This window comes from Ammospiza nelsoni, chromosome 2 (assembly GCF_027579445.1).
Source record: "Ammospiza nelsoni isolate bAmmNel1 chromosome 2, bAmmNel1.pri, whole genome shotgun sequence".
Taxonomy (NCBI): Eukaryota; Metazoa; Chordata; class Aves; order Passeriformes; family Passerellidae; genus Ammospiza; species Ammospiza nelsoni.
The window spans coordinates 112,483,101-112,771,458 of NC_080634.1; the positions used below are offsets into that span (position 1 = coordinate 112,483,101).

Here is a 288,358-nt window from a genome sequence, read left to right on the forward strand (position 1 = left end):
GGTGAAAAATATATCAAAATAAAACTACAGGCAGCCTGGGAAAATGCCTTCCAGGTTCCTCATAAAGACTTCATACCAATTAGCAAAGCCAGTCCCAGAGAGCACATAACAGGCCTTTTACACTGGGCCTTGCACATACTGGGATGTTACTTTAATTTTTACAATATCAGTATTTACACCAGCTGTGGCTTTAGAGAAAGAAATGCAGGATTTTCTGTGAGAGCAAGGAACCGGTATCGTTTACAACTGAAGATAAACAAAATTGCTACTACCAGGAAAATGGGAAGTCAGAGCTGTGTGGGCTGAATTCTGTCCTTATTTGGCTTTGGGGAATTATGTGATTTTATTCTATGACTCAGAGTTGTTTTTACAGCATTTGCGTCACCCAGAGAAGTTGAATCTGCATAAGACCCAGCATGTTCCAGGAGAGAATATTTTGTTCTGTAATGTGAACTGGCTAGCAGGCACTGACAGGTCTCATGTTTAGCTTTATTATTATTGTTATTGTTGTCATTTAGGCATAAACTGCAAGATGTCTCAGAGCTATCAGTTTGTGTTACTGCAGCAAGTACGTGCAGTATCAGGGAAAATCCTAATACTTGGAGAATCGTTTTACAGATCAGCAGCAGTGAATTCCATTTGCTTTCAGTTTGCCTCCTTTGACCTCAGTTCACATGTGGAAAAACACAGCCTGTGTCTGACGTGGATAATGTAACTTCCCTGCTCTATTCCACCCGGATCTCAACGTATTATTTCACTTGCAGAGCCTCACCCATTATGGGTGCCACAAATCAGCCACTGCCCTGAAGTGCAAATGCTTGTGTTTTTCCATCCAGGAGGCTGGTTAGAGAATCTGGCACATAATGCTGCAATGAGTTGGCAGAACTGAAAGTAGGTGAGCTCAGACACTGCTCTGAAGAATGCAGCAAATCCAAATTTAGGGCTCTGGAGGCTGGATCACAAGAGCTGCAGCCCTGTGATACAAAGTGCTGATCTGATACTGGCTCCTTCTGCCTGTTCAGATGTGCTCGAGTGTTTCTGAGAAGTTATTTTTGTGCTGGCAGGCTTTGTGAGAGATCAGGTGGTGTCTGCCCATGAGGCTCTGTCTTTCTGCAAGGCTGGAGATCATTTCTCTTCCTGCAGCTGGCACGGAGCTGTCATTAAAAGTCTGACACTGCTCGGGCTAATTAGCCAGCAGTGAGGATGTGCTGCACCCAGCCTGGGGCATCCTGGCAGCTCTGGAGGAGCTCACCCCCATCCATTGCTCAGGACAGAGGAACAGCTTGGGCAAGGCTGAAATCCAAAGCAAAATGAGTTTGTTTTCTCATTCCCAAGGGTGGGACACTCATCTTTGACCCCTCCTCCTTTGTGGAGGGTGCTGGCATTGGACTTTGACTCCAGTTCCCTCTGCTGCTGCTTTGGCACCAGGTTTGGGCCCGAGGGTGCATTGAGGTCCTGAGGGCCATTCCTATAAAGCAAACTTCCTTCTCTCTCACCTACTAATTTTTTAAAAATTTTCTTGAACAGTGTTTGGCTAGTGGTCTGCTTTTGTCTTTTGGCTTTTGGCTTTTGCTTTCTGGTTGCTCAGGTTTTGCCAGGACAAAAGGGTGAGGCTCAGCAAGGTGCAAGCATCTCTGCAGCCTGGGAGAGGGAGCACTGCAGTAATTTCCTGCTCTCTGTCTCTCCCCTTGTGTCCAGAGGAGAAGAAAATGAAGCCTGACATGATTATCAGATAGTTCATTAACTGAATCCCGTCAGAAGTGGTCACTCTGCAAATTCTTGCTCATTTAATTCCCCCATTTAATTAATTCCTCCCCTAGAAATTATCAGCCTACATTAGAGACAAATTACCTGTTCATTTTCCATTTGATAATTAGTGCTCTTCTAGGCTTTAGTTAAGTTTTTTTGCCTTGTGTCAGATTTGATCAAAAGGAGACACCTGAGCCTTTGATTTGTGTTCCTGCTAATGTTAATTTAACATTTCCCCTTTTATGCATGGAGCTCAGGCTAAGGCAGGGTCTCACAATGCCCAGGCACCTCCTGCACAGAGGGCTCCCTCCCCACTTCTGCTGGGGGCACTTTGCATAGGCCTGGGAGAGACAAAAGACAAAATAACCCACCTGTGAAAAACGCCAATCACTTGTTTTTAAAATTTTAAAAGTTTAATAGTAATAAAATGGTTATAAAAATAGTAATACAATTAGAATAATAATAATTTGGACAAATTGAATTAAGACAGTATGAGACAATAGAGACAAAGAGTTACAGACAGTCCAGGTACCTTTTTCTGGGCAGCACGAGCCTGAAAAAGGACACATGTTAACAGAGGATTAACCCTTAAAAACAATAGTCTGCTGCATATTCATACACTTGATGCATGATGCATAAATTCCATTCAAATACAGGATTCTGTCTGGTCATCCTCAGTTTCTTCCTCCGAATCCTAAAAGCGCCTTCAAGGAGGGAAGAAGTTCAGTTCTTCTGATAAGAGGACAATAAATTCTCTTTCTCTGAAAGATTCAGGTGTCCTGTGGCTGCTGTCTCGCTGCAAGTCCTTTCTTAAAAAAAAAATATCCCACACAGCATAGTTTCTATTTTAACATTTTTTATAACCTAAAACCATATTTAACACACTACTTAATAGAACTAATACAGCATTAGTTTCTAACACAACACATATAATATTCATTTTAATATTTGCGAAAAGCCAATCATAAAATGCGCATTTTTCACACCACCCCAAAAATAATTCCAGTGCACCACTGTGACCTTTGCAGCTTCTGCCCTGCCGGTGCCCAAAGCCTCTGATTGTTGATTTTTATCTGCCAGGGCAGTGACCTGCAGAGGGGTGGCGGTGCAAGGGCTGCATGGAGAGCTGTGATGGTGGATGGGGAATTCCTTGGGCTCTGTCTCTGCCCCTGAGGCTGCTGCTGTGTTTTATCTCCAGATTTGCTCTGTGCAAAATGCAGAAGCTGCCCAGGAAACAGAAGGCGCTGCTTCCCCCACCATCCCCCCCGGAAATGTTTGCAAATCCCTTCTCCTCTTTGCTGTGTGAGGCTGCTGGCGTTATTTACTCATTTCACTGCACAGTGTCATGGTTTCAACAGGAGGGGGGGGATAGTCCCCTTTTGGTCCCTGCTGGCCCATGCCTTCTGTTGGTGGGACACTTCTCTGGGGAAGGTGTGGGGTGGGTTTGGCTCTCCTGGAGCTTGGGGCTCTGCTCCCCAGGCAAGCACTGAGAAAGCTGCTGGTTCTCCAGCCTGCGGCTGGTGTCGCTGATGGTGCTGATGCTGAGGGTTTGCTGTGCTGCACAGTTTGTCCTTGCACCCTCCCAGGGCAGGGGAGAAAGGCTCAGTTCAGGCTGGTGTGGGACAGAGCTCAGAGCACTGGATCAGAGCACAGGGCTGGGCCCCCTGCAGGAACTCAGGGCCCTGAGCAGGGTCCCAGCCACACCTGACAGAGCCTGCTTGGACTGGGCTGCTGGTCATGCACAGGCATGAGGGACAAAAGGCAAACACCCCACAGATTTTGTCATGGAAAAGTGATAGGCATGTTGTCATGGAAAAGTGATAGGCTTGGATAAATAAAATGTTTAGATCTCCTTCAGGTGCTGCCTGGGCCTCAGAAAACACTCGTGATCAAACATTCAGGCCCAGAACCTCGAGGGTGTTTCAGCATCCGCGCTGCTGGCATTCCCTGATGTACACCAAATCCTTTTTCGGTCTCTCAGGTGTGAGTAGAGCCACCCAAACACAGGTGCTGCTGCCTGGCACAGCTCCAGAGCTGCAGGTGTGGGTCTCAGGCAAGGTGTGTCCAGATCTGGGCTTTGCTAGCACAAGCCAACCTCTCTGTACTGTGTGTCAGTGCCCAGTTGTGTGTGCTCTTCTTCTCCCCACCCTGAGCTCAGGCTGGTGCTGCAGCCCTTAGCTGGACACTCTCAAGCACCTCACAGCCAGCTTGAGGCCCTGGTGGGGTCCCCCAGACTCGATGGGATGCTCTGTCAAGGCACCCACTGAGCATCTTCCCCAAATAATGGTCTGAGAGCATCCCAGCTTGGTGCTTTCATTCATTGCTTCCACAGTCTGCTCTTTATTTTGCAAATTTGAAACTGCACCCATTGCAGCCCCAAGCAGCAGGGTTTCCAAGAATTTCTGTGACACTGCTGAGTCCATTGCTCTGGTGAGAGAGAGACTGTAGAGGCTGTCACCTGGGTGGCTGCTGTGAATGCTCAGAGTGCCAAGGAGAGAGAGAGGGAGGATGTTTTGGATGCCCCAGAGGTGCTGCCCTATATGGCCCAGCAGCTCCTTCCCCCTCCCACACCCTTAGGTATCAAATGTGTCTCCCCTGTACAGCCCAGTGAGGCTCAGGGAAGTGTGCAAGTGCTGCTGAAATCAAAGGGAAACTATAATCATGGTGAGAAATTCTGGGTGGAACACAGGTTTTTTGAGGGCTGTTGTACCTTGCAGAGCCCTGGTGTGATTTATTTTTAATGCTGAATGCCTGGCCCTCCATTGCATTTCCCACCTGTGTTGTTTGCACCCTCATTTATTTGTTTCCCACCACACAAGGAGGGCAGACACTCTCTATCTCTGTTATAACTCAAACTGGGCACAACAGCTTGTTGCTGCACACTCATGGCTAAGAAGCTGTTGTGGCAGAGCTTCTCTGGCAGGAGCACAGAGGGTTTCCCCCACCTGCCTGCATGAGCCCAGCACAGCCTGCACCCCTGGATGCAGCCCAGAAATGGTAAGGGATGAGCAGGCTGTGGTGCTGCTGTTAAACTTGCAGGAGTGGAGCTTTCTCTTCCCTTGCCAGTTGCTGGGTTTGGGACTCAGCACTGATCCCATCCAGGAGTGTACTTGCCCTGCTGCAGAGGAGGTGCATGCTCTGCCACCATCAATTTGATGTCTCAGAAAAAGGTGCTGAGCTCCTTGTCCCTCAGGTAATGTCACAGACATGGTTTATGAAAAATCCTTTCCTTAGGAGTTTTCCTCCTGAGAAGCTGGGAGGCCTCAGGAACAAAATGTCAACAATGGTTATCTGCTGCTGTGGAATGCAACAGGTGCATCTGTGATTGGCCTCATGTGGTTGTTTGTAATTAATGGCCAATCACAGCCCAGCTGTCCAGACTGTCTTGGTCAGTCACAAGCCTTTGTTATCATTCTTTTTCTATTCTTAGCCAGCCTTCTGATGAAATCCTTTCTTCTATTCTTTTAGTATAGTTTTAATATAATATATATCATAAAATAATAAAGCAAGCCTTCTAAAACATGGAGTCAACATTCTCATCTCTTGTCTCATCCTCAGACCCCTGCGAACACCACCACAAGGTAACCAGGCCTTCTGCAGCTGGCAGGAATCAGAGTAGCATGAGCAGGAGTGCTATACTTCTGTGATCCATAAATACACCCCAGCATGGGGGATCTGCTGTCTTTGCCATGTCATGGCTGTGGGGGCTTTTTTTGGCAACAAAAAAAGGGTTGGTATGGAGGAGGAGGTGCCAAGCAGCCCATAAAAGCACAGGCAGGGAAGGAGTGGGAAGCAGAATGTGTGGGTGTAAATGTGAGCTTATCTCCTGCAGTGGCTGTTCCCCTCCCACCCCAAGTCCTGCTAGCTTTAATCATTTTAGACCCGTGCAAAAACTCTGCATGTGTCAGGTGCAGGATGCTTGAGCAGCTGCCTTGCTGAGCTGCAGGATCCAAACCCCTTGCACTTGGGCTTTGTGGAGGTGGCAGATGGGTCCCAATGGCCACAGCTCCTGTCCCCAGTGACTGCTCCATCCCCCTCTGGTGTGTCCTGGAGCAATGGTGTGTTTCACATGTGGGCTTGATATATTCAGAGAATGCATAGCCACTGCATATTCAGTAAGGCATGATAAGGTCATTAAACAAATCTTCCACATCATCTGTGAGTGTACACTGCTCTAACATCCTGTTTAATGTGCTGGTTATTGTGGTATTGAAGTTTATTCCTGATCTGATGCTTTCCTCCTTTCCTGCCTGCCAGCATCTTTGACAGACAACAGAATTCTGTTTAGATCTGTACCAGGTAATTGTGTTTGCTTGTTGCAGTGCTTCTTGTTACTTTGCATTCAGAAGTGTTTGTCAGGCAGGGGAAAGTGCCATGGCAGGTGGAGTAAAATCACATTTCAGCCCAGCTGTAGCCCCCAGGTCCTTTCCTCCAAGAGTCCCAGGGCCTGTGGTTCATTTTCCCAGGTATTTGACCTGGCTACAGAGCAGGATCCTGACTTAAATGCCTGAGTTTAGCAGAGACAGGAAAAGTGATGAACCTGACCCAAATATTGGCTCCATACAGGGGTGAGAAGGTGGCACAGATCCTGTCCTGGAGGTGGGAGAGATGAATTACCAGGAGGTAAATAAAGTGTCTGGTGAGTCCTGGGAGGGCTGTTGGCTTGGATAATGTATGGCCTGTTGTGCCTTTACTGCAGAAAGGCTTTTTCAAAAGGTGTTTGCAGAGCTGTGTTCAATTCATTGTGCACTGCCTGGATGTGGCTGTGGAGGAGTTTATCAGGATGAATGGACCCAGGAGCACTAAGGTGGAATTAAGCAGAACTCACTGCCATGTCCTTGCCTTCCTGTGTGCACTGTGCAGCTGCCCATGAGATCACAAGGAGCTGCAGGAGCCTGTGAGAAGTGTGGCACAAGGACTTCAGCAGGTCATGAGCAGCTCCCTGTCACTGTCCTGGCTGGGAGTGGGAGCTCCAGACAAAATTTACTGGAGAAACCCTGCCACTGAGTCATGAGGTGCAGAGAGCACTCCCTTGCTTTTTAAAGAGAGGAGCCTGAAGGTGGCTGGATCCAATCTTAGCCTCAGACTGTCAATAACTCATGTAACTTTGACCTGCAAAATTTAAAGATGGATTTAAAGATGGCAAATCAGATATATATTTATATAAAACAAATATATAAATAAATTATATAACAAATATATAAATAAATATATAAACAAATTATTTATTATGACAAATGATTAGACAAAAGATCTTAATCAGAATTACTAACTACACAGAATAAAAGCTGAAACTCCTAATAGTTATATAGTATAACATAGTGCACTAAATTAAACCAATTGTATTAAAGGTAGCAAAAAGAAACATTGATGTAATTCACCATACCAACACTGAGAGTGGACAGGTCTCTTTCTCTTAACATTGAGGAGCCACCTTGAGGGCCATCCCCACTCAAGGGAGAATCTCAACACACTGTGCGAGAAGGGGTACCTCAGAAGAACCTACTGTATGGAAAGTGGACTGGATTTTTAGAGTGTAGAGCGGCTGACTGTCAGTCATATGCCTGCAGGTCAGTTTAGCAGCTTATCTGCCAAAGCTTTGCCTTACTGTCAGCATGTTGATTTGGGCTTGGTGTGCCAGACTGAGTTTCAGCATAATTCAACACCAAAACAACACATAGGACCTCTTTCAATCCACCCTGATAGATTTGCAAATAGAACATTGTCCACTGAGTTCTTGACCACATTCCAGGTCAAAGCATGAGGGAGTGTGGGGGGAAATCATCCTGCTGCAATTCCACAGGATATAAATGACCCCCCAGATGGGCTGGAGCACAGCAGAGCAGCTCCCCACTGCTGGAAATTGCACCAGGAGCCCACACTCCCCCAGGGCTCCCTGGCTGTGACTGCCCACACCACTGCCCACCCTTCAGCAGGGAGGGCAGGCTGAAGGCCCAGGCGCTGCCAGTCTTGGACATCCCCATCTGCTGTGGGACATGGGAGCAGCAGCTGCTCCTTGGATGCACTCTGGACACTGGTGATGCCCTGCTGCACAGGAGGGCTGCTCAAAGGCAGGAGGGAGGGCAGGGCTCCCCTCACCCTACAGAGGAAGAGGATGCAGCCCTGTTCAGGCCTCAATGGCAGCAGTTTTTCCCTGAACAGAGAGCCCTGAGCACAGCTGGCCAGTTTAATCAAAGCCAAGAGTCACAGAGTGGATGTGGGAAACATGGATCCAAGTTTCTTTTCAGTTCTGATTAATACAGATCTGAGCCCAGCTTTCCTCCCCTTCCCTAGGACTGCTCTGGGTATTGAGGGGAGTTACCCAGCAGCCCAAATGGTGTTCCTTTTCATCGCTGCATCCTTACACATGTCCTGTAGTGGGAAGCAGGGACTTGCTTCCATGGCAAACACCCAGCCCCTCAGTGCAGAGTAGCCCTCACTGCTCCTTTCTTGCTGGAAATGTTTCTGTTTGATCGGCATGGGAGAGACATGAAACCACATCTGCAGGATGGGCTGGGAGAGACTTTGTGAGCTGATGTAAAATCCAGTGGCCTGGACAGACATGGAGAGGATCTCTGTCCTGCTCTTAGCAAGCAGTGGGAGGATTTGACCTTGGTGGAGCTGCCCACCATGCCCAGGGCTCCTTGTGCTCTTTGTGTGGGGTCTTACAGAGCTGCTGGCAGAGGTTTGGGCTGGCAGATGAGTGCACTGGCTGTGCTTTGCTGTGCACTGCCTCTGCTTCAGGCTGCCTACCCTAGAGTGTGCTGTTCCCTTTCAGAAATGCTCCTGCTGCAGCTGCTCCTGCAGCACGGCTTGGCCAGCAGGCACCACCTGGGCTGGGGCTGAGACCTGGTGCCCAGCTTGACTCTCTCTTCTTCCTGCTGCTTTATTGGCTTTAATTCATCACTTTCCACGTGGGTTAAGTTGCTTTTTGGTGGCTATTTCTTGCCAAGTGCTGCTGCTGCTAGCTGCCTTGTCTCATCCACAGACCAGGTGGTGAAGAATTCTCCTGCAGGATTGCTCCTGTGAGGCAGTTGCTGTGCCTTTGGGCTGGGTTTGGGCATTGTGAGATGCTCTCAGTCCACAGTCAGGTGTCCATCAGAAGCTGTCCCCACTCAGGCCACTCTGTGATGGCAGAGATGATGTGTGTGTCTGTGTGTGTGGTGGGGACATGGCTCAGGTGGGATGGTGCTGTGAGCTTGATGCCCTCCTTGCTGAGGATACACAGGGAGGACTTTGTGGGGGGAACCACAGCAGCTCTTCTGTCCAAGGGATGTCTTGAAGTGGTGTTGGTGTTCTGCAGGGGTGGGAGCTGGAGAAGGTAGCCTGGCAAGGACATGGCACAGCACCCTGAGGGGGCTGAGCCTGCTGTGAGGGAGCTCTGGAACTCAATGCCTGGGTATGGGAACCCAGGACATCCCTCTGGCTGTCCAGGACAGCCAAGACCCCTGCCAGGGGGCTCAGAAGCCCTGGCACAGAGCCCAAAACACCTGTGGGTTTGGTTATGACCTGTGGAGCAAATTACCAACCTTATATAGAGATCAGCAAGCCACAACAGTTTAGGTAGAATAATAGTGAAGTTATCATGAGGTGGAAAAGTAGATTTTGGGGTTTTTGGTATGGGGGTTCAGGAGGCAAGATGGAGGGATCTGGGTGTGCCCAGCCTTTCTCCTTCTTCTTCTTGGCCTCCATCTTCTGCTGTGATGCTGGCACTTTTGGATTGGTTTAGAGTAGAAGCTCACTGTCTAACATAGGTGATGGGTACTGGAAAGTAATTGTAAACATTGCACATGTAGTTTTTACTATAAAGACATAACACTGCCCCAGGGGCAGGGAGAGTGCCTGGAACTCCCCTGCTGGATGGACCTCGGCTGGACAGGAGACAGAATTTTGTAGATAAGAAACAATGAACAACCTTGAGACTGAGAAATGAAGGGTCCGGATTCCTCCTTCAAGCACCGGGCTGGGAAAAGAGACTTTTAACATTCTCAGGGTCACTCTGACCAGCTAGAGGACCAACACCTGGGCAAAGTTTGGTGGCCTCAGTCTACACACAAATAAAACTCCAGCTTGCAGACGGAAATCTGTCCTCTCTTCTGAGCAAGGGAAAGCTCTTCCACTCCTTGCTCTCAAAACCCTGCTTGGCTCCTCAGCTGCTTCTTCAATCTCCTGTGAGCAGCCACATCCCTCGTGTACCAAGTGCTATTTCTGGTGGCAGTGCAGGCTGTGCTGCAGCTGCAAACCCCAGCACAGCCACACTGGCCATCCTGTCTGCTCACAGCTCTGTGATCCTACCACAGGACACATCCTCCCTGCCCAAACTCACCCCAGCCAGGGCTCTGTGACCATCCTGTGTGCAGCCTGGTCGCACAGGCAGTGCTGACAGCAGGAGCTCTGCCAAGAAACGCTGAGGCAGCTCCTGCAAAGGTCACCCTGGTGATTATGAGCACAGCAGAGGCTCAGATGTGACACAGCTGTGGCTGGGAGATGAGGGGAAGCGTGCTCTGAGCTGTGCCTGCTCTTACAGGAGCTCAGGAAACCAAAGCCTGCGGAAGGCAGAAGGGGCTCAGGCGCTCACCCAGCACTGGTCCCATCAATGCAAGCAGCTGGTAGAGATAAAAACCAGGGCAGTGAAGATGTTCAGCCCCCAGAGTCAGGCAGCAGCTCTGCTCCTTCACTGCCCAGCACTTGGCTGGAAGTGTTGGGATGTGCAGTGCTTGGGTTCCAGCTCATCCAGCACTGGTGTCACCAAAGCTGCACGTCCTTGGCTGTCTTGCCATCCTGTCAGAGAAAGTGAGCCCTGCTGAGGGCCGTGGTGGTGCCCACAAATAAGTGGCCAAAGTGGGTGAGATGAGACCTGTCACCTCCAGTTAGGTAAAATGAGTCCCACCAGCTCTTCTTGGACAAACTTGGGAAATAACAGGAATATTTTAATATGCAACAAGCAGTCCCCAGTGATAATTGAAAATCATATCAATGTACATTACAGATAGGAGCTACCTACAGATCCTTAAGTCACCATCATGTTAAATACCCCTGGCCATGAAGACATGGGCTTTTAGAAGCAATCTTTGAACTGAGTCTACACAGGATTGCCCTGCAAGGCAGACTTGTCCTCACTGCCAGCTGCTGAAGCTGTGCCAAGGTTTGTGTCCCCACAGCACACACCTCTGTAGCAGAGAGGGTTCCTTCAATCAGGACCCAATTCTCCAAATTATTTTGGTGGAAGATCAGATATAAACATCTATTGATTTTTTTTCCAGTGGCAGCATATCTGTGCAGCTTTCTGCTCTTGCTCCACTGCTTTGTTGACCACTGGCTCCTCAGAGTTTCCAGAGATTAAAAAGAGCAGGATTGACCATGAGAAGGAACTCTTGGTGGCAAAAAAAAAAAAAAAATATAGCAGCACAGGGCTGCAGTAACACAGTCTGTAGCTTCTGACTCTGCTTCCAGCCTGGCAGCCACAGCTGCTTCCCAACACTGAGCATCTCTGGTGTGCTGAACCCTCAGCATCAACCAGCCATGAGCCATGCTCTAAATAATGCTGAGATGTGGTCCTGAGCCCAAGTTTGTTTCTTTGGAGAGCACATGCTGGTGTCCTTTATGTACACTCTGGTATTTAAGTTTTCCTACCTAAGATGACAAGAAACTTCTTCTTTCACGCCCCTTTCTCACATTGTCATGGCCTTTCGGGGCCAGGGGTTATCAGGAAACGAGTCAGGAGTCACCAGAAGTTCACAAGAGCACGAGGTGCCTGCTTGGTGCACCTGCAGTGCTCTGGTGAGGCCACTCACAGGGCAATGATCTCTGACTTTCCTGGAAATTGGGACCCCATTTGCCTCCCAATCCCAGCTCCCCAGCCTCCCCCAGCACATGCTGAGGTGTTCTCTGTGCCAGGGGCTGGAGGTGTGCAAGGCTGCTGCCCATGGATGGTGCAGAGCAGCACAGGGCTGTGAGCTGTGCAGCTGCTGCTGGGCAGGAGGAGCTCTGGCTGTGCCAGCACTGCTGAGGCTGGGGCTGGGAGGGCTCCTGGTGGGGCAGGACAGGGGCTCTTCAGCTGTTGGACCTCCAGCCACAGCAGGGGATGCAGAGTGGGGCTGGGCTGGCTGCAGTCACTGCGCTGGGGTGTGTGGGGTGGGTGCTGGTGGCACAGCTGCTGGCAGAGGCTCCTGCAGGAGCAGATGCTGTCTGTGCAGGGCTCTGTGAGGCTGCCTGCTGCAGCAGCTCTCTCAGAGGTGTTCCCTGCCTGCCTTCCTCCCTCCAGCTGCTGCGGCAGCATCACCTCCTCAGCACTGTGGCTGCTGATTCTGCAGCAGGCACCTACTGCCCCTGCCCCCTGCCCCCAAAAGGGGCTGCTGGGGTGCTCACAGTCCATCAAACCCACCAATCCCCACCCCACCAGCCCCCAGCCACCTGCTGTGCACAGCAGAGGGTCCCAGTGCCCTTCATTGGGAATTGTGTTGGTCCTGCAAGCTGCTCCTCTGAGGGAGGTGGTTCTGCTGATCATAGACACAATTCCCAGGGCTCAGTGGTCCTTCATGTGCCATCCCTCCAGCCCTTCTATGTGCACATGGAAAAAACAGTGAGGCACAGGGGAGCCCCAAAAGCTCACAGAAATGGGAGATTTTGTGCTGCAGACCAGCCCCTCCTTGTTCCCTGGGAGCAGGTTTAGTGCTGCTGTGCAAACCCAGCTGCAGGTCTAATCCCTGTGGAGTTGCCAGCTGCTCTGACACCAGTCTGTCCCCAAATCCCACACACCCTCCTCATCCTCTGCCTACCCCCTTGCCAACAGCATGTGTGCACCTGGGGAGGGACATTCCTGGTACCCCACGATTCCTGGTACCCCTGATAAGGCTCTTGCAGATACTGAGGAAGAAAGATGTGGGAACAGCACTTCCTCCTCCTCCTCCCCTCTCAGTTTCTTCATGGCTGAAAGGTCAGTCATCTCCCTTCTGTGATCACGTCTCTTGTGGCTTCCTGATATTCCCATGGGAACCAGGGCTTCCAGAGCAAACATCAGCTGCCCCAGCAGTGTGAGGACCCAGCTGGTGCTGTCACCACAAGGTCTCCAGCAGCCTCAGCTCTGTGCTGGAGGCTGCAATGTGCTTGCAATGTCTGTGGCTTTGCAAATCTCTTTCTTCCTCTGCAAAACAGCACTGTGCACTGAAGTGCAAAGCTGGAGGGTTTATTACAGCAGGTGGTGGGGAAAGGCTTAAAATCTTAAATTCAGCTGAAATCTGTGCTCTGTGGATCAACCCCTGCCCTCCAGCCTCACCCCAGCACAGCCTGCTTGCAGACTGTTCGGACAGACAGATTTCCTGAGGTGCCAGCCAGATGCCTTCAGACTGAGGAAAAGCCAAACCAAAATAAACCTGATGTAGCTGGGTGCTTTAATTTGCAGGAAGAGCTGCGCAGCAGCAGGCTGAATATTTCTTGTTGTATCAAGCATAAATTCATCAGGTATTCCATTTCCTGGGGAAAAAAAATAAAGCAGAATAATTCACTTGGAAATAAAGAGTGGAGCTATTTTTCCCTCTGACATGGTGAATGCAATTACCTAAGGCATGGGAGGCTGAGATAACTCACTGATTCAGCCCCCACTCTCCAAAGAAACCATCATCATTCTGTCAGGAAAGGCTTTAAACTCCAATTCACATCCTGAATGCTAAAACATCACCACATACAGAAGCTGTCCTTATGATTTCCATGCACCAACAGCTGCATCACAAGGAAAACACACTCAGAGGCAGGCCAGAATTTATTATTGTCGAGGTCATATACACAGTGCAAGCTCCTGTGTTTGCTGACCCTTTTCCCCATGCTTTTGGTGTCTCCTTGTCCATCAGGAGCAATTCCTAGTGAAGCAAATCTCACTGACACCCTGTTAGTAGTGTGTGAGCCCTGCTGGGACTGGGAAAATGTGCATGGGGGTTGAGAGTCTTGAGCTGTGTCTGTTTGTCACAGACATCTTTTATGAAAGATGTCTGCGACAGACACAGCTTGAGACTGTGTAATTTTATTTATTTAAAATGACTGTGTCATTTTATAAAATTCATCATTTTATGAAAAATCCTTTCCTTAGGATTTTTCCTCCTGAGAAGCTGGGAGGCCTCAGGAACAAAATGTAAACAATGATTATCTGCTGCTGTGGAATGCAACAGGTGCATCTGGGATTGGCCCATGTTGGATGTTTCTAATTAAGGCCAATCACAGTCAGCTGGCTTGGACAGAGAGTCTGAGACACAAACCTTTGTTATCATTCCTTCCTATTCTATTCTTAGCCAGCCTTCTGATGAAATCCTTTCTTCTATTCTTTTAGTATAGTTTTAATGTAATATATAATAAAATAATCAAGCCTTCTGAAACATGGAGTCAGATCCTCGTCTCTTCCCTCATCCTAAGACCCCTGTGAACACGGTCACATGTGTTTGGAGAGCTCAGTGCAGGCAAGCCATAAGCCTGTGATTGCCCCCAAATTTAATTCCATTTGGGCAGCACTCTCCCACCTCTTCTGCCATTACATAATGGGGAGCAGAGTAATGACTTTCAGCAATACTGTTTGAGTAGCAGCAGTCCAATTCTGGACTGTATTTTATTTTTTTAAAGGTGGGGGGAGAGCAGGTTGGCAGAGGGGAGGAAGCATCCGTTTGGTTGGTCTGCAATCCCTGTTTCGCTCTGGGAGCTTTAGAGGACAGACACATTCTTCCATCTCTGCTAATCCTCCTCTGATACAGAGGATTTTCCTGCCATTAAATGATAGCTTGTGAGAAAAAAATGCCAACTTTTCAGGGACTGACTGGTGTGGCTGAGGGCAGCCTCACGAGCAGGAGGGAGGACACAGCCACTGCCTGGCCAGGTAAGAACGCATCCTGGTGGGATTTCTGTTGGGAATTTTGGTTTCCACTAAGCTGGTTGCACTCCTCTGTACCAGCACCTATTTCCTGGGGATAAAGCCAGTCCCTCACTGTTGGTGATCCTTTCCCACCTCAGATGAGAGGAATTTGCCTTTGGCATGGCTTGTGGGAAGGACGCAGATGAGCTCCTGAAAAGCAGCGGCACAAAGCTGCAGGATTCCCTGAGAAGGTCAGTGGTGGAAGACAGATACTCACCAGGAAGGTGCTGGGGACTTCTTCAGTTTGAAAGTGTGTGAGAGAAGAGCGTTTTCCTTCATCTTCCTTACTAAATATAGATCTTTTTGTGGAAAAATGATGCAGGGAAATGACAGAGGATGAAACCCATCTCTATTCTTCCTGTGTGCTTTTAGATCCCTTAAGTTTGCTTGCCAGACCTGAAATGCCACTAGAGAATAATCAAGGTAATGTTTGCCATCGTTCTTCTAAATGGTGAGTATACTCTTATTCTGCATTATCCAGTAGTAGATTAGACAGATCATTTGGAAAGGTGGTGGTTAAATATTCAATTATTGCAATCATTGCCTCTTTACCTTTCTTAAGACTCTGCAACCTTTATTTTTTGTTTCTTTTCCTTTGGTCTCTCTTTTTTCCAAATACTGAGTTACTGTAGTATTTAAAAGAGTGAAAGATATCATCCATGGGAGAAGATTTTTTATTCTTTAATGTCACAAATGTTTTTGACCTTACTGCTCCATTTCACCCTTATGCTCAAACACACATCTCATTTGAGTGCTCAGATGTGTCACTGAGGGGCTGAAAGCTTCCAGCTGCTGCCCTTTTCTAGGGAAGGGAAAGGAGTGAGGTGGGAAAGATGGGAATGTTTCAGGCTGTGTTGATCAGAGGGGATCTCACAAACAGGGAAGAGCTGATCTCTTTTGCCCTGAGCAAAAGCTCTCCCAAGGATTTGGTGCAGTTCATGTGGAGGATTTTTTCCAACTTCCTTTTCAGGAGAAAGAGGGGAAATTGCCCACTAATGCTGCATTGCTGAGGGGTTTCTCAGAGCTCCTGTTGCTAGGGGGATATTTTCTCATTGGATGGTCCTCACACTCTTGCTGTCCATGTCCCACACATTGCAAAGATGCTCTTGTAAATAGAGATTTTAGAAGCCTGCTATGAAATGCCCCTAGCAGAAGACCCAGATTTGGCACTTGTGTATAAGGAAAGCAGGCTGGATATGGCTTGGGGGCAGATATTTCCTTTATTGAGTGATTAGAGGAGAAGCAGGGAAGGAAGGAGGAGATCTGGTTATCAGCAGGCCCATTCCTACACTGCCCACCATGGGCACAGCAGTGGGTGGAGGTCTGCTCTGAAGGCCAGGGATGTGCCTGAGCTTGGGGCAGCTGGAGCTAAACATGGAGCTTGCCCAGGACAGCCTCATCCATGGGACAGCCCAGGCACAAATGCCCCTCTGGATGTCACCCTGAACCCACACAAGGCTCCCTACCAGCAGCAACCCTTGCATCCCTCATTTTCCAGACAACCACCTGCAGTCAGACATTTGGGAACAGACAAATCCTTAATCTGTCTGGCCCTCAGTTTATGTAACAGCCTCACAAAAACAACATATGTCCCTGTTGGCAGGCAGAGGGGAGACTGGTGCAGAGGGGAGCAAACAGGGCAGCCCCTGGGCAGGCTGCACAAAGAAAGAGCAATCTGAGACCAGCTTATTGTTCCTCTTCTTGTCCTTAAACTCCAGCTGTTGTCAGGAGGATTGAAGGGGACTTTCCTTTGGCTGTGGCTGTTAGATAAGGGCATGGGAAAAAGGGGAAGAGCAGACAAACAAAATGACAACCTGTCTAAAATCCTTTCCACCTCCCAGTCCTTCACTATCATTTATCCTTGAAGTGATGTTGTTTTGCTAATTCTCCAGTCACAATAGTGTGCCCAGGCATGATGAGACCTGAATTTTGATGAAGAGGCCACAGCTCATCCTTTTGTGATGCTCTCTGTGTGTCTGAATACCTTTCCTACATGCAATAACCAGCATGGTTTGAACAGACCCAGGCTCCAGGGCAGCTCCTGGGTTGGTGCCCTTCAGCAGGGACTTGCCCAACAACTGGTTCTGCAAATCTCTTTTACACAGGCAGTGTAAACTCCTAAACACAGCCCCATGCATGTTGTCTTTAGAAAGGATGGAGGGAAGGCAGAGCAGTTGTAGCCCAGACTGTTGTTTGTCCTGTACATTAAAGCCTTAAGGACTGCAAAAATAAAACTTGATGCTTGCTGAAGATGATGCTTCTGGGCATGTCACCTCATACGTCTGTCCTGTTAACAGTGCCCATGGGAATGCAGCTGTAGGGGGCAGTCCCTGTGCTGCACACCACAGGGAGAGGCAGCCCAGCTGCTGGGAGCTTCCCCCTCTGGACACTCAGCAGGAGCATGGAGGAAACCCCCCTGATCCCAGCAGCACAGGAATAGATGTGGCCGTTGGTAAAGCTGTTGGTGTCTCATGTTTTGCTGAAAAAAAGAGAAAAGGGTTGTGTTTGTATGGGAGCTAATAAGCTGCAGCAGAGAACCAGTCAGCAGCAATAGCACCATTTTGTGCTTGTGACTACATGGAGATTGCTGGTGTGGCTGCTCATTTTGTGGAGGAGAAGGTAGGGGGTGTCTGGGAGAGCAATTAGGGAAACTGCCTTCAGTTCTTCCTCTCTAATGAGTTTATATTCATGAATCAGAGAAAGGAAGGGACCTAAAAGATCATCTCATTCCAGGCCCCTGCCACGAGCAGGGACACCTTCACTAGCCCAGGTTTCTCAGAGCTTTATTTAGCCTGGCCTAGAGCACTGTCAGGGCTGAGGCATCCACAGCTTCTCTGGGTACCCTGTGCCAGATCCTCACCACCCTCACAGTATATAATTTCTTCCATATCTCTAAATTTCCTCTCTTTCAGATGGGAAAAGCATTTTGAATTAAAAAAAAAATCACTTTTAAGATTATTTTTTTACTGGACTTTTTTTCCCTGCAAAACTCCTGTCTGTGGAGGCTGATGTCTCCCTGTACTTTTGCTCCTTTTTGTTCTTCTCTCATTTCTCCCAGGAGCCTTCTTCTCTTCCTTGTTGTTCACCCACCTGTGTGGGACTAACCTGGGAGGAAACCACAGCCTTGCACCTCCCATGTCAGGCTGATAAAGGACAAAGTGGCTGCTCCTATCAAACATGAGGCACTGTGGTGGCTCTTGAGAATTGGCAAAGCAGCAAAAACTGTGCTTGAGGTGCAGAGTTTCTCATCTATTATGAGATCATGAAGCCAGCAGTTAATATCTCTTAGTTTGTTTTCACTCATGCTGCCACAGCAGTACACAGTGGGAATGTGTTTTCAAACACATTGCATTGCATCTCCTTGAGAGCTGAGAGTTCCCCTTCCAGTGCTGCACCAGCTCATGGCTCTGGTGGAGAAACGGAAGGAAGGAAGGAAGGAAGGAAGGAAGGAAGGAAGGAAGGAAGGAAGGAAGGAAGGAAGGAAGGAAGGAAGGAAGGAAGGAAGGAAGGAAGGAAGGAAGGAAGGAAGGAAGGAAGGAAGGAAGGAAGGAAGGAAGGAAGGAAGGAAGGAAGGAAGGAAGGAAGGAAGGAAGGAAGGAAGGAAGGAAGGAAGGAAGGAAGGAAGGAAGGAAGGAAGGAAGGAAGGAAGGAAGGAAGGAAGGAAGGAAGGAAGGAAGTGGCGGAAGGAAGTGGCGGAAGGAAGTGGCGGAAGGAAGGAAGGAAGGAAGGAAGGAAGGAAGGAAGGAAGGAAGGAAGGAAGGAAGGAAGGAAGGAAGGAAGGAAGGAAGTGGCGGAAGGAAGTGGCGGAAGGAAGGAAGGAAGGAAGGAAGGAAGGAAGGAAGGAAGGAAGGAAGGAAGGAAGGAAGGAAGGAAGGAAGGAAGGAAGGAAGGAAGGAAGTGGCGGAAGGAAGGAAGGAAGTGGCGGAAGGAAGGAAGGAAGGAAGGAAGGAAGGAAGGAAGGAAGGAAGGAAGGAAGGAAGGAAGTGGCGGAAGGAAGGAAGGAAGTGGCGGAAGGAAGTGGCGGAAGGAAGTGGCGGAAGTGGCGGAAGTGGCGGAAGTGGCGGAAGTGGCGGAAGGAAGGAAGGAAGGAAGGAAGGAAGGAAGGAAGGAAGGAAGGAAGGAAGGAAGGAAGGAAGGATTTGACACACTTCAGGCAATTAATTTATCTCCCCTGCCCATTGCCAGACTCAGCATACACTGCCCTCCCCTTTTCCACACCCAGGAATTCTGTAACCCACCCACAGCTCCTGGCCTTCAATGCATTTCTGCCTGCTCCCTGGCCAAACCATGTCCCCATCAGGCAGAAGAGAAATACTGAATTCTAGGTGAGCCCCCTCTTGGGGAGAGGAATTAATCAGAGATTATATTCTACGTGACATATATTCTCAGCAGGTTTAGAAAGCCCAGAAGATTTTTAGGAATTTCACACAAGAGCTCCTCAGTCAGCACCGTGTACAGGTGGCAATTAGCTTGGCTAGAGGGGAGGAATAGACGGTGTAATTTCTTTTTGCTGCTGTAATTGATTTGCTAACGATGCATTCTTCTCTCTGTGGGGATGGCAGTGATCCTTTGGGTCCCCCAGGCGCACGGGGCGTGGGCCTGCGTGCGCTCCTGCCCTCCCAGCTGTGTGTGCACCCCGGAGCGGAGCTGCTCCGTGCGCTGCGACCGTGCCGGGCTGGGCCAGATCCCCAGTGAGTTCCCCTGCGAGGCCTCCTCCATCAACCTGGATAAAAACAGCATCAAGTTCCTGTCCGAGAGGGCCTTTGGGACGCTGCCTTCCCTCAAGTCCCTGTCACTGAACCACAACAACATCTCCTTCATCACGCCGGGTGCCTTCAAGGGGCTGCCCAGCCTGACGGAGCTGAGGATGGCCCACAACGAGTACATCCGCTACCTGCACACCCGCACCTTCACCGCGCTGCGCCGCCTCGTCAGGCTGGACCTGGCCGACTGCAACCTCTTCAACATCCCCGACAGGATCTTCATCGAGCTGCCCGCTCTGCAGGAGCTGTTCTGCTTCCAGAACAACTTCCGAAGGATCCCAGGCGCCATCAGGGGCATGGAGAACTTGACCCATGTGTACCTGGAGAGGAACAGGATCGAGGCAGTGGCCTACAACTCCCTGCAGGGCCTGACCAAGCTGAAATACCTGAATCTGCAGGACAACAAGATAAATGTCATCCACGAGCGAGCTTTTCAGGGCTGTCAGAGGATGGAGTACCTGTACCTGAATGACAACTTGATCAGTGAGCTTCCAGAAAACTCCTTTGATGGCCTGAGGCGTCTGAAGATGCTCAACCTGGGAGGGAATTTTCTCAGGAACATTTCCAACACGTGGTTCCGGGACTTGGGGGAGCTGGAGTTCCTCTACCTGGACCGCAACAGGATCAGCTACATCGAGGAAGGGGCTTTTGAGAACCTCACCAGCCTGGTGGCTCTGCACTTGAACAGCAACAACCTGACGACGCTGCCCTTCTCCGTGTTTGAGCCCGTGTACTTCCTGGGCCGCCTGTACCTCTTCCGCAACCCCTGGGAGTGCGACTGCCGCCTCGAGTGGCTCAAGGAGTGGATGGAGAACTACAGGCTGGTCAGGGACATCCCGTGTGCCTCCCCCTCCTCGGTGGCAGGCGTTGATCTGACGGACGTGCTCTTTGAGAGGTCTCCCGAAGGTTTCTGCCTGGACCCGGAGGAGCTGAATGTCACGTCCGAGCGGCCGACCCCCAGCGAGGAGCCTTGGTCCACCACAGAGAGCAAGTTCAACAGCCTTATCTCCAAACTCCTGCTCCAGATGGGCCTTCCCGAAGAGGTGGCAAACGCCACTGAAGTGTACAGTAACAGCACACAGCTGGACGGACAGACGGAAGGGGTTTCTTCTGGCATGAGGGAGGACAGAACCGAGGCTGGCTCCTGTTCCTTGTACCTCCCAGCACTTCTGGCAGTGATTGTTCTGCTGTGCAAATAGTCCAAGGGCTGGATGGAGCAGGGGCTCTGCTCAAGTGTTAGACCCTGCACCTACTTAGTCATCAGAGTGGGCCTCTGATATGTAAAGGGCTCCAAACTCTTCCAGGTTGGGTTTGCTGGATCTGGCTCCAGATTCCCCTGGGAGCTGGTGAGATCTGGGTCCCACTCTGGGTGACAAACCTGCCCTGTAGCAAATGGCTACTCACAGGGAGATGAGCAGCACTAAGGCTGAATTTTGCCTAGAGATGTGTGATGTTCTGCTGGGAAAGGAGGGATAAGGGGTCTGTCTGTGGGGTGTTTGTTCCATCGGGCCAGCTTCAGAGAGTAAGAGGCTCCATGGTGACTCAGCTTCATGAGAGAAAGATGAGGCTGCAGAACTGGGCCCCTCTTCGTGTCCTGACAGACGCCCACACTCATGGCAGATGCTGCAACAATGGGAAACAATTCCTGATTTCCGCCAGTGGGTGCAGGAGGGAGCAGGGCAGTCCTGGGCAACATCCTGGGATGCAGCACTAGGCCTCATGGAAACATCCAGGAGACATGTACAGGCCTCATGGAAACATCCAGGGAACATGTACAGGCCTCATGGCAACATCCAGGGAACATGTACAGGCCTCATGGAAACATCCAGGAGACATGTACAGGTCTCATGAAAACAAGGAAAGTGCCCAGGGGGGGCACCTGCTCCAGGCACATCTGGGGTGGGCACAGTATTTTGGCTGTGACCACAGACAGGAGTTTGATCCTTTCTCCTCCCTGTTATCCTGGTACTGGTGCAGGAGAATCAGATGGACCCATGTTTCTTCTCTGAGGCAAAGCTACTTAAACTTCACTTACTTATTCCCATAATCTCAGTGTGTTTAATTTTTCAGTGAATATATTATTTCAAGGAATACATTTTTTATTTGTAGATTGTTTCAGGGCATGGCTGCAGGGGCAGAGCACAGTGATGACAAATGCAACCAGGGCCTATGAAATATTTTGTATTTCCACCGCTAATATGTACCATGTAGTGTGTCATACTATGCCATACTGGTAATTTTCTTTTATACGATATCTTAAGTGTTTTATCTTTGAAATCTTCAATGAAAGCTGCTAATATGACCAGAAAAAAATATTTTATGTATCAAAGCAGATTAATAAAATAATTTGATATTTTACCCACAAAAATAAATTAACTGCTCAAACCTAAGTTTTGGGTTTTTTTGAGATCCTTGAACAACTCTGGTGATATTTTTTTGTAGGCTACTCAAATGGGTGCACATAAGTGTCCTTTCAGGCCTAGAGCAAATGGCAAGCTATTTATTGCAACATGAGTACTTTCACTTAGAACCTGACTGTGCTTATGTTTGTGTTAAGCAGCAGCACTTGAAAATATAAGAGACTATATAGAGATACTCTTCTGTCCAAAAAGATCTTCTGCTTTCTAATTAGTGCCAGAGATTTCCAGAGGAAAGCTGAGTACAGGGAAAACCAAGCCTGCCATGGCTTCTCAGTTATCTGACCACAGTTTCCCCAGGGAATCAGAATGCCAGATGGTTTGATAAATGCCTATTTGACCTGTTCCATGAACTAAATTCAATGAGTTTGGATTTCCAGCCTATTTATGAATCCATTAATCTTCTTAAGTGCTAAATTCATCTGAGTATTATAAGAGGCTGTTTTTCAAACCTAGTCCAGCCTGGTGCTGTAGAGGCATATTAGGTTAAGGATGCCTTTAGAGGAGCACTGTTTCATCCTGTCAGGGGAGGTTTAGCAATGGGCCTGGCACAGATGATAGGACACAAATAGTTGTATTTCACTTCCTGTAAGTACAGACGCCTCAGAGCGAATTGTTTTTATAACCCACAAATTAATTTTCTGTGCTGGGGCACATTAAAGCTGAAGATCACCTCACTGTGCAATTGCTGAGTGGCTTTCAAGTCAATCAGTGCTTCAAAGATGCTCCTGCTTTACCTGCAAGATGCAGATCTGAACGTGAAGCATCTTAAAGTGTTGTTTTTAGCAGAGGTTCTGCTGGCAGGTGATGGGCAGGAGGGCTGTGCATTGCACTCAGCTGTGTGACAGCAGGGAACTGACCTTGGGGTCCATGGTTTAAGTGTCTCTCGTGCTCAAACCCCTGCCTGGCCCAGAGAGGTTTCCCTGTGCAGCTCTGACACAGCCTGCAGAGGGTGGCTGATGCTGTGCTGGGTGTAATGTGTTCATCCTCCCTGCAGGAATGGGACAGACTGTGCTCTCCTGCTCTGAAATCCTGCTCTGGGCTGGGAGATCAGCAGTGTGTGCTTGCAGTGGCACAGAGCAGCTGGCATGTGGCACTCCAAGTGGGTTGGGAAGGTTTGTGAGTCTGTGGTTGCTTTTCTCCTCCACTCTGTGCTGCTCATTTCTTGAGGAGACTCTAGAACTGCTTGCTTCATTCTTTCTTGTTTCCCAACTCTTAGCAAATGGCTTGTTTCTCTGATTACTCAGGCAGGTGACAACTTATAATTACATTTTGTTGGATAAATAGTTTGGATTTTTTCTTTATTTTCTTAGATCAGACTCTCTCTGCAAAATTGTGCTTCAGCCGGTAACCTGAACCAGCTGCTGGTTACAAGTCCATGGCTCAGAGTCCCTTCACAAATCAATGCTGTTTTCAAAATCTCCCTCTGGACTGGGACACCTCCAAAGATGCCAAATCTTTGTCTGTTTGGAATAACTGCAAATATTTTTCAGCAAAGTGATGCTCCCAGCCCTGCCCTCAGCACGAGGTGCTGAGATTTTATTTGAAGCAGTGGGAAGGGATGGCTGTGAGCTGCCTGCAGTGAGGATACACCTTCTGACTGAAGTTTAATCAGAGAGCTGGTGTTCCCAGGCACCTGAGTTCTGGGAGAAGGCAATTTGTTTTAATGTGTGGTACCTGCTGACACTGCACTGCTCTGCACTGGTGCAAATGCTTTACAAGAGTTACTGTTGGAGCAGAGGGGAGAAATTGTCAGTGTAAATAGAGGAAAGAAACAATTTGGTTTTTGGATATAACCTCTGAGTCTCAGAATTCTGTTGCTATGTTGCTCCCCTAGGACCATACTCAGTGTTTTAACATGAACATCTTTATGTCCCCTCTATTTTCTTTAAATTTGCAGCTATTGCCTGTAACTCCCCTGTGAAATGAAGCCATTGGCTGTTTTGCTTCTCTTGTGGATTATCATAGAAACATGATGTGCAGGGCATGAGGAGCTGCTGTCCTTTGCTGGAGAGGCAGCAGCTGCTGTCTGAGACTGACAGCTGCTGGCCAGCCAGGACTCAGGAACTTCATGGCCAGTTTTCAAGGGTGCTGTATTTTGGCTAATTCTTGTCTTCACAACATCTGGCTGATAGCTTTTAAAAATTTGAATTTTAATTTGTTTTCCTTAAATAGTTTTTGTGCTCACAAATTCAAGAGGAACCAAATCAACTGATTTAAATTCCAGAAAATTCTTGTGCCTGCTGTGGAGGATATTAACCCTTGCAAGAAAATAGCCAGTCATGGTCACTCCTGCTCCAGTGTGAGCTTCAGAAGACAAGGATAGCTTGGGTGAGAAAACAGTGATTGCAAATGCCTGTTTTTACAGAATCAGGGAATGGGATTTTTACAGAAACACTAAAATACTGATCCTTCCTCTTCCCCCACCCAAATCTGATAGAGATCGGTGGAGTTTGAAGGATCTGCTGCAATAACCTTCAAAACAGTTTTAAAAGAAATTTAAAGAAAATGCTAACCATGGAATAAAGACCAGAAATTATAATTAAAAAAAAAAGATCTCACAAGTATTACTTCAAAGAAAATCATATAGCTAATATTTAAAACATCAACCTAAACATGTGCAAGATCAGCACCAAAGTTCCATTTCTCATGGGACAAGGCTGGTCATTTAAACTCCAACATAAAGATGAATACAGAAAATAGATATTTCTGGACAGAGAATTATCTATGCCTCTCACCCAAAGCTTGATTTTGTTGACCCTGTGGTTACTTGAACCAGTCTGATCTTGTACTCTGTGGTTAGGTTTAGCCTTGAATGGGAGAAGTTTATTTTTTCTGCAGTTATTCTCAACTTTTACCTTCACCACATCCTTTGATTTTTTTGTACTTCCTCCTTCACCTATCTTTAAAAGGACTGTTTTAAAGTTAATTTTCAACTTGCACATCATAAATTCTCAATGAAAAATACTGAGGCATTTCAAAAAAACATAAAACTACCATTTTTTTTTTCTGTACACACCTGGTGGTTTACTCTTCATGCATATTCTATGTATTTGCCATTTGGATTAGCAGCTGCTTTCACTTTGTGCTGGTTCAGTGGGTTTTGTCCTGTGTCAGGAGCTTCTTGGCATGGCTGGAGGTTTGCAATGAGGCTTGAGGCTTCCTTGTTCTGCCTCCCCTTGTATTCCACACCCTCCTTTCCACTCCTCCTCTCCTCACCTGCTTGTTTCTGCTCTGTGCCCTCACTGTGCTGCTCCAGCAGGACCAGCTGTCATTGAAACTGGATCAGTCAAAACCAACACTCAACCCTTCCCCCTTTTTTTTTTTTTTTTATGTCTAGATTCCCTATTATTTCCCCTATTATTTTGTAAGTCAGGTTGGGCCAGTTTAAGTGGTTTAAACTGGGGATAAGTGGAATAAAATATTATTGTTGTATTTGAAAGGGGGACAAGCTAAATGGGAAAAGATGGTGCTCAGTTTCTGCTCAGTTTGCTTAGGCTGAGGGCAGACCCACAGGCACAAGGATATGGGGAAGAGGCTTAGGGAGTTCTTGGGCTTTGTGGGGGCAGAGCAGGGGACAAACAAGTAAGCACTGAGCCCCTGGTGAGATGAGGATGTGCTGGACTCACAACAAACTGTGGCATGCAGCCAGATGTAAAAATATGTGTGAAAATATAAGTGGTTTTACTTCTGGGCTTTTGATGATGAGAACAAGGCTGAATGCACAGAGCCAGGGTGGGCAAATGTGATAAATCAGTACCAAAGGACAACCAGCTGTGCCCACAGAAATTGGGATGGAATTGGCAGCAGCAATTCCTCCCAATGCTGAATGATTGTGTGTCAATGTGCTGTGACAATAAGAAATACATCAGACTCTAAGAGGACAGGCACTTTCCTGATGTATGAGACTGGTAAAGAGCCAGAGGGCAATGCACAGAAATAAGTGATAAACTTGCAATCAGACAAAGCTGGTTCTACAAAGATCCCTTCGTCTCTGTTGAAAGCAAACCTGAATCCAGATATCCAAAGCTGCATGGATCATGGGCAGTGTGGGACACAAATGACCACAAATTCTAGGGATGGGTGAGACATCTCTGCTCTGTGCCACAGGGCACAATGACCTGCACCAGAGGAACTCCTGAGGATGTGAAGTTGGTTTTGATTCACAGAGCTTTTCTATTTTCCTAAGAATAGGGCTGGGTTTCTGTTTTCTTGGCTCAGACCTTGTCTGTCTGTGGTGGCTCCTCCAGTGATGCTGCCAACCTTAATGACCAAATCTCAGCTGTGGATCTGTGACATCTGAGGCACAGCTCAGGACACCCCTTGGCCTAAGGTTAACAGAGCACAGGAGGCATTTATGCCAACACAAACCAATAAAAATCACCATGGAGCTCTCAAGGATACAGAGCCTACACTTTTGAGAGGAAATTTTTTTCATTAAATCGCTAAAACAGGACAAATCACTGAAATCAGAATGGTTTGGGTTGGAAGGGATCTTAGAAATCACCTAGGTCAGGTTGCTCAAAGTCCCAGCCAATCTGGCCGTGAACATTTCCAGGGATGGGGCAGTCACAACTTCCTTGGGCAACCTGTGCCAGTGCCTCACCACCCTCACAGTAAAGAATTGCTTCCTTTAGCTAATCTAACCCTTCCCTCTTTCAGTTTAAAGCCATTTCCCGTTGTCCTATCACCTTATTCTCCTGTAAAATGTCCCTCCCCATCATTCCTGTAGGTCCCCTTTATGTACTGGAAGGCTATGGTGAGGTATCTCCTCAAAAAAAAAAAAAAAAAGTGTTTGTCAGAAGGAATTTGGAAAACAAGAGACAAACCAGACAGGAGGCAGATGCAGGTCAGCAGGAAAAGGAGAGTTGCAGCTGGTGTCACACTGGAGAACAGGGTTTAGAGAAACAATGTCCCAAAGCTGTGAACTGGAAATAAACAAAACAAAACAAAACAAAACAAAAAAAAAAACGTGACTTAAATCCATGCCACAGACTGCAAGGTTCTGGATTTTAAGGTCTGTGGGCAGCTTCCTCGGCTCAATGAAGTGTTCCTGGTGAGTATCTATGCTCCCATCTTCCAGCCCTGGGAATTTCTCATCTCTCAGTCTTTGGCCACCACAGAATCCCAGAATATTCTGAGTTGGAAGGGACCCCAGGGGAAGATCTTCCACAGGATGCTGCCTGTGCAGCAGTATGAAAAGTGCTAGTCAGTGTTTCAGTAAACCCACCTGTCTTTGGGGCATGGATGCATCTGTACCACCCACTGAAATCCAGATTTGAGCCCCAAAGTTACTGAGATGGGGTAAAATCTCTGATGAAACCCCAAGTTTCCCTCACATGGGCCCTGTCTGCAGTTACAGCTCAGGGGCTAGGGACAATCCTTACCTTTGGGATTGTTGTCACCCTGCAGCCTGACCCTGGCCTGACTCTGTCACACGTGGTGTCGTGTCCCTGATGCAGCCTGAGCAGGGGTGACACTGCAGGAAGAGGTGAAGGGACTCAGCCTGTCCTGCACAGCAGATGGCTCCTGCACAGCTCTCAGGTTTCACATCTGCTGCTCTTTTTCTCAGCCTTCGCCTTTTTATTTTCTGAGTAGAAGCACTTACCTTTCTACCAGTTCATTCAGTCCTACTGTTCCATTTCTACTGACAGGTACCTCAAAAATCCAAATTGGGTTGGGTATGAACTCCTGAAGTGGAGTGGATTACTCAAGTGAAGTTCAGGAATTTTCAAGTGACAAGAGATAAAAAACCTGGCAGCTGAACTATCAGCTTGGATTGAGCAGCAGTGTCACTCTTCCCTCAAGGTTCATTACTGCACACAGCTGGCACTGAGTCTGTGAGACCCAGGCAGGGAGGATTTCATCACTTTGTGGATCCTAAAAGGTCCTTTTTAATTGAGACTGGGCATGTGGACCCCAGCCAGCCCCAGAGCTACAGAACAACCCAGCTTGCAGCACAGCTGGGACAGGCAGAATGGAGAAGTAGAGAGTGGCACCCCGTGATCTCTCACTCTTTAGCTGTTTTAATGATCAAACCAGATAAACATGTCCAAAACATATTAATAAAAGTACATGTCAAGACAGAAAGTCACAGATTCTTGAATTATTTGGAGCCTTTGCCCTCAGAGGCTTAATATCACAAATTCTAGCCAAAGGGGTAACATTGAGCCCAGCAGCCCACAAAACATTTTACCTGAAATCTTGCTAAATTAATATCACAAATTGATGATGTTGGCAGAGTGGAACCCTCAGATGGCTGGCACTGAAATTCCTTGGAGGCTGCTCTGGGCAGGGGCAGCTGCTCAAATCAACAAGGAATTTTCCTGGAAGCAGGATCTCTCTCCTTTTCCTTTCCTAACACTTGGGAAATACCCTAAAACCTTTACTGAAATGCTTATTTTGATGAGTGCAGAAACAGAATATTTTACTTGAGGAGGGTTGTCATGATCAGTAACTTGTACATTTCAGAGAAAAATCTTTTTTATCCTTTATAAAGTTTACTTGCCTGCATTTTTCCTCCTTACAATAAAGGAAAATAAGTTTTGAAAGTTTTAATAATAAACAAAAAACAACCTAGTGGAATTTATCTTCTTTCATCTATGGCATAACCTCATAAATCTTTACTGATTTATGATCCAATAATCCTTACTGGGTTGTGGTTTTGACACAGATTTGTTGCTTTTGTTACATCCACCCTAGTAAACAAAAATGGCTGTAAGGCAGAGTAAGGAGATGTTTAGACATTGAAATTGTTGAATTTAGTGAAAAATGACTGAGTTTTAAAAACTTTATTTCTGCATAAGCCCGGGGTGGATTCTTCAGCATTCAGTAGTATGTGCTGGAACATTGCTGCAACCTATAATATTTATTGCTTATTAATGAAATACTCTACAAACAATTAATCCATGTCTCACACCACAGATAAGTTAGTTAAGAGATGAGAGCTTCTGTAATTTCATCCCCTTGCTCTGAACTCACCTCAGGGAACTGTTGTTGAGCAGAGGCAAAGCAGACAATTGTGCTGAAGCCATCTGAAAATTCATGCAGTGGATTAGCCCACTTCCACAAATGACTCTCATTCATCCTGGATAAAAAGGAGCAGTTTTTACTCACTTTTACATGAATTTTAATTCAAATTAAAATACTTCCAATTGATATCTCCAGTTTTGATTACAGAGTCATTTAGGTTGGAAATGAGCTCTTAAAATAATCTAGTACAACCCCCTTGGTTCAAGCAATGGGAGCTGCAGCAGGGTTTTCACAACTGTGGGCACTTGAATTAAATGTTTTCAGAACTTTTCTTTAAAGTGTTTTTTCAGGAATTTAGGAAAACCATCTAGAGCTTTTGTGCACATGCTGCAGACCCTTGATCTTTCCAGATAAGAATTTCCCTAACATGCTCATCGTGGGCTGCCTGCCTCCCAGTGGAAACTGTGCCATGTTTAGGTTGGTAGCTCTGAATTGCTCGGATGTGCAGCTGCTCTTTATCAAGGAAACACCTGGAGCTGTTGTCATGTCAGGTTCTGAAATCTGACCTACCTGCAAATAGGGTTAGTTAGAATTGCTTGGTACCTGCTCAGAATGTTCAGTTTTTCACAGTAAGATTAGGTATCTCTTGAAAACTACAAATATATTGGAAATCTACTGAAAAAATTAGCATATGTAACATATTTTACCATTGCCTGCTGCCTCACTTTTAACCACAGTTAATATGCCTGTTAATGCCAGGACCAAATTATTTTTCTTTATGGGAAAAGTGACTGGTTAATGCTGGGCATTCTACCTCCAAATACTTTTATATAATTCACTATCCTAACTTATTTTAAAGAGTTTTTTTTCATAGCAAATAAAACAAATACAGTGACTCTGGGATATTAAAAATAAAAGAGCAGGCCATAATATACACAACTTTTGAAAAAACCACCAACATACATGGCTTGGCCAGATCACAAGAGAGCAGCCAGCAGCAAAGCTGTTGTTAATGCTGTTTTTAAAAGGAGGTCAAGCTGCACCAAGGTTCAGGCAATTCCAGGAGCAATTTCTTCACTGAAGGGATGGTTAAGCACTGGGACTGGATGTGGCACTGACAGCAAAGGTTTATTTGATATAATGATGTCCAAGTTTGGACTCAATGTTCTCAGGGGTCTCTTCTAATTTTAATGATTCCCTGACTCTGTGTAATTTACAAAGTATCTGATTCTCTAATTATTTACTTGCATCAAAAATGCTTTGTTATACTTTGAGAATTTCCCTGTTCCTTTTTCTACCTGCAGCTATTTAAAAAAAGTGAATTTAATTTATGTTTTATTAGGTTGATTTCATTAATATGTTCACTGAAAATAGATCTTTATTTTCTCTCCCATTTGCCCAATTTTAATTTCTATTCCAAATTTAATATGAAGGCTTTAAATATTTTAAAATCGTTTTTGCAAAGGCAAACTTCTTGCTCCCCCCCCCCCTTCTTGTAGACCTTTCTTGCTAAGCTTTACTGTATTTGTGGATTGGTTTTGGATTTCTTATTTTTTACTGTAGTTAGTCAGTTTTGGTATAAGAAGTACAGTGCTGTGCATTTTTTAAAATTTTGGGGTGAAATTTTAATACCTGCTGAACAAATCTCTATTATGACTTGCGGTAGCATAATGACAGAATCTAAACATGAATAATAGAAGTTGCCTGCATATATTAAATATAAACAAATATGGGGACAAATTCCATTACCTGAAATCCACCATTCCAGTAACTGGATTTCCTCTGCTACAGTTGTTGGTAAAATAATACTGAAATTTTTTGACCACAACTAAAGATCTTTTTTTTGTATCTATGACGTTTTTTTGGCACATGAAGATTCACATGAACTGAAGATGGCTGAACTGAGTAATAGTTTTGATTTTTTCAGATTTTTTTAATAGTGTAACTCAGCTGGAAGAGATCTTTGGAGGTCTCAGGTTTGAAGTAGGGTCAGCTCTGGCATTGGGCTGGATTGCTCAGGACTTCATCCATGTGAGTTTTTTAAAACCTCCAGGAACAGAGCTTGCACAAATTCTCTGGGAAATTGACTCTGTTACATATGAACTCTTGCTTTCTGCTATGGGTCTCAAAATACTCTTTTATTGTTCAGAATTACCTAATGTATGAATTAAAAATTAAGTCTGGTAGACCCAATATCAGAAGAAAATCTGGAAAAGGAAAAATAAGGCAAGATGAGCTAGTTGATAACAGGCTTGGTTATCTGCAGTAAAATATTTAAAAATAATTAATCTAAATAAAAATAGCTAAATTAACTTTTTCCTTAAAAAGCCCCAAAAAAGGCTTTATAATGAAACCAAAAGAGATAACTTAATATTCTATTAGTTCAACTTTCTTCATAATTTATTTCCATATGTATGCTTTTCTTTAATCTAAGTTTTTTCTTTTCCTTAAGGCAATTTCCTGCTCCTGTTAAAGGCTAGTGGAGATTAAGTTCTTGATGTGAATAGAAACCTGATAGACCCATCAATTTTTAATTTTGTTTACATAAAAAGTTATTTCAATCCATTGCAGTAACTTCAAAATCTGTTATATGAAATGGATTTAAAATAAATTGCAACCCTGATTTCTCTAATATATTAGTGGTTAGAGTAAGACCTTTGAAACAAACTGTGTGATTGGGAAGAATTCCATGAAGTGTAGCTAACATAATAAAAGTTTTACTATAAGAAAACTGTACAATTGCTATGGAATTGACACAATGAATGACACTAATTATTGACAAGCAGCTTAGGTTTCCATTAGCTGGCTTGTGGCTTTTTGAAAGAGAGCAGTAATGCTTGTCATACTTTGGTTCTCAAAAAAAAAAAACAAACCCACAAAACCCTGTCCAAAATAACCACAAAATCAAACCAACTTTTTGCATGGTTTTAATTCACGTTGCTCTTCAATACCCAGTGATCACTGCATGGAGGCACCTCAAGGTGACCCTGGGGTCTGGGATCAGCCTCCACATCACTGAGAGAACAGGACAGACCATGAGACCTTTCTGCCCTCCATGTCCTACTGAAGAGCAAACCCAAGCTGCCCTTTTCTCCTGGTGCCCCATCATGTCCTCTGCTGAGAGGAGGAGGAAAAACACCATTCCATATTCCCTTGTGTCTGCAGCCTGCAGCATCCATTCCAACCAAGCACTTCTGGAAGCCATGATGGATGACTGGTTTTCAGGAGGAGGTTTGTGATACAAGGAGGAAATTGTATTTGGATAGTAAATAAAGGTGTCAGAATTCTTGATTTCTGTCTCCTTCTTTTTCAGTAAATTCCACTTTGGTTTTCAGAGCGGCACCTTCCCAGTTTGGTGCTCTTTGTGTCCTCCTTTCTCTTCTACCTTCCTTTACCTGTTCTGTCTCTTTCCTGTGTCTGTCTTTACCCATGGCAGCTTAGCCAGAGTCTCACCTCATCATTTTCCCCAGTTCATTTGCTGGAACTGCCCTGGGTTAAGTCATGAAGGCTGGCAGTGAGTTGTCATTGTAAAATCTTGCTCCACTTGGGTTTCAGCCCTTCAGAGCTTTGCCTTAGAGGGTAGGAACATCTTGTCCTGGAAACTGGAATTCCAGACCATTGCAATTGTGCCATGGATCACAGAAGGTTTCTTTGCTTGAGATGAACATGAACCTTCAGACACCTTTTAAATGAAGGATACCAAGAATACTGAGGGATAAACCACACTTCCTGACTGGTAGGAAAATGCACCTTAAAATCAAGTTTGTAAGAATGTAACTTTGAGGGGAAGCAGGTGGCAACACAGACAGATCCAAGTATGAGGCAATTCTGCTATTTTGCATCTATTTACATTTTGGGAAGAATGATGAGGGCTCCACCTGGATGGCCAACAATGGAGAAACACAGACTCATGTTCCAGCTTTGAGAGGGGCTACAATTAAAAATAAGCAAATTCCACCCTTCCTCATGGGTGCTTCCATTATGCAGACACTAAAACAAGCTATGGCTGCTGCTAAGGGAGAATTGCAGTATTACTTTGCTAATAATCACCATGAATTCTTTCAAGCATACAGCTACTAGTTCAGTTATCTTCCACACCACCAATGGAGGCTCAAGGTACATTTTAATAAGAACACAGAGATGTGGCGAGATTTAATGAACCTGATTGTCCCATGACAGCTGCTAAGAGATTCAGCAGGATGCATGGAAATGCATAAACACTCTCCCCTCCCACTATTTTTGCTTAGAAAGGTTAAGATTACATGAGAAAACATCAACCATCAAGGTCTGAGAAAGAGGCTTAATTCTGAGGCTAAAGTTTAAGGAGTCAAGAATGTTTGTATTTGCTTCAGTCCAGCTTTCACAGGATTAGAGCAGGAGATTGTTAAAAATCACTTAAGGGGAAGAAAGTAGAAATTACTATAGGTGCACTTACTGTATCAGCAAGCAAAAAACCCCAAAACACTGCAAACATTTACATGTGGGAAGTGTCTTTCTATTTTTGTTTTGCGTAGCATTAGTAAAAATAGTCTCTTCTATTCTAAGCTTGTGCACTTGTCCCCATGGTGTAGACATGAGGCACAATTATTCAGAATTTACTTCTGTTCTGCTGGTCAATGACATGCTTCCTGTTGTGCAGATATTTTGATTTATATGTGACTATTTGACATAATGTGCAGCAGTTTCCTTGCTAAGAGTTATGACTGTCTCTGAGCTCATTAAAGGTGGAGAAGAAATTAGTCTGAGACAAGTCTATTAAGGAAATGAATATGCTTTACATAAAAACTCAGACTTTTTATGGTGCCTGCTTTAGCTCATCCTCTGTCAATTTAGCTTATAAAAACAGATAACTTTACAATAATAGTCAGGAAATAGATAGATTTTTCTGTAGTTTTCAAAAATCCTTCTCTATGAAATATTTTAAAGCCTGAAATTGAGCTCTAACAACCTTAATTAAAATTGTTGAATACTATCTGCAGTGGAAGAGAATGGGGCCAGAACTGTTTGCATCTAGGATTTTAATGCAGATTTACAAAGCACCCCTGGAAACTCTGGCAGCATTTCCAATTATTTCTTTAGGTAACAGGACTCTGAAATAATTTCCTTATAGAAAAGAATAAAAATGGAACAAATACTGCTTAATCTGTGCTTTAACTTTTCCTAGTGGCTCTAGTACCCAGTTTTGGAGTATGCACCCCAGCCCAATGTTGCTCAGGTTGCAACACTTATTCTTCTTGGCTGTGTTTTCAAAGTCAACTGAGTAACCTTCTTCATGAAGTTTCTTAGGTAGGTAGTGATGTTTCCTTTTAGAGGTGAATGGCACAGCATTGTTCTTGACCAAACCACATACAAAGAAAACCACTGCTAGAACACATGGAAGAATTTGGGTTTAGTGATGACATTAAGAATGTCCACCCGGCAGTGGCCAGGAGTCTAAGCTAGGCTACCATTTCCATGCAATGATCTTACCACTCTGAGACACTGAGTAACCTAGTGTACTTTTATTAGGTAAATGGAAGCAGAGGTTAATGAACATTTATTGGACCAACTTAACACCTTGAAATCACAGGCATCAGTCAGACTGAGAGGCAGCATACTGATAAGATCAAGTTTTCTTTACAAATCTATGAGCCCCTGTACAAAAATAAAGTATAAAAGGGGCAAACAGAAACATTTGTTTCTTCCCAATCCCAGGGCTGCTTCCGAGGTCACATTCAGCATAAATTTAGAGAAGTCCATGTGGTGCTCCAAATTATGCAGTGATATTTACAGTACCAGGAGGACCCTTCTCCAATTGGAGACTGAAAAAAACAACAAACTGTAACACCAGCTTTGCACCTGCAGGAGCCTTCCCCATGCAGGTGAAGCTTCCAGCTCCATTTCTGCAGAATTTTGCCCTCTATGTACCACACAAACAACAGAGACATTCAGAAGGGTTTGAGCAGGGTGGGAGGACTGGACAGACTGAGGAGTCCTGGGCTTGCTCTGTCTGGGACTGTGCTGAAATCTGCCCATGGAGCTCACTGTGTGCTGTGGATCTGCTGAACTTAAAGCCTAGGCAGGGTTTCAAATTTAATCTTTTGCTACTGAAGGTTCCAAGGAAAACAGACTATGGTAAAGGAGGCAAGACAGGATGCTAAGTGTGTGCTTTACAGTTTTTGTCTCTTGATAAAAGGTTATACAGTAATAAAAGAAACAAAGCTCTCCAATCTTTCTACGGTGTAGCATTACTGAATGGTAGTTCCACTTAAGAGAAGAAAAGGTATTAGTTACATCAAACCACTACTTATTGTCATCTACATAAGGCAGAAGCACCCTCATGGGCCTTGTGAGATTTCTTTCCTTACGAGCTGGATACACAGAATTCCAAGAAATTCACATTAACAGAGTCAAAAGTGTAGTTAAAACATTTATGATGGACTATACTCAAATTATCAAAATTACTTTACCTGTTTAATGCCATAAACATTTGAGATGAAAAATGTGGCACTGAAGTCAGACACCAATGCTCACCAGAGACGTTTGTATTTCTAACATCAGAAACACTCCACTGCTTGATTTTCAGTAGGTCTTCCCATCTTTGTGCTTTGCTGGGAAAAGAGGTAGTTCTGAGAGTGAATTAACCCTTTCACTTCCATGAGCTCAGCCACTGTGGACTCACCACTGCAAGAGCTGCCTACAGGACACCAGCTACGCTTCACCAGGACTGAACAACACAACCACTTGAAAAATTACCTCTTACTGAACAGTTCACAGTTTGCACCATCCCCTCCTTGTGGGGCTAGACCCAGAACAGATGAGCACCTACAACTCCTCTGACAGCTCCCCTGTTTCCTTCCACGTGAGGCCCACGCTGACTCTCATCCATTACTTTACACAAAACCACAACCTCAAGGGACTCAGGTACAGCTCTTGTTTTGGGATGCACAGAACTGTGATTCCAGCTGTGGCACTAAGGACACTCAGCAGGTGGGGTAAAGTGATGGATGAATTTCCCTTCTGTGGGCTGCAAGCCAGGCTCTGGATGCTGCAGGAAATAAAACACCTTTGCCTGCCCTGGCTGGGTGGGAGGAGGCACAGCCAGACTGAGATTGCAGCTGTGGATTTTACAAGAATTGTAAACATATTTGGCCAACCAACCTGCAGAAGGAGTAGGCAGGAGAAAATCAGCCATAGGATTACTGTTGTGAGAAAGATTCAACCTTGAGAACCCTTTTCTGATTGCACATGCAATGGTCCCAAACAACTGGAACATCCCACAGACCAACTCCAGCTGCAAGTTCCACTGTGAGGAAAAAATCCTGTATCATTTAAACATAAACACTAAAATTCATCTTATACAACAGCACAGCCAACCAAACTTTGAGAATTCATTTTAAGGAACAGTGTGCTTCTGACACCTAAAAAGAGGTGGCAATGCCTGCTGCCTTTAACCATTTTCAGAGAAAATGCAGATCACGTGGGCCAGCGAGGGCACAAAGAAGGAAAATGAAGTGCCAGGCCATTCATGGTTACACCTTCTCAGTTGGCTCTGCCCTAATTCCAGCCTTGTGGAAGGAAGCCTGTGCTGACCCAGGAGGAGCAGAGCCCCTGGGACAGACTGCAGGCTGTGTCCCTACAAAGGCTTCCCTTGATGACACTTTTACTCACTGCACGAGTCACTGATTTGCTCTTGAAACTCGCTGTGATGAAATGAAGGACCCAAAAGCATTTAATTGTTGAACACATAAAAGGAAGTATATTTAAAATAAAAAAAAATTGGTCAGACTGTAGAGTCAATTACCATTTTTAAAGGAATTTACAGGGCTGTTGTAGATGAGTCTTTTGGAATAGTCAGTTTATCGCAATGTCTAAACTGGTTTCTTCATTGCACAGTATTTTCTTTTAAAATGTGTGCATCTTTAAACAATTACATACATATTAAAAATCAGCATTTCTTTGCTTCAACTTAATTAAAACGTTAATACTCTCAGACAACACAGATCTGAAATGGTGAAACCAGTAACTGCCCCCTCCCACCTTACAACAAATTAAATTGAGACAAAATTACAAACACATTTCACTACATGATTATTATTAATAAAAATCAGTTTTTCTTTTTTTTTTTCTTTTTTTTTAGAAAGTTGCCCAAAATGCAAGGGATGTGCATAGGTTTACAACTTAGTCAGAATAATATTTTGCTTTATTCCCTTGGGTACGTGTTCCCATGAACGGAATGTACTTTGCTGTAGATTACAGGTTTTATCAACACAGATACACCAACGGCATGAACGCTTGCGACTGTCCACATGCATTAAGAGTCAAGACCCAATTTCAAATTTCTAAAACTTTTACAGAGTTCTTCAAAGAGACAGTATCACATTATCTGGATGTTACACAAAAAAGTACTTAAAAATACTATCCTAGGAGAGAAAAAAAAAAGCATGAGAAAAAAAAGGCCTTTAAAATTTATGAATTTGTTTTGTAATCACTAGACTAATTACTTCAAATAAATAAAGGAAAGCAAAGTATTCCAATCCATAAAATCAGACTCTAAAAAGAATGTAGTGTTCCACCCCCAAGTTAAGGTAACAGAATCATATTATTATTACTATTAAAATAGATTATAGAAAGCAGCATCTATTTTGTGCAGTTTTTAGGGGCCCTTGAAATAAAAAGCTATGATTTCCAAAAATATAACATTCCAAAAGACTGAATAGTACATACATTTAAAGATACATTTTATTAAAGTTTAGGAGAAATGATTAAAAAAAAAGATACTGTCTCTTTAAATTAGTGTTTCATCTTTTTTTCCCCCTCCTCCTATCTATTCGGACATGACAATAATTATATTTTAGGTCACACTACATCTAGGTAGTCTCTAGGGGCCAAGACCTGTTGACACAAGGTCAATAACGAAGAGGTTTTCCATGTATGAGGTGGTTCCCAGTAATGACAGATTTTTTCTTTTCTCAATTCTCTCATTCCTGGTCTAGTAGACCCAGGAGACTGGGACCCACTGGGAGGCTGTACACACGAGCTCGATGGCTTCCTCCAGGTGCCTGATGGTTTCATCAATCTCATTGTTGATAATTGTTAGGTCAAAGTAGTGTGCATATGTTCTCTGTAAGATCTCCGACTCCTTCTGCAGGCGCTGAAGGGATTCATCCTGTGCGGCAGCCGAGAGAGAAACAGGAGAAAACAAAAGTTGGATTGTTTTGTGCTGTCCCACAACAGCTCCTCAGCTGAGAAGGAAATGGGCAAAAAGGCCTCAGGGAGTTGAGGTGCTTTAGCTCTCCCACCTACAGCTACGGGAATCACATGGGAGAAAGGGCACAGCTCCCTCTGGAAGCTGACACTCAAACAGCACTCGGTTATTGACGTTCTGGGAGACAAAACAAAACACAGCTCTAGAGTTAAAAAAGCAAGTTAGAGGATGGAAGTTTGGAAAAGCAGCAATGGAGACCACATGTGAATAAATCAGACCTGGTGCACAAATAAGAGCTATTGGGCCTAGGCCCCAGTGAGAATGTGAGAAATGGGAGGAGGGGGAGAGGCTGTCAGGAATCAGCTGTTCCCACTTTTGGTAATGTTTTCTGTTCCACACCAATCCTCTGGGTCTGCTTCCTTCAGTGACAATTTACTGATAAGGAAGTTCTCACTCCACATCACTGCTCTGTGGTTTCTGTCTCAGAGCAGGGCATTTCCAGCCCCTCACAGTAGGAGATCCTGGAGATGAACCAGGCAGCTTGGACATCAGACCTTTGTTAGTGAGGTCTGCCTGCCTGAGGCAGCTGCATGCAAAAGGCTTCTTCCCAGGGCTCTGCAGCAATTGTAAGTTTGAATTATCTTCCTGCAAATTTCCTTATGAATTAAAAAAAAAAACCCAACAAACCCATTTGCTGTTTTCAGGAACCTTGAAATAGCCACAGGAAAGCAATCAAGTCTTTCCTGTCCCACAGGTTTGAGGTGGATTTGGTGCAAAGTGACTCCTGCTGCTCTGCAGCATCCATAGGCTGACTCTACTTGATAAATCAGCTGGGATACACTTTGCTAAACAGACACAGTGCCCACAGCTTTGGCACTAGAAATTATTCTGGAAACTGATTTTTATCCAGCTGTTAAGATGACCTCCACCTTTATTTTTTTCTGTTTCAGTTTCCCAAGTATTTGTAATTACAGTGGCAAGTAGCTGTGGAACAGGAGCTTTCAGGTCCCCTCAAGGAAACAACCTGCTCTGAGACAGTTCTCCTTCCCTGCAGCAATGAAACCAGCCACTTCAGGAGGAGAAGTTCTCTGCCAGAGTTACAGTTCTGCTTCTCTCCTGAAGCTGCAGGCTCAAATGGGGAGGGGGCTGTGTGGTGTGGTTGTCTTCACTTGAAAATTATTACAAATTTCCTTCCAAGTCAGGCAAATACTCCTCACATGCATTTCTGTACAAGGGATGTTCCCTGGACAGGCCATTATGCACCACCTGCAACTCCTGGAACTTCTGTAGAAAATTCCAGTGTGTCCAAATGTAATTTATGCTATTAATAAAGAGAACAATGTGGGTCAACACTAGTATTAAATATTTTTGTGGATTATTTCATATGGCCCAGTGTTTTTAAGTCAAAACCCTAGTTAGGTGAACTTCCAAATTCTCAGAGATTACAAAAGAGACAGCAATTTGTATCGGCTGAGCATCAAATTTTTCCTGCTTAAATTAACCTATAAAGAAAGGTCAGTAACTTGTCATGCAGACTATTTTCAATGCTTTAAATGTATCTAGCTAAGATTAATTTTGTATTTATAGTCTGTCTTGTCCAAATCATAGTGCACCTTGAAAAGAGTTTTGATCTCATGACACAGGGCTAACAGTGCCTGAGAAGCCCCTGGAAGCCTCAGAACTGTTAAGTCCTTATGCAGATTTTGAATTATTATTCAGATTTCCCATCAATGTTACTTTTACCTACAGATTTGGACTTTTCTCACTACAGCATCTATCCTATTGTGACTGACAATGAAAATCTGAAAATCTCACAGCTATCTCATCTTAAAACAAAGTGAACTGGTAAAGTTTACCTTGCACACACAGGTTCCATAAAACTAAGTCTTTCAAAAATTCATTAAATTTCAGGATTTTTCTGACTTGGCTTCTCCCAGATCCAACTTTACTGGGATCAAAGTGGTCTTTATTTTGGAATATCTAAATTTCCCAGCCTGCTGGAAATGTAATACATTACTTCTTTCATATACTTTAATGGGCAGTAATAAGTTTGGGATAAGCCATTGCAGTAAGTTTCAAATAGGTTCAAACTTTCCTAAGCTCAGCAAAAGGAAAAGAGACAAAGCTCTTGATTTTTGTTTCATTTTGGGACTAAATTTCACCTGTGTTTGTGATAGAGTATCTATTTGCACATGTCAGACTTGGCTGTTTTCTCTGAGTCTGCAAGACTTAAATACCAAAATTCATCTTTGAAGCTAGCTGTAATCAAAGTATTTGCTGTAGTAAGTTCCTCTCATCTTCTCTAAAATGTCTTAATTAAATTTTGCATACCGAACATCTCAGCTTATGTTCCAAGAAGGAAATTCTTCAGCAGTTGTGCTCTCAATAGTGTCAAGGAAGAAGATATTTATCAAAATGTTCAGTGAGCTGCAGACAAATGAATGGCCACAACTTCAGAAATTAACATTTGGGAGCACAACATCTGCATTTCCTTCTTCCCTCAGCTCTTGTGCAATAGGAATTTTATGTGGGTCTAGTTGCTGTGTGTCCATTACTGGATCAGACTTTTTCTTCCTAATTCATAATCTCTCATTTTCTTCCTAATTTCATAATCTCTCCTTTTCCACCACAGCTGAAAGGAGTTAAACATGGCTTTATCCATGAAATACCCATGTACATAAAGGCCACCAGTGGCACCTTCACTCTCTGAGGGCTGGGTTTTTTAGCCTGAAAGTACATAGAACAACAGCTGCCACTTGTGGCAATCAAAGCCCAGCCCAAAAAATTACTAATATTCCCTTCTAAGGCTGTGGACAATGTGGAAACACCATCAGGCCTTTGCCAGTTTTGCTTCAACAGAAAGAAATTCACAATTTAAACAGTTGGTGGGCTCCACATTTTTAAAGAAAAATCCTTTTATTCTTTGGCTGTAGGAAGTACAACTAAAAGTCTGAAGAATTTGGCTCCATAAGGTTTACATCAAATAAATGGAGCCTGTGATCTCTTTGCTGCTGTCTGGGCAAAGGAGGTAGGAACAGCTGGAGGAAAGAGGAACCACCCCAAGGTTTTCTGATGCACTCTCTCCTCTGTTTTAGCACAACAACCATCAGATTTAAACTTCCTCTGTGATTAGACAGGTGGGGGCACTCTGGGAGATTCCCTATACGATTTACATTGGGCTGGTGCTTTGCAGTTCTGCTCAGGGTGCATTGCTAGATCCTCTGGAACGGATAATATTTTGTCTCCTGACTCTTGCTGTGTGGGCCTCAATTACTGAGACATTTTGTGTGGTCTTTGACAGTATCATCAAGTGTCTCAAGAGAAGCACTGTTAGGATCAGGCCTCTGCACTGGTTTCACCACAGAGTTCAGATATATATCTGTAAGAATATATTTTTTACTCCATAGCCTCTCTTTTGCTAGCAGACAATTTTAGTGCAGATATCAAAAGTCATTATTATATTAAATTTTGACTCCAATGGTAAAAGTAATGTTGCATGGGAACAAGCAGGTCTACATTCTAGAACTACTGCAATAACCAGGACTACCTTGTGAGCCCCTAGCTGGTACTTACAGGCAGTTTTCTGCACCATTTTGGCAGCTATGTACAATTAGTACGAATGCAGGAAAATGAAAAGAAAAGCAAAGATGAATTTTAAGAAAACATGGGGAGGGGAAAAAAGGACAGTTGTTACAGAAATGTTCTCAAAAAGTGCAAGTAAAATAAAACAAGGCAGGGCAAGAGGATCAACAGAAAGGGACACTCATTACGCAAATGAACCTTTCAAAAAGGAAGCATGAATGGGAAATAGGAAACATACACTCCTCATCCTTGTTTGCTGCCCTGCAGGCTGCTACACACAGACACACTTTGCTTATCTGCCCAGAAAACCTTGGAAAACAGGATTCTGTGTGTGGGTAAGGGCTGTTGCTATTACCATTGCCTGCCCCTCCCTTTCCTTTGCTTTAATTGATTGATTAAATTAGCACATTTTGTAAGTGTGGCCTTGGCTCAGCAATTCATGTGCCTGGGTGAAACCCTGCAGGCACAGAGACTTTTGTCACAGGAGCTTAAAACAGGTTTTACAGCACCAACACAATATTTTACTTCTACTAATTCTTTGGCACGAAGTACTTCCCCACCACTACTGTAAAAGGCACATTTCTGTTCTCTTCCCAGTGTATGAGGGAAAATGTTTTCTCCCTCACATGAACTGTCCCAAGTATCTCTGTATTACATCCTAACTGGAAGATTAAAATTTAAGTACCACTGGCAAATGAGTGAGGCCAAGGAAAGACTATTTGGGAGCTGAGCAGGTATGAAGGCAAAAAGCCTGAGCATTTGTGAATTTTACAGGGTACTTGATGCAATGCTATTTGTTTACACAAAGGAAAATTTAGTGTGGATGACAAAATTCTAGTATTTTATCCAGATTGTACTGATTCACAGCATCACACCAGCAGCTACATGAAGTGTCACTTCACTAACATGGCAAGCTGGGCTGTGCTGAGAGATCTTTGTTTTTACACTCTTGGGTTGTACCATTAGGGTGTGGGTCCCTAAGACACAGTGAAATGATATAATGCTGTGAAAGTGAACAGAGCCATCTTCTCCCTCCTGTCCCTCTTTCACTGCTTGTTCTAGCACTGGTGCTTAAAAATTAACAAAACTCCAATTTAGAGCTGAAGTAGCTCACTAAAGTATCTTAGTGAACAAGCAGAATGCCTCAGCTGTCAGTAAAATTCCAGCTTGAGGCCAAAATTCTTCACTTTCCACTTTTGGTTTCAATTATCATGCAGGTTATTTGCATTTAAATGTGTAAGTCTGGCTCCTTCCTTTCCTGCAGGCCTCTGCAGTGATGTCACAGCTCCATGCTTATGATAGTGTAGTTACATTTCTATAGAAACCTGCTCTAGTGACATGGCTTCTGACTTTGTGTTTTGATGATCAAGGAGACATCTAGGATATTTGGAACAGATTCATGATCAAATCCAACAGATTAAATATTTTAATATCATGGTTTTAGGAAGGTGTTTGTGAAAATGGAGTTTGTGTTAGTGTCAGCAGAATTGCTTGGTATCCTTGAAATCAACAGCAAGAGCAGATACCCTATAAAAACTAGGTAGGAATTGGATGATGTGCACCTCCATGAATACTTAGCATGAATTCCACAAGCAATTACCCCTGGGGTCAAAGATCCCAGTTCTTAGAGGACAGCTGTCAAAATGAACAAGCCTATTTCTGATATTTATTTGCTGTACAGGGAAAATGCTCAAGGTAAAGGTGGGATCAGTGCTGGCATGTCAACTCACAATTGAGTAATTTGTGCCAATGATTTGGAAATGGATCTTTGAGCTGGAGCAGGGAATGAAATGTAAGAATATGTACTTATAAGAATATGTACTTTTAGCATACAGCACATGGATCCTTCCTCTTGAAGCCCACATTTTGAATTATAGGTTCATAAACAATAAATGTATGTCAATCAACTTAATAAGGCTGTGATTAAATTATTTTTCTGCCTCTTCATTTACAAACAAGGAAACAATTGAAGAGTCTGATTTGCACATTTGAACGCCATCCTTAATTCTGTCCCTGCCAGGACATCAGATTGCAATGTGCCATACCTCATTAATGCCTGGGGTGATCGTAGGTGCAGCAATAAAAACAACAAAAGGAGCAAACTCTGCAGTTCTCAGGACCTTCAATGCCTAGGGGAAAAAAAAAATCAGATACTTTAGAGGAAATCTCCAACAATCAATGTGAAGTAAGTTTAGTCACACAAGCAAAAGACACAAATTCATGATCTACCAATGCTGGATTTGTTTTAACTGGAGTCAAGATCTTAGTAATACAGACACCTAGCTTTTTCTATTATTTTAAATTTTTGGTGGTCAAAACATGTATTTATCCTTAATTAAAGGGAGTTTATGAGACAGTAAAAGCTTTAGCATTTTCAGAGTGCCTCTCCCCATACAGTCTCAAAGAGTGTGGAATTCTGTTTACATTTAAACTGACTGATGAAATGCCATGTAAAAAAAATCAGGTATACCATAAATAAGGAAAAGAGCCAACTGTGTTTTAGAATATTGATTAGAGTATAAATTTTATTATTATAAAATTATTATTTAAAAAAAATGAAATGCGATGTGAGAAATTTGAAGTGTTTAAAAATTGAGCACAGCACTGAATGCAATAAATACAGCTCCAGGCTCCTGAACCAAATCTGTGCAAAAGAGAAGAGCTCTCATTAAAGAGTTCCCTTACTGAACTGAGTGACCCAGAGCTGCCATGTGTGACACTGTCACAGACCTGGCCTGAAGCGCAGGACATTGGGTTAAACACCTCAGCTGAACTCAAAGGGATGGACAAGATAAAGTCAGACTGCTAAAGGTTGCTCTGGCTTTGCTCTTTTGATTACTGTCTTCTCCAAAGCTTTTTCTTTTTAAGAAACCAACAAAAAAAAACCCCATAATCCACCCTCTCCTTCAGCTAAAAGGTTTTCATCTCTGCTGCCACCAGGAATCACCTCTGTCAGCCTGTTCCAAACAAGAGACAAAGCCCATAACTGAAATGCAAGAAAATCCATAAGAGTGGCCAAGGGAGAACAGGCAAGAGGTGTAAGAGAACCAGGAATAAATCCACAAACAGGCTGGCCTCAATGAGCTGAGATGGATGAATGAGGAAGCTGGATAGCAAAGTGGCTTGCTGGACGTGAGCTGGAGGAAATGTGGCAAAGGCAGCTGTTACCAAATGTAAATATATTCCAACAAAGATTAAAATCTCTTCTGAGAATTGTACAGCTCTTGAATTATGCATATTGAAAAAGTTTATCAAGAGAGTTTGCTGTTAACAGCTGCTTCATTTGAACTCATTAAAAATGCTGCTCTCCCTGAATGCTGTTAAATGTGGGATTTTATTTCTAAGAACATCACAACACCATCATACTCTGAACTCCCTTAAATAGTTTAGTCAGGTATCTCATTTCTGTTGTGAAATTCTTAGAAAAATCTGAACTTCCTGAATCCATTTACAAAGAAACAAGTCAGCAAATTTAAGCAGATAACCTGGGTCACAATTTTGTCCTTCCTCCCATTTCCTTCCATCTGCTAGAATAATATGAACATCACAATTGTCTATATTCATGTTGTTTCATTTAACAAAACATATAAACAGATCCCTGTGAATTGAAAGTAATGGCTGCACAGATGTTTCAAAGGAAATGTATCAGAATTTTCCACAGATTTTATACAATGAATAAATAAACTATTAGTGTTTCTTCAGAGCCTTGTTTTTCTTCTCTGTGTTCTTCTAACCATATGATTACCAGAATTCCACAGATTGATATCCTGGTGGTTCAAGGACTTTTGTTTCACATCACTTTATGCAGCACTTACCTAGTGTGCAATCAATAAAAAATTTCAATGAAACAATGTTGAAGGATTTGTGATGAGTCCTATTTTTATACACTTCTAATTAGTTACCTGAGGTTCTACATCAAGTATTGCAATTAGTCCCTGCTCATGGATCTTTCGTATTGTTTCCAGTTTTGTCCCATACATTGCATCCTCATGGCTGCCATATTCCAAATATTCATTGTTTGATATATCCTGCATCATTTGGTCATGTGATACAAAGTAGTAATTTTTGCCATTTTCTTCATCTTTCTTTGGAGGTCTGGTTGTGTCTGAAAATATAAAATATTTTAGTACAGAAGCAATATTAAGGTTATATGTGGTTTCTTTTTTCTGTTTTTTTATCAATACTTACTCACGGAACTGAACCTGTCAGATCACACACACAGAGCAATGAAGGATGAGGGAGTCAGAATGACAGGCACTGGGAAAAGCAGGAGTTTGAGGGATATGTGTTGGAAAAAGCAGCAGTGGAGTCCCTAGGGTCTACTGAACTTAAGATACTCATATTTCTCCTAAATCCCCTTCTGTCCCAAAAACATTTCTGCTTTTTCCTTTTTTAAAAAAATTTATGAGGTTCTTTTGAGAGCGAAAAGGATAAGCCTAAAAAACTGTTTAAAAACCTGATTACCTGTGGTCAAGAGAAGTAAAGGCTACTTAGGAATAATATACTTTTTGAATATTGCTTCTACAGACTTATGTGGTAAGAGAAGTATGGCCTACTAATCTTTACAATTAACTGCCATTGTGCCTGACCTGGTATTTTTGATCTGGTTTTCAGTATGCAGGTAATTTCTTCATAAAACATTCTTCCAAACACTTCACCTAATTGAAGGCCCATCTCAAAAGCTACCTACTACACCATGGTTTTGTAAAGGGATGCAGAAAATGCATCTTTTTAGTCTTATTAAATCAGTGAAACAATTTCAGTGCAGGAATCACAGAGCAGGAACCTAATGCAGGCAACCTAAGGCATGCTCACCATGGTATATGTGAGTCCATTTTAAAAGCATCTGCAGATAAAATCACTACTTTCTGTGAAGAAAATTACATGAGTGTCACTTGTGAGCCAGGTATGGCATTTCTGAGGTCAGTCTGAAATAGAGTGAACAGGTAGGGGCTGGATGCTCTTATTTTTGGTGTGCTCAGCTTGAGGAAAAAGGATGCATCTCCAGGAGACCATGAAATGGGATCTGCAGTTCCTGCAGGGTATTCATAGAGGTTGTCATGAAGGGAAAACACCTCTGTGCTTTTCAAAACAACTCACTGGCAAGCAGTGAAATTAAGTGTGTTTTCTTTTACTTAGTGTCATCTCTGGAAACTTAAACTATTTTAGTGCAATACCAGTCCTTAAGACTTGGCAGTGTGAAGTAATTAAGACACTACAGGTTCCCTCTAAATCCAGGTCATATTTCTGCTCACAGGAATGATACACAGTTAAAAATGAGAAGTCTTTTATCCTTCATTTTAAATTAACAAACATCTGGGTAGAGAGATGTATCTCTAACAAGAAGTTTTGTGAATAGTAAGGAATATTTTATGCAAAAGTGGTGTAACTTTCTACCCTGCCCTTTGAAAAAGCAAAAGAACCAGATCCAGTCCCACACAGCTCCCACCTTCAAGGCAGGATTTGTCTCAGCTGAGCTGAACACAGGCAGTAGAAGCAGGAGGGTCTTGTCAAGGAGGACACAAACAATTCTGCAGCACACTGAGCCCTGCTACTTACGAGGAATGGGGTAAGCAAATCTGTCCGGGTGTTTTGTGATGAGCGTATTTTTTATGTGTCTTCTTCCCACACCGTGGGCACCTGAGCCACAACACAAAAAAATCATTTAGAAATATTCCACCAGAAAGGCTTCAAAGCTATGATGCTATGTTCAGAAAAGTAACTGAAAATTACCTAGTAGGACTAGTGTTTTCCTTTTGAATGCTGGCAGCTTTACTACTTCTTCATATGTGACGAGATCTAATTGATCAAACACTAAAACACAAAAGAAAGCCCCAAAGGATAAGAAAAAAAAGGCATATGAAGGGTGACAACTAATTCTGCTAGAAATTATAGTTCTATCAAGATGTAGATTTATAATACAAAGTACCATGTTATGGAAAATAAAACCATTCATTCCTTATGCAATTTTAACAAGAGTGTTCATTTAAGAAATTGTTAAGAGCAGTAACAAAGCTACTGAGATGCTCAGCAAAGTTTGCATGTCCTTTCATGCAGTGTTCAGCAGACCACAAAAATCAGCTAGAACAGCATGCCATTCACGTTTGCATTCCTGAGAAATAGCAATACTAAAGAAAAATTTGTGGACAGTGACCGACATGAATGCAATATGAGAACATCTATTTACACTGAAGATAGGGATACTTTCATAATAATGTTTCAACAAGATCTATGAGAAATGCACAGTGTTAATACTTTGTGGTATTTATTCTTTCAAACCACACAACTTACTTGTAATTAGAGTTCTCTTTAAACACACGTGCTAATTAAACTGACATGCTTTTTAAAACTTGTGACAGAATGAAGAATTCTAATGAAAAGTGATGGCATTACAGAAAAGAACCTCCACCATATTTAGGGAAAAATTGTAAAAGTATTATTTCAGATATCATTTCAACTGCAGTTGAAATTGGATGAATTCCAGCATGCCTATCAATCTGTTGTCAATTGCCAGGGAATATAGTGATTGACAAATCAAGTTTTGTTCATTAATAACAGCTTATTCCTCCTGTGCCCACCAACACATCATTTCTGGTAACTCCTGCTGAATTCTAATGACAGAAGCAGGCAGGAGGCAGTTATTTATATTTGTAAAGATTGCAGCAACCAGCAATTGTGGAGCAGAATAACGAACAAGAGTTTTCAGTTCTGTATTTCTGCACGCTATGAAAAGGAGGCAGGAGAGACTCCATCCAAACTGTGGAATCTCTCTCTGAGTGTTTCCAAGGTTTAAGTGGTGTATCCATCTCAGCTATATCCAATCCATCTTTTAGGATGAATGTGGGTATCTCTCAGTTTTTCAATTTGATGGCAGTCTTTTCACCTGAGAGAGTCCAATGGCTTCAGTTTGGTGAAGCTACAAATCAGCCAATTGACACACACAACTCTTTAAAGCCTTGAAAAGATACAGATATGAAAACTTCCTAGTCCATTTGAAGCATTTTGAATTTCATCCTAAAGAAGAATCTCTTTCAACCTTTCCCCAAATACTACAAGCAAGAATTCAGTCATATCTTTCTTTCATTCCACGATGGAATTATTACTCTTGTCCTTTTTGCAACTTAACATTATTTAAACAAATCAATAATTCATTTCATAATAATGATATACAACACACTAAACAGCTTTACCATGCTAACCACCTAAGCCTGCAAGTGTCTTTTTCCATTGAAAAATAATAATGAAAAAAGAAATCAATCCTTTATTTTCTTCTTAAACAAAGCCATGTTATGTTAGATACAAACAACAGGAACAAACACCAGAAATGACACATATTAATGTCTTCATCACAAAGTAGTAGCATGGAGAAAATGTGTCTCAGTCTACATGGATTTAACTAATGATTGTGGGGTTCTCAAATGCAAAAGAAAAACGATTCATTTCTTAATATACAAAGATAGGAGGAATACAGGGCACACTTAAAGACTGAACTTCAATGCTTCTGTGTTACTAGCTGATAAAAGAAAAGGAGTTCTTGAAAGGAAACAGTAAGAAGCAAATAAAGAGGCATTGTCACTTGACAGGTTACTTACATGCACAGAGGCCATTGGGAGTAAGACAGCATGAAAAATGTACAGGGGTCATTGAGATATGGCTTGTAATATATTAGTAAAATAAAAAGTATATGCACAAAATAAACTTTACCATGCAATAGTCTAAACACAAGGCAAATAAATCACATTAAGAAATGATAAACATATTTTATAAAAGCTTGGCAATTTTCTACATTATGCATAATATGGAGCATAGTTCTGGTATGTTCTCCTCTTTTCTGAATCCCTGCAATAACTTTTCAGCAAAATAAATGAAAAATGTATCTGGATATCACTGCAGCATATCTCTAGAGCATTTATAAAAATGTCAGTGTATCTAATAATGGAAGAGATATTTCATTTTTTCTGCGGGCTTTGGTTTAAAACTGACTTTGTGCTGATAAAACATATGATCATGAAATTGCCTGATACTCTAATATGAAGCATGGAGGAAAGAACAACAGGATTACATTTTTCTTGCAAAGGAAAATGTATTTGCTTCTAATTCTAAAAAGTAACTGAAATAATCTCCTGTTTACTTCATAAACTATGTCTGATTTGCAGAATAATCTCATTTCTACTTCCAGTAATATCCCAACATGCCACATCAGCTCTCAAATCATCACAAATCTGAGTTGACTATGAATTATTTTACTGGGTCATTTCTCAGCACCCCAGAGCAGTCTCACCCCTAAGAGAAAAATAACACACAAGTCCAAATAAATAACACACTGCTGATCAATTTATTTAATTTTATACTTGGATAAAAGAGAAATAAATTCTACTTTCCTGTAAGAGCAACATTTTGACAATGATTATACTTGTTTTGGATCCAGCAGAAGAAAAGATCTGGTTTTTATTCTGAAACAGAAGCACTGAAAGGCTGCAAGGGCCAGTGCTGCCACATTTCTGACCAACAATCCTGGATGTGACAGAGCACTTCAGAGAATGTGAACTCAGTGCCACCTCAGTTAAACCTGAACTCACATGAGCACCAAAGCAATCCATAATATTCATATATTGAATATTCTATATTTGGGGTCATTCCCTGGAATATTACTGGCATTACCTTCAGTACCTCAGGGACACTAAGATCAATAACACTTCTACAAGAAATCTTGATTTCAATCTGTGCTTGCATTAACTTTTTGACTTAGGGGAAAGAGGAAGCTGAATTCTAAAGGGAAATGTTTCTTTTATGGTCATTATCATAATTTTTAACGTTGGTATTTCTAATTCTTGGCAAACACCTGCTCTGATATAAAACAAATAAAGATGTAACACTGCTGGGGAAGGCAGGTGAACTGTGTGAATCAAAGTGCCATTAACCTACTCTGAAATGTTCCCCTATGCCAAGATGCGAAGTCCACATTCCTTTCAGGAATTTTACTGCTAGAAAATCTCTGAGCTAGGTCTGCTCCTACAGTGCTGCTTGCTCCTCCTCCTCCCTGGCTGTCCTTCCCTTAGCTCACTCCCTTGCAGCAGGCCCTGCTTACTCACAAGACATTTTCAGTTCTGTATTGAGAGATGCATTAAGAAATGGACCTGCCCTAAAGAAAAAATATCCATGTTTTTTTGGGTTGTTAGTGATCCAGTTCATAGCATGGCCACAAGAGAAGGGAGCAAGGCTGTGGGAATGTGTGCTGGGAGCAGATGATATCAGTACTGTGGAAAGGCCTTGGCTCATAAAATCCAGTTTACTCTCAACAGCTTTTGTTGTAATTATTAAAATGTGGTTGAGTGTTACTGCAGTGAGGGGGAAACATCAGAACAAGCAGGGTGTTACAGCAGCAAAAGGAAGGAACCTACTTAAAGCTTTCAATCTCTGCTTGTGAGAGCTTTCAGGGTAACAAATAGCTTTATATTCACCTGTGAACATCCTAAATGCAACACTGAATTTAAAGAGTATAAACAACAATTACTGTCTTAGAATTTAGGCTTAGAATTTACTGCCAAATTACTTTAAAGGAAACACATATTCTGTAATAGTGACACATTATGAGCTCTGATCCTGCACACCTTGTGCAGGGAAAGAGAAATACCTGAAAATACGGATTTATATTGTTTAATCAGTGTGCTCAGGAATGCAACTGAAAAAAAACCCCTAGAAATGAATGTAATACAGAATACTTTCATTACACTGCTTGGACAGGTATCTGTTCTGATTCTAATAAAAATCTCTGCAAGTCTCTCAGGAGACCACAACAACATAAGCATCACAAAATGCGCTGCCAAAGCAGGAGCAACAGAAAAGTGTTGAAAAGCAGTTTCAGCACATTAAGTATTTTATATTACAAGAAGAAAAGAAGCAAATTCAGCTCACAAATGACAGGGTCTGTTCTTCTTTACTACTAAAACTAATGAATTTTACTTGACAAGGATCTCTTACTCTACACTTCTAAAATTTTTTAAAACAATTCATTTTTTCAGCACTCTAAACAGAAGCCCAAACTCAGGATTCAGGCAGAAATCACTGCAAAGAGGATAAACCTCCACAGCTGGTTCTGTTTGGTAGCTGTAAATAACACACTGACAATGCAATGGCTCTTATTCCACTTCCAGCTGTGCCACTTCAACAAAAATGCTCTTTCATGATGTTTTCACATATGTAATCTGTAACTATAAATACATATTAACAAGGATGCTACAGAACAGTCTGTTGTAGAGCACAGTACAGTTATATAGGTTACAAAAATCATATCCTGTTTGTTTCTAATGCTGCTTTACACATAAATCCCAAACAATCTAAGCCTCCATCAGGATATACTATGATGCACTGTTTTTGTGGCAGCTTGCCCCTCACTGACTAAGCTCCATGCTTAAATAGCAAAGACCAAGCAGAGTAATGTTGGCATAATTAGAATATTCCTTATATTTTCCTAAGTAACTCATTAGGTTTATATAATACTGCCAGCTGAACAATTAATGGCAAGGCTTAAACTGCAAAAAATGTAACCTGTTACAGATACCTGCATTTTCTGTTCATACCTGCATTGTGCTTTGCCAAATATTTGTCTTTGTACTGCTTTTTTTTCTTTCCAAACCAAGTACAGCTGGCCTGCTGCTCCTGTTTGGTCTTCTCCATGGCAATACAAGCAACTCGCCTGACATAAGGAGGAGAAAAAACATTTTCTGTTGTAATCAAGGATCTTTAATGAGCTGCACAGAATGAATTAGAAAAGCAAGACATTTTTATAGAACAGGGGTACAGTAAAATTTTTAAGACAGGAATTTATTTTTTAATGTAATCACACATTAAATTGCAGGTAACCCTTACTGCTATGCATACATGAGAAAAAAATTAATAGCACACAAATTGAGTCAATATATAGACTTACAGAAAAAAAAGGAAGAAAAAGAGAAAATAATTCAAAGGCTGGCTATACAACAATGAAAAGTATGAAAGACAGAAATAAAATCAAAACAAAATTCATTTTTATAGAAAACTTAAGTCATACCATTCCTGAAGTTCAGGAGAAGGAATAAGACCTGCAGTACCATTTTTGGAGTTCTCAAGTTTACCCTGCCACCAGTTATGATCATCTTTGCTAATGATTTGGATAATATCACCAACTCGGAATCTGATGCCAGCTTCTTTGCAAGGAATGAGGTCATCCTTTGCTGGATCATATTCAAATTGTGCTCTTACATAGATCTAGAAAAAAAAGAGTTTATAAAAGACACTGCAGTATCATCACTGCCATGGTATTCAGAGTAACAGGTGAAAATCTGATCTGTGAATGCAGCTACACACATTGGTTGCAACAAGCAAAGAAAGAAATAAAAAAGGAAGGTGCCAAAGCATAAGTGATAGTTGAAAATGAAAATGCCCACTCCAGCAAATGATGGAGACATATGATGTTATTTCAAAAGCTCATGTTTTCTACATTCTATAAAACCTGAACAGCAAAAATGTAATAAACTCATGGAGTCCCTCAAACAGTTATTAACTATCACAAATCATTCCAGAACACAAGCCAGCACCTTACAACTCAATCTGTAATGTATCTTCCAACTGAAGTCCCATGGTATGTTTTAAAACTTTCTGTGAGAGGAAGTTTTACTGGATGCTATAAAGGACTTTGGCTTTATTAGTGATCTTTAGAATGAGAAGTTTTAAGATTTAAGACATTTAAAAATATATTTTTCAGGAAGTCTTGCATTGTACCTATCACAGAGTTACTCAGGAGGAATGTGGGAATTCTCTGTATGGGTTTTTCAGTAAAAATCTGCTCCTATGCAAATAAAACTCATGATTTGAGCAAGCTATTCTCTAAAGAACATGAACAGAAAGAAACCAGACTCTAACTTCACAATTTCAAGGATGATACCAATCCTTTCCTTGTGTGTTTCTGAGCTCTCAACTCTAGAAAATGAAAATAAAAGTGATACCCAGTTTGGTTGCTAATTTGAGCCCTTGTGCACCCAGGGAACTCAAAATCAAAATTAAGTGTCATGCCCTAGATGGATAATTTCTACAATTCATGAACTTCCAACATCACCCTGCAGCATCTCAGCCAGCCTTGTATACACTTACTGCTGATTTTCTAACTAAAAATGGACTAGATTTAAAAATCCCCAACAATTACAAACTAAAATCTTTCTTAGAAAATGGAACAATCACTTTTCAACTCTGCTGAAACTCTGCTCCTGTAATAGCTGTAACTGTGCAGTGTTAGCACTATTCATGGCACTTAAAAAAGTAATCCAATCTGCACCTCAACAGGTGAATAAATTAACTTAAAATGGCTAATCACTTTTCTCTTGTATCTGATGTATTTTTATTGGTTTGCAGTGAGAGCATCAGATGACAAGACCAATACAGAACTCAACTTTTAATATATTATATCTGACCCTTGCTCTGTTATGCATTGAGTTTAAAAAAGCAACCCAACTTATTTTAATTACTTGAGAAATAGGATATTTTGAAACCAATTATGTTTACTTAGTAGTTTGTTTTTTATGAAGTAATCAATAGAAATAACCCCTTATTTTGCCTGAAGCTTATTCATACAAGTCTAAAAACACCAGCAGTATTTTTACTATCTAGACACTTCCCTGCTTTTCAAGTGCCTGCTCCAGTTTGAGCCATTATCCACCATATACTGGCAGCTCATGGAACATTACAGACTTCCTGACACATAAGAATATATCCATTAGCCAAGCCCTCACTGGTTTCAAGGATGACAAGAAAAATATGCTGGTTCAATGGGAAAAATCAGGTAAAAATTGAAAAAATAATGTAATTATAAATGCTGTGAGTAAGAGAAACACCATTATTTTGATATTGCCTAGAAAAAAGTCTCTTCTTTTGGGGAAAAAAACCCTATGAGCAAATGAAAATCTAATATAAATGTCTGGAAGGTGTTTCATGGAGCCTCTCCAGGTTTACATTCAGGCAGCTCCAGAAGAAAATGGAAAGCTAAAGAACCATAGAGAGCTTTAAAAATGGGAAGTGAAGTAAGAGCAAACCATTCTTGTGATAGAAGTTCAAGCCAACTCAACCAGACAGCAATATAAAAAGATTCTCAAAGACAAGAGTTAATGTAGCTGATTGACTTCTTGAATGGAATTGCAAGAGCTATTATAAAAATTCCTGGCAGAGAAGGAGGCTGAGTACACAGTAAAAAATTCAGAGGTAGATTCTGGAAAGACTATAAATAGCTGGAGCAGTTACTGGAGATCAATCACAAATCACTTGATGGTATCTGCTCATTTGGAGGCTGCAGAAAAAGAACAAAATTTCTTAAAATTGCAAAAAGAGAGAGAGGGAATCCTCTGATGAGCCCCACATGCTTCCTTGGAATTTTATGAGAGGGAAGATATTTCTGTGGTCTGTGCTGAGTTGCACAACCACCAGATCAAGGTAACAAAGTTTATGGAGGTCATTGAAAATGGGACTAAGGACTGAAATTTCAAGAGAGCATCTTCAGATTTATCAAGCCTTAACAGACACTATCCTTAATGTTTTTCTTTGAAAAACATTGTTAATGTTAATAATTAGTTTCAGATAAACTCAAGCTTTACAATCTTTGTCAGCACAATATTTTAGAGTTTTAGACACCTGCCCTACTTGTCTCCATTCCAGCTAAAATAGAAAATTCATCTTTCCTCTAATATTAAAACCTGAACAGGTCACTGCACAACAGGAAGTCTATTAATGCATTCTGAACTAAATCAACATCTCCAGTTAAATTCTCAGTGAATTTGCAACTCTCACACATGTGGACACATGAAAAAAAAAAAAGTATTTTAAATTAGCTACAAACAAATGAGTTAAAAGAAAAATGAAAAAAATGAAACACATTTTTCAAGCGTAAATGTTTTAGTCCAGCACATACAGAATATGAGTGGGGAGAAAAGGTAAGCAGGGATGTTTGCTAGCAGCTAAGTGTACAAAAATTCCCATGGAGGATATCTATTCACCTGTCGTCCTTTTGGTTGTGTTGTCGATGGCAAGTCCTGCAGAATAAAGTCAACCCAGGAGAAGAAATTTTCATTTTACTTTTTAAGGGTACATAACACTGTTTGTTAGTGATTCATTCTAGATTATAGTAAAATGTTAAGTTAGACAAAAGTATAAAGCATTGACCCATGTTTAGAAATAACTTTTTTCTTAAAGAAAAATCAAACCCAGGCTGTTTAGCAGCAAGCTGAAGAAAGCAGGTAAAAAGTTTAAGCAGATAGAGAATGTGCTTTTTAATAAATAATTCAGCATCTTCAACACAAAAGCACCACCACGTGAAAGAGGCTCTTTATGTGAATGCCTTTTCCATTTAAGTATCAAGTTTTGCTTTCAAAAGAGAGAGGCTAATATAAATGTTAACAAACCTATGATTAAAAATGTATAATGTGATCAGTTGTGCTGAGAATTAAGATTATAACTACTTACTTTCATGTTATAAATTTAATTTAATTCACAAAAATGTCCTAAATTTTTCATTCTACTAATTAATAAGCACTTTACCTCGTGGCAAATTATGTCTAAGTTGCAATTTTTATCAATAGTTAAAGAAATAGTTACTTGGTTTTGGGTTATTTTTTTTGGTTTGTTTTTAGCTGGTCCCATGAACTCATGATATTGACAGCACTCACTGAAGAAACTTGTGTGCAGTTACTACATTGGTCCAAACACAACAAATGAGAAACAAGACGAATTTTAACACCAATGTACTTTGGGAAGAACAGGAGATCGACAGCACCTTTCTACCTGAATACATACAAAACAGAAGTACTTTGTGTTAAAGATGTGATGGTAATAGCTTGGTTTGTAGTGCGGTTTAAAGCCACTTCCTTTTGCTTTCCATATCCAGGCAAGGCTCATGTTTCACACAGTATGTGCACGTACCACGACAGCAGAGAGCACACCAATTCCTTAACTCAGATAGCGGAAACCAGTACACGTTCCAGAGGGCTCTCAAACACAAAACTTAAAAAAAAAAAAAAGGATCTAAAATGTCTTGGGATACCAACTGCACAGTTACTCTCTTCCTTCAAACTCTGCTTCCAAAGTTGAGGATGGAAATAAAAGCTTCCACTTTAAACCTCTGCTCAGTTTTGAGGAAAGTGCTGACAATGATTTAAGGATGACTGAAGTGTCACAGTACAGTTATTAACATTTAATTCACTGTATGGCTTTTATGGCTTTTAATGAGAAGAACATGTTGGAAAAAGCCCTCTAAAAAAAAAAAAAAAAAAGAAAATGGGGAGTTACATATGCAATAACCTGGGTTCTCTCAGCAGGACAGAATTTTCCACTGACCACACGATAAGTATAACAGTAATGGCAGATGAGCACCAACAAAACTTTCACACTTTCTCTGTGTGGAACTGGAATCTTACCGAAACAGAATTGTTAGTGCTGCTATGACCATTAGCGGGGGACTGTCTGGATGTAGAGGGGGAATCTCTCTGAAATAAGACACAAGGTTCATTAACAACACAACACTATCACAGGAACACAGAAATATTTCAAAGAACAGTTACATCCACAGCCTTATAACCATTTGCTTAGCTGCTTCATTTGCGAAAGCTTCCACTCTACAAACTCTGTAAAGCTTTTCCACAGCTTAGGATTCAGGTTTGACATTTTGATTTATCTGAGGTAATAATTATTTCTATGTTGCCTTCAGCTTTTTAATAAATAACTGGGACTTCAGAGATCTCACATGGCTGACAACGCAACCAGCCCTCAGTCACACACCAGTCCTGGTTAAAGCACCTGGAAGTTATACCCTGAACAGTACCTGGAATAGAATGAGGCCCATATTCTGTTTTAAAGATGTTTCTGAATATTTTTTCAGCTTTGTGGTGGTTGTTAGTCTCTACTCAGCAAGATGCATCTCCCTGCAGTGCCTCACAGCCACTGAGGAGAAAGCTGGATTCTCTCTCCTCCCTTCTCATCCATTCTACAGCACAATGAGGGTTTTCCTCCAACATTCTTATGGGCTTGAAAGTATCAAACCTTGCCAAAATACAGCACTTGAAAAAAGCAATTCCCTTGACCCAGACTACCAGTGTGGCCCTACCCCTCAGTGCAGAGACAGCTGACACAGGGAGCACACTGGGAAATTCTACAGGAAGGATAACAGGAATTTCTGGTGGGTTTTTCAGAGCCATCTTTTTCACATGCCACTTTGACTGCACAGTGCTTAATTCCATGAGGTCAGATAATTGAGCCATCTCTTCTGAAAATAAAATAATCCACTCATATACTGTTAAAAAAAAATCCCTTTTACCCTCACAGGAATTCTGGAATATAATATTCCATGTCAAAAGTCAGCTTAGGAATGTCTGGTCATTTTGTGTAACAACAAGGACAGCAGAGCAAAAGGGCTAAAATAGTTTTCTAAGGAAACAAAGTTAACCCTGTCATATTTTATCAATACCATTATTTTGTGAATAATTAAAAACCTGGAGCTAAACTGTTCATGCAACAGTAATCAGGGATTAATGTCACATAAGTAAGAACAAAACTGGCCCCCCTCAATGTGTAAGGGACTGGGAGAAATCAGCCCTAATTCTAATTACAAAATCACTCCAGCACAAGTTTAAAATATTCAAATGAGAGCAAATAAACCATTCATTACTGAAAAAATATTTAAAAATGTAAAAAATGCAAAAAAAAAAAAAAAGAGAGAAGCCTAAAGGAATCAGTATTCCTTTTTTTCTTTTGTGTATGGATTATCAGCATCAACTTTATGAAATTGTAACCATAAGAACTTTTTCAAAAAGGCAGTAAGTCCCTTGCTTTATAAAGAGATTATATGCTTGCTCTGCAATTCTGTCTCTGCTATTTTCTCACTTTGAAGAGGTGAAAAATAAATTTTAACTTTTTTTAAAATATGGTTTGTTACGATCTGTTGTCAGTGATGGTTTAGCAAGAGAGCAAGGGAAAGCTTTGGAAACTGATGCAAGCACCCAGATCATGTGGAAAGAAACAAGTTTAGAGAATGCCACTATTTCTGGACTGTCTTGAAGGATTTTGCCTTTGAAGGAAATTTTCTTGGTTTGAGAATGTTTTGATTTGTATTCCTCCAACAATTCCCAACACAAGAGAGCATATTATTCAAAGCAAATGTTCATCATAACATACTGAGGAAAATATATATTCTCAGTGCTACTCATGATTTCATTACTGTCAGAAATAATCTAACAAGTTAGTCAAGAGACATTTCTTTATGTATGACTTTTACATAATTAGGCTGTTCTGTCAAAATTTCAAAAACATTTAGATTCTTAATTTTCTAGAGACAGGAGCTTTTTCAAAAAATACCAGACTCTAAAGTTAGGAGAAAAAACTGTATTATGGACAATCTAATGAGCCAAATCAAGGAGCACAGAGATCCTTGTAGAATAACAAGACTGCTTAGGACTGGCCTGGAAAAATTCAGTTTGGGTTGTGAGTTTGTTTCTCTATTAAATCAGCAGAAGCCTTTCTTATCCTGGGAACAGGGGCAGAAAAACACTTGGAGGATCCAATGTTTCTCAGAAATGTAGAAAGATTATTATAATATATTTTAGTAAACTCAACTGTCTGGACTTCCCAGCCTTCTCCAGCCCCAAGACAAAAAACACAGAAACCTTTGGGGTCCTCACTATTCAGCTGAAGAGCCACAGAGCCAGAGCCTTAGAGGAAACAACCAAAATTATTTCCAAATGATGGCAAACCCAGTTTCCCCTTGCTTCCCTATTTTGAGGTGTAGTTTTTGAATGATAAACTAAAGTATTTGAGATGCAAACCTATATGATGTCTATAAATATGACCTGATCAAATTAGATACTGACAAAAACAGGTGGAGCAATGACATTGTTGCCAGATTTAAAAAAAGAAACTCAAACAAGAAAACAAATAAAACCAAAACCTCCAATAAAAAGAGACAGAATTTCCAAAATTCTGGAAATACTTTTACATTTCTGTCTTGCTCAAGGAACACATCTGTCAGTATCTTTAATACAAATTTAAAAAAGGTTTAAGACAATAAAAACTCCTGATATTTGAGCACTAATGGAAATCATGGAAGATAAAAGAAAAAGTCCCTGGTGATTATCACCAGGCTTTTAAAAAACTCCCTGTATAAAGGCTTTTCTTCTTAATGAAACAATTTAAGAGTTTCACAAAGGGAATCTGAAACATAAAGAATGTTCATAAGGATTTTTTTAGTTTCAAGAAAAAAAAAAAAAGAGAAAAAAAGTACTTTTCTTACCATTCTGACATATCTGACACTATAAAAAGTCACTCTGGGTGTTGTGTCAGTGCAAAGTAAAAATGCAAATGTAGCCAGAACAAAATGCTAAATCATTGGGATAAAACTGAAACCCATAAATAGTGTACATAGCCATCAGCCTTAAGAAGGATGTGTTGCAATAGTTACTTCAGTTCATGTTTATGTAAATCTGCAATTTTCCTGGTATCTGATAAAGAAAACAACACCCTGGCCCCTTGTTATCTAAGTTTGTGTGTTAACTCAGGTCATTTGCCATGCCAGTGACTAAACAGGTCACCTCACACCACATCAGCTGATCCAATTTTCACACAAGGGAATTCAAAATTATTATGTCTTCAAGCAAGGTCTGCTCCATGAAATAAAAGATCTGGTAACTGAATGGAAGGCATGAGTACAGGAAAAGCCACAAATACCTAAAAAACCTGAAGTTATTCAGCTGAGATTTTTGCAAACTGCCTAGTGACCCTGACTTACATAGTGTAGGGAAAAGACTTCCCTATATATATGCAGAAATGGCTCAATATTTAGAAAATAACACTTATTTTAAATGACTATAAAAGAAGACAAATATGGCAAGTGAAATTCAAATCCCAGTTATTAAAAAACAAACACTCAATGCCCTCATACCTTTGTAAAGGCCTAAGACAGTAAACAAAAGCACATAATCTCTGATTCTACTAATATGTAGTTTTTTCTTATTCAAGATTAACAAGATGTTTTGCAGTCCAATTATGTGATCCTGGTAGGAGCCTCAAAGCCCCCAGTCCCCAGTTCTGTTTCATATTCCTCTTCTCATAAAACTACACTACATGAGCACCAGTCCATGACTGAAGGAGGGGGGAACCAAATATAGACTGAACTGTTGCCAAAAAATACCTTAACTAGGAAGATTATATTAGTGAAGACCCAATATCTCTCTATTTATCATGCTGGAGGACGAGAAGCAAGATTTCTGTGTTAGTAATGTCAGTCAACATTGAATTTTAGCTTTTTTCAATGGTTAAGGATTTGATTCATTTTCTGAATCACCTTCCTGAAAAATTCTGTGAAAGAAATTCTCTGTGTGCCAAAGGACTAGTGATGCTTTAACGGGATGATTTAAGAATACTGGGGTTTTTGTGTACACCTGTAACTGAATAAAATCAAGCTGAAGCCTTAGTGTGGCTGAGCAGGTGGAAAGGACTCATCCATCTCTGACTCAAAGAATGCTAAATGCTACAAAGTGGGATAATTAGACATGATTTCTTTTTCTCTTTGATCACACATTTCTAGTTTAGCCATTTTCTTCCAAAGAAAGGTAAGAGTATATTTTCCATTCTTCTGTGAAATAAATAGTCATGAAAAGCCTAAAGACACAAAACCAAAGAGATTATCTGCTATTACTAAAACGACAACTAATAGTATTAATTTAAAGCTGTATGCTGAGTCTTTCCAAATAATCATCTTCTCAGCAAGTCTGCAGTTTCACCAGTTTCTGTATTTCAATATTGGGAAGTAAGGTATCTTTTAGTATTAGTCCTCTTTGCAGCACAGAAGTCAATACATGAATTTGTCAGCACGCTGCAGTTTTTTTAAAAGACTTTGCAATTCACGAAAAACTTTTGGTTTCATGTTTATTTTAAGGAAATTGGCCTCAGAGGTGAAAATCTGTCAAACCTTCTACCTCTAAAACCTTTTAATTTTTGTTGAATTCTACTAGAAGAACCGAAGGCAACCAAAAAAGCAGTAATTTTTTTCCTTGCAAAACAGATTGTTCTGACAACCACAATAGCAGTTTCTGTGTATTCTAGCATCTGCTGAGCCATAAGAACAATTAGGGTGAAATCACAGCTCTAATTAAGATAAGGTGCTTGACTTCAGCAGGGGTTGTGACTTCACTTGGGGAGTTCTAATTCGGGAGCTGTGTGCGCAGCAAAGCGCGTGGCTGAGATTGGCACCATCCACACGCTGCAAATGCCATCTGTGTGCTCACACTGAACAGGGAGCTCAAGTAGCCATTTCATACAATTTAATCCCCTTCAGTTGCAATCTGGAATCTAACTTTGTGAGCAGAAGGGAATTAAACGTTGCTGTGCAAAAGCTGTAATACCAAGTTTCTAGTTCAGCAATAACTCAACAACTCGGCATCTGTTTTTCTTCTGTAGTGACACAGATAATTTTTTCATGGAAACATAATATTAAGCCACATGTAACTGTTACACACGACCATCACAAATTTACCTCAACAGGGTTATACAGAAACAGGTTTTTCAATTAACCCTTAACAGCCCAAAGCAGCAATATAATGTTTAAAGCCTAAAAAAGAGGAGGATCGCTCCTCAGCTCAGGAACTTTAATAGACTTACTGAAGCATGAGTTTAAATGGTCATATTTTAAAGGGGCTTCCTAAAATGCATAAGTTGAGGACCCCCTTTCCTAATTTTTTTTTCTTTAATAGGCTGTAAAGAGTTAGTTAAGGTGCTGATGAGATGAATATGAAGGCAGGGCTGAGTAGGTAGGTGGGACCTACTCGTGTTCCGTTATCTTTGTTGTAAAATTGGTGTGCGATCTAACAGGACAGGCAGAAACAATTTCCCAGAAAGCAGGAACATTCAGCCATCAGCAGGCAGTTAGTTACAGGACTGAGGAAGAAAGGGGATGGCTCATTAAATTCATTACCTCACAGGATGAAGACTGCGTGCGATAACTTGGCACAATCTTGAAGGTAATACTTCCACGCATTTCCCTCTGTGAAAAAAGAAGCACTTTGAGACTAACACCGAAGAGAAAATCTCCAAATTGTTAATGCTAGAAAGGAAAACATCATAGTCCAAGTATGAAAAGCTAAAATGCTATGGATGAGCTGTCATATCACCTATAAACAAACATTCATATTGTCCCCATTAATCTAAACGATGAACATGCATTACCAGTTTGTTCACCTGACCAGGTTTTGAATGCCTGGAATCCAGAATTGTATTTTTATGTGAGAGATTCAGAGATGTGTAGGTTTCTTCCACGTTAACCTTTTCTTTGCAGCTATATTCTTGTCATCTACAGTCTTTTCTACCAAAGTGGCATTTTCTTCCCTTTCATAATACATGTTAAACAGCAAAACTATGCAGTTTCTAGAAAGCTGCATTTTACTGAAGGTAGGAATTTCAAAAACAGTCTTTCATCAAAACAGGACATGGGGTCTGCCACTCTGCATTTACTATTGTCTAAGAATATTTATGACAAGTAGTAACTCCAGAATAGCAGCAGATTGTGACAATGCATTTTCTTAAATGGCAATCTGAATACTCATGAATACCACGTGGCTGACAACTGCAGGACTTGATCTGGACAGAAATCTGAGCAGATCACTTCAAGAGATCTCAGAGTTTCTCCCCTTTCTCTCTTTGGCTGGCTTACTGTGACCCCAAAAACATTCTATTTCCCTTGAAGCTTGTCTAGGATTAGTGATACCATCCAAGATGTCAAGGTTAGCGTTGCATGCAGAAAAATTAACAAGTGTTATGGAAATATCAAACAGACTCTACTAGCAAGGACAAAGGTGGAGTTTTACTGGAAAAAGACAGACTGTCTGAGCTCAAGGAAATGTTTTTTAAATTTTTAACTGTGAGCTCAACTGTAATAAACTGAAAGAACTTTTTGTTGCATGGACATGTAGCCTATCAAAAACACTAGAAAAAGGGGAAGTTAGAACACAATTACACAAAAGTTTTGACTAAATAAGAAGGTACTTTTATAGAGGATATGAAGAAGACTTCAGGCACTTACAAGCATTTTTTGTAGTTGCTCTACAGTTTGATTTGCCACACTGATTCCGTTTATTTCTCTGATTTCATCTCCTACATGTAGCGTACCTGCAGAGTTAACAAACACACAGTCACCTCAGTTTCTACAAACTGAAATAATTCTAACAGAGCACTGTTATTCATACAAAGGCATAAACAGAAAACAACATTAAAATATTTTTTTTGCTAGATTCAGAAAAGAACTTTGTATTAGCTACAAATCTGTGTTTCACAGTGCAGTGAATACAAAGCAAGAGATGCCCAGGCATCTCCTCAGTAAACAGGAAAAACATGTTTTTGTTATTAAAAAATAATATTGAATCAAAACCACCATATGGCCTGGAATATTATAAAGATTCTCTGATACTATTCAAAACATAAAACTGATGGAATTACATATTAGACTGAGAATCAGATTCAATAACATCCCTGTATCAAATAAAATCCCCTTTTCTGCATCATTTCCCATTTCTGTCACTCTGACAGAAGTGAATATTGTTATGTTCATGACTGTAAGGAGAAGTATACATAAAAACTGGGAATAAAGAATGGACATATGGCAGACATGTCAACAACAAACAGACAATTTTTAATGACTGAGACTGGTGTTTCATTTCTACTGAATTCTCTGGAAGGTGTGAGTAGATGGAGTCTTTAAAAGCTTTTCTTCCCATTTCAACTCTGCCACATTTGGAATAAGAACAATTTCAATCACTAGGACTAGGCAGAGCTGGCCTAGAGACAGAAGGCAACTTCACAGCAGCTACAATTTTGTGACTAGGAACTGCACAGTTTGTGTTTAATATTGCTGGACCTCAAATTATACAATTCCTGTAAGCCTCACAGCAGACCTATTATCCAGGCTCTGCTGATATTACCTGGCAGTTTTCCATACAGCAAAAAGAGACAGCAAAGAAAAAATGACCTAACACTCCCCAAAACAAATTCAAGACACAGGCCCTACCAACAGGATTCAAGATGGTGCTTGAGATCACTGTCATATTACACTTGTGTTGTTCTATTCAGTAAAAATATTTTAAATACAGGCTATGCTGAATGAAGCAGTGAATCTAAGAGGCATCTAGAGCACTAACAGAATTAGAAGCATTAAAAAAATAGATGACCATACTAAAGAAACACTGAAGTAAAGCTCAATTTCAAGTGCAGAAGCACTACCTTAGTTAGACGAAGCACATAGAGATTAAATTAAATTTCCCAAATCTTTAGAAATAAAAGATACTGTATAATTAAAAACAAGAGTTGTAATGGGCACAGTTGGATATTTTACCGAGTTTTAGCAGCTCTTAAAAGTTTTATTAGCCCCATTATGGAACACAGTCATGTGAAGCAATACTGTGCAGAGCATCACCACTACCTAAGCACAGCTGGAAGAAAACCTTGCTTCGGTGAATCTTAGAGCAATCTCCTTTTAAAACTCACTTTCAGAAGCAAAATAAATTTCATTTCAGAAGGTCCTCCAAAGACATAGAATTCTCTCTGAATTGCATCTTTGTTTGTATTAAAACTTTTCCCTTTCCTGCTTCCTGACAGATTTTACCATATCAGTGAGACAAAGTGAATATGTTTTGTCTTCCCAATTACCTGTTCCTAGCTCCCTTTGAAACAGAACAGTAGGCTAGAGAGAACTCTTCACTGAAAAATTAAGAAAATTTTTGTTTTCATCACAAGAAAAAGATGGCAGTCTGAAAAAACTGAAGTAACCCTTCCATGGCTGCAATCCAAACTCGCAGTCAACAACCTAGCAGGGAAGTTCATCTGTTTAAAGCAGGACAAAACCCAGTTACTTCTGGACATCTGATCTGAACACACAAAATGACAAAAAGGAGAAGACTGTGGATGAGAAAAAAAAGCATGTTTGTAGGATTTTTTTATGGTAGTGAAAACTGAAAATAAATTTTAGAATCTAGGCACAAGTAATATTTTTATTTCAAACTGAATTTTTGTGATTCTCAACACCAAAAATATAAAGATCCTCAAGAACTGTGTGGCTAAAGCTCTTTCATTTTGGCAAGAGAAAGTACTGCTACTTGTGTAAGGATTTTTTTTTTAAACAGAGGATTAAATAAGTACAGCTCCAAAATTATTGGTGTTCCCATCTCTTGCTAAGCTATACTCAGTAATAAGATGGTAATTATCCTAATTAAGACCTAAATGAAACACAGTGGGCCCTCACCTCAAAACAGTGGCAGACTTCTGCAACTGCAAGGTAACTAAAGCAGTTAGCAGGAGTCCATGCAGGCACAGAGAGACACTGCTATGGAATAGCAGCGATCAAAATCAGGAGAATGTACACAGTTTGTACAAAAGGATCTAAAATAACTGTGTTTGAAGACAAAGCTCTTCATGAGATGTGATTACCTTGCCGGTGAATCATTCCTCCGTGCATAATTCTTGCCACAATGCAGTGGTTCAGCTCATTCATTTTTAAAGTGATTCCCTGGAAAAAAAAAGGAATGTTTATACTTTTAAAATAAAATATTAAGCACTGTGATTCTTGAGTGGTTAAGAGTAGTCACATTTCCTGAAAGCCTGAAGGCAGGGTATAAATTTTAAGATTAAAATAAAATCTTTGTCACTCACTTCAAGATGAGCAATAAGACCAGATACTATTTATAAGTGAGGATGCAATACTTCAACATATGAGTATGTAAGGATCTGGTTTGTTAAAAATGTGATTTTATACTGAAGTGTAAAGGCTCCAGTTGGGTTTAAGGACTAATTTGCTGTAGCTTTTAAACAAACCCAGCCCTAGTGGCACAGCAGCAGTGTGAGCGCACACAAAGCGTTTCAAGGAGGATAAATATCTATTCCAGTTAATTGACAACCCCACCTCAAAGTGAGGAAATGACACTAAAATCATCACAACACTGGTCTTTACCAGCCCAGAGGGAAATAGTGAGGCTCCCCCCCTACCATGGGCTCGTCTGTGTTCTTCTGGAACTGCACCAGGCGGACGCGCGTGACGTTCTCCATGTCCATGTCGCCGTTGGCGCTCTCGGGGGAGTCCCCGTTCAGGTAGGGCGAGGTGGGAGGAGGCGTCACCCGCAGCGCTTCGTCACTGTAAACTTCATGTGCCACTACATCATGGGTTTGAAGTAAGGCCTGCAGGACAGCCCAGCAACAAAATGTCACGTTTCCATCATCTCCCATGTCCCTTGCTCATTTCTTTTAAGGGTTTTTTTTGAAGATTTTCAAGGAAATCCAAGATATTTGTGCCCCATTTCCTACTGAAGAACTTTTCCTTTAAAGGAGCAAGATAAACTTTCAGACTGCAAACACCTACACACACTGAGACTCTAAAGCCTGCCAGAGTTAATGTGATTTTTACTGTAGGGACTTCAATGAGAATGATGCTGCCTCCCTTCCCCTCATCCTCTCGACACCTGTAGGGTGAGAGTGAATCCATCTTCTTGTGCACAGACAGAGAATCAGGAATCTCCCTTTCCGTGCAAACCATTCTGTAATAATTACTCTAGTAAAATGGAAAGTTACTCAGATCCCATGATATCTCACTCTAATAAAGGCAGACTGTAGATCAATACCAACTGAATGAAGCAAATACTGTTTTTTTGTTGTTTCCTACCATAATTGCCTCCATACTCTCCCCTTCCCCTACAACTTGGTCCCAGCACAACCACTGAGTTCAAAATGCTTCACAAAAATTAAGAGTGCAAAGCAGCAATCTGCTAAAATACTGCTTCATTAGCTTTCATTAACTACTTCAGTACACTTCTAAAGTGTACTGTGTGATAAAAGGTAACTTCCTAAACACTGTATGTTCTCATTTCTCTAATCGATTTGAAACTATATTTGGGAAGTCAGCACTATAATGATGGAACAAAATTCTCTAAACTAACAATGCTTTGCCCATATTCCCTTCCATTTTCCCATTGCTTCAAGCCCACTTACATATATACTATCTTTAGTTAAATACTAACCTGTATCTGCATTTCCTACTTTTCATCTCATTTTGTCAATCACTAGGCTCAAACTCATCACAATTCCTCTGCATTAGTCTGCTCTACTGCAGCAACATTTTATATTAGAGATCTGGACCATGTAAGTGAAACTACTTAAACAGTATTTAATTAAAATTTGATTTATTTGTGTGTCCATTAATGTGTGGGTACTCCAATGTAGGTTAATGGTTGGACACAATGACCTTGGAGATGCTTCAGTGCCCCTGCTTGTGTCTGTTACACTCTCCACACTTTAATATTACATTTCTTATGTAATCCAGGGGCTTACATTTTATCACATAAAATATTTGCCCTGCTTTATATTATTTTTAGCAATAATATTCACCTTGTAGGAGGTTAAAATTTGGCACATCCAGTATTTTTTAAAGTCCATAATTATACTTAATGACTTCTGAATATGTTCACAAAAATGAACACTACTTCAGAAATACATTAAAGTACAGCAACCTCAATTTAATATTGAAAACATTTAATAAAAATATTCCTATTAGACCTTACTTACAGATGTCTGTTTTCAGGCATTTCTGCTAATTTTGATAATGTGTTTTTTTCTGTCTATTTTTACTTTGTAGAACATGATAATCCTGCTAAAACTTAGCTTAATGAGAAAACTGCTTTCTGCTGTACTGCAGGATCACTGCAGAGAACAGCACAGAAAGGCATGTGATGATAGATAAAACTTCAATATGTCATTAAGCAAAAGTCTCCTAGCAAATATTTCAACTGTTACAACATACTAAACTTAAATAATAGAATCTTTTACACATGAAATTGGCATATTTGAAAAACTACTAAAAATTGTGAAATGGAATAAAAGCTCTTTGAAATGTGTACATACATAGCAAATGAGGTACTTGACAATGCTTTCAGAATTCTTAAATTAATTATCTACTGAAAGGCCTTCATGCAAAATTTACAAACATTTCTTTAAATTAAAATGTTAAACATGCACAGAATAAATTGATAATTTATTTTTGCAGCCATAAGGCACATGAGGGCAAAAGAAAATTAGAACAGAACACCCTAAGATGTGTTACAAACACATTGGCTTTGGTTCTGTGAAGGCCTGCACACAGTTTAACCCACTTACACTGTGGTTAAGCAAACAAGACAGGTTATACTCTTTTTTCTTCTGATTAGGGATACACATTAGATTAAAAAAAATACTAAAATAGTCCATTACCATATAGGTGTTAATGCACACTCCTACTTATTACACCTAATTGATTACTGAATTGATGTGCTGTAATAACCAGAATATTGCTCTGTACAACATCTGGCAAACACATGGAGTATGGGTCAACAATATTGGTTTATATTATTATAATTATTCCTTTCTATTATAATTATTCCATTATAATTATTCCTAGATTATATACTTATAATTATTCCTTTTCCTAGTAGTTTCCTTATAAAGGTTTTTGCTCTGAAGGGAAGTTTAGCAGAATGCAACAAATGTAAAAATAATTTTATTAAAGTCTGCAACCCATAGAGGTGCATCTGGGAGCAGAAGTGGGAATGATGGAGAGGATGGAGTTGTCCCTTTGGCATCTGGAGACTCTGGGATCTGCAGGTGTGGATCCACACCAACTTATGCTGCCTTAATTGCTGCTTTACATTCCTCCCTAACACAAACTGTTCCTGTTCCCCTGCTCATTCTGGCTCTCCAGCATCCCTGTTATCCTAAATTCTTTTTGCTAAATGGTTAGTTGGGGATTTTTTTTTTTTTTTGGAGCAATTTTCTACTAGTTCAGCTGAGGGCAACATTAAAGTGCAGTTTTAGATGAAAGCCAGAACTACAAGGGAGAGGATGAAAGATGGGGAAAAGGGATAATGGGACTTCAGCAACTGGCAATTTAGCCTGGGATATCACAGATTCACTTGCTGAAATTACTCCTCATCAAAAGTACTTGTTAAGGAATTGCAGCTTATTCCTTATGAAAAAATACTTTTCATAGATTTGCAGCAAAAGAATTCTGACAAATGGTTTTAGATTTGTGAGCATATCAGGGAACAGAGATACCTAAAAAAAAGAGGATTTTCAACTCAATTTTCCTGTCACTTAATTTGATATATGAAATTTCTATATACCACAATCACTTTTGTTGATACCCACTCTGCAAATAATTTATACTTTAAAAATGCTCTTTCTCAACAGTGCTTCATGTTTTAGTAATACTGTGGGGTAATTACACACACAAAAAAGTAAATAAAATGAACCTGTCAGATTCCAAATGAAGCTGAGTAGGGAAAGTCAAATTCTTGATTTTAAGCTGACAATAGTGTATAGTAGATTTAAACAAACATGTTTATTTCTCAATTTATGAAATTCACCTATAGCATAAACAAAAGAAATCCTTCAAATTAGTGGACTGCAGCAACTTGAACCAAGTTACAAAGCAGTAACATCCCTGAATTTAGGACAATTTTTGCCCTCAAATCAGATTTGAGAAACAAACACAGTAAGTGCTGATATGTAACACAAATTCAACAGACTGTACAAACTACTGATTTGTTGTAAAATAATATCAAATAAACACTTTATTTTGCAATGAATTCACACATCTTTATCCTAAGAAGACCTTTGGCAAAAGAAAAAGGAGGATCCCAGCTCTATCTATGGACATTCAAAAGGATTCATTCTTCTTTCCATGTACAATACAGACCTCCAAAAACACAGTGAAACTGCCCCATAATTACACTACTCCAAACTGGTGACAGTTTTCAGCACAGTAATGAGGACCAATACTGATTCTTTTGCCAATTCTTTTGCCAGAGCAGCAGGTTAGAAATATTAACAGATGTATTGTATGCAGTTCCATCCCTTGCAGATTTTGAGAACTTACTGAAGTTTTCTAACATAAAAATATTAAAAAAATAGAAAAAAACCCCCAAACAAATAAGAGTAGGATCTACTTACCATGAAATGAGGTTGTGTTAAAATACGCTTTAGCTCCTTTGCATCATTGTTCTCTGGGTAACATGAAATTTCTTCCAATACCTGCAAAATAAGCAGCAGAAATGTCCCATAGTAACTTTCTTTTAAAGCTATTGAAGAAATTAAACCCCTCACTGCTCAGTCAGAATATCCCCAAATGATTATACACACCAACATTTCTGATACAGGGAAGGGTTTAAGAGAATGTGCCCCTACCCAGCTGCCCCAAGAGAATAAAATACCTTGTTCCAATGTTCTCTCTGAAAGAGATTAAAGCAGAAATTTGAAGGATTTTTATTTTTTAAACTGACAGCATTCCTCCAACAGCTAAATACATGGTGACAGGAATGGAGTGCAAACAGGTGACACACAGGACCTCCACCAGTTGTGCTTCCTTACATGGTCTCAATTTATTAAAGCAGAATTAAAAACACTCCAAAATCAATTGTTAATGACACCAAGTCTAGGTGGGCCATCTGCTACCCCACCTCCAAGCTCCAGATTTTATAAAATCTGAGTCACTTTATCACTAGGGAAGGAGGAGTAAAGAAGCTTTAACTCATTTGCCTGCAATCTGATTTTTCACATGCAGCTAGTTGGAAAATGAAAGCAGAGTATTTTGCTTCTGGAAGCACCCCCAGGATAAACTGACAGCAAATTTTGCAGAACAAGACTTGAGGGCACCTATCAGTGTGACTTTAGTTATTACATGGAGTTTTAAAGCCTTCCTCCTTTAATAGCACAAAAACCAGTTTTCCTATGATGTAACCCCTAACAACTGCACGAATTTTTACTGATAATACATAATACAATATGGGTCTGGGTTTTTTATTACCTGCCATAAATAAGCAAATAACATACTATTTGCAAGGTACAAGAATTAAGAACGTCTGTGTCTATCTTTGATCTTAGTGGGCCACCTTCTCTGCAATTTCCAAGTCTGCTCTTCTTAGACTTATCTATGATAAACTTGGGGTTTTTTCAATTTTAAAAGCTGACACTTCAAAACATTTCTTTTTGTGACTAAATTTTATAAACATCAGATTTCTGGTGCAGATAAATAACCTGAACATGAAAGATTCTGCAATTACCCAGCAGGAGTGTTCCTTTTAACATCACTACAGTTGAAGAAAAGGTTAAATGATTAAACTGAGTAATATTCACAATCCTTACACAGATAATGGAATTCTGCAAGTTTATGCAACTTGTTACATAACTTGGCTAAGCAATGGTAATATTCCAGAAATAATTCAGATAATGAGCCAGAATACACATCTTAATGAAGAAAAGTAAATTACAGCTTAAATACAATCAACCTTTCAAAGTAAAAAAACCCCATACTTTAAAGCCATTACCTCTTTGGCTCTCTGTACAGCATCACTTGGAGGATTCCTGATTTGTGGTGAAGATTTTGTGTTTATTTTGTCATAAAGCTGAAATAACAAGAAAACAAACTACTGAAATCATATGCTACTTTACATAAATTAATAAGTATTTACAATAGCCTGCTGATGTTACCAGGATTAGGATGATTGTTAAACTGCAAAAGCCCCAGATGTTCTGTATACGAAATCTAGCAGCCTAGGGTTTTGGCTTTTCATTTTTAAACATTTCCTGATTTGAACAGTGCCATAGATTCAGAGTTCATAGGATGACATGGGAAAGTTCAAGAGGTTAAGGGCTTCTGCAAACCTCCCATGCTTTTGCCACAGATTTACAGAAACTATATTCTTCTACTAGAAGTGACCCTATGAATCTTGAATAAATGCTATAAATCAAACATTCTGCTATAAAATCAAGTTAATCTGCATATCTCACTTTTCTCAATAAATCAAACACTCTGAGCAGTAATTTAAATAAACCTTGGAATATGGGAAAATGCCCTTGAAGACAGAACATTACAAAAGCCAAATACTCTGAGAACAGAAAAACAAACTTTCCAAGAATGAGCACTCATAAAAAAGGGTAACCTTATTTTACTAGGACTTTCTGTTAGACAGAAGAATGTCATTGTATTTAAACAGGCTACTGCAAACCTTCCACATTAATTATTTTTTTAAAAATACCCTTTTAAGAACCATTCAACTATGCAAAGCACAACAGAAGAAAGATCTTTCTTCAAGTTTCAAATTAGAGATAAGACATTACAGGCTCTTCCTCATACAAACCTAACACACTGTGCATGTTTTAAAAGAAAAAATGTATACTTAAGAATAAACAGGTACTGTGATAAGCAGTATTTTAAATTAAATCCTTTTGGCTTACAATTCAAGTGATATAAAGATGGTCATGTCTGTAAATATTTCCTAATTATGTTAGATTATTTTTTTGATATATAAGACAGAAAAAAAGCACAAATAACAGTTTTAGAGAATTAGAGAAATTTTTATCACAACAAGGGTGGTGAAACACTGCAACAAGTTGCCCAGGGAAGTTGGAGAATCTCTCAACTTTGGAAACACTCAAAATTCAACTGAAATTCAAAATAATGGACATAAAAAAGCATTCAAAATACAAAAGTGACTCTAAAACCTTCAGCAAACCCTGACACTGCCAAGGATGAGGTGATAAGATAAGAAATCACCATTCAGGCTGCTCAGCAAGGAGTGCTCAGGAGTTTCCTCTGGAAGCTCACAGCTCCACTGTTTGGCTCTGAATGGCCTTGGATGTTTGAAAAAGGGAATCCTGCCAGGACACAGAGCTGCCCTCTTCTCTTTCTCACACAACATGAAATACCACTCAGTTTTAGATAGATAAACTGCCATAAATGCAACCCAACCATCACCATCACTTCCCTGGGTTAACAACTTAACAAACATGTTGAACATTTCAAGCCCATACATAAATAAGCACAAAACCAGCAAACAGTGTCACTTCCAAAAAAACATTCCCTGCAGGACAGTTACACCACTCTCTTGGGGAAAGAAAAGTCAAGATAAATCAGTTTCTTCCAATGCAACAACTTCAGCTTGTGCTGCCAAAACACCACTAAACTCCACAGTTTAAGCAGCTTTGAAAGCTTTGTGATAAAACCCTTCTGCTAGTTTGTAGTTCAGGAGACATTTTATTTGTGCACACAATCATTTGTTTTACCTTTTCTTAAATAAATTAACAAAATCTACTCAAACCCCAGCACCTGCAAATTACCAAGTACCACCCTTCTATGCCTGTTAACAATCTGCACTGAGCACTGTGTCCTGACCAAAGCACAGCAGAAAATGCATGACACCCACCATGAATATTACTGATTTTTTTTTCCTTCTTAAGAGTAATGAAATTACAGAAAAGTTACCTTGAAAACATTTTTATTAGTTATTTCTAGCAATGGTGGAGAAGCTAAGTGTCTAAAGTTGCTGATTTCCCTTGTTACTGTGACCCAAAACAACCAGCAGTTTACAGAAACAATTTCTCCCCCACTAACATGGGAGAGTTATCTTCTGAGATTAGGAAGGAGGCAAAAAGAAAATTAGGGAGCAGAGCTCCACAAAGAATGTTTAGACAAAAAAATCAAGGCAAAGTTCAGACTAAACAAGAGTGCATTCATTTTTCCACAGTGCCTTCATGCTGAGGCATGGCACTTAAATTTCATCTTCCAGGATTTCTGTTTACTGAGGTTTGCTCTGAAGGCACCAAACTATCAGGAGGAACTCTGACAGCAATTAAAAGAAAAACCTTCATATCTGCATTAAGGTTTAAGGATGATATACTACCCAAGGCAAGGGATCTATTAATTGTGGATCTAGAAGATGGCCTCACCCAGAGAATGGATGTGAATTTGGTAGATTCACTTGCATGAGGAGATCTCTTCATTTTGAAATGGCATACTTTAATTTAAGTTAGTTCATGGATTTTTTTTTACAAGAGGCAAGAAGAGCAAAGCTTATAACGTGCATTAATGCACCAGAACTGGTGAAGCAGTTCCACCTCCCTTGCAATCTTTGAAAGAAGACTGGTTTTGCAATATTTTTCAATATTTTTACACTTAAATACTAGCTATAGCAAAAGCAATTTAGAATTACAGCTTGCATAATTAATATGTGAAAGCATTTTAATGTAAAGGTTTCATTCAGACATTAAAAAGAATATTTGCTCCCTTGGATGTAAGAAACTAACACACATTTACATGAGTGTTTTAAAAGTGTGTATAAGAAAACCTTGAATAATACCTGTTTGTACACATCAGAGATTAAAGTGAACATTAATTATATTCAGCCAGGCTCTGTATGCTCCCTGTGGTAGAGAACACATTACTTTGTGCAGTTAGCTACAACATTTTCATCACAGAAACCCATCCTGTTCACAATGCTGCCTCCTTTCAGCAACCCTAAAAATCTAAGTTCTACAGGGAGCACACCAAAGGTGGTTTCTTGTAGAGAAGAATGAACTGGCTCATTCTTCACTGTTCTCTGCAGAAAACTTTTCTATGCAATAACAACAGACTTACAGCAGGACAAAATGTGTGCCCTAAGCATGGCTTTCTTTTTGCTAAGAGTCTCTATTTTCCAGCAAATAACTCTGCCCCCTCAGCCCAGAAACTCAACTTCCAAGAATTCCACTCAGTAATAAGCATAAACATATAAATTAAAAATTTATAATAATTAAAAAAATAAGTAAAATGACACAGCATATGTAACTTTTGGCATTTTCAGACTTTTGAATACTTTGTAAGTCACTCTCACTCCTCAGCATCAATTATTCTGCACTTCGTAGAAAGAAAATTGAAATTGAGAGCTTGCTCTTGACAAGATAAACAATCCCAACTGATGTATTAATAAATTTGATATAACAAACACGTTATAGTTAATAAACAGTATAGTACTGCTTATCAAAACAACAAGTTTTGATTTAAATTTTGCATGCTAGAACACAAAAGCTCTGAAGAGAATACCCACAAGTTGAGTTCACCATCAGTTCATCAGCTTTTGCAGTGTCAAGACTTTTTGTGTTCTGCCTGTACAAAGGGAGCTCCTCTCTTCTGATATTTAAAGCAGACAGCCCAAAGCCTAATCCACAATCAGGCAGTTGAGACAAAACAACAAACTCTGCTCTTCTGACTACTTTTTCAGATGTGCAGAAATTCCTTTTTAACCATTTCCTGCAAGAGGAGTCAGAATACTGCTCCAATGCAACCCCCATTCAATGTCACACTGAAAAATTTAGATATTTCACAAGTAGCAGAAATGCAGCTTCACCACCTGGTCTGATCCTGAAGGTAATAAAGATCAGATCACAGTGAAATCAGTATTTTAGCTACCCAAACCTCAAAGTTCCCGTGAGGCAAGTGAGAAACTTCTTAAAACAAGAGCTACTGAACTGCTAGAGCATAAAGCCTCCTAATCATTCAATACAAACACACATTTTGTGGGCATCCAGTTGCAATTCAGATCAGGTAATTGGCTGCCAACCTCAAATATTAAACACTGAAACATCTAAAAATAATCATTACAGTATGTCCTTATATATTTCACTTTCTCAACAGATTAACCACAGGCAACACAGTGATATTAGAGGGTTGTTTTTCATCACTTTTAGGTTTTGGGGCCATCTAAAAACATCTTGTCTAGAGGTGCTGCCCCTTGCACAGCAGCATTTACTAACAAAGAGAGGTTTTGCTTTGTTACCTCCCACAGTTCCCTGTCCTGATTCTCCATCCACCCCAGAGGTTTTATGTGCTCTGAGACTGAAAGAAATTCATGACCCACTGAATAAATAATACTCACAAGTAGAAGTATCAAAGAATGGCTAAAATTAAAGGGCCAATTAGATTTATGCTAGATCACATAATTCCTTCTTTTGCCAGTTCTGTTTCACATCTCCTTTCCATGCAAAATATTATAATGTTCCCATGGGTGCCTCTTTTCCTGGGATTCTAAGCTCTCAAGGAAACACATCCCTCAAGCTAATAACTTACAGGAAAACAGAGTAGCAAGGTCACAGCAGAGGCTTTATCTTTGTTTAAAGAGTTTACTCTTTCCAACCCTCTGTTCTCCACTATTAAGGACTGTGCATGAAGTTAATTTTTACCATTTCAGCATCAGACCTAACATTTGCTTCCCAGCATAATTCTACAGAACAGGTTATAGTTCCATCCTGTATCAAAGTCCAAAGCATCTTTCAGACTCTAATTTGTGCCTCCTAGAGCATTTTGGCTACAGCTTCAAATATTTTTCTGTGATACTCACTGTAGAAGAGGAGCATAATCAACATCTGCATGCCAGGTCCTCACCCAGTGAAATGCTGAGCGATTCAAACAAAACCAATTCAACAAAAGGGTTCAGGAAGCAGTTTATCAGCTAAAATCAAGATTCTCTGACAGAGTGTTCACAGAAGACAGTCTGAAGCAGAACATGAATTCTGTCTGAACAAGTGTTTGTTTCTGTCATACCCCAGAACTGGCAGCTGCCAACACTGCAGCTTGAAGCACTGAGACTTTCAGTAACCCTGACAAGGGTTATGCAGATTTGAAATACTCAATTCCTCTGTGCATATTCACATTCAAGCAACACATGAATAATCTTTCCAGTAAAAAATGTTGTAGTAGCAATTGGACCCTGAATTTCAATTTTAAGTTTGATCATTCACATGACAGAACAGAAATACATACTCTTCTTCAAATTTTAAAAGAGGAACTTTTATCTGCAAAAAGCAGGCCAACTGTACCTTGTTTTAAGAAGTCACCTATATTCCTACATACTCATAATGTGTCTTTTAGAACAGAGTGACACTTGGTGATACCTGCATCAGAAATAAACATAAAATCAGATTTTCTTACACCTTTACCTACTACATGTAGGAGAAAATGATGGCAGCTAAACTCAGTCAGTCCTATGCAATTTCAGGAAGGTGCATTCTTTTTTTTTTTATAATTCCTTATCTGGGCTTCTTCACTTGTTTTGTTATAAAACAAAATGTAACTTTTTGAAGGCAAGAACAGAGGAGAGAAACTCAACTGGACAGAACCATTTTTCTCTGAGCATTAGTTCAGTTCCCACTGTGTGTGACTGGCAAACAAGTGTACTGTAAGGAGTGGGAATGACAAACTTCACTGCACAAACCCTGAAATCCTGGCACGTCACTGAAGCTAAATGCCAACTGGAGAATGTTTAATGTGTATTAACAGGTTGTTAATGACCACATTTCTGAGGCACAGAAGATAATACCTGCTTCTTAGGAGTCAGTGCCTTGCTACGGGAAAAGGAGATACATGAACTGATTTACTTCAAGAACTGATAGAATAAAATTCCTGACCCTTCAATGTGTTGTACGGACAAACTGCCTGTCAGACAGGAAGAGCTGACAGAACAACATCTTGGTAAAACACAAATTATGAAGGTTTATTTTACTGAGGATGAACACAAATGACAGGTGAGAGATACAGTTCCCTTTAGTCAAGGTGGAACCCTGAAATGATTTTAGCCTCCTTTGAGAAGGAAAACACATCCCCTAGCCACAGCCAAAGACTGGGCATATATTGCCTTTGTACTGATCCAAAGGGTAAAAAGGATCCCAGAAAAAATGCTCTTCACTGCCTTCCCAGGGTCTGACAGAGGCAATCTGGTGACATGAGAGCTGTAAGGAAAGCACACAGCCCTTCACCTGTGTCAGCAGCAGGGAGACATTAGACATTACCAGCCAATATTTTATCAAGGATATCTTCCACTGAAATATTTTGTATGCTTGGAGACATGAGGGGAACCAGAAGGTTCAGGGAAAGAACACTGAAAAGGTTTTTCATCCTGTTATGTAGCTAAGTGTTGGTACACTTGTTGTACATCTTTTGATCAAAACCTTAAGAAGTGAAAATGTATCCAAGTTTAAATTCTCTCAAAAGGTTATAATGCTGTAGCAAAACTGCAGGCAGTCATGAACTGTGGGGAAATCACACAAAGTTTAGTCTGAAACAAAGACTACACAAACCCCTGCAGCTCCACACACTGATACAGTGACAAACAGATTCAAGGACACATTTCTGCTTACGTTGGTTCAGACCCCACAGATATTCAGTAGTATCTGACTTGTATGTTCTATTTCTTTGCAAGGGTTGAAGTTTCTACCTTCAATGTAAATGAGCTATAAACAAATTTTAGCTCTGTTGTGGAACATATTTCTTTTTAGCAGAGATTATCAAGTGTTATCACTTACTCCGTGAAATCAAAGCCTTACCACTTCAGAGGCAAAAGAGCCAAGGAAAGCACTATATTTGTACAGAATAAAACTCCAGGTGTGTGCATTTCTTCCCCCACAATTGACTTTTTGAATTCTGCCTCTGGATTTGCTTCACAGTTACCAAGAGGATTAATATTTATTTATTTCAAGTTGTCTCACAGAAATACTGATATGGTATGCTACTGGTTATGGTTATGCTACTCCTCAAAACCACAGCAGACATTATTTTCTTCTATTTAATTTCAGGTGTCCCTAAACGCCTCATTCATGTATGATGAACCCAGACACTGGTGTCTGACAGCATTTTAATTCCTTACAAAGCAGGACTCTAACCTAGTAATTTGTCTCCTATTTTAAGGAAAACCCACGTTAATACTCATCATAAAAATGTTATTGACTGTAGAAGCTGCAGTTCTCCACCAGTGACAGCAGATGTTGAAGACATGCCAGACAGTACAAAGACATAACCAGTTATTCTGTTCACACTGCAAATGTTTTAACATCTTTTGCAAAGATGAAATATGCCAAACTAGCATGAGATAAAGGTACTGATTTGCACATGGCAGTACCAACAAAACCAGCACAGCAGCTGGAAAACCAAAATTCAAAGGTCCCATTTAAAAAAAGCAAAACTGTCACTCTGGAATGTACCAGTAGTAGTGTTGGGAAAAACTTAGGCTTAGAACAGTATTTCCCAAAGTACTCTGCCATATTAGTGACTTCAAAGACACAAAAATCCCATTATTTCAATAACAGAGTCACTTTTTTTTCTTCTTTTTTACTGCACTGGATATAATTGAAGCTGATCGTAAAAAAACCAAGGCAGAGCACTTTTTAGAGATGACACCATGCAGCTGATTAGATAAAAGTAAATGTAAAAGACATTGAAGTGCAGGAGGGAGTTTAAGATAAAGGGTCTGGAACAGAAGTATAAACAGAGGGAGCAGAGAACTTGGGGTGTTTAGTCTGGAGAAAAGGAGGCTCAGAGGAGACCTTATCACTCTCTATAACTCACTCAAAGGAGGAGCAGGCTGGGGGTTGATCTCCTCTACCAAGTAACAAGGGATAGGTCAAGAGCAGATAGCCTGAAGTTGTGCTAGGGAAGGTTTTAGATTAGATATTAGGGAAATTTTTCACCAAAAGGGTTACCAAGCACTGGAACAGGCTGCCTGGTAAAGGGGTGCACTTGGCAGTGTTGGGTTTACAGCTGGACTAGATGACCTTAAAGATTTTTTCCAACCTCAACGATTCAATAAGCACCAGGAAAAACAACTCCCTCAGTACAAAAGGGCTTTATAAAGAAATTTATTCCATGGAAAACACCTTGCTACACCCCACAGAATAACCTTTGCTCCTGTCTTTCCCCCACCTTTCAATAAGGACTTTAATAACCAAGAACAGGAACTAACAGAGTTGGGTTAGGTCTAAATTTGGGCTTCATTCCCAAACCTGTTGGCCAAAGTACCTTGACAGGGTTGGACCATCACCCTGAAGAGAAAATGCTAATGACCACAAACCTCACTCCAGGGGGATACAGAACCCATAAAACCAGTAAAATCCACAATAACCAACAAGAACACAGCTCCTCCCCTGCTTTGTGATGTGGAGCATACCTTGCACCAGGAGGTGCTAATGCTGGAATTCACAACTATTCTTGCTTCTCCCTATTCACATGAATTTTTCTGCAAGGAAAATTCTGTATCAATTTTCTGAGAATAAAAATACATAAAAATACACTGCAATGAGATCACCAGCACCTAGAACAGTCACCAGGCCCCAGCCAAGAACCTGAAGGACTGGAAGAAGGAGGCAGAGAGGACCGACTGAATTCAGAGACAGAGGCAGAGCTCACTGGGCTGTTTATACATTGCCTTTGGGTTTTTGAATGCAAACTAAGTGCAGACTGAAGTATCACTGCAAAGTTAAGCTCCCAACACTAAGAAGCTGAAGCATTATTCAAGATTTGCAGCCCAGGTGCTGCAGCATTTCCTTATTTATGTCATTTCTCAGAGCAGATCCCAAACTCTAGGAGAAACAATAAACCCAAGAATCTGAAGGTTTATAAGGAAAAAATCCCAAACACAACAGGTAGCCCTCATGGTTAAAAAGAAACTTGAACTGCACACAACACAAGAAGTGAAGAAAATGTATAAAGTTAAATATGAAACTGATCCTCTTTATCTCAAGACAATATCAATGAAGTTAATTAAATATTTCACAAGTGTCAGGAACACAATGCTATTGTTCTTTGATGTATCAGGGCCCAGTAACTTAAAACCAGACTGAAATAATGGGAATTTTTAGTTCCACATAAAAAAAGAATTTGTGGATTTTGGAGTAAGAGATGTTGGTGCACACAGACACAATGACACAGGGGAGATGACATCAGGCCAAGAAGAACGGGCTACATACTGAAATTCCTATTTAAAATACATTATCAAGCTGAATTTCACTTGAGAATTCACCACATCAGTATCAAGCTTATAAATATTCAAAATGACAGAATATTAGTGAAAAAGAAAACAGGTTAAGCATAACAAAGTATCTCTCACAGTATCACGAAAACTGAGCCAGAATTTTGCATTGTTGGAAAGTGGTGGATGCATAAATTTCTCAAAAATTACTCTCAATTAATAAAAAAGTAACTGTTGGCTCATATTTGTATTAGCCTTGGGTTTAAGAGATTCACTCACTTATCAGTATTACATATTATAAAAATGTGGAACAGTGCCTTCTGCTCTGAAGACTAAATATAAAATAAATTCCCCATTTCATTTGTAAGGCAGAGGAACAGGAAGAACAAGAAAACAATGAGAGGATGCTGAGTGGCAAAGTGATCCACCTATTCCAGCAGCAGAGAATATGAAATGCAAAGGTACAATGGAAGAGAAAATTGAAAGTATTTTAGAGAATGATTATGAAATAATGCAGAAGGAATTCCAGGACAGCTTCTGCTTTTTGTGTTCTTTCAGACAGAGCTTCCAGAGAAGTTACCTGTTGGAGAACAAATGCACTGCTCTGGTGGTGATGATCCTGCCCACCTGCTGAAGGAATCCTCCCCAGTTCTCCCTAAGGCTTGGCCATTGCTCTGTCTCAGTGCTGGGAAAGGAGCTCCCACTGCAGTGTGGGACCGTCCCTCCCACGCCTGGGCTGAGCACGCTGCCTTGCTCTGGGATAAAAGCCAGATTTGATTCCCCAAATAGCAAGGTGCCTTCCTGCCAACATACTTTCTTCTGGTATTTTTTTTAAACAAATATTTTCCATGTGTTTTTGTCTTACAATGATATGAAATAAAGGACAATTAAAAAGATGAAAACAATGTGTTTTAAAAATGATTAGGTAATATTTCACTTAAGCATAACATGCTCTGAGGGCTTTTAAGCAAGGCATCCATAACACACTTTGTGGTCTGTTTTTGCAAAAGAGAAGCATTCAAGTTTCACTAAAACATGTTCCTCCTATAAGTGCTAACAAAATCCGTATTCAAGAGGGTAAGGACCAATGAGCATCCAAAAAAACTCACACCACACTATGTGATTCACATATAAAATCATTCTATTCACATCAAAACACAGTAAAACTGGATGATCTAGGAAAATATTTAAGCTTTTTATACCTATCTGCTAGTTTTAATTTCTACATCATATGATAGATATTCCACCAGACTATTCACAATTTAAAATAAAAGAAAAAAGGAAATGAAAGCAACCTGAAGAGAAAAACCTAAAAGTTTTTTGTTCCCCCCCCTTTTTAAAATTATAAAGTATATATTAGAATTGTTAAAATAATACACTTTGCTCAAAAAAGAGCAGATCAGGAATAAATACATAGAGAGTTTAAAACATTGTCAAGCAGAGGACTATAGTATCAGCCCTGCCTGGACACTGCTGAATAACTGCAACTTTTACAAAGGACATTCAAATTTACTGTGCCAACATCCAGCCTGGGAGGATAAACAGAACAAACCAAAATAAACCCAGCAGAAAGCTTTAGCCAAACATCTAAGAAACTAAACTGAGGTTCCAACAACATTCATTTTAGCAAAAGAGAAAATATGTTTCCTTAAAAGTCTGGACTTCAGGACCAAATCTGTTTGGATGACAGAGTTCAAAAGAAATCCTAAGGAAACTCTCAAGTGTGCACAGATGCAGGTTCCTGTGAAACACAACCATGAGCAGCAAAGGATAGCAGACACAGAAGTGAGATTCTCTTGAGAAATCAGCATGCCTTAAATATATGCACTGTGAATATAAATTAAACTAAAAAAAGAAAAGTGGCTGCGCACATAGAGATGATACAAATGGCCAGTGCAAAATTTACTTATCCTCACTTAGTTAAAACCATACGTGTGTAATGTGTTAATCCAGCAAAAAGTAAAATAAACTTTCTTGAAAGCTTGTAACATTTCTATCACAGAAATAACAACACTTACCTCAATGATTCCCTCTATGAAAATTTGTAACAAACTTTTAAAATTCACTGCCAAAAGAGATCAGCCTAGAGAACTATCTCTGCCTTGGGACAGACAGATGCAGACAAAGCCAGCAGAGAGGCCCCAGCCACACAAAAGCTGATATTGTTCTCCTGCTGGGTGAAAATCTCACTTGTAAATTGAGGGACATGTGCATTCAGAGTCAGCCCAGCCAGGGCCCTGCAGAGGTGACCACAGCACAGGAGAATGATTTCTCTCATCTCCTTCAGGGCAGGCAGCTGCACCAAGCAGCAGCTCCTGGGTTTCCATCTGAGCAGAATCCCTTTGATGCACTGACAGAGATGAAACATCATGGATAAAACACCATGGATAAAACTCTACCCCCCTAAGCACAACCTTGAAGCCCACTAGACTTTAACAAATAATAATTGAAGTAAAAGACCTCCAAAATTAGTAACCTCTTTACAATTCTTTCCAGTTCTTTATCAGTCCTGCTGACACAGGACAGCAGTGTCTCCCAGGATGTCTTTCATGAAAGTCAATAAAAAAGAATTGAATTCAAGCATTTGATAAAGCTTCTAAAAATCTGTCCATGGTAATAAAAAACTGCTTTCACTACTTAAATTTAACTCTGTTCTTCCATAAAGTTATTTATATACTGTACTGCATTCTTTATCATCTAAATTGGATGCTGGAATGAAACAGTCTATAAAGCTTCATATAGTCATAAATCCAGACATTTCTAAGTGACACAGAGAAATGTCCTACAGCATTCACCAAAATTTTGATCATCAGAGATGAACAGAGCAGGAGAAAAGAAAAATCTGTCCAAACCAAAGTTACTCTTTTACTTAAACAAACAAACAAACAAAATCAGTCAATAAACAATAAATGTTTTCTAGGCAGTAAATATTTCTATATGGCTGTTTCTAGAAGGGCCTTTACTCTTTGCAGCAAACACAATTAAGTTTTTAAAAATGAAATGTGAAACTTCTGTGCAGGAAAAAACCCACTCAACACAAATAATAGGATTCTATAAAATGATGAAAAAAACACACAATGAAACTATTCAATAAACTCACATCAGGATATGCTTCTGTATTGCAGAATTTGGCTGAGAGTGATTAGCTACTTTCTAAGCAGTTGGCACATTTCTTCCCCTTGTTTTGAACACTTTTGGCCACCAAGTAAATTAGAAGAGAGCCTTAAGACAGTTACCTAAACAAATTAATCAATTAAAAAGAATCAATAGGATGATACCTTTTGGGGCCTTCAGAGGTGCCTGTCCTCATAACACCCAAGTTAATGAATTACTGAGAAAGAAGATTTCTATTTTGTAATCTGAAAAAAACCCAACAGATGGGTAACTTGCAGCCTTAACAAAATGATTGTTCTTTCCTTCCTGGCCTTCAGAAAAAGTTATTTCAGAGGCAAAATAAGATATTTCAGCAGCAGGCATGATCTACCATCATGTGCTTAATCTAAAAATAAGGATAACTCTTGAGAAAGAGTAGGAACACGAGAACAAATTTAACTGTGGAAAATGGCCACAGAAGAGAAACAGTATTTAATGCAAAGTGACAGCCACAACTTCACAACAGAATAGAAAATTCCTACTTAGTGGGATATGATTTATGGGTTACTTGGTCTGGAGGCTTCAGTAACCCCAAATTCTCTAAGAGGAATAAAAGTTTTCCCCGGCAGAACTTCATCCAAGTACAACTGGTGATTTTTCCTGGGAAAAAAAATTGGAATACTATTGATACAAAACCAGAAATCAATCTCCCACATGTAAGTTACTGACATGAAAAAGCTACCCTTCCAAATAACACTGAAACTTGCTTCAGGCTTTAAAAGACTTATTTCAGGACACTGCATTGTTTCACAATTTTAGTTTGTATTTTTCTAACCAAAGTATCCTTGGGAGGATTCTATCATTGCCCTTCCACATAGCATAATGAAAGAAAAATGCTTTTTGATGTCATTTTGTTCTCACAGATATCTTTATAAGGTGCAATTACCTGCATCCCTCTCTGTTTATGAGAATAACTGATGAAGAATGTGAAAATTCTACAACTTCACTGCTGGTTTTTCTTATTTGAAAAGCTAAAATATATCATTACAGCATTACCAGGTCATGAATGAAGTACCAGGAACCTGACTGGTACTGTCAAGAGCAGAAAAAAGCAAAAGCATTGCAGAAGCATGAGTTAATGTCTGGCAGACCTATTACCCTGAAAAATACTGAAACTAAGGCCATGTGGTTTATCAAAGCCCAAGAAGTTATAAGATAACACAATAATGGTTAATAAATATCTAAAACCTTTCTGCATGAGTAACACAAATATTTTGGTTCTTACTACACTCATTTTATTCTACTCCTCTCCAGATTTTTTATTTCTTGTTCATATTAACTGAGCACCTTTCTGTACTGCAGCATGCCATATACAAAGTAATTTAAGCATCTGGTACACAAGCTAGGTGAACTTAAATTGGGAAAAAAGATTCATATTTTAATGCAAATTACAAAGATGAGTTATTGGAGATGCAATCAGGAAGTCATGAGCTCCTAGTCCCTTCCTCCTGTGTGCCCCATATAATTTTATGCAATGCCTGTTGATGTAAAATGCACGAACACTTATCAGAGAACAAAGATGAGAACTGCACTGTTGTGCCAGGGCAATGCCACCATCACTGAGCAGCAAACCTCATCTCTGGATGCTCCAGTCCAAGGGGCAGCAGTGCTGTGGGGGAGGTCTGCCAGCAGCTGGGGCCACCTCCAGACTGGAATCCCTTAAGCTTCAAGAATGCACAGAATTCAAGTGACTGATCAAACAGTAACAAGTGTACAAATCATTCACTACATTCTAAAGAGTCTGCACACCACAGGACCTGTGGCACTTTTTATATTCAGCTTGTGCTCCTGCAAAGCTGCACAGAGGAACCAGAGCATTCAACAGTTTTGCAGAAACTCTCTCAAGTCTCTACAAACATCATCATCTACCTGCAGATCAGACAGCTAGAATGACTTCTACTCCTATGGCTCTTTCACTGGGTGAAAAACACACACATCTTGTTAGATTTGTGATACTCACTGAGCTGTGCAGTTTTAGACATTGTACAAAAAGGTCATCATCCATGTGATCACACAAACATTTTGGTTTGATCCAGGAGTGCATATTTTAAATTCATTTCATTATGCCCACCTACCATTTTTTTATTTTTCACTGTACACTGTTACCAGAGCATATTTACTCTCAAACAACATTAAAATAAAAGATGCTGTTCACCTACCAGTGGTTATTCAACCCACAGGACTGCAGCACAACTGGCATAAAGTAAAAGCAGTCAGAACACACAGAAGTGGCAGCCCTGGCTCCTCAGTGCCAGCTGCTCTGCAGATGTGTCACTGCTGTGTCACAGCACCTGCCAAGGTGCCCCTGTGCATTTGGTTCCATCTGGAGTTTTTTCTCAGTGCAAGCTGTAGATTGCTTTAGAAAAAGCTGGTCTTCCCTAAAAGCAAGTCCTCTGTCTTCAACATGAAGTATCCACATATCCCAGATAAAAACATCAGGGGAAGTACTTTTTCTGCTACTTTTTTGACTTTTACTTTAGACCTCTGTGCTGTGCACATACAAAGTCACTGACAGCATGGTGTGCTTTTGAATTTGTCATTCAGGGAGTGTTTTGGCACTCAGTAAGACACTGCTGCTTTATGGACTGGCAGCTCTCCAGAACCACAGAGAAATACAGGTTTTAGACGATTGAGCATATAACATACCACGTCCAAGTGTGAAAGAGAAATGAGCACACCTTGGTGGGTGCATCACACAAAAAATTTCAGATTTGTAAGAATATCCCCAGACCTGGCCTAAGATTAGTACATTTAATGATAATAATAATAATAGAACATGCACAGTTATAAAGTTGTAACTCATGTTTAAAAGAAAAACTAAAATCTAGCCCTTATTAAGGGAAAAAAATATTCTGATTAATTATTTTAAAGCAAACCTATTAACTACAACTCTTAATCACTTACACATCCTACAATACTTTATATTGCAGTCCTAAAAATGTATTTTTGCATAAAGTGCTGGAGGATTCTTACATTCTACAAATAAAGAAATTGATTTTGATATCAAACAAGAAAAGAGAATATGCTAAGGATAAAATAAAATGTTATCCAATGGACAACAGATCCAGGAACACATTCAAATTTTTATCACAGAAAACTTACATCTAGTAATGTGTGAAGATGCTGATCCTGGAAAACACTGTGAAGAAAATCTAAGTCTTTTTCACTGCAGTCTGTAAGTGCATGAATTTCTTCCAGGCTGTCCAGCACCTGTGAGACTGCTCCTATGGGGCAACAGACAGGGGAAAAAAAGAGGAAAAAAATCAATAAAGCAAAGGCTCATGGTAAACTGAACTTTGGAAAAGGAAACTTTCAATTCATCTGGTACAACTGGAATAGGATCTTAAAAAAGCTGGAGTTTTAACAGGAAAAATCACTGAATAAATTTTACATATATCAAAAGTGCTCACAGATAATGTAATTATACATAAGAAATGGCTTAATGGGAGAGAGATCAAAACCTGATTTTATTAAGCTCAGCTTTGTTCTATTTTAGCCTCGCTCCCAACAATGTCTCATGGAGCCACTTGCATTATTGGCCTGTCCTCACCATTCCCACCCCAACCTTCACTTCTCTTTTTGAACTGCCAGGCAACTTCAAATGCATACTGTACAATACTGAAACATCAGTAAGAATTATTTTGAAATCAAATCCCAAACATTGGTAAAATCAGGAAGAACCAATGCTTTCACAAATATTTTTAAAATCAGCATCGGGATAAAGGAGGGAAGAGGGAGAAACACCTGACCGCTGAATCCTGGGGGACAAAAAAGGCTGCAATGTGTCTTTGTTCTGTTTGTCCTGCTTGCCTGGTTATCTCCTACCCTGCTTTTTCAGCAGGGCATGGTTTTGGGTCAGAGGATGATGGGGATGATTTTTATATGGCACGGGGGTGAGAGAGAAGTGAGAGCTATGGAGACAAAAAGGAGAAATAGGAGGCAATATGGAAGGTGCAAGTCCATGAGGGAAAGCTGAACTCTCAGCAGGAGAGGACAAAGAAACACAACACAAACCCACAGTAAACCACCCCACAGTGGTTCTGTGTGAAACAACTTGTTTAAAAATCAGAGTATCAGTGGTGGCTGCCACCTGTGTGCTTTACTAGGATGCCAACTTTGGCTTATCTCAACACCCATGGATCATGTCTTCACTTTTCCCACTGTGGTAAAAGCATCTGGTAAGAGGCAGCATATCCAGTCAGTGTCTGCAGCACTGCTCTGGTGGTCTGGCAGTGAACAACTGAATGCTTTTTCATAAATAAATTCTTAATTCTGGATACTGAACTCTAGACATTCTCTATTTCACTAATTTCTCATCAATACGCTTATTCTGTTTACTTATACATTTGCCTGTGTCTTTTTGACAAGATAGATAACATCTAAAAAAATTGCTGCATTCCTTGAAATTCTATCTTCTATTGCATGAACAATTCTTATCAGCCCTCCTTAACTCAAAGGCTTTTGTACTGCATTTTCAGAATGTAATAAAAACAATATACCCAACTGCCTCTTAACTACACAAGGAAAAGTTAACTTATTTCTCTGAAAATCTTGAAAAAGTTGAATAAACATAACAAAATAGACAAAAACTACTATACAAGACTTGCAACCTCATGGTTGAGGAGAAATAAATTACAAATCTAGAAGCTCTTGCATCGCATTTAGTACAAACCTAAGCCTAAAATTCTCCTCACAGTTCTCTGTACAAGGTTTGAGAACCACAATATCCCCCTCACTCACAGCTCTTGTCTCAGGAACAATAAAACTTAATTCTCTCCCATCAAGTGTCTCTGACTACTTACACCTATTTGATGGACTAATTTATGTTCTTTCAAAAATCTGTGGCTGTCAGCAAATAAAACAAATGGTTTGACTTTTAGTAGTTGTTGTGCATGAGGTTGGGTGCACTGAAAAAAGAGAAAAATTTGCTTCCTCTTTGATAATGAATAAGAATGCTCATCTGAAAGGAACCATTCACATCCCTCTGCCAGAGGCACAGCAGGAAACCTGAGGAAATATAAGGACAGGGGATCTGCTGGTAAGAGGATGGAGAGATCACAGCTAAGCCTCAAAGGCAAGGAAAAAAACCCACCCAGGGACCCCAAAAGGACTGCACTGTTTCCTTTCCATGTTCAGCACATCAGTTAAAGATTGATGGAATTAGAGATCTCCAAGCCTGAAGAAAAGTGCTTGACTTTCAGCATCCAGTTGGCAGAAGAAAATTTGTTAAAATTCTCTTTTATTTCTGCTGTTTTCGTGCTCAGAGGTATTTTTATTTTATTTATTTTATTTTCTAGCAAAGCTTCTTTTTCTGGGCTCAAAGCCCTTTCTGTGTATTTGGGGTATTTAAGGAAAACTCAAGAGAAGATTCACTTCAGAGCCTGGGGATCTTAAGAGCCTCTAATACTGCTCAGTGTTGCCCATAATCCCCAAAACCTGAGCCAAATCTGGAACCAGTAAGAAGTGTGTTCAAAGTTGCCTGTAGTGCTGTGTTACTGTGAAACACCAAATGCTCTGGACCACCACATTCCTTATCTGACAGTTTTATTTCCTTTGCAAACTTTATTTTGTGGAATACTCTGAGGGCTTTGAAATAGAAATGAAAACTATGATTTTTCAATATTTGCATCTCAGCAACCTCTTGAATATTTGGGAATTCAAAAAAAATTAGGGTTTGATCATTAGGTCTTTTTTTTTCTCCTGTCCACTGGTCACATTGAATAGGAGGCTGTAAATAAAGTTTCCAAGAATGTCCTTAAGAAATTTGATGGGACTTTGTGACAGTGGCTTTGTTAATCTCACAAATGACAGTTTTTACCTTATGGTTTTATTTTTACCTATAATCTTATGCTTCACCTACTGCCATGCCCCTCACTCATTTACAAATAATGTGCACCTATATGAGAAAATCGCATAGCAGCAATATACTGACAGCATGTTAGTGCTTAAAAAGAGTAAGAGGACAATTTTACAGGAATTTTTGTGAACACTTAAACTCTCTTTGTTACAGACATCCGTTAAAATGTCTAAAAGTCCCTTTCAGAAGAGTTTTAAATTCGGGGAAGAGATATTACATAAAATGAAGTTAACCAACATTTACAGCACACGTGTTTCTAAAAAGATTAATATTCAAGCTGAATTTCTAACCTTTGGGGAAAGTGTAAAGCTGTTCAATATTTATAATTAAAACTTATATCCTCTTGAAATAGGATTTAAACTCTTTTCAATATTGCAAGTGCACCCACTTTAACTTTTATCACAGATGATAAAGGACTATTATTACAGTGAATTATTACAGTCATACAAACTAAAATCTCAGACTTCTCATGGTCTGTAGCAGTTACAGACAGAATCTAGAAATATGAAAATTAGAATGATGCATAAATATCAGTAAGGCAGGAAAAATCAGGAAGTTGACTAATTTGACTGGCAGTGTTCATTTGTTTTTTAAGACTCCAGAAATTAAACTCTGTTATAAAATCCTGCTCACTGTCCCAGAATTTTCAAGCAGCCCCAACTTTTGGGTGAGATGAATCTCACCCTGCACCTGAAGTTACTATAAAACCAGATCCAATTGCACAGGAAAGGGTGCAATTCCAGTGATATAAATAGAAGACTCTTCTCTGCAGAAACAGTAACAAAATCCACACCAAACATGGTTCTGTGAGAAGACTCTGGATCCTCCTGTAAATGCACAGAAATGACCTCAGTGTCAAAAGGAGCAGGGACACTCTGGGCCATGCAACACAACCTTGTCTTCCCTGTATTCCCATAAGAAAACCTAAGAAAGAATGGTTGCAGCTACTCAGAGTTTCCTGGGGACTGCCAACTGTGAGAAGTTGAAAACTATGAGCTGTCATACATAAAAAAGAGGAAAAACCACATTAGAATGCTTATGACAGTCTCCTGCAGTCACCACTAGTACATAAAATGCTTTTACAGTTAGTGGAATGACTTCTTAAGGATGATACCCAATTACTTCTGAGAAGACAGAGATGAATTGAGCAGTTTTCTGCCTACTGAGGCAGATCTGTTATTTATCAGAAACACATTTGCCTTGTGAGGCAGAAACTTGGGAATTTATCTTCACACTGTGTAGTCAAAGTTTCCACAGGTATTTTGTGCAAGGCTCTGCCACCACATTTTTGGAGATGGCCAGTGAAAAATAATTTTCTGTTACAGCTGAATTCTGTCTCTAGAGTCTGTAGTTGTCATACAGTGCACCTGAAGTTGCTATGGACACAGGTTCTTCAGGCTGGAAGTAGGCAAAGCCTTGGTAGTGTTGTTACTACAACATCCAGCTCTTCTGGTCTGCAACAGGTGGTTTGACTAGAGAAACTGAACTTTAAAGGTAGGGAGGAGTTGCTTACTTCTCAGAACAGAGTAAAATAGAATTTTAAATACTATTCCAAGATTTGCCTACATATTCTGCAGTAGCCAAGTGTCCCCCCAGTATACAAAGCAGCCCAAAAGTTTGCTTTTCTGAGGCTTCTCAGCACACCAGGGAGGTATAACTGGCTCCCCCTGTTATGTAACAGGCAGTAAACAGAATCAGGAACCTCTTTTCATGTGACATGATTTGCAACACTGTACAACTGAATAAAGGGTTTAGGTAAAGAGACTCAGCTATTGCTACAAAGCACAGACTACACCCTGAGCGCAAACACGTTCTGATAGAGAGCAAAAGAACTCCTCGGTTTATTTTTTAACACTGAATCTTACAAACCCTCATGTAAAGCATCATAAAAATCAGAAATTCACTTCTGAGTAATGAAAACCAAGAATTCAAGAAGCCTGACATTGTTTAAACACAAAACTATAAACACCTTTTTGCCATTCTCCTGCAATTACTATGCCAGAAAATAACTCTGCAGAAGAACTTATAATAATCATTATACTATTAGCAAATTTTTATGAAAGAGACATTGGCAAAGTCTAAATCTCTTAGATTTGTAGAACCACATGAAATGAAGTTCATAACACCATCCACTCCTTTGTATTGTGTTCATTCTTATAAACTATCTTTATTTGATTGGTTTTTCAACTATTCTTCATGTTGTGTAAACAGGTAAGTAACTGTGTCTTGAAGATTTCACAGTGGTATTTAAATGACTAAGAAAGGCTTTGCTGTCATTTGCAATTTCTCTATATGTCACAGTTCAGTCCTTAAGCCAGCCAATCTACAATAAACAGAAGCTGATTTCTCTCAGCCTCATCCCGTGGCTGCCTTCTCATGGGCAGCTGCTGGAAATGAAGTTAAAAGACCAATCCTGGCTCTTAAAGCACAGCCATTTGAGAAGGTAGGATTTACATTCTACTTTGTTTATGAAGAGGTCTGAGGGTAGTACATCCAGCAAGAAAAGACAAAAAAATCATCAGAAATTGTTAAATTTTACAGAGATCAAATATTAGAATGACAAAACGAAGTCACAGGATACAACCTCACAAAAAAACAAGCATGGGCATTATTATAAAGTGCAGACCCTTCCACTACTTTAACTGATGTAACTTCTCAGATTTAGAGAAAGCCAGCTGGGCACCAGCTGCTCTTCATCACTTGCTAAACATCTGCAAGAATCACTGGAGCTGAGATGCCTCTGATCTCACACAGTAATTTGCTGCTCTTTGCTGTTCACTGTATTCCAGAGCAACTGACTCTGCAGGCACAGATGACAGCCAAAGCAGGTGTACACATGTACATGACTGTAATAGTTTAAAATAAGGTGGCAGATACATGTTCTACATATACACAGCAGTGTAATTAACATGCAAGGCAAATAAAGGCTCTGTCCTGCTCAAATTTGAGCTATATGGCACTTCATGACTTCTTCCTCCTTGGACTGAAATCAAACAGTGAAGTTTAGAAACACTATAAATTTACAAATAAGCTCCTACATGCACACAGTTCTGTGAATGCTACTGGGAAGCAAATAAGTGATAAAAGAAATATATGTATATCCATACACTGCATGTATATAAAACAATCAGGAAGAGTGTAGTAAGAGAACTAGAAAGGTGGAGGTTTATGGAGATGACAGCAACAATTCAGAAAGAAGACTGCTGGTGCAAAGGAAGGGTATTGGGATTTACAACTACATTTAAAAAGGTAGGAACATCTAAGGAATACAAGAAAGGAGAGAAAGGCATGTGAAGTCAGAAAAGAAACTAAAGGAAATAGGTGCAGGAGAGAAAAACAGGGAGAAAGGGACTAAACAAAAGAAAAAAGAAAAAGGAAAGGAAAACAAGGGATTAAGTGTTTCCAAACAGCAGATGGAACATAGAGGAGAGTACTATGTATAGAAAACAACAAAGGATGGGAGGGAAGAGGAAGTGGTGGGGGAGAGGACAAAGAGGGCAGCAAGAAACTGATGCTTAATTTTGAAGAGGGCAGCAAGAAACTGATGCTTAATTTTGAAGAGAGACTTTCTACATCCTGCACACACAGGGGCACTGACAGTGGGCAAGACTCCACTTTCTCCTGTCTCCATACTTGGCACCTTCACACAGTTTGTCAACTCTTTGTCCCAGCTACCCCTCACTGAAAATCCAGCCACAGATATGACAGAAGCCAGCCTAGTGTGGTGGCAAAGAAACATGCAGAAGTGCTGTTTTACAAACCAGACCTCTAGCTTACATCTAAGTGCACTCACATGCAACTAAACAAATGAATATTTTAATAGATGAATGCCCTTCACTACCCCTTCCTTAGATCCTATCTTCCTCCTTACAAAAATGTCTAAAACCCCCCTTCTGACCAGCATGAAGGCAGCACACCCTTATAGTCAGTTTGTGGAAGAAAAGTCTCTATGCATGAACAAAAACCCAAAAATCATGGCACAAGCTCTGTATGAGGTTTTTTTTTCTCTTCCCCTACAACTGCTTAAAAATAATACTATCACAAAACTTTTTTACAAAAATCCATTGAACTTTCACTCTCATTTTACTGGACAGGCACTCTGAGTTGAGGAAGTAAGAGGAAAATGAACAACTTCCCCACAATCTGTAAAATCAAAAGAATGAACCAAACAACAACAACCACAAAATCCATGATTGATCAGAGATGGAGGCAGGGACACATGCCCTGCTGACATGTCCTGACCTAGGACAGAAGCAGAGCTGTTAATCTACAAGTCTCAAACTGCTGCAGGAAACCCCCACTTTCTATAGCTTGTTTTTGGGGAATTAGTTTTGCTGAATTAGTTGTTTTTGAAATGGTTGTGGTTTGTATCAAAGGGTCTAAAATTTCACCGCTTCTCTTCCACCTAGTATAGTCTGCAGGTTTTAGAAATACTTGTGGTCCCAGTTTCTCACAAAGTGTGCAGCTGCTTTGCAGCAGAACCTCTTCCCTGTGTGCCAACAAGATTCCTTCATCGAGGAGACACATTTTGGATAGTTATTGAAATCAGGTGTATGCATATCCACAGTGCATATGCATAGATCAGATAACACATATCAACACAGAAGGATCAAGAAAGTTCATGCAAGCTGAGAGAAGAATGTAATATTTGACTAATATTACAGTATATGTTTGGTAGTTGAAAGAAAAAAAAGCAAACATTAGTCCATGAAAACAATTTTGGAATGAAAATGCAAACCCAAAATATACTTTATCAATTCAATGAAAATTAAATTTTAGTTCAGTTGTGTTGCAAATATTAAATATTGGGAAAAAACCCCAAAACTGAGGTAATTTTAATACTGCCTCTAAATTAGAACCTTCAGAATTCCCTGGAAATCATCCTTCTGCTTTATTATACTGTTGATTATATATTACACTGTAAACAGATTTAGTCAATACCAAATAATTTTGTTTGAACAGGCAGTATTAAAACTGAAAAGAGCAGAGAGAAGCAAAAGAAAGCAGATTTTTAAACATGCAAAGACACACACCATAGCTGACTGATATGCCTTAAAGGAAAACAAAGGGATACCTACTTTCTGCTGCTAGAAGTCCTAGAAGGAAGGCAGCATTTGGACAAACAACAAACAGTATGAAGATTTCAGAACAAGCCATTTATAAAGCTGCAACCTAGCAGACTACTTTAGCCACAAAATAGTTTCAACCAAGTGACAAGGATCCCCCCAGTTTTTAATATGGATCTTCTATGTGTGAAGCAAATGGCACGGGCAGACTGGGATGGGAGGAAAACAAACACTTGGCATTGGGAAGGCAGCACATGGATACAGTGTTAGAGATCTATTAATACCAGACTTTTCCCAACATTGGTTAAACTATTTTAAAAAACTCATGGACAAAAAGGGATTTTTCAGTAAAAATATTGTAAGAATTGAAGTGATAAAATAATTCAACATACTGCAAATGATGCACAACATATTAATATACTTAAGCAAAATTTAGCAATGTTATATTGAAATCAAAAGTTTCAGTGAAAAATGTTATGTGAACCATTTAGAAATTCAACCACTTCTTTATTGCTTTTAATTAACAGTATCTTTATGCCCTTTTAAAAAGAAATTAAACATATCAGAGCAAAGATTCAATAGCTGAAAAATCATCAAGTTAATAATGGAATGTTGGAAATACACAAACTCATGATCTCAAAACTGACAGCTGCACTTGTAATACTAGCAAAGGAATTAGTAACAATTATAAGGTGAATATAGTTTTTTTTCCCCCAAGCATTCATATTTTAAAATGTTACACAACACCCTTTGCAAATATTTACAAAATCAATGTTAATTTTTGCATAACAAAGGTGGTTTTTTTTCTTACTTCTGCTGATGAAACTGATGGGTATTAAGATATGGGCTTGTATTGACAATATTTCATGAATTCTAAATCCCATGAAACAACTAATCATTTTAACTTGTGAGTTCAGCCACTTCCATGTATGTTGGAAACAGCGAGTTCACAACTTGTCTGTATCTGTGCTGTTTGACCTTGCTCTGAAGGACTAAGAGATTTAGCTTTATTCCCATTTTCATTATCAAATTTGAAAATCAAACTATCATGCTGTTAAAAACCTCTCATTTGACACAACATTACAGAGTCTGACAAAATAGAAAAGGATTAAAATTTCGATTTGCACACATCAACCCTGAGACAAAATACCAAAAAGCATTTGCAAAAATGCTGTGTGTGGAGAAAATGAGGCAGAAGCACTGAAGGAGCCTCAGTGTGGTTGCTCTGTGTGCAGTGCAAAACTCTGCTTCTGTTTATCTGCTTCCAGAGTGACCACAGAGGCCAGCACTGACATGAATGCAGAAAATACTGCAGCACTGCCACTGCTCAGCACAGATGCAGGAGCACATTTGGCCACTCAGGCTCTTCTCTTGCTCTGAGGTTACCCCGAAACACAGCTTGAGGATCCTTTGCAGGAATCCAGACCTGTCTGTGTCAAAAAGTTGCTCTGAAACCTCTTAGTCACAGTTCAGAAATGGGCAATTCCAGCAGACATCAGAGAGTAACAGCCTTTAACAAAAGGTAAGGGTTGCTTTAATTCAAAGTCAGTTATGCAGTTTTCCAAAGCCTATGGACTATCAATTAGCTTAACTCCAGCACTGACTGGGTTCTGAAAATGTGGCTACAAAAAGCTTATGGAAACATAAAGTTTACAAAAAACCTCTTCAACTTATCAGTTTTTCTAACTGCTGGCCTGAAAATGTAACCATTTTGAATCTACTTAACACCCCATATGAAACAGTTGTCCTCAACTCAGCTTCTCAAGCCAAACTCCAAGAAGCAAAAGAGGAAAAATTAAAAGCTTTACATTGGTGCTGTTCATTCCCAGCCTGAGGCACTGTTATGAAAACACTTGCAAACTGTATGTCAGTACATTCAGCTGGGGGACAAGTGGCCAGCATATGACAGAAGGAGAGGAAATCCTGTCTAGAGCTAATGTGCAATCAGGAGGGTCAGGCACTGGGCAGGGAAAGGGAGGGAGGCAGATGGGGAAGGGCAGCAGAGAGCAAATGCTGTGAATTTCTCTGGCACCTTATGGATTTCATGGTCCACTTCAAATACTTCCTACTGGACCAGTTTTCGTCCTGTGACAGATTTAGCCTTCAGGGCTGCTGACTGCTAACTTCTGATTTATGTTTGTTTCAGCATATTAAAAATATCCAAAACATTTGTTGCCTTGGGGAATACACAATTTAGAATGTCTTGAAGATAGGCAACCTGAAAGTCAAATGTTTCACATTCTAGAGAAGACCATTTGCAGCAGGCTTGTCAGCTGGGCTGCTTGGTGGCTTTACTGCAGAAGTTACTGAACACAGACTGTCAGCAATAAAGCAGCATTGTAGTTTAGAAGTATTTTAAAAGGTTTTGTCACACTCAAAATTCAGCAAGACTGGTTTCTGCCATGTTACCAACAGGATGGTAGCAGGATTAATTCAAGTTTTTCAGAGGATGGTTGCTGACAAAAGAGGAAACAGACCACCCAGTGGTCACCAAGTGGTTGGAACCAAGAGTTGTTAACACTGTACAAAGGAAAAGAAGATGTGTACAGAAAAAAAAAACCTGACTGACCTCAAACAAAATTTATCTCTGTTCATTCCCATCTAATTTAGCTATGCAATTTTCTGACTTTCACTTGAAGACTCTCTAACAAGAAGATCCTTTGTGATTCTGCATCTACAGAACTCATCTGACTGGCTGCATTTAGTGCCTTCCTATCCTGGGATAACCCTTTGGTAGCACAGGAAGATGCTCCAAGGTTCCAGCAACTCCAGGTTTCCATACTGAACTTTGAGAAAGAACACCTCTGGATTAACTGGGCAAAAAGAGAGAATTGAATTTTTCTGCTTCTGTGTTTGGAAAGCCTGGAAGACAGGAAATGTGATTTGCATAACCTAATAAGCATCTATATTTCTGTATATTTATCTCTGTAAGAATTCTGTATTTGTCTGCTTCTGACAACCATTTAATTACAGTGACAGGCTTCATGAAATTTTATAGGAGGAATAATTGGCAACCACATATAAAATATTAAATGGTCTTCATTAAGAGTTTATGATCTGGAATAACATTATGAGGTACTAGGAAGGAAACTTAAATAACCTTAGGATAATCAAGTTTCTACTGCAATTCTTGAGTTTTAATTTCTCAAAACTAGCTTGGTTTAGAATCATCACAAGACCCATCCTCCAAGCCAGAAGTATTTGAAAATATTATTAGTGTACTTCTGAAGAGGAAACAAAATAGATTTCGGTATCTAGGAATTCCAGCTCAAATGTTATAATCTCTGAAAGAGAAAGCTGAAAGAGTTGTAGAGTCTTTTCTTGCAAGGCTTAGTATTCAATATTAAATATTTTGTCAGCTGAAGTAGTGGGTCAGAGAAACATGATGAAAACTACCCACTTAGGATGGTCTCCTGATCACTGTGATCCCCCATCAGTTTGATCAACAATGTCAGGTTAGAGAATAACTTTGCTTTCCTGAGAATTCCAAGTTTTTGTTTCAGTTATTTCAGAGATGAACACAAGCTAACAAAGGATCCAACATAGATATTCTTACAATTTACATGTGCACTGGATTCAAGTATTCTGTGAGCAGAAAAAAATAGAACTTGGAACTTTCCTGTATAGTGCTATCTGAAATTACATCACTCTGAGGAAGACACATGTCCTGTTGTGTGAGACTGAAACTGGAAAGCAGAACTGCTGTTTCCAGATTAGGAAAGTTGCCACTGCCAGTCATGTTGGTGGCCATTCACCACTGAAATGGGGGAAGTAGATGGAAACAAAAATTAAGGCACTGCAAGTAGTTCTAGGTGAAGTAAAACTGACTTATTCTTTCTTTAAAAGAATACGTGGATCCTTCACTGCAAGTACAAGTATCCAAAAGCTGTGTGCCTGAACTTAAGCTATGAGGCTTTGATTACCCATTTGCAATAAAAGATCTGAGATTCTCATTCATTTCCATGGGAATTATGAATGGTGTTCATGTCTAAGGACAAAGAAATGTTTTAATTTTAGTACTTGAAGTTGGATTCCAAGAAGTGAAATTGGAGAATTTCAACCAAGAAAAGTTGCCCCCATTCTTATGGGGCATATCAATCCTATATTAATGACATTGAAATAATTTATAAAAAATTACTTGCTTAAATGAAATAATTAATTTATGCAGTCAATACATAATTTTCTCACCTATAAAAATATTGAGACAGAGAATTATCACACAGCAGGTCAACACACGCAATTAAGTTCCTGAAATGTCTTCCAGAGAAGTCAGTATATAGCTAAAATTTCCTGCCAGTACTCCTAAATTGTTTAGAAAAATTAAAGACAGCCCTTTTGGTCTTAGGTTTTTCTTTAAGGTTCATTTAAATTGATTCTAAATCCGAATTTTAGATCAGACAAACCAACCCAGACTTTTGCACTGCAAATATTTTGAGCAATGTTATGTCAAAATTAAGATACTAACTAAGGCAGGGCTGTGTTAGTTTAGGGACTGACAGGTGATTTAAATTTCTGAATATGGGCTATGGACAAAAGGATTGCTTGGTAATCTCACTGTCCTGTCCAAGGCCTAGAACACAGCACAAGTATTATCTTCCCCTCTGAGTACATGTATTGACTCTCCCTGAAGATTTGGAGTCAGAAATACTGTCCAGTGTGCTTTTAACAGGACACAATCATATTGTTCTCCAAAACAGGAGTCAGGAAACTTTGGTACATAATGGCTTCTTTTTCTAAATAACTATTAGTAAGGTATTAGAGCTTTGCTCCAGCCTAAGAATTCAAGACAAAATTTCAATAAGATTTTATAATCAAGTAATATAAAGAGAAATGTGAGATTATAACACTATTTGTAATTAAATGCGCATACACTAAAAAATAAAAAAATCAAACAGAATTTCTGTAGAAGCTTAAAACTCTGTCGAGTTTTACTCTCCATTTTTGCCAGCTGTGAATGCCATTGTGACTGAAAACTATTCATCCTTCACATGTAAATATTAACTTAATATTCAATTTTATGGAATCTCAAGAAATGAGTAAATACTTGGTACTCTGGCCAGTATGGACATGCTGACTGCAGTAAATACACTTTCTGTTAAAATACCTGAGGAGGTGGGGTCTTCAGAGAAGTCTGGCAGCTCTTCAGGGGGGTCACCATAGAAGGAGTTGAATTTGTGGCTTGACACAGCTGCTAGTACTGCCCCCTGAATAAAAATACCCACACAGTCTCAATTACACAAAGCAGGATAACAAAACATTTCCAGACCCCCTGGATCACTCAGTCTCCTGAGGTCTCTTGTTTGTTGACCTTTTCAGAAAAGATCAAATATATTTTCTAGTCTTCACCTCTGCTTCCCTTTTCACAGTGACCATATCTAACAGAAGAGCTGGGCATACACTAATAAACAGTAAAAATATTCTTTGCAAGGGGATTCATCAGAACAGTTCTTTATGTGAATGCATTTTGAAACAGTAACGGTGAAGCATAAATTCACATTGTAGTACAGTGTAAACAAAAGAACTAATCTCTTTATCTTTTCCTCCTACCTAGACTGAGTGGATTAGCAGGAATAAAAATTCACTTTTTAAAGCAAAACACTATGTTTTTATTTTACAAGTTGTCATAATTTGACTCTGACAGCACTAGAATACTTTGACACCCATAATGCATCAATATAAAAATAACACAGTTATACAGACAATTACTGAGCATTACAGGGGAATTTACAAACCCAGAAAATGGTCACCGCCTCTGACATATATTTACTTGTTCTAGTAAATTACATTTTAACCACTCAGGTTTAAATGCCTCACAGTTATGGAAGTATGGATGAATTTAATGAAACATACTGCAGAACAGTGTTTTGGATAAAATGGCATAAAAAATATAATGAAGGTACAAAAGCTCAGGAAACTAAATATAGTGGCCCCCTCTGGAAGAAATCCAGGAATATCTGAAATTGCACCTAGAACAGGAATCAGGTCATATTCTAAAATGTACTAGATAACATTTTAATGAAAGGATTACCTGGGCATACAAACCACCTAAGAGAAAGAGCTGTTCATGAACTGTGGCAGCTGTGCACCTTCACCATCAATCACATGAAACTTTTGCAAAGCAGCAGCTCAGTGTGAATACCTGATTCTGAGTTTTATTACAAGTTGTAAAACAGCCCATGAACTGTAATGCTCCATGTTTCTGTCAAAATTTTCTGAACCTTTCAGTGAATTCAGAAATGTTTCTGTTAAACATTCCATGACAGGAACAGAAGGAAAACCATGTTGCTTTGGGCTGAAATGTTAACATTCTTTTCAACGTGGCTAAGAAATAAGCTAGTATATAGTTAAACATAAATAGGATAAACTGAAGAGTATGTATTTACTCTTCTTCAACAAAGACATTAAAAATTTTATTCTAAATGTAACACAATAATAACAGAAGTGATTGCACAATTCTCTCTAGTAATTCATATTACACAGAATTACTGAATTATTGAAGATGAAGGCCTCATACACACCTTGGCTGATACCAGACAATTTGCACTGAAATTTGAAAATGATGCACTAAGAAAGAAAGGACAAACAGCCTTTCTAAGACATCATTTCAATAAACATCTGTCAAGGCCTGCTGCAACCTTTTATTTTATTGCTGACTTCAAAGCATGGATTTCTCTCAACACTTTTTAAATGAATCAAGTATCACACAAAATTAAAGATGCGTAATTATACTGTTTTAACACTACATTGAGTTTACCTTTAGTTTTCGTCTTGCATTGAATTTTCTCAACTGTTCTACTGTTTCTGGAAGATGAATCTTGTATGCATAGCGATCTCTCTCCTTGAAAAACCCCACAAAAAACAAACCAAAAGAACATTAAATACAAGCTTTTAATATTCTCTTGACACTAAGAAACCAGACAGCAGCAGCTCATAAATATCCTAAGGAGAATGAGGATTTGTTGCAACTTAAGGAAAACTTCCAGAAATTGAGAGGGATTAAAGTGCTTTGACAGAATTCTTAACTTGGGCCAAGGATATTTTCTTTTTGTAATTGTTTCCCACCTTGCACTAAGACCCCAGTGTTTTGTTTTACTGTTGTGCTGTCAGTCTGAGTCCAGCACTGAACTTCAAAGCAGAAAGCAGTTCTGCTGTTTGGAATTCACAAATCTCAGTGAAGGAACAAGCTCAAGCACTCCTTGACAGGGTGCTGGGTACTTCAGGTGAGGCTGGGAGGTGGGGTAAGTGTCCAACAGGGCAGGAAATGCCAACCCAATGCCAGCCAGGAAGAATTCTCCATTGTAGGTGCAAATGAAAAATGTGCCAATGAACAACTGCAGTGACAGAAGGGACAAAACTTGCAGCAGCCATCTACCTTTTCCCCCTGAAGCTACATAAAAACATTAATTTAATGTGTTTATCACATTGTTCTCCTGAATTAGAGTGAAACCAGAGCAGTCCCTCCACGGCACTAAAGATGTCTCTGTCTCATGCTGTATTTGCTCCTATCTATAAAAGGTTTAGAAAGCTCTGAGTCAGCAGAGAAGGCAGTTTATTGTAGGCAAAAATGAGAGGACTGACTGGTGGAATGCCTGGCAAACAAAGTTGTCATAAACTAAACCATGTGACTTCCAAGAAATAACAACATGGTCAAAAAGAGACCACAGAGACCAAAAGTGCAAAGCTGCAAAGGCAGAACTTGCACATGCACATTACAGAATTGTCTTTTAAACAAACCTAATTAGCTTAGTTGCTCAAATAACGAAAATTACAGGTTTTCTGCCAAAATGATCCTCAACCAAGCTCTAGCTTTGGCATCTCAATGTGGGTATGCTCTCAAAGTGAAGAAAAAGTCCAATTACAAGCAGGTAAAAACTCCAATTACAAGCAGGTAAAACCAGATCATCTGTGTTTGTATGATATTCTGGGATTCCAAAACATTGTGTTCATTTCCATACCCTTTGATATTTGACACACTATGTACATCCCAGACCAAAGACAGAACTTTGCCTCTTTTTGAGTAGAATGGTTTGAAACCTGCAGTTTCCCAAAACACAGAAGAGCTGCCTTTACCACTGTCATTTCTGAGAGATGAACACTCCCAACCTCCTCTGATAAGCTAGACCATTCTCCAGCTTGGAATAAAAGAGTCAGAGGCAGAAAGAGAGCAGAGAAATGAAGAGTGACTCCATTCACTGGTGGTTACACCGTTTACTTGGACGGAGAAGAGCATAGGATCCTGTTCTTCCCAGGTTCTGTCTTTGTGGCTTTCTCTTTGTGTCATGTAGGGCACAGAGAGGCCAGCAGCAGACACCAGATCAGCCCCCTTTCAAAATAAGTGCCCTGTTTAAGTTGATGATATTATGACTTTTCTACCCTGGACACCCACTATAGAAAACCAAAGCATAACTAAGGACATTGCCAATTCATCAGCTTCTGCCAAAGAAAATACAGTGCTCTGAACCAGCACTTTTCACCTTTTAATTCTGTAGCACAATCCATCATTCTCCAACCCCAATGTTTAGCACAGACTAGTGATGGACTGCTGAGAAGCTACAGGTGTATTTTCTCCTTCTCCAGTTGTAAACTTTTCAGTGTGCAGCAACTACTCTTCCACTGGCTTAAAGTGTGTTGTAAATTCTGCCATCACTGAAAAATTATTTGATTACCAGATGTCATATAATTGCATGCAGTCACAGTGGCCTTGGGGCAACACTCCACTACTTCCTTCCCTTTTGGTGGGATATTTTCAAGCATCTAATGTAAGGAAGCAGCACAGTTCAGCAGCATAACCTACAGCAGTAGAGTGCATGGCTACATGACTAACAGGCAAGAGGTTTAGATATGACTGAGCAAAAAGGAGATCAGAAATTATCTCTGGAGTTTGATAGCCACAGAAAGACACATTAACACCTTCTTTAAGCTTTATGTTATGCAGCCCTGCTCCCTGCACTGTGGTGCTGCTGAAGATGTCCAACTGAGTTTGCTCTTAAGCAAGAGTTTAAGCCTGGCAATTATCAAAATCTCAGGCTCTACTCCTAGAAAACATTTAAAGCATAATATCCCACATTTTGTACAGTTCATGTCTACTTTGAAAAGCTCAGAAAAACAAAGAAATCCATAGTTTTCTCCCTTAAATGAGAAAGTAGCATGTAAACAGCTGCTTTTACTACCTTTAACCAGGGGTGATTCAGTGCTTCATACACTGTTATCCTCTCTGCTGGATCCAGCATAAGCATGCGGCGCACCAGATCTTTGGCACTTTCAGAAATATGGCTCCATTGCCTAGGATTCATCTGATTAGGAGCAAGAAAAAAAATTAAATTAGTAATAAGAATGTACAAAAGAACTAGCGTTTATCTACAATAATTGCAGAGATTTAATAGTGGTTGGTGCTAGCAAACATTTCTGTGTAATGAACGTAAAAGGAAATTTCTAAGGGTCTTAATAACTTGTAAAAATGGAACACTAGTTACTACTGAAATGGCACAAAAATTGAAAACATAAACCCTGACATGTCCTTATTATGTTATAATCACAGTGTAATTTCTACCTACTCTACATTCTGCTCAGATAAAAGTCACCACTCACTAGATACAGCAAAACACAATTAAGCTCTGTTTAACTGTTAATGACGCATATGATAAATGCAGAAATTAAATCTACTCCTGAAATCAATATATGGCAAGAGAATTTATCTGTTTCAACCCACAGTTTCATGCCAGTGATTCTGGGAAAGAAAGGAATAAGGGAATGCCTGTTGTGAACCACGCTGATCCTGTCCTGAAGGTGCTATGGGACAATGCCTCTTCCCAATAAATCCCTTTCAACTTCACAACAGGTAAAGTTTTTCCACTAGGAAAATAAAAAAGTCCTTTTCCTTTCTTTCCATAGGAAAGCTTAAAAGGACAAGACAATACCAGCAATTGCAACACTTTCAGAGTAGAACTTTAGGAGATACAATATGAAGGATGATTTCAAATATATTTTCATTTTGTGCATATATGCAGGTTTGTGCCCAACCAGTCAAAATGATGGACACCTTATAAAACCATACCAAAGTAAGAAAATTCTTTATGTGATATAAAGGATAATATCCTTAAGGTATTTTTAGTATTTCTTTAAATTATGAAGAAGCTAAGTTTTATTTAAATGATAGACAGCTAACTTTACAAAGTATTGAATGCAAATTCAAAATGATGACCAGACTCTTTTCAATGTTACAATCTGATCATTATAAGAGGTCCATTTTATTTAAAATAAGTATTTACAAAAAATGGTCACTTTGAATGGGGGCCCTCAGCAATGTTATCTGGCTATGAAATGCACATTTATAGGTGTGAATAAATTTTTTTTCCAGCTCTAATGAAATGAAGGTAATTGCAAATTTCACAGGATTTTCACTGAATAGACAAATTACTGTGGAAACAGGAACAAAAAAGGAACTAAGAGGACACAATGTACTGGTTGTAGCTCTTTTTTTAAAAAAAAAAAAGAGAAGTTAACTTGTATCCTTCCAGAAGGTTTTAGCTGCTTAAGGGATTCCATAAAGAAATCTTCCATAAAGTGAAATATCTGTCAAACTGTGCAATCCCAAAACTAGTGCTATGGAGAAATGCTGCTGTTTCCAGGATTATAAAATGGAAAAAATGAAATATGTGCTCCTGACCAAGTACAGTAACACTGCTGTCACTTACATTGTAGCAGGCTGATAAGGTGAAATAATAAATCTGACTGACAGACATCTTTGGGAGTTTTCATTTGTAATTTGCTCATGCACAGCTCATGTATGACCTTGGTCCAAAAGCTGATCTTAGACAAACCCACAGTGAAGTTTCAGCTTTAAATTTGTCTCTACAATGGTGTGTGGGCTGAGGCTGTGACAGCTTCTATTGTGTGCACCCTGACCTGCTGTGGCTGCAAGTGGCTCCTGTTGAATCATCAGCTGCACTTTACTGTACCCTGCACTAAGAAGAAAAATGCTTGCCTGCATTTGTAAAATAACATGCATTTTGTTTTAAATCAAGGCAATAAGATGATGATGAATGTTTATGACAGCTGTTGTTATAAACAGATAACAGATCAAATTTTTGATCTGTTAGCTGATCAAAAATTTTAAATTGTTTATAAATCTGAGGTTACAGCATGTTCTAATTCACAGCTAAACCTCTTGTCTTCCTACAGGGCTCAATGTACAGTTAGGGGCTGATTGTAACACCCATTTATTATTTTATCTGAGCAAATATTTCGATATTCTAATTCCTAGCAATGACACAAAACACATCAGGTACAAGACAGACCAAGGAGGGAAAATAATCTCTTTTCCTGTGTGACAAATTTCCATAAACTTTACATTTAAATCAGGCTAAATACAAACATCAACTTTCAGAAATGTTACCAACAGAGCTCATCTCATTGGAAAAGGATTCATGTATGCTGTCATTTACCTTGTATTTGCCTTTAATAATGCCTTCAAATAATCTTTCCTTGGTTCCATAAAAAGGCAAACAACCACTTAGCAGGATAAACAGGATCACACCACAACCCCAAACATCTACAGGCTTCCCATATGGTTCTCTTTTTACCACTTCTGGAGCCATGAAGTGAGGTGTTCCTACACGTCCTGAATGGAAATAAAAAGAAAATTGAGTCAAAGTGATGTGTGTCAAACACGGAAATGAAGAATATCACTGCATCAAAAAAACCCAGTTTTAATACATTTTGTTCATGGTTTAAAGCTTTAAACACAATTTATATTTTTATATATATGTAGTGAGATAAATCAGCGTTTTCCCTTTTGTTTAATTTTTACTTTAATAAACTGAGGAATAGTCTACCCAAGCTGGCAGAATGTGAAACAAGACCTGTAAGAGCACTGGGACTCTTCAGTAAAACTTGCCATATAAAAGTAACCCATTAATTTGGACAATCTTTGAAACAGGAATTATTTAGAGAGCAAATACAAAGATGCTGTAAAGTTCTAGTCCACACTGATAATTTGAAAAAGCTGCAGCTAATTGGCAAGAGCAGAGTCTGATGCTCTGCCCATACCTTGGCTGGTCTACTAAAACTGCCAGCAAAAATGCAAAATGCCAGCAAATGTGGTATTCATTTATTTGAAGAGGGCAGTTTCTTATTGCAGATGAAAAGATAATGCTAATTTCACAGAGTGCTTTCATTGAGTGTAATTAATGCTTTCCTATGAAAGCAAAATGTATTAAGCACCAACTGATCTTCTGAGCAGATAAAACTGATTAGAATAATCTCATTCAATTTCTATGTAACACCAATAAAACAATGAACATTTTAACTCTCCTTATAAATGTTTCCCATTGTAAAGAGTTTTGTCTCCATTGCAAAAATTAAGCTTGGAATGCTCAGGTTATCACTGACACTTCAAACACTGCAGTCTTTGGACTACCCTGGTTCCACCAAATACCAACAGAAGAAAAAGAACATCAGTGTAGCAAACTTTCACCACTAGTACCTCCTTCATAAATTATTGTTGCTTATTACAGTGGATTTCAGGGGCTCCATTCCAGGCCTGCAGCACCTGCTGGTTAGGAAAGCCTAAAATGCACCCCAGAGGATCCAGGGTGTTTGAAGGGCATGTACTCAACTCAATTTTGTCTTTGTAAAGAGACTCTTGTTGATCAACCTGTCCTGCTCACCCTCAGCATGGGAGTCAGCCAAGTCACAGCACTGAGAACACCTGGGGGACTATTTGGACATGGCTTCCTCAGGAAAGACCATCCTTTGGTTATCCCACCTAATCCAGGAACTTTATCTGACCATGTTCTTTTAATTAGTCCTTTTTGCATTAAAGGATTAAAATATTGTCAGAAAGACAGCAGCTTTTCAACCATACTCTTAAGAAAAAAACACCACAATTGCCAAAATTCTTCATGTGGCTTTCTGTTAAACCTTTTCAATCCCAGTTTAGCAGGGAATTCCTCTGCCAAACAAATGTTAGGGATCTGTCTGTGACAAAGGGATGTTACCTCATCACCACCAGGCTAGGCTTAGGCTAGGCTAGGCTAAGCTGGCATCTTAACAAGTCCCTGCAGTCCAGGCTGACCTGACAGCAAGGGCCAGTTCCTTCCTGAGCTAAAAAAGATTAAACCACCAAGATGCTGCAAGTCCAGCTCATCCCTCATATCACAGGAGGAGGAGGAAGGATATTTAGTCTGGACAGAGAAAGAATCCACAGAGGGGAAGATGAGTCATTCTTCTTGTGGGCTGGACACACTTTGGAGGGGTATGGCATAATTTCAGCCTGAGAAACCTCAAAGGCCAAATCTTCAAAATCACATATATGAGGTACAGAATTATCTCCTTAGATGATTCTCTCTCTTTTAGATGCCTGGTGGCAGGGAAGACAAGGAAAATGGAAATCATATACACACACACATCCAGTATGCATAACTTGCTGTGATTTTTTCTGCCTTTTTTATGTGCTTAAAAACTTTTATCTGCAAAGTTTCCTCTTTTTTTCCCCCTCTGGATGCCATCACTGGTGACAGGAAAAGCATCAGCATTTCCAGCTCTGCATCAGGCCATGTCTGTGCATAAGCAGCAACACCTGCCTCTTCAAAGAGCATTTTTCTATCCCTCAGACTGCTTGTGTGATGTTTGTGGTGTACCTACCATAGACTGGAAACCTTTAACTCAGGAGATGATCACAGACCACAGAGCTTACCCAGGTCTTGTTTGCCTCAGTAGGAACTTCCTGAGGCTTGGGTGCAAAGGAACCCATGTGCAATGTTGGAGCAGGTGTAATCTTTCTTACATGTTGAAAAAAAATCTTTTGTGGTACTAAAGCACACTTAAATATTTTTCATAAATACAAATGGAAAATTGTATATTCTCTGAAAATTCTGCCTTCCCACCATGCTTTATAATTGCTGTTATAAAATCTGACAAGTGTGGAAAAGAGGGATTACTCTGAAGACAAAGAGGGGAAATCAGCAGAAGACAAAACATCACATGGGATAACAAGCTATTTAAAAGAGGCATTAAGGTTCAGTTGTCTGGAGAAAGTAGCTAATGAAACCATGAACCTTAGATATCAAATGATATCTAAGTTGATTTAATGTGTATTTTCAGCAATTATGTACCAGCCCTCTCAGGTCAGGAACTTTTTGTGGTTTCAAATAAGAAACTGCAGAGGTGAACATGGTGCAAAAATGACTGTGTGCTGTGAGAACAGCACTTAAAGGTTTGGGTTTTGGCTTTGGGGTTTTTTGTCAATGCACTTAAGTCTGCTGGGTATTTCAGTGAAGGGTAACCTCAAGAATATCCTGTGTCCTGGCAAACAGCTGCATTTTCTCCTGGTGTAAATAGCATATTTAGCAGCAACACATGCTATAAAAGCAATCCAATAGCATGATGGAGTGTAGGAATTTAGGTGTCAAGGTGCTGGCACTGGGACTGCAGGGGTGGTCTCTGTGAGGAGGGGCTGGAGCTGCCCCATGCCAGACACAGTTCCAATGGGATCACTGCAGGCACAGCTCAGCCCAGCAGTCAGGACAGTGGTGTGAGAAAGCAGGGAAAGTGTGTGTAAGAAAGGGAAAACCTGCCCAGTAAGTGAGGAGATTGGGAACTGCCATTTCCCATCCTCCCTGAACCACCTGGGGCTGGGGGGTGAGTCAGGAGTGAAGCTGAACCTGGGAAGGTGAGGAGAGGAGGTGGTTAAATTTCTGTCTTTGCTTCCCACTATCCAAACCTATTTGATAATTCAAAGCCCCTATTTTGCTTCATCTGGTGACCTCACATCAGAATGTGAGGCTGCACCTTCACTTGGTGCTCAAGTGCTCTTACAGACAAGTGACAGTCAAAACCCAGGCCCTCTTTGATTATCACACATCTTCTTTCTGGTTCCCTGAAGTTAGAAGGTGTTTCTTCCACCACAGGTAGAAGAATTTGATCTTTGTTGGCCTGGTCCAAACTCAGGACACAATAAAAATCCACTTTGATGAACTGCTTGTCATGGAGCAGAAGGAATAGAGTGGTTTAGTAAAAGGAAACACTACACAGCTGTTTAAGTCCCCACCAGGCTGCTGCCATAACCCAGATGAAAAATGGATGTTACTTAAAAGCAAACTGAAAAATTCAGTGTTACTAAACCCTAATACTCACTTTTAAATTTAAAATGAGAACTTCATAAATACAAATTAAATTAAAAATAAAACTAGGCTAGGTTAATGATATCCTGTCATTTACCACTGCTAGATTATAATTAGTGGAAACAGTTAAAGACAGATTTGGTTTTGTTAATGCCGATAACAGATCCCAATACTTTAGGTGAGAGGGATGAAGTGGGTACTTATGATGGTGGAAATCACAATTTTATGTCCATGAAAAAGCAAACCCAGAAGAAGCAGAAATGTAACTGGTTGAGACTGAACTGTCCAACAGTCAAACAGGATTTAAAAATGCATATATATATATATATATATATATATATATGTGAATATGTACTGGAATCTTAAAAAGGCTACAGAAGTTCAGAAGTTTCTGGGCCAGCTGTTGTCCTTGTGACCATTCCACTGGGTTCATCAAAGGAGCAAATGATGATTTTGAAGTTATTCTAAAAACTGACCTGAGCAAGAACTATTGAGCTGCACCTTTGAACTGAACTTAGCTCAGGAAAATGAACAAAGTGCACACATGAACTTACACAGATGGGGAATTTTCCTATGTTGAAACTACAAGAACTGTAAGGAGTATCAGTAACAGCATAAATACAGTTAATAGACAGCAAAGTTGTCTAAAACCATAGATATTCATGGCCCTTTAGCTCAAATATCACTTCTGCTGAAAATTATTTAGCAGAAAATCTGCCTTCTAAGCATGTCCAGTGTAAAATTTTAAAATTCTTCTCAACAGCTCACTTTTAAAATATTTTAGAGATTTTCAAATTTTTTTGGTATTTTGGGAGAAAGTCTGCACTTTTTGGAGGCAGTTTGAAAAAGAGCAGTAGTTAAAGGCACTTTTCTCTGAAACAGGTGACTTCTGCCTTCACAGGCTTTTTACTCTTCACAACATAAGCACACTCATGGATATATTCAAATGACTGTGCATGAAAAAACAACATTTTAACTGAATATAGATTACATGCATGCACACACAGAGGATTTTTAGCTGTATCCATACATGAGAAGAAATCATATAGAAGACTGGAATCAATTTTCTGTCTGTGTCCATTTAGATTCTTTGTTCTAGAGTGGCATTAACTGAAAATCATCACTGTACAAAGACTCAACAGTGGCATGTAGTCCATGTGATACCTGCCTCCATCCATTTCACTGCAAATGCCTACACCAAAGTGTTTGCTGAATTAGGAAGCACTCAGTGCCTGGACAGGGACATCCAGGTTACACTGGAAAGGATACCTTATTTCTAGAAGTAAACTTTCTTACCAGCCAGTTTTTAAGGCATGTTGGCTGCCTGTAAATTTATAAAGTTGCTAATTTTGCTGGTTTTTTCCTGTGGATTAACAGAAAGCTTCAGTCTTCAGGTGCTGTCAAACTGACATAATTTACAAGCACTAAAGATAAATTTTGACTTACCTTTGGTAATTTAGTTTCTATGACTCTTTCCATATTATTCCAGACAATAGGGCTATGCTTTCCACAAGAAGAAGAGTATATACAGAGACCCAATCAGATTTTGTCATCCCTAAGGCAGGGGATTGATGACCAAGATATCAGAAGGAGAGTCTTTCAACAGCAGTAGTATCTGAACGATGTATAAGGAAACAACTGGAACAAATAATTTTTAGGAAAAAAAATGTGAGGTACTAATAAACATCACCATCTGACCTCTCACAATAGTGTAATAAGAAATATGCTCACAAATTAAAGTGTTTCTAAAAGAGTGGGATGTCCAGAATAATGTGGAAGGAATCAAAGAATCACACACAACAGATCAGAGAGGGCAGTACTTTACTACTATTAATTCCTTTCCACATTACTCCAGACAATAGAGATGTTTAAAGCAGGTCTACAGAGGAGATGAGTAGATTAAAAAAAAAAAAAAAAAGGAAAAAAAGGGGGCAGAAAAAGGGGTAATTTAACTTCAGCACAGAAGACTGTCTGAAGAAAATGTGTTTAAAAGATGCATCAGCAGACAACTGGATCACTAGATATGAGTGTCCAGAAAACAAACAAAGCAAAGTTCACAGGTTAATGAGATTAATTATAATTCATTCAATAGCCTTTTCTGTCATAAAACTATGATGGAGGAAGTAAATCCTAATGATTTCTCAACACATTAACCTCCTGTAAGCACTCTCAAATCAGCCCAGATGTGAAGTGACATTTCTGTGAGAAAGTAAACCACAGCTGTATCTTTTAAATAAAACAAAGTCTCTTAAAGGCAAATCTGGGAAGTGAGTCACATTCTTTTATTTTTCAGGAAAAAAAAGAAGTGAAAACACTACCCTGTAAGAGAAAGAAGAATAGTAGTGTAGGATCTCAGCCTACAAAATTTTACTTCTCTTTGGAAAACAAATGAAAGCTTTGAAATACCAGACTCTGATGATGAAAAGGAAAAAGCGTCTGCGCAGTATAAAACCACTCCAACATTAAAAACAAACAAAAAAGAGTTTTCTAACCTGGGGTTTATAAAACCACCAAGCTCCAGTTTGATGAAGCACTGAAGATGCTGCCCAGAGTGCTGGCAGATGTTCCACCCCTGCAGACATTCAGGATCAGGTTGCTCTGAGCAGCCTCATCTGTTGGAAGGTGCTCTGCTCCTACCAGGGGGTTGGACTGGATGAGCTTTAAAGGTCCCTTTTCAACCCAAACCATTCTATGAGCATTTTTACATTGATGAGAAAAAAACCAAAAAATAAGGAACTCTAAAAAATTCTGCCCCCTTTCCCCCCATATCATAGTTTTAATTAGAGGGAAATTTATGGCAATGCCTTCTTTTGCTGTTTTTGTAGTAAGTCTAAAATACAGCTCACAAGGAACCAAGAGCACTTGGTATTTATGGGCTGTACTGACACTAAGAACATGTAAGATGTTTTCTAATAAGAGAATAATTTACATTAGAATACTACAGGATTTTGAGGCAGCCTAGGGCATCTAACTAATAATACATAAAAATTAATACTGGACTGGATTAGCATTATGGTATCTGTGACCTTTTGCTGCTGAAGGTAAAATGTGAAAGTTAACTATTGACAGTTAACTATCCCCAGATAAAGAACCTCATCCTACTTAGGTCTGTACAGTTATCTTGGCACTAATTGAAACCAGGCGTCATGGTTTGAGAGGAAGTAAGTTTTCTGAGATGCTGTGGTCACACTCATAGGTGTAATTAAGTAGATTAAGTGAAGGAAATATCAGTTGTGAACTTGATGATTTCTGTTCCTTCAGACTTTTATACCATATACTAGCTAAAAATCCCAAGATTTAGCATCTAAGATATTTGATATCAGATAAATCTGATGTCACATTTAAGAAAATACTATGACAATTCATACTATGCTCTGCAAGAAAACTCTTCAAGGAAGGAGACAGAGATCATAATGTGAGATTAGTCTATTAAATCACTGACTTCCCAGAGGTTCCACTACTCCAGCTGCATCATAACAATGCAACACAGACTGTTTATTGTCTTATGGAACTGTGCTGCTCCTTAAAGGAATTCACTTATAAATTATGTTGTTCACTAACTCCTGTGTATACTGCCAGAGGTCCTTTATAAAGTACTTCAAGGCTTCAAGTCACAATTTTCCACTACTGATCATAAGAAGTGAAGCAAGAAGAGACCTTCAGAGACTGGTAGCTCATGAAACCTATTACCTCAAACTCAGATGACAACACATGAATCTTAGCCATTTATTGCAGCTTAGGGGCAAATGGAGTGGAACAAAGAATATTTCCTTACATTTCCCCCTCTGGCCTTATGAAGAAATGAGTTATGGCTACATACTTTTTGGTTTTTGTACTTTATTTTACTTACATAAAGTAAATAATAACTAAAATGGAACTTTCTTAAAAATAATGTCAACTGAGTTGTTAGCTGATAAAATAGAGTCACTCCTAAAATCTCCTCCATACACATTTTCATCAATGACATATAGTATGATGTCACAGCTTGTTCTCATGAGCTCTCTTACACTTCTGTAAAACAGCCATCTACCTGCTTGAAAGAAAGAATCCTATAGTTACAATCCTTCTAAACTTCACAAGTCTGTCTCTGGACTTATATAAAAAGATTTTAATAACTGGGGTTTAATTTAACTCCAAAACAAAAATTCCTTCCCCAGCAAATTATGCACACTCTGATAAAGATGTCTTTGTCAAGTCAAAAAAATGTTATAGTCCCAAACAAAGCAAAAGCTGTAAGCTTGAAGGCTGGCTTCAAACACACTGAGGGAGAAAATTCCCTTTAGTTTGTTCTCCTGAGGCTACACACAATCTGGGATTGCCAGGCACAGGTGTGTCAAGGTGTACAGAAGTAGGAAAAACAGCACAAACAAAGCACAGGGGATTTCAGGTTAGCAAAATTATCTTAATGCCATGATAGATTTTATTTAATAGAGAATTTCTTTTGTTATGTACTAACCACCAAATGCAGGCATTGCCAAGCTAAAAGGGAAATAATGCTATGCTAAAAGGGAAATAATTGACTATGTCAAGAGGAATCAATGTTTTCCACTAAAAATTAGAAAAGCAATGTGAAAGTGAACAGGTTGGTTATGATGCTGTTCAGACTTCTCTATTTGGAGAATTTCTACTTTTTTTAATGAGACAATTGAGAAATAAGAAGTGCTTGTAAATTATTCTTAGTATTATGACAAAATTTTTCCATATGAATAACACCCTTAAACAAATGTGTAGACAAACACTGATTTATAAGGAACTTATAGTCCAGTTCAAACATCCAGTATTGACAGCTGTCAATATTTCATATAAAACATGTGTTATATTGTAAAACTGAATAAATAAGACCTTGCCAGCTCTGTGTAGGGAACTGTCTAGTAATTTGTCTTCAAGTAGGGTTCTGGCAGGGAAAAGAATTGTCAGAAAACAGAGGTAGTTTGTGCTTAAAAGACTGGAATGGAAGATGAGGAGAAAGAGAGGAGTCAGTTAAGGAGACTTTCCACAGTAAATAAATGGAATGGAATTATTCTGGGTATCCCTGAAAATGAGTGGAATTTGAAGCTGAAAGCCACAACTGCCAATGAAAAGGCTGCAAATTGGAGATGCCAAGTTGAGAAAAAAGGAAAAAAATAATTGTGTGAAGGCAGACCAACATGGCAGAAGTTGAGGTGGAAGAAGCAAAAGATACTGATAAATATCACAGTGATGAGGTTTGGGATCTTCTGTGAGAGCTGCCAACAGAACCCCCAGCAGTGATCACTGCTGCAGGTTGAGCACAGGAGCAGTGAGTGGGATCACAGCACTGGGAACAGCAACACAAAAGGAAGGCCATGGCAAACTTCAGGAAAAATGCAGTAATTTTTTTTTTTCAAAGTTGAACTTGAATGTTTCTTGCTAGACAATTGGTAATCTGAAATCACACTGCAACTGACTACCTCCAGAAGAGTGGCTGAAACAGACGGAGTGGATAAAGTTGCTCAGCAGAACACAAAGAAGAAAAATGAGATAATTAGAAACAAAAGTGTAGAAACTGCCACTAAAAAAAAAGCAGTGACTGAGGTACAGATAATTTGAGTAACACAAGAAAAGTAAAGAAAGCAATGACTTTTTTATTACAGCTTAACTGAATGGGTATTTTCTTGGAAAATATGTCTCTAGTTAATAAGATACTTGGATATTTCTAGGGTATCAGCAATATCTGGAAGGAAATGGAATCTGTTGATATGTTTATATTTGATTTTCTTTTTATTTAAAAAAATGTACAAAACTCAAATTGACACAGAATGTTAAGTGATTAAATTAGGAAATCTGAGATTTTGAAGATGCATGGTACTGAAGAAAGTTATTAATTCAGAAGAAAAAAATAGTAAAACTAAAAAAATGTTTTGTTGTGGTCTCCTACTCTGGCAATGAAAGCATCAGAAAATTGATTGGGTCTTCATCTGTGCAGGCTGATTAAAGCATAACCCTATTGTCTGGAACAATATGGAAGGCAGCTAGAGGAAATAAAATCCACAGAAAACAAAACACGGTCAAAAAATATACATACGTATCAAGATATTGATGTCTTATGCAATAATTACAATGAAATTTTAAAACACAGAAAAGAACCACATGTGAAAACCAGTAAGATTTTGCTATTAACCAGCACAGCATTCTGACAGGAACTGCCTATCCAACAGGGCAGCACTGAGGATGCTGCAGTAAGTCCTTACTCAAGTGCTTCAATGACTGCATTTTTATTTTCTTTGCTTTACCAAGCATGGCAGAATTAAGCCAAAGCTTGTATTAAAGTGGAAAATTCTTTGGGTATTATTAGTTTTATTTTTATCAAACCAGCATGAGCTCCTGTTGAGTAACATTTACAGGGATTTAATGTTTGAATGCACATTACATTCCACTACCAATTTAGCTTGGCTGTGTGCATTTACCATGTTAACTTAGTCTGTAGTGAAATATTATTTTTGAGCTCTTGTTTTGCAGGCCAGGCTGTGTCAGAAGAACAGAACTCTGCAGTACAACATGCACAATACTAAATAACTTAGAAGGAAAATTTCTTACCTCCAGCAACTAGCCCAGACTCTCCTAACTGAATTGCTACCCCAAAGCCACCAAGCTTTACTGGGGCTGAATTCTCTTTTGAGGCAAGCAGTACACAGTGTGGCTGAAAAGACAAAAATCCAGACAAATTATTACACTGTTTGAGAAAAACAATCTGCAATTTAGCACTTATTTTCATAAAGCTGAGAGCAGAGGTTAGATTTTGTTTTTTAAAAATAATGTCTCAATTTCCATAATCTTCTTTTCTGCATGGACTCCTCTTTCTACATTGGCTTCCCTTCTATTGCCCCAGGCACAGCAAAATCCTTTCAGAACTTATCAGAACTAGCAAGGAACACAAAGTGAAATCATGATTAAATGAAGATAAAAAATTCATGTGTATAATTTCTTACCTGGTATTACTTTTCATTTTTGTCTTCCATCCTATTAACCCTTACACTGTTTCAATTCCCCAGCTGAAATATCCTGCCTATGATATGTTTTGTGGGGTCTTATGTTTTCCACAGAGAACATAAAACTCTGTTTTGAGCCTTAATCACAGGATTCACTCAGCACTTCTTAAGTGCAGGAAAGAAAAGGAACACCCCTGGAATATTCCAGTGAGGGATATTCTTCAGGTGCCTAAAGTGGATTCCAGCCATAGCCATCTATATCTTTGATTTTCCACAAATAACAGTGAGGTGTAATATATAAAAATGAAATAACTGAATGAATTATAATTATATAATAAATATATAAGTGAAATAGAATTATACAACAATTCAGATGGGTACTGATTGCTGCAGGAGGAAGGAACGTACAGACAAAATCTATTAGAACACAATTTGGTATTAAACACACATACCCAAACAATTGCATTTAATGCAGAACTTCCTGCATTTACTCAAAGCCTCTCTTTTCAATACCATATTACTTAAAATGAAGAACCTCAAATTTGTATACTACTTCCTGAGAATACATTACTGCTTAAATTGCAAAACTAAGAACTCAAAAAAGTGCACAGGACCTACCAGAAGTTCCTTCTGACTACCTCTGAAGTCATCATCTCTAACTACCCACGTGTTTTTGTAAAAGTTTAAATTATATGAGAACAAAGACCTTCAAAACAATGTTCTTGAGATTTTAATTTAATTTAGGCCTAGTCATATTAGGTCTTCTAGAATCCACTCCTAAATTTCCAATTTATAAATGTAATTTTCAATTCCTGTGCACCACTTGGAAGAGTATTAGCAGGTGGTATTATTGCTGCATACTGTATTTCACTTCTGCCTTAGTGAAATGGTTCAGATGCACACTTTGGGCACTTTCACATCCTCTTGTCATTGTCATTTGGAGTGAGAAAGAATTCTAAAATTCTAATCCCATGCAAGGAGAAAGGTAGATGGGAGAACTATATAAACATTTACAAAATGTACCATTACCCTGTGGTGCTGACTTATCTTTACCCTATACTGGAAAAAAGTGACACTACTTCCACGAAGTATTAAAGAGATGACAGATAGTACCAACATCATCATCACCCAAAAACCCACTGGCACGGCTCACCAGAAACAAAACCTATGAGAAAAAAACTTCCGATCTCCAAATCAGAGCAAAACTGAGAAAAATTGATTACAGAACCTCTCTCAGCAGAACACAAATAAACTGGGTAGACCTAGATAAAAATGTCTTTAAAAAAACAAAGCAAACCAGTTGCAACACCAGTTAAAACTTCCCCCTGTTGCCAATTGTACGAGTCAGCTGGAGCTCGCCACTTTCACAGAGAAGCTGCTGCTGCAGCTTTCTAATAAAAGGACCTGCACGTTTCTCCTCCCCGTCTTCACCAGTGCTTTTGAGAACCAGCAGAACTTCTTAGCACATAAATGGTAAGTGAATTCTTTTATACTTAAGCTATAGTTCTCTTCATTGCAATTCTCTTAATATCTAGGTTTAAGCACGTCTGCTTGCTTAGAGGTGACACAACTTACGAGAGTGAAAAGTTTGTTCCCAATCCATTCGCAGCGTAACCCAAGTTTCTCCCTAATTGATCTAAACTTCCTTATACAAGTCCCCATATCAAACATTTTCACAGAAAAGCAATTTAAACATGAAGTCATTGCAGTAGATGGGTTTCAAGATATATTTGAAAACATTGCAGTTTGAAATCAATCTCTTGAAATTACTTGCCCTGACAATATCAAGTGGCAAGTATGAAAACAGCTGGTTTGGAAACTGCTAATGTACCCTACCAGTTTAATGTAATTGTAGAGTCAGACAACACAGGATGTTAAAATATTTTAGACTCTCCTCTCATGAATTCAGATTCTGTAAGTACATTAGGTCTTCTTAGAATTTTGCCCAAAGTGTTGCCATTTTCACTGCTGTGGCTGCACCACAGAATTAAATGTAAATTTGCATTTTTCAAGACCTAGCATGCAAATTGCATGGCCTAGACACAGAGCTAGCATAAAATTTATTTTAAAATTACATATACAGCAGTATGTATATGGTTTTTTGTTTTTTTTTTTTTTTTTTTTTTCTGTAACAGTTGCCAGAAAACTAAGTGCAGAGTGGTGCTAAAACCACTTCTGAAAATTTTGTGAGATTACAGGAAAAAACCTCTTTCCTCTGTAAAACTAAAATATTCTAAATAAACATTTGTATGGCATTTCTTGTTGCTATGACAAACAAGTCGAAGGCTGAAGTTTTATCATTATTTATCAGTAAACATCTCTCTAAACACCTTCATGTGATGGCTCTGCAAACCACACACTTCTGGTTTTCCTTTGTTGGTCAAGGCTGAGTTTTATCTTTCACATTGTACCTTCCTGGTCAGCAATAAGCTTAGTGAAATAAAAACTATCCAATGAAAGCAAAGAAAAACATGAAAACAAGAAAGGTTTGTAAACAACCTGTTACTGCATTCTTGTGATTTCCAGCTAATAGTAGTTTATTTGTGTAATACTGATTTGTGAATAGTAGAAAAAAGGAAAAAAACACTTACATTTATGTGAAGGTACAGATTATTAAAGACAAGCCACTGCAACAAACTGTCTTACAGGGTTACTTATAACACAGCACATAGCCAAATAAATATTATTAATTGATGAATGCTTTTTTAATTGAGAACCAGTGAGTTGCATATGAGAGATGTGAATTATTTAAAATTAACACAGATGAGTTTAGACTTCCTTTAATATACTTTGTGTCAACACTGAGAATACTTAGCTATGTTTACCTGTCCCTGCACCTTAGATAAAATTTTTTTGTGCTAGAAATCCTGGTCCCAAGAAGTGAATTTAAAAAACTTATTTACTCTTATAAAGAAAATGCTTAAGTCTGCAGGAAAATAGTTGTAATAGTTGCAGGAAAATTTTTGTAATAGTTGACTTTTAAAACAACACAAAACAGTAATAATACTGTAATTACAGAAATATTTATCTGTGAGTACTCTACATATCTGTTCTTTCTTGCCTGCAGATTACCTAGACATATTATTTTATGAAGAAACGCCTTCTATTCAGCTACACCAATACTTGGTGCATTTATTCCTTTTAGCTACTGCCTTTTATTTTTATATCACATTAGACTGTAGGCTATAAAGCAAACATACTTGAATGGAGATTTAATTCTTAAAATATCTCTTTGTCTTTTTGCAGAACAGCTAAAACCTGTTTTCAAATGATGGATGCAACTTCAGCTGCTTTACCAACCATTGGTCCACACAAGGAAGAATTCTGGAGTAACCAAACCAACCTGACCATAAATGTCTCCGAAAGTCACAATCATGCCAGCTGTTCCTTGGATGACAACAACTCACTGTCACTTGCTTTGACAGTTTTTTACTCCATTATTTTTGTTGTTGGATTGGTTGGAAATATTGTAGCCCTTTTTGCTTTCCTGGGCATTCATCAGAAGAGGAATTCTATCCAAGTTTACTTGCTAAACGTGGCTGTTGCAGACCTCCTGCTCATCTTCTGCCTTCCCTTCCGGATCCTCTATCACGCCACCAACCGCTGGATGTTCGGGAGGGCTTTTTGCAAGGTTGTGGGAACTCTGTTCTACATGAACATGTACATTAGCATAGTACTGCTGGGACTAATTAGTCTGGATCGTTATATAAAAATAACGAAGTCTGTGAGGCGTCCAAGGATGCTCACCACCACCCGGAGCGTGCAGATCTGCTGCACGGTGTGGGCCATTGCACTGGCAGGATTTATAGTGGTGGTTGCTCCATCTTTCTTTAAGACTGAGGACAGCAACTCTACCAAGTGCTTTCATTACCGAAGCAAACAGAATGCAGAGAAGACAGAAGCAATTTTAAATTATATCACTGTGCTCATTTTTTGGATTGTTTTTTTCCTTTTGATACTTTCGTATGTTAAAATTGCCAAGAACCTTCTGAAAATTTCGAGGAGAAGGGCAAATTTTCCCAATGCGGGAAAATACACCAAGACAGCAAGAAATTCCTTCATTGTTCTCATAATTTTCACCATCTGTTTTGTGCCTTATCACATGTTCAGGGTTGTCTACATCACATCACAGTTACAATCCCCATCCTGTTACTGGATGCAGATCATTCACACGTGCAATGAGGTGATGCTCATATTTTCATCATTTAACAGCTGCCTAGACCCAGTCATGTATTTCCTAATGTCCAGAAGTGTCCGTAAGACTGTATTCCAACTGATTTGCAGAAAACTTCATGGAGAGAAAAGCCTAAACCTGGAGAGCACTTCAGACATAAAACTTGGCCAATATGCTCAAGAGCGATTATCTAGCACCACTCCTCACTCCAGCTACTCAAGGAAGAAGTCTGTGATTTGAATGTTTAAATGGATCTCTGTCACTCCAGGTCACCGATTTCAGATCACAAAATCCTCTACTCTAGAGTTACTAATTCTGCCTCTTTCCTCCTGTTAAGAAAAATGAGAAGTCGTACTTCTGGCTTGTGAAAATGAGAAGTTACTTTTCAGAAGAATTTTTTCGCTCTTGTTTATCCAAGAAAACAAATTAGGAAGTTCTCAGACTTTTTTATGTTGGATTAAACTAGAACACTAACTCTTTAGGGACATTTCCACAAAGGGGTTTGAACCTGTAAAAGTAAACTTGTATATATACATTAATATTAGTAACTTGTGTGTGTAAATAATAGATGAATTTTGCAAAAAGTAAATTCTGTCCTATTTGAAAGATTTAGATACCATTACAGATTTTATGTATTTTATATTTTTTCTGTTTTAATAGGTTTCCAAGAGATCAGTATTTTTGCTACATTTATAAATGCATTTTAAAAGAAAATATTTGAGAATTTAGTAACATGTATCTTAAAAATGAGGTGAAGAATACAACATCAATTCAGTTTTAAGTACAGAAGACACTCTTAGTTTTATTAAGCAGCAAATTTAAAATATTCAATCCTACTAAGACACTTGCATTTCCAACATTTTAATGAGTGTCAAGGTCAAACACCTGAGGAAAAGCAAGCAACGCCTTCGGAAAATTCTAAATAAATGAAGGAGAGATGATGTGGGTATTTCCTAAGATTTCCTTCAATGCGACCAATTTGATGACTGCACAAAGTAGTTCAGCAAGGAACATCAACTCACAGAGTAGAGTAAAAATATCAGCCAGGCTCAGGCACTGGTCAACTCCTACATTTCCAAAGCCACACATTCCAGCTGCATGCTTCTTCCCTGGCAGGAGACTTTTCTTTCCATGTGATTAAAATAATTTTGATAATTGCTGATGCCATGTAAACAGCAATGTAATGACAACCTTTCATAGCTACAGCTACGTTTTTAGATACTAAACAGCTTTATGTATTTAGGCACAAACAAATTTCAAACTGTAACATTTCTCAAAAACCAGAGAGCTGAAGGTGGGGAATGTCTGGCACCAAGATGACTAAAGCAGCACAACCATGAATAAATTAAATGTCTGGGATAACAGACCAGAAAGGTGAAAGATATAGAGGCCAGACATCAAGCTCTGTTAAATAAGGATTTATTGTCTTTACACACACAAACAATACTGCTCAAATAAGTAGGTGTAAACAAGTTGGTTTTAATATGACTACCAGTAACTTTTTTAATGCATCATGTGACTGTTAATGCCAAATCTGTGCCAAAATGTGTGGGTTTTTACTAATTTCATAGAATATTCTGATTTTACAGAGGATACTCATAACACTCTGATTGAACAAAGTAAACATAAGGCTTCACCTCAGCTAGATATAAACTTGGTTTAATTTTGATGTAAATTCATATCATTCAGATTTGATGGAACTGGATATAAACATGTCAAAGAAATTACAATGACTAGCCAGTAATTGTTTTGTTTTGTTCTGCCCTTTTTTTTTTTTTTTAATAAAAAATTAGAGGGTTTCCTTATCTTCAAAAGAAAGATTCCTAAAAATGTGTAATTTCATAAAAATATGATGGTAACTGACTTTTTCTTAAATATTGCAGCATACAACAGAGGTGTTTGTACAGTAATTTCTGACTGATTCTCACAGAAATTGCATTTCAGGATCTTTTATCTATCATTTTGCCATCCTATTCTATTAAAGCTTCTCTTGTTTTGTATTTGTCCAATGCAATTTTATTATGCAATACTGTCGTTCTACATAATGACATCAATTCTGGTACATCTAGTGGAGTTTATAAACCATAATTTCACAAGATTTATATGTTATCTCATCCTTCTTTCTTTTCTATACTCATTCTGTGAGCAGTTGGTTGATGATACTGAACAGCAGGTTGGGGTGAGGGTGTGGGCTAGGGAATTCAGGAGAGGACAGACATGAACAACAGCAGCTTGAACAAAATGTGATTTCTAAAATTCTTTTGAATGAAGTGTTAGACCAGAATTTTCATTCACAAGGTTTGTAATTCACGGACACAGCAGTATTGCCAAAATAAACTCAGATCTCTTCAGAAGATCAAGTAGTAGTACAGGGTTTTGATACTGATAATCCAAACTCCATTACATTTTCAGAAGTGAAAATCTGAGAAGGAACAGGTCTATAAGAAAATCTAAGGGCAGACATGGCACAGAAGAGGGGAACAGGAACGACCACTTGATCTTGGCAAAGTGCAGCACTAAGGGAGCAGCAGTCACAACAAAGAGACAACTACAAAAAACAATCAGAAAATACTTTTGGATTTCTACAACTCTATAAATCAGTGCTTGAAGATGTAAGATGCCAGATGTATCAACTGGCTCAGAATGGGATCTGAAACTAGACAGCACTGTCATGTAGGAAGCAGTCACGACTGACCAAGAAACAAAAGTAGGTATATTTACTCTTTAAAGAAAAAAATTAATCCTTACATATTTTTTTCTGCAAACAGTTTTCCCAAATTTAAAGGGTAACACACCAGGCCTTACAAGAAAATATTACTGAATAACAAACAGTCCTGAAACATCTTGGGAAACCTGCTGAAAGCCACATTGTGACGTGTCAAATGACCACAGAATCAGTCACTCAAACAGTGTGTCTTACTTCTCCTCTTCCCAGTGCTTCCTGATTACCTGAGTCTCCAGAAGAATTTTAACATGAAGGTAATTCTATTTATTTTGCTTTCTGTATTTAAGGGCTAACTCAACACACATCCCTATATAACTGCATGAACCTCATTTTCCTCAGATCTATAAACACATGAATTTCAGCTGATGTACCAACATGTACCAGTGTAGTGCTGGTTTTGGCTGTGGTTTGAACTTGTGAACAGAAGTGTTGACAGCCAGGGATGCTTCAGCCATTGCTAAGCAGCCCTTGCACAACAAGCAGGACTTGACTGTCCCTAAGAACAGCTCAGCAGAGACAGGCTGGGGGTGCACAAGGACATGGAGGGGACACAGCAGGGACAGCTGGCCCCAGGGATATCCCAGAGCACATGGTGCCATGCCCAGCAATAGAAGCCAAGAAGGAAGCCTGGCTGTGTTGCTATTTTTAGGAACTCACTGGGCACTGGTCAGGTGGGGTTGCTTTCTATCACTTGGTTTTGTTTTTTTTTTTCTTTTCTTTAAGCTTACTAAACTCTTTCTCACAAACCATGAATTTCCACTTTTGCCCTACTGGTTCTGCCTTCCAGCCCACTGGAGAGGAAGTAAGTGAATGTGTGGGATTTAGGAGCTTTCTGGGATAAACCACAACCATCTACTTTGGTAGACACTGGCAGATTTGATCAGTGTTTCAGACGAAGTAGGAGGAAGACCAGAAGGGGGAGGGTCTGTTCTGCAGCACAGCAGCCATAAGAACAAGAGGGGGAAGAGGCAAAAATAATAAGCTAGGTTTTTACCCTTTTGATTCTTCCCGTCCCACTGAGGGGGACTGGGTGGGCAGCTGTGAGGGCTCACCCACCTACCAGCGTTAAACCACAACAACTTTCATTTTTGCACTGAAATTAAATGCAATTATGGTTTTTACTAGCAAACTGTTTCTGAGAAGAGACAAACATATTATAAAAGAGGAGTGCAACTTATACCACTGAAAAACAAGTGAGAATCCTATTATTCCCAGAACTGGGAGGTTCACACATGGAAGATTTAGTCTGATGCTCTGACAGCACACAAGGCTGTGAGAGACAGTGTCAAAGCCTTGCTCAAGTTGAGGAATTCCACCACTGGGAATTTCCTGGCTTTTGTATTTTTAGGGCCAGAAAACAAGCTGTCTGCATATGATGAAATGCAACATCTGCTGCCTATTGGCAATATAAAATCTAGAACATGTATACACTAAGAGTAATCACGGTTCAAGAATAGAGAAAATTTAAATCATTGAGGTGAGTAATACACATAAAAATAATTATGAAGAACTTAAGAGTGAATGGCATAAAAATGCATGTGTTCCATTTGAGTATCTTCAAACACATTTAGATAAAGCACACTATTTGTAAGTTAGGTGAAAGGAAATAGTCCACTAAAAGAATAAGGAAGGTGCTTGCTACAGCTTAGAACCAACTGCAACTGTATTCCTGGAATTTTAAAAAAACTTATAATACTTCATTACTTTGCTATTGCTCTCAATAATCCATTCCAAAATAAAGTCTGATAGACTCTAGTTCACTACAATAATCTATTATCATACAATAATTCAGAAAAAAAATGCAGCAGTTATGTCTTCTTACAGCATGAATTATTATCATTAAATTATAAATACTACAGGCAACAGTCAATAACCAACCAAATAATACTAGCAATTAAAAAAAAAACCTGCTAACTGGAATTGTTCACACCACTCTCAGCAACTTTTCAAAATATGCATTCTTGTATCTAAACCTCAGTGGAATGCCACAGCAACAAGTTCTTCTAATACCATTTAAGAAAGTATTAAGCATGTAATAAATAGAAGACTCTCTCTGTTAGAATGATTTTTAATATAATATACATTCAGAAGTGGAAAATTAGGTATAATTAAATCTAACAAGAATTAAAGCACATGCAAACTAATTACAGCTTTACAGCCTAATTACTAATACTCCACAGCAAATAAATGTAATTGTAAATGAGTTCAGCTATGAATTCAGAGTAAGAAGCCAGTCCATTATATTAGAAAAAAAAATAGTAATAATGAGACTGAACAATGATAACAGATCATGAGGCAAATTTATGCTTAAACATAAAGCCAAACTGGCAAAACAAGAACCCTACCAAACTTCTGTTCTCATAAAGGAACTTATGTAGAGGTTATCTTACACCACAGATGTATCAGAAAGCCCAAAAGTCTCAACTTCTGCAGAGGTGACCAGAGTTTGCCCTGTGATCATACCTATGCTGTGGAGGAAGAAACTGTCCTGTGTACACCTCTGGATGCTTTGTGTGAAACACTGCATTTCTTGGACAGTCCATTGAGTCCATTTTCCCTGCCAGAACCCTTGGATGTATCAGGTGTAAATTGTTTCCCCACAATCCACCACCTGACCAGACAGAAGAGATGTGTCCATGCGGTCACTCATGAGAGGACAGACGTGGACACTGCACACTGCACGTGGCCTTTGGGAACAGACAGCTTGTGGAGCTGAAAACCTGTTAAATATGACTGAAAGGACAAGTTTTCATGCATAAAAGAGCAGCGTGAAGGAAAAAAAAGGGCAGTCCTAAAGAGAACTCCTCCACCCCCAAAAGGGGAAAGCGCTACACAAAGGATTGTGAGGTGTTTTTTCTGTGCTGCACCTAAAGGACTGTCACAGCTGCTCTTCCAGGCTATCTCCAACTTTTTTTTTCCCCTAATGGAGCTGATCCTGACTTAATTTCAAAGCCTTTTTAGTACAGACATCATATTTTCTGAACTTTAAATGCCTACCTGCCTCCTGACATTGTAAAAGGAAAGCGTGCACTCTGAAAACCCAGTTATGTCAGAGAGAAATTTTTAACTGCACTCTCCAGGTTCCAGTGCCATCACTTTCACTGCAGTAGTGGAGAATAAACAGATACCAGACAGAAATATTTCCTCTCAGCAAAGAAGGTGCCTGCAACTTGTATAGGTAAGCTTAAAATTACTGCTTTGTTTTACCTCATGAAATTCGGTCAATTACAAAAATTTTCATTAGACTTCTAAAATAAGTAAATTCATTCATTCATTCAAAATTCATTAATTCATTCAAAATTTACTTATTTACTTCTAAATAAGCAAATTAACAATTACTCTGTGAATTCAACTCATTATAATAAAATAATTTAATACATTTTGGTTCAACAATACATATAGAACTTGGTGTACATTAAAATGCAAGAGCTATAAAAGTTAGTTTAATTTGCAAGTTTGTCAAACACTGCCAAAAGCATAGTTTTTCCACTTGGTGTCTGGGCTTTTTACAATTGCTACACCAAACCCTCTTTAGCATCTGAGTTCATTTGTTTACAGCTGTTTTAAAAAAAATATTATTAGTCTCTAAGTTCAAAATCTGTTTTTTTTTTAATATGATTTGATATGGGGAAAAAAACTAACTAGGATACACTCCACTACAATATGTATGTATATCTATGCATACAACAGTAAAAACTCTCCACTACAGGGTTGTAAGCTGAAATGTCATTTTTTACACACAGTCATTGCACTGAACTTTCATTTCTTATTTTCAGTTTGGAAATTGAGAAAAGACTGAAAAATGAACTTGGAAGAAATTAATGTACTGCAGTTTTCAATAATCACTGTATATATGAAAAAATATAGACTGAGTTGCTAAATGTACATCTAACATTAGAGCTGTGATAAAGTAACACCACATACAGAAATGAGCACAGAATAAATATATATAGTGAGATTCTTGCAGTATACAGATTAATTTATAGTTAAATGGAGGTACAGATACTCTTCTGCATTTCTGGAATTAAAGTAATTCTTTGCACTTAATTTGCTCATTTAATTTTAAATGGTCTGTAAGTGATTTCCAAATTAGGTTACAGACGTTCCAGAAGACTGAGAAATAAACCAAGATCATAGAAGTTATTGCCAGCTCCTAGCTTGAACCTTCAGCTTCCTAATTTATTTTATTAGATTCTATGCACATAAAAGTTTTGGGGTTTAATTTTTCTTCATGAAAACTTCAGTGGAAGAGAATGCCCAAACTGTAACCTCATGCAAACTTAAGGTAACAGCATGAAAAGTCAGGGAGACAGAAAGAGCTCAGATAAAGAGCAAAGAAGAGATGTTAGATGCACATTATAGAAATATTACTTTTTAAATTGTGTTTCAGCTCTGACCACTCAAGGAATCCTGCCATAAATGAACAACTCATCATGTCTTCAGCCATCGCCAGCTACCACCGTAGCTCTCCCCATCCTCTACTCCTGCCTGTTTCCCGCTGGAATCTTTGGGAACATTCTGAGTGCCTCGATATTTTTACGTAAAGTGCCCACCAGAAGGACTCAGTACATTTACCTGGCCAACCTGGTGGCTGCAAATCTGCTGGTTTGCAGCACCATGCCCTTCCTGGCCGCCTACTTTGCCGAGGGGCACCGCTGGCCCTACGAGTCGGTGGCGTGCAGGATCGCCCATCACCTGGGGACGCTGGTGATGCACGTCAGCATGTACGTGACCATCACCATCCTGTGCTCCACTGCCCTCAGCCAGTATGCCACCCTGAAGAAGAACTGTGGCCCACAACACTCCCCAGCTCTGCCAGGAACCCTCCACGGGCGCCTCCTGCACGAGTTCCGGCGGCCAAAGTTCGCTAAATATTTGTGTGCTGTTATCTGGCTGATTGTGCTGTGCATTACAGTCACAGCCATCACCTACAACGTCCTGGAGAGGGTTTCAGGAGAGTTCCCCACGTGCTACAACATCAAGGTAGAAGCTGGTGAACGTCCTGCAATGATTGCAGCTTATCTTGCCACTGTGTGTTTCTTTCTGGCTTTTATGACTGTTTTGTGGTCATACTATTCTCTTACCAGACATCTGAGCAGAATACAAAAAAACACCTGCATTGGAGAAAGACATCTCATTTACAGAACAGTGAAAAGAAACATTCTTGTCATCCAGATGATATTAACTGCCTGTTTTCTTCCATATCATATTTTCAGGCCAATTTTCTATGGATTTCTTACAGATAATGACTGTCCAAGATTAAATTATCTAGTAGAAATTAAAAATGTCCTTACTTGTCTTGCTGCTACTAAAAGCAGTTTAGATCCACTTATAACCCTTCTGTTAGATAAAACATTTAAGAAAAGTTTTTATGCCCTGTTTACAAAATCCACACCAGAGGATCAGAAACGTAATGATGACATTTTCACTGAAATGGGAAGGAATATGGAAAGATTCTAAAAGACTATAAATAATAATTAACTAATTTAAACCTTTAGGCAAGCTTTGATATAAAATGGCAAATATTTAAATAAAATGGTAACATACTGCATTTCCTTTTCAAATCATCTTGCTTGCTGCATCAACATTGGCCATAATAAATCCTATGTGTACATCCAAATGAATCCAAGTTTGTAGAATGAACAGTGTAATACCCATTAATCCATGTAATACAAAAGATGTTTTACATTTGACCTATGGACACTTCCTTTTACCTAAAAAGTCAAGGAAGAAGGCAAAAACTAGGCTGGAGTTGAGGACCCCACTCTCTTGTTATCAGCAAAAGTTTTGGACACAGGTTTCCTTTCCAAGAAGGTTGAACAAAGCACAGACACTTTCCTTGGGATGGGTGAATCACAACTGTGCTACACATCCAACAGCCAAGTAACCACAGCAAGGCAGAACTGAGCAGTCAAAGCTTTCCAGATGACAAAGTGCTGCTGGCAGGACTGGTTTTAGATCATCAGCTGCATTCTGGGTGAGCAGAGCTGTTCACTACCAAAGTGCTCTTCTGATCTGCACAAACCTAAACCCAAACCCCACCAATTCTGTCCTTCCTGAAGTACAATTTAGAGGGAATGTACCTGAATTATCTCAGCAAAATGCCTGCCTGGTCTTGTTTCTCTTAACACAGTTTTTGAGGGCAGCATAGGCTGCCTAAACTTTTCTAGCCACAACCACTTGTTCCCCAGTGCTTATCAAAAAGGCAAGAAAATTTTAGGAACTACTAATCGAATACAACTTTGTGACAGACTCTAAGCAAGATCTCATTCCAACACTTCTACATAGCACAAAAAATTATTTATATGCCTGATTATTTTCCTATGTAATCTGCCTGAGATGATGTCCTTTGAAGTTCTTAACTGCATCAAAGTTTTTCTTGTTTCAAATAGTGGAAAACCTTTTGTGCAGTATAGGCAATTTGAGAAACTAAAAATTGAGTCCTGCACTGATCTAGCATTTGACAGAAGACTTCATGGAGGAAAATCCCCCAAAACTTAAAGGCATGAAGGATGAGGAGAGTTAGAAAACACTACAGCAAAAAAGAGCTCATGTGGAAAATTTCTTTCATTGCTTGGACATGCTAGTGCCAAAACCAGAAGTTAGCAGGTGACATGTGAATTGTTTAATAAAAACAATAAAATAACTCATTTCTATTGCAGTGAACACAAAATCATAAGGCAAACAGGCACAGCACCTGGTTTGCAAAGCAGTTTAGAGACCACAAGAGCCTGTCAAATTTTTGGTTAAGTCACTCAAATGTGCTGCATGGGAAGCCAGCTCATCAATCAGAAGACACGAATTTTCTGAGTGTGTGAGCAAATGACTGAAACATATAAACTTATTGACCATGAAATTTTTAAATGTTCAACTCCAGGTAGGCCAAGCAGAATAAATACACTTTTCTCAGCCAAACTGCTTCTGAACATACTAACAGGTCAACAGGAAAAGGGCTGGACAAAACAAGCACAGAGACCTTGAGATAGGAAGTAGGGGCACAGGAGTGAAAATAAACAGGGGAAAAGAGCATTGCCTGAAGAAACACTGAGAAATGATACTGAAAGTTTTGTTTTTGGAGTCTCTTGTACATTGAATGAGGAAGTGTATCTCAGAAAAAAATGTGGCCACTCAATTGCACCTCTGAAAAAGGGGGTTTTGCAGCCTTAATCACTTTTTAACAACTTAATATGCAACAAAATCCTCACCAAGAAGTCGCTACTGGATCTCAAGGATCTAGTAAGCTCTAGAAAATACAGAAAAAACACCAATTATTACTGTATGTCCCCAGAAAGCATAAAAGAAGTTTCAAAGTGAAAAGACTGGAAGGAAAGTAACATGCAACAGATTTCTTGTTCTGGGTATTCAAACATGGAAAAAGATAAAGAAAAGATTCTATCCTGGTAATTTTTTAAATATCCAAATATACAGTTACATAAACACACACAAACATATATATACTACTTTTACTCATTTTTTAGAAATGCCTAAAAGCAGAAGTGTAGGAGTTGAACTCTACCAGCAAAATCTGAAATGCTAAGCTAGAAGCAGTTCAGGCAATGAAAGACAGAAGTGGTAACTGAGTGTGCTCTCAGAATTCATATCATGGGTTAAGTTCTGTGAAATGCAAAAATCAGCATGCAAATCTATCCACAGGTCAAGTCTCAGGTCACCTGCACCAGCTCAGATGTGTATGTGACACACAGTACAGAGCATAATATTTGGTCCTATTCCCTGGAAAAACTCCCTGGTTTTGACTCCCAGTCACAGAAATATTGAACTGAATCTTAATGACATAGAAGGTAGAATATGTGCATTTTTGCATTAGCAGGTTTTTCTATTTAGATGATCACATGTAGGAACAAGCAGTAATACCTATCCAGATAAAGCCATAATTAAAATTTTGGACGTCTGCATTTTGCTGACAGGCTTACCCTGACCCCCGTTGCACACTAATTTGCTAATCAGTAACATATACAGGTATGTGGAAATCATGGAACAAAGCTGGAGCACTTGGAATGAGGTAAGGATGAAACTTCAGCAACTAAAGCTCTTGATGTGATTAAATTACTCTTACACCTTATATACTCTCACTCTCATATCCCTCAGTTATACTAAAAGGTATTTTTATAGCAACAATTTTGCAACTATGGAAAATTCTACATAACAATAAAGGCTCAGAAAGGATTGCAAAACCTCTTGATGTTTTACTGATAAAAACCATTCTGTTAAAGTTATTGCAAAAAAAAGCCAGTAACAAATGGTACTCAAATTGCAGCAGGAGTTTTACAGGAAAACACAAGAATCTCACTTCAGAGCCATATCCCTCCCTTTCCTTTTTGCTGCTTTCTGACATAAAAGATTTCTCTGTACACAAGCTGCTCTGTAATAACATTTGGTAATGGAAAAGACTTCCTTTCAATGCTGCTATTTTCAACAGTCACCTTCTGGGTATTCCTGACACAGCAAGGTTATGACAGAAGAAAAGGATTTGCTGAGTCCTCTGTCAGTAGGGTGAAAGAACAGGAACAAATGCTGTGGTAAGGGAAAAAATTCTTGACATTCACATTTCTGATGCACAACTGTCTTGAGTTTTCTACCTTCCTGCACCTTCTGTTTTCCTTACCATGTGATCCAGCTTCCAAGCACTGCAGGATCACGTTCACTGAGGGTGAAGTAGATTTGTAATTGTCATTGATTATAAAGCCTTTAAGCAATGCTGAAGGGGCCCAAATGATATACACAGGCTCAAGAAATATCTGGTCTCACAGAGCAATTAGGACAACTGCAGGCCGTCCTGTGAAAGCTTTCACATTTTCATTCTGACATCAGAGGTGAATGTTGGGCACAGCGAGTTCGTCCCAGGCTGGGGTGACTTGGAAAAGTCAGGTGATGTTTCTGGCAGCAGACAACAGCAAATTTTATTTTGTATGCTATAAACTGTCTAACTTCCTAATCAGCCAGGAGCTAAGGGAGCACAAAAACAGCTGAAAGACACCTGAACCTTACGTGGACTAGAAGGCGCTGATCTTCCTGTGCAGCAAAAAATGACCAAGCATTTTACGTTTCAAAATAATATTCACAGAACATCTAAAAGGGAGAAAAATGTAGCCTATATCAGCCTTACAGATTTTATCAAAGCACTTTCACTTTCACCCATTCAGGTAATTTCTAAAGTGGTCATTTAGTCTATTTCCTTTCAAAACAACATCTACAGTGACATCTAGAGCCTGGATACTGCACTTTAATGTGTTCAACTCCCAAGCCCCACAGCTCTGCACTGCTTTTGCCAAAACAAAACACTGCTGGTTTAAACAGCTTTACACCGATACCTCAGACATTTTTTTCCTAACCCATGTAATTTGAACAGGTTAATTTCTAAGGATGGTATTTTAAAAAAACAATCCTGTGAGTCTGAGGTTCTAAGAGACAAGATAGGCACTAAAATAAATCCCAACTTTACCCTCAGCAAAAAGGCCTCCCTCAAAGGCCCTTGAAGCTAACACTTGTTTTTTTTTTTCAAGAAAAGCAAGTGGAGCTTTCACAAACACACAGCAACATAAAGATTAAGTTAATTCTGAAATTCATGAGGTACTAAAACCAAGCAATTAAAAGTACCTAGAACCCTCAACACACAACAGGATGAGACATTCTACCAGCAATTAAGAGCTGGCATTCAAAAATTCTGATTTTTAGACTCTGTCTTAAGAAATGACTATTAAAACAAAAAAACTTCAAAAGAAAGCCTCTTAATAATCTTCTTGATTTTAAGAGGAAAGGAGTAAGAGGTTGTGAATGGTCTGCAATGTCTGGGTACAGAAGACCAAATGACTTCTCATAAAAACCACCAGTTCAGTGTCTCTACTCCCTCCCCTCACAGGTCACCTGCAGGAGTTTGAGGCACAGTTTACCCTCCCTCCATCTTCTCTGTTCACTAAAATCCAAGAGTCACTTCTCAAACTTCACCATCAGAGCTTGCCAGTATTTTTCTTACTTCCTACAGTGCTTGACTCACTTTGGATGAAACCAAACTCTTGGAGAAGTGGGAATAACTACTTTAGGCAATGACATTAACAAAGAATATGCATATTCAAATTGAAGAGAGTCAAGCCCACTTGGGTTAAAACTCCCAGCTACTTACAATGAAGTACTTTAGGATAAACTACTTCCATAAATATCCATAGAAACAGCACAAAATTTACCAGATTAAAAGCAGTATGCACACACACTGGTCTTAAACACGGCATTTATCCTCCCAAATTTATTTTTATTAAAGAAGTTTTCATAATAATAAATGTTTATTGGACTGTCTCCAAGAAGCAGATAATATTACTAATATTGTAGCATTGAAGCCTGTGCATCTCTATGAAATCTCAGTGTGAATGAGGGCTGTCATTATGCTGTCAAATTGATGCCAATAAACTACCAATTCCAGTTGAATTTATGCAATTAATTTATATACACATTTTCCTAACAAGAAGAAAATGCAAGCAGATTCCCTATGCATATTCAAAAACTAGAAATTAAACTGACTTTCAAAGCATGTTGTAATCAAATGCATGTACAATTTGCGAATACAGACCTCCTAAATGTTCTATATTGATGGAATTAGGGTGGGCTTCAATCTTACATGACACAGTAAGAGTAAAAACACACTCAGCAAATAGAGATTCCTTTTCTACAGCTCCTCCCCCCTCTCTAAATTATAGAAATTGAAATTCAGCACTTTGCATTATGGTGGTGAAGGAAAAAAAAAAGTAATTAAGCCCCCTTACCTTCACATCTCTGTGAATTATATTATTATCATGACAGTAACGTAGAGCTTCCAGTATCTGTCTCATGTAATGACTGAAAAAACAAACACATTATGCATGACAAACCTGCAGGAAAAATTACTATACACATTTAACCATCTAAGTATTAAGAGTCTAACTGTATAAAACAAATCAACCAATTTAATCTCAAATACACAGAGATGAATGGAGAATGCAGTTTAGAACGGAGTTTAGGTTTATAGTAGTGAATAATACAATCAAAAGCTTGAGAATTATTCTGATTGAAGATGAGGTAAATTAGAAAAGAAAAATCTGTGTTTTCCAGGTTTTTTTAAAGGTTCCAAATGTTCAATAATTCTGCTTGATATGACAAGGAAGTCAGGGACCCTCCTTTTTTTTTTTTTTGTAACAAAACACAAAGGAGAAAAGAAAGAAAAAAGTGAGTATCAGTGCCTAATTTATCTGGAAAAGGACTGCACCAAGGTCTTGGCTTGCTTGGCGCAGACTGGAGAGGATCCCTGTTCTCCACTGTGTCCAAAGGATGCCCAAAGAGACCACAGCAGGGCCAACACGTGCAGCAGCACCCTGGGCTGCTTCAGAGCATCACTGTGGCTCAGGGAGCCAATCCTTGTTCTCTGGGGGCTCCAGCTGGTTAAGGGCAATGTTTTTGCCCACAGGAACATCACAATGCACTGGATCAAGCTGCTCAGGGAGGCTGTGGAATCTCCCTCCTTGGAGGGATTCTAGACCCCACTGGACAAAGCCTGAGCAGCACAATACAAATGCTGTGCTGAGCCTGAGCAGGAGCCTCAAACACAGACATTGATGTCTCCTCCAACCTGGCTCCTAGCATGCTAAAAAATCCACAGTGTTGAGAAAAGTAAACAAAGAATGCTGTGGGCTTTGAGCTCAACTATCAGGCCATCAGGACAGTGGATTTCATTACCCTTTTGAAATTTTATAGAGTCTTTCATCTTAGTTAATCTCATAAGTGAAAAGGTGAGGTGACTATAAATACAGTGATACATTAGAAAGAAAAAACCCAAATCAACTCCATCTAGAAAGAAAAAACCAAACCAACTCCACCAGTAAAATTCTCACCCTGTTAGGCAAGTCACTTAATGCCATCACATGAGAGATCCATAAAGGCAAACACAGCCAATTATATATCAGATGTGAAATAGAGTTTTACTCAGTTATCTCATCCAAATCTGTAACTAGTAAATGGCAAAATGCTCCAAAATTCTACTTTGATTGTGCTAATTATTGCAATAAACATCTAGAGTGTGGAAACAGGATTATTTATAGTACAATTTTCAAGTTTTAGCTAACAGATTGTACAACACAATATTCCATTCTTTTCTATTTATCCTGAGGGATTAATTAAAATTATAATAAATACCTGGCTACAGCTTCACTGTAGACAAATCCAGCATCTGCTCTCTTCACAATTTCAAAACACAGGTCTGCTCCATCCATACTGCAGGTAAAAAGAGGCAAAAATGCTTAAAACTGGTAACTACAATCAATTACATAAAAATGCTTTAAAAAATGTATTTATTTCCCTTACATAAATCTTATACTCTAGATACAAGTACAGTGCATTACTCATTAAAACAGCATTTAATGGGTAATCTAATAGAAAATGGCTTGCCACAGGTTAACCATTTTATGTCCCTCAAGTCATGTAACAGTTCTCTAAAAGCATTACCAATACCAAACATTTACTTAATTGTTTAAACTGCTCATTGAACAAGGTGTGCAAGAAAAGTCAATGCTCTGCAAAAAGGACACTGCAATTTAACAATTAGCTCCTGATATTAGGTTGTGTTCTTATAAGCATTCCAAGTGCAACTCTATACTAACAACTGTAGTAATAAAAAAATATTACTCAATTTGAATTTTAAATTAAGACTTTAAAAAATACTCTAGAAATACAGTAGAGTCTTGCCAGTTGGCATTCTCCTCTGGATAATTAAGCAGCCAAGATGAGATTTTACAGCTCACAAACACCTGAGAACACTGACAGCCCACATACTGTATCACCAGCTCTGAAAGTTGATACCTTTTTCCTCTTCTTCCTCATTTTTCTGATCACCAAACTTCCCACAATGAGCAGCACTACACTTTGGATGGAGACAAATTCACAGACCTTAGTCTGAAATTAGGCTGCCATTTCTCTAAAATGAAAGCAGCCTGGTGCTGCCCTTCTTTTCTCTCTCCTGAAAGGGACCTAAGATTTTTATCTAGAAATGTTCTCAGCCTGATGGGGCAAGAAGAGAGCCACGAGTTAACAGAACAATAAAAATCACATAACTCATGTTTAATAAGGCACTTGCAAAAATATTGAATGTAACATGACATCTTCAGCTTCACACCTTTTCTTTTTACTCTCCACAAAGAATAAAGGAGCCATGGGGCAGGGACCTGGAATTTACTGGCTCATTTGAAAAAATCCCTCATGTCAACCTCTCAACCCTCTCTCAAATGTAGAATATATAAAATGTATGATCAGTTACCAAAAATAAGGAGATGTCATTCTCATGAAGCAGCAGAACCCTTTAGAAGACGAATTATCTGTACTTTATAACAAGTCAGTGAAATTAAAGATCCAGAGGTAGTCAAGCTTTTTAGAGCATCAATAGTTTCTGAGACAGGGAGGGAGGAGTGTGATGTTTTTACATTAATTTTTCTATTACACAAGGTGTTTATTATCAGCATGGTCTTTAACATGTATTTCTACCTCCCACTTACAGATTCCAGCATTTTTAATTGAAATTTTGTACCAGTAAGTGCCAGTTTGAATTTCTTCTTGGCAAATATGTTTGAAAGTTATACTCCATTAAGATGAACTCTGTTGGCCTCCCAAGCACTAACAGGAGTCAGGTGTGCTTTAATCTCTCACTTCAATTGACTATTTTTTCAAGACAAAATCTTTTTTTTAAAGAGAAGATTGTGATTAATGTGTAAAGAGGGCTTTTATCACTCCATTTGATACAATATATTCAAAACATGACATTGAATTTTACTAAAAATCATGAGACTTTTGTCTAGCTGAGGCTGAAAAAAAGCCAGAGTCAACCTCAGTTATAAGAAATCCCAGCAAATTCAGTGACTAAAAACTCAGCAACAGCTCAATCACAAGATGAGTTTGCAGAAACTGAAAGCCTTGTATGATAAAAAAACAATAAAGTTTTGGAATACTGATGGAAGGAAAGTTCAGGAAGTCTCAAGGCTTTGTAACTATCAGCATAAGCATGTGAAAACCACAAAAAAAGAAAAAAAGATAAGTTAAGATCCACTGAAGTAAACACACAAATATATGCATATTGAAGACATAAGTGGATGATGAAAAAAAATTTGGGAAACATCAGAACAGTTATAACCTGAGAGAATTCCCTGCCACCAGCAGAGGGAGCTCATGGAAGGGACATGAACTGACTAGGACTGATGTATTTTACATAAATAAAAAAATACACAGAATAAGTAAATATATATATATATATAAAATCTGCTCTGACACCAGCAGTGACTGAAGAGCAGACAGCATACTGCATAAGAAATCTGTGCTTTCATATTGGGGTATGATAGCTTTGAATCTGCAGACCTAAAGGGATGTGGCTTACAATTTAATTTATAGATGAAGAATGAAAAAGCTTTAGAAGCACTGCTTCATTTAGGGAACTGAATTATTACTTAATGAAAGTAAGATAAAAAAATTCAGAGTTGACATACAGCTCTTACTGAGTTTACTGAGTTTTGTACCATGTATGTTCAAGGCTTGTGCACAATGGCATTTTCCCCCTCACCTGGCCAGTTATATATTTGCCATCTTCACTTACCTCAAATAGGCCAACTACAACCCTGTTAAATATTGCTTTTATGAATTTGAGATTTTAAACCTGAAGCATTTTTACATGCTAGCTACATGAAATGGCAATGCTATGTGTACACAACTATATTTATATATGCATCCTAACTGCTCAACCTTAACACATCAGTTCTTCTAATGTCCCAAGATATAAATCTCTCTTAGAATACACCAAGAAAAACAAATCCACCTATGTATAGTGGTGAGACAATATTGTGCAAATTACCAAATATCAAGGTATTTTGGAAAGCACTCACTGCTCCTGTATCTGAGCTCTTCAGCATGGAAGTACTCTCAGTCCACATATACTGAGGATAAACTGCAAATAATGTACCCATAAATCTAAAATCTAGTTTTCAGACCCTTCAAAGTGAATATTTGCTTTCTTTTAGAAATATTGCAAGTAGCTCTGAGCCTTCTCAAAGTATTCTCACTGATAAAAATCAATGATCATTAGGAAAAAATGTAACAAGCAATAGAATATTAAGTGACACTTGTATCCCACAGAGAAAACACTATTCTAAATTAAACCAGGAGACTGATGGGGACCTCATCAGTCTCTACAAATGCCTGAAAGAGGTTATAGCCAGGTCAGGGTTGGTTTGTTCTCCCAGGTAACAAAAGCAATCACAAAAGGCAAAATGGCCTTGATTTGTGCCAGGGGAGGTTTACATTGGATAGCAGTAAAAATTTCTTTACTGAGAGGGTTGTCAAGCATGAGAACAGTATGCCCAGGTTAATGGTGTAGTCACCATCCCCAGGGTTCTTTAAAAGATGTGTAGATGGGGAGTTTAGGGACCTGGTTTAGTGGTGGACTTGGCATTGCTGGGTTAATGGTTGGACTTGATCATCTTATGAGGTCTTTTCCAACCTAAATGACCTCATGATTCTATACAGCTGCCAGCAAATAACACCAAAAATGGGAAAGAAAATTGCAACTTTATAATAGAGAGTAGAATTGGCCTTTCCCAGATGAAAGGTGTCTCCAGAGCCTCCAAGGGATCATTTCCTTCAGAGTAAAAAGCCCCTCTGTGGGGGCAGCTGGGATGTGTGTGAGGGAAATCATTTTGCACAGGTAGATCCTCTCTCATTTGTAATGCAGTAACACCTAAATACTTTTAAAATAATATTTTCAGCTTAGCAATAAGGCCTTGTGGGATAGGGTCTGCTTCTTACTCTACACAGGCACTTCCTCTATTATGGCCATGTGCTTCACTGCAATTTATTACAGCAGCACCATGCAGCCTGCTGGTACTCTGAGATATAGGCCAGTCTAAAGAGTGCTTGGGGCTGTGCATGAATAAGGGGCTCAAAACAGAGCTCATTTTTTGGTGTTAAACCTCATTGCTACTGTGCATCTTCATCAGTGCCTCTATGAATTGCAGTTTGATTTTTTATATGTTTCTTTTCACAAAAGCTTTGAAAATTGGGAACAAATTGTACATTTTCCTGAGTGGTTCAATCAGCGGTTCCCAGGTACATGCTACATTTGCTTATTTCACTTGTATTTTTCCTGTATCATAGGTTTGGCAAGGTATTCAGGGTTCTCCTAGCAGCTGCCCCATGCAGCTCACAGCCCATGAACAGCAGTGAACCAATGCATCATTTATGTGCAAGTGATGGCACCAAGTTTTAGCTTTGGTTATTCCACACATTTTATGTGCTGGGCCTGCCGTAGTTTCCATGCAAAGCACCTGCCAGCCCACAAATCACTCATCACAGATGGGTTTATGTCTCCTCTGCAGATCTGTGTTATCTTCCCCTTTTCAGTCCCTTCAGAGTAGCTAGACCCTAATGAAATCTATTTTATTACTGTAGACAGAAATTTGCTGTAAATCAGTTGAGCTGGTTACAGTAACAGCATAATGAACAGAAAGCAAAATGGAGGAAAATGAATTACCTACATGTACAGAGATGCTTTTGTGCTAACTCCAAGTTTGTTTTTCTGGTCACAGCTACAGAGTGTGCCCCTAACTGATCAGACTCAGACAATGCAGTCTCACTCCACACAAACACCAGCCTGCTGTGGATCCCTGTACCAAAGCATCCCCCCAGCACAACACCACATCCTGCCTCAGCCCTTCCATTCCCTCCCACATCTCAAGCACAGGTGCTCCTACTTTCTCATTTTCTATCATTGCTACAAAAGACTGATGTTTTTTGTGTACAAAGGAAACAAGGACGTACATGTGATAAACAATCATCATCCCTCAAATAATTTAGCTTTGTAATTCCTTCTTTCATGTGGCCTGAAGTCAGGTGCAGTATTTGTGTAGTAATTCTAATTGTTCAGACTTGCTTTTTGAGTGTACAAACATAAATTAAAATTGGATTGTCATTAAAAAATAATTACTGCTTTTGTCTCATATTTCTGAGCTATCAGCATGTTAAAAATAGAAGCAACCCCTTTTTTTCATTTCAGAATCTTGTTAATTATCTGAGTATGACTACCCAAGGTGTACATAATTATTTCATAATAGGGTAATTAAAGTGTCTCGGTCAATGCTTTGGGATTTTCAAAATAAAATGCAAGTCAGTATTGAATCAAAATGTACAGAGAGGAAAGCATATAACAATTATTTCACAAAACTGTAGGTTTATAAACTCATTTAAAAAACGCAGAAGACTTGCAAACAACAATTTTCTGCTTTACCTAAGGTTTTTATTGTGGATTTTCTACTACCTCAGTGGTAAAACATGTGAGAATTATTTTTTATGTGGACATCTCAAATCAAATTCTTGGCTCTAGTGGGTAAGCCAGTTTTACCTAACAAACCTGTGTGATGTGGTTACTCCAACATCAGCAGCTCAAATCCACCAGAAAACACAATGGAGGAAGATCAGAGAAATTTAGGAGGTACAATTACACATGCCCAGACTGACTAGGAATGAATATATGGGGAGCATAAAAAGAAGAGCTGGTAGGCAGAGAGAAAGAAGATCAAATACAAAACATGCACAAAAGACGATTTCACATGTATGGTTGTATCCTTCCCATTTAGATAAAACCTAACTCAAGAAGAACTAATAATTTTCTCTCAAAGAAAGAATGTGGTAATTTCAGGGCTGCCCCCCTTCTTGGTTTCTTGATGTTGAATAAAAATACCTATCCATTGCTGAAAAGTCATATTTTGTTGCTTCTTATAACTAAATTCTTACATTCAAGCTTTCAAAACAAATCTTGTAGACAAAAGCCTCTTTTCATATATTGTGAACAGGTATATTGATTTACAAGAACACTTAAAAACACCAATAACTTTACTTTCTTATCTAATAATAGGAAAGCAGTGCTAAAGAAGCAACAGTGTGGAAAGAAAGAAATAAAATTTCACAACTGGAACAAAATACCCTCTGTTACCCAAAGATGATGTCTACCAGCAGATTTTCAACTTGTCCTTTTACCCTGTAGCCATCAAAAAAGATCATGCCTGTCTTTGGAAAGCCCTGGTATTCACCACTTAGACAGTGGAACACTTTTTTTTTTTTTTTTTTTCTTTTTTTTTTTTTTTGGGACAACCTGAACTTGCCAGAAATAAATATTTTCAAAGTACTCAAGCCATCTGAGCTACAAAACCTACAGGTATGAGCAGCCATACTTTTAGGATTTTATTTAGCAAATGACAACATGGAATGTAGAATCAAGGAGAGAAACTTACAACTCAAAGACCATATAAAGCATTCCATCTGAGCTGTATGTCTCCAACAGTTCAACAATGTGAGGATGCTTCAGCATGTGACAAATACTGGCTTCTCTCTTCAGATCTGTGGAAGATAAGAAGGTAGTTGCAGGTTAGCTATATATTCAAGCTGTTTAGAACACAATGTTTGGAAAGATGTACACATTTGAAATTTCTAAAAAACTCATTAATCTTTATAAAGAACTCTGACAAGTGGATATTTAATTATGTTTAATTCAAATACTCACATATAGCTCAAAATTTAACAGATTCTTGAATTCACATATTAATAGAAGATCTCTTTGGTCATAGACTGAAGAACTCTACAGAAGTTCCTTGAATGTACAGTTGCAGACTACACTGAGATTTTCATCCCAAGCATTTAACAACACTGCAGAATTCCCTCCAAATGCACAAGACAGACTTTCACCACACTACAGAATTATTAATAAGTGGAGGTCTCTAAATCCTCTGCTCAAAGCAAGGTGAACTGGAGCAGATTGTGCAGGGTCACACCCAGCTGAGCTCTGAACATGTCCAGGTATGGAAACTCAAAAACCTGCCCAGAATACCTACTCCAGTACCTGATCATCCTCAGAAAATAAAGAAGTGTTTTTCTTATGGTTAAATTTCTTGCAGTTTACTTCTTCAACAGTATTTATTTAAAATCACATTATATGAAATGACACTGGTATAAATTTTCATCAGCATACATTAGTTTGAATCTCTGCTCTAGAGGAGAGTGAATAAAGCAGGAAAAGTTGCAGCTAAAAGAAGAGCAGAAATCACTCTGAAATCTCTCAAAGCTTAAAAGATTTTGTTTTAAACAAGTCCTACTTTTTCTGATCACAAATCAATCCTTCTGCACAAAAAGAAATGCACAACACCAAACCACACTGCATTAATTTTCTTTCTTCTTTGTTGAAACAATTTGGTATTTTTGTTACTTAATCATCCTTAAACTTTTTTTCTTTTCACTTATCTACTCGTATTCTAGAAAAAATAGCAAAATCTTTAATGAATAGCTTTGATGATAATTTGATAAGTGAGGAAAACATCAGTCTGAATTCTGAAACAGACATTTTACTTTTCTATTCCCTTTCCATACAATTGGTCATTGTTCAAGAATGACCTACACATGCGCTTATGGAGATATAAAAATATCATTTCTTGGTTTGAGAATATTCTCCATATAATTGGGCTACACTAGAAAGAAATTTACAATGCACTATTTTCACATGTGCCCTCCTACATTCTTAACAGGAATCAATTATATTGAAAAATGCAAGCAGCAAGATGAAGATTTCTTTGTAAATGTGAAACATTTAACAGGTAACTCAGATTTATGCTAGACTCTGGATCTTTCAGCCATCTAGAAATTCAGATGAAAAGCTGAGAGTTTGGAAATGACTGAATTTCAATTAAAAAAAAATGTTCAGATCCACAAAGTGCAAATTTTGTTACCAGAACTTTCATATGACACCTGCAATTTGTGTCCCCTCCCTCACAACCTTGCAAATACAATCTAAAAGCAAAATGACAGAGCGATGCTTTAGAAACCACCATGTAATGGCACCTTAGGAGCTGCAAGCTGAACAGCAAACAGAAATATCAGTCAGTGATACAGGAGAAATTTTCATCAAGAAATTAATGTAAAATGTGGCCTTTATTTGTCCATCTATTTATTTACATGTAATTCTACAACCTAAGGAAACACCTGTGTGTCCTTCACTAAAATATTCACAATATCAGTTCTTACACCACCTCGATGCAGAATAACTACTAAAGCCCCACTGTAACCTTCCCTTCCATCACAAAAGGCAATGAGTTGACACTAAATGGTTCCCATCCCTGTCCTAGCAGGGAGGTTCACTCAAGTACACATCCAGTCCTTTCCAAACAGGATCAGGGATGAGCACTCTGAGGAGCAGGGTAAGGGAATGAAAATCTGTGATTCTGTGAATGACTATGATCTTCAGAAAATTGGCTGCTTGTATTTTGTCTCTCACTTTGTAACAACTTTAATGCCACCACACTTCACCGTGGATCTGATACCTATTTCAGATGGAAAGCCAAGTGGAAATAACCAACATGAAAGGGCAGGAAAGTTCTGCTTTATTTACAGGTGAAAATTGTGCTCAAAATTTTGGCTACTCCCTTAATATTTTGTGGGCTTTATTTGAAAGGAATTAGAACTGAAAGGAAGAAAGTATATGCTGCCATTTCCCTCATTCCTCTGTGTAATATTGCATGAGTGCAGCAATTGCTCAGACTGAGCACCAGCACATGAGGAAGGAGAAACAAAGTGGAAAATAAAATCTCCAAACAGGAAAACAAATGAATAGAAGTTACAGAACAAGGCTTTTTATGACTAAGGGGTCCTGGGGCTAAGAGCAGAACAAAGTCCTATTTTAAACACAGCAGGGACTTGTTCAACAGTAGGCCTATTAAGAAAAAGAAAATGAGGTATAAGGAGACAGACAAGCACGTACCACACTGATTCAACAAAGCCACAGGGCAGGAAAGAGATGATGGATTCTGAAGTACATTTGGACCATGACCCAAAGGTCAAAGTAAGCCATGTTTCAGACCAGTAAAAAGGAAAGGAGAGGAGGAGAAAAGGCAGAGATTACAAATATGTTTCATTGTTTGCACTTAAAAAAATGACATCAGCATCTACTCAATCCTTTAGCAAATGCTTGTTCTAGACTGAATTAAATTTTACCTCTGCAAGTCAAAGAGGTAAATAAAGTCCCAAGTACCCACATACACATTATGAATGCAACACAAACCCAAGCAGATGATATCCCTAGAAAAATCCCATTATTGTCTTGTGAGCCACAATATTATCTGTGGCATCATTCTGAATACCACATTGCATGAACTATTTGCTACCTCCTGCTAAGTTTTCTAAACTTCTGCTGAGTATTTGAGCCATGTTGTGTAGTAATAAAGGTCCCAGACACACATCCCATATTCAAATTAACCTTTCATACTCCAGACACCTACAAAAGATTCAAGACAACTCCAGAATCTGCCAATGGAGAAAGTTGGCTTTAAGCAGCAAGAGGTGATGTGTCATTTAGTAGTGGCCATGTGTCCCATATTTACAGCAGTCTCCTCCACTAGTAAACAACATTTAGCTGAAAGAACACACCCTGCAGGTCTTGGAATCTAAACCAAACTGTCATCTTTTACTGGCTGGACTATCTAACTTCATTTGAATCCTTTCTGAACCCTTCATCTATTCATTTTTCTCTTGTTCTTGATATGGCTGAAGAAATTACTTTCTGGTTCATTCTTTAAACCTTCCCTGCCAGCACTTTTTTCAAAATTAAACATAATTGACAACAGGGATAATAAATAGAACCGCAAGTTTTAAAAGCACAAGTTTTATAAGTTTCTTTGCCAGCTGCATGAAAGGTATTGTCACACAATCAGGAAGCGGGACAAAACCCTGGTGTTCCATTTATCTTGTTTAACACACAGGCTCATACTTTACATCACAATTTAAAAAGCATTTACAAGCTATCCTTTTACACAACTGTTACCAATAAATGTTCCAGAATTTCAGTCTGTTTACAAATCTTTGAGGGTTTTTTTAGCAACTGGAGACACGTTAAAGTTTCCATTTAAGACCTGGCTACTTATTTAGAGAGGCACTCAAGTTATTTAAAGGGCAAGAAAGTTCAGACTTTAGTAACAAAGAAGAAAAGTTCAAAGATGGAAAAGAGAATTCCCAACCATAATCAGCACACGGAGAAAATGCAGCCTCGTGTGGAGAGCGACACTGAAAGTGAATTGCTGGAAGCACTAAAAAAGATAACTGCTCTATATAATTGCACAGAAAGATGTATCAGTCTTTGATAAAAAACATAAAACATGAGTATCACTTAAAATTCCCACAGGAATTAACAACCCAATATCCTACACATCCCTGACAATTCTGGCAAACACCTAATTTCCTTTCAAAATCTGCTACCCAAGGTTTTAAAACACCTCAAATATACTGAACACGTTTTCAAAGTACGTTAATGGAAGAATTAGATGATCTCTAGCAGCCTACATAATAGCACCATTTCATAATTTTAAAAGTAACATGCACAGACTGTAGCAGCCCCATCTTTTTTTGGGACAGACAGTTTCAAGTTTCTTAGCGTGATGGAAGACCCATGTCCTTTTTCTGTGCACACAATTCATTTTTATACATACACTATTCTGATTTTCCAGGTTCAGTCCTTTAAAGGATTAGTTTTCCAGCCACAGCTTGGGTATGACAGTATTTTGAAAGGGAGTATCTTCAACAATAAGCTTCTTCCTTAAAATGCTTCTATATGTTTTTAAATATGATTATTTATAACTTAAATAGATTTGGTAGTACTAAGTTTTAAAGGGAAATCAATATGCTTTGTTCACTTGGTTATGTCATTCTCACCAACCATCCTTAGGTGAGAATCATGGAGAAGCTCCTTACCACCCAAATGGAATTTTTCCAGAAACAGCTAAACTGAACTGTGTGTCTTGAAATGTGCCTGAAGCATGGACAAGGGAGACACTGAAATCTCAGCCCCAGCTGTTTCACCCTACACACAATTGTCCTGTGGATTATTAACTTTTGCTAGATGTTAAACTCCCATTCAGCTGGGCAGGGGTAGAAAATAGAAGTAGCAAGAACAAAAAAACCTCATGGGCTGAGATAAATACAGGGAGATTGTTTATCAGCTATTTTCAGCCAAACAGTCTTGATGAAATTAACTTATTTTTTGCCAATTAAAAGAAGATAAACATGAAACCAAGAAATTTCCTCTCCCCTTTCATGGGCTTACCTCCACTGCTTCACTTCAGCCCCTCCAGCCCCAGCTGTGAGGGGTGCAGGGGTGAGGGCCATGCTCTCACTGCAGGCCCCTCTCTGCTACCCCAGCAAGGCTCCTCCATCCGCTCTGCCATGGCCAATCCCCTCCTTCCCTGCCCTTGCTGTGCCCTCTTTTTGTTCCACACTCCCTACACTCTGTCCCAGTGTTTCCCACCCCTCCTGCAATGTATCTGTACAAAGCACCACACACGAGGCCTATGGGTTCAGCTTGGGCCCACTGGGGCTGTCTGGGAACCCACAGGCCCGAGCCTCTTCCCACAAAGGCTGTCCCTGCACCCTCCTGTCATCAAAAACTTATATCTAATCCAAACCTAATTCCCTTTCTGCTGTAGACACCACACACCTGTGCCGCAGATCATCCTGCTAAAGCCCCATGCAACATCCTGCACAACACCAAATTCCAGCTGAACCATCACACCCTACCTGAGGTCACGCTTCCAGGGAAATACTGACTCAAAAAATTTCCTTGTCTCCTCTCTTTGCCCATTCTTGCTGCTCTGTGAAAATTACTTCTAGGCTCTATTCTTCTAATAATACATCAGGGAAGTCATAAAAGCTCTCAATGCAGCCAACACACCACAACAGGAACGAGGAGCTGGAGGTGGGAACATCCTGTATTGACACTGGCAGTGAACTCCTGTGCTGCAGAACCACAGCAATGTTTCAGCCCCAAAGTTTTGTTCTTTTTAAGTATTTTTTTTTTCCTTCCATGAGAGTATTCCCCTTTCCCTTAATTAAAACAGCACTTCCTGCCTTCCTGGGACACATGAGTGATTCCTCATGACACAGATACATCCGACCAGTTAATGACTCCTTGCCCCAACAAGCACTAAAAGCTTTTCCAGCCTCTCCTCCCACACACCTTGGGGTGGCTGAGGCTCTGGGGTAGCCAAGCTGATTTAACTGCTGGCTGTTCCCCCTTCATCCCACACACATTCCTGCCCTCTGTTCCAGCAGCCCGCAGCTTGTCACACCACACACCAAAACCAGTTCAGTGTTAACTCAGTTAAGGAAAATATAAATTTATTTTTGTCTCCACTGGCTCGCTGTTTTGCAGTTTTAGCACAGGAAATGGCTCATGAGCAACCTCAATTATGGAACTTGACTTAAAAGAAAGAGAAGGAATATGGAACAAGTAACACCTTTCCCTGAAAGTTTCTCCACTGTTACCAAATCCTGATTGCATAATCCATCTGTACCTTAGCAAACATGCTCGAAATATGCACTAAAAAGAAACAAATGCATGGAGGAAAAAAAAAAAAGAAATAAAGGGCTGGTGTGGCCCTTGATAAAAACACCATGGGAATCAACAAGCACAGTAGCAATGAGAGAGAATCCATCTCCCATCAGTATCTTCTGTTTTAATGCAACTGTAGTGTTTGCAAACAAAATGCTGGCATGAAGCAAGAACAACAAAATGCAGTTATAGCCAATATTTCCCTTTCTGTGATCTCCATGAAGAAATCCATGGAAATCTTCATTTTGTGGAATTAGACTTTGTAGATGTTTGCTAAATTCTGAGTAACTTTCACTTGCTACTCTACTCTTTCTCAGTGTTTGGACACATATAAACACCTTATTGGCTTTTTAGCTGGAGCTGGGTGTCTTAGGAGACTTAAAGGCAATTTTCCTTCCTCAATTTATACTCTGTCAGCTATGATGAACACAAAATTGGGTGTGAAAAAATCCTACTTCTCTCTCAACTTCTGATACAGCCACCAGACTTGTCCAGAATCAAGTATCTGACAGACAGTACAAGTTGTTTCCATGATTGTGTCCATGACAACAACCCTTTCCTTTTATTCACTTCCTCATTTTCACTGACATGCAAATAAGCAATACTTCATAAATAATATGGCATATTTTAGGAAATGAATCCAGTTGAACTAACAAAAATGTTTAAGAATGCCCAAAAGAGTATTTAACAGCTGCCTACTGCAGATAATCTAAGCCCATTTTTTAATTTAATTAAATGGTAATTCTTAGCAACTTTTTACAAAGCACCCACCATATTGAAAAAAAATCTAACATTTTTCAAGGAAGAACAAAGATTAGATATCTCTCATCTAAGACTTTCCACATTCTATGTCCTCTTGCTTAATACTCAACAGGTTCAGAGGTAGGGGGAAAAGGGAAAGAGGAAACTTAAGAATGTGAAAGCAACGCTTTCTGGATTATTATTGTTTTTGAATTAATTATATGCACAATCTGTCTTTTCTCTACAGCAAAGCAGCAGTTTCTGAAGTGCTTAACAAACTCAAGAAAGAATTTAAGCAGAAGCGGAGTTACAAACTCTATAAATTGATTTTAAAAGGAGTAAGAAGGGTTCTCTCTGTTGTGAGGTTGGCCTTCCAAATAGAAATGGAATTGTTGCTAAAGACATTTTACAACCTGTGCTGCAAAATCTGAAACACTTCTAATGTTACACTGTTTTCAATAATTAATGAAAGGAAATTGAAAATAGCCATTGACTCTCAAGCTGTGATCAATCAAGTTATGAAAGCAGGTTCACTACTGATATCCACATTTATTAAATCCCACGTTCCCACCTGTTTCCCAGCACTGTGTAACAGCCTGAAACCCAACACCTTCCCAACAGACCACAGGTTTTTACACTGCAGACCACAATTTTAAACACTTTGTGATACAATGAGTTCCTTAAAAGCATGAAGTGCAGCAGCAGATCTGTCAAGAGTATGCTGTGAAATTTCTTTTAAAAACAAACAAAAAAACCCCAGAGAAATAATTTGCCATAAGCTGTGTATTTGATAAAATCATTCTACATGCTGGCTGCAGCACTGAACCGGCAAAATTCTCACCTCCATGGTCACAGTGGACTGCACTGAAATAATTGCAAGGCTGTAATTTCATAAAGTTACACTGATTGTGCCTTCTTGTACTGAAAACTAACACTTTAAAGCAACAGCCCCATTAAATGCAGCAATTGCTCCCTCTTTTGCCAGCTCCTTCTCCCCTCCTGCAGCATCTTTCCGTTCATGCTGGTGCAATGCTTGTGCAACTGCAGCATTAACACAATCAAGGAGTGATCCACCTCAGCTGCAAACAATCCTTCTCCCACCTCAACTGCAAACAATCCTGTTCTCTCTGCCCTTGGTGGAGCCCTGGTTGAGCTGTTTTTCCACCAGACTGGTTCTGGCTAGTCCTGGGAACCTGCACAAACACCTCTGAGCACAACAACGTTTATAGCCTGGCAATAGAAACAAATGGCCAGAATACAGTAGCAAATCATATCTGACAATCTGACAAATCTCAACAGTTTGTACATTGCTGTCCTTCTAACAAGTAAAGAAGCCACAAAACCAGATTTCACAACATTATCAGGAAATGCTAACTTGCCTTAGTTTTATGTTTTCATATGTTTAACTACACCTCAAAATAAACTGAGACATGAACTTTAGGTCAGGTGATATTTCTTTTCCCCCTCTGTAGTGTCCAGTTTGTGCAGTTCCACGTGGAACCGTGTCCCTGCAGATTTCTCACTAGGTGGCAACGCAGCTCCAGCTTTGATCCATGTGCAGTCAGCAGCTGAACACACACAGAGCCTGCATGGATTCAGCTGCAAAGAGCTTTGTTTGGCCAGCTCTGCACCCTCGATCTCACTAATGACAAGTACAGCTCAGGCCTGAGAGCAGAGAAAAGATGCCACTCAAAAATATTTAAGGTACATCCAGTGCTAAGTGCCTTTTTATTCAGATTCTGTGCAAGACCAGTCTCTGCTCTGCTTTCAACCAGAGATGGCCACACACCAGTATCCTACTACAGTGCACACATTGAGAGGTGTATAATACAACTAGAATACATTTAGTTTGCTCTCATAAACCAGAAGTTCCTCAGTTAATCCACAAAATATAACACAGAGTGTGTTTATTGCTATTAAGTCTACCAAAAAGCTTTAGAAACTCAAAACCTACAAGAAGTTCATTTTAAATCACTGGAATTTCTCCTTTTTTAAAGGTTAGTCACCCAGAGTGGAGTTCTTAGTTTCATTTTTTGTACATTTGTTTGGTTTTGCTGCAGGTGTGGGTATATGTGTGTGTGTGTTCAGGGTTTCTCTCCAACCTTTGGCCATGGCAGCACAGGCAATGCATTATCTCAGAACGTGCTAAAAGCATTATTACCAATGTTATGCTTAGATTGGCACAACGTTTTTGTGCCAAACGCTGATATCTTCTGGCCAGAATTCACTTAGGCTGATCAGGTTAACTAAAGGTTATAGACATTGCAGTCCTTTAAGTGAGTTTTTAGTACTCATGTACTAAAATGTAATGACATTAAATCAAGTAAGTGCCCTCAGAGGCAATGGAACATTATCAAGAAAAGGATATTAGCTGATCCTGAAAAATTAAGTGATTTCTCTTGCTGATCATGCTAACATTTGAAGGTTTTGGCTTTTCTTTGTTTGAAATGTCTTTTCTTCTGTGACTTAGCCTTTACTTAAATGTAATGACAGGCAAATTTACTTTTTGATATTAAGAGAGAATTTCAGTTTTACAAGAAAACCTCTGGTATTTTAAAGATACAAAGCAAATCTCTTTATAACACATTCAGCTAGTCTAGACAAACTGTCTGTAACTCCTACTCGAGGAAGGGTTAAATAATCCATCACAGCTTCTGCTGCTGAACATCCACAGTCAGGAACAGCCCAAAGGCACCCACAAAGGGAAATGACTGCCTAAGATGCTTCTCATGCAGACAAATGTACTTGTTTGCTTTGATCAAAGTTCCTTTGGTCTTGAACTGCTGGGCTCTGCACAGCCAATACAAAACAAAGCCAGTTGCACACTAATGTTAAAAAGGAAATAATCTACTTTACCCAAGTCTAGACAAACCAAGCAGCAGCAGCATCTAAAATTTACTCCAACTCCACAGTGCCACAGAGCTCAGTGACTGACAGTGTTTTAATGGGCAAACAGCTCAGGTTAATTTAGTTTTTCTCAGGTAAAATAGTACAAGCTGCAGTAAATGCTGCTGTGAGGGACAGCTGAATTCTCAAAGTCCCTGCACAGCACAGGGAACTAAGCACAAACAGCACCTACAGTGCACTCTGAGTAATAGACAACTACCTAGCAAATGTAAGAATGATGCCAATTCTGTTCTACTTGGAAATCGTGTAGTGGAATGATGTCTGAATGCTGGAGAACAACTACCTTAGCAAAACTTGTTTTCTGGTTCAGTGACAGAACAATGTCAGGAACCAGAAAATTCTTCTCAGGCAGTAATAATCCAGGATATAAGAAAATTTAATTTTGGTTTGTTCCACTTCTGCACATGCTTCTCTCGGCAAATATTGCCAAAAGCCACAAGACTCTTTTTTTGTTTTCTTTGTTAACTGACATGTTATAAAGCAAGTTTTGTAAAACTGGTCTCAGTTCAGTCATTAAAAAAATTCACCACAGAATGAACTTTTAGCAGCAGTTTCAGGATTCCATACCAACAAACCAACAAAGTTTTAATTAGACTTGCTGCTACTTACCAAATACCCATAAAGTAATTCTGCATACCAAGTTTGTAATGCTTTTAAGAAGCACATTGTCCCTTTTGTGCTTGTGAAGTTGCAATACTCCTCCAAACCTCTGAAACCAATGCTCTTAAAACACACTCTCCTCCTTTCACTCCACAGAAATCAGATGTTAATGATGAAGGCAGTGCAACTGAGCTCAAGCCTCTTTCTAGCAACATTGAGGTCACAGCTCAAGGAATAAGGTTTTAACTTTCCTGATTTGTCTCTGATTTTACAAGAGGCTGAAAATACCACAAATCTTTACAGACTGTCACTTATGCTTTCCTTTCTAAAACAGATTAACCTGACAGAGGTAACATACCCCCATAAAGAACCAATCCAGTGACAATTCTGCCTATTAACTGAGTCCCAGCACAATTACAGGTCATCAAAGAAATATTTTCTTTCACAACATCCAGACACTTCTCATGTCATTTAAAGGACAATTTCTCTTCACCAATACAGACAGGAAGAGTTTTTCTTTTTTAATCTCAACCAACCATTAAGCAAACAGTATTTCATTTCCCTTCTTTATTATCTGGTGATAAGCAAAAATACACCTAAAATTCATACTTGGTAAAAGCTGAGTTAGAACTCAACTAGTTAGCTTGATCAGCTACAAAATCTGTGAATTTGGAAACTTCATCGAAGACATGGGACTTGCAAACAGTGCACCTGCATGGCTTTTTACCTAACTTTTGAGAGAGTTTCCCACTGCCTCTGTACTTTCTTGTGATGCCAACAGCAAAAATCACATTGTAATACACAATTTCCTTCACTGACACAGGGTATTTTGAGGGACTGACATGGATATATAAAGCTTTGTAGTAGCCAGCTGGGAATAATGGACTACTCCTCCTGCTAGACAGAGCAAAGATTGTTTAAGTACTTGCATATAAACCCTTTCAAACTGAATGAGCCTTTCTCAGGTGCTAAAAGGTTTGACTCAAATTTGTTGAAATTTCTTTCACAAGTGTCCAAATCTGAAATGATGATCCATTAGACTAAGAACAAACCTTTAAAAATTCTGCCAGTTTTTCTTGCTCTAAAGTGCAAGAGCAACAATAAGCTTGCATATATAAAAAATTATCAAAACATATATGCACAACTATATTTTAGAAGTCCACAGAAGTAAAATAACTGATGAAAATTTGTATCCTCTCTGCAAAATAGCTTTACAAGAGCACTGTAAGAAACTGTTAGCAGGGTTCTTTTGTTAAAATAAACCCACATTTCTGTTCCTCACAAGTTTAATGCCTGTCAAGGATAAAGAAAATCACTGACATGATAGGGTACATGGAAATGTAAAACGTGACACATCAATCATCTGAGTTAAGGAGGGCCCTGACCCATTCCACAAACTTTTCAGAGCACCTCTCCTGTCTGCACAACAAAAATTAAAACTCTCTTAACATGACAGGGCATGAGTCTCCGGCTGAATGCAGCCTTGTCTGGATTGTGAGAATAATCTGAAGCCCAAGGAGTTGCACAAGGTGCTCTCCCCACCCTTTCTTGAAGGAAGAAGCAAACAGTATTTCAGAGCCCAACCTCCCTTTCCTCGCAAACCTCTTTTGGTGAAGCAACCTGTCCAGTGTGTCTCAGGCTGCACAACCTGTTCTCATTCTCCAGAACAAGAAACTGAGGCAGGGAGGGGCAGAACACTTCACTCAGAAGGGAGATGAATTATGCACCTGCTACTTTGACATAAAAACTCAAATTTGCAAACCCATGAGCTGTTTATGCTGGTTGTATATGCATCTGCAACAGAATTAAAAGTCAGCTCAGGTCCTAGCAGAATTTATGAGCTTAAATGCAGTATATGCACAGCAGTTCTGCTGCTTCAGGGCACGATGATACAGAAGAGTCTCTGCCAGTCAAAACCTGGATTAATAAACCATGATGGACCTGAGTTAGCACCACACAGGGTCACCTCAAAGTCACAGGAACCCTGATTCTTGAGGATATATTAGCCCAGCTAAACACAAGCTGTGGAAATGCCAATGAACACCCCCTGAAATGGAGTGCCAGGAAAATGGGGGTGCCACTCCCCAAAGGGTCAGTTCTGGACTGGTGCTATGGTAGAGCTCACAAACCTTAGGAGATAATAAAAACACACTGTACATGTTTTGCATATCCAAATGCTTTCTAACAATAGCAGTATTATTGCATCTGTTTTTTTCTTATGAGCTACAGTACACCTCAGTCTCCATTTACATGGAGAATTAAGACTTGACTGCTTAAATCATCCTGCTCCCTAAATCTTCAGTCATGAACAACTAATTAAGGAAATAAAATGGCCTCAGAGCACAGAGAAATTAATACTATATATATGTGTGTGTGTGTACATATATATATATATTTATAAACTACATATTACAGTCAGTTTGGCTAGCCTATTCATAATTCCTAGGTAAGTAGGATTTAAAAACAGCCTAACTGCATCATAACATTGTTAAGCTGAAAGAGGAGTAATTAAAACTCAACACATTTTTTACAGCTTTGAACCATCAGCACTGAACCTGAGCCTAAAGCTTTGAACTTTTCTGCAATCTTGAAAATTTATTAAAGTGGCTTTCCTCTCCTTTTTGTTTCCCAAATGCCACAGAGAATCATGAAACTGGAATCCATTTAAGCCTGTTGTTACCAAAAGCAATATAATTCAAGTGATACTTGTGCCAACTTAAGAACAATCATAGACACAGAAGTGCTGCGTGCTGTCAGCAATGAATACTGGAATCAAAGCAAACAACACATCTGTCATAATCCATTTTATGTAGCAACCATTTCTTCTATAGAGTATTTTCTTTGGTTTGTTGTTTTATTACTGCAAATTTAACTTTAAAATACTGCTAAGGTTCACATGATAAAAATTAGACAAATCCAGTAGCCTGCTGGTAGTCATGAAATCTGATTCATCATCTCCAGTTTGGAAAAGGATTTTGAGATACAAATCTATTATTTACACATAGTATAATTAACAAGCACAAAGAACTCCCAACCTTGTAAGAAAATTTTAAAAAGCATTAATTTTTTAAATTTAAAAGTGAAATAATTTTCTTCTTTTCCTGGTATACAGATATTCCTCACTGCTCTAACACTTGTTCACTGTACTCACCTGATACTACAAGTTACAAAACCTTCAGCAATAACTGATCATTGAGTTGAAGTTTGATCACTCTTTGAATGGGTAAAATCTGATGGAGAATGGACTTGGACATTGAAATAACTCATCAGGATAGCATCAGATGAAAGGGAAAAAACCACTGACTTTCTATCATCTTTTCAGATCTAAGGAGCCATGGAGTTGCAACAGGACCCACCAGAGCCCTGCCCAGACAGGAGGCTCAGGCAAGGCCCAGAACAGAGCTGGCTTGTTTGAACAAGCCCTCCTGAGTCCTTCTTGGAAACAGGTCAGGTGGAGAGAATCCCACCAAAGCCAGTTAGCAGATCTCAGAACACTTTTCCTGTGTCTGACTTTGTGCAAAAGCCTCCAGACCAGATGAAAATGACACTTTACACCTCAGTAATTTAGGAACACAAACAAAACTGCTCCTCTGTCCCTCCCAGAGTGCTTCAGAGAACCAACAGCTGCCAGGATCTCCATTTACACAAACAAGTAACAACACATGCCACATAGCAAAGAAAATTAGTGTTACACCACTGTAGTCCTTAAAGTCTCTACATCTTGTCAGGAACTGGGCCCTTCTTCATTCAGTTCAACTTTTCCTGTATGCAAATGTCAAAGTGACATCAATTAACTTACTACCAACACAGCAAGACTGTCTGCTGCCAGACAGGCTCCATCCAACTATGGAAGGAACAAGAATCATTGAGCTCACAGTCTCAGACAGCTGCAGTGGAAAGTTCAATCTGTAGGGATACAAAGACAGAATCTGTTCACTTGGTGAGGTAAGGAACTCTTACCTTCTCCTCATTAATTACAAGAAGGGCAAAACAAAACCATGTACAAGTGCGTAACTATGCACCCAGTACCTACAAAACATAAATGGAGCAAGAATGGCGTGATGCAAAATTTAGAAGCTTTGTACCAACTGACACAGGAGGGCAGAATCTTCAAAGACATACTAAACAAATCCCGAAACTGGCCTTATCTCAGCAAAGCCAGTGTCCCCACATTTATCAGTTCCTACTCATTAAAAGCAACCTCAGAACCAGACCAATTGTAATTGATTCCTGTTTTGGGCCAGCAGACAAACCAGGACAATCACAAATACAGATTCAAACTGTGGCAACAAAGCATGTACAGGTTCTGAAAGTCTAAAGCTTGTTATTCAGTAGAGTTATTGCAAATCCAGCAAAACAAAGGACTGCAGAATCCTCTTCACCTGGTACAACACTCTTCAGAGGAGCTTCTTCCCTTGTGCAAATCCAGCCATCAGTTTGCAAGAGGCAAAGACAAAAGTGAAATGTAGTGCTGAGAGCAAGGGGGAATCAAGTTACTGCAGTGCCACACGAGAATACAGATTTGATTCAGGATATGAACCTGCCTTCCTATCAGCAAACAACTGTCACCACAGCATGACCAGCTCTAAAGCTCTGTTCTGCAACTTAACATGTCTAAATGCTGACACAGAAGAGACACAATTTTATAAAGAGACCGTCTCTCCCCATCTGGGTTTATAACAACAATCTTGTAGTAGTTATTACTACATGGAAGACAGAAAAAGACTTCAAAATGTAAATTATTTTTATAAAAATAATTATATTATTATAATATAATGCCCTCAGTCCTCAGACCAGCATTTGCAACGCAGATTAACCTGCCCTGAAGCTGTGAATAGCTTTGACTGTTACTGTACAGCCCATAATTCCTCAGTAGTTACTAAATAATACAACATGACCAAGGCAGAAGATTTGATTGTGTTCTAAAACACAGAAGGATAAGCAATGAACAAAGCAATGCCCTGCATCAGCAAATGCCCAAGTTTCCACATAGGAGTGAAAAAGCCAATGTGTGGCTGCTGGGATGGAGACCAGGGAGGGGGAGGGATGTTTTGCCTAAGCTTGAATGTGTTTGTTTAAATACCAGAATCAGTAATTAAAAGTTTGTTAACTGACAATTAATTAATTGATTGGAATTCCCTCCAAATTAGTGAACTCTTCATTTGGGTATGTGATAGGGGAAAGTGAGGATGATGACACAAAAGGTGCTGAATTACCATCAGTAATCCAGAGTAAGAGGAGTTAATCACACAGACAGACCACACCAACTGAACAGGATATGACAAAACAAGGAAATTGGTGGCAAAAAGGCTGGTAGCCCACACCATTTCTAGAATAAAGTGCATATTTTCAAATCATTAATTGGTATTTATTTGCTGACCAGTCCTACCAAGTAGACAAGAACACAGATAAGCTACGATTTATTGCAGTTCTGATAAGATTTGAGGCTTTGTCCTCTCCCTCCATTGTGTTACCTTGTGCATGCACTTTGTCCAGCTAGGGTGCTTGTAGTTTAAGGCAAAAAAAACCCCCAAGAACAGCCAGAACAATGCCTATGAGCTATTTAGGAAAGAAGTGAGGTATCAGCCATGGCTATTGACAATACATGCTCCTATAGTTCCTACTCCAAAAACCCAGCCTGCATTTCTGTCCTGAACAGAGTCACTGGTAGCCCTTGGAAGAAGAGAAAAATCTGTTTTCTGACCATCTCACACCAGTTTATCTCAGGTTCCAGAATAACACAGAGCACGCAGAATTATCTTCCCCTAAAGGAAATATCCAAAGTCTCAACTGAACAAACTCAAACTATGTTTGCTTGTGCTTTCCCCCTTAAGAGGATAATTCCTCTTCAAACCTAACAGGTTTCTAAATAAGGTGCATTTAAAAAAGGAAGCAAGCCAATCCACAAGACAGTAAAGACTAGGAGACTTAGGGTGCACGTCCTCTATTCACTTTTTCCCCCAACTTGAATTAAAATAAATCAGCCCAAAGGTAAAAAAAAGTACCAAGCAAATCCAAATGAAGCCAGAGGAGTGCAGAGTAAGGAAGGTGGAATGAAGAAACAGAGCTTTGCCTTCTCCTTCAGCAGCCAGGATCTGTTCAGTCCTCCTGAGGGGGAAGGGGAGGACGCAAAGCACTGAAACTCACCCACACACTGCAGACAGTGACAACTAACAAGTGTTACCATCCCACATTTCCAGGGCAGCCCAGCTCCTTCACTGCTTTTCCCCTCTATCAGATAAGCCATTCAGAGGTGGAGATGGTGGGTGCCCTATCAGCCTGCAGCACAAGATTGGCTCCTGTAGAGCTACAACACCAGAGATGAAAAGCTGCTCTGCAAACCTGTCAGCCCCACTTGTCCAGGCCGTGCTGGAAACACAGGCTCCAGCTTGGAACAGCTTTTCAAAGAGAATGGAGGACACAGGAGGATACAGCCATGATAACCTGTACAGACCTGAAAAGAGATGTGTAACATATACCTATTGTAACAAACATTTCTGTGGCAGCAACTTGGATTCAAATCCTAATTTGATTTGGCAAAGGAAAAAAAAAATCTACTTTGCTCAGGCAAAGTAGTATTTCATAAGTCATTTTCACTACTCCTAATGCTATAAACTAAGGCAGTATTTTCAATAAGACCTGCAAATGTAAATTGTCACTATATCACAGGCAATGTTAAAAGTGACAAGACATTAAGAAATCTGCAGTAACTGGTTCTGTCACAGTAGATAAAAATGTATTTTTAAAATTTAATTTTATTTAGTCTTCTAAAGGAAATCAAGAAGCTTGGGGTTTAGACTGCTGACTGTGCTAGGAGCTTTCAGTGGAACTTAGAATATATCTGTTAAGTAATTTTTTAGTTATTTAAAGTATTAAAATTAAGTTCTCATTTAACTGCCTTGACAAATGCTAAGAGACCCTGAAACAACAAAACATTACTTTTTAGCACTAGCCTCTTTTGCAATTGGGCTTGCTCTTTCTACAGCAACTTCAAAAAACAGAAAAAACCCCTGACCACTGAATATTGTAAGCAAAAGAAATACATAGAACAAACCCCCTCCCCCAACCAAGAAACACACCATAAATCTTACTCATATGAAGTGATCTAAAAAAAACCCCAACATCCCATGAAAATCTGTGTCATAGATTTTAAGTAAACCAACCATAGATCACAGTGATTTTACTTACATTGCCAATTTACTCACTGTCACTGTGTGTATTTGTTGGTTGGATTCATATTAGGAAATCAAATGCATACAATATATTCAGTGTGAGTAGCCTGTCCCTGGTAAATGTCATCATTAAAATAAATGGCTTGTAGCTGGAAAATGTCATGCCAGAAAGGGCTCAGCAACACAGAGCTGTAACACACAGAGCTGGTTAACACAGATCTCTCTCCCCAGCTTATGCTATTATATGTTTTAAAACACAGAACCAGAAAAAAAAAAATCAATGCAGTATTAAAGATAAAATTTAGTTAATATAAAACATCTTCATTCTATGTTTTATTAAGTGAATTTTTACCTAAAATGTAACTGTACAGACAATAATTTATTGCTGGTACCTAACTTCTTGCACTCCATTAAAACAAGGACTATACTGGAAGAAAAGTGATGGTAGGGATGGTAGAACTCGAACATCAGATAAAATGTACAAAGTCTTCAAGAAACAAGTTCATAGATGTCCTCAGGACTTTCAGATCTTAGACTTATTTAAATTTTCATGCTTCTCTTGACCGAGCAGCTAAAAAGCTTCAGTATTCTACTGTGTATGATAGCCAAGTGATACTTTTACAGGACAGTTTGCAAACACAAATATTTCCATCTGCCTACATATGAAGTAGACCTAATTGTTTCTCTTAATATTTGTCTTTTTTCAAATATTTTCTTTACTTAAAAAGATTACAAATCTATTCTTTTTTCCCCCTTTTGAAGCAACTCTTACCCTGGGAAAGAGCCATTGCTTGGCACTGTGTACAACTGACTAAACACTCTCCTACATAATGACATACTACGGAGAGCTCTCAGCTTCTACATATTTCAGGTATTGCTCATAAGTATTTGCTGATGCAGATGTTAGAACGAAAATTTCCGTGGAGATCAGCGTGCAGTTTCTACAACTGCAGTACAATTGTGGCACTCTGTCACTGGTCTTCAGCTTCACCATTTTTTCCTTGCTTCATTTTTCAGCTGGAAGAGCAGTTGGATCATATGAGGATTATGCTATGTGTGTTCAATTTATTTTGAATATACAGACATATATACAGTACAGATCAAAAATATGCCCCACATTTTAAACTCTATAATTCTCACTCCCAACTAATTATTTAGGGGGTTTATTAAGGTTTGCTAACACATCCTTACTTTTGCAAATTTCCATTGCCTATAGCTCAAAAACATGTTCATCTCAAATCTCATTAAAACACCAGTAAGTGCAGAAAAGCTCCAAGAGGAATGTTCGTAGCTGACTGATGGGAAAATTGCCCAAGATTGTGACATACCTACCAAACTTAGCAGAAAACTCTGGACACTACAAAAGAACAGGAATCTGTGCATCAGAAACCATGAATTCTGTTTTTATAAAATAAATAAATAAATATTTTAGGCAAGGTTTGCAAAGGATTGAAACTGTCCCAGCCAAAACTCACACAACCAAAAGACAGGGGAGGGGTTTTACCCACATCCTGCTGCTATGGCAGCACACAGGTTTGTCATTCTAACAGTGCTACTGCACAAGGATCATTATTTTTCATACCACAGTGACATATATTTTTAGATTCACAAAACAACAAATCCCAGCATTTAAGAGTCAAAAAAGGTTCTCTATGGATCAATGAATTAACAGAAACTGCAGCTCAGCTGCAATGAATTTTGAATTTTGTTGATTTCACAAAGCAGAACAGAATACACGCTAGCACATCCAAACAGAAAATATTTGAAAATACAGCTGATGCTTATTATCCTCCTCCCCTGTGTTTGTAACCAGCCTGAATTCCAGCAAGCACAGCTAGAGCCTATTTCTGGACTATTGGCAAGAACCAGGATTCGTTAGATGAGTACAGAGCGTGTAAAGAGACAGAAATGTTTTGAAAAACATTTTAATTTTTCAGAACAGGAGTTGGACATACCTCATGAATTCATGCAGAAATTAAAAACAACAATGTTTAAGAATGAAGTCTTGAGAATGTTTATAGAATAAATATTTTTAAAAGTGTACTTACAGATTTTTAAAAATAAATTTAATTAAGACTTTGATTTGCAAAGAGGGTGAAGAAACACACCTTTGTCACTTGGTTTATTGTTTTGGTAAAAGCTCCAAGCACTGTTTACTGCTCTAGGATAGCTGGAGCAGGAATATCCTTCCTTATCCCTCCAACATAAATTTCTTTTTCAAATACATTTGCTTTACTCAAATTCTGCCCCAAACACTGGAGGATGCTGTAATTTGGGTTTTAGAAAAGAAAAACAGGGTTTTAGAAAAGAAAAACATTATGCTATATGATAAAACCTCATCTGCACACCCACAAAGGAGCACAGAGGAACAATGGCACGCAGGGCAGGGAAGGGCCCAAACACTGCCCTGCTCAGCTGCTGCCAGGGGCTCACAGCAGAGCCACCAACCCACCAAAGCTGTGAAGTGGAATCCCAGAATGGCTGAAGGGACCCGTGGAGGTGATCTGGTCCAACTCAAGCAGGGCCACCAAGACCCCATGGCCCAGGAGTGTGTCCAGGCAGCTTTTGACTATCTCCAACAGCCCACAATCCCCCCAGACAGCCAGTGCTTGGTCACTCTCACTGTTTACAAAGTGTTTCCTGGTGCTGAGGCTGACCCTCCTGTGCTTGTTTGTGCCACTGCCTCTGCTCCTGTCCCTGGGCACCCCTGAGCTCTGTCCTCTTTGTACCCATCGACAAATCCCTCCTGAACCTTTCCTTCTCCTGGCTTAAAAGAGCTGACAATACTCTGCCCAAGGCAGCCCAGGATGCCACTGGCTCCTCTTTACCACAGGGGTAAAGCTCATGGCTGGCTCCTGCTCACCTTGGGGCCAGCACAGGAGAGACATCTGCTCTCCTCCACTCCTTGGGCACCTCTCCCTGTCTTCGTTCACTCCAAGATTATCCTGAATGTCCTCTCTGTGGCATCTCTAAGCTCTGTCAGCACTTCTGGGTGTCACAGACAAGATTTATGAAAAATCCTTTCCTTAGGACTTTTTCTCCTGAGAAGCTGGGAGGCCTCAGGAACAAAATGTAAACATTGATTATCTGCTGCTGTGGAATGCAACAGGTGCATCTGTAATGGGTCTCATGTGGTTGTTTTTAATTAAAGGCCAATCACAGCCCAGCTGTCCGGACTGTCTTGGTCAGTCACAAGTCTTTGTTATCATTCTTTTTCTATTCTTAGCCTGCCTTCTGATGAAATCCTTTCTTCTATTCCTTTAGTATAGTTTTAATGACATATAAAATAATAAATCAGCGTTCTGAAACATGGAGTCAGATCCTCATCTCTTCCCTCATCCTGAAACCTCTGTGAAAACCATCACATCTGGGTGCACATCTGTCTAAGTACATTTAACAATTCATTATTCTCAGGTACTTCAGGCCTGTTTCAGACTGGCACAACACTGAGTTCTCAGACATCTCCTTTGCTGCATACTTCACATATTTAATTACCAAATGCAAATACGTAAGTCATCACACTCTTAAACTGTCCTGTGCATCCAACTAATACTCAGTAAAGGGACAGACAAGGCTGAAATAGTATGAGATTTTAAAACATTTTTTGAATAGCAGTGAAGCAGTGCGCCTGTGATATTTTATTTTTGGGCAGAGCAAGGATTAGGCTCTTTAGAATCTTGCTCAGCTACAATCTTTCACACTGTGGTTTGGGAGATAAGATTTGCAGAGCAGAGTCACATTCAGAGTGCCTGACTGAGGGTGCACCTGTGGCTGACTGGGATGAGCATTTCAATGACAGGCTTACCACTGGCAAAGCCCCCACAGAACAAGCCTGGGACAGCCATCTCCACGACTTTTGTAAGCTATTCAGTACACCCACAGGCATCATCCTCTTTGGAATAACTGGTATTAACTGCAGCATACCTTTTCACTTCTGTGATTCATGCTGGATCACAAGCCCTATCTGAAAATGTTTCTGCCAAACCCACTAAGAATTTAAAGCATGTTAAAGCTTAATTTTCAGTGAAACCTGCATTCTAAATGGTTGTCAGCTCCTGGGAACAGATGGGATTCAAACAACAGGTTTCAAGGACCAGCCAGTTTTTGTCCAGGTGAGGTGATGTACAAACATAAATCTTCACTGAAGTTCTCCTGAATTAGCAAATACCCTGTAACACTTGAAATTACCAAAATGAGCATAAATTATGTTTATTTCCTTGAAAAATGGTTCAATATTATACACTGCTCAAATAGATTCACTAGTTATTTCAGTAAAGATTTTAATCAAATGGTCCCTAAGCCCTATATTATATGTATAAAGAGGAATTCACTTTTAATTGAAAAACCTTATTTCACTGAGTTAAATGACATGAAGTTTAAAGGAAATTTTCATAATAATATTTCTTGGCATTGGTCTTCTTTTCTTGTTTACAAATGTGAATATATTTTCTTATTTCACATATATGGAAGTGTGATACAAAATCACAGGACAGTATGGGTTGGAAAGGACCTTAAAGACCATGTAGCTCCAAACCCCCTCCCACTAGACCAGGTTGCCCAAAGCCCCATCAAACCTGGCCTTGAACACTTCTAGGGATGAGGCATCCAAAATTTCCCTGGGTAACCTGTTCTAGTGCATCTCATATAAAGTGAGAAAAAAGATTACAGAGATGTTACTGTAGGAACACTTTTTAATCAATTATGATTACTTAAAAATCCCCAAACTAGGCCAACTGAATACTCAGTTATGTAACAAAAATAACAGTTAAATTATCTATTATCTGCTGCATAAATTCTGTTTAGTGTTAATTACATAATCATTTCCATTATTATATGTGTTCTAAGAATTCCAAGATACAGCAATTTTTTAATTAGCGCCCTAATAAGTTATTCTTAGAATGAATATTTATTAAAATGCCAGTTAAATACACTTGATGTAATTGCATTTTGAAACCTGTAAAGTGTACCATTTTTATTTATAAAGCCGGCAAATGTTGCCTGCACTTGCTGCTCAGCTGCACAACACCTTTCTCAAAAGCAGCTTCATGAAAATGTCAGGCAAACATCTGGCAGCAAATCCACAGTGGTTTCAGCCACTGGGCAGAGCAGTCATTTCTCACACTGCTGGCACCACAGTGAAACCAAGAGCAGAAGAACAAAGCTGTCAGAGCCAGCACGCAGCCAAGCAGCAAAGATTAAAGGAGAGGGAGGAAGAGGAGCACCCCTACAGAGCCATTGTGTGTTCAGTGCTGTAGTAAACCCAGAAAATCAGACACATGTTAAAGGCAAGGGACTGAAGTCACACAGCAAACAAAGCTGTCCTTTTTCTGGAGATTAGAAGGAATAAAGAACCAATTGCTTGAGACACATAAAAAATTATTTTCCTTTTACTTAAGCAACAGTGCATAAAAAAATTAGGTAAATGTGCTTTTATGCTTTAAAGTGGGTGTAATAAATTCCCAAGCTTTCACTGCTGAAGATGGAAAAGAAAAATGTTTCATGAACACTGCTGTTAATATGCTTGAATCGGTATTTCCAGAAATTTTATGTTCTTGAAGTAAAGTAATTCCATGTAGTTGATCTCTATAACTCTTTGCTATGATCTGAATAATAGGCTATATTTCCCTACAGAACATCACATTTGCTTCCTGGGATGAATCAAATTTGCATGTGTGACTCCAAACAAGGTCAGAACAATGATGATTTGGTCAGTGACACTTAGTATCCCTCCCCTGGAAGCCTGTATCTGGGCACATGCCAGGAAATCCTAAAAAAAAAAGAAGACCCCTAATACAAAATGCTGTATTTCACACCTAAAAAAAAAAGTGAAATGTGGCCCCAAGACTGAATTCTGTATTTACAACCAGAAAAACATGGGCATCATTTCTGCAGTGAACTGACTTCCAGTAACAAGGATAAAACGAGCCCTTAGAAAGAAACCCTTGTTGAGTGTCCACACATTCCTGTGATCCTTTACATGGATCTGTTCTATGGTTAACATGCTGCCACACTTACAGAAGTGTCTGCTGCAGGAAAGGCCTGCTTCCATCTCTTATGTTACATTTCTGCACTGAAGAATTTAATTCTAATGACACTTTGTCTATGGAAGTCACAGCAGAGCTATTAAAGTTAGATATTTATGAAATTTGTACTCCTTATAGAAAGAACTGTATTTATAACCAAACCAGCTGACAGCTTCTCCAGAAAAACAAAGAAGAAACCCCAAATTCTTCATTAAGTTAAAAGAAGCAAACCCCTTAGAAAGGCTCAGGTAACATTTCCAGTACCAAAACAGGACCAGTTCCTGGTCCTATCCCTTTGTGGCAGAAGGAGAGCTGAGACAGGAACAATGCATTCCCCAGAAAGGCAGAGTCTTGAGATTACAAACATCAAAAGTGACTTCAAGTATTGATCTTCAGGTCCTCCTGAGAGGCATAAATTACTACAGGTCCCTTCCATCATAACCCAGATAGTCTTAAAAAAAATCCTAAAAAGCATTAATTTTTATATTTTATTTTATATTACCACAGGTACATGATTAAGTTAAATTCTCCCTACCTCTTTACCCTTGCTTTATTGTTTGTACAGCCCACACAGAAACTACAGTGGTATTTTAAGTACCAGCAACATAAACTCCATGACAGTCAGCTACCAAGATTTTAGAGTTTCTTTTCAAAATTCCACATTCGTGCATTTTCTTATGAACAGAGGTGTCACTAATACCATGTGATTTTTGTGGTCTATAAAAAGATGCCTCAAGCTCTTCACCACTGAGACACACACACACACTAGATGAATCTTTAAGAAAACTCGTGTGTAACAGTTATACCTGCAACACTACAGTCACTAAATACTTGGATTATGGCTTCCTGTGGGGTTAAAATGGTAATTCAAAGCAAAGTCAAGCTGGTACAGAGCTATTAATTCTCTGAAATATCCTCATATTTTCTGCCTTCAATGAAATGAAACCTATAATGGTGCCTTCCTCGTGCTTTCATTAGATCACAGAAAAGCTGGTAGGAGATGATCTCTGATGGACTCTGGGTCCAACCCCCACTCAGCATAAGATTACAGCACACACTGGGTCGGGATTGCTGTGATTTCATTGAGCAAACTCTTGAAAACCATGTCCAACCTGAACCTGAGCCTTCCAAGCAACAATTCCTGGCCATTTCCCTGTGTTCCAGCAGCTTCCACTCAAGCTCAGCTCTGACATTTTTGTAGTTGAAGACCACATTAAACACCCTGTCAGCCTCCTCTTCACCAGACCAACCAAACCCAGCTCTCTTTGCCATCGTGTCCTGCAGGCTCCTGATTATCCTGTCCTTCGCAGGGACCTTTCCAGCTCAAATGATGAAGCCCCAAACTGGGCACAATAGTTCAGGTGTGGGCCCAATAACGTCACACAGCAGGAAGGCACCTCCCCTTCTCTGTGAAATATGGTACAACACAGAACTGACAATGACCAGAAATTCCAGATTAGTTGGTATTTCCAAATCAAAGGCAATGAGTCACTCGTTCTTTCTTCAAATTCAGTCTATATATGGTACACTATCATGAAATATGATGACATACAGATTTGTAGTATTTTTTACTCAAAAGAGATGAGCTCAATGCTGACAGTACAGTTTTTTCTGAAACCTTGAAAACATGCAGAGAGGGAAGTGCAGAATCTTACAGATACTTTTGTGAAAAATAACTTATGATTCACTACAGCTTCCAAAAGCTAAAGATACTGTCATGCAATTCCACTATGAACTAAATAAAGCCTTTTGCAAACACTGCCCCCACAAAATTATTCTAAAAAATGGAAATCTAAATAGATTAAATAAATAAAAACAAGAAAACTGAAAAGGGTAAGATGTTTAATGAAATAAGCGGAACAAGAGTAAGGGCTCAACTTTAAGAAAATCCCTCACAAGCTGAAAGTTAGTCAGGGGTAAGATCTGTAGGCCCCTTTGTGGGGAAAAAAAACCCAGAAGACATCAACTGAAACATCACAAAACCCTCCCAGTTTTCATTCCAATGCCCCATCAAATAATTTTGGAATTTTTCTCCTAAAGTGGATGATGCACAGCAAGACCACTTTTGATTCAATTATCATGCCCCTCTCTGTGCTAGAAGTAATCCAAGAACTGTATTTAAAACATTGCTTTCTTGGTTACAATTTTGCCCTTTGTCACAGACAAAGGTATTTTGCAGACTGTTTTCACAGCCTGCTTCCAGAAGAACCAGTTTGGGTTCTGAAGGAAACTTCAATCTGCCCTTATCAGCTGATTCATTCAGCTTCCCATGGCCTGACTGCATACAAACCCGTGTATCAACCACACACACCACCCTAATAAATAAGGTGTAGAGTATTAGAAGGCTGGAGAAGAACTGGTAACCAGTTTCTGTGTGAGGACATTTCTATAGAAATGAATTACAGGTAAGAGAACCTTGTATATATTGAATGAAATTCTGAAAAACAACTTCAATGCAGTATAAGCACAAAACACTGCCCTTTAAATTGCTTTAAAAACACTCAGCATGTTACAAGAAAGCAATCTGGATTTAAGAAAAGGCAGATAAGTAATAGCATTGGCTTCTAAGTAGTAAGGACTGATCACCATTCTGTTCCTGAGAAATGGTGGCTGCACTTCAGAGATATTTGGTGTTAGAGAAGGTAACTAAAATCAGACATGCAAGCTGAGAAAAAAGACAAGAGAAAATGCATGGAATGTGAAGAGAGCTGCAGAGGAAATGGACAATCAAACCAAGATGTGAGCTGTAACAAACTCAGAAATAAGGAATATGCTTCTCACAGTTTTCTATACCAGAAGTTCTGAGTATAGCAACTAAGAGCTATACTTGAAAATAAGTTTATTTACACTGATATATTTTTTTAGACCTCAATGAGTCTGTTACTACTGGCTTCTGAGAGCATCAAGTGCTTTTCCACATGGATTCTTTCAACTGAACAGTAAAAAAGAGACTCTTATGTCTAAAAATATTCAACCTTCACATTTTCTAATTTTTGATTCTTTTGTATCTCTATGATGAGTGAACTGTAGTAGAATCTGTCAACATGTAAAATATCCAACATTAATCCAGCAGACCACGTGGCCACTTGAGCAGTGACAAGGTGTCAATATACTTCATTAATATGGCTGAATTACAACACTACAGAGATTGATGATACACAATATGCAAGACCATGAATACTAATACATAAATCCAATAGAATTTAGCCTAGATTAGATTTGCTAGCTGTCTGGCATCGTTACATGGCATTAATTTTCCCTGCCATTATCAAACCACTCCAGAGATGCAGCGAGACACAAAAATCACTTGAGATGTCTGTGTCTACACATGCTGTGAGTACTGAGCAGCCTTATGGAAAGAACACCATACCTGATAAAAGTTTGTCTTATGAGCTAGAGGCTTCTCCATCATATGCCACAAATGTTCACAATAACACCAACTGGTAACACATCAGCCTAGAGAAGCATTTCAGCTTGGTTTTGTTACCCTGGTAAGGAGATACCATTATTGTAAGACACCAGTATGTATTTTTCTAAATGAATTGTTTAGAAAACAGTCCCTTTAAAATCTATTCAGTGCTCAGCTGCCTCACAGGTTAAAGAAATCAAAACTAGTTTAAAAAATTGTATCAAAACTAATTTTAAATTATCTCCTTTTTAGCACAGTAATGCTATGCTTAAATTTTCTCCCCATGTAGAATTGCAACTATATTGGCCCACAGATTACACATTGCTACAAACACCACAGGATCATCTAAATTGGAAGGACCCGCTGGAGGTGACCTAGTCCAAACTCTTGCTCCAAGCAGGTCAAAATAGACCTGGCAGCTTGGAGCCTGGTGCAATCCACTTCTGAGCACCTCTGAGGATGTTCTCCACGAGCTCTCTACGGAATCAGGTGCAGATTTTTCTTTTCTTTGTCCCTAATTTGCATTTCTTCATGTTGCAATTTGTCCACATGGCCTTTTGTCATTCACTGTGTGCCCAAATCAAGAGATTGGCTCCCTCTTCTCTATGTCCTTTTATGAAGTAATTGAAGACAGCACCAAATCTCAACTCAGCCTCTCTTATTAAGGCTTGACCAACTCAGTCCATCTCTGCTGGACTCCTGCCAGCACATCACTGCTTTTCCAGTGCTGGAGAGACCAGGACTGCACACAGTGCTCCAGGTGAACAGAGGGAACAATCTCTTGCTTTGCCTCGCTGGCTGCACCTCTGCAATGCTCTGCTCTGCCTTTGCCACAAGAGTACACTGCTGACAAACACAAATGAACTTCTTACCCATAAACACACCATCCTACAGGGGTATTTATGTAAAAGCACTCAAGATTTAGTGCTTTTAGATTTAGATTTAACCTCAAAGTGTAGAGGCATATTGGGACCTTTAGCTCTAAGCACTCTAGATCTATGTGAATTAATGGAAGGAATTGTCATCAGCTCCCTCACATGCAGAATGTCCTGTTCTCCCACTCCTGTGCCTCAAAGAAAGACTGGAAGACTGGAGGTGGAGAGTTGTGCAAAAATAACCTTCAAGAGCAAATTGAACTTGCAGAGGTCAAAACTTCAAGGTAAAGAGTATCTCCAAGGGTTAATCTTATCACTTCATTACAGCTCACACTTAACACAGTTTACAAACACAGCTTCCTCACAGGTATATTTACTTTATACCAATACCACCATGGTGGCTGCCCACCAGTGTGCTTAAGGAATGCCACATTAGAAATAAACAAACAAACTAGAAAAAAAAATCTTTAAAACCCCCCTAGAACCTAGATAGAGCAGAGGTGCAAAAAACACCCAACTAAAAAACAAGCCAATGAAAAACAGGAAAAACAAAAAATACAGAAGATGGAAAGAGTCTGTGAAAAATTCACATTCTTATGTAGAGGTAAGAACTTGTTCCATGCTCAGACATTTATGTGTCTTTGTATCTTAATATGACAAATCTAAGGCATAACAATTCAAAACCTTTTAAAGAACCAACCCCAAAGCAACAAAAACAAAGAAACCCAAACAACAACCCAAAACCACAAAACAAAACAAAGCACCACTAAACCCAGAAAACGTTTGTGATCGTACCTCAATGATCTGCTACCTTGAATTAAAATGACAACAATACAACAAAAGTGGAATTGGAAAAACCCCAGACTTCTTAATAAAGTCCCAAGCCTATTCTTTAGACCCAGGCACAAATTGCAAACCATCCACATTTATCCTTTTTTCAGCTAGTCTATTTTTACTGTTGGCTTTTCTCTTCCTTCTGATGAGTCCCTTCTCTTTTGCCTATGACTTTTCCCTTTCAGAAATTCTTCAAGGCCTCAAAAGTTTGGATTTTACTGTCATGGAGCCAGGAGGGTAATATTCCACCAAAGGCAGAAATGTGTAATATCATCAGCAGTTCAAATGAGGCTTAGAAGAAAAAGAATTTGGGCACAATTTATTTAAAAGGTATCAAATAATTTTAATAAACATTCAATAGCTCAGAATGCCATGGTTTTGGTATAACTTGCCAAAACCATGATGGAGCTAATCAGAAGTTGAATATTGTGGAAAATGTGGCTTATATTTTGTTATAGGGCTAGAAAAAAGAAACAACAATGGCATGATTAAATGAAAATACCTGGTAAAATTTGAAGCAAGACCTGTGATTTATCTTGTAAATCAAGCTAATCATTAAGGCTCAAGATACTGTTTGTTATAAACACCAACAAAATCAATTGATCCTTTTTTGCTGAAGTAGGATTTACAAGGATTTTGATGGCATCACTGGAACCCCCATAAACAGTACTGTACAAAACAATATTATCTCCAGAAAAAAATATACAGGACATGCAGAATTCAGCAAGTATCACTCAGCTGGCAATGCTCTTCTCCTTGTAGGGTAAAAGAAGAACTTTATGCACACACAAGTTGAGTATTCAACATAGATTGTTTTACTCTAAAGCAGGAAATGTTAGAGAATTACAGCCTTGGGTTTACACTGTAGCAGTTCTGCATCAATGCCTGTGATCCTGACTACATAAAAATATATTTTTATATAATTTGCACTTTAATAGCAAGTCCTCACCCATTTATAGCAAATTACTTGCTAAAACTAGTATAACCAAATCTCATGTTCTTGCTTTACTTCCTGTGTATGCTTTTTTGACTCGGAACTACCTTTTTTCTTCACAAAATTCGCATTAAGACAAAAAAATCCAAACAAAAATAGAAATGGCTTAGACCTAACTATCTTTCTAGTATTTATGATCACCACTGAATACATGTAGAAACACTTATAATTAGAAATGCAAGCACTAGGCTAATTTTGAGATCTACAACCTTGCTTTAAAACTTCTAGAAAACATAAACCAGAAAGCATCATAAAGAGAGCAAACATAGAAAAGGCTGACAAATCAAAAAAAAATCTGTCTGCTGGGAGTTTGCTTAATTATTAATTCTTACCTTCTGTGCTTAATCCAGGACTTGAAGTGAATTTTGCTACATCGACGATCTTGACAGCGAACTGCTGTCCCGTCTCCCTGTTGATGCATCGCCGCACGACGCTGAAGGGACCCCTGCAACACAGAGACCAGCCATGAAAAACCATCCTCCTCCTCCTCACTGAGCCACAATCCCCTGCTTCCCCACAAGGTTTTGATTTGTGCACTCAGGTGTAGTATCTACACAGAATATACCTCTCATCCTTGCTGCCTGTTAAATGTAAAATTAATGGTTCCGACCATTGACTGGTGTGAAGAACATCATGAGTTCTGTATTTTCCTGTATTAAAGACATTTCTCTTGCCCTGCCCCTTCAGAAAGGCTATACTCTTAGAAACTTTATGTAATATGCAACTGACATCATCATTATTAAAATTTAAGTGGACCTTATTTAGAGGCAAAATCCAAATGGGGAGGTAACCAGAGGTGAGAAACCCATTTCTTCTTTCAGTCCTAATCCAAAAGGATAATGGACAACAACAAGACTAACAGAATTGTGAGCTGTTTCAGTTTGTCTGTTTTACACAAACTAGGTTTATTTCAAGTTTGGCATCACTAGATACAAACTTGTGATGCATCTCGTACATCACAATGTACTCCATTACAATATTCTGAAATTCCAAAAAACCTCATCTATGACACTTAGAGAACCCCACAAGTTAGAAATTAAAAGATTAAAATTATTTCAGGGAAATGTCACTATTGCACTCAAATAAAAAAGAGTGGTTATTTTTTGATATTGAAGTTACATTTGCCAAAACATCAGTTAGAACAATGACAACCTTTTAAAAACCATCAGCACAAATGTGTATTTTTGGAAGCACCTTTTAGTAGGTGATTTAAGTTTTTGTTGCCTTAACTTCTAGTATGGAATCTTCTGTCCAATGTTAATAACAACCAATACAATCAGATAAACAGGGTATGTCAAGCTTTCAAATGTGAAATATAAATGTGTTATGAAAACATCATAGGATTGTTTCAGGAGTGCACTAGCTGTGGCAAATCAATCCTCTTTTACTGCTACTTATGTAATGACAGACATGTGAGTTCTAAAGAAATCCATTCTGAAGTCTTCTCAAAAAGATATGAGGGAAAAATTGAGGATGGAAAGAGCCTTTGTTCAGAGTTTATTGAGTGAACATTCACCTGCTGAGTGAAATAAATGCTTTAATACAGCTTGAAAGAAAAATTCTTCCATTCAAACAACAAACTGGAAGTTAGCTGACATGTTTCTGAGCAATGGGATTGCAAAGCAACACCATTCTCAAAATAAAGGGTACCCTGTGGAGGCAGAAATGTTCCTCTGAGGGCACTTACAAGCCTTAATAACTGGCTTTTGGTATTCCTTTACACACCAGATGATCTGAAGTGTGTAATCCATCACACTACCAAACCTGTACTCACAGAGCTAAACTCCAGGTTTTGTACTCTTTCAATGTTCAACATACTTGCAATGATTTCTTGAAAAAGGATTTTTTCTGACAGAGAACATGAATACCAAAAGTAGTCAATGAATGCCAGTCTAAATATTCACAGTAAGGAAAATATTTATTAGCACAACTATGGACACGTGATGTACTCAAAGTTACTCAAGAAAATGCATGTTTGTTTTCTTTCTTCGTTCCTTGCTCCAAACACACGATGAAATCCCCCATACTGATGACTATTTTCTCTTCTGAATCCACACCCCACTATTATTCAGTACTTGGTCTTTTACCAAAAATGACCACAGATATTTTTAAAACTATGATCAATTAAGCCTCTGATGCATAGAAATCCACTTTCATCATTACATGGAAAAGATTCAACTGACTTCATTTGGCATTGGAAGGATACAGCTATTGGCTAAGAATCCCCCCTCCATGTTTCAAAAAAGTGATTTTCTATTAAAAAGTTCCACTTTATACAGATCAGTGTCACCTTCTTATTCCAAGTTCCTGCTTCCTCTTTTAGCATTCAAAGTAAAATTGCTTTAAAACAGTATCAATACATTTAGATTATGTTAACTTAAAATATTTAAAAACCTAAACCACAGCTTTGGAATAATGCTGGCAACACCTCCTTTCACTCCTAATTGTCATAAATCACTAGAAACTAAACATATGTCATTAAAATGATGCTTTTTCTTTTCATTGCCATTGTTTCTTCCACCCCACAAAGCCTTTCTGGATACATGAAATAATGCTTTTAACATTACTCTGATATAGAGAGTAGATCACTGGAGTGCAAACACCTCACAAGACCATATCCTTATGCAGGCATATACCCAAATTCTGTAAATTCACCCAAACTCTACAAATATTAGAAATTCTCACAGTTGCCTGAGCTACTTTTTTATCTCCTGGTTTTGCCAAGCCTGGGCAGGAGAGCTTGCCCAGCCACCACAGTGTGTGTAAGTGCTTTGAGCAGGCAAAGAGCTGGAGGAATCATAAATCAAAAAGGAGCCAATAAACTGCAGTTCTGAGAGGATCAGATCTGTGTGCAACCCACCTTTATCTTGTACCACCATGCCCTGATTTCTCCTTCCATTATCTATTAACATTTTAAAATCTTGACTTGAGCAATGTCCTTCCTGCATTTTAAATCTGGGACAAAAAATTTAGAGCATTTTATTCAGTTCTGTAACAGAAAAGGTACAGAGACACCCCTACAGTCTCAAAATTTATGGTCATATTGAAACTACACTATAATTATGACAGAAGCTTCTCTACTTGGATTGAGGAATGTCAAAGACTCTTAATGAAATGTGCTGTTATAGAATAGAATACAGAATACAAAAATTGGGGTTGGAACCAAATGATCTTTAAAGTCCCTTCCAAACCAATCCATTTTATGATTGTGTGAATTCAGTGACACCCACAATTAACTCATTCTATTGAAACAATACAGCAATTTCATATAGAAATAAAAGTACTTTAAAACACAACCTGAAAAAAGACTTACCTATTTACAAACCTCAGACTTGCAACTTTTTCAAAACTCTCTCTCTGACACTCAAGCTATACAGAGCCTCAAAATAGTGTTAAGACACTACATGAAATGAATGCATCCCATGACAATAGCATCACAACAAAAGCTTGTACAGTCCAATTTTAGGTAATTTTAAATCACTCACGAGACATGCCCTGATCAATTAAGCAGACACCATCACTTCCATGTGCCAAGTAACACAAAGGAACTTTTAAATAAATTATGGTTGCAGTTATTCCTCTCTAGCTGCAATGGCACACAGCAAGTTTACAAATGAAGTTCTAACAGCCCACGGTGATGCCGTATAACCTGAGTCAGGAAACCAGAATCCCTGTTTCCCAACACAAAAATCTTTCAGGCCATCCTGAGTCTCAGCACTGCAACCACGCAGTGAGGAAAGGAAGCACAATTCATCTCTCAGCTGAGATGAGGAGCTGCTCCTGCTCAACAGTTGTGCCTGCAGATGGGGAATGTGTATCACATCCTTGCTAAATGACAATTTCCAAAGCTCATTTTGCCAACCCTGCAGCTCAAATCTTACAGATCTGAAGTACAGAGGTGACATAGACTGGGGAAGGAACAACTGTAATCCCAGACACAGATCACCAAAGCTGTCAGAGATAGATAAGACTGTTTATTTATTAGGAGTAACTGAGTTGAGTTGTGTAAGACTTCATTTTCTAAGTCACACAAACTGTAATCCTGTCATGTGCTTTATATTTCATTTCTCTCTGTGCTACCTTTAACAGACACAACCTGAGCTTACAAAATCTTTCCCTGCAGACAGCTGGCACACCAGGGACTACAGCAGCTCCAATATGAGGATCCTTAAAACATGCAAGCAAGCACTAAAGACAGATGATTCCTTCACTGATATTTTATCAAGGTTGGCAGCAGCACACTCCAACACCTGGAACACCTGGAGTGCCATCTACACTGCAAGCCAAAATCCAAAATGTATGAGCTTAAACTGAAGCTGGGATGCATGATGGGTTTTTCTGTCTTATGCAGATGGAAAATCAAGAGTTACATTACTGAGGAGGTTAGTGAGTACATACAGGCCAGAAATGTGGATTGCAATGCTAAAGAGGCTGCTCAGCTCTTTTCATTAGTCCAAAATTTCAAATTAGCAAAGCAGGCCTGATGTAACCTTAACCCTACTGAAACTATCTTCTGATGGTAACTTTACAGAGCAGTTCATTTTCTATCAGGTAGACACAAACTTGAAGAAAATAAATTATTAATTACTCTTTCCTTCAGGAATACATCACCTGAATAAGAATAAAACCTTAAAACTTTGATAACATTAAAGCCTTTTTTATCATCTCCTTCACTTTAAATTTTTTTACTCTGTGTGTCATTGGGACTTCAAGGACAATGATCATAAACCAATATATTGCACACTATCTTTTAATACTAAAATTTTGTCAGTTTATCTGTCTGTTCTGCCTCCTGTCTCCTTTCCTTCAATCCCTGGTGCTCTGCAAGAAGGAGAACTGGTTGTGGTTGGAATATTCCACAGCCTGTTGCCTCCCCATGTCCCTCATGAGCCCACCTGTGGGAATGGAATTCCTCTAAAGACATTTCCTGAAGCCTTTTGCTTCAGAGCCTCAAAATTTGAGATTTTAGATCATTTCAGACCATCATGAACTTGCTCAACATCTCTTCCAAGTGATTTTTTGAGGAACTTAATATCGAACAAGGCGTTTTGGCTCTCTAATTATTTTTCATTAAGTTAAAAAAAAGGTAAGAAATATAAATTGAACATTTTGACAGAAAAAAAACCCCTGGCTCATTATATTGCCAAATAATGAGCAATATCTCCTCCCTTTAAAATGATGTTCCATTTAGAAGATCCCAAGAAAAAGGCCCAGGACTCCTTTATTTAACAAGATTTAATAGTTAAGAACTTGAAACATGCAACACAGGTCTTAAAGTCACCTTAATTCAATATTTTAGATCAAGTGTTTAGATCAAGATCAGTGTTTTCTAAAAAAGGTTTTGTCAGTTTGTTGGAATAAGATACCACTGCAGTATACACATAAAAAAAATTACATTTATACCAAGATTATTTTTTCTTTTTTATTTAAAGGCTGTACATTTGCTTACCTAAGCAGCAAACACTGCTTTGTATTAACGTGGTTAATACTTTCAAAACAATTGTATTCAAACTGATGAAAATTATTGGGAAGAAAACAATTTGCTACTACATTTAAAGAGACAAATCTTTTTCTTTCTTTACTCATCTACAAAATTTATAACATAGATTTGTTCTTTAAGTTTCCCTTTGCCTTCTATTGGACCTCTTTAGAAAATTTTTAGAAAATTAAGTATTTCCAGAATTAATTAAACCTCCAATTAGTCGCTGTATCAGCTCATTTACACATGGCACTGCAGCTTAAAATAGTGATTGAACCTTTCTGTGAAATAGCACTTCAGATTAGAAGGCATCCACATTTAGAAAGCCATCACTGGCAATGCTGGGTTGACACTTTTTGTTTTATTCTCAAAGGAAAATTTAAAAGAATGCATTAGGATGACTATGGCACAGAGGAACATTTGGGTTGGAGATGTGATACTTTGGAAAATTAGATATCCCAGTGCAAGCCACAAAACTGAGTTCCCAGACAGCAATATTTCTATCACATTCTATCTATTTCTACTTTTCAACTGCTCACATCTTTGAAACCAAGTCTATGTTTAAACTCAGCTTTAGGGTGAAGCCTATAAAGAACAAAGAACAAGACAGCAGTTCACTGGATCTCACCCCAATATGAATATTCATAGATACTTTAATGTTATTCCAAGAGAAAAAAAAAAAAAGATTATTTAACACCAAATCTTAACCATTGCTTTCCATCCACAAGAAACCCAAAGAAGGAGCAGCACTCCAGCGCTTGTGAAAGGGAAATACTCCCCCAGAAAACCTTAGGGTATGCTTGGAATTCATGCAGCAAACTGAAAAAATATTTACCTTCAATTTTAGAGATTTTCTGGAGTAGTTCAGAATTGTGTTTCCATGGTTTTGACAGTATAAAAGCAAAATACAGGCCAAAAGAGATTTTTTTCTGTTGTCCTGTCTTTCATATCTCCAAGCTAAAAGGGGAATAAGCTATCCTCAGATGAATGATCAGCCACCTCTACTAATAAAATGGGAAGTTTGTGGTCTGATTTTTCTTCTTATCAAGCAAAAAAATCACAACCATTTTATCAGTCACTCTATATATCTACTAAATCTCTTAGGCATCCATTAGGCATCCATTATAAACAGATGCTGGTATGTAAAAATATCTTTAACGTATCTATAGCTTGTAAACAACTCTTACACTGACTGGGATGTTGAAGGGATGGAAGAGGAAGAACATTGAGATAAGATGCTCACTAAATTTGCTATTCTATTATCATGAAATAAATATTTCAGCACCAGGCACCTGCAACATTCTTCATACACAAGGGATTCAAAAAGTATTTTTATGTTTACATATACTTCATTTTCTGAATTTCACAATTACCTGTTAACACCGACCTTACCCTTGTCAATTCTCCTATTTCATTCATGGAGTCACAAAAGGGTTTAAGCTGGAGGGTACTTCTGAAGTGATGTGCTTAATAAATTTTATCAGAACATGCACTTGTTGCTATCAAAAATGATACATCCATGGTTTGTTTTGTTTTTTTAAGAAAACAAACAATCTCCCTCTTCAAAAACAAGCATTTCCAAATAATGATTTACTCCAACACAGAGACAAGCAAAATCTGTTTTCAATAAATATTTTAGTAAGAGGTTTCAAGGTCTTAAAAGAATTGCAGCTGTGGCAGGTACAGAGACAGGAGATGCATTTTGTCAAGGCCTCGTGGAGGAAGGTCCAAGAGGAGCTGCTGGGTGTCTGCCCAGGGCCCCAAGGCACAGCCAGGCGGTGACAGCACAGCATCTCCAGGGCAGGGCTGGCACTGCACTCTGGGGACTGCCCCAAACACAAACAACAGCTCCACACACAGGAGAGCCCTTCAAGAGCCCAACCTCAAACCCTCCCTTGCTATTCTTCAACTCATTAAAGGTCATTTCCTAGCAAAGGTCAAGACCTCAAATTCAAGTAGCTACTAAGTAGAACTTCTTAAGGAGTTCAGGCTCTTGGCTCCACAGATTCTTTTTTCAGCTCATTTCCTCCTTGAGAGTAGTTTCCAATGATTCACTGCTAATTTACTTTTTTTTTTTTTTTCTGCAAGATTACACGCTGGACACTCTTTTCATTCTCCTAGAACAGCACATGGGTCCAAAACTATGATTCCAGAATTAATCTTCAAGGAAGTGATTGATTCCCATTACCAGGTGGATGAAAGAAGGAACAAAAATGATTTTTGGGCATGTATGTACTATAAGCATACACAGGTAAATGATGAGACATTTCCCTGAGGTATAAATAATTATCAGGATCTCAGAAAATGGAACTTAGCAATAAGGTTTTTTTGACTAGTTTTTTAACTCTTGGTATGAAAGAAGAATCAAAATTGGTTCATTATGCTGAAATGAAACATTCTGTCCCCTCAGCAATAAAGAACTCAAGAAACTGATGACAAATATAACTTTCTCTCCGGTTCACCTTGAGGTAGATGAGAATCTGTAGCTCACACAAGAAGTGATTTTGGGCCAGCGAAGAGTGATAACCAAAGCACAGATTCTAGTACTTAAACAGGAGAGGGGAGAAATAAGGAGAGCTTTGTCCACTGATATATTTCCACTGTGAATATTGAAATAAATGCATAGACTCAAAATCCTCAAAATTTTATTTTTACACTCAAGCATCCTGTAACACTTCACAAGATGCCAGCAGCTGAATCAAAAGCATCAGCTCAAGAGTGTTCAGAAAAGCTGATGCTGTTCTAACAGACTCCTTTAATACATGACCAAGTGTTTTTGCCTGTTTCTCCTCCTTGTGAAGAAAAAGAAGAACAGGAGGAAGTGAATGAAAACAGAGAAAAAAAAAAAGCAGAACTACTTTAGGTATTAAATCATTCAAAAGTGAGGAGAAAAGCAGCAAGAATGAACGAATGTGTCAGAAAAAGCACTTCAATTATAGGAACAAAAGGGAATATATTAAAAATAACAGCTTTGCCTTCAAAAGAAGAGATGTTGTAGAGCACCTTTAGACTCAGCTCATCAGCTGGAGATGATGATCACTATTTTTCTGTTTTTCCATTCAGAGAACTTTTTTACCCCATTCCTGTGTAGCACAGCCTTGTTCTATCCATCCCAGGCTGTGGCCTCACCAGGATTCCTTCAGCAGAGCACTGGCCAAACCAGCAGCCCCACCATCCCAGAACAGCCTGGGCACGGCTACACTCGGCCAAATCAAAGGAGAAACTAAAACTACTCAAAATACCCCAAACAAACCAGTTCTTCCTTTTTTTACTGTGTTGTTTTTCAGTCAGGGCAGATGCTTGGTTTGGCTTGAAGCACAGCTGTGCAAAGAGCCGTGTGCAGACAGTCAGACCCAGGAAGGAACAGGAGGTCAAACAAAGGCCTAACAAAGCAGCACTGCTGCTGCTAAAGCTGAGCCTTGTCTCAGACCCCAGTGATCCTGCAAGGGTCCCACAGCCCCCCGTGGTACCTGCACCCCTCCTTCACACCTGCACTCGTGCAGAGGAGCAAAGGAACTGATCTGGCAGCCTTGGGTAAATCCACACACAGCTGCCCCCACTGTGTTTGTTAGCTGTGCTGCAGCCACAACTGCCTTTGACTGCATGCAGCACACACAGCAAGATGAGTAATAAAAACAGGAATATGTCAGCCACCACTGTTGTCAAAAACTCCTTCATGAAATTACACCCTCAGGTGAATGCAGATGCATTAATCACTCCCTATATCATCTCTCCCCTTGCATTCTGGTTATATTTTAGACTTCTCCTTTATAACTTCTAATATCCACTTTAAATCTATCAGTCCTGCTAACAAAACTGAGCTTACATACTGTTTTCTCTACTCTCTCTCACAGATCAATGCAACCCCAACAAAACACTTTTTTTTTTTAATGTCAGGGTCTCTCATTTCAGAATCTCTTCCTAGTGCCTGCTGCACTACTAATTTTTCTTAACAAAAGTAACCATAACTGTGAGTAGAACTCCAGATGAGGTCTTAGCGAGAGTTTGCACAATGCCAACAATATTTCCCTCTCTGCTGAAATACTGTGCCTGGTACACAGTCCTGTGCTTGCCTTGTTGACACACAGATCACTGAGCCAGCTACTATAGCTGTGTTCTTCTGTGAGCTGCTGACACTCAAGCAGCCTCAGCCCACCCCACAGGCTGTCACCACTTTTTCCATTCTCAAGTGGTGAGTCCTCTTTTAGAAGTTCATCATTTCCACTACTAAAGTCCTTTCTGGATGGTGTCCAGGTCCTCCTCTGCATTGTCCTCAAATGTTGCCTTGCAAGAAGGATACTTAAACTGTAATAGCACAGTTCAATGTAGCACTTTTAAATTTTAAAATAACCTGACAGATAATCTAATAAAAACTGGATAATGAAAAACCTTCATTTTTACACTATTCCTTCTCTGAATGCCCTGTGTTAATTTCTTCTTTAATCCAATACAGACTACTTAGATTTATCATATTGCCATCCTCTGTTTGTTTTAAAAAATGCCAGCAGCTCAAAGTACAAGAGGGAAGTCAGAGAGAAGCACTGGAAGATCTGATTCATAAAAGTGGTTTTTTTATTGCTTGAAATACACCAGCACTAATTCAGCTGCCCAACTACTGCCTTAAAAAATCAGAAGCTTCTTACAGGTTCATTAAAAAGGACAAAACTACATCTAATTTGCAGAGGCCAACACAGAAGCAGAGAAGAAACTCAACATTTTTAATGGAAATAACCTAATTTAAATATTGCTATTATGCCTGTGATAACATATGACAGTTCCTCAAAACTGCAGATGTATAACCTTTATATTGTATTATATACAAAAAAATCAGCACTTTTTTAAGGGCCTCTCTGTTCCCAGTATTTGACTAATAACAAAACTGCCATTTAACCTGCTACCACAATATAGTAAAGTCTGAAACCTGAAAAACAGTAATGGTCAAACAAAATATTTTTATAACACACACATAGAGCTAAACAGAATTCACTCTGATAGTCAGTTTAATCAAAATTGCTTTCTGTGTAGCTCAGTATCAATTCTTATTTTAAAAATAAAAAGCCAACAAACGCAAACCAAACCCAACAACTCAGTTCAGTCTGGCTGTCACTAACAATCCCAGGCTCAGGGATATTTCCATGTGCATCCCAATTCACAAGACCCTTTAGAAGCAATAAAGAGAAATTACTGAGGCCAATTTTCTAAGTGAGGATGTTTTCCATTGCAGCACTGATCAGTAAAGCCAAATTATCTGAAACATCTTGATCCAGACTTTCCTGTACTTCTTACAGGAGTGTGGCCTCTGAAATGCCAAAGATATTCATGTGCTAGGAAAAGGAAAAGTATCCTGAAAAGAAAGTCTGGCTTGTAGGTTTCAAAACTATTAAATTTCATAAGTTGTCATCAAAATTGTGTATGAAGTGATGGAAAGCACAAATACTTGAGGTTTTCTTTAAAAAACGTTGGAAGACTTCCAGTATTTCAGAAATTGAATTTGCTACTCAAATCACCAGCCTTTAGGGTCATTCATAACATTTTAAATTATGGAAGGATTATGGGATTTAGTAAGAACATTCAGCTGAATATTGGGAAAAACCTTTCTGGTTTCACAGAAGGTTGCTGAATTCTCTTTGCAGGAGAGATATGAATGAATTGTGACCTCTTAAGGTCTGAACTTTTCAACAGTGTACTGAAATGAAAAACCTGTCACAGATGAGGAAAATTTATTTTCTCTGCCTGGATCTGTTGGGTTTCTGAACAGCAGTTTCTTGTACTTTTAAATATTTTATGCATTTAAACTTCTGTTTGAAGTCAAAGTATTTTTTTATAGTTTGGGGTGGTTTTTTTCTAATTTTTAAGTATAGATTATAAATTTAAGAATATATTATATTTCAACAGTCTAGGAATCTCTATGAGAAAAATATTAGTCTATACACCATCTGTATTCAGTTCAGCCTTTTCCTGCATCCAAAGAAGCTAATTTTAGTGGTTTAGTTAGAGTTGGACTCTATGATCCGTAGGGGTCCCTTCAAAATCAGAATATTTTGTGATTCTGGGAAATATTATCTCTCTTGCTAACTTCAAAAATTAAGCTAAAACTATTGCATGATTGTACAATTCTTGGGAAAAGCTAATGCAGCTACTAGAAAAAACTTTGAAACTGAAAATAACTATTTACCTAACTAAACATCTGGATGGTAACAAATACCTTCCCTAAGCATTTAAACATAAAATAACAGCTTCCTGTAAAACAAGCGTTCATGAATTTTAAATTCACGTCTTCTCTCCATGTGCCAAAGCAAAGTTTAAGGTCTGTCCTTAGCAAAATCTTGCCATCATGAAGAGAATCTGTAGAGAATCTGTCATATTAACTGCAGGACAATTACTCCTGTGTGAACTATAACCACCTACATGACAATCATTAGTACACATGCAGCACAATGCATTACATGAGCATTTCACAACTCCTTTATTAAAAAACCCACAATGTTTTCTAATGGCTAAACATTTAGCAGAACTGTTAACTGAAACTAATTTAGTTTAAGCGAAGCCTTTATTTAAAAGCCACATAAAATATTCCTCTCTTTTTTTGTCCATTACAAAAAGGGAAATCTGCCTGGATGAATTTCCCAGTGAGCTCTGAGCACAGCTGCACTCAGGTTTGTGCCAGCACCACTGTGAAGAAAGCACAGGGAGCCAGGAGAGGACAAGGCCTTTACTACTGCTTTTCAGAAAAGACCAAACAACAAATTACTCCTGGAAATACAAAAAGCAGGAATCAGAGCATTGACTCCATCAGCGCATGACCAAATAAAGTGCTCATGCTGAAACACCCCAGACTCCTGCAAGTGATTATTTGACCTTTGGGACACTGACAAAAATAGGAAACTGAATCCATGGTCCAGGTCAGGAACAGCATCAGCATTTCACCAGGTTCCAGCTGCCCTTTATTTATGTTCAAGGACTGAACAGTGAAACGAAGCAGCCAAGAAACACCTTGGGTCCCTGAGCAGATCTCAGTTTGTTTCCTTATGTTCTCGCACCAAAAAGCAGAAAGTCGAAGTATTCTTTCAGTAATGTCACTTCAAATTCAAATCAAACCAAAAGTGATTTCACCTGAAGTGATAAATGCTGTGGTTCCTCATTTGGGCCATAGAATCAAATTCCTTTCCTAAATTAGAATTTGGTTTGGTGTCTCAAAGCACCAAACCACCTGTGCACCGATGCTCTTAAAATAAAACAAAATTTAAAATATCCAGTGACACTGGTAGAAGTCCTGAAGAAGAATTAGGAGACTGATCAGTAAGAAACTTTCTGCAGCCTATTTGAGACATTCCCAAGCATTGCTGACTTGGCTGCCACAAGCAGCTGGTGCTGCTGTCACTGCAAAGGAGCCCAGCAGCAGAAATGCAGCTTCCAGCTTTGTTCCAGGCTACACACACATGAGAAATAAGCACATCTCCACACCAACCTCCCTGGCTGCAAAAAGGCAAAACCAGAGAATTCAACTGCTCCTCTGGTTTGAATGATGGTGTATTCTTGAAGCTATGAAGAAGCCCAAGTAACAAAAAAAATTGGGTTACAAATGTGAATAAAACCAGGATTTAGAAGTGCCAATTGCTTTTGGACTAATAGTATATACCTACACTATGGAGCCCTACCATAGCAGCCTGCTGTTTTACACTAGAAATTGCATTGAAAATTCAAGCCTAACCATATTTTTAGATGAATTGAAGGCTACACAAAACAGAACCAGAAGTTAACTGCTAAGAAAGGCAACATTTAGGAAAAGTGAATGAGGAGAAATGCGCTGGCAGTTGAAGACGGGGGAGAGGGAAATGGGACTAAGAAATCAAATTATCATACTATATTTTCTTTATTATGCTTCTCTAGTCAAAACAATTTGAAGAGGGGAAAAAAAAAAAAGACAAGTGCTATAGACTGCAGAGAATACACAGCATTACTCAACCACAGAACACAACTCCCTATTGGCATGCTTCTCAAATAACTACACAACACTGCTTGCAAAGATGTGAAAATATAAGTACCCAACACTCAGTACTTTGTGAGATGCACGTGAAAGTGAAAACCAAAACCCGACCACAGCCAACCTCCAAAACTTTCAAGAAAGCTTATGATGATTGTTAGTCCCTTCCAACACCCATCCAGCACTGCTTGAGTCAATAACTGGGCAGCTGTTTATGCAGGTGAAGTTGTCAGCAAAGCTTTATTTGGCTTTTAGGAGCACAAGATCAACTTTGACAGCTCAAGCTTGTTAGGAAGGGTCAGGTTCCACAAAACCAGGGCAAAGCAGCTGTGCCAACAGTATAATCACCCTGGAAAATGAGCACTCTACACTTTTGTGCTTTTATGGGCTGGGGAGAGTTAATTTTCTTCATAGCAGCTAATATGGGGCTGTGTTTTGGGACTGAGAGGGAAATAAGGACCAAAGCATAATGTCTCACCACCCTCACTGCAAACAATGTCCAAACTTATGTCCAACCTACTCTATTTCAGTTTAAAACTGCTGCACACATTTGTCACCATAAGCCAATAAAAAGTTTCTCTACATCTTGCAGTCCCCTCTGAAGCACTGAAAGGCCACAATAAGTTCGCTCTGGTGCCTTTTCCAGGATGAACACCCTCAAATCTCTTGGCAGCAGAGGTGACCCAGCCCTCTGGTTATCCTGGTGTCCCCTCGTCCATCAGCCCCAAATCCTCCCCACGCTGGGGACCTGGAGCTGGAAGCAGCACTGCAGGTGAGCTCTCCCCAAATAAACTCCTCCAACAAGTGATGGCTTCGCTGGAACCCCAGCAATCTCCTGAAGGGTGAAACTTTATTGGTTAATAGCACTAAAATAAGTTTCTAACAAAAATGAACACATTGCAAGATATTTAAAGCAGCAGTTCCTGCACACCATGAGAAATTCCTATACTAAATTCCCTGGTAAAACTGCTCTAATATTCAAAACTCATTCAAAACAACAGCAATTTCAAGGAGATTGAAAGATTTAGCCTTTCCAAGCCAGATTTAGCCTCGCCAAGAGTTGAATGAGTACATTTTTTGTAATGTATATTGGCATAAATACATGTGATGCATATATTCACACCCCAAACCTCCCCCCATATATGCACACATAATTAAAATGTGGTATAGCAAAGCAATTCAAATACATGTTCCTGTCAAATCTCTTGCAATCAATTTAAAATCTGCTTTTCTTCTCTGAAAATTAACTGCATCCGGGCCATCATTAAGTAGCTCAGATCATTCTTCTGTATTTTAATTTTACTGAAGTTCCTTTTCTTCAAAGACCAAGCATACAAGATACCGGACCAAGTTATTGCCTTCTGAACAAAAAAAAAAACAAACAAAAAAAAAACCACAAACAAAAAAGGCTGATATAAACATGTTTTCAGTTTCATTTACTCTTGCATAAAATGCACATCTGAGGTATCAATTTCCCCTACCTTAGATATTTTAATTATTATAGCACACCAGCACAAAAACATCTCACACAATGGGTCAACCATGAAAAAAACCTCAGTAATTTAAGTTATATTAAATGTGATAGTGTTTGAAAGCCTTTATCAACAATGCAGTGCTGATCAATCAGCAAATTGAGCCTTCCTGTAAAAATCAGAGTTGAGCAAAATTCAGCAGTGATAGACTTCAGCTGACTAAAAGACAGAGAAGTGCTCATGTCTGAAGCACATCAAGATTTAACTTCTCAGAACAGCAAAAACCCAATTCAGCAGGACTGACTTTGATATCTCTTGTCAGCTGCTAAAAGCTCTTTCATTGGCACTCTGTGTTCTCTTTGCCCATTAGCTAAAATCTGCACATTAGTGCAAACAGAAAAACAAGGACAGACTTTTGTTGTTTCTTCAGGAAAGTTAAAGAAGTCAAATCCCAATGAAAGTGTAAACTCAGTGCACTGCTGAAATCCACCATTCTTCCTAATAATTACTGACGTGTAATTTGCAGAAATCACTATTTAGCACATGGAAAGCTCCACTACTGCAAATTGCAAGCTAAAAAGCAACACAAGGAGCCCATGCCAATTTTGTGAAGTTTATATTCATGATTTATAATAAAGAGTTTCTTTAGTCCAGCACAGATCTGGATTTTTGGTTAGAATGCACAGTTATGTCCCATCTTCTCTGTCTGCCTATCAATCTTTCCCATCTATTGACAAAGGTTTAGCTTCAGATCACAATCTAACAACAGACAGCCCTACACAAACATTTTAATCAATATTTTTATGTTGTGCATCAGATCTTTATCTGGGAACAACAGGCCCTGAATCAAAAGAAAATTTCTCTACAGAAACAGAAGTGAAACAGAAGGATCCATTTAGAATACAGACTATTTGCAACAGTTAAGTTACTTAAATCCACAGGCATAATTTAACAACAACAAATTATCTGAGCACCACAAATTCTCATTTCCAAAGTTCTTAAAAAAAGTTGTGCCAAAGGCTTTGAAAACTGGTTATGTTTCCCCATTGATAAGCACAGATATTCACAGGAGCTCACTGCAGGTATGCAATGGTATCTGGTACTCACATCCCCTCTCCCTGGCTAAACCCCTGGTTCCAGCTACAGAAGGAAATTACAGGGGACATCTCTCCTTCACCTCTCAGCTCTTCAGGAGCTGTGAGTGAAATGCAGAGCCACAGGATCTTGCCATCCACCCAAATGACATAGGAGAGCCCTTCCCTACTTTTTAAAAATTTCTCGAAAAAAACTGCAAAGATCTTAAAAGCCACTTCACAGCCTGCCTAAATTAAAGTTTCCAACTGCTCTACTGAGGGCAGATAAGGCCAGTTTGGGAGAAGAAAAAAGCAGTTTATGAAGTTTTTCATTTGGAATTCAAGTCCTGTGATACCAACCAAGAAAAAGGTACCTCTGTGCATTCGTGTACACTAGAAGAAATACAGATATCACAAATTTACCAACAGAGAAAACACAAATGGATGGGACTCCTTTTTTCAGAGCATTTTAGTCTTCTGCTGTTTGCCAAAAGTCATATTGAAAGTTATGAAAACAACCAGAGCTGCCAACACAGCAACAGATGAGAACCTGCTCTCACTTCCTTCATATCAGAACTTTGTAGTAAGCTCCTAAAATTCTTCTCTCCTCCATGGTCATGAAGCTTAATTCGACAGTTCTTTGGTTGCCTCCCTGCAGCACTCAAAACTCCTATATTTTCTTGAAATCTTCAGAGATAAGCTCCTTCAGTAGTTGACTAAGGACATCTCACTAATGGAGGCACTTCCTATATGCAAGAGCTACAGTTTCAGTACATGTTTTTTTTCTGTTGTATTTGTAACACAATTAAAAAGTTATCCTTAAAAGCTAAACACTAAAAAAATCTGAATTAGTCACAGGTTATCAACTGCAGTTCGTGGAAATGCATTGTTTTCCATTTTAAGCTCTCTCTGCCTCGCACAGAGCATCTTTCTTTGCACCTTAAGATCAACACAGGCCACACCAAAGTGCCTGAATGTTACAGCTGTGGCTGAATGACAAAGTCAAATGCACAAAACAAAGCTACAAAACCTTTCACACTGCTTCTGAACAGAAGTCTTTCAAGGCTGGCTGCCTTCCTAGCAGCCTTCCTTCCCAGGAACACCCAGAGAGCAGGTTGAGCATTGGACAGACTGCAGGAGCAGCTGTCCTTAATGCATTAAAATAACAAACAGAACACACATTTACTAAAAAAAGAGAGTATAAACATTTTTGTACATGCCTTAGAGTAATTTAAATGCAATTTAGGCACTGTTTTGGGTCAAAACCAAATACCACCAATAAAAAACTCTATTACTGAACATGAATTTCCAGCACAAGCAGAGAGCTTTCCACTCTTATGTACCTACTTTACACGCAAGCAGATTATTTTGGCCAGACTTCAATGACTCTTTTGCTGTGCTCTGCTGCACCTCTGGACATTTTACAAAAGCTGAAAAGTTGGGGAAATGCCAAAAGTGACTCCAGCTGCCACCTGGACTACGGCTGGGTGGGTGCTTCAGGAAGAACTATTATATAGGTAATGGCAAATGAGGAATCCTGTCCTTCCCCTTCTGCCAGGCTCCTCCTGGGCAAAGGGGTGAGACAGGGGTGAGACAGGTAAGAAAGGGACCCAGTAAAAAACAAAACCATCACAAAGAACTGGGTATTTGTGGGTTGGTTTTCAGTTCTATTCTGGTCCCTGAAAAGGATCATCTCCTTCAGAAACATGTTACTGCCATCAGCTTGGAATAAGGAAAGGAGAGTGTAACTTGAGTGCTTGCCAGTGTTGAAGGACAAAAGATTGTTAGCAGAATCAGACAGGTCTCAAAAATATTTGAAAAATTTTATTTACAAAACAGGTTTGGCTTCTCTTTGATATTGATACTCTTCTATTTTACACTAATTCAAATTACACCAAAATTATTCCAGCCAGAAGCTTAATTATTAAAAAAAGCTAAGATCTTGCTCATATGAAAGCAAAATTCCCATCCCATGACGTTTCTATCAAAAGCTAATTCCCTTATGCCTAAAGTTTAGATTCAAATAGTTAACCTATCTTTCAAAACCACATCTCAATGAGGTGAGAATCACAGGATACAAAATGCTGAAACAAAACCATTTTGCTCTTCCTACAGCTATTAAAAATCCTGAAATTTTAATGATTTAGTATACAAATAGATGACCACTAAAAAGCAGCTCTCCAAAACACTTATTTCACTATCCATTAGATAACCCACACTGCACTTCTGTAATTATGCAAGTTCAGAAGTTATTTTAGGCATAACACCTGCCTGAAAAAATCTCCCAAGTCACAAGCCAAATAGAAAATAATTTTAAGTGAGCACTACTTGGCAGACTTTCCAATATGTACATATAAACAAATTCCTAAATTATGTGCACAAACCCCGTCTTTTAGAACAGAACCAACTATTTAAAGCAATCTAGTGCTATTTCCCACAGACTTTGGACCATCTGCATTTTCCACATTTGCTTCCATATTTGTTTTTTAACTGTAAAGTGCATTTCTCAGGTGGGAAAGAACCTCTGGCAGCCATTTGGTCCAAGCCTCTTCTCCAGCAGGGCCTCCTAGAGCCATGGTCCTGCCCAGGATCATGTCCAGGTGACTTCTGAGTATCTCCAACAATCCAGAATCTCCCTTGGCAGGATGTGCCAGGGCTTGGGAGCCCTCACAGTTGAAAAGTGTTTCCTGGTGCTCAAGCTTGTGCCTCTGGCTTTGCCCTGTTTGAACCCTCTGTTCAGATATTTGTACATCAGTGAGATCCTTCCTGAGCCTCCCCTTCTCCAGCTCTCCAGTAATGTCACAATATTTACACAAGAGAATGCACAGTGCACTAAACCACAATGTTTTGTTCTGCTAACAGGACACATTAAATTGTCTCTTCACATCTGTGTTGATGTCACTCCATCAGGTTTGTGTGAGTCTTGACACACACCACAACCAACATCTGCATTGTCACAAACCAAAAAACACATTAAGGTTGGATGGTCAAGAGAATTAATTCAAAAGAGCACTTGTGAACTGAGAAAAAAAGAAGAAACAGCAATGGAGACACACTGCAGGTCTACTGATTTTAAACAATATTTCTCTGTTAAAAAGAAATCTAAATCTTATATTGGCAACAGACAAAAATACATCACTTCAAAACAGCCTAAACTGCAAACACAAAGGGATTAACACTGTTACATCTTTTTTGCACATTTGTTCTTGGGGAAAGATAGGCTCATTTTCAAGAACTAGATGGGTAAACTTTGGAGTGTTTAAAGATGCTTTGAGAAAGGCCAGAAGTGTCACATAGTTTACACAGTTCTGTTAAAATCTCATGTTAATATCCATCCTCCTCTCAAACAGCATTAAGAAACTGTGATGTGACTTGGAAACATTAAGTCATACCACTCTTAGGCAGACATCTGGAAGAAACAGTAACTAAAAAGAAAAAATATCAGATAAATGCAAAATTATAACACCTATTAAAAATCTAATTGTTTCCCTTTGAAGAATTAATATTAAGAAGTGACTGAAGAGTTCAATTTGCTCTTTTTCAAATTTACATTGCATAATTAATCTCTTGCTTTTCCTTTTTTCTTTTCTGAATTCACAATCTGAATGCTAAATTAACTTCAACATTTCAATGCTTTGGCAGCAATCTTCTAAAAACACTCTATGGGGAGACACACCATGTAATCTATGGGCAGAAACAGTTACACTCCTTTTCACATTTCCAGTATTATCTGAACTTATTTCCAGGCTTTTTTTAGGATCACAGGTATATGTCCTAAATCATAATATCCAGCTGGAGCATCTGGAGGGCAAGATTCATGCAATTTGTATGAAATTTAGCCACATTCACTGCATGAGTATAAAATACAGATATATTAAGAAAATTACTTTCACTGGCTCATATTCTCAGTACTAGTTAATAATGGCACTATGTTGGTAACTGTTGTGGGTTTGATGCCTCAGGTTTTAGCTTTATGTTTTTCATATTCTGTGCTGTTTTAGTGTGTATTTCTGAGCTTCATATGAGGGGATGGTGAGCTCTCTGCACAGACCAGGGAGACAAAACAATTCCTTCTGTAGCTGGGGACCAAGGACAAATGATCCAAATCTCAGGCCCAAGAGCATAAACAACATGGACTGAAGAGAGAAAAACAAGAAGGATAGAACTTCATAATCTAAATCTGTAATTGGACTATGAACTCCAATATGCAAATGGACAACATTTTATATAAGTGTGAGACCCCGTGACTGGTTGTCCATTTTGTGACCATCTTGGGTGCAGCCCTGGCTGGGCTCTTGTGCTGCCCAAGGTGGATCCACTGAGGCCTTTTAATAAATCCCTGCTTTATTCTTTAGCTCCATCTAGTCTCTGTCCTAAGTCAGCCTTCACAGGGCATCAGGTTAACCCAGCAAGGAGCAAACACAGGCACTCACTCACTCCCCATCCCCAGCAGGATGGGGGAGAGGAAAAAGGAAAGTTGTGGGTTGAGACAAACACAGCTGAATAGGACAGAAGCAAAAGGGGAAATTAGTATTAATAATCATTATAATAATCATTATAATAATTATTTATTATTATTACAAGCCAAGCAAGTGATGCACAATGCAATTGCTCCCCACCTGCTGGCTGACATCAGCAGCCTGAGCAGCAGCCTCCTGCCATCTTCCTCCCTTTAGTTTGTACACTGAGCACTTTATATGGTCTGGGATATCCATGGGTCAGCTGTCCTGGCTGTGTCCCCTCCCAGCCCCTGTGCAGCCCCAGCCTCTCCCTGCTGGGATGGGCTGAGCACCAAAAAGGCCTTGGCTCCCTGGAAGGGCTGCTCAGCAACAGCACCAACATCCCAAACCCCAAACACTGCACTGTCCCAGGCACTAGGAGGAAAATTATCCCAGCTGAAAGCAGGACAGTGACCAATGCAGAAAGAAGTTTTCCAAAAATGACACTCTAGAAAGTGGGATTTGTTTAGCTGTACACTACAGAAGTTTGTAGAAGTTTGTAGAAGTTTTGGTCCCAGGCACGGCTGCTCAAGTCACAGACTTGATGTGCTTTTTCCCCCCTCAGTTAACATCAGGATGTAAGAATCAGCTAACAAGAGACGTTTCAGCTAGAAAGCAACTTCAGTATGTGCCACAAATTCAAAAAATGAGCACACAATTCATTCTGTTCTTCAGTTTGAAGAGTCAGTCAAAGCAAAGAGCAAGCTGCTGTAACCAGGGCTTGGAACAAAAGATATTGCACTAAATGCTTGATCAGCTTTGAGCTGCAGAGCTATGTACAGATAATACTAGAAACAGAATAACGTAGGATGTAAGAGATTTAAAACACAGACCTGTTTTGCTAGCAAAATCAGTAAGCAAGTTTGCTAGATATAACATTTCTCAATTTATTAGTACTGCCAGGGCACAACTTTTATTTAAAACAATGCAGCTCATTAAAAGGGTTTTTTATAATGAAAATGTCAACCCTAAGTTATATTCACACAACCTTGAGATAGATTATACTTACTTCTACGTATGTAAAAGAGACAATACAGAATTCTATTTGAGCAAGATGTAACTCAATTTACCCAAAGAATGTGAACTGCAGGTGTAAAGCAAGCCATAGTCCAGAAATGGTGAAATCTCTTAAATGTCTGCATACCTGAATTACCTGATTTACCTGAAATGTCTATATACCTGAATTATCTGAATTAGTCCTACTGCTTATCTGAATGCAGACTTAGTGTTACCAATATGAAAGAAATAAAGCAAATACTTCTACCAATACTGTAATATGCCCAAGCCATAATAACTATGGAAGAACAGTGCTTGTAGGAAGAAGTTATACAAGTTTTACTCATATAGGTTGAAAAATCATAAAGACAATACTTCCTTTAATGAGTTCTGACAGTAGAGTTTAATGTACCTCTAATCCCATAACAACATGCATTTTACTGATTGCACTCCAATTCTGCTTGAATATTTTATCATGAACATGCAGTAATTCTAACAATTCCCAAAACACACACAAAGTCCAAGGCCAAAATCCTTGTTAAAACTAATAAAAATGCCAGGAAACCAATAGTTTTGTCTCAGAAACAAGATTAAGTAGCTCTCACTCACGAAATTTCACATACAGGAATGATTACATTAAACCACACAAAGAGGGGCACTCTCTCCTCTGCTCCAGTTTGAACCATCTGTCAGTGCTAGAAAAGCCACACACAAAAGAGGAGTTTAGAGACCAGGAGTCTGCATATCTAACACAGAAAATAAGATGCTACCCTCAACAGCCACAACAAAATAAAGCCCCTTGCAGTGCTATGTATTTTAATTTAAGACACACTGAGAACTAAATACATAGAACTAAGTTCTCCACATATTCCTTATGGTCACCTAATGCATTTAATGTTATTTCATTACTTGAATGACTCCACAGCCTCTGTACACACATAATGTGGCTCTTCAACAAGAAATGCAGGGAGGGTTGGATGCTGTGTGTGCTTGTGGGGTTTTATTGTGTTGTGGGGGTGTTTTTGTTTGATTTTGTTGTGTTTTTGTTTTGTTGTTTGAAAATCCTTTTTCAGTTTGTGCACAGGATAAACTTTTTTGCTTTTAGAAAAAAAATCTGTAGTATTACTTTGAGATGTATTTTGGCCATTGAAGATGATGTATGGAGATAAGTTTATTTTACTAAACAGCAGTAGTACAGAAATTTCTACAGCATGCAATAAAATTACCTGGAAATTGTACAGGAATTCCACAGGCACTTCAATGATCATTAGCTCTTTGGTACATATTCACATCTAGTTTTATTCAGTATCACAAATTATTCTTCAGTTTTGAACAGACAGATTAACAGACCCATAAGGAATATAAGAAAAGCAGCTACAGGAAAAGTTATAAAGAAGAAAAACTCAGAGTTAAGGAAGTTGCTAAGAAAGTTGTAATTTTGTCTAACTTACACCATTGTGCTTGCAATCAAAACCAGTAGCACTCTTGGTTTATATTAAAGAAGCTCTACTCACTGGAGGCTGATTTGGAAAATATTTCATTTCTGTTTGCACTTAATTGAAAATGGTCTTGCCATTCATAAGCAGCATCTGCTCAGGCCACAACCTTGGGTTTAGAGAACCTTGAACACAAGAAATAAAACCACTAAAATTACTGCCCAAGGACTAAGCTCTAAGGCATTACCACACACAGGACAAACCCACTTAAACAGTGTCTATATTAATAAGTTGCACTATTTCCAAAACAACAGAATCTGATTAATTATAACACTCATTTGCCTCTGCTAGTGATGCTCCTTGTCAAAAATTTCTCAGAGGTACCAAGAGCTCCCAGGAAGAGCCATGCCAGAATGTGATGACAAATGTTAATTTTTCTCCATAATGTTATAAGATGAACCTTCTGAAAAAATTATGTATATTTTTCTAAGAGACAGATTAGACACCCTATAAATTCTGTTTATATGCATACACAGTACACATAACAAACACAGCTCTAGAATATTGTGCTTGGAGATACCAATGTGGACCTGGTGTCTTTTTTATTTCTCAATTATACTAGAAAAAAATTAAGAGTTCTAAATAAAATGCCCAAATAATACATTCTCCAATTACTAGTGAAATTATTTTCTTTACTTCCCTGTGTACTTGCCAAAGCAGGACTTGTAAGAATTGGCAGGGGGAATGTGCTCCTGAAATTGTCTTTATGTACTGATATTAAAAGCATTTGCCACAATTATGTTAAAAAACAGTTTTGTTACAGAATATCAATATTTTCTATATCATGGCCAGCATTTAAGGCTATAACCATCTACTTAACCCCAAACAAATTACATTTGGGGGAAATGCAAGCACACATTAATACTCACTGCACAAAGGAGCACAGATTTAAAAAACCCAGCTTCTCCCTAATTTTAATTTACTGCCATACTATTTTTCAGCTCATAAGCATAAAGAGATATTATTAGTTTTCCAGCTGTTAGTCTCAGTAGTTTTGTTTTAAAATTAATTTCTCTGCGACTGGGTTGCAAATCAGAAACGTGCCTTAATCTCCTACATGGTCAAGACTTCCAAGTAAGTGCCTACAATAACTAATTCCACTATTAACCAAACCAGCTTACAGAGAGCACATAACTGACAGGCCTCAGTGCTGCTAGCACCTAAACACAAATCTTGGCCCTGATAATGAAGGAACTGCTTTGCCCCCCATGGAATTCCTCCCTGTGTGTCACTGTACTGTACAGAAACCAAGACATGCTGCTTTGCATAAAACAATTACACTGCACAGCACATCATCACAAATATATTTTTTAAATGGATAAAGCATAATAGACAATAGCTCTGATGCACTTCTGCCACTTTGTATACATGTGTGTAACCACTTTCCGAAATTAATCTAAATAGTCCTTCTTTGAAGACCTAATTACTCATCAAGTGCCTACAAGGTCATTTAAATTAGAGAAATAGCATTATGCTTTCCTGAAAAGGATTTTTAAATTTTTTCTCTTGGCAAGCAAATTATTTCTACCTGACAACCCCCCTATCACCTTAACATTTCTGTAAAAATTTAAATTATATATATAAACAGTTCAGGTGATCTCTGGTCTCCCACTCTCGTGTAGCAAATTTTGAGGACATTTGTTCCAATTACCACACAAGTTCAAGTATAATTTAACTATGGAAAAGGTATTTTACATTTACTGTTCTGGAGCTGCAGGTTTGAAACATTTGTGCTCTTATACATATCAATTTATACTTACATCTTTTTTTAATCACCGAGGAAATTATAAATTATATCATTTGTGATGGGTGAAGCGTGGTATACTCAGAGAAGAGCTGAACACTCTCTGGATATTTGACAATGAATTTATCCAACTAATTACTGAGGCATGGTGCTAACTCCTGAAGATTTTAAGAGCTAAAATCACTAGATGGATTCATCTCCTTCTCTTCTCATAACTAAAATTTTTACTTCTTTTCTAATTTACTTTCACCACTGAAAAAAGGTCCATTGAAAAAGTGATTTAACTCACCAGGTGGGTCCCCCAGACACAGGTCAGGCTGTAAAGCCCCACAAGCCTGTTAAGGGGCCTGCTGCCAAGGACTGGCTTTACATCTATTTATAGCATAAACATGGGGAAGGCCAGATAAGTCTCATTAGCCTATTTAACAGCTATTTGAAGATTTGTTTATTTAAGCTGCAGTAGCTTAAAAATAGCTGCATAAGCTTCAGTTTCTTCAAAACATTTTAAAGCTTAAGCAACACCCTGTTAAGGTTGTTAGCAACACTACCCTTGGAAGCTTTTCACACCTTTAATAACTGCAGATATTGCTGCATTAAAGGACCTCCTGAACCCCAACAATCACAGCATACAAGCCTTTCATTACACCACCTTCAAGTCAAAGCCTATATGTGCACACTAAATCAGCAAGACAAATTCAAGAACTAATACCTTTTTGTAACTGGATTTAAATAAGCTAATTTTGGTCTTTGGCACTAGGTCTCAGTAGCAGGAAAGAATCTTAAACTCACAGACCCACGTGGCTAAACCAGAGGAGAGTAAACATTACTGCTGCACAGATGCCACTGGAGGCACAAGGATGCAACTTGGAAAAAGAAGAATGTGATGATCAGATTTTTTAAAAAAATGAAAAATAATCTGAACTGGTTTTATACAGTGGAGTGAAAAATAAGATACTTGAATTGTGTGCCAGAAAGGCAAATAAAGCCCTAATAATCATTCATGGACACATTACTGTAAATCAGTCAAAAGAAACAACTTCCTCTTAGGAAACAAAAATTCCTGAGTCACAATTAAGGCTGAAAAGAAAAAAAAGAAAGAAGAAAAGAACAAGCAGAACAAACCATGAACTGCAAGCAGCTGAGAACATTTTGCTACAGGAAATAAAACAATTAATGATGACCCTTTTTTTACACCTGACTTTCAAAGTGAGGTGTATCCCTGTATAATATCCCTCTGGTTTACATTTCAGTTTAAATTTCACTATCATTTGAAGGGGAGGAAAAGGGAAATCAACTCCATAATTATATAATGGTTTTAAGTTAAGCTCATTTTTTTCCACTCCTGTGCAGAAGACTATTTACTTCTAGTTTAGCAATGATGGTCCAGCAACCAAATGTCTACATTAATTGAGCAGAGATTTCAGTGGAAAAGCTACCTTGTACCCATGTGTTTTACCTGTGTTGTTATCTCCCCTCCTGAGAGAATTCCACATGGAAAACCAAGAGACAATGCATGTTCATTCATGTTTCTGTGATAGATGCAGTGAAACACAAGCTCTGAAAAACATTTGATTTTTTGCTTTTCTTTACAATGCAAAATTAGAGGAGGCTGAGAAGCCACTAAAACTTTTAAAATAATTAGGTTTACTATCACATAACTCCATGCAAACCTTGTCTAGTCTCACAGCTTCTACAAGAAATGTTAACTGGAATATGCTGTTCAAACGGAGGAACACAGGATCCTTGTTAGCTGCAGCTTTATTGTCTTGTACCCTTTTAAAGAATGATTTATTCCAGTTGTTACCAGCTTTACAGAGTTAAACACAATAGCACCACACTGTGGGAGAAAGCATTGCCATATACACACAGTGAATGAGGCAGCAATTAAGAATTGACACATCATCATAAGAAATGTTTCCAAATCTTTTGGAAGTTGTGCATTGCCCTCAGGTTTAGGATAATTAAGAATTGACACATCATAAGAAAAAGTTTCCAAATGTTTTCCAAGTTGTGTATGGCCCTCAGGTTTAGGATATGAGGTCTGAAGTACTGTCTAATAACTTTTAGTAATAAATGAAAGCTCCAACTTAAGATGACAAACTTGAAGGTTTATTACAGCCAGATTTTGAACGCATTTCTGATCTCAGCAAATCTGAGCATGCAGAATTGTGCATCCCATTCCCACTGGTTTTATAAACTGCAAGATACTGAATGAAGTACAGAGGCCATTCCACCTCAGAAACATCAAAACCAGCTGCCACATGCAAACCTTGGCTGCATCCAATTAAAAACTCAATGCTTCAGCCTCCTGCTGAGAAACTTGTCCCAGACCTTACAAAAACCTGGAGTGATGTTTCTCTAAATCATGTGCACAGAATAAGAGAATGGTTGAGGCTGGAGGGAAACTCTGGAGGTCATCTGGTCCACCCCTCATCATCAAGCAGGGCCACACACAGTGAGCTGCCAAGATCCATCTGCTCTGAGCCATCTCCAGGGATGGAGACTCAACAACCCCTCTGAGCAATCTGGGACAGTGCTCAGTCATCCTCACAGCAAAAACCCCAACTGTCTCGTGTTCCAGCCCATTGCTCCTCTCACCTCACTGAGCCTCCTGGTGACACTCCTCCTAAGGCAGCCCAGGATGCCACAGGATGTCCCTTTTGTATCACCAGGGATCATGGCTAGCTGGTGTTCACCTTGTTGGCCACCAGCCCAGATTGTCCTGCAGACACCCCCTGCAGCCCGTCTGGTTGCTGGGGTTGTTCCTCCCCACTTTCCACACTTATCCTGGTGGGATTGCACCAGGCTCCTGCCAGCCCATGGCCCCAGCCTGCCAGGGACTCCCTGGGTGGCACCACCACCCTCTGGGGCACCAGACCCTTGTCCCAGTTTGGTGGCACCAGCAGAGCTGCCGAGGGCAGACTGTGCCATCACCCAGACCACCCATGAGGGTGCTGAGCAGCACTGCACCCACTGCTGACCACGGGGTACAATGATGGTTTCTGGCCTCCAGCTGGACTTTGTGCCACCGATAAGCACCGTGTTCAATCCTCCTCACTGCGTGCTCAACCAGCCCCTATTCCTTTATTTTCTTCAAGAATCTTAAGGGACACATTTTCAAAGCCCCTTCTGAAATCTAGAGAGGCAACATCCTTTGCTTTCTCTTTATCTACCATGATTTCTTTTTCCACAGGGAAAAAAAGATGAGCCAGCTGTGAGTAGACCAAAGATCCCTGAAAACAACTGACAAATCAACTGTCCAATTAAATTTCAAACATTTGTTCCATGAGGGCAAGCTGAGGAAAATGAACTTGTGTAGCCTAGAGAAGAGGAAGTGTAAAGGACTAGCTGGCACTAATCTTTCAGCAGCTAAGAGGTTCTCAGGAATACACAGCCAAGCTCTTTGCTTTGGTCCAACAGCACACACATAGTGATCATGCATGGCGTAACTCATTCATTTCCAAAACTTCATTCACTTATCCGAGTCCTCAAGCTTTTTTTGTTTGCTTTGCCCAAGCAACAATGCAACACAAATCTTATTTATCCACTCTACTGCCTCTGGAATGATGGGTCACTATACAGGAGAGAAAACTGCAACTGCAAAAAAGGTTTAAAGGGATATTCTTTTTTTTCCCCCACCAATAAATCTTCAGACACTGAAAGAGGCCAGCAGCCAGAGAGTTTGCACTGCATTTTTTACTATACAATACATTAAGCATCTCTAGCCTTATTAGTCTGAGGCAGAGGTGACAATGCCCTGCTTCTTTCCAGCAGCATAAAAGACAGAAAAAATCTGTAGGGAGGAGGGACAGAGCACCATTTTCTATTGTTGACCGAATATAAATAACTGTCTGATTGACACAAAACCCCATATTCTGACTACATCCATACACTGGAATCTTCCTTTTCAGTGACAGATAAGAGCATCACACAATTCTATAGAGACATGGAAAGCTGAATGGCATCACAGTGTCTTGCACAATTCTAAGAAGGAAATGTAAAATTACAATGCCTGATTTCTGGTAAGCCACTATACAAAAATATTACATGAGCGAGGGCTATTTTTTATTAGGTCTATACAGAAGGTTCTTTTACAGAAAAGCAGTGCTTCAAAAGCTAATTTTCAGATTAATGTTTGTAAAATAAGTATTTCTACATGGCAACATCCTTCCAAGAACATTTAATCAACTCTTTCTTTGTAAGATGCCAAAAGCAGCTGAAGGTGAATTCTGTCTGTTGCTGACCTTGCACAATCCCACCCTTACTCAGGAACACTGTGAGGATACAGGAAATCAGGATACAAGGATTCAAATCAGCCTTATGCTGATTCCTGTGCCACTCATTCAATTCCAGACACTGGATTGAAAAAGCCAGTCTGGTTACAGTGTTCACACTGCACATCACAGGAAATGAAGAAAGTGTCATACTTGCTAATTTTAAAAGTCACACTTACTAAGTAGCCCTGGATAATTTTTCAGTTTGCAATGCTAGCAGGATTTTTTTTTTTAAACTGATGACTTACATGCGTCATATGGAAGTGTTAACGAAAACCAAAATACTAAGAATTTAAAAAAGTGGAGAAACTTACTCTTTTGGAACAAAGACAGAAGAAGTACTAGTAGGTAGATAGATTAAATCCACAGGACTCAGAATTTTGATGTTAATAGAGAATACACTGATCACTCAACTTCAGAAGACTAAAAAAAAACCAAACCATCACACAAACCCCTACCCCAAAGCACCAAAAAAACTCCACCAAAACTCAAGCAAACTAAACAAACAAAGGAAAGGTCTGCTCTGACAGCAAGATTTTTAGAAGAGTCTGTCAAGAGGTACAAAATTCTTCTGTATTTTCTACACTGTCTAAAAATAAGTCTGGCAACTGAGCATGAGTTGACAAATTTTGCCCAGTGAATGTCTTCAAGGTCAGCTGTGCCAATAATTTTTCATATGGTGTTAGCAAGTTTGTATTAATAAAAAAAGGCCCAAATGACTTTTGCTAAATTGAGAATTTCTATGTATTCACAAGACAGCTGCAGTAGAGTGCATGCAAACAGGATCAGGTAATCCATGCTCTCAAACAGAGCTACAACCAAGGGCTGTTTCCTGTACTGGAGATGAACACAATTCCATTCCTCACCTTGGGATTCCTGCAATTGTTCCCTAACCTGCTTTAGTCTGGTAAGCTAGGCTAACATCACAGAATTTGTGAAACATTTAAATTAACCTTTTTTATTTAAAATGAAGGGAGCTGTGCCACAAGCACTAGAGACAAGGGAAGAGCAAGAATGAAGATTTAGCAAGAGTAATCTAATCAGTTAAAATATAAGGATTAAGAAACAGGGGAAATATAACTTGAGATGGCTGACAACAATCAACTATTACCAAACACAATTATCCCATGATTCAGCTCAGTACAATTTTTTGAAGTCAACATTTTTGTTCATATCTTATTTTAACATACTAAGAATCTCTACTCTCTTTGCTCTTCTGGCAAAATGGCACACAAATAAAGAAATAAATCACTGCAATTAAATAACATTCAACTTCAAAGCCACTGAATGCTGAAGACTTGATGGCAATAACCTTGTCAAACATTCCATCCCTACTCATGAATCAGTCTTTGTGCCCTTCTGCATACTCTACTTTGCTAAAATGGTCTCTCTAATGTTTGATTATCACCTCACTAATCCTAATCCTGCCTTTCATGAATCTCATTTCCATTCCTCTTCCCCCTTCTCCAGCACCAGCTGTGTCTTTTCCACAATCTTTAGCTCATCTGGGATGTTTTCCCCCGACCTTTACAAATATCCTGTTATTAACCAGCAAATCAATTTCTACTTGCTGCTGCTTTTCTCTCCCTCAACCCACTTTGTCTATCCTTGCAGGCTGGCAATCACAAGATCTCCTCTGGTTGGTTGTTCAATTTCACTTTTCAAACTGTTCCTTATTCCTTCTTATAAACCTACTTTACTCATCTTTTTTCCTCTCTCTTCCTCCCACAGTCACCCTCAGCAGGAATCTTTCTCTCAGCAGCTTCCTAATCCAACTTCTGCTCCCCTTCTTTCTCATCCTGCAGCATCAGCAGAAGCTGGACCGTGCTCCAATTAAAAAACAAGCTTCCAAAAATCCACTTGGCCAGGATTTCAATGATTCCTGCTCCTTCCCCTTCAGGAATAACAGAAAAAAAGAGAAAAGGCAAAGCACTGAGACGTGATAAATTTTTTTAAACTAGGCTTTAGTTTTAAAATAAAATATGTAGATTTTTCACAAATTGTTAAAGAAGCCCTAAACCTTGAAGTCCTTCACTTACCAAACACACATAAACAATGAATCAGTCACTTATTTAAAAGCTGCTGCAGGAACTTTTAAAATTATTATTTTTCCAATGTATTGTCTGTACCAATGACTGCTTTTTATACCTTTCCATAAAACATTATAACACTGTAATTCTGAGTGAGAAAACAAAGGAATTTTTACTCTTGTATGCTCTAGAACATTTTTGCTTCTGCTTTCCTACAGTCTTCATTTTTTGTATTTATCCACCTTATAGAAGTTTTGTATGTTGGATCTAAAATGCAACTATAATCAATTCTAAAGAATTCTAGGTCAGTTTTCTTTAAATATTGGCATCTATTCTCCTTCTTTTTCTACCATTTTTTCTGGATTTGTTAAAGCTCTCTTTATGACTGTCAATGACATTCTTCAGTATTAACCTCTACTACTTTTGTTACTATATACCTTATATCTTTTTATACAAGCTAAACCAGTTATTACTGCACAAAAGACAGTTCACCTGGAAAAATTAATAAACCAAACAGACTCCTCAAAGCAAATAAAAATCCCAAACCACAAAACACCAAACCAAAACCCAGCATTCATGAGATGAACTCTACACAAACAGCCAGAAGGAGCACATCACACTTTAATGGACTGAAGTGCTCCTCCTTAGAGCAGCACAGAACAAGATGAATAAACAGAATTAGAAGCTCCAACCCGTAAACTGCAGCTTCCTTCACAGGCAAGAATATAACCTAAATCCCCCACTACCTGTAGAATTGTGTATTTTTGGGTACAGAATCACCCAGCTAGAACAGCAGGATTGTAGAGCTCCACACCTGACTGCTCCAGAATGTTACTATCAATTCTTTTCAACACAATGTGAAATTAAGGTACATAGAAAGCTTTAGAAAAGTACATAAAGACACCAGAACACTTACAAAGTGAACCACAGCCTACAGCCAAGGCTCTGCCAGGCTTCTCCAAGTAGAATTTGGGCAAAACCTTTGGTCTAAACACAGCCCTGAATCAATTCCATTTAATACACAGATGTAGATTCTTTGTCAAAAGCAGTGGCTGGAACTCACTAATTACTTTAGCAGGCACATTATAGGACTAAAGCTAATTCTGAGGGGAAAAAAGAATGAAATGACATTGTGGAAATATCAAGCTTTTTTTTTTTTTTTAATGTAGAACTTCATCCCTAGAAATTGCCTATTTACTGCTACCAGGCCAAAAAGCCCAATGACTAACTCAATGCCATTAAACCACAGATAAGTATCCTCTCAGCTTGTCACAATAAAAAAGCTCAAACTTTTAATTTGCTTTTATGTGTAATAACCCATAAGAGATGTGAATATGTTCCAAAAACATCTGCACTGGGGATATTTGGAAAAACATAATTGTTTTATTCATCTTAATTAGTACTTTGCCATTGCTGCTTTAAGATAAAACTTGGCAGCACAGTATGAGTGATAGGTCCAAAAAAAGCAAAAAATGACATCTTTAGCCTGGACAGAGCAGCATGAAAATATTTCAGCAGGTAGTTTTCTCTGAGTATATATTACTTTTTCTGATGTAAGGTATCTGATAGTGTTCAGCCATTGTTAAGACCTGAAGACAAGTCAAAGGAGGGGGGAAGTCCCAGAAATGGAATTAAAACAAATTCTCACAAGACATAACATCCAGCTACCTCTATAACAATAATAACAATAACAACAATAATAACAACAGTAGAAGGCAAAATAAAAGACGCTCGCAGATGCTACAGCAAATGCATCTACCTGCCTCAAATTTGGGTGCAGGCAAGGCTCAGTCTCGGCAATGAGAAAGTGGCAAAAGACAACTGAAATACACACTGGGACTGTGGTGAAAGACTTCTATAGACACGGCAGGAAATGATAAATCTGCCACAGCCTTCGGTGCAGATGCAGCTTCAGGACAGCAACAACAAGCAGAAAAAAGTTTCAAGGCTGTTCCACACGAACCTTCCCAGCTGGAGTAAGGCTGAATGCTGAAAGGAAGGATTTATGGCCAAGCAGTTTGTATGAAACTTAGTTTTTCTCCCCCAATATGCTGAAAATTATGCTATGCATGTGCTTTAAAAACAAGCAAAAGAACAAACTCGTTTTTGCCCCCACAGACATTATCAGCTTATTATAAAACTCTCTTGGGTAAGCTTATGCCATATTTCAGAATTGAATGTACTAATTAAAATAAGGATTTGCAGCAGCTCAGCAAGGTTTTCTTTCATCAGTTTGTTAAAGCATTTATTTCAATTCTATCCTACCTTGCAAAAAACTGAGTCTGATTTACTCCTACCTGAAGACCCAGCGACAGAACCGGGAAGGATGATGGTCACAGTAATCTGCTTTTCCTCTCCACATTCAAGTGAGAAGCAGCTGAGTAGGTCAAGAGCTGCCACCTCAACTACCCCTACTAATGGAGATCCCACTTCTGATTCTCAATGCAAACAGATACTACAGACTGAATACTCAAAGCCCCCTTCCCCAATTTTAAATTAAAGTTCAACTGAAAAGACTAAAGCAATACTGCACACACCTCTTGAGAGTCAGATCTTGCTTCTTCCCTCTGGGTGCAGACTTGGAATGCAAAATAAATACAAACTCCTGCATACCTTGGATCTGCTCTCTCCAAATACCAAGAGGGTGATTCCCACTCCCCAATTTATTATGGAAATCTTACTCAACACCAACTGCCATAGCCAAAACCAGAAAGAAAACAATCCATGAAAAGAGTGCTATAAGGAATCTAGAAATCATTTTAGATAGTTCACAGATGTCACAGTTCAATTGTGTGTCCAGGGTAGCAGCAACCTGGGGTTGAGCCACACTTACAAAATTGATTATTTCCAACTGTTTGCTCATTTCATCTCTTAAGGAGAAAGGACTCCCTTCATATGGCTAGAAAATTCCATCTTTACAGTCTTGTCCTTTCTGCAGGTATCTGCCTAAACAGAGCTTTAAAACAACTGCTTTATTCTCAAGAGTTTAGTCCAAATGTGACTTCAAATACAAGCTGGGGAATGCTATGCCAAATTAAAAGCACTTTCAAAAAATAAGTATATTCAAAACTGCTAATGACCTCCTGATCCTCCTCCACACTTTTTTTTTTTTCCTTTGGATCATTCAAGAAAGGTGCTGGTCTGGTTCTCAACAAATGAATTTCCACATGTGACACTCAAGGAATAGATAATTGTGTTAACTATGTGATACCCCTCTGTGACAAATTACATTCCAAGTACCACTGAGGAAGCATCACTGAAAGGCCCCTTCTCCCACTGATGTTTTCCAGCACATGACAACCACATGTAATCAATCCACTGAGAAGCAGAAAATATTTGTCTGGGACATTAAAAAAAAAAAAAATTATAATCTGTGCTCTCCTTCCAAAGACACAGACTTGTAATCTTCTTTCTGATAAACTGGTTTCCTGGTTTAACTGTTTTCATGGCTTCCAACTGTTCCCCAGTTCCTATCCATGTGAAGATTAAAGTTTTAAGAGTAATTGCACTGTAGTTGGAAAACTGGCCAAAGTCCCTGAAGAGAATGACTGAGTGGGAACCTTATGAAAGGGGTGAGAGGAGAAAGACATTTTTTAATCCTCATTTATTTTCATCAGTCTAGTTTAGCCACCCAAAAGAGCAAGAACATGAACAAAAATGAGAAAAAGGGGTGGGGGGACACATCTCAAGGAACACTGCTCGATAAGATTTTTTTGGGGGTTTTTTAAGAACTTCATTGGACACACTTTACTACATAAAAAGCCTTGAAAATGAACACTTGCACAGAAACTCCTTCCTGGACAAGACAAACTTGAGCTGTGATATTAATATTGTGAATATTTGTACTACTTGCAGTCAACTTCCTCACAAGGAGATAATTCCCATTTTACAGAATTTCCTATAGAAAGCTGTAGGATTTTCATACACTGCATAAATGTTACCAACTCTTTACATAAACTAACATGGACTACAATTTAAATAAACTGTTTTTATAAGAACTATCTGACTATAGTTAGAATCTCTACTACTAGACACTTTTTCTCAAGAACTTAAATCAAGAAGCCATTTTAATTGGTAAAAGAGTATATGCTAATCAATTTTAATTAGCAACTCACCTTCAACATAAAACTGAGCAGGCTGAACACAACCCTTTTTTCAGTCCACTCTGAATAGCACTAAACATTCATAAACACACTGAGAATTTTGGACACTGGATCACTCCAAACCACACTATCATATTTACCTTGTTGATTACTAGCGCACTAATACTGAACAATAGCCCTTCCCAACCTACCTGTTCAAAAGGAGTAACATAAAACATGCTCTACTGAGAAACAGGACTAGCTAGAGAGGACTGTGAAAACACCTGGAACTACTTGGGGAACAAAACAACAACCACAAAAATAGAGGATATTTTCACATCAGATCCACACTGTCCTCTTTCTCACTCCTGGCATGCAGTAATTATGCCAGGATCAACAATGTGCTCCTGATTCTGGCTGTAACAACTCAGCTCCCATCCATTAAAGCAGACAAAAATATAGGGGCTCTGCAAGTTTTGCAGGGTCTTGACTGGAAACAAGTGAAATTACTTAATTAGCACTCAGTCAAATGTGATTTTGGACTTGGCACACCTCTGTGCATTTGAGCTGCTTGAAGGAATGCTGATTAAAGACTTTTGCACATCACTAAAGAACAGAATATTTTCTGAAGCTTTATAAACAACCTATTTCCAAAGAGCATTTAAGCTGACAGGATACAAGGTAATATTTATGTTTGTTAGAAGTGAAGGAGAATGGGCAAAAAAATGAAGCATTTTACCAGCCCATTTACATGTGTATAAATTAAAAAAAACCCAACCCAACATACAGCGTTGGTATCAGCTCTGACATACTAACAGGGCAGGATCACACAGCTCTTCCAATGAGTTTACTGCTGTAATATTTTCCACAAAACACGAGCTCCTGCACAAGATATGCTTCAGACTTTGGAGATACAACTTTCTCCTTTCTCTTGGAGATTTGTATTTCTGAAGTCCTTTAACTTGAGCAGTAGGAATGTAAGTTTTCCTGAGATTTCAAGAGTTATCCTGTAAGACATTATGTTGTCTAAAGAAAGCAACAAGGAAAAAAAAAAAAAGCAGCATTTTTTAATGCAAAATCACAGTGATTAGAAAAAGTAGAAAATGTGAAAAATACAAAAAGCAGTTTCTTCTAATTAGAGTATACAGGAGCAGGTTCCACTCTTAAAACTTTATTATAGGTTTATACTTTTTAGGTATAAAACACTTGGTTTATAAGTGTTGTTGCTGAAAAACCCTTATTTTCCCAGAAACTGACTGGGTAGAGAAGAATGGTTGCTAAGACAAGCAGGCCAAGATCTTATTTCCCCCTGGTGAGAAGAGATCAGATAAACTTCCTCCTTCCACACATGCTCACAGGAACACAATTCCACTGCAGAGAACCACCTCTCTTCCTTGAACCCTAGGCAGAAGCAGTGAAGCCACACAATTTTAGTTTTTCCATGCTGCAGAGGCAAAGTCAACCTGTGAAAAGAACACACTTTCCTCTACAGCTTTTACAGGGAAAAAAACCCAACCAAATCAACAAAAAAATCACATTAAATATCACATTAAATACCTGAACTGTCATCAGGACTTTGAGACAGCAACAGAACAGGTTACCCTGTACCACCCCCTCCACAGAAAACAAACACAGGTCTCAACACCTCAACACTACAGTCTCAGGTGGCTGGAGATTGAAAGATAAAACTGTAAAATTATGACACTTTTTCAAAGGTCCTTGTAACTCTGAGAAACCTTTTGTTAGCGCAGGTTTCAGACACTGGAACTGCAGTTTGATTTTGCAGCAAGCCAGTTTCCATGGGAGCAAAATTGTGACTGACAGCCATCCCAGAGTCTGCTGGGAGCCCAGGGAGACTGAACAAAACTGAAGGAGATCTCAGCCAGAACACACCATGTGAAACTTTGTATAGAAGTTGTTAGGAAAAGTTGTCACTGATAGGAAAAGAAATATGAGGCAAAACAAGGGAAAAAAAATCCAGAATGAAGCATTGGCAGAGCTACCGAGGAGTGTCACATTACAAAGGAGATGCTAAAAGAATGAAAACTGGCAAAGAAACACTTAAAAACCATTCAGGTGTATTGACACTCAAACTGGAAGTAAAATGCTGGTACTGAAGAGACCAGCAAAACCCAAAACTGTTCTGTATTCAATAACCAACCAACAGAATTTACTGTCTTTATCACAGTAAATACAGTAACAGGATTATGACTTAAAAAATTTAACAGACAAAATGAGAGCAAAAATGCAGAAAGTTGGGTTATTAACTAAAGCTGTATCTGAAGGTGAAACAAAGAAGAATACAAGATATTAAGAATACAAGATATTTCTCCTTAGAAAAACTCCCTAATGTATTCTCAGGGGAAAAAACCACAGGGGACATCTATTTTCCTCACTGATACAAGCTTTACAAAACAAATTCTTCTAACAGCAGCCATGAAATCCAGCCAAAATCTGTCTTTTTAAGAATACAGATGAAAATGCAGAACTAAACAGCAGCTCAAGATAAATTTCATCAAGAAACTAGAGATGGCAGCAAAGTCTCAAGCTAGCATCTGAGTGTAAGAGGGAAAGTTAAATGAAAAGGAAAGTTCTGAGTAATTCTTACAGCTTTGCCCAAATGGTAAACATTTCAAGTTGCTTTTTCTTTTATCCTTTTTCAAACAGTGACAAAAAAAAGGAAACCTATCAGTAAGAACAGCTACAAACCACTGCAAAGCTCTATTTTTAAATGCAAAAACATCACAGATCAATTTTTAGCACATATGAGAAAAAGAATTTTAAAGCAGCTTTCAGCAAAGCACACGTTTAAATCCTAATATGCATCAATATTCTCACAAATCACTGATTTCTGAATGTTCCAGCCATATATATGAAACCACATTTCAGGAAGGTATTATTTTTACACTCTTCCTTGTCTTTGCAGCTTTAACAAATACTGGGAAGCTGGATACAGATGGGTTTTGAGAAGAGAATTTCCCAAATTAGTCTTCTGGAACACTTTAAATTTTTACAAAATACATAAGCAATATGAGAAACTAAGTCCCATTGTGAAATACAACTAACATTCAGGGAAAGAATCACAGAAGTTTCATCCCTTTCTGCTTAACTGCATCCCTGAGAATAATTGCAGATTATACTTCTGAGTTTGCTGTTTAACACAACACCTAAAGGATCCTGGATATTGAAAAGCACCATCTCAAGAGACACTGGAGCTCATGGAGAAGACCCAAACCAACATCCTGCTGTGGATTTTGCCTCTGCTACCTGGGACATGTTCTCAGAACTTGCCAGCCCATGCCACTGCATCATCTGTGCTTGGAGCAATCCTCCCAAAATCAGGACACTCAAATTAAAATCCTTCCCCAAAACACAGTGCCTGTGAAAGCACTCACCAGGCTAAAAAATATGGGAATCAAAACTCACAGCTGATGTTTTATGGAATTATTTAAATATCACCAGACCCACTAAGAAGGGAAACGAAGCACCCATGATGATAACATTCACAAAGCAAAAATCCAATTCCCAGTCCCTGTTCTGAGCAAATTTTAAGTATTTCAAACACACAACACTAAACAACTCCACAGTCAGCAATCTATTTGGAAACACCTCTTATCAACACAGCAAACAGACAACTTGAACTTTTGAAAACTTCAAACCAAGAATCCAAGTAAGAAGATTCATCTGCAAGAGCTGAGGAAGCATCCTCAAAGTGTATCTCAATGGCAGCTAGGAAGTTTTGAATACTTTACAATTACAAGTGCCTGCAGCTGATAAAAAAATTGACACACTTGAGATCTAAGATTAGGGAAAGAACTTCTGATATTTTAAGCACCCTGTTTACTTTATGCTTTTAAAGATAATTGAACCTTAAGGGCTGAACATCCGAGAATCTCAGCCAACAGATAACTGCTTTCTCCAGAAAGGAAAAAGTAAGAAAAATAATCTTAATCTAATAGCTCTAACAGAGCAATACAGTTCTGTCTGACCTTCTGTTTTGGAAGCTCCTTTTGTTCCTGTCATGTCTGTAATGCTGAAGGTCTGAAATTAAGATAGTTGCAGAAACACACTAAGAAAAAAGGTTACTCCTAGTTTAGGGGCTGTAGAAAGGTAAACAGTTTTCTGTAAATGGAAGTTGGTACTTTTCAATCTAAACTTGATCCAGATGCACTAACACAGAACTTTTACTAAAAAAAGGGGAAATAAAAACCCAAACAAAAACCCAAACAAAACAAATTGACAGATAGGCAGATATTTTTACTGAAACAAGTTCTTGATCAATACATTTTACATTTAAGTTTAGAGCAAAACAAAATCTAAAAATAGGTGGCTGAGGAAAACTTCGGTTTTGAATTTCTTCAACATTCCTAAATATGCTATCAGAGCTTTTGCACACAATCACACCAGAAGCAGAAGTAACAGATTTGGTTTCTATAAAGATTAGAAATACCCACAAACATCAAAGCACACTTGCTGTTCAGAGCACACTCAACTGTGAACTTTTTATGTTCTGAAGGACCCAACAAGGCACATGCACATTTGAAGAACATCTAATCATGTCAGAAGCTAATATACTTCAAAGAATTAATTCAAATATTCAACAAATAAAAATGCCAGAATCAGTTGCCTTCCTAATTTTAATTGGCTGTGTCACCAATTAAAATCCTAAATGAAGTGAGGTTCTGATGTAAAGTTATCGCTTGGTTTTAGTTACAGGGAATAGGAGTACGTGTATAGGAAAAAGAAAAAAACAAATTAGGACCATAAAAACAATTCTTTTTTTTTTTTTTTTTTGTGTGTGTGTTAATAATTGCATGTTAATTTGGAATGTTTCCTTTCCCCTCAAAAAAAGTAATCGGTTTCCCTTTTTTCTTGCCCTTTCCTTACCATTGTCTGGATTATTGCAGAAAAGGGTTTGGAAGCTAACTTCCTGATTATACAAAAAAACCCAAACATACTTTTAAGAAAAACCTGACAAAGCATTTTATGATATGGTCATAGTAATTCACTGCTGCCACAGGTGAGAAGAGGGGAGAGGTGCCTGCACACTTTATCTCTCTCCATCCCTGAGCCTTCCACCTTGAGCAAGCCCTGACTGCACTGTAGGTCTGGTGAAGCCAGTGAAAATAGCAGAAAAACCACAGTTTCTGTGGTGCACCTGGCTCATACAGACAGGTGAATGTGGGAGTGTACACAGGGGAAGGGTGGATCACTCAGGGCACATAAAGAGAGCAAGATCTCCGAGAGCAACACCTCCTCCTTCCAGCAGCAGCAAACTGAATTCAGCTCCTGTCACCAAGATGCCCTCACGCACTGCTCACACAGGGCACAAGGAGGAGAAAGGGTACCACTGCCATGTTCACACAAACAACCTCCACACAGCTACAGCTTGTCACAGCTCTCCTTCCTGAACTATGATACACTTGCTGAGGCTGCAGGATCACAGAGGTGCAGGATTTCACCTCAATTCCCACCCTGGTTCCTGCTCTGCATGCAGCCAGACCAGTGCTGAGCAGACAGGTCTCTTCTAAACACATCCAACACAACCTATCTGCTGCTGCTGCATTCAAGTTCAACCCTGGCAAACATAAAGAGCTGCACAAAGCTCTTTTCTAGGAAAAATTACTAGCTTGGATCACTACTGATGTAGAAAAGATCATATCACTTAATACATAATTCGCTAAACTGTTTGTCATCCTCACGGGCCACCCTCACTCCCACCTCCTCTATCATCTCCTAAGCAGAAGGAGGGGGGTGGAGGAGTGGTTTGAAGAAGGGAGATAAGATTACCTCACTTGCTTCCTCACTATCCCTTCCATTTACAGGTGTATTGATCCCTCTAATTGAGTGTAAATGAGTGCTTTCCCACGGTTCAGAACTGCTCCCCTCCGTTCAGTATCGGAGCAACATCTGGAGCCAAAATACAAAGGAGAAAGTGGGCAGCTGACAACTCCATTTGGATGATCAGGGTTTCCCTGGAGCAGTGTGGAAGTAAAGCAGTTACACAGCCAAAGGTTCCAGTTGTAAACCCTGTCCCCAAAATGAAAGTGGGAGAAAAAAGGAGGCAGAGGAATATGGCTAAGTTCTGAGATGGTCAGGACAAGCTGAACTTTCTTTTAGGAGAAGTTCTTTAGATTTTTCTGGGGTTTTTTTGTTTGTTTGTCTGTTTTTTTCCTTTTGATGGTGTTATGTCTACTTCACAAGCCCAAATAACAAGACATCTAGAAAAAGATTTCAAGATTTCATCAAGTTCTGAATATCTTACAGACTGTACCTGAGAAGCCTCAACCTTTCAACAACTAAGACTTCCTTCCTTACTCCTAGTGATCTTTGGATCAAAAATTCAACTTGCAAAAGCCAACTGCCTTCCAGACTCTGGTAGCTGAATTTACATGAAGTCACAAGTTACCCTAGAATAACGTGTTCCTAGGAAAGGCACACTTTGAAATTCTAAGGGTTTCTTAATCTCAGCTGCAGCAGAACTGACACTTTGATAAGATAAAACTAGTTTTGCAACTTGCCTTAAAGTGCTTCCAAACAACTGAACAGAACACATTTTGAACCACTGTAAATGCCTGTACACCCCAGCTTTTACTTCTAAAAAATTTGTTCAGAGGAAAGTTTTGTACAACTTTCTTAGTTCACATATCCTAGGAAATTTACTCACTATTAAATGCTAGGAATAACTGCTTATGCCCACATAATCCAGAAAAGAAAATGGAGATGTTAGTTAAAAATGAAATCAGAGTAGCTGCAAGCAGTGGCCTCCCATTGGGTAGTCAAAGAAACAGGTGAAGGAGCCAAGTAAAAATCTATTCAACCAAATGCTACTTAGAATCCTTGGTGAAAGGCAAATATTCAGAACTTCTTAAACAGACAATAAACTTTGTGAGTTTGTAAGAACTATGCATCAACTATTAATGTTTTCAGGTGCTGAAAACATGTTCTAACTACTGACTCCTGAAAAAGTGAAGTCAAAACAGAAATTGGCAAAATATTGATAAGACAAGAATTCTGACAAATCCTAAGCCTGGAAGAAAAGCACAGCCCCACTGCAACAAAAGACAGAACATATGAACTAATTTGCTGGCTACCCCTTCTTATCCTATTCTAGAAAAAAGTGATGAAAATAAAAGAGCAAGGCACTTGTTAACCAAGGTACATTCAATTCTGTCCTGTGAGAATATATTAGGCAATAGTCCTCAGTCCTTTTAGTCCTAAATTTATCCTGTAAAAGGTTTTTAGTAATATCTCCAGAAAGACTTTGCTTCTCATACAAACTGAAGGGAAAAAATAAAACCTTATTACAATGTAAAGGTCTTTTATGGTCAAGCTCCAAAAATTATTCTAACCTTATTTTCACTGTTTACACCTCCAAAAAAAGATACTGGTAAAAGAGATCTTAAATACCCAGCAACACAAAGGTAACTGAAATGCCACAGTTCTGCTGTGCGCTGCTGTTTGCAACAAGGGCAGCATTCCTTGCGCCAACAGACACCTCCCAAGGAACCCTGCAACCCACCCTGACTGCAGCACAAGTTTATGAAGAGAAGGCACTAACCTGGCACACAAAGCACAGTTCAGTTTACAGCCATGATGAACTCAAGGCACTCTCTCCCCATGCTTTAGATGCCTCACCAAGGTTTCCTCTTACACACTTATCTGATGTAGGCAAAGAAAAATAAAAGCTCCTTGGGGTTCTTCTGGTGGGAATAGCTGACACACTATCTCAAGAAGTTAGTTTAATTTTTTAAACAGGTAGGGATGATAGTTCTGGCCATGCTGATAGTCATGCTGCATATTAAAAAAAAAAAAACTCCCTTCATTCATGAGAGTTATTTTTATCAACTCTACAATTGGGCACGAAATACCTACTTATAACAACCACTCGTTTCTGGAGTCATCCTTCTTTAGATGACACATTTAATGTGACTACAAGTTTCTGAAAAATGATCTTTGGAAACATCATACTGAGGTTAATAATGCTTGATTACCTTTCATAGTAGTGACATCTGCATAAAAGATTATAAAAAAGCACAGTGTATCACACAGAGGGCTAAGTAGGTGAGTGGCTGTTGACATAAAATGTGTCTCTCTTCTTTCCCTAATATTTCTTTATCCTAGAGCATTTTATCTTAAGTACTATGTTTGAATTGAAATTCAAAAGATTGAATCAAGAATTACTTGGGTCCTGAAGCCTGGCCCCCATTTTTCTGAAGCTTCATACTATTTCAATAAAATGATCAAACTCCTAACTTATCAAATCTTCAAGTCAAGGTCACTTTTTTCATCTCACAACTTCTCACAGACATCTGATCCAGAACCTCAGTGGTGAATTGGTCTAAAATCTTCAAACTTTCAGGCTGAAAGCTGAAATTACACAGGACTAGTCTGCTCAGATTTGCTCACTTTTAAGGATTCCTTCTCTTGGGTGTTTAAACACATAGATTGTGCAGGGGCTTTGTAAATATGTTTTTCTCAGCTTGTATTTTCCCAGATTGAGTACCTCCAAACTCCCCTCTTAAGCAATCCTCAATTTCCCAATCACTACAGCTGTCTTGTTCACATCACAAGAACCACAGAATCATTTATGTTGGAAAAAACCCCCAAGATCATCAATTCCAACCTCTGACCGATCCCCACCCTGTCAGCTCAACCACGGATGGCACTGAGTGCCACATCCACTCAGCTCATGAGCAGCTCCAGGGATGGTGACTCCTCCACCCCCTGGGCACTCATTCCAATGCTCAGCAACCCTTTCCACGAAGGAATTCCTCCTCAAGAAGGAGCTACACAGGAGTGCTGCTGGTTATCAACATCAGAAAAAGCTGCACAAATAGAGAGTAGTGGTTGAAATGTACTCTGCAACCAGGTTTGTTCATTCTATTCTGTGTTCAGCTGCTTCTCTTAAGTAGGCAGAGCCTCTTAAGTAGAAATGGGTCACTGCTACAGCTAAAATCCATGGCAGAATAACTTACCTAAGGTTATACTCTAACAATCATACACTACAAATAATCAACCACTACTTTCCTGAAGAAGCGCACATCATGACCTCATGCTTAAATCAAATATTTATTATAATCTGTTACTCTTATGTACTGTAACAGTGACAACAGCCAAGAATGTTTTATTAACAGAGAGTTTCAAACAGCACTAAAAAACTCAAAAGCTGAACTAGACAAATCAGTTGCCATACCCCAAAGAAACTCCCTTCCCCATCTTTACAAACAGTGAGTACATACTACAGTTGTTTCACATTTCCATTTGATTTGTCATTAATTACACCCATCAGTTATTTGCACTGGTTTTACAGGAAATGCAAAATCTCAACAGTGTACTAGACTAGAAGTATGTTTGAGAGTCAACAGCATTCTAATTCCTGTGAGTGAAAATGGAGGCAATAATGAAAAACAATACCACTGAAACCATCAAAATACCCCTACATAGTTTTGTTACCACAATAATTACAATTATTAAAAGTTTTCAGTATTTCTTGGACAAGGAATCCACAAGCTCTGTCATCCTTTTCATGAACACTCCCAGACTGAGGCATAAACCCAAAACATCTCCAACTCCAGCTAAGAGCTTAGGATGGAATTGCAATTACCATCCCCTTGTCTGACTTCAGTGGGCTAGAGGCCTTCAAATTTTAATGAAAAAAACCAAACAAATAAATAAATCCTGTCCCATGATTGCATCCTCAGCTCTTATCTGTGTTGTTCCAGCTGTGTTATCAGTCTGGAAGGAGAAGGGAGCAATGCCTGCTGGCTCTTGCCTTTTAACTACTCTTTACTAGATGGAAGAGCCCAAGCAGAGAGATTCATCCCATCACAGAGCAAAGAGGGATGACAACAAACTAAAATCCTCACACGTGCAGTGCAGGAGAGGATTAGCCTCAACCAAGATTGCAGAGAATGTCCTGGAAGCTCTGACAGCATTAGCACCAAACATCATGGTATCCTTGGGTACTGGAAATGCCAACAACTGCACTACTACACACACAGTGATGGCACATACAGCCCACACACAGAAGAGAAAAAATACAAAAATGTAGTTTAAGTGACTATTAATGTCACAGAATGGATCAGGCTGGAAGGGACCACAGTGGGTCATCTGGTCCCACCTCCCTGCTCAAGCAGGGTCATCCCAGAGCACATGGCACAGGCTGTGTCCAGATGTGTCTGGAATATCTCCAGTGAGGGAGACTCCATGCCTTCTCTGGACAATCAGTTCCAGTGCTCGGTCACTCCACAGTGAAGGAATTCTTCCTCATGTTCAGGTGGAACTTCCTGGCCATCAGTTCCTGTCCCATTGTTGGACCCCACGGAGCAGAGCCTGGTCAATGCCCTGAGCCTCCCTGCAGACACTGACAGGGATCAGGGCCCCTCTCTGCCCTCCCTTCTCGGGGCTGGACAGGCCCAGCTCCCTCAGCCTGTCCTCAGTGAGATGCTCCAGCCCCTCCATCATCTTTGTCACCCTTCACTGGATCAGTTCCAGGAGCTCCATGTCTGTCCTGTCCTGAGGAGCCCAGAACTGGGCACAGCACTCCAGGCGATCCCCACCAGGGCTGAGCAGAGGCACAGGATCCCCTCCCTACAGCTGCCAGCCATGCTCTGCCTAATGCACCCCAGGATTAATGACTTCAATTGTGACCAAAGCCCTTTCAAACACAAATAAACAACTATCATCTTTATCCCATTGTATTTACAACTTAAACATTTGGAGAAATTTTAAGTAAGTCCTACTGTTAGAAAGGTCAGACAATCTTTATGGTTCTCCTTTAATGCTAACATAAACTGATATGGATCTTAAGAGGTACAGAAACGTAAAACCAGATAATTTAAAATAAAGTCCTTGCAGAACAAGGCTCTATCATAAAAACCTTGCCTCATTCTTCTAGATTCAACACCTACTGAAGACAGGCATTCTCTCTCTGGCATAAAGAAAACTCCTGCTATGTGTACGTGGAGCTTCTCTGATAGAACAGTCTGCACCTTAGATGAGTAGCCAAGAAGTTTCAATTTTACACCTACTACGCTTTATAAACTACTCCAAGCATTTTGAATGAAAATTCTAATAAAAAATAAACATGTACATTTAGCACTACTATCTGTGAGCTGTCAATCAAACGCATGGTCTGATCCACATAGGAACAGCCTTAAAGATTTTACACTGTGAACTTCTCAACCAATACACAGGGAGAATCTCTTCAAAGTCACCTGGAAGCAAGTTAGAAAAAAAAATGCCACACTTGTATTTTTCATCACTATCACTTATCCTGAGATATGTTAACACATTTTTGAAGGCTAAAAAAGAAATCCTCAATTTATTTCTTTCTGAAGAATGTTTGTGTCAGCCAAGTTGAAGAGATGCTAACCTCAAACATAACATGTCTGGTTAAGTAAAAATACATGACTAATGTTAGTGTCATAAATGCCGCTTTAAAAAGTTCAATAAGAAATTGGGATTGTTATTCCAATTTGTATTTTCAAATAGCTTTCAGCAATGGAAAGGTATACTGGAAATATATGCAAAATAAGATTTCCCCTAACATTTTCTTCTAATGAAAACATGAATTAGAATTTCTCTCTATCCCTCCTGGCCTTTCTTTCCACCCACACCCCTTAAAAATGAAAAATGCACGCTTGCAGAACTTAAACACCCTAAATGTCACATAATAAACAGTTTATCATTGTCATTCCCATCAATTCATTCATATACTACTACCCTGTAATTGTTCCTCACCAAAAGCTATTATTGCTGCATTTACTCAAAGTCAGTCTTATCAGTTTATTGTATTTAGAAGTGTTTAAAGCTTATCCTAAAGATCAGAATATGCCTCAACAAATTGGACTGCCTACTGTCAGCCAAGAAAGTATCTCCTGATTTCTCTAGTAAATTGTATGAGAACTTTGACTAAACACTCAGACATTTTACAAGCAAAGACCTCTTTCCCACACCCTTTATGAAAATACCTTTTGCTACCTTAAGTGACAGTGGTAACTACCTATTCAGGAAAGATAAATTACATTTCAGTATTTTATGTGTCCAAAATGCAAATGAGAGCCAGATGTGCTAGCTGCAAGAACCAAATCACTGTATCAATCAATAACAAATCCCAGGGACATGCAGACATTTACTGTATGTTTCACTGAAAGATGTTTGCTCAGATGCATATGGAGCAATTCAAAGCAGATCTACAGCAGCTTTCCTGATGTTTCTTATGGACAGACAAGGTGGTAGCCAGAATCTGTAAACTAAATAAAGATGCTGCACCTCTGGTCCCTTGGAAAAAATCCCTGCGTAGCATTGCAAAGAAACAGGAATATCATTCATGAATTGTACATGAAAGTTGTGTATTTATATTTTAAATGTTTGGGTTTTTTAGAGGATGGACTTGACATCTGTGCGGAAAAACCTGAGTAATCCCAAGCAGCTATCAGCCCTTCACACCACCACTGCTGCTATTTTCAGTGAGACACCCTGTTTTTGCTACAGTGTTCTTGGCATCATCCTGCTGCTGTGATTCAATATTTATCTGTTACATCTAGTTACATCACAACACTCTCTACAATACCTAAATCTCGTGTGGAACTTGTGCAGCTTACACCTAATCCACCGGTTTTGAGCTCTCCCGTCGAAATTCTCCAGCCTCAGAAGAAAAAGTCGGTGGAGATGTGCAAACATCTGGCCCCGTGTGAATCGATCATCCATCCTCTGAAAGGGTGTGCGGTCATGCATGAGCACTGCACCTTCCTGCTAATGGCAACCGGGCAGGAATGAATCCCAGTGTGAACTGCAGTGCTTACCATAAAACCACTTGTGAAAGGAGTGTGCCAAAAATTGCATTCAAAACACCTTTAATAACAACAGTTCTGCTCCTACAGAAGCTCCTCAACAGCATCAAGTTATAATAATACACCATTTATGATGGCAAACAAGGCCCTTGGAGCTTAATATTTTTAAAAGTTGTGTTAGGAGCAAGGTGGTGGTGTCTTGTGAAGCGACACAACTGAGTGCTGAAACTTCTGCTGACAACAAAGCCACCTGCTATGTCCAAGACCAGCATTTCAGTATAATCCTGAGAAAAGATTAATTCTGGAATATTTTTAGCCCTGGCTTTGAAAGCAGACAGCACTCCACATACACTGAAAAGCATCAGGGTGGAGAGCGGGCAAGAGAATACATGCAGGAAACATTCTTTGTTTATAACCAAAACACGCTCAATTATTCTCATAAAATCCATTGTCATGAAGAAGAAAACTCCAGGCACACTGAACAGTGTCACTACTAAGGCTTGCAGAGCAATCTCAGCTTTGGAATCAGACACACAGAAAATCAGGCAGTCTCAGTATCACCGTATCTTCCCTGTCCTTTTTGCAACACAGACACAACTACAGAAAATACATGAAAGACCGACGAAGAAATAAAGAACGGATTTCAAAACTGAGCAGTCACGGAAATATGGGGGCAGGGGAGAATGGAGTTCATGTTTAATTCTTTATCACCATCTGATTTGGGGGAGTCTCTGCACATTCTTGGTGACTCGGATTGTCATTTTCATCCAACAGCGGTAACCCGAAACAGCAGCTGGGGAACGCCAGCCGCTGCCTCAACTCCCAGGTTTCATACAAGCCTCGAGCATCGGTTTAACAGCAGTTGCATAATAAGACTCAAAAGGCCAAGCACTCCTCCTGCCTTGTACATCTCCATTTCCACACGAGCCACAGTGATGGATCTGGACGAGAACCGAGCACTACCCGAGCGCCACTAGCAAGCCGGTTATTATGCAGCAAAGAAGAGGAAAACCCAACACCTGGCGCACAAATATGCAGACACCCAGCGAATAGGTGGATCTACGGAGAGAGCTATCTTCCCTCTCCCTTCCCCAAGAGGCAATCCTTGATGGGTGTGCCAGGAATGGGATATCGGAGGGGAGGAGAAGAAAAGGGGTGGGAAGTGGTTGCCGCTTGCTGCAGCCAGGCTGAGCGATGGCGAGGTGGTTAATCATGGTGGCTGAGGAAACATGGGGTCACTTCTCCCCCTTCCGCCTCCCGTGTGACGAAGACGGTGGGCACCGGCCACGGGGGGGACCCGCGCCCCGCACGGACCCGCCGGCGGCGACTCAGGTGGGTCCCGGGCGGAGCATCCCGGTGCCCGGTGCGGGCGGGGGGCGCGGGGCAGCGCTCCCCCCGCCCAGCCCAGCCCTGCCCTGCCCGCTCCCCGCCGCACTCACTTGCCGATCACCTCGCAGAGCTCGTACACGTCCTCGAACAGCACGTCGTCGTCGGCCATGGTCCGGGCGGGGGGGCTCAGCCCGAGAGGCGGCGGCCCCGGGGACGCCCGGCTCCCCCGCCGCTCAGCGCCCACCGCCACCACGGTAAATCCCGGCCGCTCCCAGCGCCGCCCGCCCGCCCGGGGCTCCCGCGGCCGCGCCGGGACTCCCCGCTCCTGCCGCTCCTCCTCCGCCTCCTGCCGCGGCCGCCGCCGCTCCCCGCGCGTGTCGCACCCCCCGCGCCCCCGCCTCCCACCCCCCTCCCGCCCCCTCCCTCCCGCGCTCAGCCGCGGCTCCCGGCGGGCGGCTCCGGCTCAGCGGGGCGGCGCGGGAGCCATGGAGGGGATCGGGGCGGGCGGCAGCGCCGGGTCACTCCCTCGCCGGGCGGGAGCGGGGCGCGCGTTCCCGGGCGGGCGGGAGCGCCGGGAGGGAGGATAATAGTGGGAGGGGGGAAGGGCGGGGGGAGCCCAGGCGCGGGCGCTGATTCTGCTCCCGGGCGCGAAGAGGAGGCGGCGGCGGAGAGGCGGCGGTCGCGACAGGCGGTCGCGATAGGCGCTCGCGGTACCGAAGGGCGGGCGGGCAGGCGGGCGCGCGCGCGTGCTCCCGGTGCCGCCGTCACGCAAACCCGTCACGGGGGCGGGCGCCGCCGGCCGCGCGCGCGCACGCGCGCGGGGGGCCACGCCCCCAACCGCCCGCTCGAGGGGTCCGGGGAGGCGCGAGGCGAGAGTGGGGTGGGGGCTCGCGCAGGCGCGGGGCGCGGTGACGTCATGGAGCGGGGAGGGGGGGTGTGACGTCATGGCGCGGGGAGGGGGTCGTGGCGCGGGTGCCGCTCGCGCTTATCGCTCCGGCCGCCCTTATCGCCCTTATCGCCATTATCGCCCCCATCGCCCCGCGGCAGGCACGGGGGGTCCCGCCGCCTCCCCGCGTCCGCACCAACCAGGCTGCGGCAATAAAGAACCTCAGCGCGAACCCGGCTCGTACAGCTCTGTGCAGTGCTTTATTCCCATTCAGTGCATTCCAGCGGGATGTGAGTGTTTTCTGCAGCACGCTCTGAGCCGCCTTTGTCGCAGGGAAAGCCGCTCTTTATCCCCGAGAGGAGCGAATTCACCTTTGGGGATGCGCCTTCGGAGCCGCTCCAGCTGTGCGGCACCGCTGGCTGCTGTTCCTGCAACAGCCCCAAAACACCGTGCGAGACACCCGGTGAGCCTTAAAACACCCCAGTGCCTTCCCCATTCATGGTTACACGGTTTTTAACATGTTGCACCCGTGTGCTTCTCCAAGTTTTTGAAAACTCGGCTGGTTTGTGGAAGAAAGGAAAGTTCTTTTTGAAGGAATTAGTCAGGAACTCGTGCAGTTTACAAAAAGTGTTTCTCTCAAGGTACATTAGCACACGTGCAACTTCCTAAAACTCCTTAACTGAGGTACATTATGGAATTGTTCCCCAGACAAAGGAAAAAACTGTCAGAGTGGAATTATCTGATGAAATGGGTTAAAGGTTGGCTTTGAAACATAGAGCTGACAACACTTTACTTTGTTCCTGTCTCCAGGCAAATTTAAAAGGAAAAAAACCCAAGAAAATGTAGTGAAAATAATTACATCTAATTAGTTATGTCCAATAATTACATCACTGCACAGTGCTGTCTTCCAGGGTGAGAGACATTCCTGTGGGTCTGTGCTCCATCCCATAACAAACCTTTTAAAAATATTTAAACCACCATCTGCTCTTTGGACTGCAAACAAAAAGCTGATATATTTAAACTGTTTCTAAATTTCGCACAGCTAGACGTGGGCACCCATCTTTTTCCTTTTGTGGGCCCACAAGGCTGAGTCCCACACAGGTCACTCAGAAAGAATTTTTAGAATTTGGGTGAGTGTTCACTTTATGCTTTGAGCTGAAGTTGTCTGCAAAGCCATCGTGAGAAGCTACCATACAAAAAAATCAAAAAGTGCACAAGGAAGAAAATTGCTGGTGATGGATCTCCTCCTGAGCCGGGGCAAATGCTTTGGCTGCTCCAGCAGCATCACCTGAGGTGTTGCTTCCTCTGGATGCCGAGTTCTTGGTGTCACACCAGGCCACAATGCCCAGATGCGACAGCTTAAACTGAATAAAAGTTTACCAGGTATAGTATATGGGGGCCTTTGTGCCAAAATATTGTAACAGAGCAAAGAACAGAATTTCTTAAACCCTTTAAGAGCTTGGGAAGACCCTTGGATTGATTTTGGGAATAGGAAACACATAAACATGGCTTTCTGCTAAAGGACAAGGTCCTGGGGCCCAGGTTGGGGGTTAGTTGGGAATGAAGGAAGGAAGTTCCTGGGAAGGAACTTGGAAGACATGGAACAAAAATAGGCTTTTGCTGAAGAGAGGTGATCCATTCCCTGGCATCTTGCTTACTTGAGGATCGAGGGCAGTGGCTGCTTTTTTAATCTGATGGACTGAGTTTACTAATTTTTGAGGGTTTTTTGTTTATTTTTTGTTTTTTTTTTTTTTTTTTCTCCCACCCTTGAGCAAAGAATGTGCTTTTTAGAGCAGCCCCAGCATTCTCTAGGCTCACAAGAAGCAAGGTGGGTCCATCAGACCTGTCAGCTGTCCATGCTCAGTGCAGGGGAGGGTGAGCTCGGGTGCTGCCTCCCGTTTGAGTTGCATGAGAAGAATCTCTCTGAGGCAGGGTTTGTGAGCGGATCTGGATCATAAAAAGTTGCACAGCGAGGCAGCAAACGCAGCAAGGACACCACTGCATCAGCAGTTACTGGAACAATTGAGAACTGTGCTGTAACTCTGTTTCACATTGAATGGGCTCAGGAAAATGTGAGCATTTGCCTGCCAGCAGCCAGGACCCAGCAGCAGGATAATCCAAGGAAAGCATTTACCGGTGTGTTTGTGATCAGAAATTCCAGCCACAAGTTCAAAAGTAGTCATTCCCTTTCATAAGCAAGCATTCTTGATTTTCACCCATGTATCCAGTGTGGATCCTCATAGATTCTGGGATTAAATGAATAAATCTGAAACATGTACATCTAACATCTCATCAAAAAGTGTGTAACCATAACGTTTGACATAGGAGCAGAAGAAACTTTGCACTTGAGACCTGAAATGATTTACTGGCAAGGTAATGGTCTGAAAACAGTTATTTCAGAGGTGGGAGAAGGACTTTTTGATCAGGAAGGAGCAAGAGAAGGACACTGAGTGCTCACATGAGGAAATGCCCTACAGCCCCTGGTGCCCTTCCCCTGTCTGCGAGATTCTGGACAGGCTGGTTAAGGTTGTGTATGCTTAGGTTAGCCAGTTTTGCATTCAAAATATGCTAAGGAGTAGCTGATTGTGGGCTTGGGCACTAGAAAACTTATTTCTAAAAATTCTGTGGGGTTTTCAAGTTTTATTCTCAGGTTCTTGTCAGGGTTTACACGTACAGTCTGCACAGCATGAACCACAGGGCAGGTAAGTTGTTCAAAAGTTGGTTTAACTGATAACAGTAGTTATCAGTTATTAAAGAATCTTTATGGTATTTTCACTTAGAAGTTTGATGTAAAAGGTACATGATGATGAAGAACAAGAAATTTCAGTGGTTTGCCAGCGTTCTGTTATCCCACAGATGTAGGAAGCACCAAATCCCATTCCTCAGATTCCAATTATAACAGGAATTCCAATTGTAACAGGTTCCTGGGTGCTTTGATCTGTAACCCAGGTATTAATTCCCTCCCTCTTACAAGGTTTGAGAACAACCCTGAAGATGAGTATGAGCTGTTAGTAATTTGTAAGAGAGAACATTGCAGGCCTACCAGGTTTGTGACAAACTGCAATATTGTTTAGGTGTGCAAGTTTTATGAGCTGAAAACAGTTCATACTTTGGGCAGTAGAAATGTGTTTGGGTTGAAATGAAAAGAGAAGGTGTTTTGATCCCAGGCACAGACATTTTCAGTCCTTGTAAAAACTGTTAGTGAAAAGAACCCTCAAAAGCCATCATCTGACCTGGAGTAGGTCTGGATGACTCCTTGCAAAAGTCTGTAATTAAATCAGCTCAGAATCTGCCATGTGGCAGGGCAGGCTGCAGCTGCAGAGCTCAGGTGCAGCACACAAGTTGTGCCACACTGTAATTAAGGAGGCCAGGTTTCCCCTGAATGCTTGTCTTAACAGGTGAGTGAAGTTTGTCTACGAAGAATATCTCCAACTGCATTTTCCCCCTCAGTGGAGTTGTTTTTGAGCTCCTTCACAGTGTCAGTTCTCCATTGCTCAGTGAGAAGGGGACTCTCTGTGCCACCTTTCCTCTCTCAAGCCACCACCAGGTCTCTTTTCTGCAGCCACTTCTCTTCCAAAAGCAGTTGGAGCTTATCTCAGGCCTCTGTACCTTGCCCCCAACGGATTCTGTTGGAATTGACCGCCAGGTTCAAAAGTTCCTGGGAAAGCTGGGTGCAGTGTGAGCATGGCAAAACCTCCTTTCCTTGGAAAGCAGGCTGGGAGCTGCCTCTGGAATGAGGAATTTGCTTTCACTGCCCTTGGGACATGGTGGCCACATTCCCTTCCTCTGGCATGGCTCACACTGACCCAGTAACCAGACAGGTCTTGGTCACTTTCCTCATCTGCAATTAGACTTTGCTCATAATTAAACAGAAATTATGGTAACACTATTGAAGATGGGCATTAAACTAAACCAAAGCTGACCCAATCTGATTCTGTATCACAAGTCACCTTTCAAAATCAACTTCCAAAGATGAAACAGTCCCAGGTAAGAACAGCTGACAATATCAAAAGAGAGAGGAATTCTTTAAAATTACACAAACCCTTACTTAATTGAGTTTCTTTAGCTATTCCTGTTGTGTAAAATTACACAAACCCTTATTTAATTGAGTTTCTTCAGCTATTCCTTGCCATTCTGCTGATTTTCCCCTTCCTTGTGTACCATATAGCTGTGTCTTGATTGCATTACTGGAGGTGTTTATTTATTTCTCCCCAGCTGCAGCTTTTCCTCATTGATGAGTATGGATTAAATTATAAGAACTGTAGAGGAAATTCTCCAGGAAGCTTTTATTGAAACTTTTTAAAATTAAAAATGTCTTAGAGGGGTTAAAACCAGGTAATAAAACCAACTGAAAATTCCAGTTATCTTTTCATATTTGCAACCATATGCTACAGTCATGCACCTATACAGAGAAAAATAATTAAAAATCACATTATAAAGACAATATCAAAATGCTAAGTACTAGCACAAAAAAATGAAAACTAGTTACCTTTTTATTTTCATGTCTGTCTTTCCTTCTTCCTTGCATTTGTCACTCTCCTGTCTTCTGTACAAGATTATTAAGCTCTTTTGACTAGACAGGTGCCACCCTCATAGAAACTCCAGAAGGGCCCCACAAAGCAGAGCAAATGAGGAACTTTGATGTGGATAAATGGCAGGGAACACTTCATTGAGAGGAAATCCTCATCCACACCATCACTGCTGGATGCTGGGCTTGGAACTGGTGGTTGCAGCTTTGGGAAGATCCCTCAGACTCGTTTTTCCAGGCATTTTTCTGAAACCACTGCTGTGAGGTGCAGTGACAGTGACAAAAAAAAAGCCAAGGCAGTGTTGGGTGTGTCAGGTGAGGCATGAAAACAAGGCAGAAAGTGTCATTTTACCTGCACATATAACTCCTGTGCACCCACAGCTGGAGGTCTGGGATGTTTTAGGCCTTCCCATCTCCAGGATGATGGCAAAGGAGTTTGCAAGGGAACAGAGAGAGAATGGCAACAAAACCAACTCAGGGATGGGCCAGCTGCCTTGCAAGGAGAGGGAAAAAGGCTGGGATCTGTCAATTTGCAGAGAAGACACCTGAGGTAAGGTATACTTGAGGTTTACAAAAGCATGAAGGTGAAAACAGACTTGGTGTTCAAACCCTGCACTACTGAAACCAAGGGATGATCCATAAAGGAAGTGGGAAGGTAGTTTAAGACAGACCCTGCTTTCAAAAAATATTATACACACACACTGGATAGCAAACTTTTGAGAATTTGCTGCTACAGGAAGTTGTGGACACCAATAGTTCGAAAAAGAATTAAAACATTTCAGGAATGACACATCATTATAAAAATTCCTGGATAGAATAGGCAGGGGTGGAGCAGACCTGGTACAACAACAGAAGGCGCTGGGAAAAGGAAGGGTTGCAGGTTGGGACCAGGCTTTCATGCACTTTCAAAGCTATCTCCTAGTGCCACTGCTCTGTTTCCATTTTTGAAGGTGTAAATTCAGTTTTCACTTTAAATTATACAGTCAGCTTCTCCACATCCAGGTGAGTCCCCAGAGTCAGCACACCTGGAGTTCAATTAATCTCCTTACCCAGGAAGGCCACATTTCTGATCTCAGTGTTCCCTCCCAGCTAAGGAGGGCTAGGTGAACCCTTTAGGGCGTTTCTTGTGTTCTCAGCCTCTTAGTTTTATTCTGTATTTCATTTTTCATTCCAAACTTTGTCCTCTATTTTGTCCCCATTCTGCCACCAATTTATTTTCCAAACCCTCTTTATGAGGTTTAAAATACCTAATTTTTCTTACTGCATTTCCCAGATCACCATTAATGTGCAGTAATGCAATACAAAAGCTGACAAGGTTTACAGTTGAAGGCTTCTAAGACACAGCTATGGCTTTACGACTTATCCTATAGCCTCAGGGTAAGCTAAGCTTGCCACATTTTAAAACTTTAGAAGAGAATACTAATTCTGTACGTCGTTGTTTACTAAGTATTTAATCTTTGTTATCCAGCTTTTTTCTTTTTCTCCTGGTGTTCTCAGCCACCTGTTTTTCTTTCAGATGGGGAATATCTTCACAGAAGAGTGAACACCCTCTGCCTCACCATTTAGCTACTTTCCACTTCCTCCTCCCTCTTATGCTTTCCTTTTCTGAAGTATTTTGCTGGGACTGCATGATTATTCACACCCAGACTTCAAGGTTGTTTTATATTTCATGAGTAAAACCACCTGCAATGGAAAGAGTTGGTTTTGACTTCCTGATTCAGACTGGCCAAGTTGCCATTGAGAAAATTCTTGTAAAACTTTTTACCTGTAGGAATCCAAGATGGTTTGCAACAGATCTTTGAAATTTAGCAGGAGGAAAACTCCTGGAGGGCAAAGGGGTAAGGTTTTCCATGTCCCATGAAATTCTATTCATGTCTGTCAAAGGGAAAAACTGGGAGAAAAATGTTCTTTTTTCCTCTGGCTGATGTTGGCAGCAGGGCTCTGAGAGCCATCCAAGGGGACTGGCCATGGGCAGCCTCATCCCTGGCAGTGTCCTCAGCATTCCCATTGTGCTGGGGCCTGGCACTCTGGCTGCAGCTGAAAAGCTGTTGTGAAAGTGAAGTTTGGAGACAGCAGAGAGAGAAAAAGCCTGCCACACTCTATAACAGCTCTCTCTAGACCCTGTAGACAGCCTCTCTCTGATCACTCCCTTTGTGGGCTCTCCCTTATTTTGAAGAAATTTCAGCCATTCTCCCTTGATGATCACCTGGGCGCTGCACAGGGTCCAAATCTCAGCAGAGACTTCTGTGAGTAGCTTGGGGCCTTTTCATTTTTAAGGAGGAAATGCTTCTACTAAGGCATTTTTTCCCCTTGGGAAAAGGCACTTGTGTGCTAAGTATGAGCCTTTTTTTGTGATTGCTGCCCTATTTGCTCTCACTGTTGGAACATCAGTGGAGAATGTAACAGAAGGTGGGAAGAAGTGGGAGAAGGATCTTGATTTAAGGACAGGAGAGTGACACAAAGGAGAGCAAATTGTTATTTATGCTGTAAAGTGTGCTCCTCAGTGCTGCTTTGCCTGGTGTTTTTACATCAGGCCAATATGCTCAGCTTCAGGCTTATTTTGGCCATCAGTGCTCATCTGGAGACAAGACTTGCCCTCAATTTTCTCTCAGCTCCAGGTGTACAGCATCATCAAACATCTCTCTGCTCCTTCACCAATGTAAAATATGTTATCCTAGAAGCAGAGGAAAACCAAGGATCATGGAAATATGTAAACACTTTCTACAGAGCTGCAGATGCCTGTTCTAACCTCATGTTATGCATGGTGACTCCTAATCAGAAGCTCTGTTTGATGCTGGTGATTCCTTAGCACAAGGAATACAAAAGAATCTAGCAGAACTAACTTCTCAGGATTATATTTTTACAGAACTAAGTTCTCAGAATTATATTTTTACAGTAACTTAAGAAGGAAAAAGCTCTAGGAATAATTAAATTTTCTGTGAAGAAAATAGCCAGAAGTAACACATGTTGCTGATAGTCCATCCAAACTTCTGTCCTATAAGAGGCACAGGGACAGAACAGAAATACACACTTGTGTCTTTCTCCTGCTGTCTCCCTCAGATCCCTCAGTCTCCCTTGCTGTTTGACTTCTCTTTGGGGATTTTGCAGTGCCATGGTGTCCATTTTGTGCTCCACACCCACAGACTTTGGCTGTGCCTGTGCCTGATGTCAATAAAGGGCTTCTTAGACTGGAAGCTTGAGTTCTGTCATAATAATTGGTTATTTCAAACAAGGGCTGGACAGGACTAAGTGTTTTCTCCTTTCAGAAGACAGGAGATGTCTAAAAATCTTCTAAGAACTTATTTACAGTAATTGTCAGATCAGTGGGTAAATCCCATCATAAGTGAGGAAGCTGTGACTCATAGTACTAAGAGGTTTACACGGGGTTGTGTTGTCCTTCCTTTGGTGCCTTTGGCTGGAAGCATGAAGACAATCAGGGAGCAGATGTGGCCCAGAGTAGCTGTACCTGTCCAGAATCGTGTCAGCTCAAGGATGTGAAGGGCACAAAGACCAGGAATGAATTATGGACAGGGAAAGGCACTTGGTTTGCCTCTGCTGTGCAGATACAGCCAGTGCCCAGCTGGTCAGGTCAACTAAGATTTTGACAAGCAGTGGTCAATTCTGTTTTCTCATCCTGTAGTTTCTGACAAAGAATCAAATACAAATCATCTCGTGAACTTTAGGCCTCAATGGTCTCCATCTCAGCTAATTGTCTGGATTTCCTTGACAGACAGTCAACAGATAGAGACATTTCTGAGGCATAATCACTCTGGATGTGCTGGGGAGGCAGTAAGGAGCTCCAGCAAGTTTCCCTTAAAAAAATAGAGATTTTTTTCCTTTGATCTTTCAAAAGGGGGTGCTTTAAACTCTTCTGTTAATATAGTAATAGATGCCCTAAAAGAAAAGGAGATTACTAGCTTTTAAAAAAGTAATGAGAAAGGTATTTTTTCCTTGTCTGGCTTTCACAGAAATGAAAAAATGTCTCCTCAATATTTCCTTGTTCTGGAACCAGCAGGCACCACGGAGTTTGATAGGGATCTGTCTGACTTGGAGTGTGAGCTCCTAACAAGAGCAGTGCAATTTGTAGCTCGTATTTAACAACTGGTTCAAGCCAGAACCTCTTAAAGACAAGGTTCTCAGCAACTTCCCTCTGCATCCTGAAATTAAACATTAACATAATAAGGAAGTTCAGTTCCTAACTTAATCTAACTTAATGAACAAGCACATGTTCAATTAGTCTGAGGTGCTCTGCGCTGATTCATGGAGTTGGAAATATCTCCCAGAGTATCAATACTCCTGCTGTCAGATGGCAGCAGGTCTGTTAGCTCCACTTCTGCCATGTCCTGAAACAAATTAATCTCAGCCTGTGGGATTTTCCAGGGTCCCTGTCGTTGGAAGGAAAGATTAATCTGACTCCATGTTCTTAGAAGGTGAATTTATTATTCTATTCTATTCTATTCTATTCTATTCTATTCTATTCTATTCTATTCTATTCTATTCTATTCTATTCTATTCTATTCTATTCTATTCTAGAATGCTATACTAAAGCTATACTAAAGAATAGAGAAAGGATTCAGACAGAAGGCTAAAAGATAATAATGAAAACTCGTGACTCTCTCTAGAGCCTCAACACAACTGGATCTTGATTGGTCATTAAATTAAAACAATTCACATGAAACCAATCAATGACCAGTTGGTAAACAATGTCCGAACCACATTCCAAAGCAGCAAAACACAGGAGAAGCTAATCAGATAATTATTGTTTTCATTTTTCTCTGAGGCTTCTCAGCTTCCCAGGAGAAGAAATCCTGGCAAAGGGATTTTTCAGAAAATATGGCAGTGTCACAATCTGCTGTGGCTCTTGGCTGTCAGAAATTCTCAGGTGAGATGGCAGTGCTGGGACTCCTCCTTTGGAGAAAGTGTCACATATTCCTCTGCATCTGTCCACCTGCTGTGTCAAGCTTTGTCTCTGGCCACAGGATATCTCTTATAACATCATTGCTGTTTGCAGTCATTGCTCTTCATTCCCACCGTTGTTTCTTACAAAATGGTGACAGCTCCTGGTATCCCAGATTATGCTTCTCTTTTACCTTCCCCTACTTCATATTTTTTCCCATTTATCTGCTGGTTGTTGTGACTTTGACATGAATTCCTAGTAAGCACTCAAGAGCAGCCACTCTTCAGTTTTCAGTTGAATAAAATGTAAGCAGTAACAAGTCATGTTACAATGGTGCCGCTCCATTATTAACAGCACTAGGTACAGATCAGAATTGGCATCCATTCCTGTGTGTTCTTTAACATTTTCTGCTGGCCTGTAGAGGCTGGAGATGATGGAGATTATGGTTATATGACTAAACTTATATTTCTGAATAGAATGGTTAAACAGGACCCCAATAGATGTCAGACATTTCTGTATCAGGTATGCTAGGCCTAGCATCAGGGTTCAAATTTGGGATGCCATCTTTCTAAGCTGTTATCTTTTCTAGCAGCACTGTCCCAGGAAAATGAGAATACTCTCAATGCGCATCTAGGATAAGGGACTGCTGACTGCAGATTTTCCTTTCCAGCCAGAACATGCTAGCTCGTTTCTCCTTTGCATTGGGAACAAGTACTTGCTGTATCATATGGCAAGTCTCACCACTTCCTTGATGAATTCATTTGTTTAGGATCAGGACAAATCTCTTTACCCTTTTCTCAGAGTTTTCAATCCCTAAATGAATTTCCTTCCCTCATTTTATAATTTTTCAAAGACATCTTAAAAATGATCAGTCTCTGTAAGCATCCATCTGACATTAAGAGCACCCCCCAATTTGAGCTTGATAAAGATTATCAGTAAAGACAGAATAATATACTAGGCACAGTATGTAAATAGTTTTAATTACGTTTTGTAAAAAACTTGTTTGTAAGAGCAGGTTTGACAAACAAAGTCTGCATTCTGTGTTTACTTTTTTTTTTTTAATCTGCTTGATTCATGTAAAATCTGACTCTGGACCTTGAACCACAGCTCAGTTTTTAAGTAGGTGAATGTGCTTGCAGCCACCAAAACTTTCCTAAGTTTGCTTTTGCAGCTGAATGTTGTTCTTTAAAGTACTACTTCCCAGATCCCTGTGGCAGACAGCCAATTTCAGCCAAAACTTATCTCTGGGGAATGGGAGCATGAACCTTTTTAGTTGTGGTGCTGGCAACTATTGACACCCACATGCAGCTGGAAGAGAATCACAGAGTCACAGAATGGCTTGGGTTGGAAGGGACCTTCAAGATCATCTCATTCCAGCTCCCCTGCATGGGCAGGGACACCTTCCTCTATCCCAGGTTGTTCAGAGCCCGATCCAACCTGGCCTTGGACTCTCCCAGGAATGGGCACCCACAGCTTCTCTGGGCAGCCTGTGCCAGGGCCTCAGCACCATCCCTGGGAGAGAGCTTGCACCATTCTCATTCTTGGAGTGGGAGGAGGAAAACTTGATGTTGTGATTACTTTCACAGGCCTCTCACTGCTTCAGCTCCTCAAGAGCTTTGTGACTGGCAGTGGCACTTGTTCCTGGAGTGCTTTGCTGTGTCCTCTGCTCTGCAGAGTGCCAGCCTTAGAAAGCTGGTTCTGGCAGCTCTGCCAGGCACAAATTTGCATGCAACATTTGTCTCTCCAAGGAAACTTCAAACCCTTTCTTGTCTGTCAGGCTAGGTGTACTAATGATAACATCAACCTCCCTCATGTGATCATTTCCTAAACCATTCTAGAAAATGAGACGGATTAATGAAGACTTATTATTTAAATTGCTCAAGGTACCCAGCTCATTTTTGACTGAACACAGGAGCTTCTGCCATGACTGCCACAACCAGAATGGATGTCTATTGGTCCCTAAGCATCCCCCACATCCCAGTTTTAAGATTATATGCTTTAGTTTAAACCTCATGAACTAAAGCAGCTATGACAAAATTTCTGAGAGTGTGCCCACTGGTTAAGCTGGTTGTATATGAAAGCACAAAGCTGTGCATGGGTTAATTTGCTCCCCTGAAAGCTCTCTGATTTCAAATTGCCTCAGGTATCTGTGCTGTCCATTGCAGCCTTCAGTGTAGTTACACCCTTAGTTTTATTTTTGGTCCTGGGCTTTATTTTCTAAGCCTACAGAGCCAAGATGTTTGAGTGATTCATTCCTGCCGTGGCTTAACCTGGCTCTGTGCTCCAGCTCTTGGCATTTTCCAGATCTCTGGAAAGCTGTGGTTCCCTGCCCTGGCTGCTCTACAGCTGCCACTGTCAGCCCACAGTAGCTGTGGCTCAGAAAATGTTCAGGTCTTGCACTTTGAAGTCTCTGGATGTCACTCATAACTAATCACTCATCTCTGAAACGTTCTCCCCAATGCTGAAAGTGTTTACAGAAATAATTTACTGTGGGTAGGCAAAAAAACCTGCTGGCAATTTAAAAGTAATTAAAAATTTTCCATTTCAACACTTGAGGGTTTCCATCTTCAGTGCAAAAACATCACAGGTCTCAGCAGCTGTCACCCTCAGCAGACCCTGCTTTTATTGGAATTACATTTGAAGTAGAAAGGTTTTCAAAAGAACTTCTGATTTTTGTTTTCTTGTAAATTTAACCTCTCACTTCAAATAAGAGAAAGCTGGTAACATTGTTTGCCCTGTTTCTTAGATACTGGATTATGCACTTCCCTGATTTTTATTTTACCTTTTCCTCTTTATTCTTTGATTTTCCGTGTTACAAAAATGACACGGTAGCCCTAAATATAGCAGAAGATTGCTCATGAGACCATCTTAAATTAATCTTATTAAAATAATTGATTAAACTTGGTTCTTGACTAAAAATTAAATCTTTTTTTTTCCTCTTTGTTTGACTCAAGGTCAATTTTAAGCACCTTTGTCATTCTTTGGCAGATAGGCACAATGTCCTGGAAAACATTTTGAGGAGAAATAGCACAGAGAAAGCTTGTTCCCACACAGTTCTGAACCCCTGGGGTTCAATTCTGTAGCACAGTGAAAGATCACATGTGTAATCTGCTTCTTAAACTTGGGACCTCTAATATGTAGGGCTAAGTGTGTGTTTAAGTATCTGAAAACTTTGTGTTGCCTGTTTACCTGAATCAGCCCTCTGGATGGTGATAATTTAATCCAAGTACCCTCTGAAAGCATGCCTGGCTCATTTTGAACCACTGCAGTAAAAAGACCTTTCTCCAAAGGGGAGATAATGCAGGGGAAATACTAACTGAGGAATCCCCCACCAAATTCAGTATATAGCCTTGCCTTGGATTATTTCATTGCTGCTTCTTGCTGCTGGATACACCAAGCCTTTAGAGTGCACCTTCAGGTCATGTAGACTGGACATAGACATGGAGAAATTATTACAATTCTATTTATTTTTTCTCCTGTCTTCCTAATGCACTTATGGGAGAGATACTCAGTGAAAAGTTATCTTTACAGTATGAGGGGCTGTTGCCAGGAACTCGACATGAATGATCAAACAATTTTACTAATCTGTTTTTAATACAGCATACAGAGGTAAGGAAGAATTGTGTCCTACACAAATATAACACAAAATCAGAATAATACTTTCTGATTCAAGTATCAGCATGTGGAAAAGAAAAAGTTTGTTCTGAAGTCAGCCATTTAGATGCTTTGGCAGAGAGAAAGTCAAAAGTTCTTCTGAAATAAGGAAAGAAATACGTGGAACATGGAGATCAAAGCCAGCCTACACTGTAGGATAACCAGCTGTCATTGGCTGGTCTCTCTGTGGTGCATTTATTTAAATACCCGTGTATTCAAATAGTAATTGTTCTACATTTCTAAAGCTCTCTCTCTTCTATTTGCATATTGGTCTTGCATAATTTTGAATAGGACTAAATTGCTTCACTAATTTTGACTAATATTTTAAATGAAGCTGCCAAAAAGTTACAACCCTAATTTGCCTAATAGATTTGCTTCTATGAACTTTCCTTCAAGCTGCTGCCTGGGTAAATATATTAAAAGTTCAAGTGGTGTAATTTATCTCAGACCTTCTGCAGTTAGGGTACTGTGTAACACTTCATGTAGTAAAAGCCAATACAGTGCTAAAATGGCAATACTGGAACAAACTGCTCAGATTCTTTATTATGTGAAATATGTCAAGACCTTGAAACTAATATCTGCAGCATATCAGTACTTTAATTCTGCATTTGAAAAGGAAGATTTGACAAAAAATATTTAAATACACAATTACAAGGACCAGTTGAAGGACAGGAAACAGTGGGGCTATTGACACAGAAACTAGGAAAATGAGTGGTGTAAAACATTTGTACAGAAAGAATATTTGGTTTTTTATAAGAATTTTCCTCCAGCCCAGCATTAGAATGGTTAAAGTTGAACCCAAACATTTGGCAACTGTGCCCTGCTTGGAAATATTTACAGAAGTCTAATACCTACCAGGTGGTAAAATTTTCCTACCAGGAATCCCCAAGAATTTTACAGAACATTAATAATCAGGCTTCATAAAAAAATGAAAGCACAGCTTTTCCAGATGTGTCTGCTCCTGGAGGTGGGTGGTTTGAAGCTGTGCCTCTGCTTGGTGCTCCCTGTTCCACCCAGAGAGGAAATCCTTGGAGAGCTGTGAGAGCATTCAGGGATGTGCAGATGAGCAGGACGCTGCTTGCTCTGTGCTCACCTCCCCTGGCTTGTGATGCTCTGATGGAATTACGGAAAAAACCCGCAGGAATCAGCACTGAGACAAACAGGGACCTGGAAAATCTTGACTTTTTAAAGCACCACCTGCACTGGAGAAAGGAGAGAGGTGTGGAAAGGTCAGGAAATTTACTGAAGGTGACACTGCCAGGAGCTGGCAGAGCAAGGATCCAGAGCTGACTCTGAGCCTTGTGCCTTCGTCACCAGGCTGGCTTTTATTCCAGGGAGCTGCAGCTCAAATGGGAAATGAGAGACACTGCAAAGGTATTAGACAGCTGAACAGATTGTAAGTGCTCTGGACAATCTTGTGATTACAGCCCTTGTGAGCTTTGCTTAACTGCTGGGTAAATGGGATTAAACAATTATGAATAGGTACGAGGCACCTAAGAGGATATAATGTGGTAGGAACAAACATTTTTCCATCAAGGAAGATGCAAGATTTTCTACAGAAAATAATAATTTAAAAAATACTTAATTTATGAAAAATTCTTTGTAGAAACCTGCGAATAAAAGCTAGTTGTTGTGGAGGAAGAGAAAGTTGTTATAGAAACATGGAGAGACGGATACAGAAATGTCAGAATGGCCTGGGGCTGAGTACCAGTACTTGGTGATTAATGTAATTTGCAATCTGTAAAAGAATGGTCAGTGAGGTGGCAACGTTTGCAATACGACAAAATTGTCTGGGATAATTAAAACAAGAGATGACCAAAGAGCACTACAGAGATAGCTCAGCTAGGTCACTGAGCATCAGATGAAAATTAATGTGGGTATTGCAGTTTGGAAGAATTACCTGAACTGCTGTTAGAGGTCAAAGTTAATGACAACCAGTAAAAAGAAAAAAAATTGAGTGAAAACACTGGTGCAAACCTAGGAGGGGCATGGAAGAATTTATGGATTTATATGGAATAAATCTGTGGTATGTTTATTTGGAACCTTTCAGTTCTACATATCATATGAAAAGAATGAGTGGCAGAAAAGAAGAGTTTAGAAGCAACTGGGACAAATGACGTGGAAAAATTTCCATATAAAGGATTTCCATATTAGGATTATCTAGATTAGAAGAGAATATATAGCTGTAGAGTGCACGTTAAAAAAGGGAAGATATTTCATGTTCTTGTATTTTTAATTGCAATACAAGAGCAAAAAGATGTTCAAACAATCCAAACAAAAAAGATAAAACATCATAGTTAACTGAAGAATGAATAATAGGTAGCAATGGATGCAATACTGTACTATACTTCTGAGGCCAGGAGCAGAACCAGATGGAGGAATGTAAAAGATATTTATGTCCTCAATTAGAACATACTAAACGATACATAGAACTGAAGAGAAAGGATAGTAAAAACAAACCTTAAAACAAGGAAATGGAGAGGCTGTTTCATCTTTGCATTAAAAAAATGGATTTTGTCTTCCTCATCTGAAGCACCAGAGACTGTCAACATCTGCTGACATGATCCTAGATGAGCTGGTGTCTGAGTCTACCCATTTGGAAGTCAAAGGTGCTAATTAGAAGAATGAATATGAACAATAGAAAAAACCAGCAGATTGAACCACTTTCATATTTGGGATAGTCAGATGCTTCATTCTTTTTAACCAGGTAGTTTATTTTCACAAGGGGTATATAAAATTAACTATAATAATTAGTTTAGGCAGTATGCTTATACTTAGATTCAGGTATTTCTGTTTGTAAAGAATGCTTTCATGGACATTTTCAGTCTCAGTCAGCAGGAGACAGTCAGTGTACAGGCACAGAGCAGTTCCTTTATCAGGTTGAGGAGCTCATGACCTATATACCCTGCCATCTGCCCATCTCTTACGCCAAGGTAAATCTGCCTCACTCAACCACTTCATAAAAGAAAGGAAATGCAGCAAAGGCCAATTTATTAATAACCAGAAATCCTCAACTGTCTTATAAACATCAGAACAAGGATCAGAACAAAGTGGTTTTGCTGTAGCTATCTGAGCAAACCAGAGGTCAGAAATATTCCCATTTAAAACAAACAATCATTTGCAGAATAGCAGGTTATCCCACAGAGCCACAGAGACTCCTGTCTCCATCTTTGTTTTCTTCCTGTCTGTTTTAGTGGCTGGGTTTTCCACCCTGCAGAAGGGAGCAGAATGTGCCTCAGGTGTGTCCCAGCTCATTACCTTGTCCTTTTGTGCTGCTGAGTTTGTGTCTATTCCATTTCCCTAACAGTGTGGATGTCCACAAACTGAGAAGTCTCATGAGCTGTGTCTTGTCAATTGATCTTAAATTTTGATGGGCTCAATGCAATGTGAAATAAAGGCCATAAATCTCCTGGAAGACAGCTTTCACTTTGTGATGTAATTGGAATGGAGGCAAGAATTAAGAGGCACAGATGTGATTTTTTAGCATATATTGCCTTCAGAAAGAGATTCACATGTCATGGGTGCTGGGCAGGCAGAATACATAACTAGGGGGACCTGTGTGGTGACCTGAGTCCTTTTGGTCACATAAAACTCAGCAGCACCTCAGGTTGGTGGCAGAAGTGACTGCCCTGGCTGTGACCCCCCTGTGCCTGGGGCTGCCTCTGGCTGAGTGGAACTGGGTATAAATAACCAGAGTTTCCTGACCCAGGTGTTACAGAAGCCTTTCCCCCACTCTGCTTTTACCTTATTAAAAGTAGTCACCTTGCCCCCAGAAAAGAACTGTGTTTCAGCAGAAGCTTGAAGAGTTTACATTTTTCTCATAATGAGGAATAGTTTGCTTTTAAAACATAGCTCAAGTAGCACTTAGAGAGTTGCATTTCAGTAGCTTGCTGTAGCTCTTCAGTCCATACCTATATCCTTTTCTCCTTTTCTCTCTTTTTTTTTTTTTTTTTTTAATTTCTCCTGAAAAACAGCTGGTTCCTATCTTCTGCTGTATTACCCAGTATGGAGGGACTTCTGCTGAGGATGTGCCAGTGTCACAGCTTCCAGTCAGGAGCACTCAGCTAACAGCTGCCCCACAGCAGCTGCACTGGGACCCCTTTGCTCTCCTGCCAGAGCTGATCCTGCTCCACTGCTGTGCTCCAAGGCACTGAAATTTGCTCAGGCTCCACCAGGATGAAGAAGGAGGTGTTAGGCAGAGGAGAAGACATGGGCATGTGTCTGCTCAGCCATTTGCTGCTCTACAGTGTCAAGTGCGCTCCATGAATGTGCTCTACCTCTGCCAAAACACCAGTTTGTATTTCCACAGCATTCCTGGAGCCATAAAAGTGTCATTCCACACCTCCTCAGGTGTTAAAGCTTATTTAAAAACTCCTTCATCCCCTATGGCATTTTATAGCTCTTGCTCTAGAGACCTGAAGTTGACTGGACATAAGCTGGTGAATCCTTATTTTGGGATGTTCACAGCTGAGCTCCTTGAATTTGAAGGAATTCTGCACTGAGAGCTTGGTCTCCTGTTATGGAAACAAGGCCTATAGTTATACCCAGCCTTTTCTTAGTTCTGTACTTACAGTTCCTCAGAGTTAATTTCAGGTTTTTAGTACTCCTAAGCTCCCTTTGACCTCTCTTTGGCCCAAAAATGCATAGCTTTGTTCTTTAGTCTTACCTATAAATAAAAACATTTTTTCTCTTAATCCTGGTGTCTGTGATCCTCTGTCCACATCAATCCTGATAAAGGTTACAGTTTTGAACTTTGAAACCTTTTCTAGGGAATATTCCCGTATTTGTCTGTGTGCCTCATTCTGATTTTTACCTGATTTCTTACATTTTTCTCATACCTCCCTACAATCCCTTCTCCCTCTGTTCAGTTTATTCCACAGCCTGCATGAGCCTCACTCAGCCAGTGTCTGCCTTGTCACACTTCACTCCCATTGCCAGGGCCTTCTTTTTAATGGGCAGTTCAGGCTTCCAGAATTTCCTAATTTCCCTCTGAGCAATCTTTTCTGAGAAATACCTCCCCTTTTAACTCAGCCATTACTGCCTACCAGTAGTAGGGCTTTGGGGATTCTTTTTTAAGCTCTACCTTTGTTGCATTTAAACCCCATTGGTTTTAATAGCAGGGCCATTAAAGAGTCAGAGAGTGAGAGCTGTAAGAATAATACACAGCATCTTAACTTGGCTATTAGGGGAGAGTGGTTTCTAAACACCAGAAGTGTTGTCAGTGAGACACTGCCTGGGGCCCTGGAAACGCTCCAGCCCTCAGTGTGGGAGTTTTTTCAGGGTGGCAGTGGGGTGTGAGCAATCACATCCCTACCTGGTTTGGATGGTTGCTGTGGCTCAGAGCAGCTGCCTGGCACTGCCAGGGCCAAATGCCACCAGCAGGAGGTCACAGCCCACGATGCTTTAGGCACTCACCTCATATCAGGGTGTAGTGAGGGCCTTTCAGCTTCTTTATGTCCACCTTCCTGTGCTGTTCAGTGCCCCCTTGCCTCTCTCTGCCTGTCCTGTCTGCTCACAGGATTGTTTCTCACATGGTGCCACAAAGGCTTTTTTATGACTCAGTGATTAGAAGGTGAGTCTCGCCTGCTCTGATTAGATCTGGTTCAGCAAGGTTAAAGCAGCTGCTTTAAAGATTGTCTGGCGGGCTGGGGAAGGATCTGTCTGTCTGTCTGTCTGGGCTGACTTCAGACAATCCCCTCCCAGAAATCCAGCTGGTTTGATAAGGATTCCCAAGAGTCAGGCCCCAAGTTCCCAGTTCTAGGTGGGTGAGCCTTCATTCAGCCTGGCTCTTGCCACCCAAACCAAGGGATGTTTCCAATGTGCTGTGCACTCAATAAACCCCTGGCCAGAAGTGCTGTAAGGACCCTAAGCTCTAAACTGAGACAAGGTTATAAAACTGGGTTATAAAGGTTGTAAACTCCAGAAACCTGCCTGTTGTTCCTGTGTGTGTCAGATGCTTTGTGAGACACCAGCTCAGCAAATGGATCCTGCAAGTGAAGACTGAGCTTCTCTCTAGCTTGTGAATGACCAGCAGCAGCATTTCTGAGCTGGGGACACAGTTAATGACTTCCAGTGAGATTACTGAAGTCCAGTGATTGATAAAGACACCCCAGTTTAGGCTCCCAGTGCTCCAAAAGCAAAATGTAGTGAAGACTAACATTTGTCTATAAAGATTTGGTGACTTAGTCTATAAAGGAAGCAGACAAATTCAACTGAGAATTGCAATTTCTTAAATAATTTCCTTCCATAACTGTATTACAGGTTATTTTATTGGGAGATGCTGTTTACACAGAAATAAAAGTATGTAATTTCAGATTTCATACCAGGCTATTTAATTTCATAATGAGCAAAGAAAAAAAATTGAAATATAGATAGAATAAGTTGTTTGTATCAATGTGAAATGGCAAAATACTAAACCAAATAAAGTCCCCTAAATAAACAGCCATGGATGAAACCCTGTGCTTAAAAGTCAATTCCTTTTTGATGAGGCTGGAAAAAATGTTGTTTTTTCCTCCAGCCTAAGTACTGTCAAAAAGATATTCAAATACACATGCTGGCTGGCTGTTTGGGAGAGAGATTGCTACAAGCCTTGCTTATCTGGGTATTTGTGATGTATGTGTTATGACATCATCCCAAAATGTATTGCTGGCAGTAATGGAACTTTGTAGAAGGTATGGAAGTTCCTGTTTATATTGTTTAAATTTTTCTGATTTATCCACTCTGCTTGGGGTTTCTTTTGTCTAGCAGCCTTGGTGGTGTTTTATGTATATGCTATCATTGGAGATGTAATGGTGAGCACTGCTAATGGGCAGAGTGAGGTGAGTGCCAGCAGTATTTACAATTTATTTACAATATTGGACAACTTGCAGGCTATCTATTCACTATTAATCTGCCTAATATCCAAGTGCTAAATCAGAAGAGGGCAGTAAAGGAAAATTACATGGGAGATGTAACAATGGGGAAAATATTATTCCCTAAGGAAAAATAGCAGAGTGAAGAAAAAAATGCAAACTCTTCCTTGCCTGGCTTCATCCAGTCTAAGAATGTTTACTCTTCCCAGGATTTGAAATAAAAAAAAAAGAATGCTTTAACTTCACAATTCTCATCCCTGAAATAAGAAGTGGGTTTGCAGCAAATAGAAGCTGATAACTACACAGAGAAAGAGGTGGGGAGGAAGAAAGGTGCATCAAATATAACAACTTGTTAATTCAGGGAGGGGTAGAAGCGGGAGCTAAGGGTGGTAGAGATTAAACCAGGGCAAGGAGATGCACATCTATGGACATCAGTCACTGTGTGAGTGTTCCTTCCCAAACAGCTTGTGCCTTCCTGGACAATGAATTTTCAGTGCTGTGTTCCCTGGCATTGGTTTGAGATGTCATTGTTAGGTTGGGCACTATATTGGGTTTGCATGGCCTGGTTTTGGTAGCAGGAGTGGTTTCTGTGAGAAGCTTCTGGAAGCTTCTCCCATGTCCAGCTTCTCCCATGTCCATCCCTGTCAGGTCCAGGATGGACCCACTGCTGGCCAGGGCTGGGCCAGTTAGAAAAGGTGGTAACACCTCTGGGATAACAAATATAGGAAGGAAAAATAGTTATAGTGCAGATGTAATTGCAGCCAGAGCAGAGCAGGGTGAGGATGTGTGAGAGGAAGAGCCCTGCAGACACCAAGGGCAGGGCACAGGGAGGGGCAGGAGCTGCTCCAGGGGCTGGAGCTGGGATTCCCTGCAGCCCTGGAGAGACCCTGGTGGGGCAGCTGTGCCCCTGCAGCCCAGGAGGGCTCAGGGATGCAGAGATCACCTCAGCCCAGAATGGGGCTCAGGGGTGCAGAGATCACCTCAGCCCAGAATGGGGCTCAGGGATGCAGAGATCACCTCAGCCCAGAATGGGGCTCAGGGATGCAGAGATCACCTCAGCCCAGGGAGGAGACCCAGAGAGGGGCACAGGGAATCTGAGACGAGGCTGTGAACCCATGGGAGGCCCATGAAGAGAGGAGCCCACCTTGGAGCAGGATTCCTCAGGACTTATGACCCTGTGGGGACCCACACTGGAGCAGGCTGTGCCTGAAGGACTCACCCCGTGGAAGAATAACCCACAGTGAAGCAATTTGTGGAGAACTGTTGCCTGTGGGATGGACTCACATTGCAGAAGTTCATGGAGAGCTGTCTCCATGGGAGGGATCCCACGCTGGAGCAGGGGAAGGAGCAGTGACAGGAGCAATGTGTGATGAACTGACCATAACCCCATTCCCCATCTCCCTGTGCCACTGGGAGGAGGAGGGAGGGAGGGGAGGAAGCTGTGTTTGCAATTTATTTTTATTTCTCATTTTCCTGCTCTGATTTTATTACTAATAAATTCAATTAATATCCCCAAGTCGAGTCAGTTTTGCCTGTGATAATTTTTGGTGAGTGATTTCTCCCTGTCTTTAACTCATGAACCATTCACCGTATTTTCTCTCCCCTGTCCACCTGAGGAGGGGAGTGACAGATTGGCTTTGGTGGCTGTCTGGCATCCAGCCAGGGTCAACCCACCACAGTGTTTTGGGTGCTGAAACCCAGGATCATGAGGATTTTGAAAGGGTGGTAATTTGGAGAGATAATGGGGAAAACACAGATTGGACAATGTTAGACAGTAGGAAGATCAAAGGGTTCTTCTGTTGTAATTGTGGTGAAAGGACAAGGGGTGGTTTTGGTTTTGTGTAAATTGCCCATATTGTTCTGTGTTGCATTGATGTTATTTTGTTTTTTATGGTGGGGAAATCTTTTTGTTGGTTTCTTGGTTGGGTTTGTTGACATACATGAAGGTTGTGTGATGAATGTGGATTGCAATGATAATTCTTAAATAAAGGATTCACAGAGATGAGGGGTGGAAGGGGAGACACAGGGGGGACAGCAGGGAGACAGGAGGTTCAGCCTACCACAGGTACCCCGACCCCTGTGGTACAGTGATTTTATTACCTGATTTCACCTGATTGAGGGTGCAGAGAACCATACCCATCACCTACCAATCCAAAGAGAAAAAATTGACATATTTTCCCCTCTAAGACATATATACAATATGAAACTAAATCATGTGAAAAATGATATGCTCAAAGCTCTGTGTCTATTTCAATAGCAACTGATTCAAATTCTAACACTGTTGGTAATTTATTATGAAAAATTAAATTGCAATCTAGACAAGAGGCTTCTTTGCTGAGTTACAAATCATATTAAGAGATAATTTTTACAAAACTAAAATGATAATCATCACTATTATTAGTAAAATGGCATTGCTGCATCATAAGCCCTCATAAATGCAGCGCTGTTTGGTTTATGGAAACCTCCATGTAGTTCCCTGTACTCCTACTAAGAAGAATTTGAAACAGAAAGATTTTAACTTTCTATAATCAAAGTTCCACATTTTACCTCTGGAGTTTTTAACAAAGGCCAGGTTGGTTGTTTGGGTTTTCGGGCTGGTTTTTTGTTTGTTTGTTTGGAGGTTTTGGTTGTTTCTATTTTGTTTTGTTTTTGTTTTCATTTTGGTGGTGTTTGGTTTTTGGTGTTTGGTTTTTTGGGTTTATATTTTTTTTGTGGGAGGGTTGTTTATTTTTTTTTTTTTTGTGGGTTTTTCTGTTTGTTAGGTTTTTTTTTTTTTTTTTTTTTTTTGGGTTTTTTTTTGTTTTTTTTTGTGTGTTTCCTTCATGATAGTACTTCTTTCAGTAGCCTAGTGCTGTTCTGGCCCCTGTGCCTTGGGATTTGTCCAGAAGCCATCCTGGCAGGACACAGGACAGATGAATTTGTTCATTCAGGCAGGACCTGAGCTTGGGTATTCAGGTTTTTGGATCCCAGATCTCTTCTGAAAGGAAAACAACTTTTAATTGAAGAAATGGAGGCTTTATTCAGGTAACATCGCATTCCCATCCTGGCTGCCATTGGTATCAGGGTCCTTGGTTTAGTCTCTGAACGTCACACCAGGAGATCAAATTTACCTCTGTCTCTGAGTTTGTAGACCCACACTGGACTGTTGCATGCCTTTTCTTATCTTTTAGAAGAAATTGAAGGACCAAATCTTTTCCAGCACAGCTTCCCTCTCCATGGCACACAAACCCCTCTGGAAGCACAGTCAATAATTTTTACTTTTTGTAGTCATGCAAGTGTTAGAAAATGGAGCTAAATATTCCCAACCAATTACTGACCACAGGTAACAAGAGTGCAGGGTGAGGGAAAGAGCAAGATTCAGCCTGACCCTGCACACTCCAGTTCTCATGTAACCAAGGACACCAATATCACTGTATTTTCCCCTAAAATGGTTGGTGCCTTTGGGCCTGGAACATACAGGAGCTTGTGAAGACATGGCTCTTGCTATCCCTGAGCTTTCTATTTACTGAGCATCACTGGAACACCACTGGGAGCATCCTGGCTGTTGGCACTTTTAGGCACCCTGATTGCCTTTAGGAGTTATGGATTAACTTTCTCCTTACTCTTTTACCTCATTACTAAACCACACTCCAATGGGAGTCTGCAGTATGTCTCTCTAGGTTGAAAAAAAAACTAATAGTCCAATTTAAAGTCTAGGGAAAACACATGACTGTATTTTTTATTGCTGCCTAAGCATTATTTATGCTGTAACAAGTGGCAATTATAGGCTGCTCCTGAGAAGAGTTGCCCATATTCCCTTGCCTGTATCACTGCCTGCAAGGGGCACCAGTGGTGAACCTGAATGTAAAAGACCCATCAAAAACATTTTCACAAGCACAAGATTCCCCCAGACTTCTCCTGAAAATTTCACTTTCCTTCTCTGGCAAGAATTTCTTCCATGTATTGTTAAATTGAGTGTTCTAAAGCTTGTATTGTGTGGTGCTGAATGTTGGAGCTAAATACCGAGTGCAATCCAATTTTATTTTGTAAGTTGCAGTTTAGTGTTTGAAGATGAGTTGCTGTAGCTCATCTGAATAATGGTTTTGTTCTTAAGAGAGCTAACAGCAGTGCTGTCCCAAAGCACCAAATTAGGAAGCAGGAGAGCATGTAGGAGTTTAATTTGTAAGCTTATGATGGGGCACAAAACCAGCTCATCTGTTAGGAACACACAGATAAAAGACAAAACTGGTGGATCTAATAATCGTGTTCAACAGTTAAGTGTTTGGGGATTGTAATAGTTGGAAAATTACAGAAATCTCTCTAGGTTTCTCTGAAACCAAAGCTGCTTTGGAGAAGGAAAATATTTCCTACTGTATTCTGCCAAAAGGAAAATATTGTAATTATGATGAACAGATGAACTTTTAGAGGCAACTAGTAAGTTATGTTAATTTTCATTTTTCAGGTGGTAATGATTTTTTCTGTACTTAGTAGCTCAATAGAAACTAGTTGCAAAAATGTCAAAAACCATTCTTATGCCTTATTGAGGAAAATAAAGATAATTTATATAATTGAGGTCCATTTGGGAAAAAGTTGAGATAATTGTACCCGACTTTGATTAGCTTCAGTTGCCACATCAGAGCTGAAATTCCTCCTTTTCGTCAAGCGTAGGATCATGGCCTCTCATGTGTGGCTTCAACCTTCTGTACTCATCTGTTGCTGAAGTTGCATGTTTTGTTGCAAATTCTTTTTGTTGAAAATTCCTTTTGCAGATTCTTTAGCTGCATGTTTTGTTTGCAAATTCATCTGGTTTAATGGTAGAAGGCTTTGGGGTTGTCATGGCCTCCAAATATCTCTAGTCATCTTTTAGAAAAGTAGCTTTGAAATCTTGTGTTTGTTCATTTCTTAAAATGAGGCTGTATTAATTTTTTTCTTTCATGATTCTAGTGTGTGAACAAGCCTTTAAAGAGATGATGGGGGCCATGTATGTCCTGAGGCAGTGTCCCTCCAGGAGAGGGCACAGGGCCATGAGGAATTTCCACTGGTGGAGGAGCAGGTGACCTGTATGAGCTCACATTGCCATGTCCCACCTCCTTCTCCTTCTCCTTCTCCTTCTCCTTCTCCTTCTCCTTCTCCTTCTCCTTCTCCTTCTCCTTCTCCTTCTCCTTCTCCTTCTCCTTCTCCTTCTCCTTCTCCTTCTCCTTCTCCTTCTCCTTCTCCTTCTCCTCCTCCTCCTCCTCCTCCTCCTCCTCCTCCTCTCCACACCTGTCATGCTGGTCATCCCTAGAGTCTGTTCCCTGCCAGTTCCTGCTCTGATTAGCTGGGAAAAGAGGTGCTGAGCCCATCAGATGAACAGACACCTTCTGCCACTTCTGCTGCCTGCCACGAACTTGTTGTTTCCCCTCGTGTGCAACGTCCTTCTTGAAAGATTTGGTGCAGTTTATCCCCATGTGGTTTTGTGGCAAAGTGTCACATGTTCCTGTATGCTAAACATTCTCCAGATGAGAGGAAGAGTTTTTAAATGTGATGAAAAGTGAAGCATCTCTGAAGTTTGGGAGGCATCAAGGCTCTGTCTGCCCCCAACCTCTGGCAGCATCTCATTACAAGACAAGTAGGCTTCTAAATATAGCAGTGGCTAATTGCTTCCTGGATTTAAAAAAAAAATCCTTAACATTGAGAAATTCTCTCATGTTGCTCTACAGCTCTGTCCAGCTGGCAGCACCTTCACTTGAACCACAACGACAGCAGGTAATTGTAACAGAGCAGTCCATGTCAAAACAAGGAAGATCTACTATGCCACTGGATAATGAAATGGAACAACTCATGCAAGCAATAAAGAAAAAGCACTGCTGGAAAGATGGAGAGTCATATTCAGGCCTTTAAAGACTATAAAAACAGTACAGGAAAGGAGTGGGCTGTTGAGTGTAGCACTGCACAGCAGAGAACTGTGCTCACAAGCAGCATCTGCGGACTTGCTTTGCACCAGGAATTCCTGCTGAGCAACTGTGGTGTTAATTCCCAGTATTATTAGCACTTCCTTCATAGAATCCCTTGGTGGAAACTCCCCTATTCCAGTACACTGGTAGTTTCTGACACCAGTCCATTCCAAACCATTAAAGAAATGGTGTAGAAAACAACAATGAAATGTTTCATGTGTAGTCTTCCTAAATTCTCAGAGTTAAAACGGAGCTTTTGCTGTTTGCTTTGCATTAGTGTTTTTCAATGCTTTGTGATCTGTCTCTTTGAAGTTATACAAACTTCTACCCTTTTCTGGAATTATTTTAATTTTTTATGCCTAGCAATGTGAACTCTATCAACAACTATGCCTCGTGTGCAAATCTGAGTGTGTTTCTTTTCTGTTTTACTGACACTGTGTTAGTGCTGGCTTATGTGAAAAAGTAATTAAGGAACATCCATCTACCTGCTGTACACGAATCATTATTTTATGCGTAATGCTATTATACTTTTTAATAGTAACTGAAGTGCTGGGAGGATGCTCAAGTCGGTTTCCAATCACCTCTCAGCTGCTGCTGCTGCAGCTCTGAGCACAGCTGGGGCTGCCAAGCCCACCCCAGACAGAGCCAGACCTGTGCTGCTGCTCTGCCAGGAGCAATTCCAGCTCCCTCAGCCAGGGCTGCAGTGGGGCTACAACTTCATCTTTCCACTGCAGTGGGTTTGTCACCTAATTCAGTGACAAATTCACCTAATTCGTTTATTTGTCACCTCATTCAGTGCTTGTTTATTAGCAGCTGCCTCTCTTTCTGGGAGCATGTTTGCCACATGTTTATGTACACTTGTTTTATCAAAGAACATGCAAAGACCAAGTTCTTGGGTGTTCTGGAAACACCACACATAAATTACAGTATGTGTATTCATGGGTAGGAAGGACTTTCCTTTCACTTCATTACTCTCAGTATCTTTTCCCTCTGGTAAACCACAGTGTGTTTTTTTTCTAAAGGATTGACCTTCCAGTGGCAATATCCTTAGGATCACAGCAGGAGCAGATGACTGTGACATTGTGAGAGGGAAGAGGCTGCCCAGTTCCTCACCCTCTGAGCTGTTTTGGCCCTGCTCCCCCTGGAGTTTCTATTTTTATTTCTGCTCCTGGGACTGAGAAGAAAACCCAAGGGTTGTGTGTCCCTCTTTGCAGTTGCACAATACCACTTCCAATGAGGTCCTCTCAGTGTACTGGATTTTTATCTAAGATTTAGTGTCAGAGGCATTGTATATTATATTATTCACTATGTGATGACAGCAATTTTTTACTATTAATTGCTTTTTCAACTTCATGGTATTCAGGAGTCAGAAAGCACCAAAAGAAACAAAAAAAAAACCCAGAAAACCCCCTTGTTTTTCTGAGGGCAACAATCTTTTATTTAAAATTTTATGATATATATATGTGTGAATATATGTGTGTGTATACATATGAAAATGTGTATTCTCCTGTGTTCAGCTCAGGCAGCCTACATTTATTATTCAGACAGTGTCACCACTAAAATCTTTACAATTTTGCCTTTGAGAGAACATAAGATTACCATACTATTCCTTAGGTGTTTTCTTTCCTTAACTGAGGGAATGCTTTCCTTATATTAATTACCTGGAAAAGCATTTATATAGATTTTAAATGTTGACAACTACAATGTTTACAATGTCTGCCTATGATTAATTGCACTTTGGCAATGTGTATAGAATGGATACCAGCTATAGTCAATAATATTTCACTCTTTGGGGCACGTTTCTCAAAAATAATTGCTTTTTGTATTTGTGTATTGGTCTAATGAAATGAACAATCTCAAAGCATAGGGCAAGGTCAAACAAAGCATCTCCAGCTGTGTCTGGGAGACACCACTGGAGAAAGTAATTTATATTGCTTCAATCTCCTGGGATGAGAGAAAATCTGTCTGTCCCTTACTCTCTTCATTCCATAGCCCTGCTCCCTTTCTCCACTGTCTCTTGCCCTGCTGACCTGTGTTATTTGGCTCTGTTGGGTGCAGTAAGAAAGTTGATATTTGCATTTATTTAGATATGTACAGATTATAAATTGTACAAAGGGTGTTTTACTTGCCATCACTTGGAAATTTTAATTCTTCTCCTGGTAGCTGTTCTCAGATGACACAAGAATATGGTTTAAAGGTATAATTTTTCTTCTTCTTTCTCTAGCACTGCCTTTAATCCAATAAAGCTAGGAGTTTGTTTTATTTAGTGTCAAAAAAGTGCTTTATTTTAAAATGAGTCCAACTTAGACTTTGAGGAGTCTCCAATGGCAACTCCCGGGAGTGGAAGCACATTTTGAAGAATGTTTGCAGAGTATTGGGCCGGTAGCTGTGTGCCCTCAGCACTCAGAGATTAAATGCCTGCATGGCCTTTTGGTTGCTGTAGCATTATTGATGTGGAATGAGGTGCAAAAAACCTGTCAGAAATGTGCAGTGCAAAGGGTGCTGGAAAAACACTGCTTTCTTCTTGTGCAGCTTGTGTATTTGCTTAGAGGGGCTTCTGCAAGTATCTTTTAATGAGAAGAAAACACAACAATTAGATGAACCAGTAGCCTGTCAAGCTGGCAGTGTGGACAGTCAAAAATTAATATAATTTAGATACAGGCTATAAATGCCTGGCAACAGTGAGTTTAGATTGACAGCATGCATTAATTTGCCTGCAGTCTTTTCTGTGCAAGTTCCTTCTACATCACATCTGAGATTGACACCATGTAACCTTTCTCCTGGTTGCAACAGTCAGGATCCTCCTGTTAAAATCAAGAATTCCTAAAATAATAAAATAAAATAAAATAATATAATAAAATAAAATAAAATAAAATAAAATAAAATAAAATAAAATAAAATAAAATAAAATAAAATAAAATAAAATAAAATTGAAAGAACGCTTTGGATGCACAGGAGTTTCTACCTGTCAAAAAGACTTCATGGAAATCGTTTCATAGGCAGCAAAAAAATGTCACAAATCAGTGCCATCATCCTCACTGTTGAAGCAGTGGGAAGGAAGGGGGAAGGAAAAGGGGACAGACACCAGGAGCAGGCTGCAGTGGCACTGCCATGTGCAGCTTTGTTCTGCTTCATGCCCCCCAAGTGAAGAACTCAAGTTTAGCCCCTTGCTGGGTCTGCAGCCTGGTGTGATTTCCTTGGGAGTGCACAAGGATCAGGCTCTGTGAGGGCTCTCCCTTCAGGATGCAGGTGACAAACCATGAAGTGTTCTCCCTGCCTTCCACAAGGCACCAGGAGCTGACATTCTGGAATGAGTCTACGTTCAGGAATGCACTTTTCCAGTCAAACTGCTGAATGAATATGCTCTGGCTGATGCACCCTCCAGGGTCACACACAAAACACAAGTGATTATTTCAGACGGGGAAAGGAAAAAAAAAGGTGAAAAGGAGAAACAATTAAAATGAAAAGTTGAAAAGAAAGCTTGCTGATAGATGGAACTAAATATGTGTCAGGGAACTTCAGACTGGACATTAGGAGAGGGTGGTTGGTCACAGGAACAGGCTCCCCAGGGAAATAATCGTGGCACCAAGCCTGCCAGAGCATCAGAGTACAAGGAGCATCTGGATGACATCCTCAGTCATATGGTTGAGTTGTAGGCAGTTCTGAAAGGAGCAGGGAGAATGGCTTGGGGATTCTTATGGGCCACTTCCAACTTGAGATATTCTGTGCTTATGTGAAATGTGAGCTCTGGTGCAGAATCAGTGATCCAGCACAGTCTGGTCCATTTTCTGAAAACAGAATTACAAGGTCCTCTCTGGTTTCATCCATAATCCATTTCATATGGATTAATACATTGACAGAGGTGAGGAGAAGTCACAACCTTGTTTTCCTGCATGTGTTAATATTTATATTGTCATCCATTTGTACCTTACTCTTTCCAAAGCTGGAACAGTCACTTAGGCCCTCTGCCATTTGTTTTGTTCTTTAATTATTGTTTATAACCATATATCTTCACATGAACTTACAAACATATTGTTTGCCTTTACCTTTTTTGAAATAAAACATTTTTAGGAATATTTACAGGGACAAAAAATGCTGTGAATATCAAGCAAATTCCTGATTTTCAATCCAGACTTAACACTTGGAAGTACACTTCAGCATTGTTCACCCAAGTCAAGCTAATATTTTTAATAGAATACCTTTACTAAAGATATGAAAAGATACATTTGTGAATTACTGGATTGCTGGCCAAGATATGGAGGTGAAAGGAAATAAAGTACTGTTTGATGGAGGGAAATTAAAAAAAACCCAAACAATAGAAGTGCCTTGGCTGTAGCTTCTACTCATGTCACAAACAACGCTGGATTGATAGAGCTGGCTGCTGTTTTAAAAAAGGCAAAGGGCAAAAAACCCTGTTTTCAGTTGTACCAACAACCCCAATCAGCCTGGGCCTGTTTGGATCAAGTCACAGGAGGGAAATGCCCTTTCATCCCAATGGTTTCCAAAGTTCCAAAGAGAACCTCTGAGCAGTGAACAGGGACTGTACAGGGGAATTATGTGGTGGATGCTAAATTCTTTTCCTTTTGCTCTGAATTGCAATGATGCTTTGCAAGTTGTCTCCATTAGTCACTTGGTGTCAAGGGATGTCCACTGCTGACAGCCACTGCCAGGAAGCTGAGCAGATAATACAAACAAGAAATTGTGCCTTCTTACAGTCTGAAGACAAAAAAGGGAGGCTCGGGAGCTGTGTGTTTGGTGAGATGTGAAAACACGAGATTGCTGAAGCCAGAAGCTGTGTCAGCAATGAAGTTAATTCATTTAATCTCAAGTGTTCTGTTTTCTCAGTTTCTGTGTCTGCTGTGACCTATCATTATACCCGATGAAGATGCTTGGCTGCACTTTCTGCTCCTCTGTCTGTCTCTGCTCCACTGCTGCCTCAGACTATTTCCAGAGACAAGAGGAGGGGCTTTTCACCATGCTGAGGAGCTTTTCACCACGCTGAGGGGCTTTTCACCACACTGAGGGGCTTTTCACCTCTGATTTCACCAGGGCTGCTAGGCTGAACTCGTGTTTCACTGGACAGTGAAAAATACAAGCGGTACTTGGGTGCTGGGTGTGACTGAGATGTCCCAGGGGTGAGATTTGAGAATGTCAATTAATGCCAGATAAACTGGATGCTGAGCAGCCCAGAACCAGGTGATATTTTGTCCTGTCTATAAGCAGGACTTGCCTTGAAGACAAGGAAACTGAAGGACTCTCCCCACATGCTTGTAAAGCAAGATCATATCTTGATCAGTTCTATTACATACCAAGTTTATAAGGCACCTTGGGAATTTACTATACAGTGAAAAGAAGTGAGAATTACAAGATAAAAATTAAAATGATCAGGATTTATACACACTCAACTATAAGAAATGCCTTCCTGAGGAGTGCAGTTAAGCAATTAACAGCCCTCCCACACCCTGTTATAAAGTGTGCGTGCATTTTGGAATTTGAAGCAGGGCTTGTTGCAGCAGAAGACATTTAGCTCAGAATTGGCAGTACTGACAATCAGAGCCTTAAAATACTGTCAGTTCCTGCTGACAGAAAGCAAACCCCAATCCCCTGTGCTGTGGGTGTAAGGGATTTGCTACCTGGTAGCTACACCTGCCTTTTTCTGATCTGGGCACTGTTCTTGCTCTGACTCAGATGAGGACACCACAGCTTTCCACACTAAAAGTGAATATTTTGAGTGCTCTGATGTTAGTTTTAACTGTATTCCAGGAATAATAACCATTATTGCACACAGTTTGTGTTCCAATAGCCCACAGAGGCTTTTGCTCAGGCTAGTCACAGCTTTGTGCACTGTGTACCCAGTGATCAACGGCTCCTGCCTGAGAAAGGAACCATCCAGGAGGAAAGAACCCTGGAGAACTCTGTCACCATGTCCTTGTGTCACTGGCCAGTCATGCTGGAGGCCCACACTTGATTTTCTGAGGCTCTGGCTGCTGTGTCATTGTCACAGTCTTTCGGCTTCAAAAATTACCCTCCTTTCCCTCCTCCTGGTGAGGTTCTACATCTGACTTGTGTTGGGGTTTTTGTGTTTCTTGTCATGGAATGTCCTGTGTTCCTTTCACACCTAATTAATGCCATTTTTCAACCCCTTCCCTGATCTCTCTTGTGATTATTCCTTCAAGTCACAAAGGGACATCCTCAATCCTGAAGTGCCAAACCTGCAGAGCCCACACTGCACTGGGGCAGTGAACATTGTTCCAGACTCCTGCCAGTGTCTTGATACCTTCCCTTAAAGACTTATTTCAAACCCTTCTTTGACTTTGAAAATGCTTTTAAGGAGCACAAATTATTGAATAAAATTTTAAATAAGGAAAACCTGATTATGTTCTATAAATATTAATCTCAGAGTGTAATTGCTTTACTACTGTATTATATTGCAATAAGCTTGCTGGTGTTGCAGCATTTTAAATAAGTGTTAGATGATTTAGTTTGTTCTTATGCTCTGCATGGAAACAATCTTCAGTCTGAAACAAGATTGCAATTTGCTGATTACAGTTGTATCACCTCATCAAGTGACAGTGAGGAGATTTTTTTTCCCTACTTTTTTCTTTTTATTTACTCTTACTAAATATTTCATTTTTGAACAGCATGCCTTTTCTACTCCTGCTGTTTCATTGGCATTAATAAAATGTAAATGTTACTAATCCCATTCACCTGGAAGGTATCACATATCCAAGGCACATGATCAAGGTTTGGTTTGGAAATGGGAGCTCTGGGAAACTCTTGGGTGGCAGCAGACCCTCAGGATGTAATCTCAGTGTAAATTTGGATGTGGTAATGTTTCATGTTAGTTTTACTGATTGCTTCTGGGACTAGTGGGAAGGCTTTAGAAAGGGGAGCTGAAAGAAGTGGATTATATTTAGAACTATTTCTGCATCAGAATTGTCGGGAAGAGCATATTGGAACTTGTATTTGGTAAAAATACCAAGGTATTATTCAATTGACAGAGGGCTTTTGGCTCTTCTCTGGAGCTGTCTGTGAGATGTGAAGAACAATTGAGCATCATGAATAAGGCCACAGCAGTTTTTCCTGGACTAAAACAATTTATTTCAAGCTGGTATTTGTGTCCCTCAGCCCAGATAGAGCAGTGGTGGAATCCATGCCATGCCCAGAGGTGCATTCCCCACCACATCTCATTCAGTTTAACATCTTATTAGTTGCAGTCAAATATTTTCATCTCTCATGCCTGTGCTCTTAATGATCTATTCTTCACAGACAGCTGGAGTGGGAAATGAACCTGCACATACAATGAAAGTGAGTTTTTACTTTTAAGTAGGCTCACTTATAAACATTCATGCACCATTCTTTGCCCTGTGGCCCATGCTACTTTTCAGTCTTTTCAGCCAAGCTGAAAACAGATTATTTAGAAAAGATATGGGGAACTGGCCCTGTAGAAGTGACTCAGAATGAGTTGACTTCTGGCATAGTGAAACACCTGAGGTTTTTAATCTATTTTTTTGGTGGGGCAGTCTTATTTTTTCTTTCCCATTTCTCTTGATATTTGCCATGCTACAAATGTCTTTTTTTATCATCAAATTGAAATTGCTTTCATTATTGTAGAGCACCCCCCTCATACACTGTCATGTAGCTTTTACACATCTTTAACAAGTGATGACTGCATGTCCACTTCCATGTGGACAACCTTACTGGAGAAACTTCCCTTCATGGTGGAGTTTGTCTCAAATGTGAGGCCAAGCACAATCTAAACCAGTGGCAGGTAAATACCAGAAAGTCATGTGCATAAGAATAAAAGTTATCATCCCTGTGATCAGGTTTCTTAGTTTCATATTTCTTGGGATAAAGCGTCTTTGCAGGCCTTTGCAGAATGAGCACCTGGCCTTGCTTAGCCTGGAGCCTTGTTGGTAAGAGTGGCGCAGTTTTTGGCCTACACTGATGGATAGGGATCAGCACAGGCATTTGTGCAAGGAATCATAGAACCAGGGAATCACTAAGGTTGGAAAAAAACTCCAAAGTCATCAAGGCCAATCACTAACCTGTCAATTTTACCACTAAATTGTTTCCAAGCACCCCACCTTTGTGTCTTTTTGAATGCTTCCAAGGACTGATTCTACCCCTTCCCTGGGCAGCCTTTTCCAGTGCTTGACCACCCTTTCTGGGAAGAAATTTTCCCCAATATTCAATCTTTACGTGGCACAACTTGAGACCATTTCCTCTCCTTCTTTTCTGGTTACCTGGGAGAAGAGTCCAACCCCCAACCTGTCTACACCCTCCCTGTCAGGGAGTTGTGGAGAGCAATAATGTCACCCCTGAGCCTCCTTTTCTCCAGTACAAAAATAACTTATTTTTTCCTTTTGGACTAGCTTAAATATACCCTTATTAATCTTGAAAGCACTAGGTTCTGATTTAGGGTATAGCCTGCATTGCAAACATGGGTGTGAGTGGAGAGCAGAACAGCAATCCACAGCCTAATTGTGAATTAACAAAATGCAGTGGTCTGGCTGTAGCAGTGCCAAGCTCAGTGTAATTTCTCTGATGATTCTTGCCTTTTAATTTTAATAGACATGGTTAATCAGGCAAATTATTTCAATTGTGGAAGCATTAAAGGAAGAGAACTGGAAATACCATAGCTGTTGCTTTCCAGCAGATTGCTGTTAGAGCCAGGTGACTTCAGCTCTGTGGTGGCAATTTAAAAGTGCCACAGGAACACAGATTGCTTCATCTGTTATGCTTTAAAAAAATCTTCATAGTCATTGTAACAAGTGGGTGCAACTGTGGTATCACACATATTAAAAACAGAGTAAATGAATGTGTTTGAAATCAGTTCTTTTGGGCTTTTGCTCAGGTATATCCAATTGTCAACTAGTGGATGAATATCTATTTTTTCTTAAGAGGAGGTTGTAATTTTCTCTTGCAGTGAAGGTTTCTCCCAAATTCAAGCATGTTTCCTTCCTGCAGTTAAAAGCTGACTGAACAGAACTGTACTTTTCAACTCATAAATCCTCTAAAAAGGAAATCTCATTAGTGTAATGAATACATTGAATGGTTGTTTGTTATAGACAATTAACCTCCATTAATTGGAGTGGTGTGCTCACAGAAGAGAGATTGTTTATTTGACAGAATGATTTTATTTTGTGGGGATAAGGAGACATTTCAGATAACTTGCCAAAATAACTTCATCTCTGGCTGATGGCACCAAGTTACTGAGGGCAGTGCAGATCTGTCTGCAGAGCTGACACTGCATGGCCATGCAGTGAAACAGCAGGTGAAATTCAGTGCTGATGGGTGGAAAGCAGGCCAAAAAGAGAATTTTTCCAAGATTTACATGCACAACAAGAGGGTCTGACCTTACTCTTTCTGCTTGGGAGGAGTCCAGTTCACCCACTGGGGAGGTATTTTGGAGGGTTTGGGATATTAACACGTAGAAAAGGGGGAAACAGGGCAGGCACAGAGGGGAGTGCCAGGGAGATGTCTAATCCTGCCATCCCCTGATATCCTTGGGAAAAAAGTGTTACTGCTCTGTCTCCCTCTGTTTAATTTAGTGGCCTTCAGGGACTATTGCTCAGTCACAGAAAGATGAGCTTTAGAGTCTGGAGCCCTGATATCACAATCTTTCCTACTTTTACAAGCAGCAGAGTAGAACATATATGCAGCAGAATGGAAAATGCAATAATTAGTATATTTTATATTGATCTTGTATTTTCTTCAGCTGCTGGATCATTTTACTTTCAGTTTGATTTTATTAGTAGGTTTTGATAGTTTTTTTTTCTGCTGTTCATTTTTCCTTGTTTCTGAGGCAGAATTGATGCTGCTATTAAGGATCTCTGTTGTTTGCTGCCATCACAAATGTAAGGGAGGCATTGTTATCTTTATAAAAGTTGCATTAGCATTTACTGTTGTGGTTAATTCTTAGGCATTCTGTATCACTGTTGCTGCCTATTGTGAAGCTGAGAAAATGTTAATGGAAAAGGGTCCAATTCTAAAGTGCTGCAATCAATATGCAATCCTTCTTACATGTTAACCTTTACCATATGGATTTAATATCACGTCTGATTTACACCTAATAAAACAAGAGCCTGCCTCTAGAGTTATTCTCTCTCTCTTTGTTTTTTTTTTTTTTTTTTTTTTTTTTAATGGCTAGAGCATTTTCTGCTTTGGATATTACTGCATGCTACACTTTGCTTGAGGAGAAATCCTATGGCCTTACCCAGCTCCCCTTACCCAAATTCAGCAAAAAACTTCCTGATCTCATTTATCTGACAGCCTTGGATGAAGCTGGTTCTTTTCTTCCACAGTTCTGATGCCTTAAACCTGGCAAAGAGCAGAGCATGTAAGGAGCATATCCCATGGCAGCTTCCTTGGTACAGCTAAATAATGGAATATGTTTGCAACCAGTACATATCTTTTTCAGACCCCGGGTCTTTTTAAGCAGATATTTTGTGGTTTTTCTCTTCAGTGCTTTAACTTGTCTCTTTAAGTTAGAATACTTCAAATTTTGACTGCATTAAAAAGATATGTATTGACTTTCTTCTGGTTTATTAATAAACATTTAACTCCAAGTCATTCACTCACCTTCTTCACTTGCTTTCAGAATGGTATTTATTTGTGATTTTCTGCTCAGTAGGCCTTGCACCCTCTACAGAGGCAAACAACAAGAACTAGCTTATTCCTCACATACTCATCTATTCTCTTTTCTTCAGCTTCCTCTGAGCTCAGTATCACACCTGATCACTCACACTGTTAGGAGTCAAAAAAAACACAGCAAAGGCTTGGAAAGTACCAATTATTTTAGTTGTGCTACTGAATAATAGACTGGAGAGCAATGTCTGGAGTGCATCAAAGGCCCAGTGAAGGTCTGCAGAGACGCCTGTGTTATTTTAGGGATAAATATGTGCAGCCTAAGTAATGTATAACTACTGCATTTAAAGATCTGTGGCACAAAGAGAACACAGGGTGCTTCCAGTGACAGGAGCTTGAGAGCACCCTTGGCAGAGGAATAAAGTACAGTAACTACAAAGCACATGGATATTTTCATGATGGAAGTTGATAATCAGTCAGAGAAACACTAAAAAATGGGTGAGAGACAGGACAAATGTGGATGGAGAGAAGCTGTAGGGTTGGGGTGCTGGACAGTGAGGTGCTTTTGCTGTTCAGTGCAGGATCCCACATTCCATGGGCTCTGCCCTCAGCAAGGAAACATGGGAGAGGGTGTTGTGCTGAGCTGGGCAGCAGGACAAGGAGAAGGGTGCATTGTCCCTGCATGAGAGGGGCTAGAAACAGGCTTGGGGCTTCCCACCAGGTGAGCTGCTGCCCAAGGGGTGCCAGCAATCCCAGAAGTGCCCTGGGGAGAGGGGGCTGTGGGGCAGGAATCTTTGGGAAGATGGATGTGGCTCTGCTGGGTGGTCCAGGATGCACAGCACCAGCACCTGCTGAGCCTGCAGCTGCCTGCTGATGGTGTCTGTAAGGAGTTTTTAATTCCTCCCTGAAAAGGCAGTACCTAGAGAGGCTGCAGGTTTACATCAGTCCCTACTTGACAGCCAGGAGTGGCTCATCCAAGAGCAGTGGTTCATCCAAAACAAGTGATTCTCCAAGACCAGTAAATCCTCTTACAGGTTTATCTCAAGTGTGTGTAATATTGCTGTGACCTTGGGGTGTCTGATGCCAGGGATAGGCTCAGTGTGAGAGGAGAAACAGATTTTAGGTGGTCCTTTGTGTCTCTTGTTCCCCCAAAACTCCTCAGAGAGGCAGTGAGCACCAGGCTGCACCCTGAGACCAGAAAGGCTGGTGAAACATGAGGCATAGTCATATTATTCCAGGCAGAGTCATACTATTTAAGCAGGTGTTAGTGGAGCCTGAGATCCTGATTATAGCATTCCAGTGATGAATTAATTCTTCATGGCCAGAGGTGAAGATGAAAAGAGCCTCCAGGAGGCCAGACAAGCCCCGTGCAGCCTCTGTGGTGAGAGGCAGGAGCTGTTTCAGAGCGATAAACAGCTGCACGCTGTGCTGGCCTTAATGCAGCTGCCCAGAGAGCCTCTCCCAGGGTAAGCTATGGATTTCACAGCCCAACACTCCATTACTTAGTCACACATTTATAGTTCCCCCCCTTCCTTTCCCCCCAGGCATCTGGCTGCTGTATGTGAAGCTCATGGTGGCAATTAAAAAATGTGTCCTGAGAAGCCATCTCCATCCCTGTGGCACTGCGGGGGAGCAGCAGCCAGGACCTAGCACGGTGTGTGCTGGATGGGCACCTGCTGGCTCAGGAGCACCTGCTGAGCACCCAGGCCCACCCCAAACTCTGGTTCGAGTTGTACCAGAGCTGGGACCAGTTTCTGCACCATGGTTGCATGATGTGACCCATGGGCAGGGACCATTTCCTCTGGCAGCAGTGACAGAGGTCTCTGTTACATCATGCAGCTGGCTTTGGTCCTCACTAGTGCTCAGGTCAGAATAGAAATAGATCAGCTAATATATTTTGTGTCTGATGCTCCATTTTCTCCTCTGTGCAGTTTTTTGTTCCTCACTGGAGCAATGGTCCCACACCAATGGTGGCCAATTTGCTTCTCTCGGGGCCTGTGCCTGGGGCTGCCTCTGGGCTGGGGCGGGATGGCAGCCCCAGGCACAGGCCCTGTGTGCTGTGCAGGGCTGTCTCTGGCATGATTCTCTGCATGCATCCCAAGGTTTTAATCCTCGCTGTGAGGTACATCTTGAGCTGGATGTTTCACTGGCTGCAGGAGCTGGGATCCTCTCTGGAGCCCTGAGGGAGGAAAGACAGCTCCTGGAGCATGGCCCATGCTGGAGTCTCTGTGGCTACCGGCGTTTCCAGACGTGTCCAGAGGAGCCAAAGCTCTGCTGTGCTGGGAGAGATTCAATGAAAGAAACAATATTTGGTGGATAAATGTGTTCCACATGCAGAAGGGGGGCAGCTGGCACCTCTAATAGCAGCCAGAAGGGATCAGACAGCGAGGAGAGAGCCCAGCCATGCTCGTGTGCCCCACAGCAGGTCACGCACATTATGCTCTCTGCCAGGAGAGATTTCTCTGCACGTTTCAAAGGTAGCCTGGAGAAAAACCTGTTTTTCAGCAGGCAAGATGTGAAGCTAAAAATGCAAAGAACAAAAACTGCACAGTCACTGGCAGAGGTCAGCATTCACTACCTGTTATCACGTTGTGCTTTCTAATGTGCCTCTGTTATTTCCGCAGCGTGTGCTGTGCTGGAGCACAGAGATCTCGGTTGTGGCAGCTCCTTTCCTTGCAGTGCTGATGGAGGGTTCAAGGGCCTGACATCCAGCTGATCCCTGGGCCCTCAGTGTGAGTGTGGAGCCTTTAAGTGCACCTGCCTCACAGGATTTTATTTTACCTTGCAAGTGCTTCAGCTGGGACGTGTTATCCTGCAAAGCTCTTTGTTGTTTTAGCACTTCTGCCTTATCTGCTCTTGTGTTCTCGTTGAATATATTTGTGGTGTCTAGGTGTGACTGCTGGCACCTTTGTGTTTTTCTGAAGCTGAAGGATACCACTTGGACCTGTAGATAGATCCCATTTTCTCCCATATGTTTGTAATGGTTCATTTTAAAAGATATCACACTTAAAGATTATTGCAGAACTGTTCTGATGCTGTGTACAAAATTGGTGTAGAATATTCTTCTATGGCTCTGTGAGTGCTTCATATTACTTGTAAAAAATCATGTTCTATTTAAGTGAATTTGATTTTTTGTTGTCCATTACCTTCCCAAGTATTTTTATATAATTGTTTCACTTTCAGAATAATTAAAAGAATATTAAAAAAAATTCTTTTTTCTAGCCCTGGCACATTTACAAGTCTTAGTAGGAAATTCAATGGCAAGAGCTGAGTAAAATCTAGAATCTTTGTTTAGCAGCTTTAATGCTACTCTGAAAAGAACTACAGAGATAAAGAGCTCTCTGCAACTGTCAAAACCTCTGTCGTAGTCATCACCTTATTTATTTTACAGCATTATTCAAGTCCTTTGAATTCAAGTCTTCTGCACAGGAGAGCTGTATCTCAGCTGCCATGAGCTGAGTAGGTGAGATACATTCATTTTCCTCTAAGGAGGTGTTTCAGAAGGAGAAATAATCAGTGGAGGAAGAGAATAATTTCCTAAGTTTTGATGCTTTTGTTGCACAACTGTCATCTTTCAAATTCAAGAGTTCCATCTAGAGGAATCCCATTTCATGAGCTTGGTTTTGCAGGCCTCTTGAAATGTGTCATGTCCTGTGGCTGAAAATAGATTAATTTAGTCCCCTTTCTCAGTCTTCTGTGTTGAATACCTGTGATTTTTTTGTTTCTTCCTAGCAGTTTTTGAAACACTTTAACATGAGTATTTTCTGCTTACATTTAAAATAAAATGTCCATGTTTCTGTTTATTGAGGTGATGAAGAGATACAGAAATTTTGTTTGTGTCTGACTGTCACTTATGAATTTGTAGCCCAGGAAGTCACAAGCCTCAGATCTTCCCATCAAGAGATATATTTTATATACTTGAGCAAAAGAAATTTAGAGTAAGCAAGCAGACTCTGGCAACACTGAAAATATGTAATAATATAGAAACTGCTGAATGCAGACAGACCCACTGAGAACTAATACTTCTGCAAATAGATATAAATCTTTGTTCAGTTTGTTTTAGGAGTGACTGTTTCCAAGTCTTTTTTTCTTAACCTGTAGAGAAATCTGAAAAAAATCCATCTGAAATGCCAACAGAAGCAATTTGCTATTATCCTTTTGGGTTAGGAGCTAAATTCCTGTTGTTTTTTATCTAATGAACCTTTTGAGACCCTCCTGTGGGTCAGACACTCCAGTTAATCTTTTTTAATATTGTTTGTCAAACAGAGATTAAATACCTCAGTAACGTTTAATAATGAAGTCTCATATCTAATACTGGAATGATCTTTGTATTCAGATGTGTGGAATTTGTCTAAGACAGGAGGCAGTCAGGAAGGAAATTTTTGGCTTTTAAAATCACATTAGAAAGAGTGTGGCATGGTGCAATGGATGGGAATGAGCTGAAGAAATCCCCCCGTGTTTGTGCTGTGCAACTTCAACTTTGCTGTTGCAGCTTAACTTGATTAAAGCAAAGCAAAATAAATCAAAACAAAATCACTGGGAACTTCCCCGTGGCTCTACTTTCCGGAGCAAAATGAACCAGATCCTGCAGATCCTACCTGTGCTGAGAGTGCAGCAGCATCCCTGGGCTGCAGCATCTCTGCTGGGGTGGCTGAGTTAGCAGAGCTTTGCTCTGATCACTATTTGAAGAAAACCCTTTGAAGAAAACCCCTTGAAAAGCAGTGACAGAGCTTACCCTGACCGTGCCTGGATGGCTCAGTGGAAGGAGACCAAGAGGACTCTGCAGCTGAGTTCGGTGGAAGGGCCTGAATTTATAAAATGCTAAGAGTGTGTTCCTCAGCAGCAATTCCAAGGGTTGGAAATGCCTGGCTGGGACAGCCCAAAACTGATCTTGTGAGGCAATGTCCCAGGAGTTAACTGGGCTGAATGATCAGGAGTGATCAGTGATTGCACTGGATCAGTGGGTTCCTTCTTCTAAAAGTACAGATTTCCCTTTGCTGACATGGTTCACGTAAAAAACATAAATACCTTTGAACAGATAAGCAACATGAACTTAGCTGAGCATAGCAGGTAAAATGCATTTCTTCACTTAGTTATGTTTTTTTTTCCTTTCAACTCAAAGTAGCATAAATTAACTTTTACCTAATTACAAGATTTTACCCAATTAATTAGAAACCAGACCTTATTTCTGATTTTCAACCTAAAGGCTTATTTCAATTTTGACTATATACTGACAAAAAAAAAAAAAAAAAAAAAAGAGCTTCTTTACAGTTGTCTTTAGCTTTTTTCTGCCAACATTTTCTGAAAGTTTTAGGTGTTGTTATAAAGACAAATTAAAGTAAATTCCATAACCTCAGGCTTAAATTTGTTTGTGCCTTTAATGAAGTCACATTGTGGTATGCAATCACAAGTTGTTTTATCTAATCTGACACCTGCCAACTTTTTCTGTCAGTGTTGACTTCAGAGTTTATTGCAGTTTTCTATAACTTTCTCTCACTTCATTTCATAACTAGCTTTGCAATTGGGTAAGTTTAGGAATTCAGCAGATGCAAAAATGGAAGTTTTTATGATTTTTATTACCTGTTAGACTGCACTTATGGGATGATAACCACATGGATGTTTCTGAACAATTGCAGTCTGTGGTGAGACGTTTGCTTAGAAAGTATTTCAGGTTCTGATTAAAAATGTGGGTGATTTTTAAAAGGTTGCCTAAGGACTGCTGAAGCCTTCTGCTCCTCAGTGTCCAGAACTGGGGAGGTGAAATTATTGTTCACTGCCTGCAAAAGGACAAATTCATCAACATGTCCAAAACTATTCAGAAATAAGTTGCTCACTAAAGAATGTCTATTTATTTGTGCATCTATTTGGTTTACTCACTAAGCTTAATTTAATCTCAAAAGTAATAGTATTTGCACAGTGTAATTTCAGGAAACACTGTGATCCATAAAAAAAGTTCCCAAACAAGACAACAGTAAAGAAGATTTAATAGGAACAATTTATTGTTCTTCAAAATAATGAGGTTGTTTAATAAAGATGAAAAAAGCATTAGAAATCCCAGAAGCAGGCAGTGCAAAGTCTGCAATGTCCTTAATTTTACCCCATGTCCATCATCTATCAGCTGAAGTTCCTAATTAGCTGTCACATGAAATGTCACTCCAGAGTGTGCCTTTGATTTTTGCACAATGGCATTTCTACCCAAACCTGCTGTCCATTGAATGTTAAGTTGTGGTCCAAACTGAGAATTCCAACCTGGAGAAGGATTTAAATATACTTTAGCAATGAAATTAGGCACAGTAAAGTGTTCCCTTGGTTGCGACCAAGGAACTGATCTTTGGATTTCCAGGGCCTGGTGACTCATCCTATGGATGCCCAATTTTTTAAACAGCTGATTGGTGCAAAGTGCAAACTTCCCCTGTCTGAGCTGCAGAGAAACCTCAGGAAGGTGGACTGATGCTTCCATAAATAGAGAGTGGAAAATGGATTTTTTTTTCCAGTGGGAAGTGTGTAATTTAATCAAGGTGGAAATATCGCATATGAATGTGCTGTTTTCAGGATAATTTTTATTTTAGAAAACAAAATCAGCAATTCAAGTATTTTCATTGCTGAGTCTTAGAGTCTCAATGTTTAAAGGGGAAGTTTTACATGAACATTCATACAGGATCAGGCTATAGCTGGCATTTGAAAGAGAATGAATGAATTAGTAGATGCTACCAAATATAATTTGTAAAGGATTCCCTTCCTGAGAAAGTAGCAGAATTTAAATGACTGCTTGAGTGTATTCATTGCCAGCATCTGCCAAGAATATTCATAAAAAAGAGATAGGCTAGAAGTGAATTTCAGGATGATCTTTGGAGGCTGAGGCCTTCACTTTCCATTAGAGAGATACAAGGGCAGAGCTAGGGGACTTTTATGGAAATTTGATTAATATAATCCCCCAGACATATATAAAATATAATGTATCTCCAGCAATCACAGTAGGATAGAATTAGAAACAGGACAGGTGATTTACTTCTACCCTTTTACTAAACTTCTCATGGGGTTATACTGGGTGAGATCACTTTTATACCTATTTGTCCCCCAGGTTCTTGGCAAAAAATATTCCATATCTTCATTGTCAGCATGACCAGTGAGAAATCTTCTGTTCAGTTTTGCCTATTTTGAATTATGAACGCACCAAACTTTTAGTATGGAAAGTCACAAACTGCTGATTCTATGTCCTGAAAGAGCAGCTCCTCCTAAAACCTGCAACTTCCAAACATTTTCCTGTGATTGGGATCTAACCACGGAGCAGTGCAGAGAGGAATGTGCTGAAGCATTCTAATGAAATGAACTTTAAGACCAAAATTGTTCTGAAACCTCAAATAAAAGGTAGCTCCTGTGACTGTATTATTATTTACTCACAGGTCAGATGACTCTTTATTTTTGCATTGGCATCGTGTGGCTAAACTTAACTGCAAAAGCAAAACGTTGATGAGTCAGGTAGCTCAAACAAGATGCAGCATGCAGGATGCTTCCAGTATTGCCAAACATTTTCTGTAAGATCTATCTAATTAGAAGTTAGTTCCCTATTTAGCAGCAGACAACAGATGTCTCCAGAAGTGAAGTGGGCTTTCTTTCACCATTTTTGTCTGCACAGGCTGGATCAGGATTCTGACCATGTAAATGTATTTTCTGTAATTATACATAAATATGTTTTATATACTTGGGTGAGTTTCCCTTCTTTTAATCAAACTAATTATGAACTCCTACTTATTTCCTTACCATTTTCACTTCAAAATGAAAAATATAATAACAATAGTAGTAACAGTTAGAATAAAGAGCTTTGTGCTAATGGTCCATACAGACTTTATAAATGTGGACAGAAACCCAACCATTTTTAATTTTTCTGCATTTGGCTTTGTTTCAGCTTCAGAAATTAGCTGTGGGATTACAGATAAACATACACCATGCAGAAAGTTGCATTCCACCAAGTGAACCTCACCCTGAATGACCCTGATGTTGTGTCTTTCAGAAGCAAACACTTCCAGAGCAGGAGGGTGATGTGGACCAGCTGGGAGCTCTGTGAAAATCCCCAGGGAACATCTCCATCTCCAGATCTGAAGGCAGAGAGTGGTGCTTGCCTGCTGTGAGTGGAGGGAGTGGGGATCCTGTGGTTGCTCTGATATATTCAATAGTGTAGCCAGCTGCAATGGTCTTTTGTTTGACATCCTTGGTTACTCATTGCCAATTTTCAAAGGTGGGCTTTAAAATGTAGAACAATTCCTCGAAAAATTACCCATTCCAAAGGATCTCAGGACATGTTGATACAAATCTTTAGCTCCTTGCCCTTGTGTTTGTACAAATATCTCATTGCAGGTTCCTCACTGCAACTGAAATAGTAGAAGGTGATCCTTCTCCTGTTATCAGTGCAAGATTTAAAGGGCAACATGCAGCTTTATTTCTCTCCCAAAATATGTGGGAATTTTTTCCCCCTTCTGATAGTAATTTCTACTTCTTGAGTCATCTTCTCTGAAGTATTTAAAAAAATTAATCCCAAGGATATTCAAAGCTAACAGCAGTGAGAAGGTGCAGAATACTGCTAAAGCTTTAAATGCTCTACACCAGGTCCTTGTGGCATTAACCAATGAATCCCCACAGCACCTCGAGAACTGCAGCTTGCAGTAAGCGTTTTGTTGTCTGAACCCCATCATAATTAGTAAAAATCAACACACAGACATTCAAAGTAACTGCACCTGTGTCATGTTCAGGAGCAGCCAGCTGGTGACTGGGCACCGGGATGAAAGCTTAGGAAGCAGGGATCTGATTTCAGCCCCGTGTGGGAATTGTTAAAGCTTTTCTGCTTCCTAATGCCTGAAGTGCTTTCTGATTATGCATGCACATGTCAGAGCAGAACATGGACAGGCACCAGCCTCTCTAGCATTTCAGTTCTTTTTAAAAAAACCCCAGGGCTGGCAGGCTGGGCAGAGTGGTGGTGGGCTGTAGATCACAGAATCACAGAATCACAGAATCACAGAATTTTCAAGACTGGAAGAGACCTATAAGATCATCTAGTCCAGCCGATGTTCTAACTGTTCAGCTAGATCATGGCAGCAAGTGCCACATCCAGTCTTTTTTTAAATTCTTCAAGGGATGATGCCTCTACCACCTCACTGGGTAAATGATTCCAGTTTCTGACCACTCTTTCTGTGAAGTATTTCCTTCTTACTTCTAACTTACATCTAGCTTGACGCAACTTGAGACTGTGTCCTCTTGTTCTATCCGTTGTCGCCCGGAGAAAGAGGCCGACCCCCAGCTCACTACAGCCACCCTTCAGGAAGTTGTAGAGAGTGATGAGGTCACCCCTTAGTCTCCTTTTCTCCAGGCTGAACAACCCCAGCTCCCTCAGTCGCTCTTCATATGGCTTGTGCTCCAAGCCCCTTATTAGTTTCGTTGCTCTCCTCTGGACACGCTCAAGTAACTCAACATCCCTCTTAAAGTGAGGGGCCCAGAACTGGATACAGTACTCCAAGTGAGGCCTCACCAGTGCCGAGTACAGGGGAAGAATGACCTCTCTGTTCCTGCTGGCCATACCATTTCTGATACTGGCCAGGATGGCAGAGAATGAGGATTACAGGGCTCATATCCTGGCTGTTAAATCTGTAGCACCTGTCTAGTAAGCTTTGACAAGGCTAATTACTGCAGGGCCAGTCCTTTTCCCTCTGTTTTGCTTCCCCTTTTAAATCACCTAGTATTTTTTATTGTAGTCTCTGAAGGACAGGGAGAACAAATGTTGCTTAACAGTGTGGACAGGAGTTTAGCATGACTAGTTGTTGAAAAACCTGGAGTGACTTGGTAGAACTTCCCAAGAGACAATCACTACCACTTAAGGCAAGGCAGCACTGCTCTGTATCCTCTATAAATCCTACTCTGCCACACTCCTTAGATATTTTAAATATACCTTAGAGATGCTCAAGCAGCGTATTAGCTCTGTGCTTTCCTTGTATACATCAATATGTAAGTGACTGAGGAAGTTCCTGAGTTACCATGGAGCTGAACTGCACAGATCTTGGGAGACAGTGAAAACCAATAAAGCAGAATGAGAGAAAAACTCCCTGGGAACTGGATTTCCAAAGAGCAAATAACTGAATGCTGCATCAAATATACTTTTACCCCTTTCTTAAAAGACAGCAGATGTGGATGAACTTTGCCAGTCCGATTCCTTTGTCAGGCACATCCGTGATGTAAAGCTTAGGTTTTTTTTTCCAGAGAAAATACAGCCTAGGATTTCCCCTGAGGTGAATTTCTGATGCCTTTGTGTCTCTGTTGGACTCTGCTAGAAACTCTTTACTTGGACACGTGCAATTTCTTTCTCCTTTAATCCTGGCAAGCACTTCCCCAGCGCTCCCCATCAGAGGCACTGCTCTTTCCAAACAAAGTTTGAGCACCCAGGCTCCTCTTGGGCAGCTGCAAGAGCAGCAGAAAGGGAAGTGTGTTCCCTCCTGAGCAATTCAGGGAATGCAAGCAGCCTTAGGAGAGGGTGGGATTTGTTTTACTAAGTGTGGATGCTTTCATGTGAGCAAGAGGTCCAAGTCACTGGAGAGAAACCCCTGCATTTAAGCTTCTATTTTTGCCTGAGACCACCAGCACTGCACTGATCACCTTGCCATTGATTATCAGACCTTCAGATCCCACTTCTGCTCTCCCCCAGAAGCCCCTGGAGTGCCTGTCTGGCTGCACTGAGCATTTTATCCTGGATGTTCATGTGGCCATGGACTTGTTCCTTGATTGACAGTATCCCCTCTTGCCACCATCACCTCTTCTCATTAAAACATTTAATTCTGCTCCTTCAATTCTGAATCTGGGGAGGGAAGATAAAGCTTGAAGGATGGGAGCAGGGACTCGAAGATCCCTGGAGACAAGAATGTTTCATTCTCTCTTCACAGAAGGAAAATGTAGAAAAGCTGTTATTCTTCTGTTTCTTCTGGGCATTTCATATATGACTGGGGGGATTAATTTGTTTTCCAACCCATGCAGCTTTGTTATCCAATTTAGCATAAATTCCTACGTGTATTGGGAGAAAGCAGCTATACTCCAATGGATTTTGTCAAAATGCCTCAGAAAACCTACAAGTAAATTCAACAGAAATGTCGAAAATTTTTAACAAGGCTAGAATGACTTCATAATCATAAGTAAATATTATGAATGCTTGTCAGTCATGTATTGCAGGAGAATTAACTAGCAAATCAGATTTTAACTAGTTTTTTCTTATGAACAATAGAAAAAATCTGAAATATTGAAATATTCCTACCCCAGAAGAGCTGACACCAAGCTTCTGGTTAAATTACTGTCTGCATTGCACCTCTTGATCATATACAAGGAACAACCAAAACTCCACAAGAAAGCTGTTTGAAAACCCTGCAAATCAATTGATTCTACCTTGGTATGGTTTGTTGTCCTGGCAATCACAGGGGATATTTGAGAATGGAACAGATATAATTTAATTTTTATTTTTTTTTACAAGAACGGGACAAAAAGGAATCTATTTGGAAGAAAATAGCAAGAAAAACATGAAGTTTTTTCCCAGGGGTCTGCATGATAAACCTGCTCACAGGAAGTTGGATGTCTCAGAGCAAGAAAAGGGAAAAAAGCACCCAGGTAAAGTCTACTGGCACTGATTTCTCATGCACTGGTTCATCTTAAAAACCCATGGAGGCTCTGTAGCTTTCTTGGGAAGCATCTAACCCTCATTACTCTGAAAAAGGATCCTTCTAGGCTCCCTTAACCCAGTGAAGTGGAGGATTGTGTCAGTGCAGTGGGGAAGTTCTGCTCCATCTCTGGCAGGACCCTGCCAGGAGGAGGAGGAGGAGGAGGGAGGAAACACGAGGCCACTTCTGAACTTCAGAAATCTTCCCCATAATCCATCATGAAAATTGGTGGATCATGAGGGATATCAGTTAATTTAGCTAGAGTTCAGCTGAGTTTGTTTTTCCTAGAGAAGAATTTTTATATAGCATTCATTAGGGATTTTAAAATTATTTTCAGCGAAGGAGATCGCGGAGGTTCCCATTCCCTTCTCGAGAGCCAGCAAAACAAACAAACAGCAAAATTCACTTTGCCTCAAACAATTTGCAAACTATAAACAAGTGCAGAAATCAGCAAACAGATTCAGCAAACAGGCTGGGGAAGCATAAAGTAACAGCCAGACAGTTATGGCCAGCATGAGATTATTATGATCAACAATCTACATTATTATTGTACATCCCTAAGTAGCCTATTCTGGCAGCCCCATAATGTATGTAACACACTGTACCTTCTGCTGCTCCATATCTTCATAATTGGTTGCCAGTAATTTCTGTTTTCATCACAGTATTTGGTGCATTTTTGATTGTTTCTTCTGCTGAATGCAGGCAACAGATAAAATTTACATTCACAGCACTTGCAGTTGCCTGGCTTCTGCAGAATTTTTAAATTACAGCAGTTGAAAAATAATCTTGATTTAAGTTTAAAATAAGTAAGATACAATTAAAATAATTTAATTGACTGTCAAAAAGCTTAACTTCAAAGGAATTAAAACCCTCTCTAAGATATATTGGCACCTCACAGTCCATTTGCTATAATTTGAGCACTTTTATCAACAGGGAATCTTACCAAAGGCTTCGTGGACATGAGAGATGATTAAAAATAGAAGATCAAAGCCCGCAAACAAATCCTGTTACTATACTCTAACAAACAGGGATTGTTTTATAACTAAATATGAAGCCAACTCAAACAAATATTTGGAAACACTGAAGACAGATCCCATTGTAGCTTTTGGCAGGGTGTGCTTTATATATTATGAAGACATTTTTGTCCTGTTGCCACTGCTCTGACCAGAAGCCACATGTGTGGACCATCATGGCACCTCCCTTCTCTCCCACCAGCATTTTCCTTTCTCAGTGCTCTGTTTCAAGACAATCAGGAGCTAAATTCAATAAAGAAGCAGTGAGCTTCTTTGAAAATATTGCATTAAACCCCTCAGCTCAGCATCAATACATGGAGTGCCTGCTGGGAAGAAGGACAACTTGATCATCTCCATATTCCACAGTGGAGTACCAGTCATCTGGGGGGTTTAACTAAGTTTCTCATGCCTTCCAGAAAAGGTTCAAGAAGCAGAATTTGCACTATGGGGTTTTCCAAATCTTTTTTCCACAAATATTACTACTATTAAACAAACATTTTGAGGTATTATGTGAAGGCTGTGACTAATTTGCCTTTGCCCATGGTTAAGCAATACAAACTGCTTCCCTGGACTCAAAATAATAGACTGAAATATTCCCATTTCCTGCAGATGAGTGAAAATAAACAGATCCAATCTGAGTTGAAAGAATGTAAGTAGAACAGGCCTTCGTTTGTAGGGGAAAATAAACTTTGCTGATCCCGTAGGCCTGGAACTATAAACAGCATCCTTTTTCTCCCAGGGCAGTGTATAATGTGAGTGCATGGTTTGAACATCCTCAAAATAAACAGCTAATCACCCTTTCTGGCCTAATTAGGTTATGTTCTGGCTGCTGGCTCTGGGTCTCATGCGAAGTGGCACTGAGGGAAGCCCTGCTCCTCTCCCAGGAACGAGAGCCTGTCCAACTCTCTCTTTGTTAGTTAACATTTGCTCCTTGAGGATATCCAGCTCTGGGATCTTCCTTGAAAGCTTGGCAGATCCAAGGGCAAGAATATTCTTGTCACTTTCCACTGAGAACAAGGGTAGCCTTTTCTTCCTCTCTCTGCTCACTGCACAGTTGCAATGGCAAGATGAGCAAATAATATTTTTTGTTCTTTTATTTATTTATTTTTTTTTTATTTCTGGATTTGGATTGTCTGCCTGTTCAGTGTGTATCAGCAAGTTGTAACTGGTTAGATTTTTTTGCATGGACATTTAACTCACTCTTTGCAAAAAGGTGATTTGTCCTCAGCACAGCTGTGACCATCCACTGCAAATGGTAGCTAAACAATCCATAAGGATTGCATAGGATCCACTGTTGTTATTACTGCAGCATTGCAGACAAGGGGCTGGAGCACAGATGTGCTGTAAGGCCTGCCCAAGCTGACACTTTGCAAGGAAAGACCCAAGAGCTCAGAAGTTGCTGACTGAAGCTCCCAGGCTGGATCCTGCACTGCTGGGTCCTTAATGGGGCTCCTGGTGCACTTCAGCTGCTGCCTGTGTGTCTTGAACAGACAGGTGTCTGCTGAGGAAGGCAGGAGCCTCCCCTGAAATGGAAAATGTAAACTCCCTCCCTCTGAATTATTATAATTTTGAAATTAAGGGGCTCTCAGGTAAAGATATGGGAATAGGAATAACAGTTATTTACTAGGAAAAATAAAAATGCAAATGTAATAGTACAAACAACAACAACAACAAAAAAGCCTACTGACAGAGTCAGAACATGCCCTGCCCCTCTGTGTGTCAGGGCGGTGTCCCAGCCCCATCCCATGGGGGCTCAGCCCTCCTGCAGTGCCAGCTGTGGCTCTGCTGCAGCAGGGATCCTGCACAAGGGGGGAGATTTCCTCTGCAGCTCCAGGGCTGCTGGAGATGGACCTGGGCTCCCTCTGGCAATGCAGGGCAGCAGAAAGCTGCTCCTCTGGCAATGCAGGGGGCAAAGGCTGCTGTGGTGTCCCAAACCTCAGATTGTACCCAGGTAGGAATGCTTGGCTCCTCCCCTGGGCAGAGCCTCTCCCAGTGGGATGATGGAATTTGATCAGCCATGCAGGGACACTCACTGGCCATGGACAGAAGAGATCTTCTGAAGGGAGGGTTGGGTGTGGAAGAGATAAAGGAAAAACTGCCCAATTAACAGAGATTACTGCCCCACCTCTGACAGATGGCAATAGAATACACACATCATCTTTCAATCCAGGATGCTGTGATTCATAGCAAACAAATAATACTGGGAGAAATCAGTAGCAAAGGCCAAGTGGACTTTTAGGCTCTGATTTATCAAGGCCTTCTGGGCTGCAGCATAGGGCCTGTAAGAGGAGAAAGATCTGACCAGATTCAGAACATTTCCATATTTGCACTTTTCTAGATTCCTCTGAATGTATGCTTAGATCCTGAAATATGTTCCCATTTTTCATTGCTCTTTTAAAATCATTGTTCTTCTGTATCAAAACCAGACCATCCTACCTTTAATCCCTTTTCAAAGTTTCTTTTCATCTTCAGAACAGCTAAAGGTGCTCTGAGGACTGTTTAAACTGTAATTCTCGAGGTGCTAATTTCCTTTTTTTCTCCTTTCTGGTGAGACTTGCAGAGCTGCTGAGGATGCCAGCAGGGCCCATCTTCCCCAAGCTGTCCATGGGTGGGGACCAGCCTGGCCATGGCCATTTTCCTTCCCTGGCCCCACTTCAATGTCCAGTGAGTGCAGGAAGCAGCTCCTGCATCCCGTGGTGATTCTAAAGGCACAGACCCATTTTCAGTGCCCTTTCTCCAAACTGAGAAGTGCTTAGCACAAACTGCTCTTTTCAGCCTCTCTGATCTAAATCCTCACATTTTTTCTTGCTTGTGACTTCCTTTTAGGAAGTGCAAACCGAGGAAAAGGAAAACAGCTGAGCAAAGGCATTTCTGAGCCACAGGCATTGAACTCTCCAGGACTGCCAGGTAAAACACTGATGCTGTCCTGCTCCCTGCTCCCAAAATGCATTTCCCCACTTTCACCAAAGAGCTGTGTCTCCACCTGCAGCTGGGACTTGCTGCAGGACCCTGTTTGTGGCTGAGGCAGTGGTGGGAAGGGAGGTGAGGCTGTGACAAGCCCGTGGTGAGGGCTCTGGTGGGAGGGGATGTGTGTGCTCAGCATAGGAGAGACAAGGATGCAGCAGCAGCAGCGTTACGAGTGGGAAAAGCTGCTCATTTTTTATTAAAAAGTTGCAGAATTCACAGGTTGGGCCAGTTGCTGTCAGGGTGGAGTTCAAACTGTTTGTTATTGTAATCACATGTCATTTTTGTTGATGGTTAAGAATTCCCCCTTTTGTTGAGTGGCACCCTGCTGCTTCCTGGAGGATGACACCCAGATGGTGAAGAGGAGGGGACATTGGAGTTGACATGGAAATGACATCGGAGCCAGCATGCAATGGGAGAGACCCCTCACCAAAGCTAGCCAAAAACCCCTAAAAAACAATGAGCCAACACAGAATTGATGAATCAAAGCAATGTGTAGACGTGAGGAACAGAATCTAGTAGCCACCAAGACCCTTTTTACCCCGGACCCTAACCTAAAAAGACCTTGAATGTTGAACTAAAAATCAAGGGAAGCTCCTGATGCTCTCCTGAGGATGGAAGCCCCAGCTCTGCCCACAGACCAGTGGAAAAAGCTGTACTCTTTCTCTGAGTCACTCTTGGGAGCAGTGGTGGTGTGAGTGTGGACCCATCGGTTCTCTCCACCCGAGCTGATCACTTTTAATAAAGGCATTAAAAAGGAGAAAGATCTCCTGCCCGTGTTTATTTCAGCAAGAGTGTTCACAGTTTAATATTTCACATATTTCACATTGCCACAGCATCCTCTCAGCTCCCAGTGTGGGTATCTGAGCAAGTGACAGACTGCACGGAGGGGCTGTGACAGGGAGGCCTCTCCCCTCGAGCCACGCTCTCGAAAATCTTGATGACGGATGCAAATCACTTGGAGCCAAATTAAGAAAAGTATATTTAGCAACCTAGAGCAGTAAAGAGACACTTAATAGGATTTTCAAAAGTGTATAAGCAGATTAGGCATCCAGCTCCTGTTGAAATCAATGTGGATGGAACCTTTAAAAAAAAAAAAAAAAATCTTGAAGTATCTCAGCACTGCTACAGCCTGGGTGCATTGCAGGGGGTGGTGAGTGGGCTCAGAGATAAGCCTTACAAATAACAGGGCTCTCTGCTGGTACCAAGCCTCCAAAACCACGGGAGCAAGTTCTTAAGATCCCACAAAAGCTGAATTACACAGGCCTGTGGGAATAAAAGAGCAAGGCCTGGAGGGAGAGGTAATGCTCTTCCTGTGCCTGCCAAAGGAGCAGCAGGACTTCTGCAGGGACAGAGGCAGAAAGTAACGCAAACCTAAGGAGACAGAGCAATCACCGTATCTCTGCTCAAGAAAAGGCCTTGCAACAGCTTTTTTTTGGTTACAGAATTAGCCAAGAGGGGCTAGGTGAAGAACATGCTGGTTGTTTGATTTTGACAAGGAAGCAGCACTTTTGCAGTCCTCGTAAACAAATATATTTGACCCAAAGAAACATCTTCTGCAGCCAGTTTCTCTCTTGGGTAGAAAGTGCTTGTCAGGACCTGGGTTTTGCCTCGTCCTGTGATTTATACATGGAGTATAATACAGTAAAGTCAGTTCCCTGCCTTCTCTGAAATGCAGCTCCAAGTCTGTTGAGCTGAAATCAGTCCTTTTTTGCTTTACTGAGCAGCAGTGATGATACATGCATTAAGGACTGCAGGCTCTGTGGTAACTGGGGCCAATTAGCTGCTACCCGAGGGCAGTAGCTCCCAGATGTGGGATATCAGACAACTGAAAACCTACAGAACTGCTAACAGATCACTCATTATTCTCCTCCAGAGGCTTTTAATTGGGGGGATTAACACACGGTATTTTTAGTGACTGTCCTCAGAACATTTATCTTCTTCTATGGCATGTCAGTCCCTCAGGGAGCACTATTTGGGAAGCAACCATTGCTGGAGGTGACAGGGAGGAGTTATCTCCTCTGAAATCCCTGTTGACAGGAGTGGCTGGTGCAGACAGTAGGCAGAAGATAGGCTTGCCATAGCTGCATTCCCAAACACAGGAATTACACTGAATAAATGCAGCAATCTCAGGTTCCTTATGGGCTGCTGACTCCAGCCTTGTGCCAGTGGTTTCTAAACTGAAACTGGCAACAAACTACAAAGAAGAGTAAAGGAAATGAGAAGCTGGATAATTCAGAATGGTCATTAATGGGAAACATACTAGAAGAGTCAGGAGGGGGAAGGAATCCAAGTTGTGGCCAAGAAACCTGAAGGTAGGGGAAGAAAACTTCTCTGTGTTACATCTTACCTGATCAACACCATTAAAAACCAGTAGGGACAAGTTGCTAGGTGCTGCTGGGAAAAAGGAATTTTTAGGGCTACTGTTCTTTCAGCTTCCTAGCCCCTTTCCTGTAAAATTTAGACCCTTCTGAGCTGACTGTAGTGGTGAAATATCTGCAGTTCTTTGCCCACATGGAAAGAAAGCAGGAAGGAACCTTAGTAGGCACTGAATGCTTAGATTTATTTATAATATTTTCTCTGGGTTTGAAGTGCTGAATTATTAGTGTTATGCTAATAAAATCCATTTAAGCTCATGGAACAGTCTTTCATTTAAGGAGAAGTGATCCTGGCAATTTGCCAGCAGGCTAGCAGGATATTAATCAGACAATACCTAGGGACCAACACAACTATATTGCTTTTAATCTTTTGACCAGCAAGGAAAACAGGAAGAAATCCATTTCCCTCCTTTCTTTGCTCAGTGGGATAACCAGCTGGTATAGACAAGCTGCAATCAGCCCAATTTGGGAGTAAATATTTGGGTTTTAGCTGGGTAAATGGAAGAGCAGTGCTACTTTCATGCAGCCAGGTGCCTTTCATGGTCACGGTGGGGCCCTGCAGGGTTTTGGCTCCCAGAGTCACATATTAATAACAGAATGTCACCTTGCAAAGGAAAAGTCCAGAGCTCTGTTCAGATGTGCCTGGAAAGGAAAAGTTTGTTTGAGTGTGCCAGACAGTCATTCAAGGTGATTGTGGGGGGTGCTCAGGGCTGGATTTTCAGCCTCTACACTGACTGTGAGAGTGCAGCACCAGGGAGGAGAGGAGGAGGCTTCCAAAGCAAGGACCACACCATGGCAGGGACTTGGCACTGCAATGTCAGGATTATATTTTGTTTTGTTTGTCTCCAGATACCAAGAAATAGAGTACAGCAAGAAATGTGTCATATTTTAAGAGTCCTCACAGAGCTGCCCTTTAAAGATGGTGGAGATGTCCTCTCTGAAGCTGCAGCCAGTCCTCCACTGTGTGTTCCTGTGCAAACCTTCAGGGTTTCCCCATTTCTTCAAAGTCCCATTTCTTTGGTGGGGTTTAGGCCTGAGCTGGTCCTGCCTTGTTTCTGTGCTCTCAGATGAAGAACAAAAATTAATCACCCAGATCTTTAGGGCACATGTTGGAATGAATGGAATAGAAGCCTCCCTGAGCCCTTCAGAGAGACAAAGAAATGCAGGGTTTGAATTAGAGCCTTTAGAGAAGCTGAAGTACATTAAGCCATAGAGACATGAAATAGAAGTCTAAGTTTTAAGTAAACAGAAATATATTTTAAGTGCCTTAAGAAACTGTGTTAGGTAGGGGTCCAGAGCAAACTACTCCTCCTGAAGCCCTGAAAAAAAGAGCAAACCATCTAAAAAGAAAAGGCTTAATTTAATTTCCTATCCACATGGTCAATTGAGAGGCTTCTACTCGGGGAAGAAAGGAAAAGTGGTTTTTCTGTTAGCTTCATCCAGAGAGGAAAAAAAATCTTTGAGGAATTTTCTGGCATGTGGCTCCTGTTAGGTTTCAGCCAGCTGAGCTGTTTTCAGAAGCACTGGAATGTAATTTCAGCAATAATTGATCAACAGAAAGAAAGGCGGTGAGGATGTTCTGTTGCAGAGAAGTCCTGGGTGAAAATCCATACATTGTGTCTAGCAACAGAGATTTAACAAACGTGAATCTGGAGAGTTGAATTTCTGGAATCTGGCTCTGCCCTGAACCATGGAAAACTGGAGCCATTGCTGGATGGGGAATGGTGCTTTTCAAGTCCAATTTCAGTCAGTTGACTCAAACTCGTCTGGAAACCTTTGGCACTGAAAAAAATTTAATTTCCCATGATTTTTAAAAATTTATTGCTCAGAATGCCTAAGTCCTAAATTAGACATAGAGATTTTTGTATAAGCCAACATAATCCTTTTACCACAGAATCATTCTGTTATATAGTATTTTGACTGCTCTGTGCAGTTGTACTGGGATGATGGAGCCACGTTGCTCTCAGAAAGCTGAGCTCTCCAGTCTGCTGAGGAGATTCCTGTTGCCTTTCAGCCTTTGCACCAGTCCATCTATGAAAGAATTACTTATTCCTGCCTCTGGTGGGAAAAGCATTGAGAATTCTGTGTGAGGGAACTTGGAGCCATTCTGCTGGCACTCATGGCTATGCACTTCTGGGAAGGGAAGTTCCTGTTCTCTGTTGTCTCCTAAGAGAAAAAAAAATCTAAAAGATCTGGTCCTCCATGTGATTTGCTTATACAGTAATTTTCTTCTCCTGAATGAAGCCAGGAAAGAGTTTCCCGTTACATTTCAGGGAAGTTAAGTGATGTGCAGAGCAGATATGTCAAATAACAGAGCTCCAGTGTGTAGAAACCAAGTCAACATTAATAAAAGTTTGCTGTCTTTCTAAGATGATCTTATACATTAGAGTGTCAAATGCTCTAGGACTTATAATGCAAGAAGACTGGGTGAATCCAAGGCAATGAAATGGAACTAATTAAAATGTCAGATAACACAACTATGGTTGTTTGAAACAGACCTTTATGTAAGGTAGTGAGATCTTCATTAGAGGGCCACAAACTTAACTTTTTAATAAGAAATAATAATTTTTTACATCAAATCTGGCCTCTGCTGCCTACAAATTTGGATTGATATATCAAAGCACATATTGCCTTTAATGTTCCTGTCAAACCTGAGCTGTGATGCATGGAGTTATTCCCTACTTGGAGGGATGATTCTGTGAAACTTAGCTAATAAAAACGTGACACAGCTGGTGAGTGATGTCTGTTCTCTCAGGGTGTGTTAGCGTGGGACAAACTCTGCATGCACATTCTCTTCTTGACACTGAAAAATGAGACACATCCAGTAAAAAACCATAATGGATGCTCTAATGGCCTTGCATTGACCTTCTCCTTGTCTTTCTGCCTCCTCATGCACCTTTCTTGCCTCTTGACTCTTTTCCTCCCTTCCCTTGCAGGCTGCGAGCCCACAATTTATCTTCCTGCTCTCTGATGCCTCTGAGTGCCCTGGCAGGGTCTGGGCTTCCTCTGTGGGACATCCCAGGCTGCTTTTTGCCAGCTTGGACCACGAGCAGACAAAGAAAAAAAGCTTTTCCTGGTAAAATAAAGATACACTTCAAAAATCAAAACAAACCTCAGCAGCCAATCCAAATCCCAGTCCCAGCAACCTGGTAATTTGTCAGTGCCAGGCGTCAGCCCACTATTAGTCTTTTTCTGGATAGAGATGACAGAGCTCTGTTGACAAGCTGCAGGGCTTATTTTGGGAGCTGGCACCTGGCTCCTGGCACGTCCCCCTGTGACTGTGTCACACTCCTCAGAGCTGCCTTTGGATCTGTAGGGGCTGGAGCTGGGGTGGGCTGGCACTCCCTGGGTGGGAACCTCGTTTTTTGCTCCCATAATTACACGTCCCTGTTTTCCTCAGGGCTGGCAGGAAAGGTGTCCCAGGGCACACACACACAGAGCACAAGGCTCCTCACCCTTCCCCAGAGAGGCTGGAAGGTGCTTTGGCCCCTCTCTCCTGCATCCCCCTGAGCTGCTCCCCTTGTCCTTGCTCAGTGCCACAATCAGGGCCACTGGATGTGTGTGCTTCCCCTCCTTCCCTTCCCACAAAAAAAGACCACAGCATCTGATCTGGGGCCTTCCTGCTCCCACTGCAAGAAAATATTTAGCATTTTAATATATTTTTCCTCATTTTTAGAAGTAATTTATGTAGGAATATACACAGTGCTTAGTAATCATTTCTCAGATGAATGTGGAATTTTTCTAAAATTAAACTATCATTCTTTTCTCTTCACACTTGGCTGTCATATCTTTCTTAATGCAAATCAGTCATTGACTAGAGACACCTACTGTAAGAAGCTATTTTAGCTGTCTGATCGGTTATAAATTGATTTTGGAAGTGAAGACCATTATGGGAAGATAAGCTGGAATTGGTAGGGAATGGAAAAAATAATTCAAAGGGGAAGTTTTTATTTGAATGTGACTGTTTACCTCTGTGTCAGAGCAAAGGCTGTAATCCAGGGGTCCCATCTCTCCTCCTGCTTTAATTCTCAGACCACAAATCCTTCACCTGCCTTGGCCCTATACAATGCAGAGACCTTGAAGACCAGAGACAGGTGCCCCAAGGAAAAAATATTTCCCCTTTCAGTCTCCATTTGATACAAGAAACTTTATCTCTGAAGGAGCCAGGCTACTCTTGTGCTCTGAAGCAAGTCCCTTAGCGCAGGAATGAAAAGGAATCCATTATGGTTAGTTTCAGAGAAACCTCTCTTCCCCGCAGTATTTCCTCCTGCTATGCTTCAAGTGCTCTTCAGAGGGAATATTCACATTTTGCAGGCAAAGAAAATGCCTTCACTATCACAGTAGTGGTCTGCACAAAGTGAGAGCAAAGCAAAGAGTGTTCACTGGATGCAAGTTGGGAAGTTGGGGAAAATGAGAGCTGTTTTCTGGTTTTCTTTTTTCCACTCATTATTCTTCAGGGCCAGCTCTGATGTTGTCTGCTGGGGCTTGAAGAAGGAGCTTAATTTTTGAGGCACGACTTTTCTCTCTGCATTTTTTAAAATTTTCTGTTACTTGCACTGCCAGTTCTTTGTATGTAATTAAAAGTATGCAAACAGTGGCAGAGTTTTTAAATTAATTCAGTTTGAGGGAACATGCTTACCAACTTCAAGGTTTGCATGCTGTGTCTATAGGAACAATTGTTATCCTGGCAGGAGTTTTGGGAGTCAGTTTTGAAACCACAAAAAGCAAACATTGAAAGCAGCTTTTACTACCTACAAATACTTCTGTGGTTTCCAGGTTTGTTAAAACATTTCTTTTTTCTCCTAGCAAATTACTAGTGCAGCACCATTCAGCTTTTGATTACTTATGATCAATCTACCTTGTCAAAGATTCTGAACACTGTTAGTCAAATGTATTTGAATAAACAAATGCCTGTAACAGTTGCAGCAGGTTTATGGATATTCATAAAGCAGAAAAACAATCTAATAAATCACATCAATTACAAATTGCCTTTTCCTTGCACAGCTCTATTGTCCCCTGAACACTTGTAATTGAGAGCTCAAAGGTGAACATTCTCACTTCTGTAAGTTTTAAGGAAGCATGTTTTCTTAATGTCTAGGCTTGTGGTTTCTCAGATGTGTACAGGATTTTATAACATGCACCATTTCATACAAAATTCAGGGCAGTTAAATCCTCCTCTACTCCTGAGCTAGAAACAGAGTCCTGGATCAGATTGCAGCTCTGGAGTGAGGCCAACTGCTGAAGGAAGCAAATCTCCTGCCCCTCACCTTCCATGCATTAAGAGATACCCCTTGCTGGCTCCCAAGGAAGCTCCCTGGGAGCCCAGAGCTGCAGATGCACCAGTGGGAAGCTGTGATGCCTCTGGCAAGGAGGTGCAGCATCTCCTGGAGCCACCCAGTTCCACCACCCTGAAAAAGGAAAGCACTTCCCAGCTCCTTCTGACAGCTCTTCACATCAGCTGAGCTCAAAGCCTTCTGCCATCTGCTTGCATCTCAGCTGGAACCTATCAGAGTCTGTTTTATTGGGAATTCAGCACCAGTGCCCCAGCTACAAGTGAATGCAAGCACAGGGCTTTGCTGTAAAGGCACAGGAGCAGCAGGGAAGCCTGAGGGCAGTGTCCCCACTGTCCTGTTTTGTACTTCCCACTGTCCTGTTTTGTACCAGCAAACTGTAGGGTGAGAAGGGCTGGCCCTGCTGGCCCCCCTAAATCAGGAGACAGACGTGCCACCACAGCCAGAGATGGAAGGACAGCCTCAGTTCATATCTGAGCACTGTCCTGCGAGGCAAGGGCTGAAAATCACTGCAACACCAACACACCCTTGGGACACAGCATGGCCCACCTGGCTGTGCCACTGCCAGGCTTTCCACCAGGCTGTCCCTGGGCAGTACAATACTGCAAAGTGTTGTCATTATAGTGCAAGAGTTCTGTTGTCATTACATTGCAAGGGTTCCATATTGCCAGAGTTTTGTACCTCCTTGATGTTTCTTGTAGGCAGCCCCTCAAGGCACTGACTTTTCCTCATTCTCACAGCAGCCAACTGACTCCAGTCCCCTCAACCAACCAATCCACTCTTTTATAACACTCTTCTTATTGGCTACAGGTGTGGCCTGCTAAAGTCAGGCCTGCTCCTAATCTGTAATAATTGGCTCAGCTGCAACTCTTTAGGGGGTAAGATTACTTTCTATACTACCTTTATTTGCTTGTATTGTATCCCCCTACAGCAAAGCACTTGAGCTCCCACCCATGTCTTCCACCCCAGGGGCTGCTCTTGCATCTCTGCTTTGGGACCTTCTGATTTGGGACAGCAAGAATTGCACAGGCAGTTCTGTGTTCCCTGTCCCCTGGAGCTGTGACAGCCCCACCAGTGGAGCTCTGCCTGCAGCCTCCTGTGCCTGGCTCAGTGGGGAGCTTTGAGCTGATGGCTGGGCAGGGTGGGTGCCAGTCCCAGGGTCACACATGGCACCGTTCTGTGCCCTGCCCGCCTCTGCCAGGGATTTATTCTTGGCTGATCTTTTGGAGGCCAGGACATTCATGTGATTGCAGGGATGGGTCTGCAGCTCCAGCTCACACACACATATCTATCCCACACTGGCCCCTCTGTAACTTGTGCAGACCTATTGCCATGCCAAGATCTGACTGCCAGACCTCTGGTGTCTCTCTGGTATTCAGCCTCCCCCAGAGCTGCCTCCCACACCCCTTATCCTGCATGGGCACTCCCAGCATTGATGTTCCCTAGGGAAAAGCACACAAACACACACTGGTTTCTCCAGATGCTGGTTCCCAGACACACAGGCCCTCTGCTGCATGGTTTGACTCCAGCTGCTGCACACACTCACACACATGCACACAGGACATGCTCCCTGACTCAGGCAAGCAGTCAGAAATGCAATTTAACAAGAAAATCAGGGCATGACCAAACAAACATAATGACCAGCAGCCTGTTCACATGCAACCGGCTCTTTTTATCCACTTATCTCTGTATTTATAATGCTTGTTCCTTTGCAAGCAGCCTTCACCCTCCTCTTCTTGCCTTTGGTCTTTACCCTTAAAAACCCCTAAGCCTCACACATTCCCAATAACTCCTTTAAGACATCCTGGAGTACATTTCACATCATTTCCCAAATACCCATCCCACAATGAGCCCTGAGCACCTGGAGGCAATGACCCTGCTCAGTCTGCAAGGCTGTCTGGTGGCAGCAGCTCCTGCAGACTTGTCCAACACCCAAACCATAGTTGGGTTGTGTGTGCTGAGGTCCCTGGGAGTACCCAGGACCAGGTGCTATGGGGCTTCCTCTGCTTGGTACTGTGCTTGTGCTGATTAACTCTTCATCACATAACTAACAGTTCCCACCACTGTAAATGGGGATTGCTCTCAGAAGAGTAATCCCTGAATTTACAGCATTGTCAGCAGATCTGAAGTTTGATCTTCAGAAATCGTGTGACTCCTGAGTCTCCATTGATAGACACTGACTTCTTCAGCCACTACAGTTTTTACAGTACCACGTGGAAAAACTCATCTCCTAAAGCACATTTACTGCTGCTTTTTAGGGAGTCGCAATTTGAGGTTAATGAGGAAGGTGAACAGCATTTAAACACTAAACAGACTGGGCCATCCTGTGCCTCATTCAGGAACAGGAGAGGAAGGCAACTTCTGCCATCAACTCTCAGCAAGGCATTGTGCTGCTGCTTCCTTCTGTGCCAGAAGTGTGTGTGTGAGAATTCTGTAGCCTTCAGGATGTGACTGGGAGAATTCCTGATACTGTGTGAGGGGAGTTCTTTTTCTGTTGCTCTTTGAAAGACTCTATCCAGAAAATTTCACACTCTATGCAGAAAACTTGCAATTTATTGCTGTAAGATGTAAAGAAGGGACACTCGACGTCAGAGACAACTAGCAGGGCTGGGGATGGGATGGGCCCTCTCAGATTACAGAGCTCATCAGAGATGTAGTGCATGCAGGAGGGGACCTGGCAAAGACATTATTTTGTTGTCACATTAAAAGCAACCCAGCAATAAATCACAATAAATCAACATTTTGCTGACCACCTGCCCTGTGCCATCTCCTCTGGAAGAGGCAGGGATGTTAAGTACCAACATGTCTGGAAATACTGAATCTGCCAATATAAATGTTTTGGATTAAACTCTGTGCAGAGGCCACGTGCTTGGGATACAACCTCATGTATAACCTCATGGGATACATGGAAACATTACCAGGGTGGTGAATTCAAAATCACATTTGCAATCTTGTGTTTACTATTGGCAAACGTTTCCAGGAGATGTTTGTGAGGAGTATGTGTAGAATTTGGCACCATAGCTGGAGGCTTTATCCAGCAGCTGCTGAAGGGATGGCATAATACCTGTGTTGTCACAGTTAGAGTTGAAGAGCTTCTTTAGATTAGCATGGAATTAATTCCTTTCTTGGCTACAGAATAGTTATATTTGATGTTGCTTGGAAGTGATGCTTGAATGGATCGACAATGTTTTTGATATCTGCCAAGACCATTTTGACTGAGTCTTTTACTCACTTTTACTCATTTTTATAAATCATGCATCAGTTTAGAGTATAATGCAGATAATGAAAAGGTGTTGAAACCCAAAACCTAATAGTGTTTTGCATTTCTTACATTCATGTCATAGACTTTATTTTGGAATGAATGAAGTTGTCTGGAGAAGCAGGCCAGATGTGATTTTAAAACCCCATCAAGACTTTGATTATCTGGACTCTTTGTATAATAAACTATTTTGGAAGACAGATCTACTCATTAGCCAGTCAGTTAGCAAAGCCATTTCAAAAATGACTGATAGCATGAGGAGCACAGAGGCTGCTGAGGAATACCACCTTGATGTGCAAACACACAGTCTGTGGTTGCAGATATGGGCTGCGAGACTCAGTAGTGGAGAAAAATTGAATCAGTCACTTCTCATCCAATTCTTTTTCAAAGACAGAGGGAAAATTGGCATTTGGAAGATAAAAGAGATGACATCACTCTCTAGAGCTCAGGCACATGTCTCTGCTCCCAGCCAAGCAGCAATCACTGTGACAAACCCAACTTCTCCAACCTTGCAGTGAGGAGGCAGGTGAGAAAATTTCTGTGCTTGTCCTCCAGCTCTGGGATGGTGGATTTAAACAGTTATAGTCACTGCTGAAAACAGTGATCTATTTTGGGGCTCAGCAAATCTATTTCTTGCCAGTGCACTGGAAAACCAGAAGGTAGACCTGGGAAAGATTCCCTTAGAATAATAAAATGTATTTTGGCTTGGTACTTGCACACAGACAAGCCACTGGTTGTCTGTGTGCCTTTTAGAGAGGTAACACTGTTGATATTTTTGAAGCCAGAGGAATTCTGGCAATTTAAAGCCCATGCAAAGGGATTATATTTAATAGAATTTTGCTGATCTCGAGCAAACACAGGAGCTTTTGGCACAGCTTTCAAGATCTACAGGGATTCTTGAGTCATCTGTGCACCCCTGAAGCTGCACCAGCAGACACCAACCACTGCTGATTGCAGCTGCTGTGACAAATGGGGTGGAAAAGGCCCTGATAATCTTCTGCCATATGAAGGAAATTTAATGCAGCTTACACTGATAATTCTCTCCCAAGCATGAGGTTGGAAACTCTAATTCCTTTGGTTGGAAATGGTGCTTGCAACAGGTGAGCTACTCTCACCTATCCTAGCCCTGAATGGCTGGGTAAACGATGCCAGGGAGAATTCCCAGCCAGGGAATGCCTGGGCTACAGCATCCACAGCTACTGTGACTCCTAACAAATGCAGGTGCACCCCTGGCTGCCAAGACAAGGACTTTTTGTACCTTATTTATGAAGAAAAGTGAAAAAAAAATACAGAGGCTACAAACTGGAGGATGCAACTGAAATACGAATTATCAAGAGCGAGATGGAGCTCAGAATAACTTCACTGAAGATGTAGAAGGAAAAAAAGTAGAGCGGAAATTAGGTGAAATATGTGGAGTTTTTCTGAATATGTAAGCAGTGAATTTTATGGGGTACTCATGTCTTTTAAGAATTTCTTTTGAGCTACATATTTGAAAACTAAAAAAAAAAAACCCATTATCAAATTAAGGGCTTGCTGCCATTAGGTATATTCTCATCATGAGAATATACCTAATAACCTTAGAAAAGGTTATATCTAGATGAAATCTGATAAGAAACTTACCACCAAAGCACATCTTTCTTATTTTTCATGACAAACAGTGAAAATGGCTAAAGTTTCTCACCTTACTTCACAACTAAATAGTGAACATCCTTTCTGTTATCAAAAGCTGAATTTGCTGACCTTTTAGGGAGGCCTGAATGCACACTCTTTAGCCATTAGTTTTGTTTTGTGGTGGGCCTGTTTGAAGGTTTTGATATGTTTTATGTATTTTGGAGTTATTTGCCTTATTTTTGTTAGGCTGTTACATGGCATTTTTGGTTATAATCCATTGCAAATATGCCCACATGATATATAATTGGCATATGTGAAATAGATGCAGAGCTGCTGAAAGTAGCTACTGAAAATACTGAAAGTACCAGTAATGTCAACAGCAAATATGTAAAAGGACAGCTACTACTGATTTACACTTTTACAGAATAACTGCATTTCCCAAATAGTCACCCAAATAAAATTGTGGTTGTACTTAGAAATATTTTTAAATATAATTTTTGTCTGTAGACTTTTCTGTTTCCTGCTGAAATAGTGCAACATGGAAGTTGATTAGAATTCTCTAACAGTGAACCTACAGGTTGAATCCTGCTGTTACATTCTATTTTATTGAATAGTGAGATGATGAACAGTGCAGGTAATGCTGGACACAGCAACATTCCTTTATTTAATTTTCCAATCTAAAGTTAGGAACATTTTGGTTAATGGAAAGTGAAGATAGTGTTAAGGAGGTTATTATTTATTGGTGATTTATACGGCAATGGGATTGTATTGTAAAGCACTGAGTTATAAAAACTGACATGTTAAGTCTCCTTAACTCTCAGGCACTGGAGAATTACCCTGGGTTCTAGTTGAAAAATACATATTGGCTGATAGAAACAAGACACAAACTGTGTCTAGATTCATTTAGAACTCCCAGGTGGGAAAATCTGAGTAGGTTTTCAATGAAGAATCTATTATTCCTTGGTAACTCAGAACATCACCTATGAAAACTATGGCATCTAAAATGAGAAATCCTAAATCCAGCCAGTGCTGGCTGACAATGTCATATTCCACTTGTTGAGCTAATCATTGCCTTTAATTACCAGAAATATTTTTGTAATGGTAACATTTCTCAGATGCACTAGTGAGCTGTTGGCCTAGTAGAAATGAAAATTTAGCAAATTCCTGTTAGTGATATGGTGATATCTTATTGCTAAAAAACAGAAATAAGAAAAAAACCAACCAAACCCTGCTTACTGGTTGTGTTATTTTATCATGTCTAAGATAACACATCTAGTAAGCTGCAAATTCCCTGGGACAAAGACTTTATGTTTATATTTGTGATCTGCCATTCAGACCAATGGGACAATGCAGTCCATAAACACTAACAGAATGCCA

The 288,358-nt window shown here is 40.1% G+C and overlaps 4 protein-coding genes across 14 annotated transcripts; 3 read left to right on the forward strand and 1 right to left on the reverse strand.

Moving 5' to 3' along the window:
• Positions 1-15,062: 15,062 nt before the first annotated feature.
• Positions 15,063-20,603, forward strand: NYX (nyctalopin). Its single transcript, XM_059466895.1, has 2 exons — positions 15,063-15,092; positions 19,204-20,603. Exons 1-2 carry the CDS (start codon positions 15,068-15,070, stop codon positions 20,601-20,603), a joined length of 1,425 nt encoding a protein of 474 aa, XP_059322878.1. The 5' UTR covers positions 15,063-15,067.
• Positions 20,604-36,503: 15,900 nt separating this feature from the next.
• Positions 36,504-221,819, reverse strand: CASK (calcium/calmodulin dependent serine protein kinase). 11 transcript variants are annotated; one of them, XM_059493302.1, is made up of 27 exons: positions 221,574-221,819; positions 172,541-172,653; positions 142,523-142,628; positions 136,398-136,475; positions 134,996-135,068; positions 116,933-117,035; positions 106,700-106,875; positions 104,426-104,548; positions 102,010-102,093; positions 100,360-100,459; positions 95,268-95,285; positions 87,435-87,556; positions 71,955-72,032; positions 70,582-70,662; positions 66,595-66,783; positions 66,040-66,118; positions 63,644-63,729; positions 62,540-62,608; positions 56,997-57,065; positions 55,581-55,616; positions 52,613-52,809; positions 52,143-52,258; positions 47,296-47,361; positions 47,122-47,202; positions 45,465-45,667; positions 43,608-43,691; positions 36,504-37,941 (listed from the first exon to the last, which is right to left on the reverse strand). In XM_059493302.1, exons 1-27 carry the CDS (start codon positions 221,630-221,632, stop codon positions 37,765-37,767), a joined length of 2,766 nt encoding a protein of 921 aa, XP_059349285.1. In that variant the 5' UTR covers positions 221,633-221,819; the 3' UTR covers positions 36,504-37,764. The 11 variants fall into 11 exon arrangements, with proteins under 11 accessions (XP_059349285.1, XP_059349284.1, XP_059349286.1 ...); XM_059493301.1 differs by having other exon boundaries at positions 47,296-47,376; XM_059493303.1 differs by lacking the exon at positions 95,268-95,285 and having other exon boundaries at positions 47,296-47,376.
• On the forward strand, positions 118,691-123,596 carry GPR34 (G protein-coupled receptor 34). The gene is made up of 2 exons (XM_059466034.1): positions 118,691-118,797; positions 120,571-123,596. The coding sequence occupies exon 2, from the start codon at positions 120,593-120,595 to the stop codon at positions 121,736-121,738; it is 1,146 nt and encodes a 381-aa protein (XP_059322017.1). The 5' UTR covers positions 118,691-118,797; positions 120,571-120,592; the 3' UTR covers positions 121,739-123,596.
• Positions 127,314-129,683, forward strand: GPR82 (G protein-coupled receptor 82). Its single transcript, XM_059466994.1, has 2 exons — positions 127,314-127,401; positions 128,614-129,683. The coding sequence occupies exon 2, from the start codon at positions 128,643-128,645 to the stop codon at positions 129,681-129,683; it is 1,041 nt and encodes a 346-aa protein (XP_059322977.1). The 5' UTR covers positions 127,314-127,401; positions 128,614-128,642.
• Positions 221,820-288,358: the final 66,539 nt, after the last annotated feature.

Coding starts and splice junctions, on each gene's coding strand:
- GPR34 (XM_059466034.1), top strand. CDS start 120,593: ATGATGGATGCAACTTCAGCTGCTTTACCAACCATTGGTCCACACAAG.
- NYX (XM_059466895.1), top strand. CDS start 15,068: ATGTTTGCCATCGTTCTTCTAAATG. Junction 15,093..19,203: donor TGCCATCGTTCTTCTAAATG/GTGAGTATACTC, acceptor TGGGGATGGCAG/TGATCCTTTGGGTCCCCCAG.
- GPR82 (XM_059466994.1), top strand. CDS start 128,643: ATGAACAACTCATCATGTCTTCAGCCATCGCCAGCTACCACCGTAGCT.
- CASK (XM_059493301.1), bottom strand. CDS start 221,632: ATGGCCGACGACGACGTGCTGTTCGAGGACGTGTACGAGCTCTGCGAG. Junction 70,663..71,954: donor CTGTACAGAGAGCCAAAGAG/GTAATGGCTTTA, acceptor CTTATTTTGCAG/GTATTGGAAGAAATTTCATG. Junction 62,609..63,643: donor AGCAACTACAAAAAATGCTT/GTAAGTGCCTGA, acceptor CTTTTTTCACAG/AGGGAAATGCGTGGAAGTAT.